The 288,358-nt window shown below is 41.5% G+C and overlaps 3 protein-coding genes across 4 annotated transcripts; 1 reads left to right on the plus strand and 2 right to left on the minus strand.

Moving 5' to 3' along the window:
* Window positions 1–990: 990 nt before the first annotated feature.
* On the plus strand, window positions 991–73,119 carry katnb1 (katanin p80 (WD repeat containing) subunit B 1). 2 transcript variants are annotated; one of them, XM_059992572.1, is made up of 19 exons: window positions 991–1,203; window positions 14,563–14,693; window positions 15,491–15,608; window positions 16,823–16,923; window positions 17,688–17,729; window positions 27,334–27,417; window positions 33,127–33,242; window positions 36,613–36,684; window positions 40,624–40,774; window positions 41,718–41,905; window positions 51,789–51,922; window positions 56,971–57,021; window positions 58,820–58,896; window positions 61,666–61,785; window positions 62,920–63,066; window positions 63,970–64,046; window positions 67,297–67,371; window positions 68,639–68,755; window positions 71,543–73,119. In XM_059992572.1, the coding sequence occupies exons 1-19, from the start codon at window positions 1,164–1,166 to the stop codon at window positions 71,673–71,675; spliced, it is 1,974 nt and encodes a 657-aa protein (XP_059848555.1). In that variant the 5' UTR covers window positions 991–1,163; the 3' UTR covers window positions 71,676–73,119. The 2 variants fall into 2 exon arrangements, with proteins under 2 accessions (XP_059848555.1, XP_059848556.1); XM_059992573.1 differs by lacking the exons at window positions 991–1,203; window positions 15,491–15,608.
* A 127-nt stretch (window positions 73,120–73,246) lies between these two features.
* LOC132406708 (kinesin-like protein KIFC3) lies at window positions 73,247–147,934 on the minus strand. Its single transcript, XM_059992583.1, has 20 exons — window positions 147,820–147,934; window positions 125,151–125,460; window positions 123,431–123,585; window positions 120,043–120,184; window positions 110,089–110,261; window positions 109,338–109,478; window positions 107,175–107,366; window positions 100,880–101,053; window positions 100,539–100,686; window positions 99,005–99,135; window positions 98,388–98,499; window positions 97,805–97,986; window positions 96,118–96,222; window positions 95,168–95,298; window positions 87,626–87,749; window positions 85,951–86,080; window positions 82,061–82,290; window positions 80,949–81,083; window positions 77,954–78,047; window positions 73,247–75,340 (listed from the first exon to the last, which is right to left on the minus strand). The coding sequence occupies exons 5-20, from the start codon at window positions 110,185–110,187 to the stop codon at window positions 75,237–75,239; spliced, it is 2,232 nt and encodes a 743-aa protein (XP_059848566.1). The 5' UTR covers window positions 110,188–110,261; window positions 120,043–120,184; window positions 123,431–123,585; window positions 125,151–125,460; window positions 147,820–147,934; the 3' UTR covers window positions 73,247–75,236.
* A 10,270-nt stretch (window positions 147,935–158,204) lies between these two features.
* LOC132407105 (cyclic nucleotide-gated cation channel beta-1-like) lies at window positions 158,205–212,651 on the minus strand. Its single transcript, XM_059993399.1, has 18 exons — window positions 212,629–212,651; window positions 211,522–211,620; window positions 209,989–210,063; window positions 209,021–209,172; window positions 208,105–208,278; window positions 199,798–200,006; window positions 199,079–199,129; window positions 197,042–197,128; window positions 191,407–191,471; window positions 190,511–190,633; window positions 188,234–188,375; window positions 187,295–187,454; window positions 179,354–179,451; window positions 173,959–174,042; window positions 172,596–172,714; window positions 171,277–171,423; window positions 164,713–164,899; window positions 158,205–160,231 (listed from the first exon to the last, which is right to left on the minus strand). Exons 1-18 carry the CDS (start codon window positions 212,649–212,651, stop codon window positions 160,031–160,033), a joined length of 2,196 nt encoding a protein of 731 aa, XP_059849382.1. The 3' UTR covers window positions 158,205–160,030.
* Window positions 212,652–288,358: the final 75,707 nt, after the last annotated feature.

The following is a 288,358-nucleotide window of genomic DNA, read 5'->3' on the forward strand; positions in this document are numbered from 1 at the left end:
ATGGAGAACAGGCAAACAACTAAATATGTCAGGGATGGGGCAAGAAGGGGAGGAGGGGCATTAACGGAAGTTAGAGAAGTCAATGTTCATGCCATCAGGTTGGAGGCGACCCAGCCGGTATATAAGGAACTTAATAAGGAACCAATAAGGAACTTGGTACAACCACGCTACCTTTCTCGCGAAAATCTAAAGTATCCACATGTAAAACATGTCAAATTGCCAATATTCTAGATTTACAAACACGTGTAAATGAATTGACATGGATATTATCAACTACTATTTTCCTTTCCTCCCAAAACCTGGGAAAAGCATTTGAACGTCGTTCTCTTTAGAACGTGGTAACTTTTCTTTCCGGTGCAAAATGTCACCGTTTTCTCTTTGTGACACAGGCAGCTATTTTAGCATTACCAAGGTGAATACATAAGTGCATTTCAACAATAGAAATTATATTCAACCGTCACCTGACTACATTTACACAGTTTAACCTGCTAAGCTAGTTTTATGTGTCGAAAGACGAGGAAATCTGCAGATGCTGGAAATCCAAGTAACACACACAAAATGCTGGTAGAACGCAGCAGGCCAGGCAGTATCCACGGGGGAAAAAGGAGTACAGTCCACATTTCAGTCCGAAACGCTTCATGACAAGTTGTGAAGCCAGAATAGATGCATGCGCATGCGCCCTTTCTTCCTTTACGAGCTGAACTTTTCATGTCGCTTATTCTGATTGGCTGCCTTGTTACCGTGAGGACGTAAACTGTTCGAAAAGACGCTTCATTTAGTCTGACCGAAGAAGCATATTGACTTCCCTTTTTAATATAAATTGGTATAAAACGAATGAAGTGAGAAAGTAGCGGAGGGATATTCCGATTGTGCGTTTATATATGTTTGGCGCTGGCAGGCCGAGTAGCGTCTATCCAATCAGCTACCGCTTAATGCAACGCACCCACGACCTCTGCAGAGAGTGCGCCTGCGTAAGTTCGCAGTGGCTGCTGGGAGCCCAAGTTGCGGTCGCGGGCTGAATGACCGCGCACGCGCAGTGCTCGACATGAGTGGGGAAGCGGTTTGATTTGTACCGATCTCCGGCCTTGCGCTGTAACCCGGGCAACCACCCGAACTCGAGCTGGGCAGCGGGTAGGCCCCTGCATCCACCCCCCGCTTCTAGGATGGCAGTTTCGGGACCGACGAAAATCGCTTGGAAGCTCCGTAAGTCGAGAGGCAGCGGGGGAGAATAAAGAAAGGATGGAAGTAGATGGGGATCAACGCACACAAAAGGGGAGGGGTAGGATTTAAACGGGTCAGGCAGCATCTGTGAAGGGATTTAGTGAGAAATAGCTACAAAAACAGACCAGACAGAGAGGGAAGCGAGGTGGGGTAGATAGAAACTGGGAGGAGTGTCGGGGAACAAGAGTTAAGGGAGTGAGAGAAAAATGAGAACTGGGAGGAATAAGAGATTATGCGAAGGATTGTGAAGATGATTGCAAACGGGGATCTTGGGCTTTCTAAGTAGAGGCACGAAATACAAAAACTATGTAAAACAAAAACTCAGCAAGTCAGGCACTATGTGGGAGAGTCAATTTTTGAGTCTGCAAACCTGTTGGATCTGGAAAAATAAAAGATCTTCATTTGGAGTGAAGGTGTGGGAGGGATAACGAGGTAAAACAGGTTGAAAGGGGAATGTGTTTTTTTAACTCAAGAGTGGTGGATCCTTGGAATGTATTGCTTGGTATGGTGGTAGAGGTAGATTCCCTCTAGAGGCTTGAAAGAGTTGTTTGGATAGGCACATGGATGTAAGGGTGTGGACATTGTGTAGGTAGGAGGAATTGGTGTCTGGATGTTCTTGATTTGCTTTTTAGCTGGTTCAACACAACATTGGGCTTCCTGTGCTGCCCTGTTGTATGCAACATTAATTTGGCCTCAGCTGAAGTATTTTGTCCGCTTCTCAGTGTCACTGGATGTAATGTGAATTTTTGTTTTCTGTGGATATGAAAGAGATTTATTAAAGTAATATTGAGGCAAAGGATTTTAGTTACATGGATAGACTGGAGAAGCCAGGATTATTCTTCCTGGAGCAGAAAAGGCTACAGGGACACTTGATGGCAGTTTATAAAATTGTAATGGGTGAAAGCATGGAGAGTAACCTCTCTTTAAAGGAGAGACATAGAATGAAGGTGATTTGGAAATGAACTGAAAGTGAGGTGAGGGGTTATATAGTGTCCAGAATAGCTGTAAATGTGGATTATCTTGTTCTATTCAAAGGCAAGCTGTCTGAAAGGAAAGAATTCGCAGAACTGTGGAGGGAGGATATAAGAGTATGATAAAAATCAGGATTTCACGAGTCCCATCAATGACATCAAGATGTATGATTCACTGGTACCTTCCAGTGTTTAAAAAAGCTCTGTGTACCACTACCAGTGTCATTGTGGGTTGCTAAGGTTATTGTTTGGAGTTGCCATTCAAAATGCATGGCGACTTCCTGCGATGTTTCTTGTAGACAGTATGAGCTTCAGTGAAGATGCACCTGTGGTGGAATGAATAAATTTAAGTAAATTATGGGGATGGTGGCCAAGTAGGTATAGTGCTTCAAATGTGAGAATATCTGCAGATGCTGAAAATCCAAAGCACCACACACACAAAATGCTGGAGGAGCACAGCAGGCTAGGCAACATCTATGGAAAAGAGTACAGTTGATGTTTTGGGCTTATCAGGACTGATAAGAAAGGGAAGTCAGAGTAAGGTGGAGGGAGGGGAGTAAGTAGTACAAGGTGGTAGGTGATAGATGAAACTGAGAGGGGGAGGGAGTGAAGTAAAGAGCTGGGATGTTGTTTGGTGAAAGAGATAAAGGGCTGGAGATAGGAGAGGACAGAAGATCATGTAAGAAATGGAAAAGGGAGGAGCACCATAGAGAGGTGATGGGTAAGAAAGGAGATAAGCTGAGAGAGAGAGAAACAGGAATTGGGAATAGTGAAGGAGGGGAGGGGGTGGGCAATTACAGGAAGTTCGAGAAATCGATGTTCATGCCAAGAGGTTGGAGACTAGACAGAAGGAATATAAGGTATTGTTCATCAAACGTGAATGTGGCCTCATCATGGCAGTCAGAATGGGAATGAGAAGTAGAATTGAAATGGATGGCTCTCGGATCTTGCTTTTTGTGGTGGACGGAGCATAGGTACTCTGAAGCTGTCTCCCAGTCTACATTGGGTCTCACCAATGTACGAGAGGCCGCACTGGGAATACTGGATTCAGTAGAAGATCCCAACAGTCTTGCAGGTATTGTGCTGCTTAGAGTTGTACAGTGCAGATATAGACCTTTCAGCACATTTCATCCATACTGACAGTGATGCACAACAATGCTACTCCCAGCTGCCTACATTTGTCCCTACCTACATCTTTCCTATCTAGGTACCTCTTCAAATGACTATTAAATATTGTAATTGTGTCATCTTCTATAATTTTCTCTGGCAGTTTGCTGCATATAACCACCACCTTCTCCTTTTTAAAAAAAAACTCCTTTAAATCTCCTTATGCCCTCTAATAATAAACTCCCCCATAATTTGATAAAAATCTATATGGACACCCCCTCAGCCTTCTAAATTCCAGTGAGGATAAATCTTAATATCTCCCTCTGTAAAACCCTCAGTCCCAGACCTCACTTCTGTACTCTTTCTAATGCTGCCACATTGTGTGGTGATCAGAACTACACAACACTCCTAAGTACAGCCTGACCAATGTTTTGTACAGCTGTGACATAACATCCCAACTTGCATCAGCCAGTGAAGGCCAGCATGCTGATTCCCTTCTTCACTATCCTGTCCTCGTGTCACCGTTTTCAGGAAGCTATGAACTTGCACCTGAATGTCCTGTGCACCAACACTCCAAAGGTCCCTGCAATTACAAGTTCAAGTTTAATGGTCATTCACCCATAACTGAATAGCCATGAATTCAGCCAAATGAAACAGTATTCCTCCGGGGCCAAGGTGTGAAGAAATTCTGGTTTAAGACAGTTCCACGACTACTTGCTGGTGGGTAAATTAAATGAAGGAAACAACTAAACACTTTATTAATCACACTTTTTCTGGTAAACAATCATTGCAAACAATAGCCTCTAGCTTCCCTTTTGGAGTTGAGCTTTTGAACCACCTGTACAAGTACTGGGGTCCAGCCCTGACAGTGGGGAATGAGCTGAAGTTTGGCCATTGTTGGAGTGGACTTGGAGGCAATTTGATGTGGCAGGACCAAGGCGAACACAGGAGAGACAGAGTCTCGGTGGAGCCTGGGTCCGAGAGCAAGATGTGAGTTGAGGTTTGGACAGCTTTAAGTCCTGGGCCAGATTGAAAAGGTCAAGGTGTCGCAGCCGGAGAAGGGCATTGGGCTGCTGTTCAGCTTGCTTCTCAGTGAGGTCAACTAATCTCTGCACTGAACTGAGGCTGTGGCCTGCAACTAACTAACTAACACATGAATTTCAATTCTGAATGCTATTTGCTTTTATTTGCACAACTTTTTTTTCCTCTTTGCACATTGGGTGTTTGATGGTTTTCTTTTGTTTTAATGGGTTCTTTTGGGTTTGTTTTGTGGCTGCCTGTAAGCAGATAAATCGCAATGTTTATGTATAAAGTATTTTAATAATAAATGTACTTTGAAGTTCAAACTTTGGAAACACTACCAACAGTCATACACTGCACAAGGCACATACAATACAAGTAAACATGCAGTCACACTTATATATAGTCCAAGTCCCTAGGTGACATGTCCTGTAAATTGGGTATGTTCAGCAAGAACAAGCGGTTCTTGCACATTTGCAATCCAGCTTGTCATTCCACTGATTGACCATTGCAGGGCAGCACCACTGGTTAGGGCCAGCCCCCACCCAGCGTGGATGCTGTGCTACACTTCTTCCAGCATCTTCTTTCCTGGACTGCTGCAATGGCAAGCCCATGGCTTGAGGCCTGGTCCGTACTACAACTGAGGCCGTGCAGCTCCCCTGTCGCCTGTCTTGTGGATTTGCAGCATCTTACATGATCAATGTCCAACAGGGCCTAGCAATCGCAAGAGAAGCATCCAAGACAATCCTTGCTGTTAAACTGCACACTGCCTTTGTGCACTATCTCCAATGCCTTCCTGTAGCAGCCTGCAATGAGATCTGCACTAAGTCCAGATCCTCCACCAGCGAGCATCTCTCTAATGGGTGGACCTGCAGTACATGAAATTCTTAATGTCCAGCATTGTCCTGCGATCATAAAAAAAGACAAAAACACTTTGGTTGACCCAAGAGTCTGCTGTGTTTAAGCATGGTACCGTCTTACTAGAAGTAAGATTTTAGTTATCAGTTATATTTATTTCACATATCCTGTTAGGATTAGATGTCCCAAAATGCATTATTTTGCACTTATTTGGATGAAGGGACAGAATATACAAGTATTTGGATGAATAAGACTTGATAAGGGATAGCCAGCAGAGCTTTGTACTTGGTAGGTTGTGTCTAACCAGTCTTACAGAGTTTTTCAAGAAGGCTAGCAAAAAGTTTATGAAGGAAAGGCAGTTGATGTTGTCTACATGGACTTTAGCAAGCCTTTGACAAAGTTCTGCACAGGGGGTTGGGGTGGTCCAGGTGATTCAATTGCTTGGCATTCAGGATGAAGTAGTCAATTGAATTCAACATTGGCTTAATGGAAAACACCAGAGAATGGTTGCCTCTCTGTCTGGAGGTTTGTGTGTTGCAGGTATCAGTGCTGGGTCCGTTGTTATTTGTCATGTAAAATAATGATTTGGATCACAGTGTGGTAAATTGGATCAGCAAATTTGCAGATGACAGCAAAATTGGGGGGTACTTCAGTTCAGCATTTAACACAATCATCCCTCAAAAACTGATTGGAAAGCTGAGCCTACTGGGCCTGAACACCTCCCTCTGCAACTAGATACTAGACTAAATGACTGGGAGACCTCAGTCAGTCCGGATCAGAGGCAGCATCTCCAACACCATCACACTGAGCACGGGGGCACCCCAGGACTGTGTGCTCAGTCCACTGCTGTTCTCTCTGCTGACCCATGACTGCTCGAACCACCTCATCAAGTTTGCTGATGACACATCAGTCTCATCAGCAAGAACGACAAGTCAGCTTACAGAGAGGAGGTGCAGTGGCTAATGGACTGGTGCAGAGCCAACAACCTGTCTCTGAATGTGAACAAAACAAAAAAGATGGTTGATGACTTCAGGAGGGTATGGAACGACCACTCGACGGCTCCTCAGTAGAGATCGTTAAGAGCACCAAATTTCTTGGTATTCACTTGGTGGAGAATCTCACCTGGTCCCTCAACACCAGCTCCATAGCAAAGTAAGCCCAGCAGCGGCTCCACTTTCTGCAAAGGCTGAGGAAAGTCCATCTCCCCCCCCCGTTCTCATCACATTCTGCAGGGGTTTTATTGAGAGCATCTGCATCGCTGCCTGGTTCAGAAATTGCACCATCTCGGATTGCAAGACCCTGCAACAGATAGTGAGGTCAGCTGAGAAGATCATCAGGGTCTCTCTTCCTGCCATTATGGACATTTACACAACACGTTGCATCTGCAAAGCAAACAGCATTATGAAGGACCACACGTACCCCTCATATAAACTCTTCTCCCTCCTGCCGTCTGGGAAAAAGCACCAAAGCATTCGGGCTCTTATGACTAGACTATGTAACAGTTTCTTCCCCCAAGCTATCAGACTCCTCAATACCCAGAGCCTGGACTGAAACCAACTTACTGCCCTATTGTCTAGTTTATTATTTATTGTAATGCCTGCACTGTTTTGTGCACTTTATGCAGTCCTGGGTAGGTCTGTAGTCTAGTATAGGTTTTTTCTGTATTTTTTTTTTTACGTAGTTCAGTCTAGTTTTTGTACTGTTTCATGTAACACCATGGTCCTGAAAAACATTGTCTCATTTTTACTGTGTACTGTACCAGCAGTTATAGTTGAAATGACAATAAAAAGTGACTTGACTTGTCTAGTGGACAGCAAGGAAGGCTATCAAACTTTGCAGCAGGATCTGGACAACCTGGAAAAACGGGCTGAAAATATTAACGCAACCACGTGCAAGATGTTACACTTTGAGAAGTCAAACATGGGCTATATATATGTGAATAGGAGAGCACTGAGTACTGTGGTAGAACAAAAGGATATGAGAATTCAGATCCATAATTCCTGGAAAATGGCAACACAGATAGATGGGTTTGTAAAAAGAGCTTTTAGCACATTGGCCTTCAGAAATCAAAATACTGAGTACGGGAGTCTGGCTGTTATGTTCAAATTGAATAGGATATTGGTGAGGTCTAATTTGGAGTATTGTGTGCAGTTCTAGTCACCTACCTACAGGAAAGATATCAATGAGTTTGAAAGAGTACAGAGAAAATTTATAAGGAAGTTGCAAGGACTTGAGGACCTGAGTTACAGAAACAGAAAACCTACAGCACAATACAGGCCCTTCGGCCCACAAAGCTGTGCCAAACGTGCCCTTACCTTAGAACTACCTAGGCTTACCCATAGCCCTCTATTTTTCTAAGCTCCATGTACCTATCCAGGAGTCTCTTAAAAGACCCTATTGTTTCCGCCTCCACCACTGCCGCTGGCAGCCCATTCCACGCACTCACCGCTCTCTGCATTAAAAAAAACTTACCCCTGACATCTCCTCTGTACCTACTTCCAAGCACCCTAAAACTATGCCCTCTCATGCTAGCCATTTCAGCCCTGGGAAAAACCCTCTGACTATCCACATGATCAATGCCTCTCATTATCTTGTACACCTCTATCAGGTCACCTCTTGTCCTCAGTTGCTCTAAGGAGAAAAGGCTGAGTTCACTCAACCTATTCTCATAAGGCACGCTCCCCAATCCAGGCAACATCCTTGTGAATCTCCTCTGCACCCTTTCTATGGTTTCGACGTCCTTCCTGTAGTGAAGTGACCAGAACTGTGCACAGTACTCCAAATGGGATCTGACCATGGTTCTTAATAGCTGTAACATTACGTCTCTGCTCTTAAACTCAATCTCACGGTTGATGAAGGCCATTGCACCGTATGCTTTCTTAATCATAGAGTCAACCTGCATAGCAGCTTTGAGTTATAGGTAAAGGTTGAATAAGTTGGGACTTTATTCCCTGGAATGTAGGAGAATGAGGGGAGATTTGATAAAGGTATACAAAATTATGAGGTGTAGTGATAGTGTAAATGCAAAACAGACTTTTTCCACTGAGATTGGGTGAGAACAGAACTAGAGGTCATAGGTTAAGGGTAAAAGGTAAAATGCTTAAGGGGAACCTGGGAGCTTCTTCACTCAGAGGGTGGTGCAGTGTGGAACAAGCTGCAAGCGGAATTAGTGGATGCAGTTTCGATTGTAACATTTAAAAAAAAGTTTGGATAAGTGCATAGATGAGAGGGAAGGGGTGTGGAGGACTATAGTGTAGGTTGATGGAACCAGGCAGAATAACAGTTCAGCTTGGATTACATGGGTTTAAAGGCTGGTTTTGTGGTGTAGTGTTCTGGCTCTTAAGTTCTATCTGGCACCATTCTACCAAACCTTTCAGCTGATTAATGTCCCTTTGCATCCTTTCACAACCTTCTTTACTATCTAATACTCCACCAAGTTATGGGTCACTTCATCTACATTCTCTTCCAAGTCATTTACATACATGACAAACACTGATTCCCTGCAGAATACCATTGGTTTTAGACATCCAGTCAGAAAAACATCCCTTAACTATATCCTCTCCATCTTGTCACCAATTCAGTACCATAATCTTCTGGGGCACCCCACCAAACAGGACTTTGCTAAAGGTTCTGCCAAAATTATGCAAATCATGTCCACCACCCTGCCTTCATCAATTTTCCTTGTTGGCTCCCAGAAACAAAGCCATCAGATTTGTGAGATAGAATCTCCCTTGTGTAAAACTTTGCGTGCTTCTCATCGGTTCCTACCTTTCCAAGTGAACTTAATTCTTGCTGCTTAGTGTTTTTATCCCCCAATAATTTCTCTGCTATTGATGCAAGACTGTAGTTTCCTGGCTTACTCTTATTTTCCTTTCTTTAGCTAGCCTCCTGTCTTCTGGTACCTTTCCTGTAATGAATGAAGATTCCTATTAAATCACCCCCCCCCCCCCCAACCCATCCTAAGGGTAAGCTCTCTAGTTTGTGATTCTCCAACTCCAGGGAGAAACATTGTATGCATTCATTCTATCTACTCCCCTCATGATTTCATGCATCTCTGTAAGATCACCCCTCAATCTCTTGTGTTCCAATGAATAAAGTCACAGCCTGCTCAAGCTCTTTTCATACATCAGTCCCTCATGTACCAGAAACAATGGTGTAAATCTCCTCTGTACTCTTTCCAGCTTAATAGCATTTTGTGGCGACCCATTTCCTAGCGTATCCGAACCGACTCACAATTAGATAGCCTATAGGGGTTTGCGAGCACAGAGCTTTGGAGCCTCTACGCCATGGGGGGCCGGTTGACAGAGGCTTAAAAGTGAGGCTGAAGTTTTCGAATAAAGTTTTTTCCTTCGACTGCAGTTACCGACTCCGTGTCGTAATTTTAGCGCTGCGTGTAGCACACCGCTACAATTGGTGACCCCGACGGTCCAAACGATTTTTGGACCAGAAATGACCGACGCCGCCTCTGTTCATGCGGTTTCGTTGAAACTGCCAGGTTTCTGGACACAGCGCCCGGACCTATGGTTCCAGCAAGCCGAAGCCCAATTCCACGTTCGCCAGATCACCTCGGAAGACACCCGCTACTACTACGTGGTGAGCTCCCTCGACCAGGACACAGCGGCCCAGGTCGCGGAGTTTGTACAGTCGCCCCCGGCAGACGGCAAGTACACGGAATTCAAAGCCCTGCTCCTCAGGACTTTCGGACTCTCACGGCGCAAGCGGGCTGCCCGTTTACTGCACCTGGATGGCTTGGGCGACAGACCTCCATCGGCTTTAATGAATGAGATGTTCTCTCTCGCCTCATGTTTGAGCAGGCATTCCTGGAGCAGCTGCCCGAGGACATCCGCCTGCTGCTGTCCGACGCGGATTTCAGTGACCCCCGGAAGGTGGCAGCCCGGGCGGACTTGCTGTGGAACGCCAAAAAGGTGAGCCAAAAAGTCCATCGCACGGATCTCCCAGCCCCGCTCCCGGCAGCAAACCAGTCCAGGCCCGGCCGCAGAGCCCGCTAACCCCCGGCCCAATGAACACTGGTGCTTCTACCACCAGCGGTGGGGTGCAGAAGCCCGCCGTTGTCGCCCGCCCTGCAAGTTCCCGAGAAACGCCAGGGCCAGCCGCCGCTGATGGCTACGGCGGCTGGCCATCGGGATAGCCTCCTGTATGTGTGGGATAGAAGGTCGGGACGCCGGTTTTTGGTTGATACTGGGGCTGAGATCAGCGTTTTACCTCCGACGAGTTACGACACCCGCAGCAGGGCACCGGGTCCCCCCCTGAGGGCCGTGAATGGCAGCATCGTAAGGACCTATGGCACCCGCCAGGTGCAGCTACAGTTCGGCTCCAGCCAGTTCACGTGGGACTTCACACTGGCCGCCGTAGCCCAACCGCTTCTGGGTGCGGATTTTTTGCGGGCTCACAGCCTGCTGGTCGACCTGCCCAGGAAGAGACTGGTACACGCCGAGACCTTTCAGACGTTCTCCCTGGGTGCAGCCCAGTTGCCGGCCCCTCACCTCGGCTCCATCACGCTGTCCGACAACGACTTCACCAGGGTCCTGGCGGAGTTCCCATCGGTTCTGGCACCGCAGTTCACAGCAGCCATGCCCAGGCACGGCGTACAGCACCACATCCCGACCCAGGGACCACACCTCCATGCCCGTGCTCGGCGGCTTCCCCCGGACAAGCTCCGACTGGCGAAGGAGGAGTTCCAGAGGATGGAGGAATTGGGGATCATCCGGTGGTCCGACAGCCCATGGGCCTCCCCCCTGCACATGGTGCCCAAAGCGACGGGGGGCTGGAGACCGTGCGGCGACTACCGCAGGCTGAACGAGGCTCCCACACCGGACCGCTACCCTGTGCCGCACATTCAGGACTTTGCGGCAAACCTGCACGGCGCACGGATCTTCTCCAAGGTAGATCTCGTCCGGGGATACCATCAAATCCCGATGCATCCTGACGACGTCCCCAAAACGGCTCTCATCACCCCATTCGGCCTTTTCGAGTTCCTCCGCATGCCGTTCCAGCGGTTAATGGACGCGGTGGGACGGGACCTGGACTTCGCGTTCATCTATTTGGATGACATCCTCATAGCCAGCGGCAGTCGTCAGGAGCATCTGTCCCACCTCCGTCAACTCTGCGCCCGACTGAGTGAGTACGGTCTTACAATCAACCCTGCCAAATGCCAGTTCGGACTCGATACCATTGACTTCCTGGGCCACAGCAAACACCTGCGACCACCCGAGCTTAAGTACAGTGCTTTCGACCGGGAACTGTTGGCGCTCTACCTGGCAATCCGGCATTTCAGGTACTTCCTAGAAGGTCGGCCCTTCACCGCGTTCACGGACCACAAACCGCTTACCTTTGCGTTTACGAAAGCATCCGACCCCTGGTCATCCCGCCAGCAACGCCACCTGTCCTACATCTCTGAATACACGACGGATGTCCGGCACGTCTCGGGTAAGGACAATGTCGTGGCGGATGCGCTCTCTCGCCCTACCGTTCATGCCCTTTCCCAAGGGGTAGACTTTGAGGCACTGGCAGAGGCGCAGCAGGCGGATGAGGAGATTCCGAGTTACAGGACCGCAGTCTCCGGTCTGCAGCTCCAGGACCTCCCCGTGGGCCCGGGTGAGAGGACCCTACTCTGTGACATCACCACCGGCCAGCCCCGTCCAGTCGTCCCGACAGCATGGCGGCGCCGCGTTTTCGACTCCATTCATAACTTGGCGCATCCCTCCATCCGGACAACTGTCCGGATGGTTTCCAGCAGGTTCGTTTGGCACGGACTCCGCAAACAGGTCAGTGAATGGGCCAGAACGTGCATGCACTGCCAGACGGCCAAGGTGCAGCGGCACACCAAAGCCCCACTGCAGCAGTTCCATCCCGCCCACCGGCGTTTCGACCACATTCATGTGGATATCGTGGGCCCCCTGCCAGTGTCGCGCGGAGCGCGTTACCTCCTGACTATTGTGGACCGGTTCACAAGATGGCCAGAGGCGATCCCGCTCACCGACACCACCTCCGAATCTTGCACCCGAGCCCTGATCGCCACCTGGATATCTCGCTTTGGTGTACCAGCCCACATTACCTCCGACAGAGGCGCCCAGTTCACCTCCAGCCTGTGGTCAGCTATGGCCAGCCTTTTGGGGACTCAGCTGCACCACACAACTGCCTACCACCCACAGTCGAACGGGCTAGTGGAGCGTTTCCACCGTCACCTGAAGTCGGCCCTCATGGCCCGCCTGCGAGGAGCCAACTGGGCGGACGAGCTTCCCTGGGTCCTACTCGGCATCCGCACAGCGCCCAAGGACGACCTGCACGCCTCGTCGGCCGAGTTGGTATACGGCGCGCCCCTGGTCATCCCCGGGGAGTTCCTACCAGCCCCAAGGGGGCAAGTGGAAGAACCCGCAGCAGTCCTGGGCAGACTTCGCGAGAAGCTCGGTAACCTGGCCCCCATACCCACTTCACAGCATGGGCGGCACCCGACCTGCGTACCCAAAGACCTACAGACCTGTAAGTTTGTGTTTGTACGAAGGGGCGGGCATCGGCCACCGCTGCAGCGGCCATATGAGGGGCCGTTTATGGTGCTCCGGAATAACGGGTCCACGTTCGTGCTGGACGTTGGGGGGAAGGAGGAGGTTTTCACGGTGGACCGCCTCAAACCTGCCCATGTGGACCTGGCGCAACCGGCCGAGTTTCTGGCGCCTCGGCGCAGAGGCCGACCTCCCAAGCAGGTTCTGGCCCAGACTGTGGACATTGGGGGGTGTATCGCCGGTTCTGGGGGGGGGTTATGTGGCGACCCATTTCCTAGCGTATCCGAACCGACTCACAATTAGATAGCCTACGGGGGTTTGCGAGCACAGAGCTTTGGAGCCTCTGCGCCATGGGGGGCCGGTTGACAGAGGCTTAAAAGTGAGGCTGAAGTTTTCGAATAAAGTTTTTTCCTTCGACTGCAGTTACCGACTCCGTGTCGTAATTTTAGCGCTGCGTGTAGCACACCGCTACAATTTTTTCTATAGCAGGCAACCTAAAATGAACACAATATTTCAAATATGCTCAGAGTAGAGGAACAACACCTTGTATTCCATCTAGGCAGCCTCCAACCTGGTTTTAAAAAAATCCCTCCCCCTTCCTTCCTCTTCTGTTCCCCACTCTGGCCTCTTACATCTTCTCACCTGGCTATCGCCTCCCCGGTGCCCCTCCTTCTCTCTTTCCTATGATCCAGTTTCTTCTATCAGATTCCTTCTGTTCCAGCCTTTACCTTTTCCACCCACCTGGCTTCACCTATCTGATTGAATCCTGTGTGCCAAAAGCCTTCTTGACTACTCTGCCTACCTGTGATGGTACTTTTAGAAATCCATGTACTTGTAATCCTATGTCTCTCTGTTCTACAACCTTCCCAGGATGCTGCCGTTCCCTGGGATTGTCCTACCCTTATTTTCCCAAAATGTAATGCGTCACACTAAACATTTTATCGCCCACTTCTGCCATTTTAACAGCCACTTTCCCAGCTGTTCTGTAATGTTTACTTGGCTCTGTTAAACTGAAGCTATGAGCTGCTCCAGGCTTCGTGTCTGTGGACTCACTTTTGTTCTGAATGTTACTTGCTTGCTTTTATTGTCTGCACAATTTGATCTCCCTCTCCCTCCTCCCCCCACATTGGGTGTTTGGTCTTTTTTTATGGGTTCTATTGGGTTTCTTGGTTTTGTGGCTGTCCGTAGGAAGACGAAACTTGAAGTGGTATAAGGAATACATACTTTGATAATAAATGTACTTTGAACTTTGAGCTGTTCATGGCACTACCTATTTCAGTGTATTTTGCAAATTTACGAAGCATGTCTCGTATATTATCCGAATCATTGAAATTAAAGACAAAATATAATGGGTCTAATAGCAAACCAGAAAGCGCACCACTTGTTATAGGACTTCGGTCCATTGACTGGAGTCTGTAACTAGCGGTAAAACTTTGTGTGAAGTAGCCTTGTTTATTTATGTTTGTTATAGATCTGCATTAACAAAGCCTTGGACTAAATGGAAACAGGTGAGCAAGGAGATAAAACTAGATTTGTGAGTGGAATAGTGTAGGAAAGTGGTATTTTCAGAAGAGAATTTATAGGAGAGATTTTAAAGTTGAGCTTCTATGTATGGAATAGATTATTGATGGATGTTATACGAATTATAACACTTGATATATTTTGATCAGAGAGCAAATTGATTTGGTTGTTTATGAATTACAGATTGTATTGAATTGCTAGGTGACGTAAGATGTACATTTGTTGGCGTGGCTGTTGTTTTTCTTATGCCTCTTTACCAACTTTTTGAGTTTTATTGTTAAAGTGGCTAAATTGCTAAGAGATATCAAATTGATTACTGATATTCTTTTACCTCTCCCATATAGAGGAGTTTGTTGCACATGCTGGAAATGTAACCTGTCTGGTGTTGGGGAAGAATTCGGGCAGATTATTGGCCACTGGTGGTGAAGACTGTCGCGTCAACTTGTGGTCAGTCAGCAAACCAAACTGTATTATGGTAAGCTGATAGATGTTGGTATAGTGGTAACATTTTCCAACACTGAATTTATATAAAATTGTGTAGTTTTGCTTTATGGCTTTGCCCTCAAACTAGAAAGGAAATTACACATAGTACTTTCACAAGCCATATTAATCCATGGCTAGGATTTGTAAATATTGGCTACTGGCGAACAGTGAATGCACCTGATATTGTAGTTAAGGTGCACTAGCATTTTTAAAATTGGGTTGTATTTTCATCTAACATGTTCCAAGTGGTGCATAAACTTTAGATTTTTGATGATTTCAAAGGGTCAACATTGCAAAAGACAGATTGTTAATTTATTGTCTATTTTTGTAATTGTAAATTACTTTTACATTACTGGCTTTGTTTATCTGTATTTTTAATGTTTTTTAAATTAATAAAATGCAATCTTTTTAACAGCTGAAGTGTTTTGTGTACCACCCAGTTTTTTTTTCTTGAACACACCCATGAGTTCTAGGGAGTCACTGAACTGCTAACTTCTTTGAATGAATAAAGTTTATTTTTGAACTGCTGACAAATAGTTGCACTTCTACAAAAAGATTTGATACTATTGGGAAATTTTGTGGAATATAATTGGTTGGTTGACTCCTAAATTTGTTAAAAGTTGTTATATGTATTTAAATGACGATAATAATTTAGTGTGGTCCTCTAAACTGGAATCCTGGACTTTTAGCTATATGTTTCAAATGTTGCATTCCTATTAGCATGCATGTATGTAGCCTTATTTTTGTACAGCCTAACAATGCCTGTTTAAAAGAGAAATTTCACTATAGAGTCTTACAGGTCACAACTCACCAGTTGAATGCATTCAGTTTAAAGACTCCGAGGAGTTGGTTGTTGCAGGCTCACAGTCTGGATCACTGAGAATATGGGATTTGGAAGCAGCTAAGAGTAAGTTATTGCTTATTCTTGTAAAATTTAATATACATTTTTAAGACAGTTTTTCACTTGAAAGTTCTTATATAATCTCCATCAAAAAAAATCTCAAATTATCATCACTGTCTAGCCAGCTACCCTATTTCCTATTACATAAGGAGAACAGCTATTGTCCGAAAATACTTGAAAATAAAGATAGCATTTGCAGTCTTCTGTGGAAACTGTTATTAATGAATGAATTTAAGTGTGCCTTTAAATCTATCCAAGTATTTAATATTGCAACTAAACTAAATTCTGTGTTCTTAATTCCCATTTGCCCTTTGTTCAATGCATTTAACTGTGTTTTGTAAACAGAGATAATTAGAATCTATTTTTCTGTTTTCTCAAAAGTTTCGGCAGCTTGGATGTCTCAAATCTGGTCTGGCACATGTTCAGGGACACTAAACTTTTTAAAGTTCAGCAACACATCACTTTGTCAGATCTGTATCTTCTTTTAAGTCTGCTACCATTTTAAATGGTGTAATGACAAAAGTGAGTTTCTCTACTGAATTAGTCTGGTCCAGTTTTATTGGTTTCTCTTTATATCCAGGTGCAGCATATGAAGATTGTAAAGGCCAATAATGGCCAATTCTTGTACCAACATAAAGATATTACATGTTTTCAGCTTTGTTCAATTGTCTGAAAAGTTTAAGAAAGAGTAATTTTGAAGGAAACAGTAGCACTTTTCTAGGATTCATATCATGAAGGTTCCAGTAATTTATTCTAGGAATATTTTTAAGAAATGCTACATTTTAAGTCCAATTGTTTGTCAGCATCAGGAAGGAGAAAGCAAATGCTATACAGCATCTTGATATTAACTTCTGACTTTTGGTGAGCAAGAAAAATGTAGCAATGCATTATGTCACTTTTCTTTGTCTATTCAACAATTTTTCTAAAAAAAAATCTTAGTCGTGATAATTAAAAATTTGAAAATACCAGATCGAGAAAATGGAAAATTGCACTATTAATAGAACACAACTGAGTTCCGTGTTCACAACTGAACACAACTAAAGTTAGCTGTACAAAGTTGTATGGAATTATAATTGTACATTCAAATTAAGAAGTTTACAATTCAACTCATGAAACTAAGTCACAATTTTAATCACAAATGATTAACTTTATGGATAATTCATTACTTGGCAATGAGTGTGATAATGTATTAACATTGTTAATTTTGTTTTCTTTCCAAGTCCTTCGAACACTGTCTGGTCACAAGGCCAACATTTGCAGTTTAGACTTTCATCCTTTTGGAGAGTTTGTGGCCTCTGGTTCTATGGATACCAATGTAAAGGTGCTGTATAAAACAGAACAAGTAAAAGTTAATTGTAATTTTAAAAGAAAATTTTTGGAGTAAGAAAAGACTGACTACTTAAGGCTGTCTCTGGATACAGCCCACAACAATTTTAAATATAGTTCATCACTTTTCTCCAGAAACCCATGCAACTGTCTGCTGACTTATTTTTGTTGTTTGATGGTGTTGCCTGATAAAATGTTTTCAAGACTCATTCACTCTTCTGTAAAAGCACAATATGTCATGGTGGTAATTATAAAGCATCTTTCATGTCCATGCTGACAAGTAGACACCTATCCATTTCCACCTTTGGATACAACTCTCCTCATCCTTGAGGACATCTGCAAAATGCAATTATCTCAGGAAGGCGGCATCCATCATCACAGACACCCACCATTGGGGCTGTTTAAGTTTTTTACCATCTCAATGTTGCTGTTAGCCAGGACGTACAGGATCTTGAAAACCTATTCATCAAGGTTCAGCTTCCCCACTGATGCTGGGTTTTTGAGCTGATCTGGAAAATCTCTAACACTACCTTGGACTATATTTCTTTTTCTCTCTCTCAAGTTGCACGTGTATCATTATATTTTGTTGTGTAAATTGTTTAATTTCTGTTAATTTTTTCTTATGCTAACTTACATTTGTCATTTTTGTAATGTGCTTCAGAAGAAAAAATCATGGCATTTATGCCTTGTTTAAGTTTATCATAAAGCAAAATTTGAAATACATGACAACTGTTAATTTTGCTCTGTTTCTGTTTCTAGTTGTGGGACATTCGGAGGAAAGGATGTGTAATGACATACAAGGTGAGTGCAATAACAAATATACCAATGGCAAGGAAATTTTCTTTCAGCTGTTGGGAAAGCTAATTACCTAGAAATCACTTGTAGTGATCTTTGACCAAAGGAAACATATTTTGACATGGTGCTTATCAGAAAACAATGTTGAAGGCCCACAGTTAATTTATTCTTTATTATGCTGTTGTATTGGATTTGGTTGTCAGAGGCTATTTGAGATGTATGCCATTGGGTGCATTTAATAGGTAGTGGGAGCTTATCTCCACTGTCTCCCCCAGCTATGACAACCTTTAAGGAACCAGTTTCTTATGTTTAGTGGTTCAGTGGTTCAATTTAATATCAGAGAATGTATACAGCAAACAACCTGAAATTCTTACTCTTTGAGGACATCCATGAAACAGTGATAAGGTATGTTAACACTTCGTTAAGCAGTAGCAGCTTGTTTTTCTGAAAGAAACTGCTGGTGATCAATAGATGCACTGATTTTGTTATTCAATGCTGAGCAATATTTCTTCTTGAAGGTAGCTAGGTAGGGTTTCAGGATGCTTATCTCCTTGTGCACTCATGCATAGAGATAGGACAGCTCCAGTCTGTTTTGTTAATTTAGGCCATTATGCCTATTTTGAAATTTGTCTTTTGGTACTGTCAAGACAGACAGACATACTTTATTGATCCCGAGGGAAATAGGGTTTCGTTACAGTCACACCAACCAAGAATAGTGTAGAAATATAGCAATATAAACCTTAAATAATTAAATAATAATAAGTAAATCATGCCAAGTGGAAATAAGTCCAGGACCAGCCTATTGGCTCAGGGTGTCTGACACTCCGAGGGAGGAGTTGTAAAGTTTGATGGCCACAGGCAGGAATGACTTCCTATGATGCTCAGTGTTACATCTCAGTGGAATGAGCAACAGCTAAGTCCAGTTTGGTATGTGTGTGGGGGGCGGGAGTATCTGAATGAATACATCTGTGTTGTAAAGGCAGTTGTTAGTTGGTGGATCAGGCAGGAAGGAATAGTCACAGACAGACTGTTCCTGTTTGAGCGACTGAGTAAGCCCTGGGTGCTTTGAATACAGAGTTCATACTTATATGGTCTCTGAGTGACTTTATCTCCTAATATTAAAAGACGAATAATGATTTTTAGTAAATCCAGTCTGGTCGACAGAGATAATTTGAGGCAATATATTCTCCAATCTAGTTGCCAATATTTTAGAAAAAAATCTTGGAATCCACATTCAGCAAAGATATAGGCCTATCTTTTTTTGTCAGTTAATTTATAGAATCTGTTAAAGAATCAAGTTTGATTTTCCATGAGGGTTTAAATCATTTCCTGAAGTGGAATACAACCAGACATCTTTTTCAATCCATTTACTTTACACCCAGAACCAAAGAACATTACAGCACAGAAACAGGCCTTTTGGCCCTTCTTGGCTGTGCCGAACGATTTTTCTGCCTAGTCTGCACCTGGACCATATCCCTCCATACACCTCTCATCCATGTACCTGTCCCAAGTTTTTCTTAAATGTTAAAAGTGAGCCCTTCATCCGACAGTTCATTCCACACTCCTACTACTCTGTGTGAAGAAGCCCCCCCCCCATGTTCCTTTTAAACTTTTCCCCCTTCACCATGTCCTCTGGTTTTTTTTTTCTCCCATAACCTCAGTGGAAAAAGCCTGCTTGCATTCACTCGATCTATACCCATCATAATTTTATATACCTCTATCAAATCTCCTCTCATTCTTCTATGCTCCAGGGAACAAAGTCCTAACCTATTCAACCTCTCTCTGTAACTCAGTTTCTCAAGTCCCGGCAACATCCTTGTAAACCTTCTCTGCATTCTTTCAACCTTATTAATATCCTTCCTGTAATTCGGTGACCAAAACTGCACACAATACGCCAAATTCAGCCTCACCAATGTCTTATGCAACCTCACCATAACATTCCAACTGAATCTTAATAAGAGTGAACTCTTCCCATTAAATATGCAGGTTTCAATTTATAAACATTTACCATTCCGATTGGTTACAGATTATTTTACTTGGGTGTTAAAATTACTAAGAAGCATAAGGATTTATTTAAGGTCAATTTTTTACCTTTAATTAATCAGGTTAAACAATTGCTTACTAAATGCATTAAGTCCCCATTGTCTTTATCACTGATTGATCGAATCAATGCTATTAAGATGATTATTTTACCTAAATTTTTATACTTATTTCAAGTGCTACCAATTTTTATTTCAACAATCCTTTATTGATATCGTTGACTCTAAAATTTCTTCATACATATGGCAGAATAAAAATCCTAGCTTAAGTAAAAAATATTTACAGGTCAAAAAAGAATGGTGGTTTGGCATTGCCAAATTTAAGATTTTATTACTGGGCAATTAATATCCGATATTTAATATTTTGGACAGAGGATTTGGATGTAATTCAAAGTCCACAATGGGTAAACCTTGAATGTAAATCCCTACAAGGGTTTTCATTGGTTTCTATTTTAGGGATCTCGCTTCCCTTTGTTCTTTTTAAATTGAATAAACAAATGGTTAATCCAATAAATATACACTACAAATATGGTTTCAATTTCATAAATTTTTTGGCTTCAACGAATTTATTCTATCAAGCCCTATTATATATCTAATTTCTTTTTTCAACCCTCTGTTATGGATCAAGCCTTTTTGGTATGGAAAACAAAGGGTATAACATGTTTTCTTGACTTATTCTTGGATAACTGTTTCATGTCTTTTGAAAAGTTGTCTAATAAATATAATCTGCCCAGGTCCCATTTTTTTGATATTTACAAATTAAAAACTTTTTGAATAATATGTTACATACTTTTCCAAATTCATATCCAACTGATATCACGGAAATTTTTTTTAGGTTTAATCCCTTATCAGAAGGGTTTAATAGCAACTATTTATGATATGATTATGAAAATACAGCCAGGTATATCAGATAAAATTAAGAATGAATGGGAAAGGGAACTTCAACTTTCTTTACCTACAGAGAAATGGGAGAAAATTCTCCAATTAGATAACTCTTCCTCTATACGTGCTAAACATGCGTTGATACAATTTAAGGTGATGCATAGGGCCCACATGTGTAAAGACACGCTAGCTCGGTTTTGCTCTCATATAAGTCCTGTCTGTGATAGATGTCACTCTGAGGTAGCTTCATTGACTCATTTGTTCTGGTCTTGTCCTCTTTTGGAGAAATAGTGGAAAGACATTTTTGATATTATTTCAACGGTTTTGCGTATTGATTTACATCTTCATCCTATTACTGCAATTTTTGGCTTACCAATGGTGGAACACAGTTATTTATCGTCTTCAGCTCATCGAATGATTGCATTTGTTACATTAATGGCTAGAAGATCCATTTTATTGAATTGGAAAGAGATTAATCCTCCTCCTACATTCCAATGGTTTTCCCAAACTATATCTTGATTAAATTTAGAAAAATCTGAAGTGTCGCTTTTAACCATTCGGTTAAATTCGAAGACACTTGGAGACTATTTATTCAACACTTTCATATGATGTAACTTGACCTTTTTGGAATCCTTTTTATTAACCTTAAATATATGGATAAAGGAGCGGAGTTATTGACATTATTGATTGTATCCAGCTTTGTTTAGTTTTTTTTGTTTTCTAATTTGGGTTTTTTTTTGGACGTTTTCATTTTTTTTTCTGGCATGTTTAATTACATTAAGAATTTGGGAGGCTTAGTACATTTGTGTTATCTATAGCTTTTACTCGTATATACTGCTTACCAACAATGTAATCCTAATCTCTTTGTACTACTATTGTTATTATGCTTATGTATTTGAAAATTAATTAAAAGATTTAAAAAGAAAGAAAGAAAAAACCCAAAAAATGAATTGCAGAAACTGTTAGAACCCAACAGCCCTCTCCTCTCCCATGCACAAGCGGATGCAAAAGCAACAATCCTCCCCATCTCCCACTTACTCCAGCAAAAGCACTGACCACCCTCCCCACCACCTCACGATGCAAGCAATAACAAAGCCCCCCCCCCCCCCCCCCCCAAGGAGACCATGATCATTGGGATCTCTTCTAGGAAGGTGGGACCTGTACAGATTGGATGGGTTATACCTGAACTAAAGAGGGAGCAATATCCTTGCAGGTAAGTTTGCTAGCATGGTTCGGGAGGGTTTAAACTAATTTGCAAAGGGGATGGACCTGGAGCGATAGAGCAGTGAAAGAAGTGCTTGGAGTAAAGCCAGATCTAACATATAGAGAGGCTTTGAGGAAAGAGAAGCAGAATAAAGGGTGGAAGGGTAGGAAGGTAGAAGGGCTAAAGTGTGTGTACTTCAATGCAAGAAGCATCAGGAACAAAGGTGATGAACTTGGATACATACATGGAATTATGATGTAGTGGCCATTATGGAGACTTGGCTGGCACCAGGGCAGGAATGGATTCTCAATATTCCTGGATTTCAGTGCTTTAAAAGGGATAGAGAGGAGGGGAAAGGGAGGAGGGGTGGCATTACTGGTCAGGGATACTATTACAGCTACAGAAAGGGTGGGTAATGGAGCAGGATCCCCTTTTGAGTCAGTATGGGTGGAAGTCAGGAACAGGAAGGGAGCAATTACTCTACTGGGGGTATTCTATAGGCCCCCTGGTAGCAGCAGAGATACTGAGGAGCAGATTGGGAGGCAGATTTTGGAAAGGTGCAAAAATAATAGGGTTGTTATCATGGGTGACTTTAGCTTCCCTAATATTGATTGGCACGATTAGTTCCATGGGTTTAGATGGGGCAGAGTTTGTTAAGTGTGTCCAGGATGGATTCCAGTCACAGTATGTTGACAGGCTGACTAGGGGGAATGCCATACTAGACCTAGTATTAGGTAACGAACCGGGTCAGGTCACAGATCTGTCAGTGGGTGAGCATCTGGGGGACAGTGATCACCGCTCCCTGGCCTTTAGCAGTATCATGGAAAAGGATAGAATCAGAGAGGACAGGAAAATTTTTAATTGGGGAAGGGCAAATTATGAGGCTATAAGGCTAGAACTTGCGGGTGTGAATTGGGATGATGTTTTTGCAGGGAAATGTACTATGGACATGTGGTCGATGTTTAGGGATATCTTGCAGGATGTTAGGGATAAATTTGTCCCGGTGAGGAAGATAAAGAAAGGTAGGGTGAAGGAACCATGGGTGGCAAATGAATTGGAAAATCTAGTCAGGTGGAAGAAGGCAGCATACGTTTTTAGGTTTAGGAAGCAAGGATCAGATGGGTCTATTGAGGAATATAGGGTAGCAAGAAAGGAGCTTAAGAAGGGGCTGAGAAGAGCAAGAAGGAGGCATGAGAAGGCCTTGGCAAGTAGGGTAAAGGAAAACCCCAAGGCATTCTTCAATTATGTGAAGAACAAAAGGATGACAGGAGTGAAGGTAGGACCAATTAGAGATAAAAGTGGAAAGATGTGCCTGGAGGCTGTGGAAGTGAGCGAGGTCCTCAATGAATACTTCTCTTCAGTATTGACCACTGTGAGGGAACTTGATGACGGTGAGGACAATATGAGTGAGGTTGATAATAGACAATAGGTGCAGAAGTAGACCATTCGGCCCCTCGAGTCTGCACCGCCATTCTGAGATCATGGCTGATCATTCACTATCAATACCCAGTCCCTGCCTTGTCCCCATATCCCTTGATTCCCCTATCCATCAGATATCTATCTAGCTCCTTCTTGAAAGCATCCAGAGAATTGGCCTCCACCGTCTTCCGAGGCAGTGCATTCCACACCTCCACAACTCTCTGGGAAAAGAAGTTTTTCCTCAACTCTGTCTTAAATAACTGACATCTTATTCTCAATCCATGCCCTCTGGTACTGGACTCTCCCAACATCTGGAACATATTTCCTGCCTCAATCCTATCAAATCCTTTAATTATCTTAAACGTTTCAATCAGATCCCCTCTCAATCTCCTCAATTCCAGTGTGTACAAGCCCAATCTCTCCAATCTCTCAGCGTAAGACAGCCCTGCCATCCCAGGAATCAACCTAGTGAATCTACGCTGCACTTCCTCAATTGCCAGAATGTCCTTCCTCAAACCTGGAGACCAAAACTGTACACAATATTCCAGGTGTGGTCTCACCAGGGCTCTGTACAAATGCAAAAGGACATCCTTGCTCTTGTACTCAATTCCCCTTGTAATAAAGGCCAAAATTCCATTTGCCCTCTTCACTGCCTGTTGCACTTGCTCATTCACCTTCATTGACTGATGAACTAGGACTCCTAGGTCTCTTTGCATTTCTCCCTTACCTAACTCTACACCGTTCAGACAATACTCTGCCCTCTTGTTCCTGCTTCCAAAGTGGATAACTTCACATTTATTCACATTGAATGACATCTGCCAAGTATCTGCCCACTCACCCAGCCTATCCAAGTCTCCCTGTATTCTCCTAACGTCCTCTTCGCATGTCACACTGCCACCCAGTTCAGTATCGTCAGCAAACTTGCTGATATAGTTTTCAATGCCCTCATCTAAATCGTTGACATAAATCGTAAAGAGCTGTGGTCCCAATACAGAGCCCTGTGGTACCCCACTAGTCACCTCCAGCCAGTCCGAGAAACACCCATTCACTGCTACCCTTTGCTTTCTATCTGCCAACCAGTTTTCTATCCATGTTGAAACCCTGCCCCCAATGCCATGAGCTCTGATTTTACTCACCAATCTCCTATGTGGCACCTTATCAAATGCCTTCTGAAAATCTAGGTACACAACATCCACTGGCTTACCCTCGTCTAACATCCCTGTTACACCCTCAAAAAACTCCAACAGATTAGTCAAGCATGATTTGCCCTTGGTAAATCCATGCTGGCTCGGCCTAATTCTATTACTGCCATCAAGATGTGCCACTATTTCGTCCTTAATAATGGACTCAAGCATCTTCCCCACGACTGACGTTTAGGCTAACAGGGCGATAGTTCTCTGTTTTCTCCTTCCCTCCCTTCTTGAAAAGTGGGATAATATTAGCCACTCTCCAGTCTTCAGGAACTGATCCTGAATCTAAGGAACATTGGAAAATGATTACCAATGCATCCGCAATTTCCTGAGCCACCTCTTTTAGAACCCTCGGATGCAGACCATCTGGACCTGGAGATTTATTAGCCTTCAGTCCTACCAGTCTACTCATCACAGTTTCTTTCCTAATGTCAATCTGTCTGAATTCCTCTGATATCTTATGACCCTGGCCCATCCGTACATCTGGGAGATTGCTTGTGTCCTCCCTGGTGAAGACAGATCTAAAGTACGCAATAAATTCTGTTGCCATTTCCCTGTTTCCCATAACAATTTCTCCCAATTCATTCTTCAAGGGGCCAACATTGTTCTTAACTATCTTTCTCTTCACATAGCTAAAAAAGCTTTTGCTATCCCCTTTTATATTCCTGGCTAGACTTAAGGGAGAGGAGGTGTTGGAGTTGCTAAAATACATTAGGGCAGATAAGTCCCCGGGGCCAGATGAAATATTCTCCAGGCTGCTCCACGAGACGAGGGAAGAGATTGCTGAGCCTCTGGCTAGGATCTTTATGTCCTCGTTGTCCATGGGAATGGTACTGGAGGATTGGAGGGAGGTGAATGTTGTCCCCTCGTTCAAAAAAGGTAGTAGGGATAGTCCGGGTAATTATAGACTAGTGAGCCTTATGTCTGTGGTGGGAAAGCTGTTGGAAAAGATTCTTAGAGATAGGATCTATGGGCATTTAGAGAATCATGGTCTGATCAGGGACAATCAGCATGGCTTTGTGAAGGGCAGATCGTGCCTAACAAGCCTGATAGAGTTCTTTGAGGAGATGACCAGGCATATAGATGAGGGTAGTGCAGTGGATGTGATCTACATGGATTTTAGCAAGGCATTTGACAAGGTTCCACACGGTAGGCTTATTCAGAAAGTCAGAAGGCATGGGATCCAGGGAAGTTTGGCCAGGTGGATTCAGAATTGGCTTGCCTGCAGAAGGCAAAGGGTTGTGGTGGAGGGAGTACATTCAGAATGGAGGGTTGTGACTAGTGGTGACCCACAAGGATCTGTTCTGGGCCTCTGGACCTCTACTTCTCGTGAATTTTATTAATGACCTGGATGTGGGGGTAGAAGGGTGGGTTGGCAAGTTTGCAGATGACACAAAGGTTGGTGGTGGTGTAGGTAGTGTTGAGGATTGTCGAAGATTGCAGAGAGTCATTGATAGGATGCAGAAGTGGGCTGAGAAGTGGCAGATGGAGTTCAACCCGGAGAAGTGTGAGGTGGTACTCTTTGGAAGGACGAACTCCAAGGCAGAGTACAAAGTAAATGGCAGAATACTTGGTAGTTTGGAGGAGCAGAGGGATCTGGGGGTACATGTTCACAGATTCCTGAAAGTTGCCTCACAGGTAGATAGGGTAGTTAAGGAAGCTTATGGGGTGTTAGCTTTCATAAGTCGAGGGACAAAGTTTAAGAGACACGATGTAATGATGCAGCTCTATAAAACTCTAGTTAGGCCACACTTGGAGTAATTTGTCCAGTTCTGGTCGCCTCACTATAGGAAGGATGTGGAAGCTTTGGAAAGGGTACAGAGGAGATTTACCAGGATGCTGCCTGGGTTTAGAGAGTGCATTATGATCAGAGATTAAGGGAGCTAGGGCTTTGCTCTTTGGAGAGAAGGACGATGAGAGGAGACATGATAGAGGTGGACAAGATATTAAGAGGAATAGACAGAGTGGACAGCCAGCGCCTCTTCCCCAGGGCACCACTGCTCAATATAAGAGGACATGGCTTTAAGGTAAAAGGTGGGAAGTTCAAGGGGGATATTAGAGGAAGGTTTTTCACTCAGAGTGGTTGGTGCGTGGAATGCACTGCCTGAGTCAGTGATGGAGGCAGATACACTAGTGAAGTTTAAGAGACTACTGGACAGGTATATGGAGGAATTTAAGGTGGGAGGTTATATGAGAGGCAGGGTTTGGAACATTGTGGGCCGAAGGGCCTGTACTGTGCTGGAACATTGTGGGCTGATGGGCCTGTACTGTGCTGGAACATTGTGGGCTGAAGGGCCTGTACTGTGCTGTACTATTCTATATGTTCTATGATCTAGAGTCCATCAAAAAGCTACTGTCCATCCCAACACTTCAACATCTCAGACTGTCTCTCTCTAACTAGTGAAGGAGAGAGAGAGAGAGAGAGAGATTGCTCCTGCAACAAATAAGAGCAGGAGACCAGCAGCTTGCTGTTTCAACTTTACAGTCTGCTGCATCACTTTTCTGAGTACCCCTCCCCCTGACTCGAGGACCAACAGGTTGTCATTCACTATCAAAAATCCAGAGTTGGAGTCCTTTAGACAGTCCTACCTCGAGTTCAATGTTGGCAATTCCTGCGACGCTGTTGGTATCAAACTGCATCAGTCTCTCCTGTTCCTTTCAGTTCACCTACAGTTCAGTCCTCAACCTTGTTTCCTTCATCTGCCGTTGTCTAATGTAGGACTTGTGAATGTTGTGGGATGGTCAGTTTTTTCTTGTCATTTTCAAACCTAGCCATTGTATGACATTGGTGTGGTTTGAGCTTATCGTGTCATATGCACTTCGTTCAGTCTAGATGGTTAATTCTGCACTTTAAATAGTCAGTGATGTCTTTGCAGGGACACACAAATGCTGTACGGTGTCTACGATTCAGTCCTGATGGGCGATGGATTGCTGCTGCTGGAGATGATAGCACCGTGAAGGTATTTACTTAGAGCTTTGCATGGACTTACTGAATTACTTACTGCAAAACACACAAAATGCTGGTAGAACGCAGCAGGTCAGGCAGCATCTATAGTAAGAAGCACTGTCGACGTTTCAGGACGAGACCCTTCGTCAGGACTAACTGAAAGGAAAGATGGTAAGAGATCTGAAAGTAGGAGGGGGAGGGGGAAATGCAAAATGATAGGAGAAGACCGGAGGGCATGGGGTGAAGCTAAGAGCTGGAAAGGTGATTGGCAAAAGGGATACAGAGCTGGAGAAGGGAAAGGATCATGGGACGGGAGGCCTAGAGAGAAAGAAAGGGGGAGGGGAGGGAGTGCCAAAGGGAGATGGAGAGCAGGCAGAGTGATGGGCAGAGTGAGGAAAAAAAAGGGAGGGGGAGAAAACTAAATATATCAGGGATGGGGTAAGAAGGGGAGAAGGGGCATTAACAGAAGTTAGAGAAGTTAATTTTCATGAGCATGAATCCCTTCTTTCCCCACCCCTTCCGGTCTTCTATCATTTTGCATTTCCCCCTCCCCCTCGTACTTTCCAATCTCTTACTATCTTTCCTTTCAGTTAGTCCTGACGAAGGGTCTCGGCCCGAAACGTTGACAGTGCTTCTTCCTATAGATGCTGCCTGGCCTGCTGCGTTCCACCAGCATTTTGTGTGCGTTGCTTGAATTTCCAGCATCTGCAGATTTCCTCGTACTAACTTACTGCATGTAACTTAATACTTTATCAACTTCTGGACTTTCCATGCATTATAAAAGCTCTTGTTGCTAAGTAAACAACTATTCTTTGTTCAAGATCAGGTTCACTTAGTTTGATGGGTATTATATATGGATTACTTTCCGCAAGTTAAATACCAAATAGACTATGTTAAAGGTTGGGGGTAAGAAGATGATTAAGGAGTAATGTGGTAAAGCTTTATATTTTCTTGTGTTCCACTTTCAGTTAAGCAGAAAACTCAGAGGTGACCATTTGAGTTGGTATTGTTTGCATTTGTGAGCATGCATGAAGTAGTAGCAAAACACAAAATTCACAAATGTTAATATATTTCAAATTATTAGTTACGTTATATTTTTGCTTTATTTTCTGAAGCAATTGCTGGCAAGGCTATCCCTCTTAATTGCCTCTAAGCTGGACAGTAAATATTCACTTGTGTGGCAAGAAGTGTTATTACAGCATAAAGAAAACCCAAAGCTATTACTTTTTTATGGAACTTCTGTGCAATCTATTTTTAAAAAGCAGATTTCTGAAACTGCATACACTTTTGTGGGAGTAGAAGTGTTTTAGCCAATGACTTGTTTTTAGTGTGGTATCCAAGGTAGTTTGGTTTTCAAGATAGTTGTGGGATCCTGATAAAATATCATGCATTTTCAAACTTGTTTTCACTGCAACATTGACCTACCTGATTTAATCTAATACTGATAAAAGTAACACATGCATTGTAAGGATGCTGATTACATTGTTGTATGTGGTGAAATCATGAAGCTTCCTATCTAGTGATGTTTTTTGAGCCACACCACCATGTTGATGAGTAACTTAAATATTTTCTGTGCTGATTAGCAAAATGAAGGATGCTAATGCTTAAAAGCTGACATGGAAGACACTAACGGTATGCCAGAAATTTGAGACTGTTAGAGGGCAGAAGTAAGTGCCATTGCTATTACTAAAAAGAAGGTGCTTGAGAAGCAGAAAGGTCTGAAGGTTGATAAGTAATCTGGACTAGATGGACTGTACCCGAGAGTCCTGAAAGAGGAATCTGAGGAGATTATAGAGGCATTAGTAATGATCTTCCAGGAATTACTGGATTCTGGATTGGTTCCGGAGAAGTGATGGAGGCAAAAGGAAGTTATAGGCCAGTTAGCCTGACTTTAGTGATTGGAAAATGGTGGAGTCCATTATTAAGGATGAGGTTTTGGGGTACTTGGAGGCACATAATAAAATAGGCTAAAGTCAGCATGGTTTCCTTCAGGGGAAATCTTGCCAGAGAAATCTGATGCAATTTTTTTGAGGAAATAACAGGAAGGGTGAACAAAGGAGAGTCAGTGGATGTTGTTCACCTGGATTTTCAGAAGGTCTTTGATAAGGTGCTATACGTGAGATGGGAGCCTTTTCAGGTTGACTGCTGGTGACTAGTGGTGTTTCATAGGAGTCTGTGTTGGTACCGCTTATTTTACATCATATGTTAGTGATTTGGATGACAGAATTGATGGCTCTGTGGCCCAGTTTGTGGATGATATAAAGATAAATGGAGGGATAGGTAATGAAGAGGAAGCAGGGAGTCTGCAGAAGGGTTTAGTCAGTTTGGGAGAATACGCAAAGAAGTGACAGATGGAATATAGTGTTGGGAAGTATATGGTCATGTTCTTCGGCAGAAAGAATAAGGGTGCAGACTATTTTCCAAATGGAGAGAAAATTCAAAAATCTGAGGTACAAAAGTGTTTTGGGAATCCTCGTACAGGATTCCTTACAAGTTAACTTGTAGGTTGAGTTGGTGGTGAGGAAAGTAAATGCATTGTTAACATTCATTTTGAGAGGACTAGGACAGTGGTTCTCAACATGGGCCAAGTCACATTTTGTAGGGACCACAAGTGGAAAAACTCTAGAATTTCCAAATGTTTATTTCTTTAATGAAATATTACTAAAATATATAAAAAAGCAATGAATACAGGTGTCCCCGCTTTACGAATGTTCACTTTACGCCGCTTCACTTTTACAAAAGACCTACATTAGTAACCTGTTTTCGCATTGCAAAGAGAATTCTCGCGTTTACGAAAATTTTTCCCATATAAATTAATAGTTCTTTGCTTTACACCATTCCGGCTTAAGAAAAGTTTCATAGGAATACTCTACTTTTGTAAAGGGGGGGAACACCTGTAGATATAATTTAATTAGAACCCTGAATGGAATGAATGGGAAAATTTGCAAGATGCAGTTGAGGCAGAAAAACAGCTTAGCCTTTGTAAGGTTGCAGCACGCTAATTGTTATCTCTACTCCTGCTTGACCACACACATATCACAATTCACACGTTACAGGATGGCCCACTGAGCCCTGCTGCACAGTGTGGAGGCCGCAGTGAGCCATGAGGAGAGAAGTAGTTGAGAACCACTGGACGAGAATATAAGAACAAGGATGTAATCCTGGCATTGGTCAGACTGCTCTTTGAACGCTTTTGTGAGCTGTTTTGGGCCCCTTGTCTAAGAAGAGATGACCTGGCATTGGAGAATGTACAGATGAGGTTCATGAGAATGATTCTGGGAATGAAATGGGTTAATGTGTGGGGATCGTTTGATGTCTCTGGGCCTGGACTCACTGGAGTTTAGAAGAATGAGGGGGTGGAGGGATCTTATTGAACTTACTGAATGTTAAATGGCTTAGGTAATCTGGAGAGGGTTATTTCTGATATTGGGTGAGTCTGAGACCAGAGGGCACAGCCTCTGAATAGAGTGATGTCCTTTCAGAATCGGTGAGGAGGAATTTGTTTAGGATGTTGACTCTGTGGAGTTCATTGCCACAGTATTTAAAGCTGAGGTAGATAGGTTCTTCGTTAGACAGAGAGTCAAAGGTTACAGAGAGAAGCCAGAAGAATGGGATTGAGAGGGATAGTAAATCAGCTGTGGAATGGCCGGGCAGACTTGATGGGTTGAATGACCTAACTCTGCTCCTTTGTCTCATACTGTTATGGTCTTAATTAATCCTCAGTCTATATCACCATTGAGCTAAAGTTTCTTAGACTTTTAAAAGTATAGAACTTTTTGAGTGAGCAGAAAATTTACTTTATTTCCTTTAAATGTATTTACACTTGTTAAGCAAATACATTATTCAGCCAATGTATGTAACGTGAAATGCATCCTGAGAATCGATAGCAAGATGGAAAAAGTATCCATTTACTCTGTTGAAGTTCTTTACTTGATGGAAAAATTGGGGGTGGGGGGATAAAAAACAAAACCTCAAACTGATAATCTGCGAAATTTTTAAAATAACTGCAAGTTGGAATATATATTTTTTTAAAACAGTAATTAAATCCATCAGAATTAAAGTTGGTGAACTTGATTTGTGCCTTTTCTCTCTGATTTATGACCTGTGTTGGAAGCTGATGTTTTTGATCTGAGGTTCTTCGGAAGTCACGAATGATGCATAAAACTTGCTGCTTAAGATTGTTTATTACGTGTTACAAGAGCAAAAAATGAAGATGGGAAGATGTAGCATAATGGTGAGAAGGAGAGCGGGGGGAGAGAGAGGAAGAGATCCTACTTGGCAGGGAAAAGAACTAAGTAACATGGTTTGCTCCTCTCATGCTAGTTTGCTAATTTTTTTGAAGTTTCATTGATAACAGACATTTCATTTAAATCTTGGTGCTTGAATCAACCAATAAGATGGCCACTATTCAAATAATATGATACCTGCAACTGCAAACAAGTTGTTACGAAAGCAATTGCAACTATTACAAAACACACTGAACAATTACATGTGCATAGATAATTATATAAAAACACAAATAGGAATAAAACTTCAAAATCAGAATTGGTTTAAATATCACCACATATGTCCTGAAATACAGAGAGAGAGTTAGAGATATATAATACAGTCAGCGCTCCTTATCTGCGGATTCTGCATGCACGGATTCAACCAACTGCGGATCGGGAAAACCCGGAAGTTCTCTCTCCAGCACTTGTTGTTTGAGCATGTACAGACTATTTTTTCTTGTCATTATTCCCTAAATAATACAGGTATAACAACTATTTACATAGTATTTACATTGTATTAGGTAATATAAGTAATCTAGAAATGACTTAAAAGTACAGGCAGTCCCTGGGTTATGAATGAGTTCCATTCCTGAGTCCGTCTTTAAGTCGGATTTGAAGTTGGAACAGGTACATCTGGTATTATTTAGTGTCAGTTAGTCAAACGTTTTTCTTAGAATATAGTACATATTTTACCTCTTTATGCATTAAAAACACTTAAGAAACATATGTATTTCAATAATTAAACCACTACGTTACTTAGTAGTAATTGTAGCTTTCATTGGGGCAGGGCCTTTCACATGCTTCATTAAAATTGTTCCAATTGTTGACAGACTATAGCCTAACGTTTTTCCAATGACTGAAGGCATTTCACCTCTTTCCGATCGCTTTATTACTTACACCTTATTTTCAATCATGATCGTGAGTATTTTCATGAACAGAAACACTGTGGATTCAGAGCTGCGCCGCCAGGTCTTAATGTCCACCACAATGAGACGTTAAATAAAGTCTGGGGTTCCGCTGGGTCCTAAAGACCACCTCACTGGGACAGGTTAAATAAGGGACTTGAGCATCTGCGTTTTTTGGTATCCACGGGGTGTCCCGGAACCAATCCTCAGCGGATAAGGAGGGCCGACTGTAAAAATGTTGAGTGTGTGCCTTCAGGTTCCTGTACCACCTCCCTGATAGCAATGAGAACAAGACGTCCTGGGTGATGGGGGTCTTTAATGATGAATGCCACCTTTTTGAGGCATAGTTCCTGAAAGATACCCTGGATACAACAGAAGATAGTGCCCATGATGGAGCTGATCAAGTTAAACTATAAAGAAAATAACAATAGTACAGAAAAACACGTGTTGTGGAAAATCATTCCTGTAGAATTTACCTGTCCTCTAAGTTGTTAAATGTAGGAAGTTAATTTTGATGAATGTTACTTAGTTTCTGTCTTTTTTTTCCAGCTGTGGGATTTGTCAGCAGCAAAAATTTTAACAGAATTTACAGATCACACTGCACCTGTAAATACGGTGGAGTTCCACCCCAATGAGTATTTGCTGGCTTCTGGCAGCTCAGACAGGTCAGAATGGATGTTGCTTTGTAAATGGTTACTTTTACCTACAATTTCTATTGTTCTTGATCCAAATAGTTTTAAGTATTTCAACATTTGTGTTGTATTAATGTGCTTCCTGTGGTAATGATCAGTTATTTTGAATGTCTGTAGCAACATTTATGTATGCAAATAGTGTTAGTACAACTGGTATAAATAAGCAAGTGCTGAGTATGAGATGTACCTTTTCTAGGTTTACTATGCTTTGTAAGTAGAAAATACAAATCAGTAATGGAAATTACTGAACTGAGTACTCTGTACCATTCTCATTTTAACTTTTTCATTCACTGTCTGCTTTGTACTGCTAGTTTAGTGATGCATACACTAAATGATGAGCTATGGCATATTTGATCTTTAGATTACAAGGCTTAATTCTTACCTCAGCACGAAATCTTTGGTCCTGTGGAGGAGATATTACACTGAATTCTTGTTTTTTGAATGAGATATTAATCTGAGACACTAAAGGGTAAATAAAAGTATTCCACAGCACTAATGTTTAAGTATTCCTTCCTGTGTCATGAAATTGGTTAGTCCAAATAACATCAATAAAATGGATGTCTGGTCACAAACTTTTTATTTTTGTTACCATAAGATATAGGGACCGAAGGGAACCCATTGAGCCTGCTCCACTATGGCTGATTTATTATCTCTCTTAACCCCATTCTCCTGCCTTCCCCGCCCCCCCAGCCCGTAACCTTTAATGCCCTCACTAATCAAGTATCAACCTCACTTAAAATGTACCCAGTGACTTGGCCTCCATAGATGGTTGTGATGGTGAATTCCACAGATTCAACATTTTCTAGTTAAAGAAATTCTCTGTTCTGAACAGATGTTGTTCTATTCGTTGTGCCCTCTGGTCCTAGACTCTATTATAGGAAGCATCCTAGCCATGTCCACTTTATCTAGGCCTTTCAATAGGTTTCAGTGAGATTCTTCCCCTACCCCCATTCTTCTAAACTTCAGTGATGGCCCAAAGCCATCAAAAGCTTCTCCTGTCTCAACCCTTTCATTCAGGGATTATTCTCATGAACCTCCTTTGCACCCCCATCCAATGCAGCACATCATTTTTTAGATGAGGGCCCAAATTTGCTCACAATGCTGTCAGTGCTGTCTGACCCACGTCTCATAAAGCCTCAGTATTACATCTTTACTTTTATATTCTAGCCCTCTCAGAGTCAATGCTAACATTTGCATTTGCCTTCCTTAACACTGACTCAACCTGCAAATTAACCTTTAAGGAATCCTGCCTGAGGATTCCCAAGACCCTTGGGACTGCAAATTGGCTACCTGGGTTAACAGGAAATTCCTGATTTCAAAAGCTTTTTGATGATGATGTCAAACTGATTGAAAAGTCACTTGTAGCACCCTCATCATCAAAGACCACGTATTTAGAAGCACAAGAGATTCTGCAGATGCTGGAAATCAAGAACAACACACAGAGAATGCTGGAGGAACTCAGCAGGTCAGGGAACATTTATGGAGAGGAGTGAACAGTTTATATCTTGTCCAAGATCCTTCATATGGACACGAGAAGTCTATTTTTGACATTACTTTAGCTTTGATTACCATGAAACTTTGGTATGACTCAATCTTCACAGCTCAGAAAAGGAAGATTTCACTTTTGTACCAAGCCTGTTAATAAGCATAATTTAAGTTGAAATGTCTGGCTGACACTTCAGATGAGTGATCAAGTTTTTACTTGAATGCTACAGTAGAAGTTGAATTGGATGCTGAGCCTGAGATGTTAACTATATTTTGTATGGTACCTCCATACAAGCTATTAAGTAGGCATTTTGACTGGTGACTTGCATATCCTAGGGTGAGAGTAGATATCTTTAGGATGCCAAGGACAAGCACAATGAGCTTCTGCTTGCAATGTAACTGTGCTGTCATTTTTTTTCCTCTCAGATGTGCTATAATGTGAAATTTTATCAAACACTGATCTTTTGTTGGTGTAGGCCAGGGGTGGGCAAACTTTTTGACTTGAGGGCCACAAAGGGTTCTAAAATTTGACAGGGGGGCCGGACCAGGAGCAGATGGACGGAGTGTTTTGGTAATACACCTCAAGAGAAAATAAAATATCATGGGATATGTAGAAAACATGTGCTTTAATTTCAATTGAAAATGAACAAATGCATTACAACAAAATATCTGTCTTTGAAGTCCCATGGTATTTAGCTATTTATTGAAATGACTTTTAAAACACTGAAAATTAAATGAATAAAATACAGCTTTTTTTAATAGTAACAGTTACTATTTTAAAGCACTGAAAATTCTGTTATCCTTCAAGATATTATCATCATCACTCTCCTCCTGACTGTCTTTATTTCAAAAACGGTAGGAGATGCAGGTCTACTTGTCCTGCTCCTTCTTATTCAATTGTCCCCTGTGCCAAAACTCAACAACGACCAGCACAAAGACAGAACAATGACAGCACGCCAGTATGCGGAGCGCGTTTTTTGATCTGGAGCGCATTTTTTATTTTGAGAACATACGTGCACCTGCGCACTACTCATGTCGATCACTTTACAGAAATGACATGTAACATGTAAGGCTTATTGAAAAAAATATTTTCAAATGCATTTTTTACATAACACAACGAAGAAACTCATTTTTATTTTCAATGGGAACAGTGTTGTTGGTCTCCCTTTTTAGCCAGCGCATCAAAGTCTGGATTTAGTTTTGTTGTGGCGATTCTCAGGATGGATCTGAGGTGTTGGTCAGTTAACTTGGATCTGTGGCTGGCTTTGTTGATGTTCATGACGCTGAACGCCTGTTCACACAAATAGGTCGAGCCGAACAAAGAGTAAAGCGCAAATGTGGAGTAATACGCTGCACCTCAACAAAGGTCAATGTGTAGCGGTGTGCTACATGCAGCGCTAAAATTACGACACGGAGTCGGTAACTGCAGTCGAAAAAAAAAACTTTATTCGAAATCCCCAGCCTCACTTTTAAGCCTCCCTCAACCTGCCCCCCGTGGCGCAGAGGCTCCAAATTTCTCGCAAACCCCCGCAGGCTATCTCCCTTAGCCGGAACGCTGGCTAATTGTGAGCCGGTTCGGATGTGCCAGGAAATGGGTCGCCACAAATGTATATAGAGTGCGTCATTTATTGGGAAAACGCCAGAATTGCAGGGAGAAAACGTTAACAAGGATTATTAATATAATTTCATCAAGTTCTGCGGGCCGGATTAAAAAGCTTAACGGGCCGCATATGGCCCGCAGGCCGTAGTTTGCCCATGCCTGGTGTAGGCTATTTACAGTAAGTGTACTAATGATTGGAAATGTGACTGCATTGATGTCCCACAGTTACTTAATGTTCTATTTTACTCTCTCTTTCAGAACAATAAAGTTTTGGGACCTAGAAAAGTTTAAGATGGTGAGCTGTACAGAAGTAGAGAGTACTCCTGTCAGGTACAAGGAGCCATATTGTTCAAATCAAAATTTCAATTGTTTGCTTATTTTTTTATGGATCATCAGATGCAAGTACAATTGGTGAAGTCATGTAATGTGTGCAAGGACTACTCATCTTGAAGTGCCACTGCCAAACAGCTTTAGAGCTATGAGCACATTGATGTTGTACTATAAATATGACAATAGTGTTCATTTTTGCCTGTTCTTTCATTTTGGTACTCTGTGTCCTATTCAGTTGGCTGAGAGGTTTATTGGGGGGAAAATCTGTTATTGTGTACCGTCTCTTTCCATTCATCATTTATCCATTATCCTAGAGTCAGTCATTTATGCCTTTGCATCCTTCATGGATTTTCACAGCCTAGCAGCAATGTATTCAGGGCTACTGAGTGTACACAACTTGAACTTAAAAGGTGTTTTGTAGATGCTTACATTACAGCTGAGGCTCAGCAGTGCTTACCATTGGTCCACGTGCATGAACTTTTTCTGTGGCTTTTACTCAAGGCTGGGAATTGATGTGACTTCCTCCATCTTATGTCCTCTTCCCAAGGCCTATAATGATTGCCGTTGTCTTGTCACTACAGCAGGGCAGAGAATAACTTGGTACAGACCAGCATTCACCCTGGGACCTGATTGATCCTTGTACTGCAGCATCATGTTTGTTAACACAGTACACTTTGTTTTTATGGGTTAGGTGTAAATTTTGAAAGGAGTACCTAATTATTTGGTGAGGTTTTTGTATAATTTTGTGTAGATACATAGAAAGATTATGGAAAGGTATGGAAGCAGTCAGATTGTCTTGGGGAGGGACTTTAATTTTCTCAGCATTAGTTAATACAGGAGGCTTAGATGGGGCAGGGTTTCTTCATTGCATCCAAGAGGGGCTCCTGAAACAGTACATGGAGAGATCAACTCAAGAAAAGAACATATTGCACCTGGTTTGGGGAAATAAACCAAGCAGATGACAGACCTGATGCTGGGTGAATGTTTTGGGAATAATGACCACAACTCTATGTTTTAGGTTAGTTATGAGTAAGGAAAAAATCGTATCTTGTGGAAATTGGGGGAGGGCAAATTGCAATACGATAAGGCACAGCTAAGAGGCATTGATTGGGAGCATTTGTTGTACCAGGAAGGAAGGAGAAAGAAGCCTTTGTAAGGTTTAGTAAACTAAAATCTGACTGGGCCCTTGTAGAATATAAATATAATGCAAAAAGTGCTTGAGCAGGTGATTAGGAAGGCCAAAAGGGCTGTGAAATGTAATTGGCAAGCAAGATCAAGACCAAGGTATTTTATACTTAGCTACTGCACAGTACAGGCTCTTGCTCCCAAGTGTGGAGATTGCTGAGGCTTTGACAGATTTTTATGTCCTCACTAGAAACAGACAAGGTCTCAATGGACTAGAGAGTAACAACTATTGTGTCTTTGTTCAAAAAAGAAATACGGATAATCCAGGTAATTATAGGCCAATGAACCTTGTATCCATGGTAAGCAAACTGCTGGACAGGATACTGAAGGATAAGATTTATGCACATTTGGAAAGGCGTGGCCTGCTTAAGGGCAGGTTTAAAAATTGATCAGGTTTTTTGAGGCGGGAATGGGAGCTTGATGAGGGTAAAGCAGTGGATGGGGTCTATATGGACTTCACTAAGGCATTTGATGAAGTCCTATATAGTTGCTTGATTCAGAAGATGAAGCTGCAAGGGATCCAGGGTGAATTGCAAGTTAAGATTTGAAACTGGCCCATAGAAGACAGAGTAGGGGTGGAAAGCTGTTATTTTAGCTGGGCAGCCATGACCAATGGTATATAACCATATAACAATTACAGCACAGAACCAGGCCATCTCGGCCCTTCTAGTCCGCGCCGAACGCTTACTCTCACTAGTCCCACCTACCTGCACTCAGCCCATAACCCTCCATTCCTTTCCTGTCCATATGCCTATCCAATTTTTTTAAATGACAAAATCGAACCTGCCTCTACCACTCCTACTGGAAGCTCGTTCCACACAGCTGCCGCTCTCTGAGTAAAGAAGTTCCCCCTCGAGTTACCCCTAAACTTTTGCCCCTTAACTCTCAACTCATGTCCTCTTGTTTGAATCTCCCCTACTCTCAATGGAAAAAGTCTATCCACGTCAACATGAGGAAATTTGCAGACGCTGGAAATTCAAACGACACACACAAAATACTGGTGGAACACAGCAGGCCAGGTAGCATTTATAGGGAGAAGTGCTGTTGACGTTACGGGCCGAGACCCTTCATCAGGAAAGGTCCACGTCAACTCTATCTATCCCCTTCATGATTTTAAATACCCTATCAAGTTCCCCCTCAACCTTCTATGCTTCAAAGAATAAAGACCTAACTTGTTCAACCTTTCTCTGTAACTGAAGTACTGAAACCCAGGTAACATTCTAGTAAATCTCCTCTGTACTCTCTCTATTTTGATGACATCTTTCCTATTATTCGGGGACCAGAACTGTACACAATACTCCAAATTTGGCCTCACCAATCCTTTGTACAATTTTAACATTACATCCCAACTCCTATACTCAATGTTCTGATTTATAAAGGCCAGCATACCAAAAGCTATCTTCACCACCTATCCACATGAGATTCCACCTTCAGGGAACTATGCACCATTATTCCTAGATCACTCTGTTCTACTGCATTCCTCAATGCCCTACCATTTACCATGTATGTCCTATTTGGATTAGTCCTACCAAAATGTAGCACCTCACACTTACCAGCATTAAAATCCATCTGCCATTTTCAGCCCACTCTTCTAACTGGCCTAAATCTCTCTGCAAACTTTGAAAACCTACTTCATTATCCACAACACCACCTATCTTAGTATCATTTGCATACTTACTAATCCAATTTACCACCCCATCATCCAGATCATTAATGTATATGAGAAACAACATTGGAATTCTGAAGGATTAGTGCTAGGGCCTCTGTTTATAATATAGATCGATGATTTGGATGAAAATTTAGATGGGTGAATGAGCAAGATTGGTGAAGTTGTGGACATTGTAAAGGACTTTCAAAGAATACAGCAGGATATAGATCAGTTACAGATATGGACAGAGAAGTGACAGCTGAAATTTTCTTCAGGCAAGTATGAAGCATTGCACTTTGTGAAGTCAGTTTGAAAGTTGAAAGTATACAGTTAATGGTGCATCCCTTTATTGCATTGACATAGAAGAGAACTTGGGATACAAGTCCATAGTTCACTGAAAGTGGCTAAACCAATGGATAAGATGGTAAAGAAGAAGCATAGCATGCCTGCCTTTTATTGGTAGGGGTGTTGTGTAAAACTTCAGTTAGACAGCATTTGGAGTATTGCTTGCAGTTCTGGTCACCCCATTACAAGAAGGATGTGGAGACTGGAGAGGATGCAGAAGAGGTTTTCCAGGATGCTGAATGGAAAGGAGGCATGAGCCATAAGGAAAGGTTGGACAAACTTGGGTTGTTCTCTTTAGAGTGTTAGAGGCTGGGGGGAGACCTGATAGAGGTTTTTAAAATAATAAAGACATAGATATAGGGTAGACAGTCAGAAACTTCTCCCCATGTTAACACCAGAGGACATGCTTCGCAGTTTTTGGCAGGGGAGGATTTGTTGAAAGCAACATGAGGGGAAAGGTTTTATACTGAGATAGAAAGGGAGCCGAAATAAGATACCAGGTGTAGTAGTGGAAGCTGGCATTTTGGTGGCATTCAAAAGGTTTTTAATTCGACATGAGAATATGGAGGAACATGGGTGCCAACGTAGGAGGAGAACATTTAGTATAATTTGGCATCAAGATTGGCATGATGTTTTGGTCTGAATAGCCAGTTCAATGCTATACTGTTTTATCATGAAATTGCTCCAACTAGCTGGTTATTTTGAAATTATTTTGCCATTGGAAAAAAAACTATTGATTTCCTATTCTCTATCTGTTTCAGGTGTATTTTGTTCAATCCAGATGGTTGTTGTCTATACAGCGGATCTCAGGATTCATTGCATGTATATGGATGGGAACCTCCACGTTGTTTTGATGTACTTCCTGTTAATTGGGGTAGAGCAGCAGACCTTGCCATCTGTTCCAATCAGTTGGTATGTCCTGTACAATTATGGGTGTTGAATGGTATAAGATGAACAGTTAGGATGAGTCCAGTTAAGTAATGGAATTAAATATAGTAATTAAAATGCTGTACACCTCAGTTATGGGGAGTTAATACACCAAAAGAAATTTGCACTGCTAAGCAAAAGAGATTAACGTTACAGATGAATGCTATAAGGACTAATACTGAGAAACAACAAATACCATGACACATGTCAGTGACAATAAATCTGATTCTGATATACATGTTCATTTTAGAAAAATACTGTTGGTATTAGTAGTGTGAAATAAAAACTAAAGATCTTAATTGAGGCACCATTAGTGGAGAGAGGGGTGATACCTCTATTAAATCTCTGCTCATTCTCTTGCACCCAAGGGAATCAAGTTGTAACCTATTCAACCTTTCTCTATAATTGTTTCTGTTATTGCAATTTTTCTACATGAATCGTAATAATTTAGGAGAACAGTTGTTTTGGTGGTTCTATAGAAATATAAAACATGAGTTTGACGTTGTGCCAAAGATCAACAATTTAAAAATTACTAATTTCCTACTAACATTTTTGCAGTTTAATAATCAGAACTGGAACTAAACTGTGCTCTTGTTGAGCTGCTTGTCAAACCTTGTGTTTCCTGTTTGCGTAATATTGTAAAAGGTGATCTGTACTTTAGCTTGAGGCTTTGAATTGAATGGATTGAACTGAGATCTGATTCAATGCAGTGGATTATCATGTTCTTGGTAATGGTATTTTAGGTTGTTAATTGAAATAAATGGTTATTAAATAGCTTTTTTAAATGAGCAGAATTGCATATTACAATAGTAGTATGTGAAATAACTTTGCCTGAGCAACTGCTGTAATCTTTAATGTAAAAGGTAAGCATTCTTTACTGTTCACCTCAGTTCCTGTTTCATATCTTTGTGATTTGTTTACATAATAGATTGGAGCTTCATTCAGTCAGGTGACAGTCTCAACGTTTGTGGTGGATCTGAATAGAGTGAAGAAGACTGGTTCAATTGTCCAGGGCACAGTTGAAGATGAAAAACTCTTCAATCTATCAGAAATGAAAGGAGCTGCACTCAGACGCAACTATGAGCGGCCCTTAACTACATGCAACAGACCTCAAAGGTAAAGTAAGTTCTATATTATTAATCCAAGGGGAGTCCGGATCTCCAAATCCTTTCATCGATGTTGTTCAACTCTAGGCATTCCTTTTTGTTTTGCTTTATTAGTTTATTTGCTGTTTCTCTGTGGGCATTGGTTTAAGTTTGTCCAAGCGTCATAATCAAAAAAAGCACTTTAACGGTGAAGGTGAAAAAGGTGGTTACTTTGAATAATTTTTAAATTCCCTTTACAGTCCCTATCCCTTGCAATGAATAAGCACTTCAGAACTTGTAAAGTTTCAGATAAAACATAATTGTAACTGTCTCTTTATCGTGGCTCAAGACAAATTACAGAATCAGGTTGCAATGTGGCTCATCTGGAATTGGGTTGAATAGCGCTGTACCATTTCTCCTGGAATTACATTTCTTTAAGATAAGGGGAGGAAAGTTTAAGGGAAGTATCAGAGGTAGGGTTATTGACACAGAGAGGGGTGTAGGTGCCTGGAATGCACAGCTGGGGGTGGTGGTAGAGGTTGATACAATAGGGACAGTTAAATGTCTTTTGGATAGACATATGGATGTAAGAAAAATGAAGTTTATGAGCTGTGTAGGAGCAAAGGGATGGATTAATTGTGAAGTAGGTTTATATAAATTTGCACAACATTGTGCCTGAAGGGGCCTGTACTGTTTATGTTCTGAGGAATTTGTAGCATAGAGAAAGCCATTTTAGGGCAATAAGTGAGTGTTTCTGTTTATTCACAGAGGAACAGGAATCTTTAATTTCTTGTATCTGTCCAATTTTTGTGTCATATTTTCCTAAACCATTTATTTGAATCATTCTTTGATCTGCTTTAATCATTAACATAGACAGTGTTACCCATGGATCAACAGCTTCACAGCCCACCATTAAAATGAGGGTTTTTTCTTTCCGTCTAAGGTTCCTATTCTTAGTTTTTGAACTGGTCATTTGTAACAGTGAAACACATTTAATGGATTTTAATTTATTCTATACTTATAAATTCACAATTGGCCAACACACTGGCAAAGATGCCATTTAATTTTTTCTTTTTCCATTGAGTTGATAGTGCTAGGTTGCAGCTTGGTCCATGACAGACCTCAAAATGAAAATATTCTCTCACTGCTGTTAGGTTAATCACGTATGACTTAGAAGCAAACTTGTTAATGATAGTGCTCCAGTGCTCTCACACTGGATGGTGGAAACTGTATGGCAGACAGAAAATAGTCTGATCAGAATGGATGGTCATTGAGCAGCTGTTGCTTTAATGTTATATTGGATTGCTTGTCTAGAACATATGATCATAGAAATAGAAGGAAGAGTAGGCTATTTGCCATTTGGTAAGATAATGATCTTTTAGTCATGCACCACTTTCCTGTACTAATACCATGATACCCTTTTTTCCCCAAAAATAATTGAGGTTGTAGAAATTCAGCTACCATTGAAATCCAGGACCACAGCATACACTCAGGATACTTCGGGATTGCAGTATCCATTGCATTCCTCCTTCATCAGAATAAATGGAATTTCCAGTAAACAAGCTACAGTAATGGTGGGAACAGTAAAATGGAGATAAATTGTTCACTTGCGCATTCAAAGATGATTAACCGTTTTGTACTTCCTTGTTTGCCTTTTGTTATTCTTGTGAGCAGTTATTTTTTTGCACGGCCAAGTGGTTAAGGCGTTCATCTAGTGATCTGAAGGCCGCTAGTTCAAGCCTTGGCTGAGGCTGCGTGTGTCCTTGAGCAAGGCGCTTAGCCGCACATTGTTCTGTGACGACACCAGTACCAAGCTGTATGGGTCTAATGTCCTTCCCTTGGACGACATCGGTGGTGTGGAGAGGGGAGACTTGCAGCTTGGGCAGCTGCTGGTCTTCTGTTTTAAAAAAAAAACCTTGCCCAGGCTTGCGCCCTGGAAACTTTCCAAGGCACAAATCCATGGTCTATCGAGACTAACGGAGGCCTACATATTTTAAAATCTCATATTAGCGTGTGCAGCTATTTATCATTGTGATAGAAATACAGATTGTGAAATCGCTTGGTATCTCATGGAGAAAAATTTATTGTAGAAAGGACTAATGTAGTTCTGGTGGTGGAAGCTGGATCACTAAAAACAAAGTGGAGGTGGATAAATATTAATAGCAGGGAATGGAAAGGCATGGAAAAATGCACAACAGAGGAGTTGAGGCCAGCATAGATCAGATATGATCATATTTGAACAGCTGCATGACCTATATCTGCTCAATTACTTTATTGGGGGTTGTTCGTAGGGAACTTCTGCACAGGACCGAAAGAAGCTGAAGAAGGTAGTAAATCTAGTCGGCTCCATCTTGGGTACTAGCCTACAAAGTACCCAGGATATCTTTAGGGAATGGTGTCTCAGAAAGGCAGCATCCATTATTAAGGGCCTCCAGCACCCAGGGCATGTCTTTTTTATCAATGTTACCATCAGGTAGGAGGTACAGAAGTCTGAAGGTGCACAATCAGCGATTCAGGAACAGCTTCTTCCCCTCCGCTATCTGATTCCTAAATGGACATTGAAGCTTTGGATACTACCTGACTTTTTTAATATACAGTATTTCTGTTTTTGTACATTCTTTTAAAATCTATTCAATATACGTAGTTGATTTACTTGTTTTTGTCTATTATCATTATTTTTTCCTCTCTCTGCTAGATTATGTTTTGTATTGAACTGCTGCTGTTAAGCTAACAAATTTCATGTCACATGCCGGTGATAATAAACCTGATTTTGATTCTGATATGTCCAAGTAAACTGCCAGGACATTTATGAGAACTAGGCTTGCAATTTTTAGAGAGAAGACTGTTCTGTACACTAATCAGCAGCAGACTTCAGAAACTGAGTTGTCATTGCAGATGCTAGAATGGCGCATTTGTGCTGGGAGGGATCTAGACCCCGTGCAGTGCTGTCATTGTTATTGTGAGGACCAGGGGTAGGTTGTTGGGTTTCTTTACTTGCCTCTTCTGTGCCACAAATATTATTTGCCACTTATCATTGCATGCTTGAATGTTGTCCAAGTCTTGCCACGTACAGCTCTGGATTGCTTTACTTTCTGAGGAGTTGGGAATGGACTGAATCATTCTGGATCATCAACAAACATGCCCAAGTAAAAGATGGAGGTGTGTGTTTCATAATAAACTCTTGATGGTGCTCTGATGTGGCAGTTTTGTCGAACTTGTGTTTCCCCCCCAACTTGAATTGTCAAGTGCCATCTGTTCTATTTACCTTTGTAGTTCTCTTTCACAATAGTTTACATACCAAATATGATCAAGCACTCGATGCCATCTGCAAACAAACAGTTTACCCCGAAGCATTTCAAATCATAATTGGGGACTTCAATTGTTTGAGGAAAGTCCTGTTGAACTACCATCAATGTATAACCTGTAGACCAGAGGTCTCAACGGAGTAGACCACTGTTATACTAAGATAAAGAATGCCTACTGTACCATGTCCAGACTGCAATTTGTTAAATCAGATCACATGGCTGTTATTCTACCTGCGCACAGGCAGAGACTAAAGAGCAAAGCTCCAGAGATTAGGACAATAACGAGGTGGTCGTGGGAGGTAGAGGAGCAGCCAAGGGATTGCTTTGACTGGGTCGTGTTCAAGGACTCATCTGTAGATCTGAATGAATAACCGTGGTTGTCATAGATTTTACTAAAACAGTTAAAGATGAGTGTATCCCCACAAAATCATTCAGAGTCTTCCCCAACCAGAATCCCTAGATCAGGGGTCGGCAACGTTTACAACTGAAAGAGCCAATATGGACCCATTTCCCACAGAAAAGAAAACACTGGGAGCCACAAAATGAAATAACACTGCATACAACGGGTTTTTTTTGCCTTTATGCTATGTATAAACAAACTATAATGTGTTGCATTTATGAAATTGATGAACTCCTGCAGAGAAAACGAAATTACATTTCTGCATGCAACAAAAACATTTTGAACTCCGAAAAAAAGACTTTGGGTTGAAGGTTACTCCGTAGGTAGCCTACCTTGGATCGAAGAATTAAAAGAAAGCGCGCACTGGCGCGCATTGGCAGTTCTGATGTATATTAATAGCGATAAAAAACACGTTGTAGCGGTGTGCTACACGCAGCGCTAAAATAAAGACTGCAGTCAAAGGTAACTTTATTCGAACTAAACAGCCTTGCTTTAAAGCCTCCCTCAACCCGTCCCCGTGGGCGCGGATGCTCCAAAAGACACGTACTCACAAACCCCCGTAGGCTATCTCCCTTAGTCGGAACGGTAGCTAATTGTGAGCCGGTTCGGATGTGCCAGGAAACGGTGTCTCCGCAAAGTTTTCATATTGTACAAGATCACCATAATCTTCAAATTTCGAATTACATTTCAAAAGCTAACAAACCACGGGGAGCCGCATCACAGAGATCAAAGAGCCGCATGTGGCTCTGGAGCCGCAGGTTGCCGACCTCTGCCCTAGATGAACCATGGGATCTGAGATCTGCAATCTGCTAAGGGCCAGATCAGAGACATTCAAGTCTGGTAGCCAAGAAAGTTACAAGAGGTCCAGGTATGATCTCTGGAAAGCCATCTCCCAGGCTTAGTGGCAATTCTGGACCAAATTTGAATCAACGAAGGATGCCCGATAATTGAGACAGGGCTTGATTACTGTCAGCTCTGATAAAGTTAAATCAAGCGACATAGGCGACAACAGAGCTTCTCTTCCAGAAGAGCTCAATGCCTTCTACGCTTACTTAGACTGTCAAAACTTGGTGGAATCATCACAAACTCCCAAAGTCCCTAATGATCCAATGATTTCAGTATCCAAGCCTGAAAGCCTGACGTGTGAGCAGCCTTCAGGAGGGTGAACCCACAAAGAGCATCTGACCCAGAAGGGTTACTTGGGCAATTACTAAAATCCTGTGCTGATCAACTGGCTGGACTGTTCACTGAGATCTTTAACCTCTCGCATTGGCAGTCTGAGGTACCCACCTGCTTTAAGCAGGCATCAATTAAATGGGTGCCTAAGAAGAATGTGGTAACCTGCCTCAATGACTTGTCCAGTTGTACTTGCATCTACTTGCAACTTTGGGAGGTTGGAGATGAAACATCAACCTCTGCCTGAGAAGTGACTTGGATCCATTCCAATATGCCTACTGGAGCAACAGGTCCACAGCAGATGCCATTTCAATGGCTCTTCACTCAACCCTGGAACATCTACACAGCACAGGTGTGTATATCAGAGTGCTGTTTATCAACTACAGCAGGGGTCAGCAACCTTTTTTGCACCACAGACCAGTTTAATATTGACAATATTCTTGTGGACCAGCCGACAGGTGGGGTGGGGGGGGGTGTTAATCACGACCGGAATATAGGTGATAAGTCACTTATAAGTGGCTAATACACTCAGTTTCGTTTCTAAAAGGGTTTATCTAATGAATTTAATATTAAGCACACAGTGCATAATTTCCTTGCATGAATATAGTGATCAGTCAATTATAAGTCACTTATAAGTCAATAGCATCATAACATTTTAAGTAACGTTTGGATATTAAACACACAGCGCATATTTTCCTCATATGAACATATAAAATCATTGCAACACACCAATGTCGCTGAATCAGTGGGAGCCCTGGGCTTGTTTCCCTGCAACAAGACAGTCCCAATGATGGGTGATGGGAGACAGCGATACTCAAAGAGGGTTCCTTATGTCCAGTCTATTCCACAATTTAGTTTTTGTTGCACTCCTTGCAGAAAACCCCGCTTCGCAGAGATATGATGTTGAAAATGGAAGCAACGTTTTCAGTGCTTTCGTGGCTATCTCAGGATATTCAGCTTTGACTTTGATCCAGCATGCCGGCAGAGATGTAATGTCAAACATACTTTTTAGCCCACTGTCAAGCTCGAGGAGTTGATCTTCCCGCACTGATATGGATGATTCACCGGGGACATTCACAAATGGGTCACGGACCCATTCCTTTGCACATCTTGGGTAATTTGCAGTTGGGAAGTAACGCTCGAATTCTGTCGACAGCGAAGATAGATGATCGAGCACCAGCTGTGAAGAAGGACAGTGCAGCCTCAGTCTCTCCCAAAATCCTTGCTAATGTTGGGGACATGTCAAATATGCCCCTGTCCACTCGCCGTCCCCATATTTCCAGTTTGGCTTTGAAAGCAGACACTTTATCTGCCAACTTGAAGACAGTTGTCATTCTCCCCTGAAGTGACAAATTGAGTTCATTGAGCAGGTTGAAGATTTCACACAAATAAGGAAGTTTTGCTATCCACTCTTCGTCACTGAAGTGTGCTGCCAGAGGTGACATTTCCAGAAAGAAATCTCTGTAGCGGCTCTCTTAACTCAAAAACCCTGGCCAGGACTCTCCCCCTTGAAAGCCACCTGACTTCAGTGTGTAAGAGAAAGCGTTTGTGCTCTGCATCCATTTCCTCGTAAAGCTGCTCAAACAGACGTGAGTTAAGGGCTTTTGCTTTGATGTGATTGATAACTTCATCAACGTCACTCAATATGCTGTTAAGATCAGGTGACATTTTTTGGCTAGCCAGCATTTCCCTGTGTATGACACAGTGTGTAGACTGGCATTCAGGAGCAACCTCTTTGACTCGGGTAGTGAATCCAGACAGCCGTCCAGTCATAGCTGCAGCCCCGTCTGTGCATATTCCAACACACAATGACCAGTCCAGTTTGCCTGACATGTAGTCATTCAAAGACTTGAATAGTTCTGCCCCAGTTGTGTTAGTTGGCAGCAGCAGTGCACACAACATATCCTCGTGCACATCGTTTTAAAATATATATCGCACATAATCCAGCAGTATTGCCTTGTTTTCGACATCGGTAGACTCATTGACCTGGATGGCATACCATTGTGACTCCTTAAGCCGTTCGAACAGCTGTGCTTCAATGTCCTCCACTATGTCATTGACTCTTCTTGAAACTGTAGTAGCTGAAAGAGAAACCTGTGCCATCTTGTTAGCTGCAGCTTCTCTCAGCAGTTCACGGCACATGTCCTTGGCAGCAGGCAGTATCAATTATTCACCAGCAGTAAAAGGCTTCTTAGCCTTAGCAATACAACTAGCCACTAAGTATGATGCTCTCGGAGCAGCAGCATTTGTGGAGGTGGTGGCTCTCAGCACTTGCTTCTGTCCCACTTGCTCATGTTTTTTCCGTTCAAAAAAACTCAGTGTTTGTCTTTAGGTGCAGGGTGCTTGGACTCAAGGTGCCAAAGCAGTTTTGAGGGTTTCATTGCCTCATTAGACAGCTTGTCTCCACATATCACACACACAGGGCTTGGAGTGTGTGAGTCACCGGTCGCATTAAAGCCATATTTTATGTACAACTCATTGTGTTTTCTGTTAAAAAAAGCTCTTTTTTTTTTGCAGTCTCAGCCTCGACTGTCTCTGCGTTGTCATTGTCGTTAGCCCTTTTTTTTGTCCCCTACCACCTCTTCCAAAGAAACTTTCAAGCGACATTTGTTTTTTCATTTGAATCCTCTTTTTGCATTTGAAACCTGGGACCTATAGACCAGTAAGTCTTACGTCGGTAGTTTGCAATCTGCTGGAAAGGATTCTTAAGGATAGGATCTGTGAGCATTTGGAGAAGTACAGACTACTCAGGGATAGTCAACATGGCTTTGTGAAGGGAAGATCATGCCTCACGAGCCTGATTGAGTTTTTTGAAGAGGTAACAAAAGAAATTGATAAGGGTAGGGCAGTGGATGTGGTCTACATGGACTTTAGCAAGGCATTTGACAAGGTCCCTCACGAGAGACTCATCCAGAAAGTCATGAGACATGGGATAAGTGGAACCTTGGCTGTTTGGATAAAAAATTGGTGTAAAGGAAGAAAGCATAGGGTAGTGGTGGAAGGATTGTATTCTGCCTGGAGGTCAGTGACTAGTGGAGTGCCACGGGGATCTGTCCTGGGACCCCTGCTATTTGTGATTTTTATAAATGACCTGGATGTAGAGGCAGAAGGATGGGTGAGTAAGTTTGCAGATGACACGAAGATTGGAGGAGTTGTGGATGGAGCTGCAGGTTGTGGAATGTTACAAGAGGATATAGACTGGCTGCAGAGTTGGGCAGAAAAATGGCAGATGGAGTTCAAACTGGATAAGTGTGAGGTAATGCATTTTCGAAGGACAAACCAGAAGACTGAGTACAGGATTAATGGTCAGTTACTTAAGAGTGTAGATGAACAAAGGGACTTAGGGGTTCAAATCCACACATCCCTCAAGGTCGCTGCACAGGTTGATAGGGTAGTTAAGTAGGCCTTATGGGATGCTAGGCTTCATTAACAGAGGGATTGAGTTCAAGAGTAGAGAGGTCATGTTGCAACTCTACAAATCTCTGGTGAGACTGCACTTAGAGTATTGTGTTCAGTTCTGGTCATCTCATTATAGGAAGGATGTGGAAGCTATGGAGAGGGTGCAGAGGAGATTTACCAAGATGTTGCCTGGTTTGGAGAACAAGTCATATGAAGCAAGGTTAGCAGAGCTGGGACTTTTCTCTTTGGAGCGTAGAAGAATGAGAGGGGACTTGATAGAGGTCTACGAGATTATGAGAGGCATAGATAGGGTGGATAGTCAGTACCTGTTTCCCAGGGCACTGATAGCAAACACCAGAGGGCATATGTACAAAATTAATGGAGGGAAGTTTAGTGAAGACATCAGGGGTAAGTTTTTTACACAGAGTTGTGAGAGTCTGGAATGATTTGCCGGGGATGGTGATGGAGGCTAAAACATTAGGGGTATTTTAGAGCCTCTTGGACAGGCACATGGATGAAAGAAAAATGGAGGGTTATGGGGTAGTGTGGGTTTAGTACTTTTTTTTAATGATTATATGGGTTGGCGCAACATGGAGGACTGAATGGTCTGTACTGTGCTGTAGTGTTCTATGGTTCTATGGCTCTTTATCGAGTAGTTGTAGATTAATGACCGACTGATGATCTCACGTGCGTTCAAGTTCAACAGTGGGTGTGACAGGGAATGAGGAAAGGTGCAGCTGACTCATATTCCATACTGCCAAATCTTATCATTTCTTCGTTGGTGGTTGGGGACCATTGAACTACAGTTCAGCATTCAAAACCATCATCCCTTCAAAACTAGTCAATAAGCCTCAAGACCTTGGCCTCAATACTTCCTTGTGCAATTGGATCTTTGATTTCCTCACTTGCAGACCCCAGTCAGTTCAGATTGGCAACAGCATTTCCACAATCTCTATCAGCACAGGAACACCACAAGGCTGTGTGCTTAGCCCCCTACTCTAATTGCTTTACACTTGTGACTGTGTGGCTAAGTGCAGCGCCAATGCCATATTCAAGTTTACTGACAACACCACTGTCATAGGCAGAATCATAGGTTGAGACGAATCAGCATATAGGAGAGAGATTGAAAATCTGGCTGAGTGGTGCCATAACAGCAACCTCTCACTCAATGCCAGCAAGACCAAGGAGCTGGTTATTGACTTCAGGAGGAGGAAACAAGAGATCCGTGAGGTCAGGAAGATCAGTGCTAGAGAGGGTCAGCAACTTTAGAGTCATAGAGAGGTACAGCACAGAAACAGGAAGATGACATATTCCAGCCCTGAATCTCCTTTGACGTGTCTCTGTTACTACAGATCTGGTCATTTCCTATCTAAATTAATCACACCAGTTTTGAGGACCATAATTTGTGCCAAACCCGTTCATCCTCCTTAAAACTGTCTCTTTGACTAAGCTTTTGCCATGAATATCCATGCCTCAGCACTGGCTTTACTTGTGTTCCTCCTGTGAACGATTGTAAAGGGTTTTCACATGGAGTGTACCAGATGTTATGGATGAAGTTGATCGATGGAGATCATCTACTGTAATTATTCTGATTTACTCTTTCCAAATGCAATTTTTTTTTTCTCTCTTGGTAGCAAAGTGAAAGAAGAGCTGGAGAATGAAGGAAGAAACCCTGGTGCAGAAGAAGAGAAGGACGACAAGGAGTCAACTGCAGAGATCCGAAATCCAGAGGAATACAAGGAGATCTTTCAGCCACACAATGCCATTGGTCAGCAAAACATATCTCTTTGTATTTTTGCATAGAGCCTACAGCACGAGAAAAGTTCATCCTGTGTTACTTAGCAAGCTAGTCCCATCTGCTCTCCTTTGACCTGTAACCCTTTAAAGCTCTCCTATCCATGTACTTATCTAGATAGTTTTTAAATATTGTTGATGTGCCTGCCTCAACCACTATTTCTATTTATGTCCCTTTTAAATCTATGCCCTCTTATTTTAGACACCTCTTCCCTAGGGAAAAGACTATGTGCTTTCAACCTGTCTATGCCCTCATGATTTCTATATCTCTTATCAGAATACCCCTCAATCTCCTATGTTCTGGGGATTAAAAGCCTTAGTCTGTGTAACCTTTCTTTATAATTTAGAACCCCAAGCTCAGGCAACATCCTGGTAAATCTTTTCTGCACTGTTTTCTAATTTAAAAATATCTATCCTTTAACAGGTTGACCAAAACAGTACACAATGTTTTAAGTGTGTTCTCACTAATGCCCTTCATAACTGCAATATACTTTCCCAACTCTGATACTCAATAGCCTAACTGCTGAAGGCCAGCATACAAACACCACCTTCACTTTCTTATCTACTGTAACAGTGAGCTATGGACTAGCTAGGTCCTGAGTTCCATGACACTCCCCAAGCTCTCCCTTTCACTGCATAAATTTTACTTGTATAGGAGGGAGATTGAAAATTTGTATGAGTGGTATAGTCGGCCCTCCTTATCTGTGGGTTCTGCATGCGCGGATTCAGCCAACCGCGGATTGGGAAAACCTGGAAGTTCGCTCTCCAGCACTTGTTGTTTGAGCATGTACAGGCTTTTTTTTCTTGTCATTATTCCCTAAACAATACAGTATAACAACTATTTACAAAGCATTCACATTGTATTAGGTATTATAAGTAACCTAGAGATGATTTAAAGTATACGGGAGGATGTGCATAGGTTGCTGCAGATCGGGAATCAAAAAAAAAGAGTTCTCTAAGTCGGAACAGCTAGATCCAGTATTATTTAGCGTCAGTTAGTCAAATGTTTGTCTTAGTATATAGTACATATTTAACCTTTCTATGCATATAAAACACTTAAGAAACATATGTATTTCAATAATTAAACTACTGTGTTACTTAGTAATAATTGTAGCTTTCATTGGCTCAGGGCTTTCACATGCTCCATTATTCTCACTTTATCCTTTAAAATTGTTACGATCGTTGACTGACTGTAGCTTAACGCTTTTCCAGTGACTGATGCCATTTCATCTCTTTCTGATTGCTTTATTATTTCCACTTTATTTTCAATCGTGATCGTTTTCTGGAACAGAAACACTGCAGGCAGTGGGTCCCGAGCTCTGCTGGGTCCTAAAGTCCACCACACTGAGACAGGTTAAATAAGCTCCGGAGTTCCGTTGGGTCATAAAGTCCACCAACTTGAGCATCCGTGTTTTTTAGTATCCGTGAGGGGTCCCGGAACCAATCCCCTGCGGATAAGGAGGGCTGACTGTATGTTAACGATAACTTCTCACTCAATGCCAGCAAAATCAAAGAGCTGATTATTGATTACAGGAGTTCCATGAGCCTGTCCTCAATTGGGGATCCAAGGTGGAGGATGTCAGTAACTTTTAAATTCCCTGATGGTAGCATATCAGAGAATCTGTCCTAGGGCCAGCACATATGTGCCATCATAAATAAGGCACAACACCACCTCTACTTCCTTAGAAGTTTGCTTAGATATGACATGCCATCCAAAACTTTATCAAACCTCTATAGATGCACAGTGGAGAGTATCCTGAATGGTTGCATCATAGCCTGGTATGGAAACACCAATGTTCAGGAATAGAAAAGTCTACGGAAGTGTGGATTCAGCCCAGTCCATCACAGGAAAAACTTTCCCTATTAGTGAGCACATTTGCAAGGTGTGCTGCTACAAGAAAGCAGGATCCATCATCAAGTATTCCCATCATGCAGACTATGCTCTCTTCTTGCTGCTACCATCAGCTAGGAGGTTTATTATATTTGGGTCCCATACCCCCAGGTTTATCAATTATTACCCTTCCTGAACCAGCTTGGATAACTTCACTCAACCTACAGACTCGCTTTCAAGAACTCAACAATTTGTCAACAATGGTGACAAATTTTCACCATTTGTCTTTTGCACATTAGTTGTTTCTCAGTCTTTTGTTATTTATAGTTTTTCATAAATTCTATTGTAGTTTATTTTCTTGTGTCTCCTAGAAAACAAATCTCAAGGTAGTATATGGTGACATGTGTCCTTTGATAATTTACTTTGAATTTGCCCAAAATGTAATTACTCACATTTATCAGGATTGAAAGTCATTTGTCAATCCTCAACTGAACAAAGTCTCCCTGCAATTTTTCCTAATCTTGTTACACTACCTATACAACCACTTATTTTAGTATCATCTGCAGACTTACTAACCACATCTTGCATCCAAATTGCTCATATGAATTGCAAATGACAGGTTCCAACACCAATCCCTGTGGCACATTATGAGTTACGGGCCTCCAGTCCAAGAAACAACCATCAACCATCACCCTCTGCTTTGCATCACTGAACCAATTATGAATCTAATTTACTATCCATCCCTAGACTCCATGCAATTTAATATTACAGACATCTTGTTGTGAGGACATTGTCAAAGGCATTGCTAAAGTTCATATGGACTACATCCAGTCCTCCACCCTCATCTATGCACCTTGTTATATCCTCAAAGAACTAACTCCAAGAATTTTGTCAGACATAACTTACCATGCACAAAGCAATGGTGACTGTCCTGAGTCAGGCCCTGTCTTTTTAAATATTGGTTGATCCTGTCTTTCAGCAATTTGCCATCATCAGACTCACTGGCCTGTAGTTTCCTAGTTTGTTCTTGCTTTTTATTTTAAACAGTGCTACCACATTAGCCACTCTGCAGTCCTCTGGACCCTCACCTGTGGTCAGAAATTAAGCAAAAATCTCTGCAAAGGCCTCTGTAATTTCTTCTCTACCTACCCATAAAGTCAGGCCTTGGACTTTAAGGCCTTCAGTACCTCCTACTGTTAATTCATATGCGGTCCAAGACAACACTACTCATTTCCCCTATTTTCTTAGCTTCTATTGTTTTTTCTACAGTAAACGCTGGAGAAATGTTTATTAAAGATCAAAGCAGCGACTTATATAGATGCTGCCTAAGCTACTGAGTTCCTCCAGCATTTTGTGTGTGTGTTGCTCTGGATTTTCAGCATCTGCAGAATCTGTTGTGTCATTGATTTCCTTTCGTTCCACGTACAGGTGACAATGTTGGTCTTTTATCTTCTCCCTAGCCACCTTTTTAATATACCTATAGATTATCTCTTGGCATTATACCTCGTCTTCCCATATCCTTTTTTTCCCTTCCTGGCATCTCTCTTAAGTGCACTCCTACATTTCTAGTCATCAAGAGATACACCAATTCCTAATTGCTTCTGAGCAGTGTATGTCTCCCTCTTTTTCTTAATCAGAGGCTCATCAACCAGTGTTCCTGAACCTGACTGTCTTGCCCTTCACTCTAACAGGACCATGTAGGCCCTGACCATCACATTTTTAAAGGCCTCCCACTTGGCAGATGCACTTTTCCCTGCAAAGAATTTCACCCATTTACTCACTGCAAGATCCTGCCGAATCCTTCCTAAATTTACTCTGCCTCATTTCAGGACCTTAACCTGTGAACTGGTTGTATCCTTCTCCGTACTATTTTACAACAAATAGAATTTTGCTTATTAGAACTCAGATTACTCACCAACTGACACTTCTGGCACTCGCCCTACCTCATTTGTCAGAAGGATTTGTTGCATTTGTTGCACCCTCTCGACTAGTTCCGTCTGTTTATTGATAGAGGAATCAATTGTCAATGCTCTTGCATTTATATTGGACACAGTTTACAAATGTCACTCCATCCAAGCCTATTGATCATGTTTAAATACAAAAGATTTTATGAAGTCATTAAAAGCATTTTGGTGAATAATTGCTCTCAGGTATTTGAGTATTTGTAGAAAGTGTTCTTCATAGAAATAATTACTGAAGTGTCTCTTTCAAAGTGTGAGACAGCATGCAATTAAAATCAAATGATGTTTGATAACATTTATTAATTTGTCAGTTTCTTTGGAAATGAAATATTGGATTTGTGTACATTGAAGACAGTCGCTTGGAAGTACAAACATTTTTACTTTTGACACTTTTTATGAATTTAGGTAATTGATTTAAATTTCAGTGCACTTTAAGCAATGACAAAGAACACCATCTTAAATGATGTGTGGGGTGAGATTTTTGCACAGTGGTAGGTGCCTGATGTGCGATGCTGGGGTGATGATGGAAGCAGATATGATAATAGAGCTTAAGAGCTATCTGCAGTGGCATAATAACATGCAGGGAATGGAAGGATTCAGGCAGATGGAATTAGTTTAATTTGATATCCTGGTTGGCACAAGCGTTGTGGGCCAAAGTGTCTGTTCTATGTTCTAATATTCTCTATTTCCACCATATGGCAGCCATGTGCTTATTGGAATTGGTTTATCATTGTTGCATGTACCAAGGTACAGTGACAAGCTTGTCTCGCATTACTGTTCATACAATCAAATTAGTACACAGCGCTTTGAGATGGAACAGAATGCAGAATGAAGTGCAATAGCTACAGAGAAAGTGCAGTGCAAGTAGACCGTGAGGTGCAAAATCATAATGAAGTAGATTGTGAGTCCCATCTGTCATTGATAATTGCAGTCAAATAAGTTTAATTGTATTAAACTACCTTTGAATTGTGCTTGCATTATTGAATCGACATTTTCTAGGCAGCATATTGCAGTATGGAGAACCCAGAGCCATGGGACCTCAAATATTATGTAGCTGCAGTAACAAATTCAGTGACAGACCGTTGTACCAAATTGTATATAAAAACTTTTAAATGTGCTAATTATAAAATCCTTTTAACTGGATGTTAACAGTTATTTTGTTAAGTTTAAAGCAAAGTGTTTGTAAGTATATTGTGAAATATTGTTGCCCCCTTGGTGTTTTTCTGACAGCTCGAACTCCACCTCGGCGATCTGATCCATTCCCTGCTCCACCAGAAGACGGTAAGTCCGTTTTGGAAAATCTTTGTGTTTGTGGTGTTACGTACACGCGACCCTGTAAATGTATCAGCAGCAATAGAACACACCTGGAGTCTGGTTTTGCTGTTCACAAAACACTATTTATTAGTAACTACGTAATAGAGTAACTTAAACCAGGTAAATCAAGAGTTAATGGTGTTATGCATATGTAGGTGTAAATATATAAATCCCTAAACTACTTCAAGCTTAGGTGGTAAGTGAATCCAGTCTTACGATGGTGGGTAAGAAAAGTTCAGTTCAAATGCACAGCTTAATTAATGCCAGATGTTTGTAATCCAAAGGGGAATGTTGTGAGAAGGCAATTACATTGATATTCCACAGATTCCACGACAGCAATACAAAATAACAAAAGCAGTAGGCTTTTACTCCGAAGTTGTTCCACTCCACACATGAAGTATCACTGACAGTGATCCTCAACGAATATCCTTTCAACACAAGTGGTACCACACACAAATTCAGCTATGGAACATCTCCAAGTGGATACTCAAACAGAATCCACGTATGGATTATCACTAACAGTAGCTTATCACAAAGGGGACCATCTTCAAGGGAGCCACTGCCCAGGCAAGGGTCGACACACTTGTATATTCCACAAGGTTACCCCAATCACCCAATGTGATAGCCACTTACCCAGTTCCACGACATATGAAATAACTCCAACAGTGATTTGCCACAGGGGTGCCTTTCTTCATTGAACTACCACACACAGACAAAGGGTAAACAAACATGTGGTATTCACAAAGGTTTTCCCCTCACCAGAGAACCCACTGCTGTGGATTAACTAAGTGACAATCACACTTTCGTAGCCGAGTGGAAACAAACTCACCCTCACAGGCGACTCAGAGAGAGAGTCCGAACAGTGATCTCTTTGTCACTAGGTTTCTTCTGTTTCAAACCTTCCTTTCCTCTCTTCTCTCCTCTGCAAACTTTTTCTAGTTACAGAAACTTGTGAAAGTCATTTGTCAATAGTCAGGATCGATTTCAACTCACCCCTTTTGGACTACTGAAAGTTTAAACCAGCGACCGACTCACTGGTGTCTTCCATTGACCGTATGCATCTTGACTGTAACTGTGTGTGTCTTTGTGACTGTCCTTGTAAATTCAAAACAAGCTGCAGAGAAACCATAACATCGATTGTCCATCAAATAACTTCACGTGTCTCTCTGTCTCTCTCACTCTCTCACTTTCTCAACAGTATCCAAATGTCAGTCTCATTCTCCCGGCGTTTTAAAAGGACAGTCCACAGAAACAATGAACCCTAGGGGTACATAACAGTGGTCTATAGGTGTTCTGTGAGTTTCATCATTTTTTTTCTCTAGCATTGGGCACAGTTGTATCCTTTTTAATTATTGTGCCATTTTCTATGATGTGTTGAACATGTTTCCATGTGCACACTAGATGGCAGCTTACTACATAATTGATCTTAACTGCAAGCTATTTCCATTTGCATTGTCCTTGTTCCTTTGTTTTTGATGTTTAACCATATGGAGCGGATTCTGAAATTTTATGAAGTAATGTTTTCCTTCTCCTCTTCCAGTTAAAAGATTGAACAACTTTTGTTATCTCTTTCTTTCAAACTGTACTTTTCCAGCTTTTTTATTCTGAGAGGATAATCAAAGGTCTACAAATGGCAATATCTTTTGGTAATTACCTTGTATGCAGTTTCAAATATTGTTTAATTCATGGTCAGTGATGATGCTCTTAAGTGCTCTTCTTTGTGTATGTTTTGCTCACGCTGCATGATGGATTTCTTTCTGCATAGATACCATTTTAGTAAAGGAATCTGAGAAAGTGACTCCTCCAACAGAGATGCACTCTACCACAGTAAAGAGATTACAGGTCTGTAATGCAGTTTGAAAGAATTTTATTATAAATCATTAAATAACTTCTCTAGTCTATACATTCAACAGTTCCAAAATCTGGTATGTATACGTTCATACATTCTATTCAGTTTTTCAAAACAAATCAGCTAGTGGATTTTGCATCTCCTTTTGTGTTTGGATTAACCTCACAGTACTTGCCCAGAGGATTTTGGGTTTAAAATTGTGTCATAATTTAATAAATGTTCTTAAAATGGGCAGGCCTTGCACATACTTTAACATGCTTCTCCATTCAGTAAGATCATGGCTGATCATTGATTTCTGGTCTACTTTCCTGATAGACCTTTATTCCTTCGTTACCTTAGAGTTCAAAAATGTATTGATCTTAGCTATAAACACACTGATCAACTGAGTGACCACTGCTCCATGGAGCAAAAAATTACAAAGGTTCACAATTTTCATTTCTTGAGATGTTGTCCCTTGATTTCATCATATATATGCCTGAGTTTGATGGTTTTTGGACACCAAGGGAAATTCGAAGGTGCAGGGTATTAGGTAGGTCAAATATTTAAGGCCCTAAATGGCAGAGCAAACAGGAGGTGCAATTTGTCCTGTTCCTGATCTATTCCTTTTGTTCTAGGAGTAGGTCAGTCACACAAGACGTCTTGTAATATTCGGGGCAATCTTTTGATAGCAGCCTTTATTCATATTGTGTTGACTACACTGTAAAGAGATTACTCATTGACATTGTCTTAATAGAGCTTTGGTTTGATTTTGGTGGCCAATAAGTTCCTGATGTCTTTTTAAAAAGCTGACAGTCATTCAATAAACAGGTGGTTTATAGGATTTTTCAAAAGTGGGTCTTCTCAAATTCCAAACAACATCCTTGCATAATTGCTGAGGTGTAAGGGTCTGGCAGATGGAGTACAATATTGGTAAATGTGAGGTTATCCACTTTGGAAGGAAAATTAGATTATTATTTAAATGGTAAAAAGGTGCAGCATGCTGCTGTGTAAAAGGACTTGGGAGTGCTTGTGCATGAATTGCAAAAGGTTGGTTTGCAAGTGCAACAAGCTATCAAGAAGGCAAATGGAATGTTAGCCTACACTGCTAGAGGGATTGAATTTAAGAGCAGGGAGGTTATGCTGCAACTGTACAAAGTACAGGTGAGGCTGCAACTGGAATACAGCATGCAGTTCTGGTCTCCTAACTTGAGGAAGGATATACTGGCTTTGGGGATTGTGCAGAGGAGGTTCACCGGTTGATTCCAGAGATGAGGGGATTAGACTATAAGGAGAGATTGATTCGCCTGGGACTGTACTCGCTGGAATTAATAAGGATGAGAAGTGATCTTGTAGAAACATAAAATTATGAAAGGGATAGGTAAGATAGAGGCAGGAATGTTATTTCTACTGGTAGATGGGAGTAGAACTCGGGGGACATAGCCTCAAGATTCGGGGGAGTAGATTTAGGTTTGAGATGAGGAAGAACTGCTTTTCCTAAAGAGTGGTGAATTTGTGGAGTTCTCTGCCTAATGAAGCAGTGGAGGCACTATAAGTATATTTAAGACAAGTTTGGATAGATTTTTGCATAGTAAGGGAATTAAGGGTTATGGGGAAAAGGCAGGTAGGTGGAGATGAATCCATGGTCAGATCAGCTTTGATTTTATTGAATGGTGGAGCTGGCTCGAAGGGCCAGATGGCCTACTCCTGCTCCTACTTCTTATTCCAGTGTGAACTCCATTGTGAAGATTTTTTAAATTGGAAAACTTGATAGTAAATCTCTAAAGAGCTCGACCTTTAATGTGATATTCAGCATCTTCCAAATGTCAAGTAATTTGATTTTTTTAAAAATTATTCAAAGAATTGATGAAATCAATAACAGTTTGCAATATGAATTGAGGGTTGCTCACTGGGGTTTTGATTTGCCCTTTCTTTATGGACACATTGCTGTAACCAAACAAATTGAGTGTGGAACTATAAAGAATGAAAATTGGAATTTGGTGAATTATTTTTGTTATAAGGGGATGCTTTTGTTGATTCAGTAGTGGGCAGACTGTATGACCATTGTTGTGGCCTTTTTAAAAAGTTGACTCACAGAGCGACAAACATGACATAACCTTTTTCTGGGTCTTTTCTATTTTTCGGTTTAAATCATTTTAGGTGAAAAACATTCTGCTTAGATATTTTTGGCAAGTAGATTAAAGAGGTCAATTTTAATTTTTGGGGCAGTTTTGCGAAATGTATTTTGATTGTATAAGTCCTCTATTCTGTCAGTTAGGGTAAAAGAGTGACTTGACACCAGTCAACAAATAGATGTATTACAGCTGGTCAAATTTATGTTTGTATACTGTACACATTGGATCAAATTTCAGGAATGAAATGCAGTCCATCAAAATATGCAATCATTTTCAGGTCTGCCAGCATTTTAACATTTTTGCTGTAATAGCGGTGCAAATATTAGTAGGTCAATTAATCAGTCTCTGGCATTTTTTAAATCTTTAAAATAGTTTTTTCTTATTGGTGATGTGAAGTTTTGTACCATCTCTAGTGAAACTTCATTAAATGTGAATAATTTGAATTTTCTTTTAATGCTAAAGCATACACAACTTTCTATTGTAAAATGTCTTCTAGATATCTGCAGCGTTTTGATCTCCATTTATTTCATTGGATGCATCCTGTGGCTGATGTACTGTTTAACCTGTGTTTTTTCTGCTTCTGTAGCAAGTAATTTATGATATGAGGAATAACATGGAGATTATTATACTATTGAATGTGTTCTTATTCAGGCAGATCAGCTGAACTTTCCTCCAGCAGCAGCTTCCACTCCCAACAATCGGCCTGAAGCAGCAATAATTCCAATTGCTAAAAATGAACCCATTGGTTTGAAGGCAGCAGATTTTCTCCCAGTAAGTGGGTTATTTATCTTTTGGATAACTTATTTGCTGTACCACCGTGGCAGCTGATGGGATGTAGTATTTGAATTCTCATTTACTATTTCTGTTTTATGTTATTTCTTGCTTTCTAATTGGCAGGAAGGTTAGCAGTGGTAGAAAACCAGAGGTGCTGGTATAAATTAGTATCAATTATTCATAGCAGATCTGTGATGTAATTGCTAATATTTGTTGTGGCATCAATTATTCTTAATAGAAGAATTACAGAGTTCTGTCATTCTGTCTGGACAAGTGTATCTTTATGTCCTTTAAACAAGGTCTTCCTCAAATTCAAAACTATGCCCTAATCCCAGGGTCTATTTGTGCATCTATTTTCTTTACTTGTTCTGTTAGAGCCCTTAATATATTGAAAACTTTGATGAAATCTAGACATATTTCTAATTTCCAAAGAATACAAGCATAGTTTGTAATATCTGTCATAATTTGGTCATTAAACCCAGGTGACATTCTGGTAAATCTCTTCAACTTCCAGAATTCATGTTTTAGGTCAAAGATTTAAAGCAGATTCATCTGAGATGTCCGTCCTGAGGTGTGATCTAGTCAGGATTTTGTATCATTCTGACAAAAGTTTTTTAATCACCTTGGATGTTAGTCCTCTAGATGGAAAAACCATCATTCCATTAAAAGTTTTTAAATTACATTCTGCACCGATTTTGTTACATTTTATTGCCTTACAAAAGTGGACATCAGTATCTCTGGATGTATTTTGTTTCCAGATTTTCATAAATTAAGAAGATATCTCTTTTGCCAAGTTTTACTCATTAACATAATCAATATCTCTTTGACCTACATTTGCTTTTCTATGTCATCAGCAAATCTGGATATAGGGTTTACCATCCACTATCTGGTTGATTAATAAACACAGTGAAAGATTGCCAGTAATTTCCTCAAGTACCTGCCTATTATCCCAACTATATCTCTTGCTTAAAACTAAGTAGGTCAGCTACTCTCTGTGCAGGGAAAAGGGCTTTTGACACTTTGGGTCAAAACTCTTCATCTGTACTTGCTGTCTTGTGCTTATTCATTTATATTTTGCCAAATCCAATAGCTTTTTGCAATATTTTGATTTGTACTGTATATTTTTTTCAGTCCCAGAATAATAAATTGGCAGATTTGACTGATGAAGATGCTGTGAGCCAAATCCAGAAAGGACATGATACCATGTGTGTTGTATTAAAAAGTCGATTCAAGAATTTAGACACAGTGAGGGCTGTGTGGAGCACTGGAGATATCAAGGTCAGTGCAGTGAATATTGATAGAAATTAAGACATCAGCAATGTATACTTTTGAGTAAATGTTCCATTTTCTCATCTTGGTTTCACTTAACTGTGACTTAGGAGTGTGAGGGTGGGGGCATAAGTCATACTATATGGAAGAATATTGTTTGATTGAAGCTTTTGGTCAACCTGTACAGTTGTGGTTTTTCATTTGAATGACTGATTTGAGATGGAATAAATTGGAAATTTTTTTCATAGACAGATGGACACATACTTTAACTTGCCAAATTTTATTATTTGGATGAGATAGAGCTGAACCAATGAGACAACATTTTATTTGATGGGAAAGTTGTTAGCCAGCCATTCAACTCGTGTCATAATCTGAATAATTAATAGAGTGGAAGTACAAATGTATTGGGTAATAAATGCTGGATTTGTCAATGACTCCCAGATCCATGTAAAGTAAAAAGTTAGAAGTCCTTGGACTGCATTTTGACAAAATGCAAGATATCGGTATATGATTCTGACTTTCCCTAGTTCAGTGTCAGAAGAGGTTTGGATTAATCTCCTACTGACTGAATCATTGTAAATGTGAAGAATGGCACAATGTGTTCAATATTTACAGATCTTGGCTGTAGATCTTTATTTCAGAGAATCATTATTTCTAATGGCCACACATATCAAACGATTGTCCTGAGATTGAGCTTTGCCCTCTGGTTGGAACTAACTTCTGATTTGTAATTGGGGTTGATATTGTTGATAACACTGCCTCAGACTTTTGAGTTCAGCAGACACAAGGCTATTTCTGTTGTAAACTTACGATGAAATCAATGTGATCTTGCAGGTGTGAGGTAGTCTGGAGAAATCAATATTTTGACCTGGATCCAGATGTATGTTCTAACAGTGATCTCTTTTATTACAGACTTCCATAGACTCAGCAGTGACCATGAATGACTTAGCAGTTATTGTAGACATTTTGAACATTATTAACCTTAAACCGTATGTACCTGTTTAGAAGGCTATCCATTTCTTTATACCTTTTCTTTATATCAGTGTATATATCTTTAATGGTATGATGTTTTATGATAACATGCTCAACTTGTTAACATTCCTCAATATTGAATCATATTCGTGTGGCAAATTGAGAATGAAATTGGGAAATAAGTTTTAAACATTTATAATGGATGTGTAAGTTCTAGTTTCCAAAGTTGTGAATGCCTCATCAATTGGTGTTTTTAAATCTGAGATAAATGTACTACTGGGATGGATACTGGGAGAAGTGAGGTGGTGATATTAATTGTATGACATAGCTATGTGGGAATATTAGTCACTGTTCTAACTGAATGGCAAAACAGATTTGTTATTCCAGGATTAATGAATTGTCATTTAGTTGTATTTTTGATTACTTAATGTCCAGCCTTCTCTAATTTTGCATTATTCACCTACTACTCTAATGCTTTTGACTATTTTCTGTTTGGGTAGGTGGTAGTAGTCCAGTGGATAATTCACAAGTTCCAAGTAGAGAAAAGATAGAAACTGGTACAAGATTCTTGCATCTTTTTCAAGAATCTTTTTTGACTTGCCTGTTGTAGCTCTATTATTTAACTGTTCTAGAATTCGGCTTAATCAAGACTTTGTGACTGTTGGTGCAAGGCATTGGTCATGATCAAAACAAGTCTCTGTGTCATTGGATTTATTCTTTTTCTTTGATTTTCCTGAGTTATTTCATCCCTTGCTGTTCGTTCAGATTCAAGTTTATTGCATGTACATTGAAATGTACAGTGAAAAATGTCATTTGTTAACAGCCTACAAATGTGTTTGTGCCCTCTCTCCCCCCCCCCCCCCCCCACACACACACACACACACACACCTGTACCCTTGGACTTCAGTGACTCTGTACTAGTATGATACGCCTTCATATGTTTCAACACTTGGTGTTCTGTGTCCCTTAATCTTCTGTTCCCTACCTACTTCAATTACCACCCTTACCAGTAGATTCTTTGTTGATTTAATTAATCTGGTTTGAGAATTATCTCTGGTTGTTTTAAAGTTAACATTTTCAGTTCACTTTCAACCAGGAGCCCTGACCTTCACAATCTGCAGATTTCAAACATTCTTTGTACTCAGCATCATTGTTCATTTACTTCTCGACATGGTGCCTCTGAATAATATTGAGCAGTTGCTTTAACCATCTTTAAACATTGTTCTCTAACATAAACAATATTAAAAGTTAAATCAGAAAACTTCATGGAATTTGACAGCTAAATTTAATATTCCTGACTACGTGTTTTTTTTTCCCCTTCTTTGGCATCAATTCTTCTGGAGGCTAAAAGGATTAATTTTTGGTTGATACATTTCCTATACGACCATTTTTGGGAATTGGCACTATCTCTTTGAGAAACTTACCAAGTGAAGCAGACCAGTTGGGTATACTGGTTTTATGACAAAAGTCGAAACAGTGGAGTTTGGATAGGTGCTGGATGTAATGAGTATTTTGAATTAAATGACATTTTGTTCTCTACAAAAGATTGATTTTAATCATAAGACATAGGAGTAGAATAAAGCGATTCAGCCCATTGAGTCTGTTCCACAATTCAGTAATGGCTGACACAAGGAAATCTGCAGATGCTGAAAATTCAAGCAACACACATAAAATGCTGGTGGAACGCAGCAGGCCAGGCAGCGTCTATAGGAAGAAGTACAGTGGACGTTTTGGGCTGAGACCCTTCAGTCCTGGCGAAGGGTCTCAGCCCGAAACGTCCACTGTACTTCTTCCTATAGATGCTGCCTGGCCTGCTGCATTCCACCAGCATTTTGTGTGTGTTGCTTCAATAATTGCTGTTTTATTTTCCTTCTTAACTCCCTTTTCCTGCCTTCTCCATAACTTTTATTGTCCCTTACTAATCAAAAGTCTATCAACCTCCATTTTAAATATACCCATAGAACTGTAGAACATTACAACATTAAGTACTAAACCCACATTACCCCATAACCCTCCATTTTTCTTTCATCCATGTGCCTGTCCAAGAGGCTCTTAAATACCCCTAATGTTTTAGCCTCCACCACCAACCCTGGCAAGTCATTCCAGGCACTCACAACCTTCTGTATAAAAAAAAAACTTACCCCTGATGTCTCCCCTAAACTTCTCTCCCTTAATTTTGTACATATGCCCTTTGGTATTTGCTGTTGGTGCCCTAGGAAATCAGTACTGACTATCCACCCTATCGATGCCTCTCATAATCTTGTAGACCTCTATCAAGTCCCCTCTCATTCTTCTACGCTCCAAAGAGAAAAGTCCCAGCTCTGCTAACCTTGCTTCATATGACTTGTTCTCCAAACCAGACAACATCCTGGTAAATCTCCTCTGCACCCTCTCCATAGCTTCCACATCCTTCCTATAACAAGGTGACCAGAATTGAACACAATACTCTTTAAGTGCAGTCTCACCAGAGATTTGTAGAGTTGCAACATGACCTCTCTACTCTTGAACTCAATCCCCCTGTTAATGAAGCCTAGCATCCCATAGGCCTACTTAACTACCCTATCAACCTGCGCAGCGACCTTGAGGGATGTATGGATTTGAACCCCAAGGTCAGCACAACATAGAGGGCTGAAGGGCTGTACTATGCTGTGGTTCCCTTTGTTCATCCACACTCTTACCCAATGATTTGGCCTCTATAGCTGGCTGTGGGAATGGATTTCACAAATTCACCACCGGGCTAAGGAAATTCCTCCTCATCTCTCTTCAACAGGGTCTCTGCCCTTTGGTGCTGGACTCTCCATATTTACAGTATCTACGCCTTTCAATATTCGATAGACTTCAATGGGAATTCCCCTCAATATCCTAAATTCCAATGAGTCCAGGCCCAGAGCCTTCAAATAGTCCTCTTGCATTAACCCTTTCATTACTGGGATAATTCTTGTGACAGCCCCTGGACCCTCTCCAGTGCCTGCACATCTCTTGGAACTGGGGCCCAAAACCATTCACAATATTTCAAATGTGGTCTGACCAATATTAGTGCAGAAACGATTTAGGGGAATGTTGCCTGGACTTGGGGACCTGAATTACAGGGCGAGATCGTGTAGACCTAGGACAGTTCGCTCCTGAATTTAGGAGATTGAGGGGTATCCTAATAGCAGTATGTAAGTTAATGATGGGTATAGAGAGGATGAAAGCACATAGCCTTTTCTACTATGATACACCCGCTACATCTTCTACCTGTAGCTATGGATGACATTATTGTTTCAGAGCATTGTGGAAATTGGACCTCTGCCCTTCAATCATTCCTCAGATTGACAAGCTGTTGCAGAGCAAGTATGAGAGGTCAGCGTTTTTCTTTATTAATTGGTCATGGAGTTTAGTGATATGGGCATAATATTGCACAGTGTTTTGTTTTAGCATTAATGGAGGTCCATACCAGTGCTCGGAGCATAAAACATGGTTGCACATCAGGTTAGTTGAAGCAATTTATTGGAATATTGACTCTTGAATAGGCATCTGTTAGCCTTGTGAGACCATGGATTTGCGTCTTCGAAGGTTTCCATGACGCAGGCCTGGGCAGGGTTGTATGGGAGACCAGCAGTTGGCCCAAGCTGCAAGCCTTCCCCTCACCACGCCACTGATGTTGTCCAAAGGAAGGGCACTAGAACCCAAGCAGCTTGGCACCGGTGTTGTTGCAGAGCAATGTGTTGTTAAGTGCCTTGCTCTCAAGGACACAGCACACTGCCCCAGCTGAGGCTCGAACCAGTGACCTTCAGATCACTAGGCCAATGCCTTATCCACTAGGCCACGCGCCAACACAATATTGACTCTATTGTCACTTTTTTCATGTAATTGTGAACATACTATCTCTGTCCAAGTAGGGCAGCCATTTTCTTGTGTACAAGTAATTTGAGAAGTTTTTCCTTTGATTTCACTTCATTCAAAGCCAGATAGCATTTATTTTTGCTGTTCAAGATATTCAGTTCTGATCAACTGAATAGAAGCTCATCAATTAAAGGAAATCTGTATATTTGCTTTTCACCTGATGATGGTAAATGGGAAACATTTATGTTAGCAATGATGCTGCTTCAAGGTATTTATTAGTCTTCAGATTGGAATATTCAAATCCCTGTTCAAGCCAGTACTCAGACACTGCATTGCTTACTCTTGGTTCTCCTTGGCAAATTTAATTCCAAAACAAACAGCATTAAATTGCATAGATTATGTCCTAAGGAGTTCCAGCAGCTCCAGTATGGTGATTTAAATGAACCATTTTCTTTGAAATGTTTTAGATGAATCTGGATGAACTTATTCTTCTGCATCTACACCGGCAACTCAAGCTGTGTAGATGTAGAGGACTGCATGGATATTACTGTACATTTAAGTTGTTTATTGAAGACTGGGTATGAGATATAGTATATTTTGCCCAAGCTTTGCGTAGAGGTGGGGTATAAGCATGAATATCCCTTTCTTTTGAAAAGCTAGAGCATCACGTTTGGGATCTCTTTTGGTTTTGGATAAAATGATCTAGCATTCCTTAAGAGAAAAAATGAATTATCTTTCCATTGATTGACATACATATGAGTTCTGATCACTCTTTTGTCCATAGTTATGTCCAGACAGGCTGTACTTCTCTGAAGCTAATCCTGCAGCGATTTGGCCTCTTAATAGCTGACAATTTGGTTACCCCACCATCAATTGGGGTAGACATAACACGGGAAGAAAGGTAAGTGGATATGCATGACACATTTGGCAAGTAGATACAGCATTTTTAGTCATAGGCATTCATACCTCTGAGCGATACACTATACATTTTTTTTCTGGGAAAGGTGGGCTTGCCCTTCCTTTTGCATTTACCAGTGGGTCCAGGCCTGGTGCTATACCACATGTATTAACTAGCCAATTTCTCTCACTTCAACTGCTGTTTTGTCAGTCATCATTTTCTGTATTTCTCCAAATCCTATAATACATAAGCTTATGTTATAATTTATTATGTAATATCTTAAACATTTTGATTTCATTTTGTAAACTGTTAACAGGTCAGACAGCATCTATGGAGATAGAAACTGAGGCAGAGTTTTTAAGTATTAGTTGTATCTCATTACACAGAAGGTGCTTGTTCAAGTATTTTCTATTTTTACTTGATTCTGCACATAAACATTCTGTTTACGTGCAGGGGGGTGGAGGGCAATGGTTTAGATACGGGTTGATCGGACTAGGCAGAATAATAGTTCGGCATGAACTAGATGGGCTGAAGGGCCTATTCCTGTGCTGTAGTGCTTTATGACACTGTTTGGTTCCAACACAGCATCTCCCTCTAAAGCATCCTCAGAAAAACTTTTTCAAATTTGTAGATCATCGATATAAACAATGAACAGCTGAAGGCTAAAAACTGATTACTTTTAGCCTGAAATGAACACATATTCTGATCTGTCTGCAATGTGATAACCAATCTTCAGTCCATGTTAACACACATACATGCCCTAATACCCTATGTACAAGCCTTGTGGTACCTTGTTCATGCCTTCTGAAAACTCAAATATATTATGCTATCAACTTTGCTTGTTATATCCTTGAATGGTAGTAACTGTTAAACATATTTACCTTTCATCAAACCATGTTGATTTAGTTTGATTACATGTACCTTCTCCTCTAAATGACTTTCCCCCCCTTCATTATGGAATCCAGCATCTTGCCAACAATAGATATTAAATCAACAAGCTCATTAACTACCTGCTTTTTGTCTTCCACCCATAAACAATAGAGTCATGTGTGGTTCCCCTGAACTTGGGAGTTTTGAGAAACTTCAACAAATGTTTCCAATTTTTTGCAGCTGCATCCTTTATAAAACCCTGGGTCTGAAGTCATCAGGAGCTGGTGACTTATCTGTTTTAGGTCCCATTCATTTTGCCAATACCTATCCTTTGTAATAGTAATCATCAGATGTACTTGCATACTGTTTGAAACCAGCCTATCAATTATTTATTTTCCTGTTATTGCCTCCTAATGTTAATTCTCAACCCGTCACAGGCTTTAGCTACTTTTCCTTAATCCCCTGATTTCTTTCTCAATGTTTCATTCTTATTGTTGGTTCCATTCTCTAAATAATTTCCTTAAACAATCGGTTGTTAACAAATGAGGTCATCTTTCTCCTGTGATTTTTTTTTCATTCTGATTAGGATAAATTTATGCTATCTGCAGTTTAAATATTTTCCATTTCTCTTCCACTAACCTGTCGATAGCCAATTTACCCAGTCTATTCTTGACAACTCCACCTTCATACTTTTTCTGCTATTGCTAAGTTGAGAGCATTGGTCATGGATCCTGCTTGTTTACCATCAAGTTGTGATTCCAGAATTCTACCACATTTTAATCACTACTCTCTAGGTGATTCTTTACCACAACATTCTTAATCCTACATTATTACTTAATCTAAAATGGCCTGTTTCCAGGTGGATTCTATAACATACTCTTATACGAAATCATCCATGACACTCCATAATTCCTCTTTCAAGGAAAATCATCTCACCATTCACATTATTCAGGAATTTGAGGTACATTTTAGACCAGAGGAGAATAATTTATTGTCAGTCCTTATGGGTGAATGTAGTTATTGTTTAAAAGGAGAATGCATCTTCCAGAAATTTGATTTATAATTCTTATCTCTGCCATGTTTAACTTGTGGGCTATTATTATAAATGGATTTGCTGATAGTGAGAATGTTAAGCTAACCTTTGTTGCTATTCTCATAACTTATAAATATTGGTAATTTTGTTCATAATGAGCAGCTGTACAGCAGTCCATCCTGTAGAACTAGATGTCTTGGAAAGGCTGCCTTTTTTATCCCTTGTGCTCATTTTGTTGTGAAAAGTTCCCTTGGTAATCTGTAATTTGCATATATATTTCTCTCAATTTTTCAGTTCTGAAGATTTTTGCAAGCCATGTCAAACAATACCTGGTTCAAGAAACTGCCATCTGAATGTCATTTGATTCTGCAGTGCTTTGTAATTTGCTTTGTATCACAGATCACCAAGGAAGCTTTTCAGGCCTATGTTCCATTTATGAAATACCCCTGCCAGGCTTGTTTACCTTGGCTTTGACTAATTATGCCTTGCATATTCAGATGTAGTTATTGATTTCTTTGGGACATGGTCCAGACTAAAGTTTAATTGCCTTAAGGTAATAATAATAAGGTAAGGATCCCCTGGGCCATCAAAATGTAGAATTCTGCATACATGGTTTGATGGTACTCATTGGTTTTAGTCCACCTCTTGCATATATTATTCCATTTGAAGTTGCTACAAACAGCATCTGGTTAGCCAGGTTTAGAAGAAATTAAAAGATCTACCTTTTTTTAAAAAATGGTTATGCATTAATTTTCCACTGTTTCCCAAAAAGCAAAAATGGTTATTTGTAATTCTTCTACCTTTTGAATGATATTAGTGAAACTATAATGTAAAAATGATATCCTTAAATGTTACAGTGCTCTGACTTGTTTTCCTTTCTTCCTCAGGCACCAGAAGTGCAAACTTTGTTACAAGCAGTTAAAAAACTTGCTTCCAATTCTTCAAAGTAAAGCAGGAATACCGGGCCGGCAAGGTAGTGCCTTTCGTGAACTACAGCTTCTAATGGCAGCTTTTGAATGACAATGGTCTCCATAGACTTATTTTTGATTAATCCTCTTCCAGAACTGACTTGAGGTTCATGTAATAAACATCCTTTTGCAGAGACTGCCAATGAATGATGCAGTGACCAAATTGCTTTCTGCAAGTCGACTTTTTTTCCCCCAGAGTTTACAAAAATCTAGGTAGTTTAAACAAAGATGGGCCTCAAAGGTTTTTTGAATATTACTGCAAACACCACTTCTCCTTTTGGTATTTACAATGAAGAAAAACCCAGGGAAATTGATTCTTAACTAAACCTTGCCTCCTGTTGGTTTTGAATCTACCCTGTTAGACAACAATGCCGAAGAAAAACATTCTTGAACATGTTTTGCATTGTTAATGTGTTGACTTGTTTTAAGTCCTTTATCTTCCATTCGTACATTAAGATTAAATAAGTTCAAATCTCCAATTCTTGTAAGTTAACATTTTCACTGTACATTAAATATCATATAGTGACACTAGCCTTGTCCATCCTGGTGATGGTTAGTACCTACAGTGGAGTAAGTTGTGGGCTACCTGTCTGTATTATAGAAACAACTGGGTTTATTTGGAAATGACTGAATATGTACCATCACAGCCTGTTTTTTCATAGAACTATAAGTGCAAAATGAGAACTCTATCATTGCTTTAACGGGTTTAGATTTTAAAAATGTGGAATGTACAACTATTTACTTTTAATCCTGATTGCAAGTCCTGTGTTTATGGTTTGTGTGGGGGAAGTGCAGAATTGCCCTCGGGAAATCAAATGGGTGCTTACTTGAAATCCATATGGCAGGCTCTTTCCCTCAAACTCGCTGTGGGCTAAAGTACATTGCAAATTGTATTTCGTAAGTTATCCATTTTCTTTTACATTTTCTGAATATTTAAACAATCTTGTAGCCCTAGTATCTAATGATTTTACTTTGCCTCTTAAAATAGAACTAAGAATTAATGTTAAAGTGAGGTTTGTTTTTCAAATAAGTTTGGAACCAAGTCATGTAAGGTTTTGCTTCCCATGCAGGATCAGTAATCTGAGTAAAATTTGTGACCTAGTTTATTTTCACAAACAGGTCACAATGTAACTTAAGCCTCAATGTTTTAGGGTTGACTGTGCTGCCATGACAATGACACACCTATAGCCTGAGGAACAGGAATGGTGCAACTAGTTTACATGGTGTTCAATTAACTAAAGTCATTTTAAATTAGTCCTATTTAAACAACATGCCATCTGTTTTTATACTCAGAATTTTGGAACTGGGCACTGTTTCACCTTCATTTAAGATGCATTTTGCTATTTTGCAATCACAATGTTGTATTATGTTGATTTGTAGCCCAATTACAGGTCAGGTGTTTGAAGAGCAACATTAGTACTCCACTGTCATGTTGGAAAATGTAAATTATGTAAATATGAACATCTCCACAATAAACCAAATTTTTTGAATACGTTGTTCAAGTTCCTACCCTGACCATCACCAACTCCCTCCCAACCCACACAATAAAACCCCTTAACCTTTCCTTGCCATAAAATGCAAAACAACTCACCAACAGCTGCTGTAAAAAAAAATTAAGTGGTTGTAAAGCAGTTCTGAAGTTGGATAAATACTAGGTTTTATTTGAGCCCAATTAGATGGCAACATCCAACTTCACAGATAGATACATTTCATTGAATCAGTACAGATTGCAAGCAACAGATGATTCAACACAAGTTCTGAGCAATGGGAACATGCATTACTGAAATAGATCATATTTTCCTCAGTAATCCTTGCTGGAAGCTTTCACCTAAGGATGCTGCTACCCCATACTTCTGAGTTTCTAAGACCAACAATGCCTTCATCTGACCTCCAACTTCCACCATTGGGGTTATGGAGGACTTAGAAGAGAATATTACTTCCTTTCCAACCCAGAAAGTAAATTTTGTAAAACTAGGCATAATATGAACAAACAAAATACTGCTCAGTGGTTTTCTTTACACATGCTGCCTTACCTAGTTTGTATTTCATCACAAGGGTCTTTTTGTCAATAAAAAAACCTGTTAGAGGGATAGATGCTTGGGCCACAGAAGTCACTTTAGCAGCTTTTGATTAGATTATGTTTCTGCTCCAGCATGCTTTTTTAAAAATATAAATACATTCCTGAAGCCAGTACGGCATAGAAGGGAAGAGAGTCCCCTGGGCTGACTTGATAAAGTTGAGTTCCTATCTGAATAACAGGGATACCGGATATTAGCCACAGCCACACAATGAACATTAAGCATTAAAAAAGTAATAGAAAAACATGTTTTTGGTTCAGCAATTACTTCTGTTTCTAATTAGATGCTGCATTCATTAATTCAGCAAGTGAGCAGTATTCTGGCACAAATGCAACCTTAGCCCAATCTACTGCAATATTTAAGTAAGCCATCAGACATCATGGGTTTTAAAGGTTTAAAATGGCAAGCTGACCTTGACGTTGCTCCTCGTTTCACCATCACTACATCCTCAGTTCTTCACACTCTAACTTACACTGCTGGAGGTTGGTAATCCTTCACTAGAATCACTTCCCAATTTCCTGGCCAACTCCACTGGCTCCCATCAGCAGCTAATGTCCGATGTTTGATCTGTGGTTAAGATGGGGGCCTTGTCTCTACACTAAAACATGGAAATACTAAAAATTCAACTGTAATCCAAGGACTGCAGTAGCCAAAGATCAGCTCAAAGCCCAAAGGTCACAAATAGGATTTCTGGTAATGAGGATACCATAATATCTGTGTACTTACGAACTACAATTCCAACCAAATGAAGGAAGAGCCAAAGTCTGAAAACGGCAGGAGACACTCCCTGGTCAGAAAGTTCTTAATGGCATTTTTTAAATAAATAGGTTAGTCTCCACAACTATTTTGTGCTGAACTTGTCACAGTGCAATTTCACCTAATGTAATATTTGGCACTTTGCCCAAAATGTATGGTGACTGCAAGCAGCCCAGGATTTGCAGTACAAGGAGTAAAACAAATATCAATCAGAACATAAAAAGAACAGTGTAGTTGTATGTTCAATGAATACCTTTGGATATCAAATGACAGGTTTAAAAAAAAGTAGACAATATAAAAATCTTAATATTTATAGTAAAAAAAATAAGTAATGAGCTCTATTCCATGCATTAACTTTTTAAAAACCAGATTGCATACATGTATGGAGTTGAAGTATATAAATATACAGTTATTGGCTTGTGATCTACACTGGGAAGAGTAGTCTTGCTGACGTTATATACTGGGACAAGGTACCATACTCCAGACAGCACTGCTGACCCCATCAATGGCTCACTTCACCTGCAGGGTAAACAGATGGATCAGCTGAATAACATTAAACAGAGCAAGCAAAATTTGACAGTTCAAAGATTACCAAAAATAAAAAGGGCACCACAGTAGCATAGTAGTTAGTGCAATGCTATTACAGCTTAGGGCATCAGAGTATGAAGTTCAAACCCAGTGTCCTCTGTAAGGAGTCTGTACATCCTCCCTGTGGAATATGTGGGTTTCTTCTGTGTGCTCCAGTTTCATCCCACAGTCCAAAAACACTGGATAGTAGGTCAATTGCTCATTGTAAAGTGTCTTGTGATTGGACTAGGATTAAATTGGGGGTTGCTGGGAGGTGGGCCCTGAAGGGTCAGAGGGCCTATTCCATGCTGTATCTCTAAAATAGTAAAAAAATAGAATAAAATGTGGCCTTAAAAATATACATATATATATACACACACACACACAACAGTAGGGTGTAAGGGAATACCATTTGAAAGTTGTGGGAGATATATAATGCGATATGGGGGAGCAATACATAGTATTGTCCCATGAGTGCCCCAGGACAACATGGTCCAAATAATGCACCAAAGGACCTTTGCTTGGGGAATGATTTCATTACATCCATCAATGACATGGAAGTACAGGGTGCTTAATATAACTCAACCCACAAAGTGTGCACTTCTGAGTGACCCAAAAGAATCTGTTTCCCTCATAAACTACTTTTTTACCCCCAAATGCAAAATCCTATTTGCAATTGAATGTCCGTGTACTCAGATGGGATGCACCAAGACTGCTGAACAATACAACTGAAAGTCATGCTTAGGTGCACATGGGGACATTAAGAGCACAGCAGCCTCTGAAAAACTATTCACAACACATATTAGTCCCACAAATGTAAAGTCCAGTTTGCTGCTACTAAAACTTTATTTATTTAGGTGCTTGAGACTTAACAGATAAGTCTTATAAACTCAAGAGCGTGGATTGTTCAGAGAACTTTGATGTTATAGGCTTAGCAGAAACAGCTGAGAGAAGGGCAGGTCTGGCAGTTGAAGTTTCCAGGATACTGCTGTTACAGGCATGCAAGGAGTGATGTAGCCTTTTGATACGAGAGGACAAAGCAGTATGTAGAGTTAACATTCTTTGGGGATCGTCGAATGAGGCTATACAGGCAAAACACAGAAACAAGGGGAGGATCACTAGTGGGGTTGTATTATCGACACCCCCCCCCCCCCCCATAGTCAACTTGAGGAGCAGTTGTGTAGAGAAATCGCTCAGAGTTGTATTTAGTGGTTGTAATAATAGGGTTTATTAGTGGTAAATTTTAATTACCCTGGTATTGAATGGACCATCCAGTGTGTTAAGGGTCTGAACAGGGTGGTATTTGTGAAATGTGTCTAAAAGAGTTTCCTGAGTCATTCTATAGAGAGCTCTACTGAAAAGGGTGCAACGTTGGACCTCTTCTTTTGGCATGAGGCAGGGTAACCACAGTGGCAGTCAGGGAGTTCTTTGGCTCCAGTGAGTATAATTCCATTAATGTTATGATAGTGATGGCAAAGAATAGACCTGGTCCACAGGTTCAGGTGACATGTCAAATTGGAGCAGAGCTAATTTTGAGAGGGGTGAAAATAGACAGGATATAGAGGGCAATTGGATGAGTCTGTTTGAAAGGAATGGAATCAATAGTATGTGGTGGTGGGGTGCTTATAGGACCAAAACATCAGAGCAGAATTAATGCATTCAACCCATCCATTCTGCTCCAACATTCCATCATGACTGATTTATTATCCCATCAATCCCATGCTCCTGCCTCCTCCTATTCTTCAAATCTTGTGTTGAGTACAGACTCCATCTTCAGAATCATTCTTGTGAACCTCCTCTGGACCCTCTCCAATGCCAGCATATCTTCAGGGGCTCAAAACTGCTCACAATACTCCCGTTGCAGTCTGACCAGTATCTTATGAATCATAATCATTACATCTTTGCTGTTATATTCTTCTCTCGAAATAAATGCTAACATTGCATTTACCTTCTTTACCACCAACTCAACCTGCATGTTAATCTTTAAGGAATCCTGCATGAGGACTCCCAAATCCCTTTGCACCTCTGAATTTTGAATTTCCTCCCCATTTAGATTATAGTCTGCCTTTATTCCTTATGCAGAAATCCATGACTTCCTGACACTATATTCCTTGAGCCACTTCTTTGCCCTTTCTCCAAATCTGTCAAGTACTGTACACAGTTCTGGTCATAGGAAAGACATGGTTAAACTGGAAAGAGGGCAGAAAAGGAGTTGCCAGGACCAGAGGGCCTGAGTTGTAGAGAGGTTGGCCAGGCAAGGTCTTTATTCCCTGGACCATAGGAGAATGAGGGGTGTCCTTATAGAAATGTTTCAAATTAAGAGGCAGTCTTCTCCTCAGGATTAGAGGAGTCTAAAACTTGAGGGCAGAGAATTAGTGTGAGAAGGGGACCTGAGGGGCAACATTTTGACACAGGGGATGGTTGAGGCAGGTACAACAGTACGTACAAAGCCCTTAGATAGGTACAGTATATAGCGGGGAGAGACAGGGTTTTGGGGGAAATTGGGATTAACTGTGTGAGCATCAAGGACTTGTCAGGTTGAAATGCCAGTACCCATAGTGTATTGCTCTGATTTTGACACAGCAAGAGAGGAAGGCAGTGGGGTTTAAGGATCCTGTTGGATTTCTAGGATGCTACAAGGCCAGGATTTATTCAAAAATGCTGCAGTGTGCTTTGGTCCAGGAGCTGGAACTGCTTGTTGAGAGAGTAGGTCCATATTTTGGAAGGCTGATGCAGACCAGAAATAAACTTCTCTTGTCCTTTGCATCATCTGCAGCTGATAACGCAATCAACAGCAGTGCCCGGTGCCACAATGCCGAGAGCTAAATAAACTTTTTTGAACTCATTTCATCCTAATCTTACCACAATCACAACACTGAACATCTGCCTCCCTCGCCAAAAAGAGCAAATAGGTACAAGATTTCCATACTTGATGCCACCAGCCTCCTTTTTCCTGCTGTGCTCTTCCCTCCTGAAAGGCTGTTGTGTCTTCCTTGTTGAACAGCTGACAGCGAAGATTCTAACTGCAAAAGGAAATACCTGTCAATCGGTGAATCACCTTGTCCCCACGTGACCATTAGCACTGAAGCCTGACATGAAAAACATCATTCCACGTTAGCAATCCAGAAACTTCACCAAGAAGATGGTAGTGTGCAATGTTTCGTACAACATGCAAACGGAATCTGTTAGTTGCAGAAATCCTCAGACTGGTGATTGTTAATTATCTAAAGGCTAAATAGCAATTCTGAAATTTCAGCTTTGACATAGGATAGCGGATGATGGTCTCGTTCTGGCTGGTGGTCTGTGTTCTGCAGTGATCTATACTGGGGCATTAGCTGTTGTGGGAGGCAGAGATAGCTATATATCTATCTAGATATAGATATAAATGTGAATGGGTGGATTAGTAAGTACAGATGACAACGACTGGTGACACGGTAGACAGTGCAGAAGAATGCCAAAGATTACAGTAGGATAGAGATCAGTCGCAGGTGTGGGTAGAGAGATGGCAGGTAGAATTTTATCTATTGATTTAGTGATACAGCGTGGAGTAGCCCTTCCTGCCTTGCGAGCCACGCCACCCTAGCAACTCCACAACCTTGCTTAATCTAATCACGGGGCAATTTACAATGACCAATGAACCAGCCTGACAGGTCTTTGACTGTGGGAGGAAACCGAAGCACCTGGGGAGAACCCATGCATTCCACAGTACAGAGACTCCTAACAGATGGTGCCAGAATTGAATGCTGAACACCAGAATGTCCTGAGCTGTAATAATGTCACACTAACGGCTGGGCTACTGCGGCGCCCAAGTGTTATTTAGGCAAATGTGAGGTCTTACACTTCGAGAGATCAAATGTGCACAGTTAATGGCAGGACTCTTATCACTGTTGATGTTCAGAAAGATCTTGGGGTCCAAGTCCACAGCTCCCTGAAAATGGGTCACACAAGTTGATAGGGTGATAAAGGCAATGTATATCATGCCAGTCCTGATGAAGGGTCTCGGCATTAACTATTTAGCCCCCTCCATAGATGTTGCCTGACTTGCCGAGTTCCTCCAACATTGTATGTATGTGATGCTCAAGATTTCCAGCATCTGCAGAATCTCTTGTGTATGCTGTACCTGTCTTTATTGATCAAGGCATTAAATTCAAAAGTCAGAACTTTATGTTGCTAAAGTTATATAACTGTTTAGTGTAATTTTCTCTGCGATGTCTAATTGTAAATGGCACGCATTTATAATGAGAGGGTGAAGTTCAGAGGAGATTTTCAGAGTAACTTTTATGTTTACACAAAGTGGTGGTGGGTTCTTGGAATGCACTGTCAGACCTACTGATAGATGTGTTTAAGAGCCTCTTGTGTAGGCCCATGAATATGAAGAGAACAGAGGTGATATGGGCCATGTGCAGGCAGAAGGAATTAGATATTATTAGCTTAATAGAGGCCAAAGGCCAGTTCCTGTGTTGTAATGTTCTATGTTTTAGAGTGTTAAGAGCACAAATCAGTCTGATGGTTAAAGGAGAAACAAAAATCTCTCATTTATACATTTAATAGTGAAACATCCCAAAAGGCTTCATATTAGCATTATCCAATGACATCTGACAGTCAGCAAAGAAAACTAGTATAACTAGCTAAATAAAAACTTGGCTATTAAAATCTGTACCTATGGTCACCACAAAATATATTCAGTGAGAGAACTGCAGAGTAAGGGACAAAGAGCTTAGGGCTCATCAACCACATTGGGACACGAGACTGCAGAGTAATCTGAAACTGGGGAAGGCAGCTTTCTGAGGTGGTGGAAGAGTGGGAGGACGGAGGGCTTAAAAGAGGACCAGAATTTTGAAATGGAGTTGTTGCTGAACTGTAATTGTAGGGAGATGGATGAAGGAGAGCTCCATTTAACATCTGTCTCACCAGTTACTGTCAACAGAGATGATAATGAGGTAAAACTGGCCTTCTTCAGCTTGTGTGTGTAAACTGATGCTGTGTTTGGTCTGTTACAAAGCAGCAGCAGAGATGCTGAGAACTGGGTGCCATGCACAGAACTGCAGGGCATTGGAGACAACAAGAGTGTAAGAAGATAAACTTTTGGCCAAATAAAGAACATATACAGTTTTACTTCAAATAGCTCATTAAAGTACCAGAAATAGTTAAAGGACAAAGGCACAGAAACCATTAAAGATGTACATTTTCGCTGTTGTGATGAGGATTATTTCTCATTCATGCAAATTACAGATTCAAAGGTGAATGAAAATTATCTAAATTGCAATAAGAGATGAAATTTACTGCCTTCACATTGGAATGAGAACAGTGACACATTTATCCCCACACACACACACAAAATACTGGAGGAACTCAGCAGGTCAGGCAGCACCTATGGAGAGAAATAAACAGTTGACATTTCAGGATTAGACCCTTCAGCAGCATGTGTTTCTCCCAAATGCTGTGCTGAAATATCCCGGATGAAACATGCAACATGAAAATTAATCCAAGTCTATCTTTAGATCTGTAATTGGCATAAATCAGAAATAATTCTCGCTCCACAGAACAATACTAATGGGAACATCTTTAATGATTTCTGTTTCTTTGAGCTTTAAGCTCCAGGTATTGCAGCTGTACACAGTAATCATCTAAAGGGCGAACCACACACACAGAATAAGACACAGCATGTTACAAACTGGAAAATAATGTCAGGTCAACAAATACTTTCCACGCAACTTTTAAATCCATTAAATCCAAGTGACTTTCCCTTCCATCAGCCCCACCATCCTTTAGTCCCCTCTGAAACAATGTTCTTGAAATAGAATATGGTGGAAAATTTCCACAGGGCAGGCAACATTTTCAGAGAAGAAACCATTAATATTCCAGGTAAAAGACCTTTCCCCTCTCCACTAGTTCCAGTACCCTCTGGATAGGAAAACATTCACCTCACATTCATGGCGATTGGAACAGTGTTGGCTTTCTCCCCTGCGTCCAGCAGCTCCCAGTTCCACTGACCGTACCCTCTGGGCAAACTTCAGTGAGCAAATAGTCTCATTGACATTCTTCTCCATTGGAGACACCTGCGGAAGGCAAACCGAGGTCTGATAAAGCATCTGCTGCAGTAACAGCCCAGCTTCCATAATAACCCCTTTCATTCCTAGCCCTGGTTGCTCAATTACAACATTGTTCATTTGGTGGGACATCACTAAATTAAAACAAACACAGGGTCAAGCAAAACATCTACTGAGATTCCCCACATAAAATGCAGTTACATAACCCAGGTCTCTCTCTCAAGCTGACATCGTGCATCATTATTTAGTCACTCTTTGGAACATGGACCAGTATTTGTTGTGCACCCTCAAGTGAGTGATGGCAAGATATCTCCTTGCCTTGGCAATACCCTCAGTGCAAGGACTGGAACACTTTGGGAAAGGAGTTCGGGGGGGGCACAGTTCCAGTGAGATGAAGCAGTGACCACCTCCAAGTCAGGACATTGTGAGTTGGGAAGTGAATCTGCAGGCGGTGTGGTCCCATCATCTGACGTTGTCCTCCCTGGTGGAGGAGGTCGCAGATGACTTGGAGTAACCCAGGTGAGGGTTTCCACTGTCTACTTGAAGTTGGGAGGAAGGATTGTTCTGGGCACCAATCCATCAGGCTGCTTTACCCTGGATGCTCCACAAGAAAATGAATCTCAAGTAGTATAATGGTGACGCATGTACTTTGAAAATAAATTTACTTTGATCTTGGACTCTGGTCTTCAGTCAAGTGGTGTGTGTTCCACCCAGTTCCTGACTTGTTATTTGTGGAATACAGAAAGGCTCTGAGGCATCTAGTGACTCACCCCCACAGGATATCTTGTCTCTCTTCAGTTCTCGTAATCATAGTGGTTAAGTGACTGGCTTATCCCAGTTTCTGATCAATGGATGACGGAGATGTTCTGGGTGATGGCATCGAATATGAACAGAACACTCTTTTTGAGACTGTCAGAGGCTACAGAGGTTTTGAGAGGTTACACCAAGGGGGGTGGTTTGTTGCAACGAGCAGCAAGATTTCTCACCTGGACCATCATGAGGGTTTTGCTGTCACCGCTGAGGGAGTCCTGTAGCAGGTAGGTCAGCTTGGAGTTACGGAAAGGAATGTATGGCTGTTTGGAGCGCAGTGCACAGATGACATCACCGAGAGCCAACAGGGACTTGTTGATGTTCTGGGCTTCTCTCAGCCGGGGACCCTCTGCCCCTGACTTCCCGACACGCTCAGATCCTGCCAGGTCCACTAGGTTTAATTTACCTGTAAAGAAAGCAAGGAAGACAATGAAAGACAGACATTAATTAATTCTTTAAGCAGGAGCAGGGAATGAGTTTTTGGCTCCATTGCACTTCACCCTTTATTAGGTTCCAAGCTCTGTGAATCAATGCATCCCACTGACTATAAAGCACAAACAGGTTATGACGCATCTCCTGCACACCCTCTAGTGTCTCAAACACTCCCCACCTGCTTTGTGGACAGAGGATGATGGACAGTCTGGGGCCCAAATGCAGGTTGAGAGCTCTTCATGGACAAATAAAACCAGGCACTGAAGGAAAACTCATCCTTGCCACATTGTAAATGAAGCAATCTGTATCCTACTCTACCACAAGTTAAAACCCAATACCTTCAAATAGTGAATTAGAAAATTCTGCCATAACATTGTCCGAAGTGGAATTAGTGACACCACGAGGTGGGTATACCATGTTCAGGAGGGGCAGTGAGCTTAGAGCTGAGCCCTCATTCCGCAGACTTGAGATCAAAAGCCCTAATTGATGGAGTTCAATTCTATTGATAATCTTGTAATCGGTGACTTCTTGAACACTACAAAACAAAATAGGCCAAGATTGAACTATTTTATAGAACAGTACTGCACATTACAGGACCTTTGGCCCATGATATTGTGTCAACCTTCTAACCTACTCTAAGATCAATCTAACCCTTCCTTTTCACATAGTCCTCCGGTTTTCTTTCATCCACGTGCCTCTTAAATGTCCCTAATGCACCAGCCTCTATTATCACCCGCGGCAGGGCATTTGATGCATTCACTACTTTGTGTGTAAAACCTTACCCCTGACATCTTCCCTATACATTCCTCCAATCACCTTAAAATTATGCCGCTTGCCCTTAACCATTTCCACCTGGGAAAGTCTTGTTGTCCACTATCTATGCCTCTTACCATTTTAGACACCTCTCCTCCTCCTTCGCTCCAAAGAGAAAAGCCCTGGCTCACACAACCTTTACTCATAAGGCATGCTCTCCAGTCCAGGGCAGCATCCTGGTAAATATCCTTTGCATCCTCTTTAAAGCTTTCACATTCTTCCTACACTGAGGACCAGAACTGTACTCAATATTCCATGTGTGGTCCAACCAGGATTTTCTAGACCTGCAACACCACCTTGCAGCTCTTGAACTAATTTCCCCGACTAATGAAGGACAATACACAATACACGTTCTTATCCAAACTATCAGCTTGTGGGGCAACATTCAGGGATCTATCAATGGGACCCCAAATCCCACCACTTCTCCATTAACCCTGCATTCTGCCTTCAAGTTTGGCCTTTCAAATGAATCACTTCACACTTTTTAGTATTGAACTCCATCTGCCACCTTTCTGCTCTGCTCTGAATCTATCAATGTCTCTTTGTAAGCTATAACCTTCTACACTATCCACAACGTAACTGCCCTTCATGTCATTTGCAAACTTACTAACCCACCCTTCCACTTCCTCATCCAAGTCACTTAACAAACAGATCAGTCACTGACCTCCAGGCAGAATATGCTCCATCTACTACCACTTTGTACCTTCTGTGGGCAAGTCAACGCTGAGTTCACTCAGCCAAGTTTCCCTGGATCTCATGCCTCCAGACTTTCTGAATGAGCCTACCTTAGAGAACCTTGGCAAAATGCCTCACTGAAATCCATATACATCATTCCAATGCTCTGTCTTCATTGATTTGTTTTGTCACTTACTCAAAGAGTATAATCAGACTTGTGAGGCACAACCCGCTCCTCCCAAAGCAATGCTGACTATCTCTAATCAGATTATACATCCCCAAATCCATTCTCTAACAATCCTCTCCAATAGTTTGCCCATCACTGCTATATAATTCCCTTGATTATCCCTATTAGCTTTCTTGAACAAAGGAATAAGCAACCTGAGGTATTTCCTATCAGGTCCTGGGGATTTATTTATCCTCAAGATCTTCAAAACTTCCAGCACATCCTCTTTCTTATCATTGATGTGTTTCAGCATACCTGTCTGTTCTACGCTGATGCATCAAGTTCCCTCTCAGTGGTGAACACTGATGAGAAATATTCATTAAGGACCAACCCTACGTCCTCCAACTGCAAGCACACCTTTCTTATTGCATCCCTGTTTGGTCCTACACTCACTCAAGTCATCCTCCTGTTCTTCATGTATGTGTAGAACACCTTGAGGTTTTCCTTAATTCTACTCGCCTTTTCATCTCCTCTTCCAGCTTTAAGTCCATTCTTAAGCTCCTTCCTAGAGCCATGTTTGATCTATGCTCACTAAACCCTAAGTATGTTTCCTTCTTTAGACTACATGTTCCACATCTTTTGTCAATCTTACCCTACCATCCTTTCTCTGCCTCGATACGACAAACCTATCCAGAACTCCATGCAAGTGCTCCCTAAGCAACTTACATATTTCTGTTGTGCATTTCCCCAAGTATATCTGTTCCCAATTTATGCTCCCAATTTCCTGCCTAATAGCATCATAATTTGCCCTCCCCCCAATTCTGTCCCATTTAAACCTCTTGCACCAATGGCCATCAAGATCAGGGAAATTGAAATCACCCATGGCAACAACCCGGCCATTTTTGTGCCTTTCCTTAATTCTCCTGACAAACTGCTCCTCGGTGTTTCTGTTGGTATAGAATACGCCCAAGGGAGTGATTGCTCCCTTCCTGCTTCTGACTTCCACCCACACTGACTTAGTAGACAATCCCTCTATGGTGTCATCACTTTTACCTGCTGTGATACTATCCCTGATTAGCAATGCTACTTCCCCCAGCTCTTTTACCTCCTTCCCTGCCCCTCTTGAAACATCTAAACCCTGGAATAGTCAGGACCCATTTCTGCCCTTGTGACAGCTAAGTCTCCGTAATGGACATAATGTCATAGTTACATGTACTGATCCATGCTCTATATTCACTGCCCTTGTTCCTAATACTTCTTGCATTAGAATTGATACATTTCAACCCATCCAATTGAATGTGATTATGCTCTTTCCACTGCTTATCCTTCCTCAGTCTCTCTGCATGCTGCATCTATCTTTATAACCTCTCATCCATCTTCTCAACCATCACTTTGGTTCCCATCCCTCCGCCTACCTAGTTTAAATTCTCCCCAACAGTTTTAGCAAACCTGCCTGCAAAGACGTTAGTCCCCCTCTAGTTCAGATGTAACCCATCCCTTTTGTATGGGTCATATGTTGCCCATAAGAGATCTCAATGATGCACAAATCTGAAACGATGCACCAGTCCCTCAGCCATATATTCGTGCCATATTACCCTATTCTTACCCTCACTGGCTCATGACACTGGCAGCAATCCCAAGATTGCTAACCTGGAGGACCTGCTTTACAGCTTCCTACTTAGTCCCCATATTCTCTCTTCAGGACCTCATCCCTTGTCCTACCCATGTCATTGGTACTAGCACGTAGCATGACTTCGGGCTGTTTACCCTCCTGCTTTTATCATCCATTAATTCCTGAATTATTTAATGTAGTCATTTACACATTGAAAATTACTTTAAAACACACAAAACTTCATATAAGGGAGATCTGAGAAACACAGAGTTTTGATGCTTCATAACATCAGACAGTATTAACTCTTTGAAACATCAAAGCCACTGGTTTACAAATCCTTTGTGTTCCCTGCTGCACTCAGACTATACCTGTTGTTCGAACTCCAGAGGTGAGGTTTATCCCAGTCACAGAAACAATGAGCAGAGCGTGGGATCGGGAGCTGTGCTCATTCACATTCGTGAAGTCTGTTGCCCGATTCACACGCCCAAGTTCGAAAACCTGAGGGAAGAGGAGAGTTATGCAAAAGACTGGATTTCTCAGAGTCTTAGACATCAGGATGAAAATTACAGTCGTAGGGCCTGCTGTGTTAACTCTAATTTTAGAAAAAAAACACTATTTTGTTTTTAAAACCGTAGAGTGATTACAAAATCCTCAGACAGCTCCCAACTGACCAGAGTAAAACAAAGACAGCAACAGGATTAGCTGTTCAACAACTTGCCCACTCTATTCAGGCCAAGACCCAAAGAGAATTACAGAGATGTTGTAGCTATAATCCTTTGGATGAAACTTAAATTTACCCCTCAGATAGACCTTACAAAGTTCACTGCTCAACTTTGAGAATAAGGGCGGGTTCTGGCTCAATTCCTAACCATGCAGACAATTGGAAGTTGTTATTTTCTCAGTATCATTGAGCAATAGACTTGAGTCAGAGATTGATGGTACAGAAACAGGCCCTCGGGCCCACAGAGTCTGCTTCGAGTATCAACCACCCAATTCCACTCATCACACATTCATTTCATCCTTCACTCTGCCAGCCCCTCCTGGATTTGCACAATTTACAGTGGCCAATTCACCTACAAACCCAGACATCTTTGGATATGAGAGGAAGCCAGAGACAAGGAGAATGTGCAAACTCCACACAAATAGGGTGCTGTCAGGATTAAATCCAGGTCTGACATGGTGAGGACCTTGCTACCTAGTAGAGATTCCTTTATAACGACATTGACCGCATTCAAAACTAGTTCATTGGCTGTAAAGCACCTGAGGTAGCAAACAGTGTTAAGTGCAAAATATACACAAAATGCTGGAGGAACTCAGCAAGTCAGGCAGCATCTGTTGAGAGGAATCAACTGACTCTGTTTCGGGTCAAGACCCTTCATTGGGACTGGTTAGGAAAGGAGCAGAAGATAGAATAAGAAGGTAGGGAGAGGGAAAGGAGTACAAGCCAGTAAAAGTAAGGGAAAGGTGGATGGGTGGGGGAGGAGATTAAGTAAGGAGCTGGGAGGTGACAGGTGGAAAAGATAAAGGATTGAAGGAATCGGATAGGAGAGGAGAGTGGACAATGGGAGAAAGGGAAGGAGAAGGGGAGCCAGAATGGGGAATGGAAAAAGAGAAGAGGAGGAGGGGGGGGCAGAAATTGCCAGAAGTTAGGGAAATCTACTCAGACAGAATATGAGGTGTTGCTCCACCAATCCGAGTGTGGCCTCATCAAGGCAGCAAAGGAGGTCGTGGACTAACATGTTGGAGTGGAAATGGGAATTTAATGTGGATGGCCACGGGGGAAAATCCAACTTCTGTGGTTGACAGAATGATGATGCTTGTCAGCATTTTGCCCCAGAACCTGTGTATGATGGTTTAATCGCTCAGAAACAGCACTGGCAGGCAACAGCTGCCTGAACAACAAGCCTTTATTCCTGGCTGTCAGCTCCAAAAGACAAACCAATTAAAAGCAAAATCCCAACTTTCAAAACCCCTTCCCAGTCTCACAGTGCAGGACTGCTTAGTCTCATTTTCTCCATCACATCACAAGGCAATGGCTCTCACCTTGTTGATATCGTCCACACTCTGTACTCTGATCTGCATCAGGCCTGGGACATAGAGCTGCCCACTGCCATCCGGACTTAGCTTTATCTCAAGCTTCTCGCTGGGGTCCTTGGCCAACAAGTTCCTGCAAATAAATAAGTCGACTCTAGTGGCCTCAACAGAAGCTCAATTTTTACCGGTGCCCATCGAGTGACTGTCTCACCAGACATTAGACGTACAACCACAAGGAGGAAAAGATCACACTAGACACAAAGCAGCAGGAAGCACCAGGCAAGGAGAGCCATAGGTACAATAACGAGCCCACAAAAGTGGAAATTACAGCAGAAAAACTGCAGTTATTCCCAACACCCAATCCTTACTATCTGCACGGGGTAGGGGTATGGAGTTCCCATGACAACAAAATATGAGTAACACTAAGGCTCTCTCCATCTCCCAAATGAACACTCTAAAAGCAGAAACACACATTACTAAACACAAAACATTCAAATGTTGGGAAGTAAATAGCAGCTGACAAACTATTTCCGTTGAATGTTTGAAATTAAAGTTTTGAAATCACAAGTCTGAAGCTGTGTAAACACGGACTGCTCCGGGGTTGTGCTAGTGGGGAGCCACTAACACAAGGGGTCTGGAAACAGATCACCATGATTACACAGACAACGATTAGTTTGATCACTGCGCACATGCATGTGTTTACTGAATGGAGTATGGGGCCAACCTCGCATGTACCCAGATCTGCAGATGGCAAATCTGTGGATAACAAGGACCGAGTGTGAACTTTCATTTAGAACAGAGACCAGGTGAGAAGAATGGCGGAGGTGGGGTGGGATTTTCCAACATAAATTTTCCAAAAAAGCTTGCATCTGTGAGCAGAAGATTTAAATATATGCACATTTAAGTGCCACATACAGGAAGAGAAGAATCACAGGGAAAACCATCAAATAAATGACCTATCCAGCAGAGCAAGGGAACTTACAGCTGACAGAAATCAAGGACATGGCATCACAAAGACTTCAGCAATTGATACTGACTGCTCAAGTCATCACTTGGAACAGGTTACATTCTGGAAGACACCGGCCAATTTCTTTTCAAAAACTCAGGTAACATTAATCAATTTGATTTTAACTATTCCACAATTCCGCCCAGAAGTTCCTCTGCGATTTTTGTTTTGTACTAAAGTTGAAACTACGCCCCTTTAATTTAAAAATCATCGTACCAGACCAATTCTGATGAGCCTGTCTGATTTACCGTCTTTGGTGAATACAATGGAATTCCTCATAACAATCTTTTTATATTGTCAAACATGCTCAAACAAGGCCCTGAAATACCAGCCCATCTCTCTCACAGCTAACTCTAAACCACAAACAGCCCTGCCCTTCACGTAGATTGTACGTAGATTGTTGGGACAGTTTAGACGAAGATGTGGAAAAAGTGCTTCAACTCTGTACCTGACCTGCTCTGTAACTGAAAACATTCACTTTAATTTGTCACCTGCTCAGTTATTGATTTCAAGACTTCTGCCATCTTCTGTTGATCTTAGGAAGTAATCAGCATATCCTTAATTACATTGACCAATGTGATCAGTATTACAGAACCATAGAACACTACAGCACAGTATAGGCCCTTCAGCCCTCCATGTTGTGCCGACCCATATAATCCTTAAAAAAAAAGTACTAAACCCACACTACCCATAACCCTCCATTTTTCTTTCATCCATGTGCCTGTCCAAGAGGCTCTTAAAATACCCATAATGTTTTAGCCTCCACCTAATGTTTTGAAATGATTTGTCAGTGTACAGCAGAACTCATTTCCTAATGCATTCCATAAACAGTAAAGCAGGTGGATACACCCAGACCCTATGCCAAAGCCCCACTATGGTCTGTTCTTGTACTAATCACCTTCAAATCTCAGGGATGTCATTTGCTGAAATGCAAGGATAAAGGTCAACAGGATTGGGCACTGGATGTGAAAGGTAAAAGAACGAGAGGGCAAGGAAAGAGATGTTTTTGGCAGCTTTAGATGGGACGAGATCAGCAGAGGGAAGTAAAACAGTTCGGACCAGGATTCTTTTCAAGGGGAAAAGCAAATATCCAGTCTGCTGTGAAACTACAGACATCAGGAAAGTCCTATCAGCAGAGAGATCTTGGGATCCAAGTTCATAGCTCCTTGAAAGTGGTTACACAGATTGAAAGGGTGGTTAAGGAAGTTTGCTTTCATTAGTTGAGATATTGATTTCAAAAGTCAAGAGGTTATGTTGCAATGTTATATAACTCTGGTGAGGCCACATGTGGAATGTTGCATACAGTTCTGGTTGCCCCTCTATAGGAAGGATGTTGAGGCTTTGGAGGGGGTACAGAAGAGGTTTATCAGGATGCTGCCTGGTGCAGAGGGCATGACCTATCCTGAGAGGCTGGATAAGCTTGGGTTGTTTTCTCTAAAACGGAGGAGGCTGAGGGGTGATCTGATTGAGGTGTATAAAATTATAAGAGGCATAGATAGAGTAGACAGGGAGTATCTAATACCAGAGGGCATGCATTGAAGGTGAGAGGGTATAGGTTTAAAGGGGATGTGAGGGGAAAGATCTTTTACTTAGAGAGTGGTGGATGCCTGGAATGGAATGGAATGGTGGTGGAGGCAAATACATTAAAGGCTTTTAAGAGACATTTAGATAGGCACATGGATGTGGGAAAGATGGAGGGATATGATCATTGTACAGGTAGGAGGGATTAGTGTTTGGGTGTTTCTGATTTGCTTTTCAGCTGGTTCTGCACAACATTGTGGGCTGAAGGGCCTGGTCCTGTTCTTCTATGTTCTTAAGACTCGATCATTAGGAGGTTGTCACTAGGGTGTGACTGATGACCTCAAGTTTATCTGGGGCTTAACAGCAGGAACTTGGGATTAGGGAAACATGAGATTCTACTGATAGCAGTATACAAGCAGGCCATTTGCGTTCTCTTGGCACCACCACTGCTACATCTGCCCTCCCATTACATGAAATCATGGCTAATCCTTTGTCTCATCCCTACTTCCCCGTGTAAAACCCAGAATCATTTGGTCTCCTTAATGTTTATTAATCGACCCTCAATATATTTGGTTACAACTTCATTGGGTAGAGAATTACAAAAAAAAAATCACTATCCTCTGAAATACATGTTATGAATAATCAACCACATATTTTGAGAGACAGTTCTGGATACCCAACCAGGGAAAGTCACCCCTGCAACTTCCTTGTCAAGTTACAATAAGGCCAATGTACCACTTGTCTTTCTAATTGCTGGTGTGTCTATATGCTAACACTCAGAGACACACAGGTCTCTCTGAGCACTGACAGAGTTTTAAGTTTAAAAAAAATTCTCTCTGATTAAAAATATTCCCCCCTTTCCATTTCTAGTGTTGTTATTTACTGGAAAGTGAATGCAGACATGCACCACCCTGGACATCCCCTGCTGAATGAATGAATCTCTCACAATTCTCTCCCATCCCATGAGATGAAATGTCATCCAACCTCCCACAAGGAGGGAAGAGAGAGTCAGAGAAGAATCTCTCTTCAAGGGTCCCAGGGGTTTTGGTTGGACTGGACCCAATGGTATGCCTAGAAATCCATAATCAGAATCACTAGTGAACATGATGAATCACTCTTGTGTGTGATGGGAGGAGATATGACCAGGGCAGATAGAGAACACTGAACCCAAAATCCTGTCAAAAGGGACCCCAGCAACAGTGTGTATCTAAATAATGCAAGGGAGGCAGAAGTTAGACCTTAAGACATTGGAGCAGAATTAGGCCATTGAGCCCACTGATTCTGCTCCACCATTTGATCTTGCCTGATTTATTATCACTCTCAACCCCATTCTCCTGCTTTCTCCCCGTAACCTTTGATACCCCTACTCAACAAGAACCTACCGACCTTTATTTTAAATACACCCAATGACTTGGCTCCACAGCTGACATGTGGCAATGAATTCACGGATTCACCGCCCTCTGCTTAAAGAAATTCCTCATCTCTGTTCTAATGGGACATCCTTGTACTCTGAAGCTGTACCCTCTGGTCCTAAACTCTCTCACTATTGGGAACATCCTCTCTACGCCCACTCAATATTTGCTCGGTTTTAATGAGATCCCAATCATTATTCTAAACTCCAGCAAGTATAAAACCAGGGCCACCAAATGGTCCTAATACGTTAACCCTTTCATTCCCTGGCTGATTCTTGTTGACCTCCTCTGGACCCTCTCCAATGCTGGCTTATCATTTCTTAGACAAGGGGTCCAAAACAGCTCATAATACTCCAAATGCAGTCTGACCAAGGCCTTATAAAGCCTCAGCATTACACCTTTGCTTTTATATTCTTTAAATAAATGCTGACAATTCACTTGTCTTCCCTACCCTGACGCAACCTTCTAATTAACCTTCAGAGAGTCCTGCACTAGGACTCCTAAGTCCCCTTGCACCTGATTTCTGAATTTGCTTCCATTTAGAAAATAGTCTACACCTTTATTCTTTCTGCCAAAATGCATGACAATACACTTCCCTACAGTGTATTCCAACTGTCACAACACTTTGCCCATTTTCCTAGTCTGTCCAAATCTTTCAGGAGACTCTCTGCTACCTCAACACTATCTGCTTCTCAACCTATTTCTTTATCATCTGCAAACTTAAGCCATCAATTCTGTCATCCAGATTACTGACATGTAATGTGAAAAGTGGTCCCAACACCAACCCCTGTACAACACCACTAGTCACCGGTAGCTAATCTGAAAATATCTCCTTTATTCCCACTCTTTGCCTCCTGCCAGTCAGACATCTTCTATCTATGCAACACACACCACACAATGCTAGGGGAGCTCAGCAAATCAGGCAGTGTCTATGGAAATGAATACACAGTCAACCATTTATGCTAGTTTTTTTTCTGAAATTCCATGGGCTTCTATCTTGTTTAGTGGCCTCATGTACAGCACTTGTCAACGGCCTTCTGAAAATCCACATCCTTTTGAAGTCAACATCCACTGACTCTCTTTTGTCTATTCTGCCTATTATATCCTCAAAGAATTCCAACAGATTTGTCAGGCAAGATTTCCCCTTAAGGAAACCAAGCTGATTTTGGCCTATTCCTATTTGATCATGTGCCTCCAAGTACTGTACCCCAAAACCTGATTATTTATAATGGACTCCAATACCTTGCCAACCAATGAAGTCAGGCTATATGAACCAACTGGTCTATAACTTCCTTTCTTTTGCTTTCTTCCTTTCTTAAAGAGCAGAATTACATTTGCAATATCCCAGTCCTCTGGAACCATTATGGAATCTAGTGATTGTTGAAAGATCACTACTAATTCCTCTATAATCTCTTCAGCTACCTCCATAAGAATCCTGGGGTATGGCCCATTTCCCCTCCACCATCACCCACCTCTGTCTAGCAGAACTGGTCCTCACCCTCAACAATTTCTCCTTCAGCTCCTCCCAATTTCTCCAAACTCAAGGTGTAGCTTTGGGCACCTGCATGTGCCCCAGCAATGTTTGCTTTTCCATTGGCAATGCAGAACAGGCCATGTTCCAAGTCTTCCCCGGTAATGGTCCTCAACTCTTCCTGCGCTACATTGACGACTACATTGGTGCTGCTTCATGCATCCATGCTGAGTTCATCAATTTCATCAACTTTATCTCCAACTTCCACCTTGCCCTTAAATTCACTGGTCCATTTCTGACACCTCTCTACCCTTTCTTAATGCCTGTCTCCATCTCTGGAGACAAACTGTCTAACAGCATCTCTTATAAACCTACCAATTCCCAAGACCGTCTTGACAATACCTCTTCCCATACTGTCTTCTGTAAAAATGCTATTCTCTTTTCTCAGTTCCTTCATCTCCATCACTTTTATTTCAAAGAACGGGGTTTCCCTTCCATTTCCCAGACATTAGCACTCACCTCACCTTCCTGCTGCCTTGAAAGTGATAGAGCTTCTCTTGTCCTCACCTATCCCACACAACATTCTCTGCAGCTTCTGTCATCTTCAACGGGATCCTCCCACCAAACACATCTTTACCTCCCCAACGCCCTCCCCCACTCTTCACTTTCCACAGGGATCTATGATTCTCTTGTCCATTTGTCCCTCCTCACAAATCTCCCTCCTTGCACATATCCCTGCAAGTGACAGAATGCTACACTTGCCCATTAACCTCCTCCCTCACACCCATTCAGGGCCCCAAACAGTTCTGCCAGGTGAAGCAACACTTCACCTGTGAATCCTTTGGAGTTTTATATTGTATCCGGTGCCCCTTACATGGCCCCCTCTCCATTGGTCGGACCCGATGCAAGTTGGGGGACTGCTTTTTCAAGTGTCTCCACTCCATCCTCCCGAAGTGGCATTTCCTGGTGGCCAACTATTTTCGTTTCCATTCCCATTTGGATGTCTGCTTAGGGCACTCTCAGGGCAGAGGAGCAACTGCTCATTATTCCGTCCTGGTAGCCTTCAACCCGATGGCATGAATATCAATTTCTCCTCCCGATAATTCCTCTCCCTTCCCTGTTCTTCCATTCTCCACTCTGGTCTCTTACATTATCACCTCCCCCTGGTGCCCCTCCTTCTTCTCGTCCTCCATGGTCTAGTCTCCTCACCTCTCCCCACCACCTGTCTTCACCTATCGCCTTCTAGTTGTCTTCCTTCCCCTCCCCCCACCTTTTTGTGCTTGTGTCTTTCCTCTTCATTTCCAGTTCTGAAACAGGGTCTCAGCTCGAAATGGCAATTGTTTATTCATTTCCACGGATGATGCCTAACCTGCTGTGTTCCTCCAGCATTGACTGCATGTTGCCACATCATAACATTGCCCTTTTTACGTCTTTTCTATATCCCGTTGCAATTTCTTCCCATTTCTTGCAATTTCTTAACTTTACCCACAAGGATTCTACATCTCTGATCCTCTTTGTAAGGATATGATTTCATTTTTTTTTAAACCAAAAGTCACCCCACCACCTCTGCCTACCTGCCTCCTGCCTGGCTTTTCACTACTATATGCATCCTTGGAAATTAAGCTCCCAGCTGTGATTTTTTTTTTCAGCCATGACTCAGTGATGTCCACAACATCATATCTGCCAATTTCTAACTGCACTATCTACATTATTCTGTTTACTGTGTGCATTTAAATGCAACTCCTTCAGTCCTGTATTAATTGTCCTCTTTGATTTTGCCTCCATGTTAATGGCGGTTAAATTTTATTCTATTTCTACAGTGCATCACCCAAGAATAGCAAAAGCTGATGCACAAATCACTGGAAAATTCTGAATTAAGTAGGCCACAGATTACTTTAAAAAACACATAAGCAAATATCAGCTCTAGAGCCATGCCAAAGCATTGCACCAATCACCAACCATGCAGCTCCCATCAGAGTGCAAGTATTAGTAACCTCATAGTTAGATCCTCAGTCTTCTGCTGGTCAGACCCTAGCAGGTCTCTACAAAAAGAGAAAATATCATTAGCAACTACATCAACAGATTATTCCCATCTGTTAACATGCTATCACATGGAGCATGGTCCTCTGTTGCTCACATACCTGAGGGTTTCATTGTAGATCTCGGCCATGCTGACAGTGATGGTGAGATCCCAGTCTGCTGAGCGCTCTGCCACTTCACCAAACAGATGCTGGAGAGCACGCTGGTTTATTCCAGGGTCTCCTGGCAACCCCTAGAGAAACAGTGATGTCGTGCCAATGTTACGTCCAGGCTAAGAAAAAAACAGCACTCAAGAGATGGGAGGAATGTGCAAAGGTTGAGGAACCAACTGCAAACCTGGAGTGTATAAATTAGCTTGTGTGCCATCATGAAACAGAGGCACCATTGAAAAATCAAGTCACTGCAGATGTTGAAAATTTGAAACAAAAAACACAAATGCTGGAAACATTCAATGAGTGGGTCAGCCAGTATCTGTGAAGGGAGAGTCACTGCAGCCTGAAACACTAACACCTCTCACCTTCCCATACAACACAGACCATGGTCACCCAGGCTTTGCTCTACTGGAGACATCCTGAAGTGTAACACATTTCTTCTCCATCCTCCTTATTTTTGGCCACTCCACCAGACTGTACATGCATACAATCAAAGGATCTTTGAACTGAAACATTGCCTCTGTTTCGGTTCTCGCAGAATAATTACAAAATATTTTCAAAACTTTGTTTTTTATTTTAGTTTTTTCTGTATTTTCAGTTTTTTAAAAAGTCTCATTAATTCTATCTCCTGTGCAGGAGAGATGATTCTAACATTTTATCAGGGAGCTGGTTTTGTTAAGCCAGGTTAATAAATAATGGAGATTTTTTACCTGTCCTGTCCTTTCTACCCAAATTAGTTAACACCATTTCAGGTCTAACAAGAATGAGGCTGCATTGGTTCAAAAGACCAGCTGGCATCAGGCAAACTGCTTTTCCCAAAAGGCATCCAAAAATCTGAACTTTCCAATGCTAGGAATGCCATTAATCCTTAATTAAAGCTTGCACCATTACGACCTTACCTCCATTGTGTACGTCTTCCCAGAGCCCGTTTGTCCATAGGCAAATATGCAGACGTTGTACCCATCAATGCAGGACGTAATGAGCGCTTGAACCTCCCGGAATATCTGGAACAAATAATGGGAACAATTATTTCACAAATTACTGCTGATACCAAATTTTGACAAAACATCAAACCTTCTGATGTACGAGTGTTGAGTGCCAGTTTGAATTTTGACCCTTTCCCCTGGCTGGGACCCTTGAACCTACATTTGTGAGGTTAGGAACAGACAAATGGTCTAACTGTAACCTCAACTTTGCATTTTGCTCCACTTGCAGTACCTCTTCACCGTTTGCTAATCAAGAATCTGTCCTGAGGACATTCAGAAACTGTGCTTCCACCACCCCTTGAGGAAGAAAATAACAAAGCATGATCATCCTCAGATGACAGTCCCATCTCGAATTTAAATGAGAAACCATTTTTCTTATTATGCTTACATATAACAGATCATATTTATACTTAACTTATCTCTGTTCTAGATCATCTCACAAGGTGAAACATCCTCTCCACATCCACACCATCAAGATCTTATGCCTCAGTCCTCACTCACCCTGAACTCCAGTGGCTACAAACCTTACTTATTCAAGTAAACCATCCCTGAATTGCTTCCAAAACAGTTACATCCTTGCTTAACTAAGGAGAACAAAAGCTCCACACCAGCTACAGAGATGGGAACCTCACCCAGCTGTGGAGTTAGACATGGACTTACTGAAACATAGGATGAACATGCACTACATAAAATCGCAGGAAAGGCCAAACAAAAGGGTCAGCTGATTCAAAGTCAATCCATGAGAAGCTAGCAGCACTGGGGGAGAGTATCGCTTTTGACCAGTGCACCCAATTGAAATATCAAAAGGCTTTCAAATTGTGAAATACCTTGAATTGCAATCTCCGTTTTGTACATAAATGGATGAATTACTACACACAGGCAAGAGATACAAAAGCAAAAAGGGGCACTACTCAAACATTACAGACCAATAAACTGTCAAGAGGCAACAAGAAAGCAGAAGAGACCTAAAGGGGTGGAGGATTGGACATAAAGTCATGGTATGCAGGGTATCGTAAACCAGGCCTTTGATACTAAAGTGATGGAGATGCAGATCAAGTAACACGATGGCAGATCTGTACTGCAAGAGTAGTCACGACACAGCATTATTAAGTTCCTGATTAACAGCGAGCCCCACATGCTGATTAAATTGTTAATACTGGAGGAAATGCTATAAGAGAGCGATAGGCTCTTCCTTTTTGCTTGCCACTTAGCAGCCCAAGTCTACACATTATTTACAGCAGGAGTTCCCAACTGTTTTTATGCCATAGACCAACACCTTTAAACAAAGTTGAAAACACCAGATCTAGGGTCTTTCTGCACACAGACACCTCCATGCCACAAAGGAGAACACCATTCCACTCTAATCTTACCATGGAGGAAGAGGAACTGGAATTAATGTGAGAAATTAACTGATATGGTTGTCAACAACTTCACTAAAACAGAGTGGTGCAAGGCAAACTGGATGGTGTTTTGTTATTCCTGGTCTACGACTGCCCAGGCACCAGTTTCTGATCTTTATCCAGGCACACTACTCAAGGACCCTCACACATCCCAGTGATCCGTTAGATCATGGACCAGTTTTCATGTTAAGCCCACTTACATCTGCCTGCAATGCATGTGGCTGAAAGACCTTATCCAGCTCAAACATGGATGCTTTTCCACGGTGTGAGACATACAAAACTCCATCATCATCCTGATCGAAGGAAATGACATTCCTGTTGTCGGGACCTGCACCGTCCTCCCTGGTTATAGGTCGAACTCTGCACAAGACACGAATATTCCCTGAAGAAAGATTACAACAGAAGCATGAATTCAAGATGCTGGAAATCTAGAATAACACACACAGAAGGCTAGAGGAACTCTGACAGCTGTGTGTGAAAATCTCAGCACATCAGCAGTTTCTGAGATACTTAAACCACCAACGACCATTCCATGGTCAAAGTCAATGAGATTACATTTCTTACACATTCTGATGATTCACCAGAAAAACAACTGACCCTCTTGACCATGTCTGCGTGCTTTTATGCATAGAGTTGCTGCCACATGATTGGCTGATTAGATATTTGCATTAATGCGCAGCTGTATAGACATACCTATAAAATGGCCACTATGCGCAGAACTTGTGCGGCTGATATTGGACTGAGAGCTCCTCTCCGCAGTAAGCAAACAAAGCTCTGACTCACCTCGAAGCCGCACCAGCTCATTGTGGCATTTCTTGCGGAGCTGCATCTCCCGTTTGTACTTGCGCAGAAGATCCTGGTTTATTTCCTTCGCTTCCTCCACTGCCTGGTAAATCTGGAAAGAAGGATGCACACATCTTCAGGGCATCCTGAAACATCTAAGAGCCAATTGACAAATTCACTGTTGTAAGAAAAATCTTAGAGAGATCCAGCCCAGGAACAGGCCATTCAGTCCACCAAGTCCATGCTGGTCATCAGCCACCCATTGACACTAATTCCATTTTATTCTCCCCTCCAGATTCTAACCCTCACCCACACACTAGTGATAATTTACCAGCCACCACATCTTTGGGATTTAGGAGGAACCTGAGGTCACCAGGAGAGTATGTAAACTCCACAGCAATGCCCGAGGTCAGTATCGAACCTGGGTCGATGGCGCTCTGAGTCAGTGGCTCTACATGCTGTAGCACTGGGCCACCCAATGTAAGTCCCATTCTGTTCAAGACTTCTTTATCACCACTGTATCAAGATGATCAGATCCAATGTCACCTCCACAGCGTCGCACTGTGAGGGTCCCTGATAATACACACCAAGCACCTTTGCAACATTTCTCAACTCACTTCCTTTTTTGTCTGGCTGACGGCATCCTGCAGAAGACAGGGAAAATCCCGGACATGGTTCTTCAGACAGTTGTAATCATTAGTCAGTGTCTTTAGGGCTGGTTGGATGGAGAGTAGGTTGATTCGAACACCTGCAGAAAGAGGACCCCATGTCAGCAAGGTGCGAGCACTCTTCACTTCTCAGAGCAAAATGCTGCATAGGGTGCGGTCTCCAACTCAGTGCCTCCCTAATGTGCTGCAAGTTGGTAGAACAGAGGGATCTGGCAATACAGGTCCATAATTCGCTGAAAGTGGCGTCACAGGTAGATAGGACCATAAAGAAAGCTTTTGGCACACTGACCTTCATTAATCAATTTACTGAGTACAGAGGATGGGATGTTATGTTGAAGTTGTATAAGATGTTGGTGAGGCCTAATTTGGAGTATTATGTGCAGTTTTGGTTACCTACCTACAGGAAAGATGTAAACAAGGTTTGCATCTTTAGAAAGTTTACAAGGATGTTGCCAGGTCTGGAGGACCTGAGTTATAAGGAAAGATCGAATAGGTTAGGACTGTATTCTTTAGAATGCAGACGATTGAGAGGAGATTTGATAGAGGTATACAAAATTATGAGGGTATAGACAAGGAAAATGCAAGACTGAGGTTCAGTGGGACTACAGCCAGAGGTCATGAATTAAGGGTGAAAAGTTTAAGAGAAACATGAGGAGAAACTTCTTCACTCAGAGGGTTGTAAGATTGTGGAATGAGCTATCAGCAAAAGTTGTGCATGCAAGCTTGATTTTAAAGTTTAAGAGAAGTTTGGATAGGTACATGGATGGTAGGGATATGGAGGTCTATGTTGAGGTTGATGAGAGTAGGCAGTTTGGATGGTTTTAGCATGGACAAGAAGGGCTGAAGGGCTTGTTTCTGTGCTGTACTTCTCATTGAATCTAAGTCCACTCTATTCATGCTCAACCACACAGGTTTCACCTAGTTAGTCTCAAATTGCCACAAGGCAGTAAATATTGGGTTAAAGTGAGTCATTCTGAGCACCTCTGCCTCTTATTAATTCACTGTGTCAAGGCAACACTCATCATTAAAGATCCCCACCATCTGGGCCATGCCATCTTTTTGCAGCTACACATGTGCAGGAAGTACGGAAACCTCAAGTCCCAACCATCAGGTTCAAGTACAGCTACTTTCCTTAAATATTTGGTTCTTGAACCAACTGACACAACCCTAATTTGTAATTTAGTAAAACTACAGACACTTTGTAGTCCCTTTCTATTAAAATGGACTTTGATTTCTACTCTAATTGAGCTCTCTAATGTGAAAATTGTATATAATTTGTTTCTCTTGTGAATGCCATTTTTATGATGCCGTGTGCCTGTGATGCTGCTGCTTCCAGATTTTCATTGCAATCATGCACACATGTACTTATGCAAATAGAAGTAAGCTTGTCTTTGACTTCGACCAACTGCACATTACCCAAAGGTCCTATTAAATGCAAATTCTTTATTCCAAGGGTGCTCATTGCTTCTGCTGCATTACCTACCATTCAGGTTATCATGTACAGTCTTCATTTCAGAGTGTGCGTGCTGGAAGACCTCTTCAATGGCCTGGTTCTTCTCATCTTCCATTGCCTGAAGTGCTGCAAGCATCTCCCCTCGTGTTTGCTCGAGCTCTGCCTCATACATCATGATCTGCAGTTTAGAGGAAGTGTTACTGCCGGTCAATTTGGTCTGGAACCCCACAGGCAATACAAATCACAAGTGGTTTCAGTTAACAGATCTAATGCAACTGCATTAATTTTCCCAGTGTTGTCAATGTTCACAACTGTTGGCAACAAGCAGAGATGGAATTCTATTAACAACATTGAAGAGCGCTTGGACTTGCCTGAGCTTGAAGCTGGGCTGATGTTTGCCAAGAGTCTTGAAGCTGTTGTTCTTGCTCTGTCAGCAGTTGCCTCTGAATACTAATCTGTTCCTGAAGATAATGATTCCTGGACTGAGCTTCTTCTAAGTCCTGCTTCATCCTTGATGATTCAACTTCTATTTTTTTGGTCATATACTAGGCAATTTAACAATAAGGTTAATTAAATTAATTTCACCAAACCCAGAATCAGTAGCAGATTTGAATCAATTACATCTCTCCAACCTAGCCACCCACTCAGAGATCACAGAAATGCTAAAAGGCATCAGCCATAAATAAATCTCACCAACTGTTGAAGTCATGAAGATCTAAAGCAGTATACCTTCTTGCTTGGCAAACATAGAGAAAAATATTGAGACTCTCGAAAAGTTAACTTGCTGGTTGAGCCGATAGTAAGGAAGGCAAATGCAATGTTGGCACTCATTTCAAGAGGACTAGAATGCAAAAGCAAGGATGTAAAGACAAGCAGTTTTGGGCTCCATATCTAAGAAAGGATGAGTGGCATTGGAGAGGATCAAAAGAAGGCTCCCGAGAATGATCCTGGGAATTAAAAGGTCAACATACAAGGCCCATTCGTGGCTTTGGGTCTGTACTCACTTGAGTTTAGAAGAATGAGGGAGAATCTCATTGAAACCTATTGAAAGGGATTTATTGAGTGGGTTTGGAGAGGACATTCCCAGTTTTGGGAGAGTCTAGGACCAGAGGATAGAATCAGAATACAAGGACGTCCCTTTAGAACAGAGATGAGGAGGAATTTCAGACTGTGGTAAATCTCTGGAATTCATTGCCACAGACGGCTGTGGAAGCCAATTCATTTAAAGCAGAGGTTGATAGGTTCTTAATTAGTCAGGGCGTCAAGGATTACGGGGAGAAGGCAGGAAATGGGGTTGACAGGGATAATAAATCAGCCTTAATGAAATGGTGAGCAGAGTTGATGGGCTCCTACGTCATATGGTCCTACTGTCTTATAAGTTAGAGTTGGTATGGAAGAGGAAGAACATGGAGAAGGAATTTTCCGATGGAAACACATCTTTAACTTGCTGATCCAAGTCTGGATGAAATACGCTGATTAGATTACAGTCAGAATACATTACCGGCTGGGAGAAACAACAACAGCTTTAAGAAAAATAAACAATGAGGTTTGGGGAGGAGGAGGAGAACAAAGACAAAGCAAGAAGGAAAGTGATTTGGGGAACATATTCAGGAGAACTATGCTTAAAAACGTATTATTCTGTTAAATGGATGGCTCATAAGCCTTGACTCAAGTCTGGACAAGTTTGGGCATTGTTTTTTGGTTCCTCTCAGTCCTCATTGAAAGGCCAAATGAGACACTTATCCAGTGACACCAAACTTTGCAAATTGTGGTGGTGGTGGGGGGGGGGGTCCTCTGTGCCCACCAAATTGGTGGAAAACTCAGGGTCACAGGCAGTGTCCATGACTCAGGACTAGGAAGGAAAAAAGGAAATCTGCTCTGAAGGCCGGAATCATATTTTAAGATAAAATTAATGGATGTGTCACCTTACAGGTTTGGACAAAGCGTCTCAACTAAAAGCATCGTGTCATAGAACACTACAGCATAGAAACAGGCCCTTCAGCCCATCTAATCCATTCAGAATTGTTATTCTGCCTAGCACCATTGACCTGCACCTGGCCCATGGCCTTCCATATCCCTCCCATCCATACAAGTCTAAACCTCTCTTAAATGTTGAAATCAAACCCACTTCTGCTGACATCTCATTCCATGCTCCTACTATCTTCTGAGTGAAGATTCCCCTCAGGTTCCCCTTACACATTTCAGCTTTCACCCTTAACCTTCACCTCTAGTTCTAGTTTCACCTAACTTCAGTAGAAAAAGCCTGCTTGCAGTAATCCTATTTATACCCTTCATTCTGTATACCTCTATCAAATCTCCCCTCATTCTCAAAAGCTCCAGGGAATAAATCCTAACTATTCAACATTTCCCTTTAACTCAAATCCAGGCAATGTCTTTGTAAGTTTTCTCTGCACTCCTTCAAGCTTATTGATACCTTTCCTGTACGTAGGTGACCAAAACTGCACACAATACTCCAAATTTGCCCTCACTGTTGTCTTATTCACCTTCAACTTAACTTCACAACTCCTGTACTCAGTACTCTGATTTATGAAGGCCAAAGTTCCAAAACTTTCTTTGTGACCCTATCTACACCCTATCTACCCATGATGCCACTCTCAGGGAATTCACAGATGCCTCAATTCTATTGCACTCATCAGTGCCCTGCTGTTTATTGTAATTCCTATCCTGGTTTGCCTCCCAAAGTGTAACATCTCACACTTGTCTCCATTAAGATCCATCTGCCATTTTACAGCCCATTTTTTCAGCTGGTCCAGGTCTTGCTGCAAGCTTTGACATCCTTCCTTGCTATCCACTATGCCCCCAATCTTTGTATCACCTACAAATTTGCTGATTTAGTTTACCACATCATCCAGATCATTAATATACATGACAAACAACAGACCCAGCATCAGTGTCTGTGATACACCACTAGTCAAAGGCCTCCCGTCAAGGAGCCAAATGTCTACGAGCACTCTCTGGCTTCTCCCTCCAAACCAATATTGAATCCAATTTACCACCTCTTCTGGACCAACCTCCCATGTGGAACTTTGCCAAGGTCCATATAGTCAACATACACTACCTTCGCTTCATTGACTTCCTTGGTAACTTCCTCCAAAAACTCTATTGGTTAGACATGACCTACCAATGCCAAAACCATGTAGACTATCCCTAATCAGGCTCTGTTTATCCAAATATTTATATATTCCATCCCTAAAATTCCAATAATGTACCCACTACTGACTTCACCTCACTGGTCTACAATGTCCTGGCTGATTCTTAGAGTCTCTCTTGAACAATGGAACAACAATAGCCAACTTGCATTCCTCAGGCACCTCTCCCATGTTTGCAGATGTTTTAAATTCCTCTTCCAAGCTCCCTACAATTTCTGCACAAGCCTCCCAGAACAGCTCATCAGTCTCTGGACACGTATCCACCCTAATTTGCCACAAGACAGCAAGCACTTGCTCTTTTGCTATCCAGATATGGTCCATAACTTACCTGGTGTTTAGCTGCAGTTCTGTGGTCTCCCAAGAATATACAGATGTAGAAAACCTATTGGAGATCTTCCCCATCTCTTTCAGCATACTGTAGATAACCACTCTGATCTTCAAAAGGACTAATTTTATCCTTTGCTATCCTTATGCTCTTAATATATCTGTAGAAATCCCTGAGATTTTCCTTCACCTTGTCTGCTACAGCAACCTCATGCTTTCTTTTAGACCCCCTGATTTTTCTCTTCAATGCTCCCTTGCATTTCTGATATTCCTCACTTGGTCCTTGCTGCCTATACCTACTGTGCACCCCCTTCTTCTGAACCAGAGCCTCAATATTCCTCAAAAGCCAAGGTTCCCTAAACCTGTTATCCTTGACTTTTATTCTTACAGGAACATATAAACTATATTCTCAATATTTCAGTTTGAAGGTCTCCCACTTACTAACAATCCTTCTGTCAGAAAACACCTGCCCCAATCCACACCTGCCAGACCCTTTCCGATACCATCAAAAATTGGCCTTACTTCAAGTTAGAATCTCAACCCGAGGGTAGTCCTATTCTTCTCCATAAACACCTTGAAACTAGGTGTAAAGTGTTCTCACACACACACTTCTGTCACCTGCACTGTCTCATTCCTAATAGGAGATCCAATATCATGCACCATCTAGTTGGAACTCCTAGGTATTGATTAAGGAAACTCTTGTGAGCACAAACTCTCCATCCAGTCCTTTCCATATTGACTGGAGACCCAGTCAACAAGAACAGTTAAAATCACCAACTATCACAAAACATTTTTTTCTGGAAACGGTCTGTTATCCCTTTACAAATTGGTTCCTCTAAATACTGCTGACTCTAGGAAGGTTTATATTATAATCCCATTAACGTGGTCATCCTTTTCTTACTCTTCAATTCCACCCATATACCCCCAGTAGGTGACCCCCCCCCCAAGTCTGCCCTGTCTCAGCACTGCAGTGACATTTTCTCTGACAAGTACTTGCACCCCTGCCCCTTTAATATCTCCTACCATTGTGTCTAAAGTGCAGAACCCCAGAACACTAGATGCCAATCTTGTACCTCCAGCAACCACGTCTCACTACGGGCTATAATGTCATAATTCCGTATACTGATCCATGCTCTAAGCTCATCTACCTTCCCTACAATACTCCTTGGAATAAAATAGATGCAACACAAAACATTAGTCCCACCGTGCTCAACGTTGTGGTTTGTGTCTTTGTACACAGGCAGCATCTACTTTCCCCACAAATACTCCACTAGCCACCAGTCACTCTGGTTCCCATATTGCTGGATCCTCCTGTCCATTTCCTTCTATGGTGGTTGCTGGCTCTCCAGTAGCACTTCGCTGGTCAAATATAGTTTAACCGGTAACTCTAATTTGACTACTTTTGGATAGTAAATATTCACATATTTATACTCACGTACACCCACGTACCTCATTACTAACCCGAGAAGTAGGTATATGACAGTTGAGGGGTTTGCTCTGCTAGTTTCTGAGCACATAGTATGTAACTAAGGTCTCCCTTTAAGTCAACTTGAAAAATAAAACACACAGGAGAGCAAAGAAGTCAGCTTTTGTGCATTTGCCAACTAGCATCTCTATATAGATTACTTGGTCATTTTCTCTTTGCTATTTATAGGAGATTTTTTTTGCACGTAAACATGGATGCTTTTTTTTAAAATGGTGAGTATACTTCAAAGGAATTAAACACACTATAGGTTTTGGGGAAACAATGTTACGAAACCTGCCATTAATCGATCTTCATATGAAAAAAGGATCTGGTGCTTGCCCAGCATATATGATGAATAAACTCTTCTCGGGTTTCCAGCCGGGTACAGCCATCAATTATAACTGACATTTCAGTGACAAACTCTGCTATCTTCATCAAGGATGCTGCCTAAGCATGTCTAGTCCAGTGGTATTTATATCCCCGTCATCCTCTAGTTTTATTTCAATGGCTTCCTTAAGCAGATAGTCTTAAAAGTCATTGATGTGGCACAGTAGTTTTGTGTTGTCAAAGACAATCCTATGGCCATTGCAAATGTGAAGTTCTGCTACCACCAATTTCTCTGGGTAACCCAAGTATATATACTTCCTGTGCTCCTTGAGGCAAATTTCCACCATGCCAATACACCAATACAATCAATACACCAGGCCAATTGACTGGCCAATCACGCTGCTCCGCATTGCACAGCTTCCGGAAGGATTGCCAGGAACCTGAAGAAGTAACGGATCCACAAACTTGTAAGGAAGCTCAAATCACAGTTTATGTGGGTCAAAGATAACCTGGGATCAGGTCGGCTGGTGTTAACAGGATTCCCTACAAATGCAGAGCAGCGTATATGGATTGGCTAGATGGAACACATGATGGAAACCCACATCAAGGAGCACAGGTGGTGTATCTGTGTAGGTTACCCGGAGAAATCAGAGGTAGCAAAACACTGCACTCAAAATGGCCGTAGGATTGACTTTGACGGCACAAAACTACAGTGCCATGCTAATGGCATTTGGGACCATCTGGTGAAGGAAGCCTTTGAAATAAAATTGAGGAAAATAATTTTAACAAAAGATAAAGATCTCACTCCAAGAATTGGAATTCAATTGTAAACAATGTGGAAGAGTGGAAAGCTGATTGGATGAGGACCAACCAATCAATACCACCAGATTATCAATACCACCAGATTAGACATACTCAGGCAACACCCCTGATGAAGATGGTGCAATTCGTCATCGAACCTTCAGTTACAAATGATACCTGTACCCATTGGAAGCCTGAAAAGAGTTTATTGATCCTCATATGTTCACTTCCTGTAAAAATCTGGTTAAGGAACAAAGGAATCACGAAGATCTGTATTACATAGAGTGGATTAGAATGAGGGAGTCCTTGCTGAAGCAGACAAGATCCTGAGTATACAAAGGTAGATGTCAAGATGTCTCCATTAGTGGGAAAATCTCAGTCCATTCTGTTACCTATTCAGTCCTGGTCCCTTCACCTATCCCTGAGCACAACCACAGTTCAGGTAAAGACTTTGGTGCATGTTGAGTTTTCTCTTTAATCCAGGTCTAACAATATCGCAATCCAGTAGTATCAAATAAGTCCATCAACCTAACGGCTCTGCATAACTGCCTTGCTGGTTGGCAGTGCAATCACTTTTACCTTTACTCCTGGTGTGGACTGCTTGGCTAGAGCTAGATGGCAGTCCCTTATGCGCTTATTCAGCCTCTCTTCCTTCTCAGCTCTGTCCTGAAGGACATCTTTGAGGTGTTGTTCCAGTTCTGACAGCAGTCGGGTCTTTTCTTGCAACTCTAACTGTAAGACTGTCATTTGCTTCCGTAACCGAGAGCTTTCCTATGACAGGGAAGAGAACACAAGATCTGTTCAGTTCATCATCCAACAGCATAAAAGATCTGACTTGCAAACCTGATCAGTATCAGGTGAAGGCTTTCTTCTCTGCTCACCCTCTGATGAAAATGAAGCCCATTCTGATTTTGAGTCACAGAACACAGAAACAGACCCTTTAGTCTAACCTGTTACATGTTGAATATTTCAGCAATAATTGAGTAATATTGTAATTATATTGAGTAATTAAGTATTGTCTACATAATTCTTTACAGGTTAAATGTAAAAGTATTTGAATGGCATACGTCATAATGCCACTATGTTATAAGTGCACACCTCACCAAAGTAAAATAACGAAGTACAGACACGTTATCCACAGCTCCATGTTTATCTTTCGACTAGTTTTATGTTTTGGAGTTACAAAACAGATCCCTATCCACGATCCAACCACGACGTCCATTTGAGCTTGTCCATATTTGCCCTGTGAGCCTCTAAACTGTTTCTATCCATGGATCTTCCTTTTAGACATCATAATTGTGCTGGCATCTACAGGTCCTTCTGGTGGTTTGTTCCATATACCCACACCCACTGTGTGAAACCTATACCATCTGACTTCAGACTCCCCTACCTTTGGGAAAAAAAGACTTGCCATCCATCCTACCTACGTCCCTCGTGATTGTATATGGTTACTCTTCAGCCTCCTAGGCTACTGGGAACAAAAGTCACTGCCTATCCTTCTTCTAGCTCCAGCCCTTGAGCCCTGGTGAAGGTCCTTCCTGACTGTTTAAAATTTCAGCCACTGCCCACAAACAATTGCGAGCCACCAGATAGTATCAAGTAAGAACTGCTTGAAGAAAGAGCCGACTTATTGAAAGGACTAGGCGTGAGAGGATCCTTTCAGATTTTACGGTGCAGTGCCAGGTTTTGGATTAATGCTTTACTATGTTCCTTCATGACACCCCAGACCTTTACCTCTACTTTTGTGGGATAATATTTAACTAATGAATCAATTTTGAAAAGCCATTTCAGCCCCAGGTACTGAAACCATCATTCTCCAGTTAAGGAGATTCCCAGAAGGCTAGTTGGAACTGCTGTTCAGAGAACGTTGCCCTTGACCTTAGTAAAGGCTGTAAGCAGCAAGGTATTTGGGAATGAGTGAAGAGAAATCCCTTTGGAATTAGCCATCTCCAAGGGCTGTAGATTTAAAGTCAAGAGGAACCTGGGCAAGGGGAGAGGGTGGGGGAGAAGTAGAGATGTTGCAGAGGTTCAGAGGGAACAATATCAAATTGTCATAGTGTATGAACTGCTGCTCTCAGTTCTGGCTGTCCTGTGTGTCAAGCCAGAATCCCTCTGTCAACACTACCAGAGCCTCATTCCAGCTCTCGGTCTGGGGAGAGGCCCAGCTTCATGCTGAAATCGCACCAATTCCTCTGCAAATTCTCCTCATCACACCCAACTGTGCTGTGGGAGTCCTTCAGGTGGTGTACCACACTCATGTCAAAGAGCAAGGATGAAATGAAACAAAAGAACCCCGTTAAATAAGCAGGTTTCAGTCTTCCCCTGGGTAAACCTAATGACTTTAGGACTAATCCGAACTGTTTGAAGAAAAGGCCAGCAGCACTAGCCCTGACTTCCAGTGAATTACCTGTGACTCATTGCTGGCACCTACACCTCAAGTCCAGTAGCCATGAGTTCAGGTCCTGTTTCAGCCACTAAGGGAGCGTAGTGATTCAGATGAGATGTTATACGCTCATTCCACCTTCTCTCTCAGTGAGATACAAATCAGCTCAAAGCACCAATATAAGGTCTACAGATCTCCGCAGCATCCAAACTAACAGATCTCCCTTAACTAACATCACTGAAGCTGACCGCTTTCTAGTTGATCTTACACAATATTCCTGGGAATTCTGTGCAACATTCCTGTTACATCAGTGCCCTTGTACTCCAAATTAAACAGGCTGATGTGGTATTTTCGCTTACCTTGCTGTGCTCACAGTCGGTGCAGGGGGGGAGGGAGGCCCGCAGCTGCTGGAACCGGAGCTGGCTGCTATTTAGCTCCTGCTTCAGTCGATCATTTTCCTGCACCAAGATCTCCAAGTGTTTCTCCAGGTCAGTTGTACCCTGACAGACAGAGGCAAGGACAGTCGGTCACGGTAACCACAAGCACCAGAACAGCACATATCCAGCTGGCTGCCTGGAACAATTCCTTCAGTTTCTGCAAATGGCTGTGCATCTTCACTTCCTGAGACAAGCCTGGGGATGACACATGCAACCATCTCATGCTTTCAAGAGGAAAAAAGGTGGAATTGTCAGTGGAGACCACGGAGGCTGGGATTCAATACTGTGAGCAGAGGCACCTGACTTCCCAGCATCACTGCCCAGTACCGAGACAGACCCAGACAAAGGGCATGCTCTCAAAGCCAAATACACATCAGTCAGTACTGGGCCAAAGCCCACGCTCCACTATCTCTGCGTTCGGGTAAATGAGGGGGCGCAGCAGATTAGTGATCTTGCTTGACCAGGCCCAACAAGACACGCAAATGTATCACCGCTCTCTCCAGAAACCCTTCCTTGGGAGTACCTTTGCCAGAGAGGTGGCAGAGCACCAAGAAAATACCTCAACAACAATCAGGGGCAATTAGGGATGAGTAACAGAACTTGGCTACACATGGGTGTCCTCCACCATTAAAGAACTGAAGTCTTTAAACATTTGCATGCAGTGCCAGAATACCTGAGATTGTGCAGTGCCGCCCAGCCCCTGCTGTTTGGGCTCAGCTGTGTTCGGTTCCTCCTCCAGCCTCACTTTGTCCTCCTGTAGACAGCTGATCATTTCGATGAGTTTGTTTGGGTCACTCAAGGGGATTCTTCTGCTGGACTGGCAAAGACAGGAGCTCCCCCCACAACCTGGCAAGAGACAGGCGGCAGGTTTGTCTACAGTCGGGTCCAATATTCTGACTCAACATGGACTTGGATTTCTGAAGAACCCCCCACAAGTTTGAGAACCATGCAGAAGGTGAATCTGAGTCACTGGTGTATAAATTTAACATGCTGTCGCACGCACCAAACAGTCAAAAGAAAATTGTTGTAAAGCCTGGAACAACAATCAGAAAACACTGGAAGCATGGCGCAGGATACATCTACATAAAACAAATTAGACCCTTCCTCAGAACTCAAAATATGAGAACACAACTGCTAACATTGCGCCTGACATCTTTCTACTGGATGATAAAACTGGTAAACACGTGTGGAAAACCCTGAAGTAGATGGGTATTGTATGACTGCAGAATACTGTGGTATAGTGCTGCTTCCATCTCTCTTTACCCCAACCAAAATGATTCAGGAGCAGGGAACACTTCAGCTTGCTAACGACACAAATTAGGCAAGTTGTGGGAAGGACTGTAAAGGACAGCGCAGAAAACTTTTATTGCACAAGATATTTCAGTGCATTAAATTGTAAACAGGTACTTTTCACTAGCTGATCACAAAATGGCTTCAGCACTCATCGTGTTTGCATTCAGTCTTAATCCCAACCAAACAAGTCATATTCAAATATCTGTTAACTCCTTACCACATTGAGAAATTTCACTTTGCAGCTTGGGTGTGCTTATTTGCCCCATCCACGGTGAAACATCAAAACAGTGAAATGCACCAATGGCCACAATTGGAGAACCGCGCTCGGGGCACCCGCAACATCGTCATGCTTCTGACACGCCCACAGCTTACTAACTCTAACCCGCACGGCTTTGGAAGGTGGGAGGAAGCTGAAGCTCCTGAGTGAAACCCACACGGTCACACAGGGGGACAGTACAAACTTACGGACAGCGGCAGGCATCAAACCTCGATCGGTGGGCTGTAGAGTAACAGCACTAACCACTACACTACCACGCCACCCACACAAATAGGCAGACCTCTATACAAATGCCCTTTAAAAGCTTTTCCAATTACACAAAAACCCCATCCCAAATGCAGTGCCAACCAATTGATGCCAAGTAAAAAAAAAATCTGAAACATTGGGGAGGGGCACTGTAAATTGCTAGAGCAGCATAAATCCAGATCAGATATCCAAAGTCATTTGTAAACATGGAAAAAAAATTACTTCTCATCAGCATTTGTACTTGTAGGGATTAGCATACTGAAAGCCTTAACTCACACCCTTTCTTGTCTATATTCTTGTCAAATACTACTACCTCACACCTAATCCACATTAAATGATCTTATACTTTAAATTATTTTCTGGATTTTTAAAAAAAAATCAGAAATTCCCACCCGTTGCTGAATCACCAGCTTTGCGTTGTCACCGGACTCCGGTCGGTGTTCCTTACTTCAGCATCGTGGGAAGAGGCTGAACGGGAAACACAAATGGATGCAGGGCTACAAATGCATCAACTTCAGTCTTTGTCAAACAAAATAATGCCCATTTACTTATTTTTCGTGACTTTCAATAACACAACTTATCCTGCCACCAAGCACCACACCCACCTCCAGAGCAGCCATTCTCTGAAACCATTCAAAATTAACTCACTCAGTTCAGTCTGTCAAAGCATAATTTTTCCCACAATTTCATCATCCTTTTTAAAAACACAATTTAAAGCCTTATGTACTTAATTACTTGACCCTTAAATTGTCTTTTAGCCCATTTAAACTTCTGAACTACACTAGGCCACTTTACTAGGTACACCCTTATACCTGCCTGTTAATGCAAACATCTAATCAGCCAATCATGTGGCAGCAACTCAATGCATAAAAGCCTGCAGATGTGGTCAAGAGGTTCAGTTGTTCACGCCAAACAGTAAGAATGGAGATGACTTGGACTGTGGAATGATTGTTGGTGTCAGATGGGGTGGTTTGAGTATCTCAAACTGCTGATCTGAGATTTTCATACACAACAGTCTCTAGAGTTTACAGAGAATAGTGTGAAAAACAAAAAAAAACATCCATTCAGTGGCATTTCTGTGGATGAAAATGGCTTGCTAACAAGAAAGTTCTGTGCAGTCAGAGTCTTTTTCCATGGCTGAATTGGGCACGAGAGGCAATAGCTTTAAGGTGCTTGGATTGGAAGTAGGTACAGAGGAGATGTCAGGGGTAAGTTTTTTTATGCAGAGAGTGGTGAGTGTGTGGAATGGGCTGCCGGTGGCAGTAGTGGAGGTGGAAACTTTTAAGAGACTCCTGGATGGCTACATGAAGCTCAGAAAAATAGAGAGCTATGGGTAAGCCGAGTTAGTTCTAAGGTAGGGGCATGTTCGGCACAGCTTTGTGAGCCAAAGGGCCTGTATTATGCTGTAAGTTTTCTACGTTTCTGTGTTCTTCTAAAGGTCAGAGGAGAATGGCCAGACTGATTCAAGCTGATAGGAATGTGACAGTAACTCCAATAAAGATGTATTACAGCAGTGGTGTGCAGAGGAGTATCTGAACACACAACATGTCGAACCTTGGTGTGGGTGGACTACAGCAGCAGAAGACTATGGACATACCCTCAGTGGTCACTTTATTAGGTAGAAAATGTACCCAACAAACTGGTCGCTGAGTAGATTTTGCACATGGGCTAGGCTTTTGTTTCCCTTTGAAATTTCAATTTACCTTTTAACCTCTATCCAATGAACCCAATTGTTTGATGTTTTGCCTCAACTGAAACTGATTACCTAGAACACCGTCCCTCACATAAATCAGCACATCTACAGTTGTTCTCTTGATCTGCTTGTTGAGTGGTTAATGGTCTCAGAGCCCTTAGTCAATCTTTGTCTCCCTCACTACAAGTCCAGCATTCCCACATTTAAAGCCAAGGTTTTCTAGTTTAACCTGAAGTTCAAAACCCCAACTGTCCTCCCAGTTATTTCCTCCACTACAATTCCAAGAACTAAATTATGCAACTGACTGGGACTCGGGTAGTTCACGATGCACCTAAAAGAAGCTTCTCTATTTTAACCACACGTCCAATCTAAAAAGCGATTAAAAAAAAATCACCCAATATCCCTGCCACTCAAATTACTTCCACTGGCCCCAATGTCTCCAAATCCTATTTTCCTTCGCTCACACCTGCACCTCAGGATGTCACTGGCTACAATACAACAGATTAATACAACAGCAACGTTTTTCCCCTAAATCCCAGCACTCCACTTGCAATATATTCCCTATGGGCAAAGACAGGGTGATGTAGTGATGTGGTCAGGAATGCACACAGGGTAACTGGCCCACCTATATTCTTACCCATGCATCACTCCTTGCCAGTGTTTCCAGTGCTGACACTTGTACCTGTTACAATAGCTTTCCCTGAAGCTTCCCCATCTGCAGTTAAACACAGAAAACCTACAGCACAATACAGGCCCTTCAGCCCACAAAGTTGTGTTGAACATGTCCCTACCTTAGAAATTACTAGGCTTACCTATAGCCCTCTATTTTACTAAGTTCCATGTACCTATCTAAAAGTCTCTTAAAACACCCTATCGTAACAATCCAGACAACTGTGAGGTGATGCATTTTAGAAGGACAAACCAGAAGACTGAGTACAGGATTAACGGTCAGTTACTTAAGAATGTGGATGAACAAAGGGACCTTAGGGTTTAAATCCATACATCTCTCAAGGTCGTTGCGCAGGTTGATAGGGTAGTTAAGAAAGCCTATGGGATGCTAGGCTTCATTAACAGGGGGATTGAGTTCAAGAGTAGAGAGGTCATGTTGCAACTCTACAAATCTCTGGTGAGACTGCACTTAGAGTATTGTGTTCAATTCTGGTCACCTCATTATAGGAAGGATGTGGAAGCTATGGAGAGGGTGCAGAGGAGATTTACCAGGATGTTGCCTGGTTTGGAGAACAAGCCATATGAAGCAAGATTAGCAGAGCCGAGACTTTTCTCTTTGGAGCGTAGAAGAATGAGAGGGGACTTGATAGAGGTCTACAAGATTATGAGAGGCATAGATAGGGTGGATAGTCAGTACCTGTTTCCCAGGGCACCAATAGCAACCACCAGAGGGCATATGTACAATATTAATGGAGGGAAGTTTAGGGGAGACATCAGGGGTAAGTTGTTGTTGCTGTTGTTTTTTTAAAAACACAGAGGGTTGTGAGTGCCTGGAATGACTTGCCAGGGATGGTGGTGGAGGCTAAAACATTAGGGGTATTTAAGAGCCTCTTGGACAGGCACATGGATGAAAGAAAAATGGAGGGTTATGGGTAGTGTGGGTTTAGTACTTTTTTTAAGGATTATATGGGTCAGCACAACACGGAGGGATGAAGGGCCTGTACTGTGCTGTAGTGTTCTATGGTAACCGCCTTCAATACTGTTGCCGGCAGCCCATTCCACGCACTCACCACTCTCTGAGTTAAAAACTTACCCCTGACATCTCCTCTGTACCTACTCCCCAGCACCTTAAACCTGTGTCCTCTTGTAGCAACCATTTCAGCCCTGGGAAAAAGCCTCTGACTATCCAAGCTTCCTTGCATCTTCAAGACACTGAGTAAGCCACAGTCATTACTATTTATGTCAGCTCCTGTTTCCAGCATAACGCTTGGGTAGAGCATGGTTTGAGGTCACCACTGCAAGTTTCTCAACTCATCTGAGGATTTATTCCTTCACCTGTATTTTGTTACACCCCAGCGACAGTCTCCAATAAGCCCTATATTGTAATTCGCATTTTAGATTCAAACACTTGCACAGTCTCACCCTTCCCCTTGTCTCCAATCTCCTCCAACAACTATTCAATACCTCGGTTTTCTTCCAGTTCCCCCTGCCCACCCACTTCACACTGTGTTGACAGAGTTATCCAGGCTTGAAGCACCCAGAGTCCTTTATATCTAATCCTATAAATGCTTGTTAAAATGGATAGCTTTGATCAAGCTTTTGGTCTTCTGTCTGAGTACTTTCAACGTGGCTTGGTGCCAAATCTGATTGGTAACATCTGCTCAAAGCAGAATGACTGAAGGTAAATACAAATTGTCAAGGCCCTTTTGGGCTGACTGTTCGATGTTTTGCAGTCATAATAGGGGAACTAGCATCTCCTTGTATGTGCTCTGAATAGATCCTGTCTGATCTTTTACATTAGCATCAATTTCCTGTAACAACCCCTATCTCTTAATTATCCTAATATTTGAAAATCTACACGCCTTCCATTCAACTCGAGATGAGTAATATATTTTTTAAATGAGGCAGAATTGAATTCCAGTTTATAGAGCCAATTGAGTATTTCATAATCCATTATTTTAACCTATAATTGTTTCTTGGTAGCAGTATGTACGGGCTTGCATATCACCTTGAAAATGAATCCACACTTGTCCGTTGTCTCTCATCTGCCTCCAACCACAAGAGTACTCCAAACACAGATTTAGAGTAAAGTTGTGGACAATGTGGACAACCATTCACTCTCTACCAGATGGTTTGAGGCTTCACTATTTGTGTTTAGATATTAACCTTTCTGCTATTTCCTGCTTCTGCCATTAGTACTCACTCCAAAACCTCAAGGACATCTCCAACTGCAAATAATACTTTTGGTACAATGAATAACTCAGATTACATTCATGGAGCTAATCACTGAATTTAGTACTACTGATAAATGACTTTTTAAAACAACTTCCAAACATTTGTATGGGAAGATAAAAAAGTTGCATTGAAACCCAGTACAATAGTAAAGAAACTCTTGCAAGAGGTCCACGGAAAGTCAAAGGCAATGCATATTCTCTGAATTACAGACTTTGGACTGAAATGGCTTCACTTTTACCAAAAATGCCTGATCATTTAGCATTCCCAAGTCTCTTATCTCCCACCAATAGCAGACTGGGGTCAGGTAACACAAGAGCAGTAACTACAGCTCAACAACAATGACATCAATGGATTCAACTAGGTTCAACAATCATGTAATGTCTGTGTCAACTATGATTCAATTTAATCACATCCCTTCATTCCCTGCCTGCTCAGGTACCTGTCTAAAGTTTGTTATTGTATCTGCTTCCAGCATTTGTCCTGGCAGCTTGTTCCAGGCACCTGCCAGTATGTGCAAAGAAAATTTGCCTTGTTTCTCTTCTTTAAACATTCCCCCTTTCACATTAAAGTTATGCCCTTTAGTAAAGTTCCACCCTGAGAAAAAGATTATTTACCCTATCAATGCTTCTCAATTTTATGTATTTCAATCTACTTGCTACTCAGCCTGCTCTTTACACACTAGAAAAGCCATCCCAAGTTTGTCCAACCTCTCCTCATCTCTAATCCTGGAGAATTTTGGCACCCTCTCTAAAGCCTTCGAATCCTTCTGCAATGTAACATTAATCACTTTTGTCACCTCCATTAAAAAAAACAAGCTCCAGCAAGCAAACCAGCTTTGAAGAACTCCAATACTCTCTTTGATAAGCTTCCATGTTCTTTAGAATAACTACATGGGTTTACAAGGCACTGGTCAAGCCACACTTAGAGAAGTGAGAGCAGTTTTGGGTCCCTTAATGAAGAAAGGATGTGCTGGCATTGGAGAGGATCCAGAGGAGGTTCACAAGAATTAGCCCGGGAGTGAAAGGGTTAACACTCGAGAAGCGTTTGATGACTCTGGGTCTGTTCTCACTGGAGTTTAGAAGAATGAGGCGGATATCATTAAAATCCATTGAATAGTGAAAGGTCCAGATAGGTGTTTCCTACAGTGGGGCAGTTTAGGACCAGACAGCACAGCTGTCCCTTCAGAAGAGATGAATTCCTTTAGCAAGAATGAGGATGAAGGATCTGTGAAGTTCATTGTCACAGATGGCTGAGGAGGTCAATTCGTTTCGGTATACTTAAAGCTGATAGGGTCTTGATGAGTAAGGGTGTCCAGGTTTACAGGGAGAAGGATTGAGAAGGATAATAAATCAGCCATGTTGGAATGGCAGAGAAGGCTCAATGGGCCAAATGCACTAACTCTGCTTCTATGTCTTGTGGTTTCTCTGGTTCCTCCCTTGTGTTGGTGGACTAAGTACCTGCTGTAAATTATCCCATGTGGGTCAGTGGCAGGACAACTGAGGAACGTCAAGGGGCAAAAGAGTGGGATTGATGGGAATCTTCTGAAAGCCATCACAGACTTGATAGATAATCTTCCACAGATAAGAAAACGTGAAAAATATGAGGCTATAGAATACTGGGTGAAATCACAAGGCCACATGCACACAAAAGAGCAGACAAAAATTTATTAGAGTTAGAAACATAATGTAGGATGAGCAACAGCAAAACAAGATTTCTTTCTAGAGGGTACACAATAAATCACACACCCACTTGTGCTGCAGCCTTCATCACATTCCAGGTCTCATTGCAGGGGAGGAAAACAAACTGGGGAAATCACTTTTGTCACCTCCATTAAAAAAAACAAGCTCCAGCAAGCAGCCCAGCTTTGAAGAACCCTACTCTGCTGTCAGTGGGAGATAAGAGACTTGGGAATGTTAAATGATTAGGCATTTTTGATAAGAATGAAGCAATTTCAGTCCAAAGTCCAAAATTCAGAAAATATACATTGCCTTTGATTTTCTATTGTCCTCTTGCAAGGGTTTCTTTACTATTATACTGGGTTTCAATACAACTTTTTTTATCTTTCCATACAAATTTGGCCCTTGAAATAGAAATGGCTGAGGATTCCAGAACCCTTCAATTGCAGCCACAGCTGACACTGACCAAATCAACACCAACACCTGGGCTCCAAGCAAAGCACTGCACTTCAACCATATTTTTTTGATCAAAGCACCAAGTTCAACAACAGCCTCTTCCAGACCTTTATTTTCCTGCTCATATTCTCCTCACCAGCATCTTTTCCCTTTAACCAACCCCTTCATCAACAATCTCAACCATCTTCAGCGATCTCATGGCCATTCCCTGCAGCCTTGTCCTCCCACTAATTCTTCTCTGCAACTTAACGCATCTCCTCTCATCTTCAATTTCTGATAGAGGATCATCAACATGAAACATTAACTTCTGCTTTTCTCCCCACAGATGCTGCTTGAACAACTGAGTATTTACAGCACACTTTTTATTTCAGGGTTTTCTGCACTTCCAGTAGTTTGTTTCTTACAGGTAAAAGAAAAGGCTTTAAGAGTAATATTAAAAATCAAAATTTTAATAACTAACTGAAAGTCTTGCTTAATTCCAAGAAGCCCTTACTAAATAGGTGCAAAGTATCTGTGCACAAGGCACTGCTGGTTGGAGACAGTTTTATGACCTGAGAATGTATTTTGGTGTTTAGATTGATTGATGACTATAGAACCACCAGACTCCTGAAACAATGTAAATAACTTCACTCACCTCAACTCTGAACTGTTTCTGCAACCTACAGGCTCACTTTCAAGGATTCTACAACTCATGTTATTGGTATTGTTTAACTTTAGTTACGCAATTTGTCTTCTTTAGGGCATTGGCCATTACTTTTTATTTATGTATAGTATACAAAAAATTCTATTGTATGTCCCATAAATGCCTACAGGAAAATACATCTCAAATTATTATATGGTGAAATATGAGGTATGTCCTTTGATAGTAAGTTTACTTTGAAAGTGGATAACACAAGTCAGTGCTTGCTCCTACCAGCCTATTGACTATCAGAGATTGCATGGGAGACAAGTCTGTTCTAGTCTCAACATTTGGCCAATTCTAAATTCCTTTAGAACTTTGTTCTCTCCTTCTCAGTTCCAGTTTATTGGCTTTGAGTCATGCTGCTCTTTAATAATTGCACCTTGCCTCTCATCTTCCCCTCCACTGGCTAATAATATCGTTGTCCAGTCACTAATTTTCCTGCCTCTCCAGTTCAACTTCATCACTGTCACTCTCCTCACTGTTGTTAATTCGGTGCCCTCTCACTTTTCATTTTTCTGGTGGCCCAATTAAATCAGGAGCGAGAGAGGAGATAACTCATAGATCCATGAGTGAGATTTACAAAGGAGTGTTTGCGGGCCTTCAATGTTTTCCCGATCCCCAATCAAATAATGATTCATTAGAAAAGACAAATAAAAAATATGCTAGGGACAGGAGGTTTGCCATTGTTGGAGTGGCCATTGTATGAGTGAACCAGTTGTTGGAGTGGTCAGGCTTTGGCTCATCAGGCTTGGGTGAGGTACGTATCTGGTAAGTTTCTTCCTCTTTATTCTTCATCTGTTAGTACAGAGTTAGAACAGCATTGTGTACACAGAGCAGTGAGAATGGCTCCAGGACAGCATTAGAACATAGAAAACCTACAGCACACAAAGTTGTGCTGAACATGTCCCTACCTTAGAAATTACTAGGCTTACCTATAGCCCTCTATTTTACTAAGCTCCATGTACCTATCTAAAAGTCTCTTAAAAGACCCTGTCATAATCGCCTCCACCACCGTTGCCGGCAGCCCATTCCATGCACTCACCACTCTCTGAATAAAAAAAACTTACCGGACATCTCCTCTGTACCTACTCCCCAGCACCTTAAACCTGTGTCCTCTCATTTCAGCCCTGGGAAAAAGCCTCTGACTATCCACACGATCAATGCCTTTCATCATCTTATACACCTCTATCAGGCCACTTCTCATCCTCTGTTGCTCCAAGGAGAAAAGGCCAAGTTCACTCAACCTATTCTCATAAGGCATGCTCCCCAATCCAGACAACATCCTTGTATATCTCCTCTGCACCCTTTCTATGGTTTTTTATGACATATATAATCATCACATGCTGTCCTGTGATGCTCTCTTAGCCCAAAGACTCAGTGTTCACTTGCTCACTACTCACCTTCACGATGTGGAGCAGATCTCCGTCCTGAAGGCAACCTTTCCCATCCAATGTCCCTGCCCTGGCATGGACTGGCTCAGGAGGTGCAGATGGAAGGTGTTCATCAATCTTGTTCATTCATAGGTCTTTGGAACTCTCGGAGCTACAGGAAGAAACATCCAGGACTGTCAGTTCATTTGAAGCACTGCTACTCATACAATGGACCATCAAGACTTATTCAGCTGCTCACTCATACTCAGCAGTTTAGGAAAGTTTAATCTGCAAGATGTCTGTCCTTGCAAGTGTTTTCCAACTGTGACTTTTCATGCAAGAAAAAGGTGACTACTAAAAACATTCTACAATTCCTCTTACTTCACCGGGTATCCAGCCAAAACCAACATCAAACCTCTTTCAATTCTAAGGTCAGGATGTGTCACCCAAATGTAATATTGGATCATAGTTAAAAACAGAGACCATAAACTGATTTTAATAAAAGTTTTCCTTCATCACGCCATTTGGGAAGTCCTTGTAGACTTATGCATCCTTAAGTTTACCTACTCAATCCTAGATTGTTGCATCTCTCTTCTCTTCCTGCCACTTTTCTCTGTTTCCTTTCCCTTCACCAGATACATTGTGTATCAAAGTAAACATGATCTTCTGGTCTATTATCAATCCCTATACCCTGGAGCACCCAAACACAACAGTATATTTAATTCAGGTCTATTTGCAAGGTTAATCCGCCATCTCGCTCTTCAATGCTTCACTGGGATTCTGTCCTGTAGTCTTTCTTGATTTAGAAACCGGCAGGTAGTGAAGTACAGACTTTTCAGGATTCCAGAGGTCAGAAATACTCACTACCTGCTGGAAAAGAACAAGAGACTGAACAGCATCACTGTCTGTAAAGCACAGAGGGACCAGAGGAGATTAACACCAACTCTCAATAGCCCAGATCAAACCCTTGTTCCCCATTCCATCAAACAACCCGAGATCATCAGCATTTCACTAATGATGATCTGGTTCCCTCACTTCAATTAATAAGATAACGAACTGCCTGTCTGCAGCCAGCTAACCTGGCAGGTGCTGGTACTGCATTCCAATCCAGAGGACAGTAAACCACAGCTGAGGCTCTCTGAGAGAACATTTCAATTAGTCACATTCCCCTACTCTCTCCATTATTTTTCTTTGTTAATTCACAAAACTTGCTGCATAATAATAAAAATCATCATCACTCTACTGATAGCAACACAAAAGATTCTGCAGATTCTGTATATTGCAACAGGCTCAAAATGCTGGAGGAACTCTACAGGTCAGTCGAGGTTTGGACCAGTTCTGATGCAGGGTCTCAGCCTGAAACATTGACTGTTTATTCATTTCTATAGATGCTGCCTGACCTGCTGAGTTCCTCCAGCACTGGGTGTGTGTTGCTCTACTTATAATTCATTTATCCTCACCCTTCTGCCACAGATTTTTCCTACCAAAGCCACTGATGCTCTTGAACACTTTCATGAAGTCTCAAGTCAGGTAATATTTCTGATCCAAACATAAATAGAGAATATTCCAATTCTTTGAGACAGCCAAGGTTCCTCTCACTAATACAGTACCATTAAGCACTTGCTGAACCCTCTGTAAAACCTCAAAGTTCTGGTTTCAGGTGCAGTACACAGAATTAGGTAATATTTTAGCTGAGGTCCAATCAGTGAATTTAAGATTGGGCACAATTTCCTTAAACAATATTCTTCTGTTAATAAAGAAAGGATGCAATGATCCATTCATAGGTTATAAACTCAGTCAGCTCCATCATAAGCACTACCCTCTCCACCATTGATAGCATTCTCAAAACGCGATGCCTCAAAAAGACAGTGTCTAAAAGATCCTCACCACCCAGGATACTCCCTCTTCTCGTTACAACCATCAGGGAGGCGGTACAGGAGTCTGAAGACAGACAGACACACACACACACATACAAAATGACACAACATTGTAGGAACAGTATCTTCCCTTCCACCATCAGATTTCTCAACGGTCCATGAACACCATCTCACTTTCATTATTTCTGCTTTTGCACTATTTTTAATTGAACTCTTTAATATGCAAGATATGCTTACTGCAATTGATTTACTTTATTGCTGTTGTATTTATTATTGTATTATTGTTTTTCCTATATCATCATGCATTGGTTTGTACTGTTGCTGCTTAAGTTGAAAAATTTCACAACATGTCAGTGATATTAAACCTGATTCTGATATACACTTATTTTAATTGTTAGTATTTATATATTGCACTGTACTGCAAAACAATATATTTCAGGGCGTATGTCAGTGATAACAACCTCATTCCAACTCCAGCAACTTCTCAATCTATCCCACCACTTTGCAAGGTTTGTTGACGTATTCACCCAGTGACTGTCTCTGCACCTTCTAAAACAGGGGCATCTCTCACGCTTCCCGTCAGTAAGTGAAGCTGTTTTGCATTAAATTTCATCACCTACACACCACTCCACCATCACACCATACATATCTTTCTGTGAAGTCTCCACAACCTTCACTGTAATTGAGATCTGCATCAGCTGTAACCTTGAGTCAGAGTGCTGAAATCTGGGTCATTAACACGCAGTTATCCAATACCACATTCTGAGCACACCCCTGCTTCTCTCCTGCACTTTGGAAAGCAACTGCTGTCTGTAATCTTCCTGAGCCCATTTCATTTCCAAGCTCATTTTTTAATCTCATGGCTTTAGTTTTATTAACAATCCGGTAATGTTATTTCAAACATCTTCTGGAAGTATGGAATATCAAATAATTTAATGGCTGAACTCCAATGTGATTCGGCATTGACCAATCTAAGCTGTCTTTCATTCGCTGGTCTGACTATCCCTTACTGTTTAGCCAGTTGATCTGATTGTCCCACTTAACACTCTGTGATGCAAATATGACAACTGGATTGATAAACTGGTGATCACGGCAGGTTATACTCAAGTCCAACCTTCCCCCGGACAATAACCTGCTTCTGACGCTGGTGTACCACTGACCTGCAGCCTGCACTGTTCCCTCAAAGTGCTGCATCAGTTTTAAAATTAAGAGTCCAGACAACTACCTTTCTTGTTGCTTCTGACCTCCTAAGGACTGGAGAGCTAAAATGGTCAGATCAGGTCATGGGTGGTATAACTTATATTAAAACGAGTACAAGTATTACTGGTCTGAGACATCAGCGATCCCACACCACCTCCTTCCTACAGGAAATTTTCAAAAACTAGGTTCAAACCGGTGAAATGAGACAAATTCTGACGTCCATCTAAATCAACTTGCTGAGCAAAACCTGGGCTCAGGGTAGGACAAAGACAGGATATGGGGTGGGAAAGGAAAGGAAGGAAAAAAATAGTACGAATAGAAGGGGATTAGAATATTAGCACCTGAACCCACGGTCACTATTGTAGATATAAGTTCAGCCTTCTGGAGAAGGAAGCATCTGGCCTGGATGGTGTCCTTTGATCCTACACAGATTAGCTGGTGGGGGCATTTGAAGATTATTTAAAACCTCTCCCTGGTTTAAGGGCGACAATCATCCCTGTAATGAAGGAAAACAAGGTAATGTGGCTTAACAACTACCACTTGGTGTTTCTGACATCCACCATCACGAGGTGCTTCGAGACGCTGGTCAAGGCACACAGCAGCTCCAGGCTCCCAGGGAATATCGACCCACTGATATTCCCCTTCTGCTGAAATTGGTCTATGAAGTCCCTACTCCTTTGCCCAACACTTACCTCTGGAGCATCTGGACAGTAAACACACCCATGTTAGACTAATACCTACTGACTACAGCTCTGCCTTTAAACTCATTTCCAGACTCCTAGACTTGGGACTCAACACCTCCCTTGTAACTGGATTTTTGACTTCCTGATCAACGGATCACAATCGGTAATGATAGGCAGCAACACCTCTGTCACAATTATCCTCAAGGCTGTGTCCTCAGCCCCTTACTTCCTCCCTATAGACTCACAACTGCACATCAAGATTTAGCTCCAACTCCCTAGAAGTGTGCAAATAACACCATTGTAGTGGGCTGTAACTTAGACAATAAGTTGGAACACAGGAAGGAGATAGAGAGGAGAGTGAAGTAGTGCCATGACAACAACCTTCCCCTCAATGCTACCAAACAAAAGAACAGGTCAGTGTCTGCACAAATAGTGTTGAGGTTGAGAGGACTGAAATCATCAAGTTCCCAGGAGTGAACATCACTAATCGTCTGTCCTGGTCCAGAAAAGCTCACCATTGCCTCTGCTTCCTTAGACTAAAGAAATTTGTCACCTCTGCTTTGACGCTCACCATTTTTTTTTAATGAAAGCATTCAAACTGGATGCATCACAGCCTAGTGTGGCAATTGCAGAGTTGTGGACACAGATCAGCACATCATAGAGACCAGCTTCTCCTCCATGAACCTTGTCTACACCTCAGTAAATCAAGCAGCATAATCAAAGATTCCACCAACCTCTGACATTATTTGTTCTCTACCTCTCCCATTGGGCAGAAGATTCAAAAGCATATACCACTAGGCTCAAGGACAGCTTCTATCCTTCTGTTATGAGACACATTCTTAAATATGATACAAATGGACTTTTGACCTAACAATCTATCTTGTCATTACCTTGAAACTTATTGTCTACCTGTACTGCACTTTCTCTGTAACTGCGACACTTTATTTTGTATTCTGCTGGTCTTACCTTATACTAACTCAATGCAGATATAATGAATTGACCTGTATGAATAATATGCAAGACAAACTTTCACTGTATCTCAACACAAGTGACAATAATAAACCAACAAATCAAATCAAAAAACCATGATCAATTTGCAGAAGTAACCAGGAGTAACAATGACCTTTTGCCACTACCTGAAGACAGTAAACCACTGGGAATAACGTAAGGAGATAGCTGCACCAAGATCGGAGTTTAACTGCTAAGTGTGGCTCCCTGCCCTGAGTATTTTTCATGCTCTAATCTCTGGCTTAATTCATTACAAACTCCCAAACTCGGGGTAGGAGGGAGATTACTAAAGAGCAGCTGGGTGGGGAGGGATGTAAAATAAACTTACAGTACCCGACCCACAAAGAAGGCCAGAAATCATAGACTTTACCTCTCAGTCTCTCTGCTCTGATTTAAGCATCAATGTATCGAAATGGATCTGCCAATGTCTCATAATGCAGTACTTTCCACACCACGCTCTGATCGACGAAAGAACCAAATCTTTTTCTCACCTAAAGTAAAAGCTACTTGACACACCCAGTTCAGTTAACCATCTCAAAAATGCAGCTCCACCAGTTTCTTCCACTCCTCCAGATACTTCTGGTCCAATGAGTGCCCTGGCATCCGCAATGCCTGAAGTGATGGGGTGGAGCTTTGATCCCCACTTTGGCAAGGGCCGATCACCATCCAGAGCTTGTGCCCTAAAATCAAAAGGAAAGGCGAGTTTCAATGTCATGGGCTCAGCCATCACAGTTCCCCTGCCATCTTCTCCATGGCTTCACATCCCTCTGAACCCAAACATTTACCATAAGAAAATAAGACATAGGTGCAGAGTTAGGCGATGGCAGCTCCTTTTCTCCCCCATCAGCCTCACTCCCAGCCTTCTCCACATAACCTTTGATGCCATGTCTTATCAAGAACCTATCAAGCTCTGACTTAAATGCACCAAACAACCTGGCCTCTACAGTTGCATACAGAAACAAATTCCACAAACTCACCACCCTTAGGCTAAAGAAATTTTTCCACGTCTCTGTTTTAAATGGACGCTCCTCTATCCTGAGACTGTGCCCTCTTGTCCTAGACTTCCCCAACTATGGGAAACATCTACTCTGTCTGGGCCTTTTAACATTCGACAGGTTTCAATGTGATTTCCTCCCCCCTCCCCATCCTTCTAAATTCCAGCAATTACAGACCCAGAGCTATCTAACATCCCTTGTATGGTAACCTTTTCATTCCTGGAATCATCTTTGTGAACCTCCTCTGACCCTCACAATGCCAGCACATCTTTTCTTCAAAAGTGTTCACAATGCTGAAGGTGAGGCCTCACCAGTGCCTCAGGCTCACATCACTGTTTATGTATTCTAGACCTCTTGAAATGAATGCTAACATTACATTTGCCTCCCTCACCACCGACTCTACGTGAACATTAACCTTTAGAGTTTTCTGCACAAGGACTCCCAAGTCCTTTGCACCTCAGATTTTTGGATTTTCTTCTCATTTAGAAAATAGACTGCACATTTATTTCTTCTACCAAAGTGCATGACCATGCATTTTCCAACATTGTATTTCACTTGCCACTTTTTTGCACATTCTCCTAATCTAAGTCCTTCTGCAGCCTACCCGTTTCCTCAACACTACATACCCCTCCACCTACCTTCATATCATCTGCAAACCTGACAACAAAGCTATCTATTCCATCATCTAAATAATTGAAGTACAGCATAAAAGGAAGAGGTCCCAACACTGACCCTGTGGAACACCACTAGTCACTGGCATCAAACCAGAAAATGATCCTTTTATTTCCACTCACTGTCTCCTACCAATCAACAAAAGCTCTAACCTTGCCAGTAACTTCCCTGTAACACCATGGGCACTTAACTTGGTAAGTAGCCTCATATGTGGCACCTTGTCAACGGTCTTCTGAAAGTCCAAATATATAACATCCGCTGCATCCCTTTTATCTATCCTACTTGTAATCTCCTCAAAGAATTCCAACAGGTTTGTCAGGCAAGATTTTCTCTTAAGGAAACCATGCTGACTTTGTTCTACTTTGTCCTGAGTCACCATAACAATTGACTCCAACATCTTCTGAGGTTAGGCTAACTGGTTTATAATTTCCTTTTTGCTGCCCTCTTTTTTTAAAAGAGTGGAGTGACATTTGCAACTTTCCAGTCCACTGGCATCATGCCAGAGTCCAATGATTTTTGAAAGATCATTACTAATGCCTCCACCATCTTTAATGCTACCTCTTTCAGAACCCTAGGGTGCAGTTCATCTGGTCCGGGTGACTTGTCTTTAGGTCTTTCAGCTTTTTGAGCACCTTCTCCCTTGTAATAGTAACTGCACTCACTTCTCTTCCCTTACATGCTTCAACATCTGGCACATTGTTAGTAATTTCCACAGTGAAGACTGATGCAAAATATTCATTCAATTCATCTGCTATCACCTTGTCCCGTTATTATTTCTTCTGCCTCATTTTCTAGTGGTCCTATATCTACTCTCAACTCTTTTTTTTTTAAAAAACTTGAAAAAGATGATCCACTTTGATATTGTTTTCTAGCTTGCTTTCATATTCATCTTTTCCCTCCTAATGATTATTTTGGTTGCTCTCTGTAGGTTTTTAAAAGCTTCCCAATCCTCTACCTTACCATTATTTTTTGCTTTGTTGTATGCCCTCTCTTTTGCTTTTACAATAGCTTCGACTTCCCCTGTCAGCCACAATTGTACTATTTTGCCATTCGAGTATTTCTTTGTTTTTGGAATACATCTATCTTGCACCTTCTTCACTTTTCCCAGAATCACACACCATTGTTACTCTGCTGTCATCCCTGCCACCATCTCCTTCCAATTTACTTTGGACAACTTCTTTCTCATACCACTGTAATTTCCTTTACTCCACTGTAATACTGCTACATCAGATTTTACTTTCTTCCTATTAAATTTCAAGTTGAGCTCAAATCATATCGTGATCACTGTCTCTTAAGGGTTCTTTTACCATAAGCTCCCTTATCACCTCTGGCTCCTAACATAACACCCAATCCAATATAGCTGATCCCTACGAATGTTTATTGACAAACTGTTCTAGAAAGCTATCTCCTAGGCATTCAACAAACTCATTCTCTTGAGATCCATTAGCAAACTGATTTTCCCTATCAACCTGCATGTTGAAATCTCCCATGACTATCATAACATTGCCTTTTTGATATGCCTTTACTATTTCCTGTTATAAACTGTGGTTAACCTCACATCCATTGTTGGGAGCCCTGTATGTAACTACCATCAGGGTCCTTTTACCCTTGCAGCTTCTTAACTCAACCCACAAGGATTCTAATCTTCCAATCCTATGTCACATCTTTCTACTGATTTGATGCTATTCTTTACCAGCAGAGTTACACCACCCCCTTCTGCTGAGCTTTTGATCTTTCTGAACCTCAGACATTCAGCTCCCAGCTATAACTAGCCTTCAGTTATGAGTCAGAGACGGCCACATCAGACCTGACAATCTGTAATAGTGCAACAAGATCATCCACCTTATTTCTTATATAACACTTGAGATATAACACTTTGAGTACTGTATTTGCTACCCTTTTTGACTCTGCATCCCTTTCTGCCTAGCTCTTTAAATTCGCTTTTCAGGACCTCTTTGCTTTTCCTTGCCATGTCACTGGTACCAATATATACCAAGAAATTTTTGTTTTGATTCGGAACAGGAAGGCAGTGGGAGAGCACCTAAGGATTTCCAGCAGGAAGACACTTTGAGTTCTCGAGGGAAGAGAGAGGTCAGACTGCGCAGGCGCGTGATGTCAGCCAGTTGAGCGCAAACAGTTTAAAAAGAAGGCAGCCATATCCAGTGAGCAGCATTGGGAGCGGACAACGAAGTGAGAGGCAACAGGGTGAAAGGGCTTTGGCTCAATGGGCTTCAGCGGTAACGGGACGAGGTGAGGCAGTTGTTGATTGCAAAAGGAGGTAGTATGTGTGTGAGGCCAGTTTTCTGTGGTCGGTGTCAGATGTGGGAGGTCCTGGAGTCTCCCGGCGTTCTGGACGGCCACATCTGCACCCGGTGCATTGAGATGCAACTCTTAAGGGACCATGTTAGGGAACTGGAGATGCAGCTCGATGACCTTCGTCTCGTCAAGGAGAGTGAGGAGGTGATAAGAGAGGAGTTACAGACAGGTGGTCACTCCAGGGCCATGGGGGATAGAGAAATGGGTCACAGTCAGGAGAGGGAAGGGGAAGAGTCAGGTGCTAGAGAGTACCACTGTGGCTGTACCCCTTGACAATAAGTACTCCTGTTTGAGTACTGTTGGAGGGGACAGCATATCCGGGGGAAGCGACAGTGGCCATGCCTCTGGCACAGAGTCTAGTCCTGTGGCTCAGAAGGGTAGGGAAAGGAAGTGGAAGGTAATAGTGATAGGGGACTCTATAGTCAGGGGTTCAGACAGGCGATTCTGTGGACGCAGGAAAGAAACTCGGATGGTAGTTTGCCTCCCAGGTGCCGGGGTCCGGGATGTTTCTGATCATGTCCAAGATATCCTGCGGTGGGAGGGAGAACAGCCAGAGGTTGTGGTACAAGTAAGTTGAAAAGCAGGACCTCAAAGGTAGAAATCTCGGGATTACTTCCTGTGCCATGCAACAGTGAGTATAGGAACAGAATGAGGTGGAGGATAAATGTGTGGCTGAGGAATTGGAGCAGGGGACAGGGATTCAGATTTCTGGATCATTGGGACCTCTTTTGGGGCAGGTGTGACCTGTAAAAAAAGGATGGGTTGCACTTGAATCCCAGGGGGACCAATATCCTGGCAGGCAAGTGTGATAGAGCTGTTGGGGAGGGTTTAAACTAGTTTGGCAAAGGGGTGGGAATCAGAATGGGAGTGCAGAGATTAAGGTAGAAGGACAAGGGCATGATGCTAAGAGTTGATGAAGAAGAACAGGCAAGGGACAGAACGTAATTGTAGCCAGTTAAAGGGGTTGAAATGTATCTATTTCAGCGCTAGGAGTATTAGGAACAAAGAGGATGAACTCAGAGCATGGATTAGTACATGGAACTACGATGTTGTGGCTGTTACTGAAACTTGGCTGGAGGTTTGGATGATGCAGGTTCCAGGGTTCAGGTGTTTTAAAAGGAATAGGATGGGAGGTAGAAAAGGGGTGGGGGGGAGTGGCATTGCTGGTCAGGGATAGTATCACAGCTATAGAAAGGGAGGACGCTGCAGAAGGAGTGTCCACGGAGTCAGTCTGGGTGGAAGTCAGAAATAGGAAGGGATCAATCACTGTGCTGGGAGTAGTTTATAGGACACCGAGGAGTAGATAAGCAGGCAGATTTTAGAATGCTGCAGGAAATACAGGGTAGTAGTTATGAATGATTTCAACTTCCCTCATATTGACTGGCACCTCCTGACTGCAAGGGGGATAGATGGTGCTGAATTTGTCAGGTGTGTTCAAGAAGGATTCCTGACACAGTATGTGGACCGGCCGACGAGAGGAGAGGCTATACTAGATCTAGTTCTGGGTAATGAACCTGGTCAGGTGACAGACCTCTTGGTGGGGCAGCATTTTGGTGAGAGTGACCACAACTCCCTTAGCTTCAGCATAGCTATGAAAAGGGATAAAATCAGACAAAATGGTAAAGTGCTTAACTGGGGAAGGGCTAACTTTGAAGGGATGAGGCAGGAACTAGCGAAAGTAAATTGGAAACAGATGTTCAAAGGGGAAAGCACAGAAGTAATGTGGGAGAAGTTCAGCGACCACTTGAGCTGGGTTCAGGATAGGTTTGTCCCACTGAGGCAAAGAAAAAATGGTAGGAAAAGGGAACCGTGGCTGACAAAACACATGAGGCAACTCGTCAAGAGGAAAAAGGAAGCATATGTTAGATACAAGAAGCAGGAAGTAGAAGGGGCTTATGAGACATATAGGGTAGCCAGGAAGGAGCTAAAGAAAGGACTTAGGAGAGCTCAAAGGGGGCATGAGAAGGCCTTGGCACATAGGATTAAGGAGAACCCTAAGGCATTCTATGCGTATGTGAAGAATAGGAGGATGATAAAGGCTAAAGGATATAGAGGGCAACATGTGCTTGGAAGCGGAGGAGGCTGGAGAGGTCCTTAATGAATACTTTGCTTCAGTATTCACAAATGAAAAGGATCTTGATCAGGATGAGGTCGAAGTAGAGTGGGCCTGTGTGCTGGACAATGTGGAGATTAGGGAAGTAGTAGTGCTGGATCTTCTTAAAAATATTAAGATTTATAAATCCAAAGGGCCGGATATGATACACCCCAGGTTGTTGTGGGAATTGAGAGAAGAGATCGCAAGAGCATCAGCTATGATCTTTGAATCCTCTTTGGCTGCAGGGGAAGTGCCAGAGGACTGGAGAACGGCAAATGTAGTTCCCTTGTTTAAAAAAGGTAATAGGGAGAAACCTGGAAACTATAGACCGGTGAGTCTTACGTCAGTGGTATGCAAACTACTAGAAAGAATTCTTAAGGATAGGATCTACGAGCATTTGGAGAAGTACAGTCTACTCATGGATAGTCAACATGGCTTTGTGAAGGGAAGATCGTGCCTCACGAGCTTGATTGAGTTTTTTGAAGAGTTAACAAAAGAAATTGATGAGGGTAGGGCAGTGGATGTGGTCTACACGAACTTTAGCAAAGCATTTGACAGACTCGTCCAGAAAGTTATGAGGCATGAGATAAGTGGAACCTTGGCTGTTTGGATAAAAAATTGGCTTAAAAGAAGAAAGCAGAGAGTAGTTGTGGAAGGAAAGTATTCTGCCTAGAGATTGGTGACTAGTGGAGTGCCGCAGGGATCTGTCCTGGGACCCCTGCTATTTGTGATTTTTATAAATGACCTGGATGTAGAGGCGTAAGGATGGGTGAGTAAGTTTGCGGATGACATGAAGATTGGAGGATTTGTGGATGGAGCTGTAGGTTGCCAAAGGTTACAAGAGGATATAGACAGGCTGCAGAGTTGGGCAGAAAAATGGCAGACGGAGTTCAATCTGGACAAGTGTGAGGTGATGCATTTCAGAAGGACAAACCAGAAGACTGGGTACAGGATTAATGGTCAGTTACTTAAGAGTGTGGATGAACAAGGGGACCTTGGGGTTCAAATCCATACATCCCTCAAAGTCACTGCGCAGGTTGATAGGGTAGTTAAGAAGGCCTATGGGATGCTAGGCTTCATTGACAGGGGGATTGAGTTCAAGAGTAGAGAGGTCATGTTGCAACTCTACAAATCTCTGGTGAGACTGCACTTAGAGTATTGTGTTCAATTCTGGTCACCTCATTATAGGAAGGATGTGGAAGCTATGGAGAGGGTGCAGAGGAGATTTACCAGGATGTTGCCTGGTTTGGAGAACAAGTCATATGAAGCAAGGTTAGCAGAGCTGGGACTTTTCTCTTTGGAGCATAGAAGAATGAGGGGGGGACTTGATAGAGGTCTACAAGATTATGAGAGGCATAGATAGGGTGGATAGTCAGTACCTGTTTCCCAGGGCACCAATAGCAAACACCAGAGGGCATATGTACAAAATTAAGGGAGGGAAGTTTAGGGGAGACATCAGGGGTAAGTTTGTTTGTTTATTTATTTATTTATTTACACAGAGGGTTGTGAGGGCCTGGAATAACTTGCCAGGGATGGTGGTGGAGGCTAAAACATTAGGGTATTTAAGAGCCTCTTGGACAGGCACATGGATGAAAGAAAAATAGAGAGTTATGGGGTAGTATGGGTTTAGTACTTTTTTTAAGGATTATATGGGTCGGCACAACATGGAGGGCTGAAAGGCCTGTACTGTGCTGTAGTGTTCTATGGTTCTAAGACTACTCTCCCTCCCTCTCCAAAATGCTGTGGACTTGATATGAGGCATCCTTGACCCTGGCACCTGGGAGGTAACATACCTTTCTAGTATCCCGTTCATGTCCACAGAATCTCCTGTCTATTCCCCTCACTATCGAGTCCCCTATCATTATCCCCTTTCCCTCCTGCACTATGGACCTATGCTCAGTGCCAGTGACCCAGTCTCTGTGGCATTCCCCTGGGAGGTCATCCCCCACAAAAGTATCCAAAGCGGTATACTTATTATTGAGGGGAATGGTCACAGGGGTGCTCTGTGCTAACTGCTAACTCATAGTTTCACTTCTCCTGACAGTCATCTAGATACATGGCCTCCTGCAACTTAGAAGTGACTACTCCCCTGTAACTCTGATCAATGATCTCCTGACTGTCCCATACGAGTCGACGGTCATCCAGCTGCTGCTCCAGATCCCTAACATGATCTTCAAGGAACTACATCTGATGAACTTCACACAAATGTAGTTCCTTGGGAGACTCTGGGTTTTCCAGGACTGCAACAACCAACACGAAGAAGACACAACAGCCATTTACTACACTGAGTACAGCAAGAGATAAAAAATAACATCAGAAATAGTTGAAGATCTCAACATCGAGAACTGCCAAGTCTGCCCTGATGGAAACAGAGAAACAAGGGGCAAATGGGATTTGATACAAGTCAGAGTCCACATCAGAGAGTGGACACACCAAAGATCAGGGTAGGTGGCCAGGTAGGCAACAACTGGAATAATCAAAGTTCAAAGTAAATTTAACTCAACTATAATCAACACGCCCCAGGTCAAAGCATTAAACTGGTTGGAAATCCCAAATCAGCTCTTTCCTATGTGGTCATATCAAATCACCCCAGGCCTGAACACACACCACACCAAACAACTTGGCAAAACCCTGTTCTCCTCTGCCAACTCCAACAGAAGGCATCCTCAACCCTCCTTCCTTGTACCCCAACAGCTATCAGTGAACATCCCCTTAAAGCTTGAAGGACGTTCATGAGGTCACAGAGTAAGAGTCAGATGGGTAGAAGGAGAAAGGGTGGCCTAAAGCAAAATAAAGCAACCAAGCACTTAAATCTATCATTGTGAACTTGATACTGGTGGCAATATACATAGCATTTTGTAACCAGGGCAAAATACCCCAGCCACTTCACAAGAATCTTATCAAGCAAAAATGGGCATCAAGTCATCAAAAAGATTACAGCGAACAATTAAACCTTCCAAGAATCATGATACAAGTTTATTGATCATGTGTACATCAAAGCATACAGTAAAATATGTCATTTGCCTTCACAACCAACACACAGGGTGCCCTGGGGGCAGCTGGCACTGACATAGCATGTTCACAATGCTCAAAGGTTGTTTGATTTACTTTTTTTTAAATTTATTTAAAGAGATACAGCACAGAACAGACCCTTCTAGCCCAACAAGTCTATGAAAGGTCTTGGAAAATGAAAGAGATGGAGAGATAAACAGCTCTGAGGTGATCTCATGCTAATGTCCCAAGACCCAGCTAGACTCTCAACTCTGACAATCAAGATAACATAACTCCAGAAGTGCAGAATATTCAAAACAAAATACACTCTGTGTCCACTTCATTAGGTACAGGAACTTTAAAATAACAGCAAAAGGCAAGCGGTGATGACACCTGACACAACAATGAAAATATTTCTATAATCTTTCTTTTAAAAGAGCCATCATTCAGAAGGGAACTTGTCAAAGTAGGGGTAGCAATGAGTGGAACAGTACAAGTTGGAGATACTTGGATACTCACAGGTTTACTGAGAGTAGAATGAAGGAGGACAACTAAGAGTACATTAACAAGTCAAACTTATTAACAATGGTATAATAGATTTGAGACCAACAGGGGAGAGGAAGTAGCGTTCCAGAAGTTTTGAAAAAGAATTACTGTGCAACAGTTTCTTCCCCCAAGCCATCAGACTCCTCAATACTCCACAATGACATCTATATCATTTATTATTATATTGTAATTTGTCCTCTACTGTGCCTATTGTCTTTATTTATTAATTATACTGCCCTGCACTGTTTTGTGCACTTTATGTAGTCCTGTGCAGGTCTGTAGTCTAGTGCAGTTTTTATGTTGTTTTACATAGTCAGGTGTAGCCTTGTGCTGTCTCACATAGTCTAGTGTAGTTTTGTGTTGTTTCATGTAGCACCAGGGTCCTGGAAGAACATTGTTTCATTTTTACTGTGTACTGTACCAGCAGCTTATAGTTGAAATGACAATAAACTTGACTTGACAAGGATGCTGCCGGGACTAGAGGGCCTGAGTTATAGGGAGGTGAGGGCCTGAGTTATAGGGAGGTGTTGGTTGGAGCATGTCTTTGTTTCTTGGAATGCAGGAGGATGATGTGGGGGTGGGGAGCCTTACAGAAATGCTTACAATTGTAAGAGGCACACATAAGGCGGCTGGTAAGGTTAGGGGAATCCAAAATTAGGGAGTATAGGTTGAAGGTGAGAGGTGAAAGATTTAAAAAGAACCGGAGGGGCAATGCTTTCACACAGAGTATGTGGAACAAGCTGCCAGAGGAGGTGGTTGAGGCAGGTAGAGTACCATTTAGGAGACACTTGGATCTGCAGATGGAGGGATATGACTGAATGCAGGAAACTGATGAGTTGGAAGGCACCATGACTAGCTTGGATCTAACTCACCAAAGACCCTGTATTTGTGCTGTATTGTTCTATGACTAAATGCATTCAACCTTGTGCTCAAGATTCACTGCTGCCTGTAAGCAGTTGGTACATTCTCCCCAATATGCCAGTGCTTCCTCCTGGCATTTCAGTTCCCTTCCACAGTCCAAAGATGTACTGGCTGGTAGGTTAATTGCCCCTTGATTAGGCTAGGGTCAAATTGGGGGACTGCAGGGCAGAAGGGCTTGTATCTCAATGAATAAATAAATAAACTCACTGTGCTAGGGAGGGCAGTGATTCAGTGGCTCAGAGACTGACTTCAGTCTTCCCAGTATTTGAGAAAACTTCTGCTCGTCCAGATTGGAATCTTAGCCAAGCAAACTGACAGCTTAGAATCAAGTGCTGGGGGTCAGCATCAGGTTTAGTATCACCAGCGCATGTCATGAAATTAGTTAACTTTGTAGCAGTAGATATAGAATATCTGAATAGAATATAGAATAAAAAACTGAGTTACAGTAATTATATATGTATTTTAAGGAGTTAAATTCAAATAAGTAGTGCAAAAACAGAATTTTTAAGAAAAATATAGTGAGGCAGCGTTCATGGGCTCAGAAATCCGCCGGCAGAGGGAAAGAAGCTGATCCTGAATCACTGAGTGTGTGCCGTCAGGCTTCTGTACCTCCTGCCTGATGGTAACAATGTGAAAGGGGCCTGTCTTGGGTGGCTGGGGTCCTTAATGATGGACGCTGCCTTCATGAAGCGCAAGTCCACGAAGATGTCTTGGATACTATAGAGGCTAGTGCCCTTGCTGGAGCTGATTAATTTTCTTACTTCGATCTTGTGCAATAGCCCCACTCCCATACCAGACAGTGATGATCTCCACGGTACACCCGTAGAAGCTTCAGTATTTTAGGTGACAAAACAAATCTCCTCAACTAGGCGCTGCCTTGCCTTCTTTACAGCTGCCCAATATGTTGGGACTCAGAGATATTGACACCCAGGAACTTGAAATTGCTCACTCTCTCAGGGTGCCTGATGAGGCAGTGGCTAAAATTCATGGGAACAGCAGAAACCCATAACTGATGCATTGATCAAACTGCAGATCAATTTGCTGAGAGCTCAGTCAGGATCAGAATCTGCTTCATTCTTACATTATCTACAATAGTCTTCAGAGATCAAGTTCAATAGCTGATGATGAAGCTGTAGCCTCCTTCCTCCATAGGAGAGATCCGGAATCTCCATGTTTACTAATAAACCACAGAAACAAGAGCAAAGTACACTGAAGCAGGGGGAAGCCCCACTCCATCGTCCAGCTAACCTCATCACCCTATCACACAATGGAGCAACGCACCACAATGAAAGCACTTGGCTGGCGAACCCCTATCACACCCGGCTTTATCTCATTACAGGAAAGATGCAATGGCATTTGAGAGATTGAGGGGGACATCAGTATTGGAGAACATTAGCCCTGAGAAGTGACTCACCCATAGTTATTTTCTTTTGAATAATGTTCCGAGGAGAGATTTAATCTGCCTGTATAAATTATGAGGGGCTGGAGCAGGGTGACCCTGAGCAGAGAGGTCAATAATTGGTACAAGTGTGTGGTTAGAGTTGAGGAAATTGGGAGAATGATTAGAGGAATATTGTGTGCCCATCCAAGGAGTGGGGCTGTTCCAGGGCTTGCTGAAAGCATGGTGGAAATGGAAATGCCCATCACAGTGACGAAATAAGCATCTGAAGTGTAGCATCTAATATCATGGAGCAGAAGGCCAGGCTGTGGGATCAGCTGAATAACTCCATTTTAGTCAGCATAGGCACAACGGTCCATATGCCTTCCTTCTGTGCCATAAATTTCTACAAATATGATCCAGCAGTGCTCACATGACCGCAGATTCTCTCGCAATCTAAAAACAAGCTCCTCTTTCCAAATAACTCTCCCTTCTGGTCTTAGTGTTTACCAGTAATTGCACTGAAATGTATGCCAAATCTCAGAAGGACAGAGGTCACCCTAGGATAAAACAAAAGACAAACTTTTCTTTGAAGAAAATAAGACTAAATTGCTTACATCTCAAGGTCAATGACTGCTTGGAAGGAAAAGATAACAACTGTGTGGCCAGGAGCCATGAAAAGGGAGGCTTAAACATTAACCAAGTAATTGTAAAACGCAAACACAAGAGGCTGCAGATGCTGGAATCTGAGGCAATCAGCAATCTACTAGAGGAACTCAGTGGACTGAGCAGCTTGCATGGCGGGAAAAGAAACTGTGGATATTTTGGCACGAAGCCCTGCATCAGGGCTGAGGATGGGGAGGTGAGATGGTCAGCATAGTCCCCTTCTCCTATCTACGCTGAAACCAGAATCAGTTTATTATCACTGACGTACATTGTGAAATGTATTATTTTGCAGCAGCAGTACAGTGCAATATATAACTATAAATGATAAAATGTTTATAAATTATATTAAACAGTGTAAAAAGAGAAAAATAAGAAATAATGAGTTAGTGTACATGGGTTCATTACCCATTCAGAAATCTGATGGCAGAGGGAAAAAGATGTTGAGTGTGTGTCTTCAGGCTCTACCTCCTCCCTGATGGGGTAGCAATGAGAAGAGGGCATGACTTGGATGATGTCCAGGGCAACAATATGCTGGCCACCTCACCTCTCCACTCTCAGTCCCAATACAAGGTTTCAACCCAAGACACTGGGGGAAAGAGTGGCAAAACTTAATCCCAGTTAATCTCGAAAAAAAGGATTGAGTGACACAGATGAAGAAAGAAGAGAATCGGTTAGCTTCACAGTCTCAAGTCCAGAATTTAAAACCGGAAGGGAAATTCTCAAAAACACAAGCGATTCTGCAGATGCTGGAAATCCAGAGCAGCACACACGGCTGGGTTGCTACAGCTGTCTTGAAGACAATTCAATATGGTGGAGCCAAGGCAAAGCGGTCGAGGAAAGATTGATTTAAGAGCTAAACTGAACTGCAAAGGTCGGGTACCAGCTGAATTGAAGCAGTGGAGCCCAAGGATGCATCAAAGTGGCAGAGAGCAAGGAATGGCCTGAGGTTTGGACAATTTAAGCGCTGGTCCAGATTGAAATTGTCAGGGTGCTGGGGTCAGACGCGAGGAACGATCTGATTCGACTCACTGCTCTGACGGGTTTGCTCGTCTCTGTGCTGGACTGAGGCCGTGCCCTGCAACTGGTGGATTTCTGGATCGTCTGGCTTTGTGAACTTCAGTTCTGAATACTCTCAGCTTGCTTTTGATTTTATGCAATTTGCATTTCTCTCTCTCTCTGCCCACTGGGTGTTTGACAGTCTTTACTTGTTTTTAATGGGTTCTGTTGGTTTTTTTTCTTTTGTGCCTGTCTGCAAGGAGATGAATCTGGAGGTTGTATAAAGTATACATGCTTTGACAATGAATGCGCTTTGATGCTGCAGCGTCTACGGAAAGGAATAGAATCAACATTACGTGCTGAGACCCTTCATCAGAAAGCCTCATGCATCTTGGGTGAATTACAATGAAAACAAACATCAATCAAGAGCCGCTCACTACCATTGTTGCTGTGGGGTTTGTTTGTATACTTGCCATGGGATTAAAACTGCAGCCTGCCAGGTGAATGCATTAACTACTGCAAATATCTGCAAGTCAGAACATCTCAAAGGAACCAGTTCAGCACTTGAGGTGGTGACAACAGCACTCCCACTCACAAACCAATCTTTATGTTCTTGTAACTTGATCCCTTTACTTCACCAATGCAGGCTTAATCAGCTTGAGCCTGTTGTGTGTCCAAACCTCACTGGAGAATACAGATCCAGTGGAGAGATGGTAAGCTCCACACATAAATGATAGGCGTAGTGATGGGGCCTGCCATCCTTCCAAACACAATCTTCAGGGGGTGTTCAAGCCTGCATACTTAATTAAAAATGTGTCAGTCTTTGGTCTGGGTTGGTGGTGGCAGAGAAGGTCAGGACATTTAACGCTGTAGAGGGGGTATGGAGAGTTGGGAGAGGAGGCATCCAAGTCTCGTGGTGTCCTGTCACTGCAGTTTGGAGAATGGGGCCAGAGATCTCGGAAGCAGTTGGCCATTTGGCTCCTCCATTCAATATGCCTGATCTTGCAATTCAACATCACTCCTCTCCCTCATTCTACATCCCATGATTCTCTTAGTTTCAAAGGTCTATTGACTTCAGTCCTGAATGACTGGCCTCTTATTCTGAGGCTGTTCTACACTCCCCAGACAAGAGAAGCATCAACTCCACATCTACCCTAAAAGAACTTCATGTGTTTTGATAAATCAGTTCTCATTCTTCCATATCAAAGATGGTGTAAACTCCTCTCAAGTCAATTCCCCCATTCAAGGGCTCAATCTCAATCTTGTGAGAGTATGTGGTACATGCAGGGCAAAAAGACAGGATCAGCTAATTGAGGAAGTGGGATGGGTGTTTCCATCACTGGTTCATGGGTTCAGACTTGAAATAAGAAGCACTCCAAATATTTCTTCACTCAAATGGTGATGAACTTTTAGAATTTTCTACCCTGGAGTTTCAGTCATTGACTTCATCAAACAGATCAATATGTTTAGAGGGAAGGTGCTGAAAACAGGCTGCAATAGATCTGTTGTGATCTTGCTCAGTGGCAAAGCAAGCTTGAGGAATGAAATGGTCTACTCCTGCACCGATGTGCACTCCAAGGGAAAATACTCGCTTTACAATCGTGTAGTATGAAAAGAGTTATGCAACAGGATGTCCAGACAATACTGTCCTGCACTAGTAAAACAGTCCAAGGCAGAATTACCAATTAACTTAGCAAAAAAGTCTTTTTTAAGTTAACTCCCTAGAGGATTGGAGAGGCAAAGAGGCTGAGGAACCTACAGTGGCAATATGAGCTGGTTGGGTTTTACATGGAATCTAACTTGATTACAACACAATCAACTGACGCAACAAGTCAGAGGCTCCCAACCTTAAGTGATAAGTAGGGAGCCTCTTCACAAATGTTGCCTGACCTGTTAAGTAGTTTCACTCTCGTGTTATTTTTAAAAGTCATATTTCTAGCACCTGTTTTTTTTTGTTTCAAACTGAAAGCAGCAGCTCTCTTTCTGCTTCTGAAAACCTAGCATAAAACTGAGATAAATAAATAAAGCCATTGAACTAAAACTGGAGGAAAAGAATTTTAACAAAGACGAAGGTCTTGCTCTAAGCAGAACCTGGAAGTCGATTGTAAACAAGGTAGGAGAGCAGAAACCTGATTGGATGAGGACTAACCAATCAGGAGGGACTGACCTGGGATGTATAAACACCACTGGACCAAACATGCCCAGGCATCATTCCTGATGAAGATGGCAGAGTTTGTCACTGAAACGTCAGTTATAATCGCTAACTGTAACTGGGAAGTCTGGGATGAGTTTAATCATCATTTATGCTTGGAAACCACTGGACCTTTTTTCTAGCAAGGGGATTTATCAGTGTTGAGGGCAATTTGGGAATTAAGTTGTGAACCTCACTCACAGTATAGGGGCCAGAGGCAGAATTTGAGAGCAGCTGAGAGAGCAGTGGCTCATCTAATAAGAGTGTTTTAATCAGCACTGATCAAACCTCTTGATTCAAGAACAAGTGCTTTTCTTGAAACTTCAGATTAAATGAGACATCTCATAAATGCATAAGATGTTATGCACAAAGTGCTGGACAATAGGGTTAACACAGAAAGGCACCCACTGGTTGATGGGGACGAGCGTGGCCTTATGGCCTGGTTCCACACTATGCATTTCTATTAAATCTCTGCCAGGCTTGGGCGGAGATAGTAGGGCGAGTGTGTTCTACGCCCACACACTAACCAGCCACAAAGGAAGTGGTAGAAAGGAAACAGATACTTCCCTCGTGATCTGCTGGGGAGCTGGAGTGAGCAGTCCATTCAAGCTTGGTGAAAATGTCCAACGTTACAACCTTGATAAACAGCTCCAAGGTGAATCGAAGGATAACTGACTGATAAAGAAAGAACTTGTAGACTATGCTCCTCCTAAATGCACTGCAGCATGCTGTGCTATCAACAATTCCCAGCTGCTACTTTCAAAAGCCCTTGATCAAAAGCTCCCAAGGCAATCCTATATCTCAGTACCTTGAGCACCAGTCTCACACAGCACCAATGCTCAAGCCATTCCTGAGTACCCTGCCCCCATTTCACCCTCAGCCAGTCAAGTTTCTAATCTCCACCCTTGACTATCCATTCTCAGCACCAAATGCACCTGCAATAAAGGGAGACATTTCAGCACACCACTTGAATTGCAACTAGTAAAAACAAACTCTCAACATACACTGAACACTGGAGGAACTCAGTAGGTCAGGCAGCATCCATGGAGTAAACAGTCCACGTTTAATTATAAATGACGTGGATGAGGAAGTGGAGCGATGGGTTAGTAAGTTTGCCGATGACACAAAAGTTGGAGGTGTTGTGGATAGTGTGGAGGGCTGTCAGAGGTTACAGCAGGACATTGACAGGATGCAAAACTGGGCTGAGAAGTGGCAGATGGAGTTCAACCTAGATAAGTGTGAAGTGGTTCATTTTGGCATGTCAAATATCATGGCAGAATATAATATTGATGGTAATACTCTTGGCAGTGTGGAGGATCAGAGGGATCTTGGGGTCCAAGTCCATAGGACAGTCAAAGCAGCTGCGCAGGTTGACTCTGTGGTTAAGAAGGCAAATGGTATATTGGCCTTCATCAATCGTGGAAATGAATTTAGGAGCCGAGAGGTAATGTTGCAGCTATATAGTACCCTGGTCAGACCCCACTTGGAGTACTGTGCTCAGTTCTGGTCGCCTCACTACAGGAAGGATGTGGAAGCCATAGAAAGGGTGCAGAGGAGATTTACAAAGATGTTGCCTGGATTGGGGAGCATGCCTTATGAGAATAGGTTGAGTGAACTTGGCCTTTTCTCCTTGGAGTGATGGAGGATGAGAGGTGACCTGATAGGTGTGTATAAGATGATGAGAGGTATTGATCGTGTGGATAGTCAGAGGCTTTTTCCCAGGACTGAAATGGTTGCCACAAGAGGACACAGGTTTAAGGTGCTGGGGAGTAGGTACAGTGGAGATATCAGGGGTAAGTTTTTTACTCAGAGAGTGGTGAGTGTGTGGAATGGACTGCCAGCAACAGTGGTGGAGGCAGATACGATAGGGTCTTTCAAGAGGCTTTTAGATAGGTACATGGAGCTTAGTAAAATAGAGGGCTATAGGTAAGCCTAGTAATTTCCAAAGTAGGGACATGTTCCGCACAACTTTGTGGGCCAAAGGGCCTGTGTTGTGCTGTAGGTTTTCTATGTTTCGGCTGAGACCCTTCATTGGGAAGTGGGAAGAAGCCAAGTAAGAAGGTGGAAGGAGGGAAAGGATTACAAGCTAGTAAATGATGATGGCCAACTCTTTCAACTCTCTTCTAATAACTGAATGCTCAGATACTTCAGAAAGCAAACCTGAAAGTCCTGTCAGAGGGACCTTGTCAGAATTAGCATAGCAAGGGAAATGCAAACACTTACAGTGAGTGTGGACTCTTCAACTGACCCTGTGTCTGTATCAGACCTGCAGAGATAGCTCCCTCACCTGCACAGTGCACAAGGCAGTAAATATCCTGTCACCTTCCAATAGTCCGTCCCAAAACTCAAGGATTGAAACCAGGCAGGCACAGAAGTCAGGCCTTCATTACCATGTGCTGCCTCCCCCACTGCATTCACCAAGACTACCAGTCATAGCTCATTTACAGAGATAATCTGACACAAGATCAGTGTCAGCTGACATTCAGGGCACCCTTACTCTGAAACAGATGCTTCTCAGCCACTTCATGTTCACAAGATTTATGGTGGGGGTGGGGAGGGGAGGAAGTACAGGTAAATATGTAGGGCCAGGTTATCAGACATTCTTACTGGTTAAAATTTGGATTCCAGACCTTACAATTCCTGTGATTTACAACAGCCATAAAGCTTCATTGTGCAACCTGCAATTGCCAGTACACACAGCAAGTTGCGAATGACTGTCGACTGAGATCCTGGGTACATAGCAGAAATGTCTGTTCCCATTTCTCCTCAGCCAGCTTACAAACAGCAGAATGACAGTCCGTAACAACTGCTCCACTTTCTCCAGACAGGCAGAGGCTGCTGCCGACCGGGCTGATCACAGACTCTGCCAGTCATGTAGCCACATCAGTGGCGCTGCAGACATCACAGCTTTTCCAGGTGATGCCCAGATCATTCCTCCAGTACGATCACTCACAGCATACAGAAAGGAAATACGATTATCACTCTTTTACAGAGATAAAGGTGAAATATTTAAGGGGAACATGAGGGGGAACTTCTCCACTCAGAGGGTGGTGAGAGTATGGAACAGCAGAATGCGTGTTCGATTCAGCACTCAAGGGAAGTTTGAATTAGTAAATGGATGGGAGTGGTATGGAGGGCTATGATCCTGGTGAAGGACAATGGGACTTTGCAGAATCAGTACATACTAGATGGGCTGAAGAGCCTGTTTCTGTGCTGTAGAGCTCTACAACTCTCCGGCTTTTTGGAATAGACAAAAGGGAACAAAAAGGTCAGAGGTTTTCAAATAAACAAAGTGTTGTGTGGAGCAGCAAGTTCTTGGACAGGGTGGAAGTATTTCGCTGCCCAGGATTATCTGATCAATGGTGAGAATGTGGCATGTGCACATGCAGCCATTAACTGGGCCTCCTACATAGAGGAGACACTCTTTTATGCACAGGCTTTCAAGGGCACATGTTTTTCGTAGCTCCCACAGTGCAAGTTGTCCAGCGTGTACCACTACCAACATGACTCAGTAAACACACTTAATCACATAAACTCCATTGTAGTTCTTCATCTGCACAGATGAATCAGGAGGATATCAGATTTCACAAACATCAACAACTCAGGACCATAGAATGCTGATTATAATAGAGGCTTAATTTCCCACAAATACAAAGATTATCCCCCTTTACTAAGTGTGAATGCCATTGCACAAGTTTGTATATTCTCCCCATGAACGTGTGGGTTTCCTCCCACAGTCCAAAGATGTACCAGTTGGTAGGTTAATTGTCCCATGATTAGGACATGGTTAAATCAGTGAGTTACTATAAATTTGCTGACGATACAATTATTGTTGGTAGAATCTCAGGTGGTGACGAGAGGGCTTACAGGCGTGAGATATGCCAACTAGGGGAATGCAGCGACAATCTGGCACTCAACATCAGTAAGTCGGAAGAGCTGATTGTGGACTTCAGGAAGGGTAAGACAAAGGAACAGACACCAATCCTTACAGAGGGATCAGAAATGGAGAGAATGAACAGCTTTATGTTCCTCGGTGTCAAGATCTCTAAGGATCTAACCTGGTCCCAACAAATTGATGTAGTTATAAAGAAGGCTGAAATGGTTGCTACAAGAGGACGCAAATTTAAGGTGCTGGGGATTAGGTACAGAGGAGATGTCAGGGGTAAGTTTTTTTACTCAGAGAGTGGTGAGTGTGTGGAATGGGCTGCCAGCTTCGCGGTGGAGGTGGATACAATAGGGTCTTTTATGAGGCTTTTAGATAGGTACATGAAGCTTAGTAAAATAGAGGTAAGTCTAGTAATTTCTAAGGTAGGGACATATTCAGCACAACATGTATTGTATTGTGCTGTAGGTTTTCTCTGTTTCTAAGGCAAAACAGCGGTTATACTTTATTAGGAGTCTGAAAAGATTAGGCATGTCAACACTCAAAAACTTCTACAGTTGTACCGTGGAGAGCATTCTGACAGGATGCATCACTGTCTGGTATGGGGGGGGTGGGGGAAATCTAGTCAGCTCCATCTTGGGTGCTAGCCTACAAAGTACCCAAGACATATTTAGGGAGTGGTGACTCAGAAAGGCAGCATCCATTATTAAGGACCTCCAACACCCAGGGCAGGCCTTTTTCTCACTGCTACCATGAGGTAGGTGATACAGAAGCTTGAGGGCACACACTCAACAATTCAGGAACAGCTTCTTCCCTTCTGTTATCCGATTCCTAAATGGACATTGAATCTACCTCTTTTTTTTTAATATACAGTATTTCTGTTTTTGCACAGTCTTTTAGATCTATTCAGTATACATAATTGATTTACTTATTTATTATTGCTTTAATTATTTTTTCTCTCTGCTAGATTAACTGCTGTTGCTAAGTTAACAAATTTGACATCACATGCCAGTGATAATAAACCAGATTCTGATTACTGGGAGCACAGGTTGAAGGGTTGTTAGGGCCTGTTCCTCAGTGTCTCTCTAAATAATAAAACGTTTTAAAAAACACCGGGTTCACTGTGTGTTCTGCCGGTAGCTCGGTTTGGGGCAGTGTGAAGGGGGTCAGACAGCCATCAGAGAACTCCGTGTGCAGGCATTGCGGAGGACAAGTCACAAGAGCATGCTGAGCCCATGCTGAGCAGATGAAACGCTGCCACCCACCATTGAGAGGAGTGTCTCTTTGAGCCAAGCACACACATGCAAAGAGAGCCACAATGTCAGCACCTGGGCTCAGAGGAGAAGAGCTGTGAACAGCTTGGGCGGAATGAGTAGGCACTCCAGAGGAGCAGTGGCCACTGCAACATTAGGTTGAACCCATCCTCCGTATGGGGGCATTGGCTTCTGGCTTCACTGAGTGTACTGTGTGGCACAGCTAGTCGTCCCACTGTGTTTACAGAAACCTTGCTTCAATCCTGAACTCCTGTGATGTCTGCGTGGAGTGTGCACGTTCTCCCTGTGACCATGTCGATTTCCTCCTGGTTGTCACTTCCTCCAATATATGTGAATGAGTATGTGAATTTGCCACTGTGAGTTGCCCCTAGCTTGCAGCTACTGGAACGTGGGGAGGAGATGATGAGAATGAGGATTGGTATAAATGGGTAGCTGAAGACAATGTAGACTCAGTGGCCCGATTCCATGTAGCATGACTATGGTTTCAGCATAGTCTAAATGGGCTGAAGGGCCTTTTTCCTGTGCTGTACTTCTATGACTAGAAATAGGATTCACTTCCCTTTCACATTGGCTATGACAGGCAAAGGCAAAACTGGACAGAAATTAGCCAACATCGCTCTAAGCCCCTGGTTCCACAAATTGCACTTTTTACTGGTAGAAACCTGAAACCTCTATGCTTTCTCTTCCCACAAAGCAGTCTGACCTGCTGAGTATTTCCAGCTTGCCTGATTTTAAGGTCTCCCACATAGGATAGATGAAGAAGGGTACACCAATAGCACAGTGGCCACAGACCCTCTGCTCAGGAACATCTGGAGTGCTCCTTCTGCCAAATGTCCCCTTTGCAAACACGTTGCACGAAGGACATTCTGCTCCGGAGGTGGAGCATATCCCTCTTCACAACGACGATGCTGACAATGACAGGGTCCTCTCTAACAAACAAGGCCACCAGTTGTGGGAGCCACTTCCTTTCCCGAACCCACCCAAACTAAAACTGAAAATAAGCGCGCACAGTACAAGGCAAGTTCTTCAATGCGGTCTTCGACCATATGGCATGTGCCATAAAAATGGTTGTAAAGTGTAAATACAGCTGCTTGGGAAAGCCACTTAATCTTCAAACTCATTCCATCACTGAATCAGGTCACAACTGAGCTTTGCTCTTCCAAGGCAGCAGTAGCCTGCTGGAATTTTCTGCCGCATGCTATCACAATGATACCCGGCAACAACAAGCTCTAACGAGCAGAACTCAGGGTCAAACGGCCCAAAGGAAGGGTTACATTGAGCCGGTGTGCAGGAATTATACAGGTGCACTGCTCCGCATCAGAGATGCTGTTGCTAGGGAAACAGCTTGGGTGCAATACTGAAATACAACAAAAAAAAAGGCAGTCCTGGCAGCTACCAAACCACACCCTTGGACACAAGAAACTGAGAAAAAATACCTTCACTCAGGGCCAGAAAAGGCAGGTGGAAGGGAATTCGTAATTAGAATTCCTATGGATATACAGGCACGTATTAAACAGAAACCCCACAGCCTCATGTAGCCTTGTCATGCAATTGTCGAAACGAGTCTGTTCTCTCTAGTGTTCGAGCAAGCAGATGGCAGAAAATTTCTCAAGTTGGAAAGACAGGGGACTGAAATCAGACGGTGACACATCCCTCAGCCATTCGCACATCCCTCCCCCCCCCCCGAACAAAATACATGCGGGTTTTGATTATTTTCGGCAAGTAGTTAGGTGAAACTGACAACGCTTTTCACGTTTGTTTGATTTTTCTCCGCTGACAATATGTTCTCACTTTATGCAGCCGCTTTGTCATTTTGGCATCTGGATGCCACTGCAGGGCTACATACAACGAGCCTGAGAGAAGCTGCTCTCGCCGCCTGTACTTCAGCAAAGGCACGCAGCACGCTCTCGTGTTTTCAATACCACCTGACAGACACTCAGCCGCATTCCCCGTGACGGCTGAGGGGTGAGGGCCAGAGGAAACGAGGGGAGGGGGAAAATGCAACAATTACCGCCGACAAAGTATTTTTGGCGGGGGTGGGGGAGTAGACAATTCCCGCGACAATCCGCCGGGCGGGTGCTTCCCACACCGCCTTACCTCCAGTCTAGCACTTACCGACATCAAAGCTGCAGCCACCCGTCCGCCCACTGCAGCACTGACAGTCCCGTCCCGTCCAGCCCCCCGACTCTCCCGGCCGGCCGGCCACCTCGTACAGTCCTTGAGAGTGAACACAGCCTTGTGACTGACAGCCAGCCTCCACCAACCACGTCGAGCATCGGGTGGGAAACCCGCCAATCCGCGTCGAGGGCGATGAGAAAACGGGGAAAACTTTCATGGATTAGAAATTAAGACAATTTGGGAATGGAAGAGTAAGTGACAGTTTAAATATTTTGTTGCAAGGAATCAAGTTATTTGTTTTTTTTCTAAAAGGAACAATACGCCCACAATTGATCTCAAGTTATAAGGCAAATATCTTGACCAAGAGTCAGTGGTAAAGTTTCTAGGTGTGTGGCTGGACATAAGGCCTAAACATGCAATGGTGCGTGTGAATAAAAGTCTCGAGAAATGTAAAAAGCCTTGAATGTGCTTAGTTGGGTGTGACTGGGGTGAGAGCAGGAGATCACTTAAACAAATGTGCGTGTATATATATATAGAGAGAGAGAGAGAGAGAGAGGGGGAGAGAGTGGTGTCATAGGAACAAGCTTGCACTCGTCGTCAGCAAAAACAAAGATTGTGGACTTTTAGGAAGGTTAAGACGAGGGAAACCGTAGCAGGGATCAGAAGTGGAGAGAGTGAGAAATGTCAAGTTCCTGGGTGTCAATATCTCGGAGGACCTAACCAAGACGCAACATATTGATGCAGCTATAAAGAAGGCAAGGCAGCGATGATATTTCATTAGGAGTTTGAGGAGATTTGATTTGTCAACTAAAACATTGGATAACTTCCCCAGATGTACCGTGGAGAGCAATCTGACTGGCTGCATCACCGTTTGGTATTGGGGGGGGGGGGGGGGTCGGGGGAAGGGTTGGCTACTGCACAAGATCAAAATAAGTTGCAGAAACTTGTAAAATTCGTCGGCTTCATCTTGGGTACCAGCCTCCGTAGTATCCAAGACATCTTCAAGGAGCGGTGCCTTAGGAAGGCGACGTCCATTATTTAGGATCCCCACCACCCAGGACATGCTCTCTTCACACTGTTACCGTCAGGGAGGAGATACAGAAGCCTGAAGACACACACTCAGCAATTCAGGAAAAGCTTCTTCCCCTCTGTCGTCCGATTTCTGAATAGATATTGAACCCATGAACACTACCTCACTACTTTTTTTCTGTTCTTTTAACTGAACTTTTAAATAGACATATACATTTATTTTATATATATATAATATATCAGTTTTCTCTATATTTATTTATCTATCATGTATTTCATTGTACTGCAGCTTGATGTTGACAAATTTCACGACCTATGCCTGTGATATTAAATCTGATTCTGATTGCTTAATTCAGATTTTTATAGATGTGTTGCTTCTGGGTCAGCTTCACCAGTGGTCTTAAAGTCCTGAGAAAAAAAATTCAAGATTATGCTGTGGTGCTATCAAATCATTCCCAATTGTGGCATTATTGGTAGAAATGGGTGAAATACCTTTGCACCTATGCAGGTTACAGTTAGCAATGGTTTATTGGATTAATGTAAAAGGACAATCAATATTGGCAACATTAGCAGTGTGCTGGGGGCACTGGATTTGTAATGTCTTACGTTTTAGCTGGCTGGAAAATGAATGGGTACAAAATCTTGGGTTGTTTAATGTGGACTATGGTCCCACTCCTCCATGGCTTTTCCCATTTATGTATTGGACTTAGGAGGTTGAATAATTCCTTGTTCAGAATTAATATGCATGATACAGGCATCTGTATGGAGTGCGTTTGTCAAGAAATGGTGCAAGAAATTGTTTGAATGCAGTTCCTATGAGGTGCAAAGAAAACATCTAATTGCTAAATTGAGATCCCTAGGACAGACACAATTTAACATGGATAATTTGTTAGGATATCTCTGTCATTATAATGTATACAAGAGAAGTACTTGACTTTCAGAAAAGCATTCGACTTTTTGATATTGTTTGAATTTATTTTGTGCAGGGGGAGGGGTAGAATTTAGTGAGTCTACATGCTTTCTTTTTGCTCCACACTCTGAATCGGAAGACGTTGGTAATGCACCTTGTGTTGCTCTAACAACTGCCATTAAACCTTACAAAAAGAAGAAGAAATGGATGAGTAAGTGCAAGGGTAAAAGGTGACAGACAGTAGGTTAAAGGTTATTGGAAAGAACTATGAGTACGAGAGATGTACAAGGGAAACAAAGCAAATATAAATAAACTGTGAATGAAGTGACTGGAAAAAAAACAAGGCAATAGGGGGTGCATAGGAAGTGGTAAGGAAATATTATAAAACTACTGAGGTTAAAGTCAAGGTAAGGTTTATGAAGCAAAGTCAATAGGAGAAGTGGTACAAGTGAAACTGAGTTACAGGATAATGCATTGTATTGCATATTTCTCTCAGTATTAATTGATGTATCTCTGATTCATACCCTCCCATGACATCAATATTGTAATATTCTTCTCATAGTTTCGGCTTCTTCCATCGATTTCAATGTTGACTGAGACCTGGGCAAGGTTGTATGGAAGACCAACAGTTGCCCAAGCTGCAAGTCTCCCCTCTCCACGCCACCAATGTTGTCCAAGGGAAGGGCAAGGACAGCTTGGCATCGGTGTCATTGCAAAGTAATGTGTGGTTAAGTGCCTTGCTCAAGGACACAACACGCTGCCTCAGCTGAGGCTCGAACCCTTGACCTTCAGATCACTAGACCAATGCCTTAGCCACTTGGCCACGTTCCTATCTTAGTCCCCCTACAAATGACATTTTAAAATTAAAAGAGTGAATGATTGCTATTAGCAGCCTTGCACTCACTGTGGTTATTGAGTCAGATGAAACTGACTATTGAATCTCAATTATTATTCAATATTATCTATCATCAGCAGAAGATGATCTAAAACAGCAATAAAACTAGCATAACTTCTACCTGATCTTGTTTCAATTTTTTAAAGGGACAGCCATAGCTAGACAACTAACCCATTCCTTAAAATTGCCAAATTCAATTATCTGATGTGAATCAGAGATTTGACCGATAACAGACCTCATTTGGAAAGTTTTACTGCTCTGTTCTGTAACTGCAATGTATACACAGTGTGAAGCCTGAGCAATTCATCTATCAGTGACCTGTGAGCAGGAGAGGAAGAGGAACGTGCTGCTGAATATCTCCCCCTTGTCCCACACTACTGTACTTAGTGAGAGCTCAGCAAAAAGCCCTCAGCTAACTGGTAAAGGAGAGATGAGTTCTGTCTTTCTATAACTCTGTGATCCAGTCCATGCCTTTTTTCTATGTATGATCAATATAGAATTTGATATAGGATGGATGCAAGAACTCTCATATAACCTCAATATTGTGAGCAGTGTCACAATAGTGAACAGGGTGGGATTGGGGGTGAAGCAATATTTTTTTTAACTGGAAAGATCTTTGGTTTGAACAGTATTCAACTAATTTTATCTTGATTTTACAAGCTCATTGTAAATTGCACTGCTTCCATATGGCACTGAGAAAAATGATAAAACATGCACAAGAACTTGATTAGCTCAAAAAAATTATATAACAAATATTTAGAAAACTTCTCTTCTTTTAGCAACACCCACAAAATGCTGGAGGAATTCAGTGGGTCAGGCAGCTTCTATAGAAATGAATTAACTGTTAATATTTCGGGCTAAGACCTCTTCTTTTAGCTATTTATCTCATTAGTATTAAATTAGGTTCTAGAATCTACAAAATATTATGTTATTAGTATAGTCACGTCAATTATTACTGTGTTATTTTATTTTTCTTCTCATCAGAGTTGAGAGGCAGGACTGCGCAGGCGTGTGACATCGGGCAGTGAAGTGCAGAAGATTTAAAAGGTCAGAAGTCCTTTTTCGGGTTTAATTTGGAGAAGGAAGGCTGAGAGTCGGAGCGGGACTGCGGCGGGAGTGATTTTGATTTTCTCTTCTCATCAGAGTTGAGGGGCAGGACTGCACAGGCGTATGATGTTGGGCAGTGAAGCGCGGAAGATTTAAAAGGAACACAGCCTTATACAGCGGGCAGCGTTGTTTTACGGACAGTGGAATGAGCCAGAAGCAGAGTGAAGGCTTAAGGGCTTTGGCTCAACAGGCTTAGGTGGAAACAGGCAAGGCAACGTAGGTTTAGTTTTCAGTTTTTCCTGTTATTTGAGTGTGAGGGCTGCTTGTTGTTCTCGGTGTCGGACGTGGGAGGTCCTGGAGTCTCCTAGCCTCCCGGATGTCCATATCTGCGCCAGGTGTGCCGAGCTGCAGCTCCTAAGGGACCGTGTTAGGGAACTGGAGCTGCAGCTTGATGACCTTCGTCTGGTCAGGGAGAGTGAGAAGTTGATAGAGAGGAATTACAGGCAGGTGGTCACACTGGGGCCACAGGAGGCAGACAAGTGGGTCATGGTTAGGAGGGGGAAGGGGAAGTGTCAGGTACTAGAGAGAACCCCAGTGGCTGGACCACTTGACAATAAGTACTCCTGTTTGGGTACTGTTGGGGGGGGGGGGGGACAGCCTACCTGGAGCAAGCAACAGAGGCCATGACTCCAGCACAGATTCTGGCCCTGTAGCTCAGAAGGGTAGGGAAAGGAAGAGGAAAGCAGTAGTAATAGGGGACTCAATAGTTAGGGGGTCAGATAGGCGATTCTGTGGACTCAGTCAGGAGAACCAGATGGTAGTTTGCCTCCCTGGTGCCAGGGTCCGGGATGTTTCTGATTGTGTCCAAGATATCCTGAAGTGGGAGGGTGAGGAGCCAGAGGTCGTGGTACATATAAGTACCAATTACATAGGTAGGAAAAGTGAAGAGGTCCTGAAAGGAGAGTATAGGGAGTTAGGAAGGGAGTTGAGAAGAAGGACTGCAAAGGTTGTAATCTCGAGATTACTGCCTGTGCCACGCGACAGTGAGAGTAGGTACGGAATGAGGTGGAGGATAAATGCTTGGCTGAGGGATTGGAGCAGGGGGCAGGGATTCAAGTTGCTGGATCATTGAGACCTCTTTTGGGACAGGTGCGACCAGTACAAAAAGGACGGGTTGCACTTGAATCCTGGGGGACCAATATCCTGGCAGGGAGATTTGCTAAGGCTACTGGGGAGACTTTAAACTAGAATGGTTGGGGGGTGGTAATCAAATTGAAGAGACTCGGGAGAGAGGAGGTTAGTTCACAAATAGAGAAAGCTAATAGACAGTGTGTGAGGGAGGATAGGCAGTGACAGAGAAGGTGAGCGCTCAGACCGAAGATGTAGGGGAGAAGGAAGAAAAAGATAATAAAGTTGTTGCACCGTTAGAGATAAACAGAGAGTAAGAGGTGGAGAATTTCTTAACTGCATCTATTTTAATGCTAGGAGCATTGTAAGAAAGGTGGATGAGAGAGTATGGATTGATACCTGGAAATATGATGTTGTAGCTATAAGTGAAACATGGTTGCAGGAGGGGTGTGATTGGCAACTAAATATTCCTGGATTTCATTGCTTCTGGTGTGATAGAATCAGAGGGGCAAGAGGGAGAGGTGTTGCATTGCTTGTCAGAGAAAATATTACAGCGATGCTTTGGCAGGATAGATTGGAGGGCTCGCCTAGGGAGACTGTTCGGGTGGAATTGTAGAATGAGAAAGGTATAGTAACACTTAAAGGGGTGTATTATAGGCCACCTAATGGGGAGCGAGAATTGGAGGAGCAAATTTGTAAGGAGATAGCAGATATTTGTAGTAAGCACAAGGCTGTGATTGTGGGAGATTTTAATTTTCCACACATAGACTGGGAAGCCCATTCTGTAAAAGGGCTGGATGGCTTGGAGTTTGTAAAATGCATGCAGGACAGTTTTTTGCAGCAATACATAGAGGTACCAACTAGAGAAGGGGCAATGTTGGATCTCCTGTTAGGGAATGAGATAGGTCAGGTGACGGAGGTATGTGTTGGGGAGCACTTTGGGTCCAGTGATCACAATGCCATTAGTTTCAATGTAATTATGGAGAGAAGGATAGGACTGGACCCAGGGTTGAGATTTTTGATTGGAGAAAGGCTAACTTTGAGGAGATGTGAAAGGATTTAGAAGGAGTGGATTGGGACAATTTGTTTCCTGGGAAGGATGTAATAGGGAAATGGAGGTCATTTAAAGGTGAAATTTTCAGGTTACATAATCGTTATGTTCCTGTTAGGTTGAAAGGAAAGGTTAAAAGTTTCAGAGAGCCATGGTTTTCAGGGGATATTGGAAACTTGGTTCAGAAAAAGAGGGAGATCTACAATAAATATAGGCAGCATGGGGTAAATGAGGTGCTTGAGGAATATAAAGAATGTAAAAGGAATCTTCAGAAAGAAATTAGAAAAGGTAAACGAAGATAATAGGTTGCTTTGGCAAGTAAGGTGAAAATAAATCCAAAGGGTTTCTACAGTTATATTAATAGAAAAAGGATAGCGAGAGGTAAAATTGGTCCCTTAGAGAATCAGAGTGGACAGCTATGTGCAGAGACAAAAGAGATGGGGGGAGATTTTGAACAATTTCTTTTCTTCAGTATTCACTAAGGAGAAGGATATTGAATTGCGTAAGGTAAGGGAAACAAGTAGGGTAGTTATGGAAACTATAATGATTAGAGAAGAGGAAGTACTGGCACTTTTAAAGAATATAAAAGTGGATAAATCTATGAGTCCTGACAGGATATTCCCTAGGACTTTGAGGGAAGTTAGTGTAGAAATAGCAGGGACTCTGACAGAAATATTTCAAATGTCATTAGAAATGGGGATGGTGCCGGAGGATTGGCGTATTGCTCATGTGGTTCTATTGTTTAAAAAGGGTTCTAAGAGTAAACCTAGCAATAATCGACCTGTAAGTTTGACGTCAGTGATGGGTAAATTAATGGAAAGTATTCTTAGAGATGGTATATATAATTATCTGGATAGACAGGGTCTGTTTAAGAACAATCAACATGGACTTGTGCGTGGATGGTTATGTTTGACAAATCTTATTGAATTTTTTGAAGAAGTTACTAGGAAAGTTGATGAGGGTAAAGCAGTGGATGTTGTCTATATGGACTTCAGTAAGGCCTTTAACAAGGTTCCACACGGAAGGTTAGTTAGGAAGGTTCAATCGTTAGGTATTAATATTGAAGTAGTAAAATGGATTCAACAGTGGCTGGATGGGAGATGCCAGAGAGTAGTAGTGGATAACTATTTGTCAGGTTGGAGGCCGGTGACTAGTGGTGTGCCTCAGGGATCTGTACTGGGTCCAATGTTGTTTGTCATATACATTAATGATCTGGATGATGGGGTGGTAAATTGGATTAGTAAGTATGCAGATGATACTAAGATAGGTGGCATTGTGGATAATGAAGTAGGTTTTCAAAGCTTGCAGAGAAATATAGGCCAGTTAGAAGAGTTGGCTGAAAGATGGCAGATGGAGTTTAATGCTGATAAGTGTGAGGTGCTACATTTTGGTAGGAATAATCAAAATAGGACATACATGGTAAATGGTAAGGCATTGAGGAATGCAGTAGAACAGAGTGATCTAGGAATAATGGTGCATAGTTCCCTGAAGGTGGAATCTCGTGTGGATAGGATGGTGAAGAAAGCTTTTGGTATGCTGGCCTTTATAAATCAGAATATTGAGTTTAGGAGTTGGGATGTAATGTTAAAATTGTACAAGGCATTGGTGAGGCCAAATTTGGAGTATTGTGTACAGTTCTGGTCACCGAATTATAGGAAAGATGTCAACAAAATAGAGAGAGTACAGAGGAGATTTACTAGAATGTTACCAGGGTTTCAGCACCTAAGTTACAAAGAAAGGTTGAACAAGTTAGATCTTTATTCTTTAGAGCATAGAAGGTTGAGGGGGGACTTGATGGAGGTATTTAAAATTATGAGGGGGATAAATAGAGTTGACGTGGATAGGTTTTTCCCATTGAGAGTAGGGGAGATTCAAACAACAGGACATGAGTTGAGAGTTAAGGGGCAAAAGTTTAGGGGTAACACGAGGGGGAACTTCTTTACTCAGAGACTGGTAGCTGTGTGGAATGAGCTTCCAGTAGAAGTGGTAGAGGCAGGTTTGATTTTGTCATTTAAAAAAAAATTGGATAGGTATTTGGACAGGAAAGGAATGGGGGGGTTATGGGCTGAGTGCAGGTAGGTGGGACTAGGTGAGAGAAGCGTTCGGCACAGACTAGAAGGGGCAAGATGGCCTGTTTCCATGCTGTAATTGCTACATAGTTATATGATTATAATAGAGGAATATACTTGAAGAACAGCAACCACCCACTTAAAGAATCTTTCACAGTTTCAATGGGAGGTGATAGTCAGGTGAGTATTTTTTTTAACAGGAAGAAGAAATCAATATTCATGCCATTAGGTTGGAGCAATATAAGGTACTTCTCATCTGTCCTGAAGGTGGCCTCATTTTAGCAAAAGAGAAGGCCATTGACAAACACGTCCGAACAGGAATGGGAATAAGAGTTAAAATATTTGGCCACCAGGAAGTTCCTCTTCTGGCGGATGCAACAGAGGTGTTCAATGAAGTGGTCCCCCAGTTTACAATGGGTGTCGCCAATGTAGAGGAAGCCGCATCGAGGGCATTGGATACAGTGGACTACACCAACAGATTCACAGGTGAAGTGTTGCCTCACTTTGAAGGACTGTTTGGGATGAGAGAGGAGATGAATGGGCAGGGATAGCTTGCAGGGATAAGTGATGTGAGGAAGTTTAGTGGGGAGGGATGAATAGATGGGAGAATCATGGAGTGATTCCTCCAGAATGCGGAGAGTTGTGGGGGGTGGGGAGTGAGGTAAAGATGTATTCTTAACTGTTCGAATTGGCTATTGTTCTCTTTATCATAAATATCTTTCCTCATGGACTTGACAGGTAATGTACTGAAATGTTTTCAGGGACTAAGACAAAATCTTGATTGGGAGCTCTTGTAATCCATCAGAAATCCTTAATTATAATTAATGATAGTTCCACTCACCCTTTGCCATGTTGAATTGTGTTTGTGGTAGAGAGCAGAGAAACACAATGGAATTGTTAATTACCCCTTTAGTGACCTGATGGAGTGGAGGGACCAAGGATAATGAAAATGAGATTGTGGCAGGTATATCAGTTTTCTTTGAAGCAATGGGGAGAGATAGTCTTTTCTACCTCACCGAGCTTTCCCAGTTCATTATTGGGAATGTATCCGGAGACAAATCATGAAATTCCAGTTTGCAGTGGGGCTGCCATTTTCTTGCTCCTGAAAGGAAAAACTACCATGGAACCTCTGGAAAAGGTAAAAACGTTTAGAATGAACATCTGACTCTGATTCTGAATGGTAACAGTTTTATTAGTTTTAGTTCACTACAAACAATTGAGACATTGATTGAATATTATTTGATCATGATACACATATGGCATTATGCCTGCACTATCAATAATGCCTGTGCATGAATTGCATATGCTCATGTAACCTGTTCTTTGGACATTCATCAATGTGGAGTGTGATGGCGTGTTTTATATGTTCCAGTTTCAGAGTTAATTTATTATCAAAGTACATATATTTCATCATTTACCAGCTAAGATCCATTTTCTTGCGTACATACTCAGTAAATCCAAGAAACATAATAGAATATGTGAAAGTCTATACCCAACAGGATGGACAACCAATGTGCAAAAGACAACAAACTGCAGATACAAAAGAAAATAAGGGAAAAAACAATAAATAAGCAATCAGTATTGAAAACGTGAGATGAAGAGCCCTTGAAAGTGAGTCCATAGGTTGTGGAAACAGTTCAGTGAAGGGCTGAGTGAAGTTATCCCCACTGATTCAAGAGCCTAATGGATGAGGGCTAGTAACTATTCCTGAACCTGAGGCCCCTGTACCTTCTTCCTGATGGCCGCAGTGAGAAGAGAACATAGCCAAGGTCATGACAGTCTTTGATGATGGATGCTGCTTTCCTGTGACAGCACCCAATAAGGAAGTGTCAATGGTGGGGAGGGCTTTGCCCACAATGAACTGGGCTGTATCCACTACATTTTTTTGTAGGAATTTTCATTCACAAGCCTTAGTGTTTCCGTACCAGGCCATGATACAATCAGTCAATATGTATACTCCCCACCACACATCTATAGAAGTCTGTTAAAGTTTCAGATGTCATGCCGAATCTTTGCAAACTTCTAAGGAAGTAGAGGCTTTGTAATTGCACCCACATGCTGGGCCCAGGACAGATCCTCTAAAATGATAACACTGAGAAATTTAAAGTTGCTGACCTCTCTACCTCTGATCCCCTGATGAGGACTGGCTCATGGACCTCTGGTTTCTTCCTCCTGAGGTCAATTGTCAGCTCCTCGGTCTTGCTGACATTGAGTGAGGGGTTGTTGTTGTGGCACCACTCAGCCAGATCCCCCCATATGCTGACTTATCACCACCTTTAATTTGACCAATGACAGTGGCGTCATCAGCAAATTTATTAGAGCTGTGCTTAGCCTTACAGTCATAAGTATAAAGTGAGTAGGGCAGGGAGCTAAGTACACAGCCTTGTGGTGCACCTGTACTGATGGAGATTGCGGAGGAGATGCTGCCAATCCAAACTGACTGGAGTCTGCAGGTGAGGAAATTGAGGATCTAATTGCTCAAGAAGGTATTGAGGGCAAGGTCTTGAACACTTATTGATTAGATTTGAGGAGATAATAGTATTGAATACCAAGCTCTAGTCAATGAAGAGAATTCTGATGCATGCATATTTGCTGTCCAGATGTTCCAGGATTGAGTGAACAGCCAGTAAGATGGCATCTGCTGTGGACCTGTTGTGCGGTGGGCAAATTGGAGCAGTCCTGAGAAGCAACTTGGATCCGCTCCAATTTGCCCACTAGCACAACAGGTCCACAGCAGTTGATATGTTTTATCACTCAACTCTCAAAGCACTTCATCATCGTGTATGTAATTGATATTGGATGGTAGTCATTGAGGCAGATTACCATGTTCTTCTTAGTCACCGGTATAATTGAAGACTGCTTGAAGCAGGTGGTACCTCAGGTTGCTAAAGTGAGAGGTTAAAGATCTCAGTGAACTGTACAGGTCCTTAGTACTTGGTCAGGTATCCCATCTGAGTTGGATGCATTCCGTGGGTTAACCTGAAGGAAGCTCTCACATTGGCTTAGAGACGGAAATCACAAGGTCATCGGTGGCTGTGGGAGTTTGTGAAGGTTCCTCCATATTTTGACAGTTAAAGTGAGCATAGAAGGCATTGAGCTGATCTGGGAGCGAAGCCCTGTTGACACCTATGTTGCTTGATTTCACTTTATATGAGTTGATATTATTGAAGCCCTGTTTATGTTTATGTTAATGTTGCTGTTTAGTACATGTGAGTCATATTTATGAAGAGCTCCGTAGGTAATTAAGTTCTGTGTACTTTTTAACTGCCAACACCATGGACAAGTCCAGCTGGTGGCATAGTGGCATCAGCGCCAGCCTTCGGAGCAAAGACTCGAAGACTTGAATCCAGCCGGCTCAAAAACCTGGAGAGGGATGGGCTGCAGGTTTCAGCCCAAGACACACCGTATGATGAGCAATTACCAAAAAGATAGGTGCAAAAAGCTTGTCATGACAGCGCCCCAATGACTGACTCTCTGTCTCTCTCTCACACACACACACACACACACACACACACACACACACACACATCCTGTATCCCTTTGTGTATGGCATTTCTGCTGTGCAATATACACGTTTGTATATATCTGAATGTGGATAAGGTAATTGAAGTGAAATGTCCAAGTACATGAATTGTTTTTATGAATATATCCATTGATGAATCAGATTTAGAAATGGCTTTATATGAGGTGCAAAGGTCAGATGTGATGTATATGTTCCTAAGTGTATTTTTAGGATCTCCTTTGCACAGACACAGGTAGTTTTACATGGTAAAATATGTAACTATTTTAGCAACTGCAGAAGACATTTGTGTTGGGCTTTCCCTAATAGATTTAGCACAAACCAACACCTAAAACAGATTATGCTGTGTGTTTCCAAATCATGACAGTCACTACGCTTCAAAAATTTCTTAATTAACTGTAAAGCACTTTGGTTCATCCTGAGATGTGAAATATACTGAATAAATGCAACTGCTTTGTTTTTAAAGATGCAAATCGCTGTGAGCCTAATTCTTAATAACTTATGAAGCTTACTCTTAACTGCTACTTTTAACAAAACAAAATGTAAGTCCAAAGCAGTATCACTTTTCTGACTTTTCTTCTACGTCTGGAACCTCCACGGACAGTATTTGTTCTTCTAACCCATCATGTGGAGACATCTTGATCGTGACAGAGGAATCCATTGTTTCTGAAATAACCTCATCATCATCAACGTCCTCCGGCTTTTTTACCAAAACAGGTGACCGGCGATGAACAGGAGAGGGAGGAGGTTGTGGGATAGGCTAGACAGTGGGGAGAAAAGGGGTGCAAGAAAGAGAAAGAAAACAATGATATGACCAGCATAGATAATACGTTACCTATTTCTCATCTCCTATTCGGAGATCTAGTATTCTATTAGGGAATAAGACGGGGCCAATGACAGAAGTTGGTGTAAGAACACTTTGCATCTAGTGCTCATAATGACATTTGTTTCATTATGGAAAAGGACAGGTCTGGTCCTCGGGTTGAGACTCTAAATTGGAGAAAGGCCAATTCTGATGGTATCAGAATGGATCTGGGAAGAGTCAATTGGGCCAGTCTGTTTTCTGGCAAAGATCTACTTGGTAAGTAGGAGGCTTTCAAAAGTGAAATTTTGAGAGTATAGTGTTTATATGTCCCTGTCAGAATAAAAGGCAAGGATAACAGCTGTGGGGAACCTTGGGGCCATGGTTAAGAAAAATAAGGTGTATAGCAAGTATGGACAGGCAGGAACAATCAAGGTACTTGAGGATTTGATGCACCATCAATAACTCACACTGAGACGTAAGGCGAGATATCGGCTTTTATTGACTGGAAGAAGGAACCAGGAGTGAGTGTCCATCATACTATGTCCTGGAGACTGAGGCCGAGCGTCAGGCCTCAGATCGCCTTTATACAGGGGCCTGTGGGAGGAGCCACAGGAGCAGTCAGCAGGGGGCGTGTCCAGACAGGCACATAGTTCACCACAGGATTATAAGAAATCCAAGAGAATACTTAATAAGAAAATCAGGAAGGCTAAAAGAAGGCATGAGGTTACTCTAGTAGACAATGTGAAGGAGAATCCTAAGGGCTTCTACAGATATGCTGTATTAAGAGCAAAAGGATAACAAGGGACAATCAGAGTGGTAAGGATTGATCTCACAGGTGAGCAGCAGGGCACTGAGGAGTGTGAGGAATGGAGGGATCTGGGAATACAGGTCCATAATTCATTGAAAATGGCATCACAGATAGATAGGGGTGTAAAGAAGGCTTTTGGCACATTGATCTTCATAAATCAATGTACTGAGTACAGAAATTGGGATGTTATGTTTAAATTGTACAGGATGTTAGTGAGGCCTAATTTGGAGCACCATGTCCAGTTTTGGTCACCTACCTACAGGAAAGATATAAGTAAGATTGGAAGAGTGCAGAGAAAATTTACAAAGGTGTAGTGGTACTTGAGGACCTGAATTATAGGGAAAGGATGAGTAGGTTAGGACTTTATTCCGTAGAATGTAGAGGGGAGATGTGATAGAAGTATACAAAATTATGAGGGGAATAGATTAGGTAAATGTAAGCAGGCTTTTTCCACTGAGTTTGGGTGAAACTAGAACTTGAGGTCATAGGTTAAGGGTGAAAGCTGAAAAGTTTAAGGGGAACATGAGGAGGACTTCTTAACTCAGGGTGGTGAGAATGTGGAATGAGCTGCCAGTGCAAGTGGTGAATGCGGGGTTGATATCAGCATTTAAGAGATTTGGATAGGTACGTGGATAGGAGGGGTATGGAGGGCTATGGTCCAGGTGCAGGCCAATGGGACTAGGCAGATTAATGGACCGGCATGGACTCGATGGGCTAAAGGGCCTATTTCTGTGCTGTAGTGTTCTGTGACTATGAATCTAGACAAGCAAGTGCAACTGTTACAAGGGACATGTTTTCAAACAGGATATTTGGGCATGAAGTGCTTGACTGCGGCACACATTAAAATTGATAACCCTTTCCATTTTTCCTCCTGAACACTTACTTTCTTGAGAAATTTCATTGTTTTGTTTGTTTATGGATGCAGATCACACTTTACCTTAGTACAATGGAGGGCTATGTAGAAGGGAAGGGTTAGATTGGGTTAGAAAGGTTAAAAGGTCAGTACAACATTGTGGGCCAAAGGGCCTGTACTGTGTTGTAGTGTTCTATGTTCTATACACTCAAACTGGAAAATGCTGCATGGCTGGAAAGCAGAGCATATTAAGATATCCAACTTTAGGGAACTGGAGATCAGGTTTCTGTTTTTGCATAGAAAACTGAAGGCTGCCGTCATTGTTGCCGCTGGTTTTTGGGAGGAGCAGCATGTAAATGATTGCTGTTTGTAAGCGAATTGACAGGACGGGTGAGGTTTAAACTCAAAAATGCAAACAAACTAAAGACAGCTCAAAATGCAGAGTATTCATGCATACTCCAATTGACCAGCACATATGGAGTTGCAGCTAGAGACAGAAACAGATAACATTCCAGGTCAGTGTCCTTAACTATTGTATCTTTTTCTCTCTCTATAGATGGTGTCTGTCAACCAATTCTATCTGCAGTATCTCTGTTTCATTTCAGTTTTCCAGTATCTACAATAATTTGATTTTGAAAAATCCTGAATAATTTTTCAAATAGGGTCATTTTTGTATGTAAGCTTGACCTCTATTTTTCCTCACTAACTTACCACTCTTGCCTCTCATATTTCTGCTTTCTATATAATGCAAATCATATACTCAGAACATATCTGGATGAGATCAGCCCCCCAACAATATTCATGCGCTCAACACCATTCAGAACAAAGCTGACTGCTTCACTGGCAGCACATCCACCGTTCTAAACATTTGCTCCCTCCTCAGCCAGCTCACTGTAGCTGCTCTGTGCTGTGTGCATCTACAAAATGTTCTGCAGTTATCTGGCAAAGTCTACTTCAAAAGGATCTCTTAAGCCTGTGCCACCAAGGACAGTGAATGACTGGGAACATCACCAACAGCAGAGTGCCCCTCTGAGTCACACGCAATCCTTGTTTGAAAAATATATCACTGTTTCTTCATCTTTGTTGGTTCTAATCCTAAAACTTTCTGGACAATAACATTGTGAGAGTAGCTTAATTGTGCACCAGCACTTCAAGAAGGCCGATCACTAAGGGTTTTAAGTTAATCTATTTTGGTCTTCTGAAGTATGGTTAGATGCCACAAATGAATATATATATTTTTAATTCTCCTGGGTCCTTGATGATACAAGTTTGGACCATTTCCCTGATTGTTTTTCTAGTATTAGACAACAGATTTCGCCATAAGCCCTGCATCATTACAGAAAGTATGGGCTCAGAGAAGGCAGTATCTTCACTTGAAGGTCTGCAGGGTTAGAGAAGGTGGCACGTCATCACTTCTCAAAAGTAACCAGGGGTGGGCAATCAAACTGCTCCTGTCAGTCCTGCCCACGACATGAAAATGAATAAAGGAGTAACAGGGTTTCTTGGGATAGGGAGTAGGGTAAGCAATGGCCTTTGCTACAAATGAGTGACTGATGTGGGTCAAAAGCCATACCAGCCAAACTGACTGCAAAATGTAGCTTACCTCTCCCAAAGGGCACAGCTCACATTGTTACTATAACAATCCAACATCTTCTTAGTTACTGGTAGTTGTGCCAGCTTTTTGTTTACATCATTTTAAAACCTGAATTCCAGTTCTCATTCTATTTTGGTAGGATTAGAACTCATGGGCCCTGACTTACAGCAACATAAACATTACACTACCATATCAGGCAGGGTAATTTTTTCAGTTTTATTAGCAAGTTCCTCTCTGTTATTAGAATGCTCTCAGTGCTGACGCAAAGAAACACTTTACTCTAGTTTGTGTTTTTACTATATTTTTCATCAAGATGAAGTTTCTTTTTTTTGGAATGTGACATTGAATTTTGCAGTCCTAGAACTCCATTGTTTTCTTACTGGGGCTTGATACAGGGAGATCAAGACATTGCTACTACTGGGTGATGGGGTGGATAGATGGTATGGGTGAAACTGTTTACAGCTGTGGCATGAAACCAGGTTCATAATGAACTGGTTCATTATCACAGGCAGCAATTCATCAGGAGCCTATTTTGTATACTGATGGAGACCAGATTAATTCCCACTCTCTCAGTTTTGCTTGGACATAAACGATGGATAATAATCAGACAGCATTCTTCCATGGTGTTATTATAATCTTTGCGCTTCCGAAGGCATGTGTGTAGTTTGCTGCCAAATCCAGTAAAAGCAGACAATGCAAAATATGGCAAATGCTGGAAAGCAGGTTGAGTTAAATATCTGTCATCACAGGTTCTGCTGATGTGAACTCTAAAAGATCAATACAAATCTTTCCATTAGGAAATGCTGTTCAACTGTAGATGGAATCATAAAACAAACCTGGTTTGTTTGCCCAGATGACTTTCTTGGTAGGGAATCTTGGACAGTATTGAAAGCTAGGCAGATGTTTCCCAAGCTGACTACAACTAACTCAGCTTCAGGCAGAAATGTGTACAGGTATAGTCCATTACCAGCTGTACTTAAAACACTGGAGAGGCTTTGTCAATGGATTTTAAATGTCTTTTCACGTTCCTATATTCATCTTGTGTCAATGCTGTCAAACTGTTGTCAAGCTTACCCTAACAGTGATGGTCTGTTTAAGTTTCTGCCCTTTTTAAAAAAAAATATCTAATAGCAGTTCAAAGTATGAACATGTGTTTCTAGAAAATCGTCACGTAATCCTACCTGCATGCTGGCAGATTCCGTAAGTTTCTTCTTAATAAGAGAGAATGTTCCTTTGATTCCATACTTCCCTGCTACTGAGAGGGCTGCGAGAAATAATTTAGGAGTCTCAGGTCTGGGTGGGATGATGTGCTGGAATCCTTTTGGTTCTGGCTTTACTGCTTTTCCACCATCTTTAGAAAGAAGTTTTCTGCAAGTAAATTGCAAAAGTAGTTATTTGGTATCGTCTTATCAGTATAAACTCTAATCTAGCAAAAAGCAGCCAATACAAAGTTTATTTAGATTACAGACAAAGTGACTGTAGTAGCATTAACTAATAGTGCATCTAGGTGCAGGGATCAGATTCAGATCAGCATTCACTAGTCACATTACCCAGTTTGGGTCCAAAGTGTAGAGTAACTAATATTCTCCTGTGATACAACTTTACTGAGAGGCATTGTACAGATGAGCATTCATTAGTGATCTTATCCAGTTTAGGGGCACTGCATAGACCTGGATTCACTAAATTTGATATCTATCATAATTTGGTGTGAAATTAGCACGTAATTTGGTATCAATTGCTGTTTGCATTAAGTATTTCAAACCACTAATCTTTGCATCTAAGGGACATTTACAACCTCATTCATAAAGGTCATGTTTCTAATTCTTACACAATGCCTCCTGGTTAGACTCCCTTTCTACCTTAACAGTTACACTTAATATCTTGAAAACATCATTAAAATTCTCTCCTAAGGAATTCAACCCTAGTTTGTGTAATCTCTCACTGTAAATGTACTCTTGGGGTATTAATATTATTCTGACATCTGTCAAGGACAGTACATCATTCCTAAAGAAATCAGTGATGTTTGTTAGGCAGAGCCTACATTTTACAAAAGTATTCCTGTTCTAAGAGCAGATGAACACTTTTTAAATGTTTAGTTGATTTATTTGTAAATGATAGATTGTACTAATTGCCCAACCACAGATTTTCAGCTAGTTAATCTATAATTCTATTTTTCCTCTTTAGCAGTAGATTTGAAGCTAAATGCAAAAATACAACTGCAGATGTTGTGGATCAAAGAATACGTACACAACGCTGGAAGAACTCAGCAGGTCAGGTTTGAAGCTAGAGTAGGTCACATAATAATTTATGTCAGCTCTGCCACTTAATGAGGTCGTAGCTGATCTGATTATAATCCAACTCTGCATTCACCATGGCACGGTGACTAGTTGCAAGCTGCTCGCTACAGATCCACTCATTGCTTTTAGTCATTCTCTGTATGTCCTCAGCACACAAACTGATAATTCCTATTTTTGTAAGCGTTTTGTTTTACTTTTGTGTTTCCCCTTTTGTATCTGGTCCCTGAACAATTAAAGCTGGTTCTGGAGCACATTAAGTACTTTTCTGAACACCTCCTGATGATATACTGTACTGCCATTTTACCCACTAGCAGATTTGGCCAGTGTATTGTAGATAGATTGTCTCATTGGGTTAAATCCAGACTGAATTCAGTCTAGAACCTTAGCTATTTTGTTTTTCTCACCATCAAACATTGTTATACTCTATAACATTATAATTGCTTTTGAAATATATTCCAGATCTGTTACATTGTTAAGTGAATTGAGTTCACTGCAATATTTAATGTGGCCTGTTTCCTCAGTGAGAAACTTTGAAAACACACTCCTAAAACTCACTTCCTTTCTAGCATCAGGTTGCTAGCCAGAGCACATGGACATTAAAACTACCTATTTAAATACTTTTGCCCTTGTCACAGGCTTCATCTAACCTCTGGATTTCTAACATACCACTACTTTCATCTAACCTCTGGATTTCTAACATACCACTACTTCCATCAAAGAGCATGCACACATCTCTTAATAACATTGTGTTTAAAATGTATGCCTACAGCCAGCTGGCTGATCTCTCTTTCTGAGGAACACACACAAAATGCTGGTGGAACACAGCAGGCCAGGCAGCACCTATAGGAAGAAGTACAGTCGACGCTTCGGGTTGAGACCCTTCATCAGGACTAACAGAAAAAAGAGATAGTAGGAAATTTGAAAATGGGAGGGGGAGACCTGAAATGATAGGAGAAGACAGGAGGGGGAGGGATGAAACTAAGAGCTGGGAAGTTGATTGGCAAAAGAGATACAAAGCTAGAGAAGGGGGGAGTATCATAGGAAGGAAGGCCTTGGAAGAAAAAAGGGGGAGGGGGAGCACCAGAGGAAGATAGAGAACAGGCAAGGAGTTATTGTGAGAAGGAAAGACAGAGAGAGAGAGAGAGAGAGAGAGAGAGAGAGAGAGAGAGAGAAATATATATAAGAGCTAAGAGCTTCTACGGGTATATTAAGAGCAAAAGGACAGTAAGGGATAAAAGCAGTCCTCTTGAATATCAGAATGGTCAGCTATGTATGGAACCAAAATAAATGGGGGAGATCTTAAATGGTTTTCTTTGCATCTGTATTTACTAAGGAAACTGGCATGGAGTCTATGGAAATAAGGCAAACAGGTAGTGAGGTCATGGAACCTATACAGATTGAAGAGGAGGAGGTGCTTGCTGTCTTGAAGCAAATCAGAGTAGATAAATCCCAAGGACCTGACAAAGTATTGCCTTGGACCTTGAAGGAGACTAGTGTTGAAATTGCAGGGGTCCTGGCAGATATATTTAAAATGTCGGTATCTACGGGTGAGGTGCTGGAGGATTGGAGGATAGCTCATGTTGTTCCGTAGTTTAAAAATAAGTTCTAAAAGTAATCTGGGAAATTATAGGCTGGTAAATTTGACGTCAGTAGCATGTTATTATTGGAAGGAGTACTAAGAGATAGGATCTACAAGTATTTGGATAGATGAACTTATTAGGGAGAGTCAACATGGCTTTGTGGGTGGTATATCCACGGATGCTGGTGGGGTGGTAGGTGAGGACAGGAGGAACCCTATCCCTAGTGGGGTGGCGGGGGGATGGGTTGAGAGCAGATGTGCGTGAAATGGGAGAGATGCTTTTGAGGGCAGAGTTGATAGTGGAGGGAATTGAGAGAAGGGGATGGCATTTTTACAAGTAATAGGGTGGGAAGAGGAATACTCCAGGTAGCTGTGAGAGTCTGTGGGCTTATAGTAGACATCAGTAGATAAGCTGTCTCCAGAGATAGAGACAGAGGTCAAAGAAGGGGAGGAGGTGTTGGAAATGAACCAGGTAAATTTGAGGGCAGGGTGGAGGTTGGAGGCAAAGTTGATGAAGTCTCTCTGAGTGGTATGAACAGGATTTACATATACAAGTAAACTGCATTGGGATTTGGATTAGAATTTCACATGTGGGAATCAAAGATTACAGCAGTGAATGAAATCCTGCCATAATGGAAAATAAAATTGCAGATGTTGGAATTTGAAACAAAATTGGAAATGCTGGAAGAACTTAACCAGTTGAGCAGTCCAGTTCTTCTGTTTCTGGTTCAAGTTCAGCAGCAAGACCAGGGTTTCTACGTCCTCCCTAGAATGAGTTCCTTAACTTCAGCTGTATTATTGCCAGCAAGACTGCTGAAAATATTCAAATGACATGTAATTTCCTGACATTGGTGACATGATTGGCAGGCTAGCTTGTGGGTTCCCCACTTTACACGCCATCAAGAAAAGTCTAAGCTATTGGGACCAGGCCATTTTCTGGTAGAGGTGCACTCATAGGACTTTATTCCCTGGACCATTGGAAAATGAAGGGAGATTTGATAAAGATATACGAAATTATGAGGGAGTGAGATAGGGTAAATGCATGCAAGCTTTTCCACTGAGGTTGGTGAAAATAGAACTAGAGGTCATGAGTTGAGGGTGAAAGGCGAAATGTTTAAGGAGTACATGAGATCATAAGACTTTGGAGCAGAATTAGGCCATTTGGACCATCTGATCATAGAAGATCCATTTTCCTCTCATCCCCATTCTCCTGCCTTTCTCCCTTAACTTTGCATGCCCTGACTTATCAAAAATCTATCAACCTCCACTTTAAATACACTCAATGACCTGGCCTCCACAGCTAACTGTGGCAACAAATTCCACAGATTACCCACTTTCACCAAAGAAATTCCTCCTAATCTCTGTTCTAAACAAGGACATCCATGTATTTCAAGTTTGTGCCCTCTGGTCTTAGACTTCCACAATATAGTAAACGTCCTTTCCACATCCATTCTGTCCCGGCCTTTCAACATTCAACATGTTTGGATGAGATCTACCCTCATTCTTCTAAATTCCAGTGAGTGCTGACCTTGAGCCATCAAATGCTCCTCATATTCTTTCAATCCTGGAATTATTTTCATAAACTTCCTTTGAAACCTCTCCATTATTAGTATATCCTTTCTTGGATAAGGGGCCCAAAACTGCTCACAATACTCCGCGATGTCTCACCAATGCCTTAAAAAGCCTCAGCATTACACCCTTGAGTTTATATTCTAATCCTTTAAAAATTAATGCTAATATTGCATTTGCCTTCCTCACCAACAGTCAAGTTAAACTTTAGGGAATCCTGCATGAGAGCTCACAAGCACTGATGCACCTCTGATTTTTAAATTACTCCCTCCCGGCCCCCTCTGCTGTTTAGAAGTCTACCCTTTTATTCCTTCTACCAAAGTGCATGACCGTACATTTTTCAACATTGTATTCCATTTGTCACACCTTTCCCATTCTCTAAATCTGTCTAAGACCTTCTACAGCCTTCTTCCTTCTTCAACACCACCTGCTCCTCCACCTATCTTCATATCATCTGCAAACTTGGCCATAAAGCCAAGTAACATCTTGTCACCACCAGCCAATCACAAAAGGCTCACTTTAATCCCATTCTTTGCCTCCTGCCAATCAGCCAATGCTCTGTTCATCCTAGTATCTTTCCTGTAACACCATGCGTTCTTATCTTGCTAGCAGTTTCAGGTGTGGCACTTTGTCATAGGCCTTTTGAACATCCAGGTACACAACATCCACCAATTCTCCTTTGTCAAACTTGCTTGTTTTTACCTCAAAGAATTCCAACAGATTTGTCAGGCGAGATCATCCCTCAAGGAAACCATGCTGACTTCGGCCCAATTTATCATGTGCTTCCAAGTACCCTGAAACCACATCCTTAAAAATCGACTCTAACTTCTTCCCATCCATCGAGGTCAGACTAACTAGCTTAAAATTTTCTTTCTCTTGTCTCCCTCCCTTTTTGAAGAATGGAGTGCCATTTACAATTTTCCAGTCCTCTGGAACCATGCCAGAATCTAGTGATTCTTAAAAGATCATTACTATTAACCATATAACCATATAACAATTACAGCATAGAAACAGGCCATCTTGGCCCTTCTAGTCCATGCTGAACGCTTACTCTCACCTAATCCCACTGACCCACACTCAGCCCATAACCCTCCATTCCTTTCCTGTCCATATACCTATCCAATTTTGCTTTAAATGACAATACCAAACCTGCCTCTACCACTTCTACTGGAAGCTCATTCCACACAGCTACCACTCTGAGTAAAGAAATTCCCCCTCACATTACCGTTAAACTTTTGTCCCCTAAGATTAATGTGTCCACAATCTCTTCAGCTACCTCTTTCAGAACCCTCAGGTGTAGTCCATTGGGTCCAGGTGACTAATCTTCTTTCAAACCTTTCAACTTCCCAAGTACCAAGTGCACTCACTTCTGCGCCCTGACACTCTCAAACATCCAGCATACTGCTAGTATCTTCCACAGTGAAGACTGATGAAAAATACTTATTCAGTTTACCCGCCATGTCCTTGTCCCCCAATACTTTCCAGCAGTCCTTTTTGATATTATTGGCTAGCTTGCCTTCAGTTTTCATCTTTTCCTTCCTTATGGTTTTTAAAGTTACCTTTTGTTGGTTTTTAAAGGCTTCCCAATCCTCTAACTTACCACAAATTTTTGCTCTATTATATGCCCTCCCTTTCTCTTTATGTTTGCTTTGAATTCTCTCGTCATCCATTGTTGTATCATGCTGCCTTTAGAATATTTCCTCTTCTTTGGGATCTATCCATCCTGCATCATCTGCGTTAAACTCCAGCCATTGCTGTTTTCTGCCATCATCCCTGCTAGTGTCCCCTTCCAATCAACTTTGGCCAGTTCCTCTCTCATGACTCTGTAAAATATTAATACCTCTTACTTTAGCCTCTCCTTCTCAATTTGCAGTGTGAATTCTATCTTATTATGATCACTGGCTCATGTGGGTTCATTTACCTCAAGCTCCCTAATCAAATCCAGGAACTTCACTCAGAGTGCAAACAAGCTGTCAGTGGAAGTGTTGATTTCAACATTTATGAGAAGTTTGGATAAATATATAGATGTGAGGGTTATGGAGGTCTATGGACCAGATGCAGGTCGATCAGACTAGCTTGATTCTGTGCAGTAGTTTTCTTTGACTCTAGCAAACTGGCTGGTCACTTTCTGAGATGCCTGGGTGAGATTATCAGTACTAGAAGCTGCTGGTACTGTGGTGTGGATTAGAACCCCTTATGTAGAATTACATTTGATTGCTTAATTGCATCAATGACGTATCAAAGGAAGTATTCATATTACATGAATAAAAGTAATAATTATTAAAACCATTTGCACAGACTTAGCTTTCTTTCGGAGCAGTTTCTGAGAATCCGGATAATGGATGAGAATGTCATTCAAGTCTTTCTTGTCGAGGATGAAAAGATTTGCAAATCCATGAGCGACAACATTTGCAGTCCGCCGATTCCCGCCTCCCACTGACAGCAAACTATTGGATTAATGAAGGTGAGAGAGGAGGAAATCAGGTGGACAGGAAATTAAAATGTTCTAATTCTTCATCCTTTCGGCCTTGGATTGCTTTGTTAATTCAAGACATAGTAGCATAGATTTGATTCCTAGAATGTATGACACATTTATGTGAGGCCTCAGTGATGTTGGATCTCAGTTTAATTTCTGATCCTTAGGGTCAAGAATGGCAAGCAGTCTTAATTACAAGATTTCAGTTTTTCTTTAGAGTATGAACAAACATAGAAATGCTAAACCAACTAAATAAAGAGCTGAAAAACTAAGAGGGGAATTAATGCTAAGGAGTGTAAGACAAAGAAATAAAAGATGACACTTCTGAAAAAGCTATCACTTTTATAGATAAGGTAAAAGAAATTCCTTAGATAAGAATCAATAGGCTACATAATTAAAACAGTTTCATTCCGTGGATTAGTTATGTGCTAATCTCCAGCCCATGAAAAATCAGAAAGGTGATAAACCGTTAGTTTAGCTGTTGTACTGTTTTCTGTCAGTGCGTGTAAAAATTATACGAGTTTGTTAAAAAGTACAAATCTTATTAAAAGTGTTATTTTTAAAAAGACAGTGGTCTCTAACAGTGATTTTAGTCCACAAATAGTTGAGCTGTCCAGATAGGGATAGGTGATCCCTAGGCTCATTGATTGCTAAGCTCAATAACTGATTAGTGTTGATGGGTGACATGTAGTAGTTTGGCCTCACTGTCCCAGTCTTCGGAAATTGGACTGGCTGTTTATTCCTATATTTACCTTCTGTTTTCCAGCTAATATCCATTTGTAGCTGAATGGCACCCACTTGCGATCTGACAACTAATTGTGGTGGGCATCTGGCATGAAATATCCACAGGACCAAGGCTGGGTATAATAATTCCCTATAGATGAGCAACCTGCTCATTCTTGCTGTTTTGGGTGAGGATTCAGAGGGTATTTGTCAATTCCATCTGACCTGGTTTTTAAGATGATGCTTAACTATTCTGTCTCTGGAAAAATTAACAACTTGCTAATAGAAGTAACTTTATTTTCATTGGCTCTGCCCCGGATATAATTCCAGATTTTATTTAAATATATTTTTTCACCATTTGGTTAAGTCAAAGGAAAGTATAATTCTGAACTAGACTGAGAGAAGCACTTGGAGCTTCACCTGATCTCACCAAACACGGAGCCTGCTCGCAGAGTCACGAACACAGTCTTATCATCAGGGCCACCAACAACCTGGACCTCTCCAGCTTTAATGATGTACATTTCTCTCCCAATCTCTCCCTGAAACAAACAAACAGCTTCTATTCAGCAGTCAGCTTGGAATATTATCACAAAAAACTAGAGATAATTCTTCAAAAATATGAATATGTGTGCATATGAGTGTATATTACATGCATACACTCATATGTCTCACCCATTGATTTTGCTTTCCAATGCCAGTGTTCTCCTGATTTTAATCTATCAGTGGAGATTGAAATTGAGTGGCATATAATTAGGATTGGAGGTTCATCTGATATTCGATTAGAAACAACTCAATTAGTTCAAATTGATCCACTTCTATGTATAGACAGTGGAAAGGCTGGTTCTATTTAACATTCATGGCTTGACTATTCTACTACTTCCTGAACAGGTCAGTAATAAAATGTTTCCTATCAAAAGGAGGTCAGTGCATATAAACCAAAGCAAGAGATGGTTTTATCTCATTTTAAAGATTTCAGATGTAAATTACATTCCTAATTCATAATATTCTGAGATTAATGAAAGAAAAGTAAAATTTATTTAATCTTTAATACAGCATTTGAAATAAAGACACCTGTATAATTTTAAAGGCTAAAGTGAATCATTGTTGATTTTTCCATTTGAGGAAAGTCACGACATATGCAGCATGGTTGCACCTCTTCCACAGATTTCAATGGAAATACAATTGAAAGAAAAGTAAAAACAGCTGCTGGTTCTAATCCAAATTATAGCTAGTAAGTTTTTGGCTGTAGGGAGAATGGAAACACAGGAGAAGTCAGCTATGTGACTGAATTTGTAAAATTGACCATGTTTTGGCAACTCAGCTGGTTGATTACTCTCAGAGCTATTTGCCTTGTTCAGCAAAAGTTTGCTGGCTGAACCTTGGCTCAGTAGTAACACCCTTGACTCAGAGTCAGAAGATTATTGGTTCCCATGCCTGAGATTTGAGCGTAAGAGCTGTTTTTCTAAGGGAGTGTGATCCTGTCTAGGTGGGATTTTCACAGAAGATGTGAAATCATCTGCCTCAGATAAATACAACAGACCTTATTAAAAGAAGAGCAGGGGAGTTGGTGGCCATACTGAATTACATTACTCCAAATGTTAAAAGAATGAACTTGCGGAGAAGTTAAATAAACATGTGATGGAGAAAGAAACCAAGGGTGACACAGATTGACTGTGAGGAAGACCCAAAAGGGCATGGGAGTTAATCACAGATAGCACCGTGAACTCATTGGATCAAATGGCCTGTCAGAATGCCAGGTATCCAAAGGGAGTTTAGAGGTTACCTTCTTACAAACGTAGTCTCCAGGCAGATACACAACTGACTTGAGTCGCTTCAGCATGTCGTAAACCATCTGTCTGTCACAGCCCTGTACAGAAGTCAAACAAATGGAATGAAAATTGCACTTTTCAGTCCTTGCATAGTCATCTGTAACTTCACAAAGTGAAAGAAAGATTTATCAAAAGGAGATGTGTGAGACATCAAGATAAGGTTAGGGGAGATTTTATAGAGGAGTACAGAGCTATGGAGGGCTATTCACTTTATTTTTCCACTAACAGCCAGAAGACAGAAAATTAATGTGGTTGGAAATATAAGAAGAAATGGTGAGGAGAATTATCTTTTAACATAGTGCATTCCCACTTCTAATAATTACTATCTGAAAACATGCAGATTTTGTGGTAACACTTAAAAAGGGAACTGGATATTTGAAAAGTAAAATTTATAGGACTACTACCTATGGCAATGAGCAACCCCTATCAACCTCTCATGCTAATTGTTCTCCATAGGGTAATTCCTCATTCCCACCTATCATGAGAACACACAATAGGGATAGTTCATCATCTTCTCAATCTTTCATCCACTGCTAGTGCTTTTTGCAAACATTTTGTAATTTGTGTTTGTCTCACAGCCAGCCTCATACTGAGAAGTCATCACACTACCACTTACTTACAGACTTGTATTTAGGTCCCTAGTTATGAGAAAGAAATGATGAGGGAGGGTCAGGACTGAATATGAGTTGCCACCAATGGATGTGATAACTTCAGCCCAGGGAAACACTGATCTTTGCTGAGAAGCCTGAAGAGAGAAGACCATAAGGCACAGGAGCAGAATTAGGCCATCTAGCCCAATGAGTCTGCTCTGCCATTCCATCGGGGCTGATTTATTATCTCTCTCAATCTTACTCTCCTGCCTTCACCCATAACCTTTGAGGCCTTGATTAATCAAGAACCTATCAACCTCCACTTTAAGTGTACTCAGTGAGCTGGCCTCCACAGCTGTGCATGGCAATTAATTCCACAGATTCACAACTGGCCAAAGAAATTCCTTCTCACCTGTGTTCTAAAAGGGTGTGCCTCTACTCTGAGATTGTGCCCTTTGGTCCGAGACTCCCCCACTATAGGAAACATACTATCCACATCCACACAGTCTAGGCCTTTCAATATTCAACAGGAATCAATGAATTCCCCCCTCCCAATCTCCTAAACTCCTTAATAATGGACTCCAACATCTTCCCAACCACTGAATTAAAGCTAAATGGCCTATAATTTCATTTCTTCTGCCTCCCTCCCTTCTCAAAAAGTGAAGTGACATTTGCAATTCTCCAGTCCTCCAGAACCATTTCAGAATCTACTGATTGTTGAAAGATCATTACTAATGCCTCCACAATCTCTTCACCTACTCTTTTAGAATCCTGGGGTGTGGTCCATCTTGTCCAGATGACTTCAAATCTTTCAGCTTTCCAAGCACCTTCTTTGATATTTTTGGCTAGCTTAACTTCACATTTCATCTTTTCTCCCATTATGTTTTTTGTAGTTGCCCTCTGCTGGTTTTAAAAGCTTCCAATCCTCCAACTTCCCATTAGTTTTTGCTATATTTGCCCTCTCTTTCGCTTTTGAATTTGACTTCGCTTGTCACCCATGTTTGCTTTATCCTCCCTTTAGAATACTTCTTCATCTTTGCGATATATTAATCCTGCACCTTCTGAATTGTCCCCAAGAAACTTCAGCCATTGCTTTTGTGCTGTCATCTGTGCTAGTGTCCCTTCCAATCAACTTTGGCCAGTTCCTTTCTCATGCCTCTGTAATTCCCTTTATCCACCGTAATACTGATACATCTAATTTTATCTTCTACCTCTCAAATGCATGGTAAATTCTATCATATTGTGATCACTGTCTCCCAAGGGTTCCATTACCTTAAGTTCCCTAATCAAATCTGGAGCATTACATAACACCCAATCCAGAATTGCCTTTCCCCTGGTGGGCTCAACCACAAACTACTCTAACAAAAAACCTCATAGGCATTCTACAAATTCCCTTTCTTGGGATCGAGCACCAACCTGACTTTCCCAATTCCCCTGCTAATTGAAATCCCCCATGGCATTGATAGCATTGCCCTTATTACATGCCTTCTGTATTTCGCATTGAAGTTTATATCCCAAATCCTGGCTACTGTTCAGGAGTCTGTATATAACTCTCATGAGGGTCTTTTTACCCTTACAGTTTCTTAACTCTACCCACAAGGATTCTTTATCTTCCGATCCTCTGCCACCTCTTTCTAAGAATTTGATTTCATTTTTATCAACAGAGCCCCTCTACCTAACAATGAAATTAAGCTAATCAAAAGTATCAAAGTGGATAATCAAAAGTTTTTCTCAGATATAGAAAGAGTATATGTAGAGAGGTGAGAATGAATATTGGACCACTGGAAAATGATGCTGGAGAGGTAGTAATAGGGGACTAAGAAATATCTATAGAAAACATTATTTATTTAATTGGGTTCTCTTTATTTAGTATTAGGGCTGATCAACAATAGAGAAAATTCTACAGGGTTCACAAACTTTCTAGCACCACTGAACCTGCTGATCTCTAACTGCACAATAAGATCATCTATCATATTCCGTATACTGTGTGCATTCAATTATAATATCTTCAGTCTTGTATTCATCACGCTTGTCAATTTAACCTCCTGTTACATTTCACCTTATCTCACTGATGGCAATTTTGCCCTATCATTTGCTTGTCCATCCTCACAGTCTCACTACACACTTGTATACCAACTGTCCCATCCTCAGTCCTATCACTCAGGTTCCCATCTCCCTGCCAAACCCTCCCCAATAGCTCTAGTAAACCTGCCCACAAGGATATTGGTCCCCTCGGGTTCTGGTGTAATCCTTTCCTTTATTATAGGTCATACCTTCCCCAGAAGAGATCCTGATGATCCAGAAATCTGAAACTCTGCCCCTTACACCAGATCCCCAACCACTCATTCATCGGTATTATCATCCTGTTCCTGTCCTGTCCTGACTAGCACGTGGCACTGGGAGTAATCCAGAGATTATTACCTTGGAGGTCCTCCTCTTCCCTATCTCCCTATACTCACTGCGCAGGACCTCTTGCCTTTTTCTATCTGTATCAATGTGCACCACAACCTCTAGCTGCTCACCTTCCCTCTTGAGAAAATCCTATGGCTGCTCTGAGACACCCTGGACCCTAGCACCCTGGGAGGCAACACACAATCCTGGCTTCTCTTTCGTGGCCACAGAATCTCCTGTCTGTCTCCCAACTATCAAGCCTCCTGTCACTACCACTCTGCCTGACTTTACCCTTCCCTGCTGAGCCTCAGAGCTGGCCACAGTGCCACTGGCCAGGCTGTTGCTACTGTGCCCTGATAGATGTTCCTCCCCTCTAGTATCCAAAGGGGCATACTTGTTACTAAGGGGAATGGCCACAGGAGAACCCTGCACTGACAGTTTACTCTCTAGTGGTCACCCATCTTCTACCTGAAGCCTTCACTCTGGGTCTGACGCATCCGTGAAGTTTTCAGCCTCTAGGATGGTCCCCAGTACATCCAGCTCCAACTTCGGCTCCAGCTTCTTGACCTTGCCAGTCTGGAGATGAAGTTGGGTGCAGATGCAGTCCTCAGGGAGACCGTTAGTTACCCTGAAATCCCACATCTCAAGGAGGAGCATTCCACCACCTGAACTACTATCCTGCCTGCACTTGTTATGCCTCTGGCTTCTCAAACAGAGGTGTTGGTATGTGGCCTGGTTCGAAATCCACCCGCTTGATAACACAGGGTCATGTTCTGAGACAGGCATCAGCTGCTGCTGAAGAATCATCGGCTTGGAGAAAAAAGCTGAAGATTCCCTCCTAAATTTACAGATCTTCCAGTGGAAAGCTCCAGCCTCACCAGAGCTGCTGATGCACACAATCCGAGGTCCTGGAATCCTTTGGTGCAAGCAGACAATGGGCTGAATGGCCTAATTCTGATCTTTTATCAGATGGTCTTTGATTACTGTGTGCTGATTCCCTCACCTCATCTCCTTTGTACAAAATGTACAAAACTGCACAACCTATGTGGTACATTTATATAAAATAGCATTGGAACTTTAATTTAGAAAGGTTAGATTGAAAACTGAAACTGTGATTGCAAGAGGTTTTCACTGAAATGTTATGTAATTTTACAAAGAAAGCAATTTGAGTTTTCTGAGAGACCTGTGTGTGTATGTGACATAGGATATCGTTCCTGTAACTTTGGCTCCTCTTTAGCACCTTCTCCACTCCTCTGGCTTACTGCTATGTATTGTGGTCATCTTCTTTTTCTGATGAGCTAACAAATATGTTCTATACTCTACCCTGTCTGAAAGTTAACCTTGTCCACTGGTGATAAATGCTGTATCTACATCAGTCTACTCAATCAGGCATTTGTCAGAGAACAGCAAGGAGCAGTTTTAGTAAATGAAATTTTACTCACATAGGACAATGACATGTTAATAACCTACCTGGGCTGATGCTGAAACTCATCTGAACTTCCCCGAGTCCAGGGAAACTGTTACACAAATTAAATTTGGAGCAAATTTAACAATAATTTGAAAAACACTTCTTGGCCACAGACAGTCCCAAGCCCTATCCTGTTAAAAACCCAGTGCTATAGAGATGTCAACAGAAGCTCCAAAGAACTCATCCCTGGGAGAGGAAGGATCTTTGAAGATGGGCAATACCTGGGGAGAGCTTGGAAGACTAGCCCAGGATAGAGGCCTCTGGAGAGCTGCTGTCAGTGACCTGTGCCTCAGGAGGGGTGATAAGCTCAATTAAATAAGCAAAAAAAAAACATGGCATTAACAGCATTCAGTGTGTTTAAATTGACTGGCCCATGCCTGCCTGCAACCACACAGAGATTCAGCAGTTTCTCAGTGAGTAAGTTTGTCACAGGTGAAAGAAACATGCTTCTGTTAAACCACAGTGAGGGTGCATTGTGACACTTTATATTACTGGGTATAAAAAAACCAGAACTTTTATAATATGCCCCTCCAGCTCTCCCAAACATTACCAGCTCATCTATTTTTTTTAGAGCTATAATCCCTGTCCATTGAATAAATTAGCTAACGTAAACAGTTCGGATCGTATTGAACAGAGATTTAGATATCTTAACTCTCAAGCAATCAAGGTGAATTTTGCCATTGTACTTTTGAATCAGATTCAGAACCAGGTTTGATACCACTGGTTATTTTGTGACAGCAGTACAGTGCAATATGTAAAAAAAACCAATAAATTTACAATAAGACGTAAATAGTGTAAAAAGAGATTAAAAGATTGTGAGGTAGTGTTCATGGGTTGGAACAACACCAACTCCCCCTTATTCAGTCCCTCTACACCTGTTCCTATTGGCTATCTCCGTACCTGGAAGAGTGCGACTTTACTGACAATGCTGTAGTTGACATCAATGGCGATGTCCAGTCTCATTTTGTCAGGGAGCTGTACCAATAGCTCGGTTTCATCTGGAGATAGAATTAGGATTCAGTCAGAAAGATTGGATGTCAATGTATCTTGAATGATGCCTTGTATTCTGCTTCTAAACTGCCAAACATCAATTTAGTTTAATGGTGGTGTTTCTGAATGTACATCATATTTAAAACAAAATAGGAAAACTAATAGCTATTTATGGCACTACTCTTTGTAGAGTAACCAAAGATGGGAACAAAATATTCCTTGGTACTTATCCTTGCAAGTAGAACAAATGTCACACCTGCCCATACATCTTCTCTCTTAATGCCATTCAGGACCCCTAACAGTCCTCCCAAGTGAGGTGACACTTCACCAGTGAGTCAGTTGGAGTCATCTGCTGCATCTGGTGCTCCAGGTGTGGCTTCCTGGATTTTGGTGAGATTTGATGCAGATTGGAAGACCACTTCATTGAGCTCCTTCTATCCACCTCAATAAAGTGGAATTTTCCTGTGACCACCCATTTTTATTCTACTTCCCATTTCTATTCCAACATGTCACTCCTTGGCCTTTTCTACTGCCATGATGAGGCCACACTCAGGTTGGAGGAGCATCACCTTATATTCCATCTGGGTAGTCTCCAAACTGATGGCATGAGCATTGACTTCTCAGACTTCTGATAATTTGCCCCCCCTTCACCATTTCCCATTTTCATTTCCCTCTCTCACCTTATCTCCTTACCTGCCCATCACCTCCCTCTATTGCACCTCCCCCTTCCCTTTCTTCCATGGTCTTCTGTCCTCTCCTAGCAGATTCCCTCTTCTCCAGCCCTTTTTCTCTTTAACCAATTGACTTCCCAGCTCTTTAATTCACCCCTTCCCCCTCCCAGTCTCACCCATCACCTTCCGCTTTCAGATTCTTAATCTGACTCCTAACCCCTTCCTTTTCAGTCCTGATAAAAGGACTTGGCCCGAGATGACGACTGTTCACCCTTTTCCATAGATGCTGCCAGGCCTGCTTAGTTCCGCTGGCATTTCTGGTGTTGCTTTGGATTTCAAACATCTGCAGATTTTTTTCTGTTTGTGATATTCCTAGTTAATTCACTTTTAGCGAAGACAAGCAAAATCAAAAAGAAGGTGAAATTGCCCTGACAGTAAAGAGTAAGGTAAAGGCTATAGAGAGAAAGGATTCAATACCAGAAAGTTAGGACAAGGGATCAATGTGGGTGACGGTAAGAAAGAACAAAGATCAGAAAACATTGACTGGAGTAATACACTGTATTCAACAGAAATACAGCTGGACAGAGTATTAAAAAAATTGAGATGTGAATTACACAGATGATGAAAGACAGGGCAAATCTCATATGCAAAGATATTTTGGAGGACAAATTCATGTATTTCATGTACAATTGAAGCCATGGGCCAAACATTTTAGCAATAGACATTTAGAGGCATAAATCAGAATTTTCAATGATTATTTCTTCAGGAATAAAATTGAACCTTTTTCAGGTGTTTTTTGTTTTGGAAATCCATTAACAGGATAGAAATACTGTCCATAATGCCAGCATTGATCATCCATCTCTAATTACCCATAAACTGAGGAAATATTTAAGAATTCAGGCAATTACAAATAAGAGAAAATCTGCAGATGCTGGAGATCCAAGGAACACACACAAAATGCTGGAGGAACTCAGCAGGCCAGGCAGCATCTATGGAAAAAAAGTACAGTCGACATTTCAGGATGAGACCCTTCGGCAGGACTGGAGAAATAAAAGCTGAGGAGTAGATTTAGAAGGCAGGGAAGGGGAGAGAGAAACACAAGGGGATAGGTGAAACTGGGAGGTGGAGGATGAAGTAAAGAGCTGGGAAGTTGATTGGTGAAGGAGATACAGGGCTGGAGAAGGGCAGCATCTAATAGGAAAAGACAGAAGGCCACGAAAGAAAGTAAAGGGGGAGGAGCACCAGAGGGAGGCAATGGGTGGGTAATGAGATAAGGTGAGAGAAGGAAAAGAGGATGAGGAATGGTGAAGGCGGGGCAATTGTTTAGTCTGGAATTAGGTGAAAGTTGGATTGGCTAATAATGCAGATTTCCATAGTGAATAAATGCAATCTTACAACAGTCCTGTTCTCCAAGATTACCACAATCTTGTTGAAGGATTTGGAGGTGTGTATGCCTCAATGACCCAGAGAGCTAAGTTGACTGGAATCAGGATCTTGTGCTTTGGCTGTTGGGAGGGTCACCCATGTCAAACGGGTCAAAAAGTAGAAGCCAGTCTAAGAGTGGGCCACTGGTCCTCCAGGTTCAGGGGTTCAGCACAGGGCTAACAACCCTGACTGGTAAAAAAAATTGTTATAGAAACAGCAATGAAGAATCTTTAAAGGCAACACGAGTGAATCTGCAGATGCTGGAAATAAATAAAAACACAAAATGCTGGCAGAGCTCAGCAGGCCAGACATCGTAACATCGTCACTACCTCCTCCCATAGATGCCGTCTGGCCTGCTGAGTTCTGCCAGCATTTTGTGTTTTTAATGAAGAATCTTTCTATACCTGTGTATGCCTGAGGACCCTGACCACACTTGGGGCACAATAGGGAAGATGGACAAGGACAGACAGAGATAGAGGACCTTCATTGCTGCCCTAAACACCAGCAGTTTCAATATCATTATTGAGCCTCAATTTTGTTTCTCATTTTTAATATTTCAATATTTTAATATTAATATTCTCAATATTTGCATTTCTCATTTCTCAATCCTCATAGCAAAGGAGGATTGGCTTATTTGGCTTATTGAGGCTATGTCAGCTCTCAGAGCAATCCTGTCAATCTCATTCCCTTGCCAATTTCCTGTGACCTAATCTCTGTTATATGAACATTATCAGCCTCCTCTGCAAGGGCAATTAAAATAATTAGCCACAGTATTGAATGATAATGATGGAGCCAAATAACATTACAACCAGGTCACTTTTGTGAAGAGAGTAGAAATGAGAGAACTTGTAAAAAACACACACACCCCATGAACTGCCCTGTAAATCAGCAACAAGGCCACTTTGCTGGAGCTATAGGTTGGTTAGCTGCACAACCTTTGGTGCCACTGTGCCACTCAGCTAAGTTCATCTGGAGACACAATGAAGAACTGAGATAGAAATAGGATTCCGTCAGAAAGATGAACCACCAATGTGGGACATTGAACATGTTTCTTGGTCAATTGCCAAGTGCTGTGGCTGCTATTAAGTTCTATTAACTTAACCATTACGACATTAACCTGTTGTACAGTACGTTATATTATTTCCTTACCTACAGAACAATATGCCATGCAGTCAAATTCACCGCATTACATTATTTGTTGGCACAGGAAGATTGTCTTTTAGGGACAGATCAAATGAAATTGGCAGTGCTCTGTGAACACACAAAATTCTTCAGGAGTTGGCCAATGTGGAAAGAGGCTGGTTATTTTTTATGGATGGAGAGTCTAAAATAAGAGCACATGGTCTCAAGATATGGGTCACTCTTTTTGAAGGATGATGAAAAGTTTCTGAACTGTTTGATTTACTAGAGCCCCCTGATACCTTTGCACATTAGCACTTCCCAAAATAACACTATTTAGACTAAGTGCCACTTTTCTCTTTCCCAGTGAAGTAGGTGACTTTATATCCACATTATATTGCATCTACCATGCTTCTGCACCTTTCCAGAGTCCAGAGATCAGTGATCCCAGAGGTCAAAGTGCAAAAACTAAAGGCTGAGGTCGCTGAGTCCAGAGGTGGAGGCCCAAAGGCCGAAGCCTCTGGGTCGGATTGCCTGGAAGTCGGAGGCTCAGTGTATACAGGTCTGCAAATCTGGGCAAGGACTGGAGATCGGAGGCCCAGAGAATGCCTGTCCTGGGGTTGTAGTGTATAAGTGGGTAGGTGGGTGGGAGGGTGGGGCTTCTTTTGCTGTTTGGGTTTTGCTTACTGTATGTTTATGTTTGGCTTATGTTGTTCTGATGAACATTGTGGGCATACTATGTTGGCACCAGCATGTGTGACAACACCTACAGGCTACCTCCATCACACTCTTAGGTTGTGTTGGTTGTTAATGCAAATAACACATTTCAATGTATGTGTGATAATTAAATCTGAATTTGAATCTCAATCTGTGTTGCCTTCAAACCTCTATGCATTTTCCTCAAAATTCGCAGTCTCACCTAGTTTAATATCATCAGCAAATTTTAGGATATTACATTCTGTTCTCATTCTGTAATCATTAGAAGGCGAATGGAATGCTTGCTTTTGTTAGTCGAGGCATTTTCAAAAGTCAAGAGGTTATGTTGCAACTTTATAAAACTTTGGCGAGGTCACATCTGGAATATTGCATACAGTTCTGGTTGCCCCACTTATAGGAAGGATGTTGAGACTTTGGAGGGGGTGCAGAAGAGGTTTACCAGGATGCTGCCTGGCTTAGAGGGCTTGTGCTATCATGAGAGATTGGACAAACTTGTGTCGACTTCTTTGGAGCAGCAGAGGGGGAGGAGAGATCTGATGGAGGTTTATAAGATTATGAGAGGCATAGGTAGAGTAGACGGGGAATATCTGTTTCCCAGGGTAGAAATGTATTATACCAGAGGGGGTAGGTTCAAAGGGGATGTGAAGGGTAAGTTTTTTACTCAGACAGTGGTGGATGCCTGGAGTGCACTGTCTGGTATGGTGATAGAGGCAAATACATCAGAGGCTTTTAAGAGACATTTGGATAGGCACATGAACATGAGTAAGATGGAGGGATATGGATGTTGTGTAATTAGTGTTTTGGTGTTTTTGATTTACTTTTTAGCCAGTTCAGCATAACATTGTGGATCAAATAGCCTGTACCTGTACTGTACTGTTCTATGTTCTAGCTAAACATTATGAATGTTAGCTATTTATGCCCTAGGAAAAAGTTTCTGGCTCTCCACTTTATCTATGACTCGTATCATTTTGTTCACCTCTATCAAGTCACCTTTCATCCTCTTTCACTCTAAAAGGAAAAGCCCTAGGTTGCACAATCTGTCCTCATAAGATGTGCTCTCTAATCTAGGCAGCATCCTGGAAAATTTCCTCTGCACCCTCTCTAAAGCTTCCACATCCTTCCTATAATGAGGTGACCAGAACAAAACACAATATTCCAAGTGTGGCCTAACTAGGGTTTTATAGAGCTGAAACATTACCTTTCAGATCTTGAACCCAATTCTTTGAAGATTGAAAGCCAATACATCACACACCTTACCCTATCAACTTGTGGGGCAACTACGAATCTATGAATGTAGATCCCAAGATCCTTCTGTTTCTCTACACTGTCAAGAATCCTATCATTAACCTTGTATCCTGTTTCAAATTTGACCTTTCAAAGAGTATCACTTCACCTTTCTCAGGATTGAGCTCCATCTGCCACTCCTCAGCTCAGCTCTGCATCCTGTCAGTGAGCCATTGTAAACTATGACAACCTTCTACACTATCCACAACACCACTGACTGTATCATCTGCAAACTTACTAACCCACCCTTCCACTTCCTCATCCAAGACTTTTATAAAAATTACAAAGAGCAGGGGGTCCCAGAGCAGATCCTTGCAGAACACCACTGGTCACCAATCTCCAGATAGAATACACTCCATCTACTACCACCCTCTGCCTTCTGTGGCCAAGCTCTTAATCTCTTCAAAACAATTTCCTTTTGTCCATCACCTTCATTAGATCCTTGTTTCCCTCACACATCTAGAAAGGTACCTCTGTCCAATTCATTTTTTAAAAAAATTTTTTATTAGTTTTTCAAAACATTTTACAAATTAAAAACCCCAAATCCCATGAGGAACATTAAAACAGTGCAAAATTAAGCATACAATAACAATATGTTACAAAGGAAGAGAATTTAGCAAAAAAAAGCACCTAAATTAAAGACAAGTAAGCTTAGTGTCCTCCCCAAGCCCCACAACACAAGAAAAAACAACAGCAACTCCAGACCAACCACAACACAATATAGAGAGTGTAAGTCAGGACAGCCTGTCCAATTCATTAATGGCAAAACCAAAGTATTTTATGACTCTACTATTTCATCCATTGCTGACAGTAGAAGACCCACACTTAACTTTATTAATATTTTCCTTTTTACATATTTTTGCAAGTTTTTAGAGTCCACTTTTAGGTTCCCTCCAAGTTTACTCTCATACTCTATTATTACTCTCTTAATTAATTTGTCCTTTGCTTAAATATAAATTAATCCTCAGGTCTGTTATTTTGTCTGATGATCTTCTATGACTCTATGGATCTAACACAATCCTTAACATTTTTGTTAGGCATAGTTAAGAGTCTATGAAAGATTAGAGATGAAAGTGCCACAAAAATCACTAATTTTTAAAATCTGTATTAACTGTCCTCTTCCATCAGTCTGCCTTTGGTGGCTTCCTGACCACCAGGAATCTCTAAAGCACACTCATCTACTCTGTCTGATCTTTATATCTCTGAATGATCATTTGCTTTCTAAGAATTGGAGAGAAATTCTGTTATTCACATGATCTCATGGAACCAGTCCCAAACTGAAATACCCAGGGACAACTTTTGGTCTCCTGCACCTACTATAGAAACAATGGAAAACCTGAAAGCTTTGGCAATCCATGTAGATATAACAGGACATTTCTCTTATATGACCTAACAATAGTTTTAAAGATCATGGTCTGTAGAATCCAGCCTTCTTAATGGTTAAAAAGTACAGCAGACATACAGCTTAACCCCAAGGATTAAACATACACCCAGCGGGCACTTTATTATTTATTTCTGCCCCAATGTCTTATTTGAGTCTTAATTAGGCACAGATGTACACTTGCTTATTAATACGAATGTCTTGTCAGCCAAACAGATGGCAACATTTCAATGCATACAAGTACTGAAATTGAAAGAGTACAGAGAAAAATTACAAGGATGTTGCCAGGACTTGAGGACCTGAGTTATAGGGAAAGGTTGAATAGGTTAGAACTATATTCCCTAGAGTTTAGGAGAATGAAGGGAAATTTGATAAAAATATATAAAATTATGAGGGGTACAGATAGAGTAAATACAAGCAAACTCTTTCCACTGAAGTTAGGTGAGACTAGAACTAGAGGTCATGGGTTAAAGGTGAGTGGTGAACTGTTTGGGGGCACGTGAAGGGGAACTTCTTCATTCAGAAACGGGTAAGATTGTGGAATGAGCTGTTGATGGAAGTGATGGTTTAGGGTTCAATGTCAGCACTTAAGAGAAAAACTGAATAGGTACATGGATGGGAGGGGTATAAAGGGCTATGATTTGCATGCAAGTCCATGGGACCAGGCAGATTAAGAGTTCAGCATAGACTAGATGGGCCAAATGATCTGTTTCTGTGCAGTAGTGTTCTATGACTCTCTGACTCTATGGTCAAAAGGTTCAGTTTTTGTTCAGCCCAAACATCAGAATGGGGAAGAAATATGATCTAAGTGATTTTGACTGTGGAATGATTGTTTGTGTCAAACAGGGTGGTTTGAGTGTCTCAGAAACTGCTGATCTCCTGGGATTTTCACATATTACAGTCTCTAGAGTTCACAGAGAATGGTGTGAGGAACTCCTGTGAGTTGCACTTCTCTGTTAATGAGAGATGTGAGAGGAGAATTCCAGGCTTGTTCAAGTTGACAGAAAGGCAACAGTAACTTAAGTAACCATGTGTTACACAGTGGTGTGCAGGAGAGCATCTCTGAATGCACAACACATTGAACCATGAAGCAGAAGGGCTACTGCAGCAGAAGACCATGAACATACTCTCAGTGGACACTTTATTAGGTACGGGAGATGCCACATAATGTGCCCACCGAGTTTACGATATCCATTCACCTATGCTTGTTGTAGGACTACAACTCAGGACTGCAGGTAAATACATTAGACATACCCAGCATTCCTTGTGACTCCCAGGTAAATTCATACCACTTCCGCACCCGGGTCTGGACACCTCGAGGAATTTTGTACAAATTCATATATCTCACGGTGTTATCCATACAGGTTCGATAGTAAGTCTGTCCCGCAGTAGCTGCACCCACCACATCTCTCATCTACGAGACAAAAATACTTTGGATTTTCACCATTTCTGCTGTGGATATCCATATTCAGTTTTAGACAAATCCTCAATTACAGAAAATATTCAATTTCAAATGTACAACAGTAGCACAAAGATCAGTCAGAAAATATAGAAGACAAGCATGTCAGTGTGCTAAGAAAATAATAGATACAGTAGTGCTGAGGGTAATTAAAAACTTATCATCTTCTAGCTGTAGTCAAAATGGTTAGACAGAAATGAAAGTTGCTGCTTTTTAAAAAAAATGCATCCACTTTTATCGTATATTTTCTTCCTAAATTGTCGTTCTCACTTGTAACATTCAGTGCCAATGAGTGATAAATTCCTTTTCAACCTTTGCTGTTGCAATGAGTCACCAGTGAGGTGAGGAGGTAACTTGTTAATTTAATCGCCTTTTCTCCAGTTTATTAAATCCAGCCACATTTCTCTGTAATAGTAGGCAGGATTTTGTACATCTTTCATCCTTTATGAATTCTATCCATTCAGCCACAGCACGTTTGAGTGTCTCAGAAACTGCTGATCTCCTGGGATCTCTTGTGCTATGATCTAGACTAAAGTAAAGGTAAAATATCTATAGTCTATGACCTAGACTGAAGTAAAATATTACAATGAAGTCTACTTGGTCTTGAAACAAAGATGGTACACTTCAGTCCTAATGAAGGAGAACACTGAGCACATTACCTAACCTATCTTTTCAGATGCATTTAGATTTACAACATTTGCCATCTCCTTCCCTTTCAGTAGTTAGGTCCGTACCTGGCCGATCATGATAGAGAAGATGAGGACTCCCATGAAGTAGTTGACAAGCTGAAAGAAAATTTCAAACACTGTCTCTGGGTCAGGTAGCCCTCCGATTGTAATCAGAGTCTTCACAGCCCAGTAATAGCACCTCATATAACTGCAAGGAAAGAAGATGCAGAATGTTTAAAACCTCAGGTTTCAGGTAGTAAGTAATCTTAACTACTGATTATGTACTTAGATTAAAAAGAAAGAAATTGCAACATCTGGTGGACAAGTCCAGAACAAGGGGGCAAAACAAAATTCAGGGTGTTCAAGAAACACTTCAGACAAAGAGTTAGGAACAATTTTGATCACTATCATTCCTGTATTGTTATTCCCCAGGTGGATGTTTATCCTGAAGGTGTGTGCACTAACTGATCCATGGCTCTGTGATATATATAGACCTGATAGGTCACCCAGTGGCCATCAGTGATTTTGAGTCCTGCTGTGGGCATCAAGAGATTAGGATTTCATGGGTAACATTTTACTCTGACTTGGTAATGAACTTTTAACATCCTTATTAATTCCAATGGGTGGTGGGGTGGAGATACAACTCTACCAAATGAGGTGTAAGACACTCCTTCCTTCCACTAGCCTGTAGGTCACCCTTGGGCAAAATGTAGTATCTGCTTAGCTTCTCGATCGGGGTCACATGAAGCCTTTGGAGCAGGTGGAGGATGGTCGTATGAGCATCTGGTGTGTGTCACGTCCAGGTTATGTGACCACTGATGCCAGGCAGCCAATTTCTGAAGACTATTGATAATGACTGGGGTCACCCCATCTTGTAAGTACACTGCCCAGAAGAAGGCAATGGTAAACCTCTTCTGTAAAAAAATTTGCCAACAACAATCATAGTCACAGAAAAACCATAATTGTCTATGTCATATGACACAGCAGATGATGAACAAACAAAGATTTCCAAAAACACTTTGCAACTTCTGAACTACCTAAAGAATGTTCCCCTGTTTGGAATGTGTGAATTATGACTGCTAATTTGTGCAGAATAAGGCTCCAGAAGCTGTTGCAAGATAATGACCAGAATATTAGCCACAACATTCAGATGCACTCTCCTGCTGTTCTTGAAAAAGGTGACCTTAGATCATTTACAGTTAACTCAGGCATACCGGTTCATTATTTAACATCTCATCCAAATGACAGTGTGGCATTAGGGTTGGAGTGCTGATCCTATACTCAGTCTCTGGAACGGGACACGAATACACCACTCTCTGAGGCAGATCCATGTGTAGTCCCACTGGGACACTGCTTGAAAATGTTAACATAGTCCTCTGAATTTCAGTTTCCAAAGTTTGGGGTTCATTAAAATCAATAGTTCCAAATTTTGGAGATGGAGCATGTAAAAAGCTTTTATATTATGTATTTAGTGCACATGACTCAGGACAAATTTAATAGGATCAACAAGTTAAGGTCCACACAGGAAGGAAATATTATGATTTTCTACAGGAAATTGTGGGGGTGAAACTATTTATAGAAGCAGTTCTAGTGAAAAGTTGACTTTCTCTCTCCACAGATACTTCTTACATTTCCTGTTTATTCTTCAGATTCCAGCATTTTTGTTGTTTGCTTTTGGGTTATTTTTTGAGTTAACTGACACTCGCGTTCCAGAAATTCCCAACTGAAGCAAATCTGCTCTCCTCTCCAACAGGATTTGCCTCTTTCAGTCCATTCTGCTGGTGTTAATTACTTCTCCCTTGACAGCTCCTGTCTGACCTGCTGAGCATTTCCAGAAATTTTCTTGCCTTATCAGATGCAAACTGTTTTGGACAGTGTTTCTATTTCAAACAATTGATCACTGGTGTAGTTTGGGTGGAGAGTCTGGCATGCATACATACAAGAAACACATAGAAAGTGCTAGAAGAACTCAGCAGGTCAGGCAGCATCTATGGAGAGGAATAAATAGTCAATGTCTCAGGACAAGACCCTTCTTCTCCCAGAGAGTTGTGGGGGTATGGAATGCACTGCCTCAGAAGGCAGTGGAGGCCAATTCTCTGGATGCTTTCAAGAAGGAGCTAGATAGGTATCTTATGGATAGGGGAATCAAGGGATATGGGGACAAGGCAGGAACCGGGTATTGATAGTAGATGATCAGCCATGATCTCAGAATGGCGGTGCAGGCTTGAAGGGCCGAATGGTCTACTTCTGCACCTATTGTCTATCTGGACTATGCATAAATACAAACACATCAAACAGGAAACTCAGAAAAAGCATCAAATCAGATCTGACAATCAAACCCACCTGTTCCCCTCACCGTCATAAACCCACTTTGTGGATCCAATGCCCTCATAGTCAGATGCCCAATAGTATAGACAACTATTTATGTGGAGACTATACAGTAAGTATATTGTCGTCCTTATCACTCTGTAAAACACAAAGCATTAATTTACTTGCAATGTAATTGAATAGATCTGGATTGGGTTTTTTTTGAGTAATGAAGATTGTTTATATGCATTGTCAACAATTCACCAGCAATTAGCGAGTAGGTGAGTTCCCTTTCTTGAACGTTTTGATTCTTAGAGTGAAGAATCTGTAACTGTGTTTCTAGAGTTCAGTGATCCGTGAGGGAGTTCCATTTCTTTTCAGGAAACCACACTGCTTGGGTTTTGTGTCCATGTTTCTGATCTTCCTACCCTTCATTCAAAATAAGCTACAGCTGCATCTCTGGGCATCGATATGAGAGAAGATTGAACTGTACATGTTTCATGTAAACCTTGGAGCTACCCCAAGTATCAAAAAAGTACCCTGATAATATCAACTGCAGCAGAGGGACAGCTTTGTACTCTGTTTAAAGAAGACATTGTCTGAGAAGGGGAGAAATATTTTGAGTACCTGTTTAAACATCTAATTATCAGTGTTAAAGGAAATTGTATTGAACATCAATGTAATTATAGGGCCAGTGCCTTTATATAACTGTGGTTAAAGGGGCCAAGTGCTCAATTATGTTTAAAGGTGTTAATGCCTGCTTGTCATTATGTTAAAGGTAGGTAAAGATTAAAGGGAACAGTAAAGACACGAGAAGGGCATCACTGTTTCACAGAATGGAACTAGAATTTCTGAGTGTCAATGAGTTGTACAATATAGACTCTCAATGTATAATTACAAGTTTATCTGAGCAGTGAAACAGTTTTACTCACCTGTAAATATAAGCCTTGCTCATTATTGCTTCCAGTCGATCATTAAATTCAAGAAAGGTCATGTACTGTTACAAAAGATTATTGGAACAGATTCAGTAATGCCACCATATACTTTACTCTGAAAATGTAATATATTTAATATACCGTGGACAGCATGGTAGTGTAGTGGTTAGGGCAACACCAATACAGCTTGGGGCGTTGGAGTTCAGAGTTCAATCCCAGAATCCTCTGTAAGGAGTCTCTGTAGGTCCTTCCTGTGGAATGCGTGGGTTTTCTCCAGGTGCTCCAGTTTCTTCTCACAGTCCAAAGACGGAAAAGGTATGTTAATTGGTCATTGTAAATTGTCCTGTGATTAGATTAGGTTAAATTGGGGTTGTCCTGGGTTACTGAGCAGTAGGCTCAAAGGGCCGAGAGGACCTATTCATGCTGGATCTCTTAATAAGTAAATAATCTCTTGTTTATAATACTACACAGAAAGTACCATTCACTTGTATTATTCAATCACAATGCCAAGTATTTTATAGATTAAACAAAATGCAATTCAGAATCTTTCAAAAGGAGAACTTATATCATCAACTTAACCAGCGCTATCCTTTGTCAAATCTAGTCAAGTTGCTATGAGCTAGAATGAACTGTGTAAAAGATTGCTTGTGTTAAGTATTAGAAGGAAATTAGAAATATTCTTGTAAAGGAAAATATTGCAAGCCTCTGGGGAAACATTGAGGTGTGGAACTAACCAGGCTTTTTCTATTGTAAGATTCTAGGGGTAAATTTACAGGTGTCCACACTTATCAGCCATCTAATGCAGGATTATCATAAATGGAAAGGTCTGAGCAGCTGAGATAATGATCTAAGATCTCAGCTTTATTGAGAACAGTGCTGCAGTAGAAAGCTGTTTGAGGTATTAGCATCAAATCTGTAATCCTTTGGATGTGCCATCAGGCTGGGTTCTTGGATTTACTATAGTGAAAATGGGAGAGGTACATTCCCTGTCTGGGAAAGAGAGGATCAAATGTTTTTGACATGTAATGCATAGAATCAGGATCTTCGGTCAGATGGTATGAACTTGAGGGCTGACGGTCAAGTTATTTGATATTTTTGTCATGGACTCAATAAGGGTTCAGACTTTGGACCAATTGGCACAGGATGAAAGAGGGATGAGGGATTTGGAGAGTGTTAGTGAAGGAGGGAGTGGAGTCCAGTCTTCAGACAGTGTTAGTTGGGGAGGGTTGAATTGGATTTCTGGGTATATGGATGGGGGGGGGGGGGGAAGAATGACCTGGTTTCAGGCAGGTAATTGGGACCAATGAAGCTTTGAGTTTATAAGATCATAAACAGAATTAGACCATTTGGCCCATCAAGTCTGCTCTGCCATTTCATCCATTTTCTCTCTCAGCCCCAACCTCCTGCCTTTTCCCCGTATTTCTTCATACTCTGACTGATCAAGAACCTATCAATTTCTGCCTTAAATATACATAGAGAATTGGCCTCTACAGCTGCCTGTGGCAAAGCATCCACAGATTCACCATTGTCTGGTTATAGAAATTCCTCTTCATCTCCATTCTGAAGGTACGCCTCTCTATCCTGAGGCTGTGTCCTTTGGTCTTAGACTCTCCCAACATAGGAAACATCCTCTCCACACCCACTCTATCAAGGCCTTTCACTGTTCAAAATGTTTCAATGAGGTCACCCCTCAGTATTCTGAATTCCAGTAAATACAGGCGCAGAGCCATCAGATGCTCTTAATATGATAAGCCATTCAATCCTGAAATCATTTTCGTGAACCTCCTTTGAACCCTCTCCAGATTCAGCCCATTCTTTCTAAGTTAAGGGGCCCAAAACTGCTCACAATACTCCAAGTGAGGCCTACCATTGATTTACAGAGCCTCAACATTACATCCTTGCTTTTACGTTCCAGTCCTCTTGAAATTAATGCTAACATCACATTCGCCTTCCTCACCACAGACTCAACCTGCAAATTAACCTTTAAGGAATCCTACACAAGGACTCCCTAGTCCCTTTGTCCCTCCATTCTATTGTATTTTTTCTCCATTTAAAAAATAGTCAACCCTTTAATTTCTTCTACCAAAATGCATGAGCATAAACTTCCAGACACTGTATTCTGCCATTTCATTGCCCATTCTCCTAATCTGTTTAAGTCCTTCTGTTGCCTCTCTTTTTCCTCAAAATTACCTGCCCCTACATCTATTTTCATATTGTCTGCAAACTTTGCAACAAAACCATCAATTTCATAATCCAAATCACTGACAATGTAAAGAAAATTAGTCCCACCACCACATACCCCTGTGGAACACCACTAGTCACCAACAGCCAAACAGAAAAGACTCCCTTTATTCCCACTCTTTGCCTTCTGCTAATCAGTCAGATGCTAATCCATGCTAGAATCTTTCCTGTAATACCATGGGCTCGTAGCTTGTTAATCAGCCTCATGTGTGGTACCCTGTCAAAGGCCTTCTGAAAATCCAAGATCAATGCTTCTCCTTTGTTTATACTGCTTTTTTATTTCTTCAAAGAGTTCCAATGGATTTGTCAGACAAAATTTTCCCTTGAGGAAACCATGCTGACTATGGCCTATTTTATCATGTGCCTCCAAGTACCCTGAGACCTCATCCTTAGTAATCGACTCCAACATCTTCCCAACCACTGATATTAGACTAACTAGCCTGTAATTTCCTTTTCTCTGCCTCTCTCCCTTCTTGAAGAGGGAAGTGACATTTGCAATTTTCCAGTCTTCTGGAACCATTCCAGAATCTAATGATTCCTAAAAGATCATTACTAATGCCTACACGGTGTCTTCAGACACCTCTTTTAGAACTCTGGGGTGTGCACCATCTGGTCCAGATGATTTATCTAACTTCAGACCTTTCAGTTTCCCAAGAACCTTCTCTCTAGTTATGGTAACTTCACACACTTCATGACTCCTGACACCTGGAACTTCCACCATACTGCTAGTGTCTTCCACAGTGAAAACTAATCATCCGTTATTTCATTGTCCCCCATTCTTACCACTCCAGAATCATTTTCCAGTGGTATGATACCCATTCTCGCCTCTATTTTACAATTTATGTATCTGAAGAGACTTCTGGTGTCCTCTTTAATATTACTGGCTAGCCTATTTTGTATTCCATCTGTACCTTCTTAATGCCTTTTTTAAGTTGCCTTCTGTTGGTTGTTAAAAGCTTCCCAATCCTTACAACTGTTTGGGGATCTGTATACAACTCCCATCAATGTCTTTTTACCCTTGCTTTCCCTAGCTCTATCCACAATGATTCAACACCTTGTGACCAGGATGGATATTATGGGTGTCATGGAGCCATAGAAGAAGATTTGAGGTCAAAAGAGACTGTGTATGGGTTCAGACTTGGAATGCCAGCTGGGACCTGGCGATCAGGTCCATGGTAGGGAAGGAAATTGGATGTGGGTACTTCTGGCGTCAATAATAGAGGCAAACATAATGACATAATTTTCTACGTAATCACAATAAAAGGTGCTTTTATTCCCAGGTGCTGAGGCGATAATGTGGAAGTGGGGACCTAATGCAGGCCTTAAAACTTTTTGCTTCTTTCTCAACAAAAAATCCAGCCAGTTCCCCTTCACCACCACCCTCCTCCATCTGGCAGAACTGGTGCTTACCCTCAACAATTTCTCTTTCGGCTCCTCTCACTTTCTCTCCAGACTCAATGGGCAGCCATAGGCACCCACATGCCCCCCCAGCTATACCTGCCTTTCTGTTGTCTAGATAGAGCAGTCCATGTTGCAATTCTTCCCTGATAATGCTCACTAACTCTTCCCGTACTACATTGATGACTGCATTGGTGTTGCTTCATCCACCCATGATGAGTTTGTCAATATCAACAACTTTGTCTCCAACTTCCACCCTGCTCTTAAATTTACTTCGTCTATTTCTGACAGCTCTCTCCCTCTTTTACAAAATCTCTGTCTCCATCTCAGGAGACAAACTGTCCACTGGCATCTTTTATAAACCTACCAATTCCCATGGCTATCTTGATTATACCTTTTCCTATACTGTCTCTTGTAAAAATGCTATTCCCTTTTCTCAGTTCCTTTGTTTCCACCATATCTATTCTCAGGATTAGGTTTTCCTTTCCAGGACCTTAGAGATGTCCTCCTCCTTCAGATAACAGGGTTTCCCCTCCGCTATCATTAACGCTGCCTTCATCTACATCTCCTCTGTGTCCCGGACATCTATACTCACCCCATCTTCCTGCCACTTGACAGAGATGGAGTTCCTTGTGGCCTTACCTACCACTCCATGAGCCTTCACATCCAACACATCATTCTCTGGGATCCTACCACCAAACACATCTTTACCCCCCCCCCCCCCCCAACTCTCTGCTTTCTTCGGGGATTGCTCCTTCTATGATTCCCTTGTCCATTCATCCCTTTCCAATAATCTCTCTCCTGCAAGTGGCTATAGTGTTACGCCTGCCCATTCACCTTCTCCATTAGTTCTATGCAGGGGCTCAAACAGTCCTTCCAGGTGAAGCAACACTTCACCTGCGAATCTGTTAGGGTCATTTATCAGTGCTTCTGATGTGACCTCCTCTACATCGGTGAGACCCAACAAAAGTTGGGGGACTGACTTGTCAAGCACCTTCGCTCATTCCATCAAAGTGAAAGTTCCTGGTGGCCAACCATTTTAATTCCTATCCCAATTTCCATTGTAACATGTCAGTCCATGGCCTCCTTTTTTGCCGCAATAAGGCCACTCTCAGGGTGCAGGAGCATCACCTCAGATTCCATCTAGGTAGCCTCCAAACGGATGGCATGAGCATCGATTCCTCCTTCCAGTAAATTTTATTCCCTCTTCTTCTTCTATTCCCCACTCTGATCTCTTAACTCTTCTCCTCAACTCCCCTGCCCCCCACCTTCCATTTCTCCCACACTCCTCTCCTATCAGATCCCTTCTTGTCCAGCCCTTTACCTTTCCCACCCATCTGGCTTCACTTTTCACCTTCTCCTCCCCTCGCCTTTTTATTCTGGCATTGTTCTCCTTCCTTTGCAGACTTGAAGAAGGGACTCACCCCAAAACACTGATTGTTTATTTGTTTCCATCGGTACTGCCTGACCTGTTGAGTTCCTTCAGCATTTTGTGCCTGCTACTGCAGTTTGTGTATTTTGCAAGTGTTTACTAACAACCTATTTCAAGAGTAGGTGAAGGAAGCCTTTTTCTCATTGACTATACAGTGGGTAACAAATTTCCACTTACAGGAGTGCTCAGCCTCTCTAGTTCACTGTGAAAGCTAGACATTTCGTGTGCTTTGAAAGAGTTCAGCTAAGGATAAATTTGTCCCTGTACTAAGCAGCCATAGAAGCCAGTTTTGCTCAAGCTGAATATCAAATTTCTTAACTTACAGTATTAGCTACATAACAATATTTATTTGGCTGAAAAGTGTTTTAAGGTTCTCACATGTGTTACATGAAGCAAAGTTTGATTCTATTCCTTTCTAACTGATTTCTAGTTGTACTCAGGCACTGCTGATAAGAATGAGTTACTGACCGTGTAAATATGTATCTATGCTGACTTTGGTCGAGTACGCTTCAAATTCTGGGTATAATTTCACTGAGGAATGAAAACTTCAAGCACACTTACCTTCAAGAGGCGTGGTACTCTCAGCAATACTCTGAAACCTAGTTTAAGGTACAAAATATCCAAAGGCAAAAGGGACACCAAGTCCATCTGGAAACAGAATTAAAGTGATTATATTTTTAATGATTTTATTAATTTTCAAAGATTCCTTGCATATTAAAATTCATCAGAGCTTCGATTGTTCAATGAAATGCAACCCGTCAGCCTAGTGATTCTTGAAAACATGTTTCTTCACCAGCAACAGAACAATGGAGGACCAATTCACCCTGCTGAGTAACTGTGAGGGTGATATGATGATGAAGATGATCAGATGAAGAATATTATGTGAGAAATCTGTAAAATCTTTGGGAGCTTGATTGAAATGATGGTGAAAAGACCAAAGGCAGACATCAGATAACTTATACCTTTCTTCTAAGATCCACTTCCAGAATGGATTAAAGAACCACTGTTAACAAAGTGGATGTTCATACAGTATATATTAAAATAGCTTAATCATTAAACACCTCAGGTAATATTCCCTAACTAAATATTTTCCACTTCACTGCATTTGTTGAAGCTGTCAGTAGATTTACTATATTTTCATATTTTCCATATTATGACATAGAAGGAGGCCGTCTGAGGAATTCGTTGCCATATTTAACATGGTGGTTGATAGGTACTTAATTAGTATGGGCATCAAAGGTTTTGGGGAGAAGGCAGGACAATGGGTTGAGAGGGAAAATAAATCAGCTATGATTGAATGATGGAGCAGACTCAATAGGCTGGACAGCCTAATTTTTTCCTATGTCTTATGGTTTTATGGGCATTTCAGCCCATTGGATCTATTGTGGTTCATAGAACAAACACAAACTTTCACTGTTAACCTATTCATTCCCAAAAATTTCCCTGATATTTCACTTACACAAAACAATAATTTATTGTGTGCATTTAGTTTATTAGACTACATATCTTTGGGATATGGGAGGAAAGCAGAGTATCAGGGAAAAGCCACATGGTATCAGGAAGAAAATGGATGAGCTTATATAAGGGAGTGAAAACATAGCGTCGGATGTCCAGGATTGAACCTGAGTCACTGGAGCAGTGAGACACCAAGTCCACAAGAGTTGATGAGGAGAGGTGATAATAGACAGTAGGTGCAGGAGGTGGCCATTTAGCTTTTCGAGCCAGCACCACCATTCACTGTGATCATGGCTGATCATCCACTATCAGTACCTCATTCCTGCCCTCTCCCCATATCCCTTGTCTCCACTATCTTTAAGAGCTCTATCTAACTCTTTTTTGAAAGCATCCAGAGAATTGGCTTCCACTGCCTTCTGAGGCAGTGATGCTAGAGAGGGGGATAAATGATGATGGGGTGAGGAATGTTGCGGGGCAGGGTGCAGCAACAACTAAAGAACTGCTCATCTGGACAAACTTAGCCACCAAATCTGACAAAATTTCTTATTCAGTGATCCTTTTTATATTTGCCTAATAACTGCTTAAACTCATTAAATGCCAGTGTGAGAGGTGTACCGGTAATTTTACTGAGGTGGCAGCATAACTGAGTATGTTGTTCCATTGTTACTGCTTACTTAAAAATCCTCATTGGTATCCACGTGAGATGCTGGAGTGGAATATGGACCTAGTGCTCAACAGAACTAACAGGGAAACTATGATGGGTAGAAATGACCAGGGAGCAAAGCTAGGACTAATAAACTGTTCAAGTGTTCTACATATGATTACTGTGCACATGAGTGGCTCTAACAGCAGCTGGGGATACTTAAAGTTTACATTGTGGATAAAGGCCTTTTGGATTGTGTGGTGTTTGATCCACATGTGCCTCTTCCCCATCTCCTCCCTTCAATGACCTTGGCAGACATTTATCCAGCTTTCATGAGATGCACTCCCGGTGATGTTGACATACTCTTACTCTATTTTCAGAGCACATCAATACCACTCCAGGCAAGAGCTGTTCATCAATACACTCATGCAGATTGTCATTATTTATTTTTGAAGGACAGTGCAGTGAACCCTATTCAGATCGTCAGTGTAATAACTCACTTTAAATTTCTGGGTTTTGAGGTAGTTTTCTCTCATAAGCTTCCGTGCTGTCTGAAATAGAGAAGAACAAAGTTTATTCAGCATTAGATAGAGTTTCAGTGAATGTATCGCTCTTGTTTAGTTGCATGGAGTTTAATGTTAGAATGCAGAACATAGAACAATGCAGGACAACGTTGGCCTACAACGTTGTGCCAGACAAATTAAATTAGCGAGCAAATATCCAACACAACTAATCCCCTCTACCTACATAATGTCCATATCCTTCCACTATCAGCACATTCATGTGCCTATTTAAGAGCCCTTTAAATGCCTCTGTCATATTTGCCTCCATTACATCCCTGGCAGTGTATTGCACTCTTTGTGTAAAGAACTTCCCCATTTTTTAACCCAGTTTCTTGAAGGCAAAGATGGCATTTGCATTCTTTACCATCCCATCAACCTGCGTGGCCATTTTCAGTGTTACTGGAATCTTCTGTTACATATCAATGTTTTGGAATGAACAGATTAATCATGTGACTAGAATCTACATTTAGAAATTGCTTTTAGTCCCTGCTACCTTTTAAAGTATTGTAAGAATTTGAAGAAGAATCTGGTTGTCGATTGAGTAGATGTTGTTAATCAGGAAAGTTAAAATCTATAAGGCCACATACAGTTGAGGTGGCCAACTGCATGAATAACTTTTATTAATCATGAAGAGAGAAATTGATATAATCACTCACTATAATGTCTCCTCCTTTTACAAACTGGAGACGAGACTGGAAAACAATCATGTCCGTCAGGTAAATCAGATCACAGAAATAATCCATTAATAGCCATAGATGGATGTTATCGGGTGTTTGGTAGGGAAAGGTGCAGCGCACGGGGATTAACCAAACATTCCAGTTCCAGGCTAATACCACGATGGACAACCACAGAACATACAGAGGGTCTAAGGCAGAAAACAAGAAGAACTGTGTTACATATGAACTCGATATTGCAGGCAAACCCAAATGTATCAGATTACTTACAAACTCAGTGGAGTAGTCAATCCATTCAGTCAGTGCTGAGTGAATGAAGATGGCCATTTACTGACAAATTGCCTCTTCATTTAAAAGCAGCAACAGTATAATGTATACAGTCACAGCACATTGGCAGGTTGCAGTGTAACTACCGAAGCAAGCAGGCTTTACTATTGTTAGCGTTGTGTGTGGTATAGGGATAAGCTAATACCTCCATAAAAATACAGTACAGAATACTCCCAATTCATTACTTCATGTCAATAAACATCTCTGGTCCTGATATTTACTGACTTTGAAGATGATGTGGCATTGCCTAGTTATACCATTCCTTCCTTTGCAGACACACAGGGACTAATTGGTCCACAAAACGGTATCAATAAGCTCCTACACCATCACATTGACAACATTAAATATCAGCAACACTAGTGTGATCAATCACTATAATTATTAGAGTATAACCACCACTATTAACATGTCACCAGTTTGAACATCAATACAGGAATGATGACATTTACACAAAGCCAACCTAACACAATGTCAGCAGATACACAGTACACTTACCTGGCAGATGGCAGCTGGAGGAATGCCCGCCAGCTAAACCTGTTTCAGGCCATAGGCCTCAGCCTCAAGAAGACGAGAAAGTGGATACAGAGATCAGTAATAAGAATGTCAAGGCAATGCTATTGGTGTTCCAGCAGCACGAGCCGGTTTGAAATGAAAACTTTATGGATTCTGGAAACAGACTGCAGAATCCATAAGAATGGAAATTTAATTTTACTATTTAGCAAACTTTAGAATTAATTATTTATCTTATTTAGCTGTCCACACAGTGGCAAAACAGGAATCTGAATTTGGCAGGTCTACAGTGCGCTGTTGTGGAGATGGGTCACATGAAGAATGAGATGCAGGCTGAATTCTGCTTTGTAGTTAAGCAGGTGGTAGGTTTTTGATATCTCAACTGGTGATGGTTCTCCCTTAGGCAGAGCAAACACATGTAGGTAAGGAAATATAGAAAAAGAATGAATGAATGAATGAATGATCTTTATAGTCATTATACCAGATACAATGAAACTGTTTGGCTTCCCCTCAGACAATTTAATAAAGCAGTAGATAAAAACAAGATAGTAATAGAAAAACAGTATTAAATAGGTAAGTAGCAGAAAATAAAAGAAGGAAGCCATTTAACCTCTCAAGCCTATCCTGCCATCGCAGCTAATATATGACATAATTCCAACCACCTACTTTTTTCTCTTGTGAACAATCTTCCAACTTCAGATTTAAAGTCATCAACTGACCCACAGTGTCATTTGGCATTTGTAGAAAAGATTCTAAACTATCATATGTCTCCCAGCCACTCTAAAAAGCATGGGTCTAATCTTATAATCTTGACGCTAACAAATCTGAGTGGTTCAGATGTACATAATGTGGTGTTTGGATGTATCCACACAACTGAACTCTTTCTCTCTAGACGGATATATATACACACACAAACTGTGTATACCCTGACTGCAGTAAATGATGGTTGCTTTGATGAAAGGTGATTATGCTGTGGTGAAATGACAAAGCAGAGCAATAAAGTAAATTGTTCTATACAGACATTGAGACCCATTCAGATGATATAATGAGAAAAGAAAAATGTTAGAACACTTAATGGGTAAGGGAGCATAAAGAGTTAACATTTCAGGTCCACGATCCTTTGTCAGAATAGTTCTTGTAGTGTATTTAGTATTTCAGTAGTATTGTAAATATGTTTGATTAAGCATTCTTTGTTTCTTTACATAATTCATTCTGGGTTATATGTAAGAAGTATGTGAATGGCATACACCATCACGTCACCACATCATATGTGAGCGCATCCCTAAAAAAGTAGAGGAAACAAAAGCTAAGTACATGAATATTCCAGTTCCTGTGTTTTTCTGGAATTACAAAACATAACAGTGGTGTTGAGGAAGTTTTAAAACAAACCTGAGATGACTACCTACCTGTTTAAGCAAAGCATGTTTTTTTTTCAAGGCGTACAAAAATGCTGGGTGAACTCAGCAGGTTGGGCAGCATCTGTTGAAAGAAGCAGTCAACATTTTGGGTCGAGACCCTTTGTCAGGAACGTTGACTGCTTCTTTCAACGGATGCTGCCCGACCTGCTGAATTCATCCAGCTTTTTTGTATGTCTTGATTTGACCACAGCATCTGCAGTGTACTTTGCGTTTACATTTTTTTTGTTGGAAGGAGAGAGAGATGTTTGAATTTTTTTTAAAGCAGAAAAAGGACAGAATAACAAGCAACCAATATGGCTATGGGTTCATGAATAGTTAGTACCATGTGATAATAATAATAATAAATAAAAGAAAAACAGAAATGTCTGGCTACATCAGAAAAATAGACATGTTTGATTGCATACAAACAACTGGATGATGTATACTAAACAAATTGAGCAGAATTTGGCTTAATGATGCACTGACAGATCGTTTAGTTTGTGTAATCTTACAAGAAAGCATTTTAAAATAGTTCCTAACGGAAGCACAACTCATATTTTAAAAGAGCAATTGGGATCACTGTATTAATGGAAACAGCAGCTAGAGACGCAATTGAGTTGCAGTCAGGAATGAAATGAGAGTAAACAAAATTGCAGTGTCTAAACATAAAACTGCCTGGCCAAGCAAATAGTGTTACTAATGTGGCAGGGGCTCACGTGTACTAGATCAATACAGGTTTAAAGGTGAACCTTGCAGAAAATGCAACAAGTAGGAAACAAAGAGCATGTTGGGCAGACAAAAATAAATGGACTACAGAAAAAAGAGAAAAAGCCAAGTTGAAGTTTTAAAAAGAGCATGTTGTTGATGAAAAATCTGATAATGATGAGAGTGACACAGGACTGAGTAGTCTGAAGATTTACATTATGAAAACTAACAAGAGACAAGCTGTATGGTTTACACCAGAAGTAAACAGCAAGTTAATGAAAATGAAATTGGACACTAGCTCTGATTCTACAAAATGATTTTGAATGGCATTTCAAAGATACTGAACTGAATCCTGCAAAATCCAACTAAGAACTTACAGTGGGGAAAAGATAACTCCTGTGGGAATGGCAATCGTAACTGAAGTACAACCAATAAGCCACATTGGGTTTGTATGTAGTAAAAGCAGGAGGGCCAGCATTGTGGGGCCATGATTGGCTATAAGTACAACTTGATTGGACATTCACCCGTCATTTGCACGCCACTACCACTGCAAAAGTCTTAACTGAAAGCAGATTAAGAAAGGTACTGGATGAGGCTACAGTAGTGTTCCAGTTTGGCACTGGAAAACTCAAACATATCAAGAGTAAAATAGTGTTAAATGAAAATTGCACACCCAAGTTTTACTTGGGCCCATCCAGTTCCATATACCATCTGTGACAAAGTAGCCAGAGAGCTAGATCGCATGGAGGCTGAAGGAATTCCCTCCAAGTTTGAGTGAAGCCCGTAGGCAATGCCAGTGGTTCCCAGTAGCCAAGAAGGATAGCTCTGTCAGGATCTGTGGAAATTTTAAGGTCACCATCAACCCAGTACTGAAAGTAAGTCAATATCCTCTGCCCCCAGGATAGAGGATATCTTTGCAAACCTTTCTGGAGGGCAGCAATTCCCCACAGTGATTAAATCTTTAGGCCTGAATGGGACAATTTAAAATTAACTGTCCTGTGGATGTCTGTATATTAATTGTATTATGTAGTATACTAGAGAGCAACACGTTACATATTTGTGTTGAGATGCATTCTATATTGAGTTGTTTATAGCTAAGCATGGAGGAGTTTATTTAATATTTCAGTAATATTTGAGTAAAATTATAAATATATTGTTTGAATAAGCATACCTTGTTGATTACATAATTTATTATGGGTTCTATATAAGAAGTACATGAATGGCTTATGTCATCAACTTACTAAAAAAGAAAAGGAAAGAAAATCTAAGTAGACAACATTACGGCTCATGTTTTTCTTTTGATTAATTTCTGGAGTTACACAACATAACAGTTCTGATCAAAGGTCTCATACCTAAGACATTAACCCTATTTCTCTCTTCTAAGGTGCTGCCTGACCTGCTGAGTGTATCCAGCAATTTGTGTTTTATTTCAGTTTTCTAAAATCTGCACTTTGACTTCTAGAGAGTACAATGTTCTAGATGGGGCACTTTTCACACCTAGCATCCATACCAAGCTGTCCCAGCATAGCAACAGGACAGGTGGAGGCCAAAGAAAGACTTGCATTTATATCACACCATTCGCAGACTCTGGTCATTTCACAGTACCTTGGTCACTTGTGAAATTCTTTTAAAGCACTACCAGTGTTGACAAGGGGAAAATGTCAGACACAAAATACACAAAAGAGATTCCCACTAATTTTAATCTGATAATGTCCAGAACATCCACCGTACATCTACCTATTCAGAAGGGTGTTATAAAACCTTTATGTTCACATATGAGGGCAGATGGAACGTTGGCTTAACATTCTTCTCAAAAACCAACACTTTAGATGCACCCTATTAATTACCCAATCAATTTTCTTGATTATGTACAATAAGCAGTATTTTGTAAAATGTATGGTCCATTGCTTTAACAAATACTCACAGATAATCTAAGCGGGAGTTATGTATGAGAGATCTACACTTCTCTGAGAGTATGACAAAGATTAGGTGGGGAATAAAGTCTTTGAACTCTGCAACAATCAGTCTGAATTTTAATTTCAGGAGAATTGATCCTACTCCTCAATGTGATTTTTATGTCTTCATAACAACCATCCTTGTAACTCTGCATCTGATGGTGGAGATGCTTGTGTCAAAGATTTAGACCATAAATCATAAGACGTGCAAGCAGAATAAGGACATTAGGCGTATTGACTCTGCTCCAGCATTCAATCATGGGAGATCTATTTTCCCTCAACCCCATTCTCTGTAACTTTGACACCCTTACGTTGATTTACAATTTGATTGAATGCCTTTCACTTTATCGCCATTTAGCTTAGAGAGAAAGAAGACTATCCGCCAATAGGTCTAGACTGGTTTCAAATGAAAACTGCAGAAACCAAGAAACAGATTGTCTTTGTACCTGAAGTTGTGTTACTGCTGCCTGAGCTGTGGGTACCAGGTGATATTCTGCCAAACATGATGCATTACAGACCACATGTGATAGAATTGCAAACTCCTGATCTTTTAAGGTTAACAATGCAAAAAATAGAAAGTTGGCACCAATGCCTCATTAGAAGCACAAACTTTGTTGCCTGATCTTCCACTACACAGGGTGTTCTTATTGCCAGTTTTCAGCTTTACCCTTAAGTGGAAGGGATGGCTATTGGGACACTCAGAGGGTCAAGGTTCCCAGCTAAAGTAATCAGCTTGGGTACTTGGCTCAAGTAAGGCCAAGGGTGGTGTGGTAGCATTGTGATTACCGCATTACTTTACAGTGCCTACTGTTAAAATGGGATTTGATTTCCGCTGCTGTCTGTAAGGAACTTGTACATTCTCCCTGTGACTGCTTGGGTTTCCTTCAGCTGCTCCAGTTTCTTCCTATATTCCAGAAAGGGTTAGGGTTAGAGAGCTGTGGGCATACTGGAACTGTGGCGACACTCGCATCAATTGTGCCCAGCACAATCCGCACTAATTTGCTTTGACACAAACAATGCATTTCACTTGTGTATTCATGTGCATGTGGCAAATAAGGCTAATCTTTATTTTTATCTTTAGCTTTCAATAATACTGGTGGCATAATTTAAGGTCTACATCAGTATTTGAGACTCGCTGCCTGTGCACAACAGAATTTTGCCACAGTGATAACCTTGCATTTATGCTGCTTTCACCCAGGATCCTCCATATAAAAACATATCACATGCATGGGAACTGCTTTGCAATTCTCCAAAGAGGGTTACATACCCATTACAGATAGTGTACAGCTTTGGTTCTAAATTTTATTCTGCACACATAAAATCATTGCACTACTTGTTAGTATTCCAATGGCAGCGTTTGTACCCATTGTGGCCGTACGATAATCTGTCGATTTTTGGTATTGAAATTGGAATCTGTTCAAGCCACAGCAAGATATGAAGTTATGTTTATTTGAACCATGTCACAGGAGAATATGATTATTTTTCAGCCCCCCCCCCACCCCCCCATACCCCCACTACACTTCAAACAGTTACAGTTATATAGGAACATGATCAAACTACAGTGGATTCTGGTTAATTGGGATACATTGGGACAGGTACATTTTGGTCCAATTAGCCAGAGTTCCATGGAAATAGTTAAAAAGGCATAAAAAAGAGAAACTACTGTTTAACTAAGTAACAAATTAAAAGACTATCAATACCACTACAATACTATAAAACTGTATTTTGGTTCTTAATAGTTATAGAGGTTGGAATTCATCCAGAGTATACTGCTGCGTTCTTTTGATTGAATGCAAATGAGCACAGACACCTAGTGTCGATAATGGACCACCTATATACAATGCCTTCGATGATTGCATCGTCTGACAGTTCATTCTCATTGTAGCATTCATTTGTTGATACCTTCAAATTATTTGTAGTTCCTAACTTGTTGACGTGGTGAAATCATTTAATTTTGACTCCTGGCAATTTCTGGCATCTCCAAGTCTGAATGCTCTAAACTGCAGTGAACAAAACAGTCCCAAATTGTCTTTTTGCTTTCTCCCGCCAGCTATCAGTGACAAAATTCTTTGTTTTTAGATCAAAAACACACACAACTGATGCTACTTAAAACTGTTTGTGCTCAGCACGGTGTAGTGTTTAATGGCCATACATGTGCACACAACTGATACTAGGTAGAAACTTCAGCTTAAATTTCCTGTCCCAAATAAAGAGCATAGTGTCCCAGAAAAAATGAAGGGAAAAACAGCTATTCTCTCAATTAGTTTTTGCTCTTTAAGATTTGTCCCCAATAAGTGGCTACACTGATTAACGGATGGCCCAATTGCCCAGAATCCACTGTATATGTAAAAGGAAGTTACTTCCATCAAATGACAGGTTGTTTGTTTCTTTTAATATAACACTGATGAGATAACATCTCACTATAGCTCACATTAATTATTGGCATGTTATCAAAGATACAAAGTACACATAATATCAAAACATGTTATTACTGACTACTTCTTATTTTCTGTGCTATCATGAAATAAATGCATCTAATTTGGATTATATACACTAAAAATGATCAGTGGAAATTCAGTGAACAAGCTCCTACCAGATTAATTGCATTTGACTAATTAAAGTTGCCACAATGGTTGTGATTAGCTCCTGTTGACAAGTAACTGATTAAATTATTAACACTTGGTGCTCAAACCTGAATACTCTTTCATTTAAATTACTATCAAGAAAGACCTTTCTCATTATCATTGAGAGTTTATTGATTTGCCATTTTCAGAGGAGCACAAACAATAAAGTGCTAGTAATTAGTATTTTAATGAATCAGATAAATTAAAATATAATTTGGTTCTGGGTGTAAATGACTTGTTCTAGTCTCTTCAGTATACCAATGTCAAATGTTGCATATTCTCCAGGGACAAATAACAGCCCACATAATATCTCCGAAAATATATTGAGTGCTGAGCCAGATGATCTCCCCTCAGTGCACTTCCTGGGCCCTGGGCTGGCCATCCTGCTGTTGCCCATTCCCAAAAGGAAGACAACTCCCCACCAGACACGATGGCTAAAGATCAAGAGTGCTGATCTAACATTTGTTGATTCCTTTCTATTGACTAGTTTCTATTCTTTTCTCAGACTCGAGAATGCTCACTAGTTTCTGGTGAACAGCTCTTGCTGTGATGAAACCTGATTATTACAGGGTGATTCCTGTTACCCAGGTTCTGTTCCCTTTGTACTGCTCAGATAAATCCCTACAGCAGAAAACATCGTGTTGACCAGTTACTGCCCAACTAAGTACAGTTTGCTTTCGGTACCATAAGTGTTGACCGGTTGTTACTCAGGTTCAGTTCTTATTCTGACTACAGTTTCAAACTTTGAAAAATAGATTCAATTAAACCTACTGCTGAAAGGATCAACGCTGGATGGAAGTCCCACGGATTTGATTCGCCTGAGCCAAGGTCTTGTTTTAAACCGGCAGCACATCATTTCACAGTAGTGCTCCTCCTCCTTCTCTTCCTCCTCCTTTTTCTCCTCTGGAGGTGGGGCAGGAGCTGCCGGAGCCGCCTTCGAGGGTGCTGTAACATTATGTAAACAGGATTATGAGTGAGCAAGTGAGAAGTGGCTCTAATAGAATAAATTAATAGAAAAAATGCTTTTATATTCTGCCCATCATGACCTCATGAACTTCCAAAGGAAGAATGGAAGAATATCGTTAGAGTGATCGATCTGTTTGCATAGAATTGACAATTTAAAAAAATCTTATTTTGTAAATTACATCAATAAGACATATTTAAGTGAAGAGAATAAGTAAAGTTGAGTAAGCATGCTTGGCTAGACAGTGCCATTTGGCTTAACAGCATGTCTACAGGGAAATATTACCCACCCCTACAGAGATTCACCAGTTGGAGATTATTTGGAATTTCTGCATCAATAGAAATGGGAGTGGCCTCACCTTCCTCTGGCTGGGGTCATTGAGGTGGGTCAGGTGACAGAAAGAACCCTTCACTCAGACACATCCACAGAGCTCTCTCCCTGGCTGTAGGCATCAGAGAGCATCCAACCCATTCAAAGTACGGTCAGTCAAGTGAGTCTGTTAGCACTGTGCTCCAAACAGTCCTGTCGTGTTTGCATCTTCTTGTGTTCTTCCACATCCATTGCAACTAATCCCAGTCTATCATGTTTCCTGAGACCCTCTTGCTGATCAGCTAGTGGTCCAGACAGACCATAAAGTAGAGCCAGTTGATCATTTCACACTTCTGAACAGATCCATTGCAACCATCATGTCCTGAACTCAATCCCAAACTCCCCTTTACTTACATGCAGTTGGGCTTCCCTCATCCTCGGATGCTTCAGGGTCAATAAGCTTTTCTTTGACCTGTTCCGTTCGTTCTTTAAAGAGTTTAACCAATTCCTGGAGGCGCTCATTAACAATAGCACTGGTAATGCTTGATGTTGAACCCTGCTGAGATCTGAAACTGAAGAGTTAAGCTGCATTTAGTCACTTTGATTTTCCAAACAGGTTATGATATGTGTCAGTCTTAAAACAGTAACCTAAATGGCAATACTAAAAACATTTATATCAAAGTACAACCCAAGGGCTTCATTATTATGCATGTTAGTTGTCATCTATCAAAATGTCCAGGCAGATCCAGAAGATGGAAAAACCACAAATGCAGTGCCGTCTGAGAGAGCCAGGAAGCAGGGAACTAAAGGGCCAGAGGGCACATCGGCAGAATACAAGGATGTCCCTTTAGAACAGAGATGAGGAGGAATTTCTTTAGCCAGAGGGTGGTGAATCTGTGGAATTCATTGCCACAGAGGGTTGTGGAGACCAGATCATTGTGTATATTTAAAGCGGAGGTACTTGATTAAAAAAGGTGCTAAAGATTACATGGAGAAGGCAGGAAAATGGGGTTGAGAAGGAAAATAAATCAGCCCAAAATGATCATTTGGTGGGGCAGTCTCAATGTACCGAGTGGTCCAATTCCACTCTATCTTATGGTCTAAATAGGCCCCTGGATCCTGGTGCATGAAACACTAAAGAGCAAGTGGTAAGGGCCAACATTCAATGGTTCAATGGTCCATTAGTTTTTCCAAGTCATTGCAATATAGGAGGGATTGGAGGGTTACCCTGATAGGTTTAGGCAAAAAAAAAGGTAGGAATATTGACTGAAGCATAGACAATGGCGTGAACTGACTGGGAGAGTGGACTGTTCTAGTTCATGGAGTTATGAAAAATTGTCCTTGGATACTGGCATAGTCATTTACTATTTAGCACTACCAACCCAGCCACTGCACAGTCTCTGTCATCTTTCAGCCCTGCTGGATTCTCATCTGGCAAGTGCTTGTAGCTGCTTAACCTGTTGGTGTAAGATGCTTGTCTTTACAGCACTAGGGACCTCACTGACAATAGTCATTGATCCGAGCTCTTTCATGTTAGCGTCCAGCCTCTGCCTCAACTCCAGCACTGCTCCATTCATTGAAAACTGCAGTAGGGGAGCAGGAGATCCAGCCAGAGTACAAGAAATCCGGCTGCCAGGAAATTCAGATTCTGCCTTTAAATGCCAGTCAGAAATAAATATAATTGACCTAATAAAACCCAATCAAATCTCAGGCTATGAATATTAAAAATAACTGATTAAATAATTAATGTCATGCCATCAGGCTATGATGCCCTATTCTCTCCTTGCTGTCTTACATTGTCGGGTCTTCTGAGGAATCAACCACATTGTTGGGTCTGAAGTTTTAGGAGCTTCTATAGATGTGTATTGGAGAGTGTAATGACTGGCTGTATCAAACACCAATCCCTTTGAGTGGGAAACCCTACAAAAGGTAGTGGATTTGGCCCAGTACGTCATGGACAAAGCCCTCCCAACCACTGAGCACATCTACATGAAATGCTTGTTGTAGGAAAGCAGTATCCATCATCAGAGATCCTCACCACCCAGGCCGTGCTGCTTCCATCAGGACTCACAGCGCCAGGTTTAAAAACAGTTACTACCCCTCAACCATTAGGCTTCTTGAACAAAGGGGATAACTACACTCACTTGCCCATCCATTGAGATGTTCCCACAACCAATGATCTCACTTTAAGGACTCTTCATCTTGCTATTTCATGTTCTCATTATTTATTGCTATTTATTTATATTTGCATTTTCATAGTTTGTTGCCTTCTGCACTTCAGTTGATCTTTCATTGATCCTGTTAGAGATTTTCTGAGCATGTCCACAGGAAAATAAATGTTGGGGTTGTATACGGTGACATATATGTTATTTGATATATTAACTTTGAACTGTGAACATATAGGCTAGTCCATATACAGATGTTGGATTTCCTGCTCCCTGTTTCACTCTAATTTGCTATTTTATTGAATTAATTTAATTTAGCATTTACACCTTCCAAGATACACTTAAGATAAATTACAGTCCTTCTACAGAAGGTCAGATCCACGTGATCAAGGTGGAATTTGTTTAACCAGTTTCTGTTATACACTGGTAATTTCACAGCACCAGTAATACTGTACTTCATGTTTAATCTTGTCAAACTCTGAAACTGTATAATAAAGCCGATTTCAGGGTGCCTGAAATTTGCTGGATGATTGGGTGCCAATGTTGGCTCTGCGCAATGTCCCAACTCTATACCCTTCAGAATCATAGATTTTCTCTTTCAATGTAATTTCAGTCCACACCCTTCGATAGACTACTGAAACAGTGATGGAAAGGAATAGCATCAAACCTAAGCAGCAGAAAATACTTGGTCAAAATCAATCATTGAACATCTGTTGGTCAAAACAACAAAAAAAACAATGTCTTACTGACCTATCATCAACCTGAAGACTTGTTTGGCTTTGCCAAGCTTCACCATGTAACTCCTGGGCTGGCTCCTCTGCACTGGCTTCATGGGATGATGGCTTATTTCTGTTTAGTGAAAAAAGTGCAATTAATGCTTATTGTTCATAAACAATAAAAATAACTCAGTCCAATGACTATCATTGTGTAGCTTGGGGAGCACTGGAGGAAAGTGGCAATGCTGATTCAACAATAGATGCCTCATTTCATCAAAATGAACCTTCACATCCTGGCCAAATAGTTCTGTGTGATTGAAAGCTCAGGAAGCCTGCACAAGCTGAAATGAAGCAGCATTGGGAAATGTAGCTGTCTAAGCACCTACAGTAGATCTAGTTGTAAGTACAGTTTAATAGCTTGCTTAATAGACTGAAATTACAGCAAATTGCATTCACCAACAAACTCTGCTCTAGTACACACAAGCACAAAGTGCACATCCTCCATCTCTTTCACTGGGGAAAAATAAATTAATTATGTTATCTATAGGGTGCACTCTGAAATGCAGAGGGCTCTGGATATCCTTGTGCATAATTTTCAAAAGGATATAGGATACTGGTTGTATTATGTACAGGATTGATCTTCTTACTTAAGATTGCAGTTCAGAGAAGGTTTATTAAGCTAATGATTGGACTGTGTAGATTGTCCTGGGAGGAACAGTTGGGCAGATTAGAGGTGAAAGGTTACAGGGACTAGATGGGAACACAGAGTTGAAATTACAATTAGATCAACTATGAACTTATTAAATGGCAGTGCAGGCATGAAGGGCTGAGCGACCTACTCCGGCTCCTGATAATTATGTTTAATTTTTTCCAAGAAGGACATCAATTCTCCACTGCTTAATTGGAAAGTATTTTGAATGCATCATTGTTTTATGACTTGATCTAAGGTTAAAGCAAAGAGGTTCAAAGTAACAACATTCTTCTACAAGTAGAGTACTCCAGATGGATATGCGGCTGTAACAGGTTTTTGCCTTCGAATATTCCAGCCTCCCTTGAACAATGAATGCATAGAAAGTGAAACAATAAAAAGAAACAAATTACTGTTTCACTGCAACATGGCATGCTATTTGTCTAATATTACCTTTGCACGACTGTTTTGCACATTCTTCTAATAACAGTACTGCTTATTTCTCATCTGTAATCACGATGTTCTATATAGTACAGATTCTACCATTAATATGCTCAATTTCAGATTTTGCACCCCAGACCTTAAAGATGCGCGCTGAGTTTAAAGGTGCAATGAAAGTGCTTTTTGATCGTGGTTTTAAACCCTCGCTCCGTTCCCCTGCTGATCTACGAATCAAACTTAACGCTGGGAAATACAAATGGTTTAAGTCAGCCAAGGAAGCTGAAGCATTTGTGGCAAGTCTTCCGGCTATCCAGCCATCTTCGGAACCCGATCAGACCTCCTAAAATGGTGGATAAGTACTTCTCGTAGTAAAATTACTTTCTCTGAACTCAGACTTTACTTCAATCATTCAGACATTATTCATTGAAACTCTAAGGGCTGTTGACAATCTCTCCCTGGATTTGGTGTGTGTGAAATCTAACTTTTATTGTTGTACAACTTTATCTACAGAGTTCTACAACTGACTTTAACTTGTTTTGGAGGTTTGAAGTCTTCAGTGAAGGCCTTCCTGTTTGTTGGTTCACAGTTTAATTGCCGATCTATTTTTCCTTTTTATATTTATTTATTTTATTATACTTTTTTCTTTTCTTCACCTCTTTTTTCTAATTTCTGAATTTTTTTCTCTCTTCTCTGTAAATGGTTGATAAATGCTCATCTTGAATTTATAATTTTCCCCTTCCTCTCCTTTTTTTTAATCCCTTTTTTTTCCTTTCTCTTACTTTATTCTTCTATAATTTTTTCGCTGGCAGGTTAGTTTTGGCCCTCTTCCGATTTTCTCTGTATTAAGTTTTATATTCCAGCAGAAGGTGTTCTAATCTGTAGTTATGTTTTTTAGTGCATAAACTAGTTACTATTTATTATAGTATTTACACGGAACTGCTGTTAATGACATAGATCTGGAAGTTGTATTTGGGTTAATTTTTTTGGTAGAGCTAGCTACTTGTTTTGGTAGCCGTCTAGTTTTGGGTTGTGTGAGTGGGGTGGGTTTTCTAGTTCCAACATCACTCACTGTATATATTATATCTCTTTATTGCTCAGGACATGTATATGTGTTGATTTTACGAATCTGTGTTTACATCTCTGCTCCCAGACTGCTATTGTACTGCTTGACTTTTTATATGCCTTCTGCCTTTTATGCATTAGTAATCGATAATGGCTAGTGCACTTAAATTCGTGAGCTGGAATGTAAAGGGATTGAATCACCCTGTTAAAAGGAGGAAGGTATTCTCACATATCAAACAACTCAAAGCTGACATTGCTTTCCTTCAAGAAACTCATATTCGTTGTTCTGATAACTCCCGGCTTTTGTCAAAGTGGGCGGGTCAGCATTTTCATTCATCCTTTACCGCTAAAGCTAGGGGAGTCTCCATTCTTATTAACTCAAATATTCCTTTTGAACTCCATAATAAAATATCTGATATAAATGGCCATTTTATTATTGTTTCTGGCAAACTGTATAACACTAAAGTTGCACTAGCAAACCTGTATGCCCCCAACTTTGATGATGTTAATTTTTTTGAACGGTTTTTTTCCTCACTACCAGACTTAAACTCATACTCTCTTATACTGGGTGGTGACTTTAATTGTTGGTTAGATCCTAATTTGGATCGATCGTCCTCTGTTACTAGACCACCTACTAAATCTGCCTTAGCTATCCAATCGTTTCTGTCTAATTATGGTATCTCTGATATATGGCGTTTCTTTCATCCTACGGAGAGAGATTATTCTTTTTTCTCACATGTTCACCATACCTTCACTAGAATTGATTATTTCTTACTCGATAACCAACTTATTCCATTTGCCCACTCTTGTGACTATCAGAGAATACTGATCTCTGACCATGCCCCAATTACTCTCTCTCTGAATTTGCCTGGTCTCCCTCAGAGGAATAAACACTGGCGGTTTGATTCAACTTTACTATCGGATGATGATTTTTTAAAATTTATTAAGGATCAGATAACCTTTTATTTTAACACTAATACATCACCTGAAGTGCCATCCCAGATTGTCTGGGATGCCATGAAAGCATATCTGAGGGGGCAAATAATCTCTTACACAGCAAATCTCAACAGAAGATCCTGTGCAGATCGATTAGACCTGATTAACCAGATTAAAGAATTGGATCAAATATATGCCCAAACTAAGAACCCTGAATTATACAAGAAGCGTGTTGAACACCAAACTAACCTGTCAAACTAACCTGTCAACTAACCTGTCACCACTCAACCTGTCGAACGCCAACTTCTCGAAAGCAAGAGTCGCTTTTACATTCATGGGGATAAGTCTGGTAAATTCCTAGCCAATCAGCGGAGGCGTTCCAAAGCCAAACAACATATTACAAAGATCCAGAAGGGGAACGGAGACTTTACATTGGATCATTTAGAAATTAATGACGCATTTAAAAATTTTTATTCTCGGCTTTATTCCTCTGAATCTCTGAATGACAATATCTCTGTTGATCAATTTTTACAGAATCTGAATATCCCCTCACTTTCATCTGATTTCAAAGCCAAACTCAATGCGCCTATGTCATTAGAAGAAATATCTTCTGCAATTTCTGCACTGTCCTCAGGGAAATCTCCTGGACCTGATGGGTTCCCTGTAGAATTTTATAAATCATTCTCTTCTCTTCTTTCTCCTCAGTTACTTTCAGTATTATCTGACTCGTTTAATTATGGCACATTGCCACCCTCTTTCAGTGAGGCATCTATTATTCTTCTTTTAAAAAAGGGCAAAGACCCAACAGAGTGTTCCTCGTATAGGCTGATCTCTCTGCTCAATGTTGATGTAAAGATCTTAGCTAAAGTTTTGGCTCATAGATTAGAAACCGTCATTCCCTCCATTATCTCTGATGACCAAACAGGCTTTATTAAAAACCGTTTCCCTTTTTTTAACATTCGGCATTTATTTAATATCTTATACTCACCTTCAACTGGGATTCCTGAATGTGTTATTTCCCTCGATGCGGAGAAAGCATTTGATCATATAGAGTGGAATTACCTTTTTGCAGTTTTAGAAAAATTTGACCTTGGCCAAAGTTTCATCTCTTGGATCCAATTGCTGTACCTGTGTCCTACTGCCTCTGTTTTAACCAATTTTCAGAAATCCCAAGTATTTAATCTCAAACGTGGCACCTGCCAGGGATGCCCCTTAAGTCCCTTTCTCTTTGATTTGGCTATGGAACCTCTGGCGATAGCATTTCGAAACTGCCCTGAATTGACTGGGATTTGGAGAGGGGGTGTTGAGCATAAAGTTTCTCTCTATGCTGATGACTTATTACTCTTTCTCTCAAATCCATCTAGATCCTTACCTCTAATGTTTTCACTTCTTGACCAGTTCAGCCAGATCTCTGGCTATAAACTTAATTTACATAAGAGTGAACTTCTCCCAATTAATAAAGAAGCACAAGAACTAACATTTCATGATCTCCCTTTTAAAGTAGTCCATAATCAATTTACTTATCTTGGAATTACAGTCACAAGGAAGTTTAAAGATCTTTTTCGTGAAAACTTTGCCAATCTTTCATATGCTATAAAACAGAGCCTGGTACAATGGTCACCTCTATCTATGTCTTTGGTAGGTCGTATTAATGTTGTTAAAATGTATGTTCTCCCCAAATTTTTATACCTATTTCAATCTATCCCAATTTATATTCCTAAATCTTTTTTTGATTCCTTAGACTCTATTATTTTGTCATATCTGTGGTAGAATAAGCACTCTAGAATTAATAAAATCCATCTCCAAAAATCTAAAAAAGAGGGTGGCATGGCTTTACCTAACTTTCGTTTATATTATTGGGCAGCTAATATACGTTGTGGGCTCAGATCAGGAAATGCTATGGTTTCCAGGGGTTTTCTGTTTCCAGCCCTATTGCTCATAATCACCTTTTTTTACCTACTACATATGATTCAGCATTCCAGGTTTGGTATAGGAAGGGCATTAGACATTTTGAAGATCTTTTCATTGATAATCGCTTCGCTTCTTTTCAGCAGCTCTCTGTTAAGTTCAATCTGCCCAATCTCATTTTTTCAGATATCTCCAAATCTGACACTTTATTGCTCCTTTAATTCCTAACTTCCCTGAAATGCCTGCGAAAAATGCTATGGACCTATTTCTTTCCATGAATCCACTAGGTAAAGGCTTAATATCAATCATCCGAGATAAACTAGCAGCCTTACGATGGGCCCCCATGGATAAAATCAAAATGGCCTGGGAGCAGGATTTAAATATCTCCTTATCTGAGGAGAGCTGGGATTCAGTTCTCAAATCGGTTAACTCAATCTCTCTTTGTGCTCGCCACTGCCTTTTACAGTTTAAGATTGTTCATAGAGCCCATTTGTCTAAATCTAAACTATCTCGATTCTACCCTAGCGTTAGTCCGCTCTGTGATAAATGCAAGAGGGGCGTGGCCTCTCTCATCCATATGTACTGGTTCTGTCCTAGCTTGGAGAAATTCTGGAAAGATGTCTTCACTACGTTATCGTGTATTCTGAATCAGCACCTAGAACCAAACCCCTTAATTGCTCTGTTCGGTTTTTGGGGTGAGACAGATTTATGTCTGGGTCCGACCAAATGCCAAATATTATCCTTTGCCTCTCTCCTGGCTAGACGCTTGATCTTCCTCAGATGGAGAGATGTTGCCCCGCCCACTCATGCTCAATGGCTTAACGACATCATGGCCTGTTTGGACCTCGAAAAAATTCATAATTTAGTTCTCAATTCGGATCTAAAGTTCCATAAGGTCTGGGGACCTTTTATCGCGTACTTTCATAACCTTCCTCTTGACTAGGGTTTTTTTTTTCTTTTCAGTCCCTTGCTTTCAGCTTTTTTTTTCTGGTAGAAGGCATTATTACCCTCTGTTGCTGATTGTATTCACAGTCTGGGAGCTTGGCTGTCCTGACTTATACTCTCTATATTGTGTTGTGGTTGGTCTGGAGTTGCTGTTGTTTTTTCTTGTGTTGTGGGGCTTGGGGAGGACACTAAGCTTACTTGTCTTTAATTTAGGTGCTTTTTTTTGCTAAATTCTCTTCCTTTGTAGCATATTGTTATTGTATGCTTAATTTTTGCACTGTTTTAATGTTCCTCATTGGGATTTGGGGTTTTTAATTTGTAAAATGTTTTGAAAAACTAATAAAAAAATTTTTAAAAAATATGCTCAATTTCATACATTTTCACTACTACTCCAAATCCTTAACAGAACTGAAAGCATAAAGCAAAGCAGAAACAAAAGAATGAGACTCCATATAGAGTTAAGAATTATGTGGATAGGTGGCTATAAATGAGAGTAACTGCAAGTGGCACATGGGAGCAGTTTTGATTACATTTGACATAAGGAGTTAACATCATTTGCTACATTTTATAATTCAATGAAGCACTCACTGAAATCTTATAAAAATAGAAAGGTCTCTGTTTTCCAATAACAAAATAAACTAAGAAAACATGTGGTAAGTAAAAAAGATGCTGTCTGAAAAATGTGGAGAAAGCCTTTTCTCATTTCTAAGCTTTGCTGACTTAACCAATTAAACTCGAGCACCCATTGTGTTCCCAACCCTTGACTGCGACAGATCTCTGTGGATTTAGTTATGGGGCATACACCTATGAGAGCGTATGTAAGTAAAAATACCACATGTAACGATGTCTCAGAACCCTACTTTTACTGCCTTGAGTATAACAGTTCTGTATTTGTAAAAGGTTCCTATGTGATACACATCTTAGTTTCTTTTGAGGTTATCTTTTGTGACAATTTGTCAAAAAAAACACCTAAATTAAATTAATAATCTATGAAAATTCCTCAGCTTTTAGCAGCTCTTTATTGTTCTAAATATAATGAAGTATTTTCTGTTCTCTGTTTTTTGTTCAGCTCCTTCATTTGTACATTTGCTCTTATGTTATAATCTTTTAGGTATCTATTACAGATGCCTTTGATGCAGCTGTCTTTTCCATTGTTCCTTTAAAAGTAGCAAATTCTGCATTGAGCAACATTGTGTCCTTAGAGTCTGGGCATCATTATTAAGGAATGCGATGCTATGTCAGCAGTCAGTTAAGAGATTTTTCTTAATCTCAACAGAGAAAACAAGTTTATTATAATTTCTAGCTTCTTTTCAATTCACTGCTGATAATTTCTTCATTGTAAAACCATACCATTCCTTCAATACTACCAATGTAAAATATGTTATATTCATCATAATAAAAACTAATTTCATTTGCCTGTTAAATAACTAAGTTCATCTGAATTTTTCTGTGAAATGTTCTCATCTTGGCCGACTCTCATATATTTTTCAGGTATGTTCAGGTGGATGACAAGACATTCAGGTGGATGAATGACCACCTCTGAGGACTCTGCCAAGTTCAATTTCACCTGTAAAACCTGTCACTTCTATACCGAACATTCATCATTGTTCTACTGAATTTTATTTCTTACTGCATTCCAGCCAAGTGCTCTTCATGCGTTCTTGGCTGCCAACTTGATCTACATATCTCTAGTCTGTGTCACCTGGATTGAAAATACTAATCCATATACAAGGAACTCCAGCAAGTTGATTTAGGACTGGGTTAATTTCCAAATACTCATTACCAGTTGGTGCTTGTACCTTCGTGCTGTCTTGTGGATGCTGGGCACTGCAAGTGTCCTGCCCTTGCTTGTTGAGGAGGATGACTCAATTGGAGGCAACTTATTCTGTCCTGATTTTAAAGAATCTCCTTCAGAATCCACATCTTCAATTTTCACTGAAGGCCATGAGGCATTAGGAGGATCTAATAAAGTAAAGAGGGGATTATGATGGTCATGAAGAGTTGTTACTCCATAGTATCCAGGACATCTTCAAGGAGTGGTGCCTTAGGCAGGCGGCATCCATCATTAAAGACCCCCATCACCCACGACATGCCCTCTTCAAATTGTTACCATCAGGAAGGAGGTACAGGAGCCTGATGGCACATACTCAGTGATTCAGGAACAGCCTTCTTTCTGCCATCTGATTTCTAAATGGACATTAAACCCATGAACACTACCTCACCACTTCTTTATTTGTTTTTTTTTCGCACTACTTATTTTAACTTAACTATTTAATAGACATATATATCCTTAATATAACTCAGTTTCTTCTCTACATTTATTTAGCATGTATTTCATTGTACTGTTGCTGAAAAGTTAACAAATTTCATGACATATGCCAGTGATATTAAACCTGATTCTAATTCTGATTTTAGGGAGTCCCCTCTACGTTTCAATATTCAATGCCTTCCCAGAGATCTGGTTGGTGAATTGCTATTACCTTCTACCTAAGAATGCTAAATGCAGAGATGATATCTAAGTAAGGATAACATTACTTGGGGGTGAGAGAAAGGGGCTTCCAAAATCGTAGACCCAAAACAAAGTGACCTTCCCAACATTATAAAGCTTAAACCCAAACTAAACACCAATAACTATCCTAAAGCACACATAACACATAATAACTGAGCAATTAATTCGGGGCCTGTTTGTGATATACATAAATGATTCAGATGAAAATGTAGATGGATGGATAAGCAAGTTTACAGGTGACATTAAGATCTGTGGAGTTGTGACAGCGTAAAGGACTCCACAATCACAGGGTTGGTGAACCTCAGGGATCTATATTGCATACATACTTTGATAATAAATGTACTTTGTCTATCAAAGAAGACAGCAGGATATAGATTAGTTACAGATATGGATGGAGAAATGGCAGATGGAGGTTAGTCTAGGCAAATATGAGGTGGTTTTTTTGAGAGGGCAAAGGAAAAGAGAAAGTATACAATTAATGGTAGACCCTTTAGTAGTAATCAGTACAGAGGGATGTTGGGGTCCAGCTCTATTGTTTACTGAAAGTGCCTGTGCAAGTGGATGTGGAAAAAAAGCTGATGGCATGCTTGCCTTCATTGGTAAGGGCAGTGCATATAAGAGTAAGAAAGTCATGCTGTATCTATATTAAACCAGTGGAGTATTAAGTGTTCTGTTAAGGGGGTGGAGACTATGGAAAGGGTGCAAAAGGGGCTTACCATGATGTGCCTGGAGTAGAGGGTGTGAGGAATAAACAAAGACTCGAGAAATTTGGTTGTTCTCCTCAGAGCATTGGGGGCAGAGTAGAAACCTAACAAAGATTTTTTTTAAATTATGACAGTCAGAATCTTTTCCCCACATAGGTACCAATGATATGGGTAGGATGAGTTACAAGATTCTGCAAAGTGAATTCAGGGAGTTAGAGGGTAGGACTCCAGGGTTGTGATCTCAGGATTGTTACCTATCCCACATGCTAGTGAGCCCAGAACTAGGAAGATTTTACAGATAACACGTGGCGAAGGAGTTGGTATAGGAGGGAGGGCATAAGACTTGTGGATCATTGGGCAGGTGGGACCTTTACAGAAGGGATGGTTTGCACCTGAACTGGAAGGGGACCAAGATCCAAGCAGGAAGGTTTGCTAATGTTGCATGGTAGGGTTAAAGCTAGAATTGCAGAGGGATGGGAACTAGAGTACCAGAACGGTTAGTGGAGAGGCTGTGGAGGCAGATGTTGGTAAGACCTCAGACAAAGTCAGGAATCAAAAGGTCAAGCATGGTGCAACCAGTGTCCTGAGCTGCATATATTTCAATGCAAGAAGTATCATAGGAAAGGCGGATGAGCTCAGGGTATGTATCAACACCTGGAATTATGATGTTGTAGCCATTAGTGAAGCTTGTTTACAGGAGGGGCAGGACTGGCAGCTCTATATTCTGGGATTCCATTGTTTTAGATGTGATAGAGTGGGAGGGATTAAAAGAGGAGGGGTGGTGTTAATAAAAAAGGGAAAATGTCATGGCAGTGCTACATCCCAGAAAGACTGGAGAACTTGATTAGTGAGGCATTATGAGATAGTGAGGTGTAAATGAGAAATAAGAAAGGAATTGCCTCATTAATGGGGGAAATTACAGACCACCCAACAGGTCAAAGGATTCAGAGGAACAAATTTGTAGAGAGATTGCAGACTGTTGTAAGAAACAAGATTGTTATAGTAGGTGGTTTTAGTTTTCCACATGTAGACTGGGAATCCCATACTGTAAAATGACTAGATGGGATAGAGTTTGTCAAATGTGTTCAGGAAAGTCTCCTTCATCAGTATATAGAAGTCCCAATGAAAGAATATGTAACATAGGATCAGCTATCAGGGAATGAGACAGGGCAGGTGACAGAAGTTTGTGTAGGGGAACACTTTGCATCCAGTGACCACAATGCTATTAGTTTCAAATTAAATATTCAAAAAGATAGATCTGGTTCATTGGTGAGATTCTAAATTGGAGAAGGGCCAATGTTGATGGTATCAGAAATGATCTGGCAAGTATGGATTGGGACAGGCTGTTTTCTGGCAAAGATGTACATGGTAAGTGGGAGGCCATCAAAAGCGAGAAACTTTGAGAGTACAAAGCTTATATGTGCCTGTCAGAATAAAAGGTAAAGGAAAGTAGGGAACCTAGGTTTTCAAGAGATTTGAGGTCCTGGTTAAGAAAAACAGGTGGTGCTTAGCAGGTATAGGCAGTAGGAACTAATGCGGTGCAAGAGAACGTTTAAGAAATAAATCAGGAAGGCTTAAAGAAGGCATGAAGTTGCTCTAGCAGACAAGGTGAAGGAGAATCCTAAGGGATTCTACAGATCTGTTAAGAGCAAAAGGATTGCAAGGGACAAAATTGGTCCTCTGGAAGACCAGAATGGTAATCAATGTGTGGAGCCAAAGCAGATGGGGGAGATCTTTAAGTAAATTTTTTTGCATCTGTATTTTCTCAGGACATGGACACAGAGTCTCTAGAAGTGAGGTAAAGCAGATCAACTTCATGGACCCTGTACAGATTGCAGAGGAGGAGTGTTTTCTATCCTGAGGCAAATCAGGGTGGATAAATCACCAAGCCTTGACAAGGTGTTCCCCTGGACCATATGGGATGTAAGTGTAGCAGAGATATTTAAATCATCCTTAGTGACAGGTGAGGTACCAGAGGATTGCAGGATAGCCAGTGTTGTTCTGCTGTTTAAAAAAAGGTTCTAAACAAAAACTAGCAAATTTCAGGCTGTGAGTCTGGTCAATGTTGGGGGTGTAGTGGACAGCAAGGAATGCTTACACCATGGCTTGCAGAGGGATCTGCATCAGTTGGAAAAATGGGCAGATAGAATTTAACACAGACAAGTACTTCAGGAGGACAGACCAGAGGAGGACTTAAATGGTGAATGGTAGGGCACTGAGGAGTGATGTAGAACAAAAGGATCTGGGGATATGGGTCCATAATTCATTGAAAGTTGTGTTACATGTAGACAGGGTTGTAAAGAAAGCTTTTGATACATTGGCCTCCATAAATTAATGTATTGAGTACAGGAGATGGGATGTTATATTGAAGTTGTCTAATACGTTGCTGAGGTCTAATTTGGGGTATTGTTTGCAGTTTTGGTCACCTACCTACAGGAAAGATGTAAATAAGTTTGAAAGAGTACAGAGGAAATTTACAAGGAGTTGCCAGGTCTGGAGGACCGGAATTATAAGGAAGGATTGAATAGGTTAGGGTTGTATTTCTTAGAATGTAGACGATAGAAAGGAGATTTGATAGAGGCATATAAAATTATGAGGGGTATAGATAGGGTAAATGCAAGCAGGTATTTTCCACTGAGGTTGGGTGGGACTACAACCAAGGTCATGGGCTAAGGTTGAAAGGTGAAAAGTTTAAGGGGAACATGAGGGGAAATTTCTTCACTCAGAGGGTAGTGAGAGTGTGGAATGAACTGCCAGCATAAGTGGTGCATGTGAAAGTTTAAGAGAAGTGTGGATAGGAAGTGTAGGGGTATTGAGGGCTATAGTCAATGGAAGCATGCAGTTTGAATGGTTTTGGCATGGACTAGATGGGCCAAAGGGCCTGTTTCTGTGATGTACTTCTCTATGACTCTATGACCCAGGGTAGAAATGTCAAATACCAGAGGACATTCTTTTAAGATTAGAGGGGAATTACATGCCCACCAGTCTCTCCTACAATTTAAAGTGGTTCATAGGGCCCATATGACCAAGGATAAGTTGTCTCATTTTTATTTAGATATGTCTCTGTATTATGATAAATGTAATAATGGAGAAGCTTCACTCATTCATATGTTTTGGACATGTCTGAGTCTTGGAAAATATTGGAAAGAAGTATTTCAAACTTTCTCGATACTTTTCAAAGTAGGCTTTAAGCCTAATCCTTTGACCACTTTATTTGGTATTGTTGGAGGGAGGGATATTATTTTGGAGTCATCTGACTTGCACATTTTGGCTTTATTTTTTCTTATGGCCAGAAGGATGCTCTTGCTTAAATGGAAAGATGTGGCCCCTCCTATTCATGCCCAATGGTTACGTGATGTGATGTCATTTTCAAATTTAGAGAAGATTCGATGTTCAATCTCTGAATCTAGCCAAGACTTTCAAACATTGTGGGGATCTTTTTTGAATTATTTTCAAAACCTTTGATTTGCTGTAAAAGCACAGATGATGACTAATATTTTTTTTTCCTTTTTTTCTTTACTAATTAGCTTCAGTCTTGGTAGTGGGTTAGATTTTTTAATATAATAAAATTACTATATTTCAATGTTACAAATTAATTAATCTGTATGAATACAGAGTAAGGAGTCTTTATATATGATTTAGTATGATGTATTGATATATATATTTTTTCTTGTACTCTGTATTCTTATATGTAAATTAATTAAAAATATTGGAAAGATTAGAGGGTAAGTTTAAAGGCCATGTAAGGAGTAAGTTTTTTACACAGAGAGTGATAGGTACCTGGAGTGGATAACTAGTGGGTATTAGTGGAAACAGGCAGATTGGTGGAGTTTAAGAGTTTTTAGATTGACACATATGAAAGAAATGGAGGGATATGGATAATATGAAAGAGGAGGAACTTTAGTATAAATGGACATCAAGATCAGCACCTATCATTGGGTGAATGGCCTGCCATTATGGTCTTAAGGAAATGTTGGTTGGCCAGAAAAATGGCTTCAGGCCCCAGCAGGAGATAAGCCAGATTTTTTTATTTGTGAATTTAAATATTGACCATGAATGCATATCACAAACCATAAGGATGTCCTTAACATACAGGATTCAATCTAGGCCATCACATGCAGGTATATAAAACCAAGAAAATGCACTAAAAGGAGATCATGAAACACAAACGTAGCACATATAATGTTCACCTATACAATGCAATGGAGACCATTCCTCGGGCAAGAAGCTGGGGTTTATGACACCAGATGTCTGCTTCCTAGGGCTAAGTGGAGGTAGCCGAGAATTTGAGGGACGGTAGCTGGGTACGTTGGGCAATTCTAAAGCATACTGGGAATTGGGGGAGGAGCATCCAGGAGTCAGCGGCACATCACGAACGAGATGGACTAAGACTACGTCGGTACTTCGTTTAGACATGATGCTGGTTACTAGGAATGTGCATCAACTTGTACTGACAATGGCTCAGAACAGAGTGTCTGCAACTAAAGAGCAAAAGCAGGTTTCAGTCAAAAGCAACATTTGACAGATGCTGGAAACCCCAAATAAAAACAAAGGATGATGGTGAGCCTGCGAGTATCTGTAGACAGAAAAGCAGTTAACATTTTATGTCCCGTATCTGCATTTTTTAAAACTTTTCAGGTCAGTGATCTGTTTTGAAGAAAGTTCAGTGCTGAAATGTTAACTAGGTTTCTCTCTCCACAGATTCTGGCTGACTTATTGAGTATTGCTAGCATTCTCTGTTTTTATTGTAGGTTTACATATTGAGTTGGAGATTAAATACTGTTTTTTGGACAACATAACATGCAATACAATGTTCACTGTACCATAAGTATAATTTACATTGCCTTTCATGTTTGCATGGATCTAATCTCAGCCATTGCAGCACACCACATCTCATAGCATAGCATACATCACATCTCAAACTGTCCAATACTTTGCATCACATCAAATCTTAGACTGTACCATACATTACTTCAGACTGTAACACACTTTACATCCCAGACTGTAAAAGACATTTCACCCCAGACTGTAAAAGACATTTCACCCCAGACTGTACAAACATTTCACTTCAGACTATTATATATACTTCATCTCAGACATCACTTGTCAGACTGTAACACCTAAAGTATTTTGCATGAAACAATTCCCACCCTGTTGAGACAAATCTGACCTCACACTGTCCAAAGGCACATGTAGCCATGCAACACTGATGTAATTATTAATAACCCCAATTATTGTTTTGTGCTAAGCAATGCTCTTAGAACACTTACCTTCTTGTTCTAACTTAGTCTTCAGAACCTCCTCCTCCTTATTTAAAATGTAAAAGTAACATCATAATTATCATGAAAAAGTAAATATTATCAAATGATTGGAGATACTTTTTCTGTACAAAATATATTCCAATTTTTTTTCATTTATTACTATTATTTAGACAGACATTTAAATAAGAAATATGTAGAAGGATATGGTCCTTATGAGAGCAAATGGGATTTATGTAGATGACAGAGAGGTTTCCATGGATGTGGTGAGCCAAATGCTTCAAAGAATCTGTGACTTTTATTTGATAATGAATGATTCATGCACTTCTAAGCATTATTTTGCGTTGTATATGTAGATGCATATGTGCACACACTGCATGTGTGGGGGGGAAGGGAGGGGTTTCTTGTGTGTGTTATAGAATTATAGTAATTTAAACTCCGAAGGAAGCAATTCACACATAGACAATCTAGTAAATTAGTCTAATCTCACTTCCCAGACTTATGTGTAACCCTGTAAAATGAGGCACATCAAGTCCTCATCTAAGTACTTTTAACACATGCTGTTTCTCTACTTAAAAAAAAAACAACTTTACTCTATCTTTCTTAATAAATAAGATTTTTGAACTCTGGTAACATTCTTGTAACCTTTCTCTGCACCTTTTCTGGTGGTGGCACAGATTTACTGGGATCTGGAGACCAAACACTCACAGTTGTCTCTTGTATTCATTCACTATTGTTCTTGGGAATTGGAGGCAAGCGCCAGTGGCCTCGAGCTGAGAAAGGTTAGAGTGTGAGCCCATGATCGACTCCATTTCTCACTGATCTCAGCAATTGAAGCGTAGAGGAATTTGGAGGTGAGAGAGTGTTCAACACTGACTACCTGTCTCTTGCTCGCTGCTGTGACAGCTGCTGCCGGATAAGCAGTCTGTGTGTGATACATCTTAGAAGGGTTCTGTGATCAAGTGGGCTCTCTCTCTCTCTCTCTCTCTCTCTCTCTCTCTCTCTCCCTCAAAGCTATTGGTGGATGTTACCAATGTTCTGTGATTTATGAATTGGACTGTGGACTCTGTCACTTCTCTGTTTTTCACATTCTGTGTTCTTGCCCGTTCTTCCTTATTGCCGGTTGGAGTGCTTTGTTAGTTTATTTTGTGTATGTGTTGGGGGGGGGGGAGTGTTGTTGTGGGTTTGGGGTTTGATGTTCTTGTCGTTTGGAGTGATTTGTTAGTTTTTTGTGTGGGGGCATGTTGATGGTGTTGCGCTTGCAAAATTTTTTTTTGAGTGGGAAGTTGATTTTTCTCTTTGAATGACCTCCATGGTTTTCTTTGCTTCATTGCTATCTCGAGAAGATGAATCTCAGAGCTATATACTGCATACATACATTGATAATAGATGAACCTTTGAAACTTTGAGATGGCACTGAGCTACAATGTCCATTGAGATCATGGCTCGGATGTAATTGATACTTAGGTTCATAGGGATAGTTCTGGGGACAGTGAGGGGAGTTATGGCTGAGGTTAGGGTTTAGGGACAGGGATGAGGAAGCACTAGAGGTCAGAGGTAATAAATGAAGAGTTAGGGACAGAAGCCAGAGTTCAGAGACCGGTCAGTGCACTGCACTGTTGAAGGCCAGCAATCCCCCAGGGCAATTGTTGGGTCAGCAGGCATGAAGAATAAGGGCCAGAGATCCCTATGGTCAAGGACCAAAGTCAGTGGACTCCAAGGACACCCCCAACTGCCAGGCCTGGTGAGACCTGGTGTTGGAGCTTCTTGTGAATCCAGGGTCTAGGCCTGGAGGTCAAAGTCCCATGATCAATGAGTCCTGGGATTGATGCCTAGTGGTTGTGGACATGCTACACTGGTGCTGGGATGTGTGACAACACTTATGGGCTGTCCCCAGCACATCCTTAGGTTGTGTTGGTTGTTAATACAACACATTTCACTGTGTATTTCCATGGCATATGATCTAAATTATCATGGTTAAGGTACGACTTTCATGTGCTTATAAATGAAAGTGTCTCATATGCCTTTATGATCTATCTTCCTTTCTACCCTGAGGAATCTGTTGTCATACATTCTCAAGATCCTATAATTTATTTTGTGTTTCTTTGCCTTGCTTGCTTTCCCCAAATGCAATACTCTATATAAAATCATTTCAGTTGTTATTTTCATACTCAGTTGACTATGCAATTTACAGTTTTCTTCCTATCAGCTGTTAGGTCATTTTACTGTATTATTGTCAAACTTCTCCAGAGTCAATGTTAAGAAAGAGGATATGCTGGAACTTTTGAAAACATTAGGATGGATAAGTCCTCAGGGCCCCCAGGTTACTACAGGAAGTGAGGGAAGAGATTGTTGTGCCTTTACCCCTTACCTCATGTTGGTGGCTAGCTTCAGCAGCTTCAATTAATTGATATTTGACCACTTCGTCATAACATGGCTGCACAATCTGCTCTGTCCCCTCAGGGCAGACACTATTCTGATCACTGCAAAACACAAAAGACAAAGTCTGTAACACTTCATGCTTAGTGAGCATCATCCGGACAGATCACAAAACGGACAACCCACGGGAAGGTTTCTACACGTGTGACAACCCAGGAAAGGAAAGATACTGGATGAACTCAGCAGAAAGGAAACATCCAAGTGGACAGTCAAAGTTGATCTTCTGGTTTGGTTATTAGATCAGGTGCGGAAGCAACAATTTATACTCGGAGGATTTTTCTAGAGTTGTATCTCCCACAGGGACAGGAAACTACTAGACCCGACATGAGACCAGGGCTATTGGCTCTGCTGGTCTTTTCCTGTCATTTTCACCAGTTAAAGCATTCTTGGTCTAAGTCAAACTCCTGCCTCAGTCCCGTGGGGATCCCAGTCGGCGAGGATAGATTCGCGCCGAGCTCTTGTTTACGTCGCAAGCATTCAACGCCTCTCCCAGTGTGGGGTGGATTTACAGCTTAACTAAACCGGATCATCGGCGAGTTATATAAAAATTTCTTCTTTTTATTAGCGTGAGTTTAAAATGAATGGCTCCTATAATGGGCGAATTATTCACTCCTTTAACCATCACTCTCTACCCCCAGCGTAGACCGAGAGGACCCCACTGCTCCACAGGTCGACAAATAAAAGATCTGTGAAGCCTAACGTTTTCTTATAGCCAAACGACTCAGCGAACTTTCTGCCGCGTGCTGCTTAATCTGTATTACCGTGTTGCCGTTAATACAAAGACCGGTATCCTCACCCCGCCGCGGAGAATCGGACACCTCCGTTGTGTTCGAGCGGAGTTGCGGTGTCAGCACCAGCCCTGCAAGGACAGCTCCCGTTGCCAGGAGACCGACGCAGGCGGCGCCAGTTGCTAGGGAGCAGCCAGCCAGAGAGATTGACTCGAGCGACGTCAGGAGTTACCTGCCGCCGAGCCCGGATTTGCCCTCCCTTGCACACAAACATATTGAATTATTCCTTCAATCACAGAGTGTTTCACAGGCCCCACTACACATGTTTGACAGGGAGGTTCAAACTGGATAATAATCGGGCACTTAAAATAGTAAACATAATCACAAAGTAATCTATCGTACTATATGTTGCTCGATAGAACAGATCTAAAAGAATTGGTCAATAAATCTAGCAGCAAGAAAATAAAAGATGAGAATGAAATACTTATCATCCAACCCGGGCGTGTCTCGATCAGTGCCTCCCAGACTTACTCCCACTCCAAATAGCCTCACGCTCATAGAGTCATAGAAAAGTACAACACGGAAACAGGCCCTTTGGCCCATCTAGACCGTGACGAAACATTTAAATTGCCTACTCCTATCGACCTGCACCGGGACCACAGTATACCTATCCAAACTTCTCTTAAACGTTGAAATCGAGGATGCATGCACCACCTGGTGCTGGCAGCTCATTCCACACTCTCACAACCCTCTGACTGAAGAAGTTCCCCTTAAAATTTTCACCATTTCCCCATCTCTGGTTATAGTTCCACAAAACTTCAGTGGAAAAAACCTGCTTACATTTGCCGTATCTATGCTACTCATAATTTTGTATACCTCTTTGTAAATCTTCTTAATCTTCTGAATTCCAAGGAATAAAGTCCTAATCTACTAAATCTTTTCTTGTAACTCCAGACTTGGCAGCATCCTTGTAACTTTTCTCTGTACTCTTTCAACCTCATTTACATCTCCCATGTAGGTAGGTGACCAAAGCTGCACACAATACTGCAAGTTGGGCTTCACCAATGTCCCATACATACAGTTTCAACAGAACATCCCATCTCCTGTATTCAATACTTTGATTCATGAAGGCCACTGTACCAGAAGCTTTCATAATGACCCTATCTACCTGTGATTTCAAATTATGGACCTGTATTCACAGATCCCTTTGTTCTACAGCACCCCTCAGTGCCCGACCATTCTCCGTGTAAGACCTACCCTGCTGGTCCTACTGAAGTACAACACCTCACAACTGCCTGCTTTAAATTCCATTCGCCAATCTTTTCAGCCCATTTTCCCAGCTGGTCAAGATCCCTCAATCCAAACTGATGCCAACCTTTGCCACTCAGAGACAATTACCCTTCAGCCTCTGCCCTTCTCACTCACCATCCCCTCAAACACTTAGTCTGCTGCATAGTCTCACTCTCTCATTCACTCAGTCTTTCCACACTCAATTTGGGCTTTCTTTCCTATTGGATCAAAGTATTAGTAGACTCACTCTGCAGGCGGTATATCCTCAGTGGATATGTCTTCTTCACATACCTGCACCAGGCTGATAGAGAAATGAACCACAGTCAGCCAAAATTAAACATCAACAAATTGCAAATATTGTATGATGTAAATATTTTTGCAAATATTATATGTTGTATATATTTTTGAGGCATATTGATAAAAAGTTTCATAATATACAGGACTAAAGTGGTACCTGCTTTTACAGGTAGAAAAGTGTAGCAAATTACCACAAGTACTGAATTTCTACATATAAATTATCTTCCAAGTTTTGATATTGAGGTAGAGTTTCCAGCAATATACATAATTTTGATTGGTTGCTGGTTATACACATAAGCTATATACAGTATTACTTCCAGTGGATGGATAGGTTTTGACCATGAAGGGATTAAAATATGGAATAAAAATTTGAACTTGAATGAGTCAGGGACAGTGGAATTAGACACACCAACTGTCTTAGTTCTTGCCACATGGTTGAACATGGAGGCCGTCATTTTGTGAAGCTGCTCTGTAATCTCCATTTTATGAGCTGCTTTTTGAATTGCTCAGGAATAGCTGACATAACTTGGACATAATGATGTTCTTGATAATCTGCTGATCTATACATAATTTCCAAATGAGAAGTTATTTGTGAAGTATTCCTCAGTATGATAGAACATCCAGGTTTATGAATGGGGAGTCTGTGTCTGACCTGAGTAACCCAAACCTAGCAACTGGCTGGCCTGTTCCAATTAACAACAAAGAATTTAAATGTAAACAAGAGAACATCTGCAGGTGCTGGAAATCTGAGCAACGCACACAAAATGCTGGAGGAACTTAGCAGGTCAGGCAGCATTAATGGTAAAAAGAGCAGTCGATGTTTCAGGCCGAAACCCTTCAGCAGTACTGAAGAAAAAAGAGCTGAGGAGTAGATTGGAAAGGTGGGGGGAGAGGAGAGAGAAATGCCAGGCGATAGGTGAAACCTGGAGGGGAGGGATGAAGCAAAGAGCTAGGAAGTTAATGGGTGAAAGAGACAGAAGGCCATGGAAGAAAGGAAAAAAGGGGAGGGAGAGCACCAGAGGGAGGCAATGGGCTAGCAAGGAGATTACATGAGAAATGGACAAGGGGATTGGAAGTGGTGACGGAGGAGGCATCACTGGAAGTTTGAGAAATTGATGTTCATGCCATCAGGTTGGAGGCTACCCAAACAGAGTATAAGGTATACATTAATTATAAGTTATCACTTGTGAGAAGCACAATAAAATAACGCTAGTTTGGATCAGAACCAATGAGAAGCTGGCCTGATAGGCCAGAGCCAACAAGATTGAGACACAACATTTCAACTGATAAGAGGAGTATAAAAATGAGGGGTGTTGAATGCAAAGTGGCAAGAACTCTGGTTAATTAAAAGCTGTATTGTGAATTGCCTAACCTAGAACAGTTGATGATAGTCAACACAGGAAAACTGTGAAGTTTCCATGAACAGTTTGACTATTTGCAATGGCAGATAAGAACTACAAAATAGAAATTCATTCTAATTCCATAGTGGAAGTATGTGAGGTGCATTCACTTGACTTGTTTCTCATCTGCTCCCAAATGTTATTTCTTTATTTTTATTTTACGTTTGCTTATTTCCTCACATTGAATTTATTCTTACTTGTTCTCCCTCTCCTCATTATGCATCTAGGAACACAAGAGAGGGGTGAGACTTTCAGCCCACCAACCTCTTCTGTCATGGTTGACTAGGAAGCTCTGGGTAAATCTTGCCTTCCCACTACATTGGACCCTTATCAATGTGCATATCACCCAAAATGGCCCACCGATTATACAGTAGCTTCTGCCCTCTACTCAGTCCTGTCCCACCTGGAGAATAGTGGCTCCTATGTCAGAATACTGTTCAGCAACTTCAGTTTGGCATTCAATACAATCATTTCTCAGAAGCTGCTGGGTAAATAGTACTTGCTGGGTCTCAACTCCTCCCTCTTACTGGACCTTAGACTTCTCCATGGCAATCTGTGTTGGCAGCAACATCTCTAGCTCCATCATGAAGAGCACTGGCACTACCGTTCACACTGCTGGTGTGTGCCTGTACTGCTAGATCCAGCTCTAATACATTATTAACTTCACTGAAGACATAACAGCCATTGGTTTCATCAGCAACACTGATGAGCTGGCATATAGTGGAAGGTAGAGTGACTTTTGGACTGGTGCAAACACAACAACTTGAGTCTTAACATGGACAATACTAAAACGATTATCGTGGACTTCAGGAAGGTGCAGACTGACCACTCCCTACTGCACAATAGCTCCTCCATGGAGAGAGGCAGGAGCACTATGTTTCCTGGAGAGCACATCACAGCTGATCTCACCTGGTCCCTCAACACCATCTCTTTAGTCAAGAAGGCACAGCAGTGCGTCCACTTCCTGAGGAGATTGAGGCAAGTGAGGCTCTCATTCTAACCACATTTCACTGGAGCGCCATTGAGAGTGCCCTGAACAGCTGTTTCACCATCTGGTATGGGAATTGCAAGGATTCTAACTGTAAGACTCTGCTATGATTGTGAAGACCATTGAGAGAGTCATTGAACCAGGTTAGGCTACCTCAAGGTATGATGGCTACAGTTGATGGCTAAATCTTTCAGACCTGGGGTCTTGCAGTGGAATCTTTCAGGCTGCTATCCTGTTCCTAACTATCTTAAAGTGTTTCATCTTTGACTTTCCTCCATTTTCAAGTAAGACTTGTGTGTGCTTCATGATGGTGGCACAGTGTTCACCCTCAGTTTTTCAATGAAACTATCCATAGTGGCACCTGGCTGGATCTAGCCAACATCCAACTGGTTACAACTAACATTCCTGTTATGTATGAAGCAGTCAATGGCTAGTGCCAAGGAAAAGCCTAAGTACTGCCTTTAACATTCAATGGTTTGTTGACATCAGATTCTTCAGCTTCAACACCTTTAGGATCATTACTGAACAAAAACTAGACTAAGAACAAAGAACAATACAGCACAGTACAGGCCGTTCTGCCGACAATGTTGTGCTGACCCTTAAACCCTGCCTCCCATATAACCCTCCACCTTAAATTCCTCCATATACCTGTCCAGTAGTCTTAAATTTCACCTCCAACATATCTGCCTCCAACACTGACTCAGGCAGTGCATTCCACGCACCAACCACTCTCTGAGTAAAAAACCTTCCTCTAATATCCCCCTTGAACTTTCCTCCCCTTACCTTAAAGCCATGTCCTCTTGTATTGAGCAGTGGTGCCCTGGGAAAGAGGAGCTGGCTGTCCACTCTATCTATTCCTCTTAATATCTTGTATACTTCTAGCATGTCTCCTCTCATCCTCCTTCTCTCCAGAGAGTAAAGTCCTAGCTCCCTTAATCTCCGATCATAATTCACACTCTCTAAACCAGGCAGCGTCCTGGTAGGTCTCCTCTGTACCCTTTCCAATGCTTCCACATCCTTCCTATAGTGAGGCGACCAGAACTGGACACAGTACTCTAAGTGTGGCCTAACCAGAGCTTTATAGAATTGCATCATTACCCCACGACTCTTAAACTCTATCCCTCGACTTATGAAAGCTAACACTCCATAAGCTTTCTTAACTACCCTATTTACCTGTGAGGCAACTTTCAGGGATCTGTGGACATGTACCCCCAGATCCCTCTGCTCCTCCACACTCCCAATTTACTCCTGCCATTTACTTTGTACTCTGCCTTGGAGTTTGTCCTTCCAAAGTATACCACCTCACACTTCAACAGGTTGAACTCCATCTGCCACTTCTCAGCCCACTTCTGCATCCTATCAATGATTCTCTGCAACCTTCGACAGCCCTCTACACTATCTACACCACCACCAACCTTTGTGTCATCTGCAAACTTGCCAACCCACCCTTCTATCCCCACATCCAGGTCGTTAATAAAAATCATGAAAAGTAGAGGTCCCAGAACAGATCCTTGTGGGACACCACTAGTCACAACCCTCCATTCTGAATGTACTCTCTCCACCATGACCCTCTGCTTTCTGCAGGCAAGCCAATTCTGAATCCACCTGGCCAAACTTGCCTGGATCCCATGCCTTCTGACTTTCTGAATAAGCCTACCATGTGGAACCTTGTCAAATGCCTTATTAAAATCCATGTAGATCACATCAACTGCACTACCCTCATCTATATACCTGGTCACCTCCTCAAAGAACTCTATGAGGCTTGTTAGACACGCTCTGCCCTTCACAAAGCCATGCTGACTGTCCCTGATCGGACCATGATTCTCTAAATGCCCGTAGATTCTATCTCTAAGAATCTTTTTCAAGAACTTTCCCACCACAGACGTAAGGCTCACTGGTCTATAATTACCTGGAGTATCCCTACTACCTTTTCTGAACAAGCATATATTCTTTGGGTTTGAGGGAATGTCAGTAATTGGCATTCAAGAGCAAATGACTCTTATTTAACCAGCCAAAATCCTTTCACAGTTTATAAGGCAGAAGTCAGAAGTGTTAAGAGGATCTTCACTTGCGTGATTAGGTGCAGCACCAATACTCAGAAGCTTAACAGCATCCAGAACAAAGCAAGCTGCTTTATTGCTATTGAATTCAGCACGGTGTATGATCATTGCTCTTGGTTTTGTATCTTGTCTGTTTTCAGCCTGTTTTACAATGATCAGATCAAACTATGTTTGCTTTGTGAATACAAACCTTCAGGTGCTTTGATGGGAGCCAACCAGTAATTTAGTACAAACCACTGCACATTGCAAATAATTATCTTGCATTCTATTAGTTAGTGCTTCTCTTTTCCCTGTGGTTGTTTCACCCCTTACACTTGCTCATTCGTATAATTTATTGGTCCACAACTTCATTTATGCCTTTCCCTCTTTTCTTCATTACTAATAGAAGTAAGCTGAAAGACTCACAGAACTGGTGGCAGGTCCTCACTGCTTGGTTCTTCTTCCGTTGTGCTGATAAACAGGAAATATTGTAAAAAGGACTCATCAATACAAGGAGAAGAAAGGGTAACAACTTGTTACTTTTAAAGTTATTTAGGTTTTAACTAAGAACTGCACGGTAGCCCAAAATGAAAAAAAAAATTGTATTGGCTACTGGCTATATGCAGAAATGGATGGTTAATTGCAATAAAACAATGAATCTCCTCTGCAGAAGCTGATCTCCTGCCATCAGACTTCACATGTTCCTATAATTATACAACTGAGTTATGAAATATAAAGAGAAATGGTCATCTTCTCTTTCTTATTTTACCAATGTGAAATTTTGGGATCTTGGTTTCCATTCTAGAGAGGCTGTTCAATAAACTTTGGACATGAATCCAAAGTTTAAGTCTCAATAGTTGTGGAAGAGATTTTGGAAGACTGGGAATTCAATTCTGGAACACCCTCTACCTCATTCCACCTGCTCTGAGCCAAGATCTGCAAAGTGATGTCAGTAGCCGATGCTCACCAGGTACAGGAAGCTATGGTGGTTGTAAACATTGGTGATGTTGAGGTCATTAACATCCTTTCAGAATGGTATATGTTTTAAAGTCTGGATACTAAAAAATTTTTCTCTTGAGAGTTAGAGGTTCATTGACTCAGGATGAGGTCAGTCATTTAGGGGTCAGATGAGAGATTTCTTAATGCAAAAGGCTGCAAATATATGGAATCCTATGTCACAAGATCTGTAGATAATAATTGAGGAAATTCAAACTGAGAGGGAAAGATCTTTGGAATCAGAGTGATTTATAGGATTTTTTGACTGGGGTAGAGTGTATTGGTTGTTACGTTGGATTTGCATCTGTAGATTTTCTCTTGTTTGTGATTGATTATGTTGGGTTTGTTTTTCTTGGAGTAGAGGGGTTTGAGGTGGCTATGACTGAGATACACAAAATTATTAATGACATAGGGTGAATAATAACAAACTCTTCCCTTAGCAGAGGTAGATAAAACCACAGGCCATAGGTACAGAATAAAATATACAGAGGGGACTTAGCGAAAAAGTATTTCATCTGATTGGAATCTGAAACATACTGCTCGAGAATGGTGAAGGCTAAGACTCACAAAATTTATGAACCATCAGGACAAGAACTTGAATCACCAGGCAAAGAAGGCTACGATATACTGCTTGAAAATGTGGAAAGTACAGTTAGGGACCTGATGGTCAACATGTAGATGGTGGGCTGAAAGGCCTATTTCTGTGCAGTAAGACTATATGACTTTATGATAAGCCATGATGAATGGCTGAACTGTTCTATATTCAGATTTCTTACCTTCTTACGCATTATCGGTATTTCCCACAGAACACTTTGACTTTTACTCTCAGTCTTCACATTTTACCCTTTCGCTCCCCCATATTCACATGTTTCCTAGCATCCCCTCCCTTCTTCATTGACTTGTCATTATCCTTTTATGAGAAGGAAGTTGATAAACTCACTCAATAACCAGGGGATCCTCATTCTGGTCGCTTTCTTCACACTCCTTTTCCTGTCTGCTGCTAGAACAGAGGAATAACCTCAATCACCAAATGTAATGGGTTTTCTGGATTGAAGGGAACATTTCAGTTCAATGCTGTATTAATAGGGAAGGGACTCTTGGAGAGTCCAATGACCAGAATACAATCAGTATGTTTAAAGCAATAGCTAAAAATATGCTTGGAATAGTGGCAGCAGCATTGTCTTTCTGCCCCTTTCACCTTGAATTCCCCTCAGTACAGCAGTATGTTGTCTATGGTCCTTTTCCATAGTTAACTGTTTCCCAACACACGATAATCTTACAAAGTGCTCCTCACAAACTCTGGGGACTCCTGACAAAATGAGGACAGTTGTACCACAGAGCAGTTCAGCTACTTGGACTGTACTGGTATTGCTGCTAAGCTATGATTGTATTAAGACCAAGAAGACAATAATATTCAGCTAACGATGGTCTGTGTGTTATTTTGGTCTAACAGCAGTGTAGACCAACACATGGTTCTTACTTCACACATGCACCACACCAACGTACCTTGTTTATATATTCTACATAAATACGATACAGAGTCTTTCAGGAGTGAAGTTAGGAAATTGGGAACTCTTGCTCAAGTGGCAAAGGGAGCTATACAAAACAACAAATCTAAGTCAAATGGTGATAGCTTTTAGATAACCAAAAGTTATTGACAATTTTAATAAAGGGATGAAGGGAAGAGCTAGATAAACGGATTTAGGATCACGTTGAACGGCAGAAGAGGTTTCAGCTGCTAAAAGCCCTATACATCTTTCTGGATTCCCAATTCTCATTCTGAATTACCTTCTTTCATTGTGGGATATTCAGGTTGACTTCCACCCCACCACCCCCAGTCTTGACCTTTACTCGAATATTCCTTTCTGCTGCTCCACTGTCTTATTACTCACTCCCCTCCCCCACCCCCAAGAGAAAGAATGTGGAAGACTTACTCTGTTGCTGGAGTATCCTCACAGCAGCTGACTTCCTCGGGTATCAGCACTGGCCTAATAGAAAGAATGAAATGAAATAAACAGCTGCTCAGTACATGGGACGAAGATCTGTGGGGCTTGGGAGAGGGACTACTTGCTGGGGATTTCAGCTGTAGAATTTCCAGAGCCAAATGGAAACATCCTTAAATTCTATGCCAATGATGGATCTGTTCCCGTTCTTAATGGATTTGGGAGTTGTTAGTGACCATAGTAAAAACAATAGCCAGCAATGATTACTTCTTCCCTCTTTCCATCTTCCTCTCCCTGAGAAGGAAGGTGGAGAACTCACCCTGTCAATTGCACGTCTTCATTGCTTTCGATTTCCTCACACGGCAGCATTGGACTGACAGTAAAAGCAAAACAAGTAATAAGTATCAGCAGGCAGCCTGCTTGGCTAATCCTGCACGAGAGTGCATCTCTGCAGGCAAGGAGCTGTTGTATAAGTCAATGTACGTACACAAACAAATTAACGTGAGCGGTAACAAGGGAGGGATTTCTGTGAAATGAAACTCAAACTGCTGATGGGGACAGAAATCTAATCCAGAGAATGAACAGTTTAGGAATAACACTTGGGGCCACACTGTTAATTGTGTGATACAAAAAGTTTTTGGGAGTAGTCTAACTGGCTAATTAAAATCAGTATTTCCGGTATTTTGCAGCAGGATCAAATTATGCAGGAGAGCAGCTGCTTCAAGACATTCCAAGTTTGACAATAAATGAAACATTATTTGAAATGTTGTAATCTGTGAAAAACAGCAGTAATTTTCTTTTCACAAGTGGGCACAAGCCTGGAGACAGAAGAAGGCCCAGCACTCAGAGAAATCGATAGTTAATTACATTTCTCAGGTAATTTGATATCCTTCTACACAATCGTCAGGATTCTATCTACACTAAACTTTCTTTTTTTGAATGATCTCAAGTTGTATATCTTCAGCCACTCCATATGTTATCTGAACACGTAATCTCGGTTTGCATTTCAAAATAGTATTGAAGGTGTGCTGCATTGTTGGAGATGCCTTCCAGAATTTAGTAATCACCTACGTGGGTGTATTTTAAAGATCTCAGAACATTATTTGAAAAAAAGGCAGAAGATTATTCCTATCAAAGTTCCTCTGCGTATCAAGAAAAATGTCCTGCTTTTCATCTCATGGTGTTTGTTTGCTGTATGAAATTTGTGCGATATTTCAATATTTCACAGCGTCCCCTCCCATTCTTTCAATTTTAAGTGCAGATGTCCGTTACACCGCACTGTAACACCACAACAATTTCTTTATTCAAAGATTTAACTTTGAAACAGACTTATATCATCGTGGAAGGAGGCCATTTGGCTTATGCAGCTCCAAGAGATGCTTTGCCTACTCCCTTTATCCTGACCTTCCAAGTGAAAGGTTTGAAAATGTTGATAAACCAATGAGAGGGCAGCTGCTTTAGCTGGCACATGTAACTTGCAATTGTCCATCATTTTTCATATCTCAGAGCACTCCACGTCCAAAGAGTTACTTTTCAAAATGTAGGAAGGGTCACAACTAATCTCAAAAGAATTTATCGGATACTCAGCTTTTTTGTGACATTGGTCACCAATTGGCTATTGGTCAGAAAGCTAGGAGCTATTGACTTTGCACTTGGTGATCTTTCACATCTGTGTAATGTGTCTCCAGTAGTACTGTGTCAGGTGAGGTTTAAGTGGGGTAGAATTTCGCAGGGGTTTCTGAAGTCTTCCCTTCTGAGTAATGCCCAGAATCTGGAGTGATTGTCAGTTAATTACAAAAATTAAGATTAAGAATATTTAAAAAGTATTAAAAATTGTATGACAGCAATGGTTATTATTAATTCAATGGGTTGCTGCTTCACCACTATCCTTATAGAAAGGGGATTTTTTGCCCTGACCTTGGTAGGTCCACACCAACCTTGCCTTTTAACTGCCCTCTGAAATGACAGTAGTCCCAGGTTGTGGTTACACTGACAAGGGAGCCTTTGTCAGCTGCTGCAGTGAACCTTGTATAAAGTGAACTCCACGGTAAACTTGGATATTAAGGTATGCACTTGCCCAAATCAGCCTCTGGGGTTTAGATGTTCCAGTTCTCTGGAGTATGGAGAGCTGGTACAGTTCCTTTCAAAATTCTGGCCCACTCTGCTAATTGGCAGCCATAATTTGGCACCAGGATTTGAATATTTGAAGAGTACCTGAACTCATGTTCAGTGTTCAGTCATCAGCTCAACTTTGGTTCAGTCTGCGATTGCTTTTAGGATTTCTCTCATTTGGATTCTTGCCTGGTCTCATCAGTTCTCATCTAGCATCAAGTCAAGAACCTTGTTCTTGTCTCAGTATCGATTCTAGTCCAGCACTTAGGTCCTTAGCATCGTTGCCTAGGCCTCTCGTCACACTGTGTAAAGTCAGTTCTCTTTAAAGGCGTCACCCACAAGCACTTACTCTGTCTCAGGTTCTGGTTCCTCTGTGATATTCCACAGCTGGCTACACAAAGACAAATTCCATTATGTAATACAGAACACGCGTATCATACAATTCACATTAATTTGAAGTAGAAAAACAACTTAAGGGTTGTCTCCCTGACATTTCATATAAATAAATGTTCCAAGAGTACACATGGAATGGAATTCCAATTAATTTCCAAGTTGACTGTTAACATATATAGCTTCTGTTGCTTAGCAAGCTGAAAGGATTTCTAAAATATCACCGGTATTCAAACATGAGCCATAAACATTGAATCTTCAAGGCAAAAGTTCGGTTCCAATGTTAGATAGACAATGGGCACAGCTACTGCTACTGGTAATGGTAATTTCAGTGCCGTATGTGGAGACAACGCAACTGCCTGTACACAAACATATTGCCTGGCACTCTGGCATGTACCCATGCCTGACGGTCTTTGCTCAGCCCCACACTTGGTCCAAGCAGTAATATCCACTAAGGTGAGTCTTGAAGGAAGCAGTTGTAGAGATAGTGGATTCATTAAAGAGTAAGGAAAGATTTGCTTTATTTGTCACATATACATGGAACTTTAAATGAAATTCTTCATTTGCATCAACAAACAGTCCGAGGACAGAAAACTATTAACTGTAGGTCAGATTGGACCACATCTGTCATTATGAAATTGCTGGAACTTATTTTTAAGGAGGTGGATAACAGGACATTTAGGACACACATATAATCATGCAGAATGATTATACAGAGCTTCATGAGAGAAAAATCATTTTTAATAAATCTGTAGGAGTTCCTTGAGAATGCTATAAAATGTGGTTTTAGGGAACCAGTGGATGTAGTGAATTTGACTTTCCCATACAAAAGGTTGGGGAATATATATTGGCAATGGCAGGAGAATGGCTAACTAACAGAAAACAGTGAGTCAGGACAAAAGGATGGTATTTGGATTGGTACTCAGCAACTACTGTGTTGCTAAGAAGATCAACACATTGACCTCAACTATTTTCATTCATTGTTAATGACTTGGATGAAGAGAACAAGGGTATTATTGGCAGATTTGCTGAGGATATAAAAATAATGGGGTTAATAAATGTCAGGACAGACAAAGAGGGTGCACACGAATAGGTTAAGTGAGTGGCCAAGATATTGACAGATGGAGTTAAACGTGTGAGGTTATCAACATGTAATCTCTTTCATTCCATTCTGCCTTTTCTTCTCATTATCTCTCTTTCTAGTTTGCTCTTTCGATGATCTTGCTTCCTGTTTCCCTTTTGTAGATCCTGTCCTGTCCCTCTCTCTTACATGCACACATTCTCTCCATGTTTCTCTCACATATCCACTCCCTGACACTCTGCACTCTCTTGCCTTCCTGCTTTCTTTTTTTTTTATCTCTTCCGCTCCCTCTGTGGAGTCATTAACTGTACAGCACAGAAACAGGGCTTTCAACCCACCACCTCCACAACGGCCTTTCTTCCCGTCCCACATGAATCCTATTTGCCTGCATTTGGTCCATTTCCTTCTATGACCAGCCTATTTCAGACCCATCTAAATGTCTCTAAAATTAGTGATTGCACCTGGTTCACCAACTGCAGAAGTAGTGAGCTCTGATATCAACTCTTCTCTTTGGAAAAATAAGCTTTCTCCTCAAATGCTCTTTACAATTCCTTGCTCTTACTTTAAACCAATGGCCTTTTGTTTTTGATACCTCTATCATGACTTGCTTATGCCTCTAAACACCTCAGCTTTCTTTACTCCAGGGAAAATAGCACTACCCAATCTAATCTCTCCCCTATTGCTAAAGTCCCCCAATCCAGGCAACACCAATCCTGGTGAATCTCCTCTGCACTCTCTCCAATGCAAACATATCCTTCCTGTGATGCAGTGACCAGTACTTTGTAAAATTACAACCTGATGTCCTTTAGGGTACCAATAAACACACTCCATATAGCCATTTATTTACACAGAAAAACAGAAGTCATTTGGAGAGATGCAGCAAGGCAAGGAAATTTACAATAAATGGAGGATATTGATTAGTTTAGAGGAACACATATTCACAGGCCTTAAAGATGGCAGTTAACAATGAATACAAGATATTTTCCTTTATTTCCTGAGGAATGAAATATAAGACAACAGAGTTGATGCTACAACTGCATACAAGCCAGAAGCTACAACTGCATACAAGCTTTGCAACTCTATGGTAGGAAAATAAAGACTGCATTTGAGAAGTAACAGAGATGAGTGAAGATGTGGCCAGAACTGGTTAATTGTAACTGTGGAGAAGGATTAGATAGGATAGAGTTGTTTTCTTTGGAATACAAAGGCTGATAAAAGCTTTAACTAATGTATGTAAAATTTTTAGGAGCTTAAATCGAATAAAAGAGAAGAATGTCTTTCCTTAACAATGGAACAAAAAACAAGAGGCATAGGTTTCTTGTAGAAAAGTTTAGAAAAGATATTTCCTTCATGGTGGAGGCAAAAGCACTCAGCACAATTAAACTGTGCTCTGATGTGCACTTGGAGAGTGATGGTGTGCAGGATTAAGGACCTAGTGTTGGAAGTTAAGTGGTTCCTTTTAAGCAGTACAGATATGATAGGCTAATCACACACAAAATGCTGGTGGAACGCAGCAGGCCAGGCAGCACCTATAGGAGGAAGCACAGTCGATGTTTCGGACTGAGACCCTTCGTCAGGACTAACTGAAAGAAAGGATAATGATGCACCATCAATAACTCTCGGAGACTGGAAGTGAATGATAAGCTTTTATTAGCAGCAAAAAGGGAGCACAACATCTCGGAGACTGAGGGAGGAGCAGTGCCCAATCACTTTTATACAGGGGTCTGTGGGAGGAGCCACAGGAGCAGTCAGCAGAGGGGCATGTCCAGACAGGTATACATAGGTGTCCACAGATAGCAAGAGATTTGAAAGTAAGAGGGGGAGGGAGAAATCCAAAATGATAGGAAAAGACAGAAGGGGGAGGGGTGAAGCTAAAATACAGAAAGGTGTTTGGCAAAAGGGATACAGAGCTGGAGAAGGGAAAGGATCATGGGAACAGGAGGCATAGGGAGAAAGAAAGGGGGGAGCACTAGAGGGAGATGGAGAACAGGCAAAGAGTGATTGTGAGAGGGGCAGACAGAGGAAAAAAAGGAGGGGGGAGTAAATAAATTAAGGAATGGGGTAAGAAGGGGAGGAGGGGCATTAACAGAAGTTAGAGAAAGCAATGTTCATGCCATCATGTTGGAGGCTACCCAGACGGAATATAAGCTGTTGTTCCTCCAACCTGAGTGTGGCTTCATCTTGACAGTAGAGGAAGCCATGGATAGACATATCAGAATGGGAATGGGATGTGGAATTAAAATGTGTGGCCACTGGGAGATCCTGCTTTCTCTGGTGGACTGTGCTTCCTCCTATAGATGCCACCTGCTGTGTTCCACCAGCATTTTGTGTGTGTTGCTTGAATTAACAGCATCTGCAGATTTCCTCGTTTTTGCGTGATAGGCTAATGTCGTCTTTTTGTCCTGTAAATGTTTCATAATCAGGAGCATCTGGCCAACTCTGCTACTAAGTACATTGTCACTACGTGCCATGGTGCTGAATTCAATGCAGCTACATTAAATATTTACCTTTCACTACTTGCAGTTGTACAGTATTGCAGTAAATGAGCAATAGTTAGTGTTAACAGATTAATTCATAGCATACAGCAAAAATGCACACCTCAAAGACACAATGGACAGAAAATAGAGTAGGAATAAATGGGTCATTTTTGGGTTGGGAGACTGACCAGTGGAGTGCCACAAGAATCAGTATTGTTGTCTTATCTGTTCACCACTTTCATGTGGGTGATGTGAATGAACCATCGAACCATTGACAAAGCCAATGCAATGGGTATCCAAGCTGGCTGATGATTTAAGGCAGAATGGGATTGAGGGCTGTGAGGAGAGCATTCAGGGATGTAAGGACAAGTTAGGTAATTGGATAAGAACATGGCAGATAGAATATAATATGGAAAAATGTGAGTTCATCTACTTTGGTAGGAAACAAATAGAAAGATGAACTATTTTCAAAGGTTAGAGAATGAACGGTGTTAGTGTTCAGGAGCACCTGGATGACCTCATTCACAAATCACTAAAAGTTAAGTTACAGGAACAGCAAACAATTCGAGAAACAAATGATATTTTAGTTTTTGTTTCAAGAGGATGTGAATACAAGAGTGAGGGCTTTTTACTGCAATTACTTAAGTAGCTCGGTGAGACTGCACTCAGAATATTGTGTGCTATGAAGACTCAGCAGCTTGATCACTTGCTTGACAAATTTTTTGAATCTAAAGGGAATCAGGTGATAAGGAGTCAGTGTAAGAAAGGGGTACTGAGGTAAAAGATGACTGAATGGCAGAGCTGGCATGATGGGCTGAATGGTCAAAAGCTGCTTCTATTTTTAATATTTACAACGTCTTCTCCACATTTTGTTGTCCAGAAAGGTGGGAGTGAGAGAAGGAGCAAAGATATCAAGTGCATCCAGACCCCAACTCGGGATGATTGTACTCTATCCCTTTATTCAAAGGTGAACTTGGCAACTGGATAGGCAGTCAGATGCAAAGGACTTCTTGGTTGCTCCTGACTTTTGTTCTAATCTACAGGCCCGTAGTGAGGATCATACTGACCTGAGTACTTCATTATCAGAGCTATCCACAAGAAAGTAACATATCCAGCCCACCCCAAGCATAATGGACTGTCAGAACCCTTGTTTTTATGTTTGCATGGACCTTCTCGACCAAAATTTGAAAGAGATTTGCAGGTTTTAAGGTCTTTGTGCTTTGACAATTATTTTTAAACTAAAGTTCACTCTGTTGGTAGTTGTCCAAAGTCTCATTGTGAAATGTCTTTATTAGCAAGAATGTGTCGATGAACCTCCATCCCTGTGCTGCTGCAGCAAGCAAGATTTTCATTGGAGCTATACCTCACCTAAAATGATAATAAGCATGTCTCAACTGATTGGACCCTATACCACTGCTCACTTTCAGTAGTTCTATCAGGATTGAAGTAGAGGTAAGACTTTATAAAAATGAATTAAGTACCTTGAACCCACCGGTGTCACTTCAATTCTTATGGCTTGTTTCGTGAGCTGCTCCAGTGTCTCACATTCACCTGATTGTGCTTCAGCATCGTGGCACTGAGCCTCTTCATCCCAATCAGAATCAACATCTTCCAACACCATCTCACTTGGAGCTGGAAGAGTAAAACTCAGTGTAGTGGCATGCAAAGTCTTCAAATCACAGGGACTAAATGAGGTTGTGTATTACCAGGAAAAGCAAATTGTTTCATCATTTTTGGCATCCAGAATTATCTAGCTGAGATCTAACTCTAATGACTTTCAAAGCTTTGGTTGACTTCACGTTTCATTTTTAAGCCTCTATTTAGAAATCAGAGTAAGCTACGTGCACTTAGATCCGCTTTGACAGTGTTCTGACTTATTTACATCGACTCCAAATTCTTTCTTGTCATCCAACCCAGGGATTCCCAACCTGGGGGTCCATGGACACCTTTGTTACTGGTAAAGGTCCATGGCATAAAAAGGTCGGGGAACCCCTGATCTAGCCAGTTATCTTGTACTGGTCCTCTGTCAAGTGCATCACTTCATCTTTTTTACAGTCTGTTTTAAAATGCCTTTTACTTTTTTCTGAAATCTACAATTATCCTCACCAATATCTAATGCATATTTCATGTTCTTGCTCTTTTGCATTTGAACCAAGAACATCTCCAGAAACTGAAAGAAAAACATACTTCAAATTTACCCACAGAGATCCAACCATCACCATACAATGTGATTGAGTCACTAAGCCATTTCCTAATAATGTCACAGTTCCTTAATTCCCAGGGATTCTGCCATATTGAGGCTCTTGACTTCATTGGTCAGACCTCATTTGGAGTATTGTGAGCAGTTTTGGGGCTGCTTATCTATAAAAGGATGTGATGGAAAGGGTCCAGAGGAGGTTTACAAGAATGATCCCAAAAATGAAAGGTTAAGGATGGATAGCATTTGATGACCCTGGGTTACTCATGTGGGTTTAGAAGAATGAGGGAGGATCTCGTTGAAGCCTACTGAATACTGAAAGGTCTAGATAGAGTGGATGAGGAGAAGATGTTTCCATTTAGTGGGAGAGTCTAGCACTACAGGGCACAGAGATGAGGAAGAATTTCTTTAGCCAGCTGGTGGTGAATCTGTGGAACTCATTGCCATGGATGGATGTGGAGGCGAGGTCATTGGGTACATTTAAAGCAGAGGTTGATTGGTTCTGATTAATAAAGGTGTCAGAAGTTATGAGGAGAAGGCAGGGGAATTGGGTTGAGGGGGATAATAAATCAGCCATAATGGAATAGTGGATGAGATTCGATGGGCCATATGTCATTACCAGCAATGTTAGACAATCTTCTGAACTGCTTCCGTCTGGTAGGCACTTCAGATCCCTCCAGACTAAGACTAATAGGCACTGGAGAAGTTTTTTCCCTACTGCGGTCACCTTGCTGAACAGTTAACTGCCGGTTAACTGTCGGCTAACTATTACTTGGATTGCACTACTTGTATTTATAATCTATATTTTCATTTATATTTATCATCTGTTATGAGTAGAGAGACAACATCTTACAGAAGTAAATTCCTTGTATGTGTACAGGTACTTGGCGATTAAAGTCTGATTCTGATTCTGATTCTTTCATTTTATTTGTTTATTTTTCAGGATCTTCATATCACTGGCAGATCCAACATTAATTGCCCTTGGTCTTAGTGGCTTGCTGGGCCATTTCAAAGAGGATTTAACCCTACTGGTGACTCTGGAGTCACACAATGGGCTGGACTGGAGATGAATGGCTGATTTCTTCCCCTGAAGGACATTACTTAACCAGTTTGATTTCTTATAACAATACAATAATTTGTGGTCATCTTTACTAATGATTAAAAAGATAATTCTACATTACTAATATTAATTTAAATTCTGTATCTGCCATGGTGGGATTTTATGTGAAGTTCTGAAACAGGCCTGTTTCCTCATTCTTTATTTTGCTCCCTTTTCCTGAATACTGGTTCAATATTAATAAACTTCAGCACTCTCACACTCCAACATTCAGTGGGTCCTGGAAGATTATGGCAATGTATCGGCCATCAGTCTTTCCTTCTTTCAGTAGACATCACCTCTAGGCTGGGTGACAAGATCAACTTTTAGAAATGCTATTCTCAATAATCCTTCTCTGCCTAATACTCAATTGAAAATAGTCTGCACCCTGTTTTACCGTCAAATCATTTGCTTCCTCTGTGAAGACAGATTCAAGCCATAAGCTGTGACCTGAGGTATCCCCCAGCTAACAAAATTCTTTTGATGTGCAGTTACTGGTGGAACATGAATTCCTCACAATCAGCCACACGATAACGCGATCACTGTTCCAATCCCAACCCGACTTCAGTGGAATTTAAATGTGAGCAATTCACTAAATCTGGAATACAAAGCTAATGTCAATAATGGAGGTTTGTTCTCAGAAAGAGATACTCAAGAACACTCTTGCATGATTCCCAACAATTATTTTATTTGGTGTAACTCTAGATACATCACTGTGCATAAGTGAGATAAGGACATCAGTCCTTAAAGAACTGATGACTTCCCATGACAACCACACGGCAGTAGTACACATTAGGACTGCCATAGAGAAGGCAGCAGGGGAGAGAGAACTCTCAGATTGATCGAATCCAAGTCAACAAAATACTTGCCTGGAGGGATGGACATCAGGAGACCACCACCCAACACCCTACCCAGGATGTGATTGGGCTAAAGAAAGTGTAGAGGAGATTCATCAGGAGGGTGTCTGTATTGAAGCATTTCAGCTATAAGGAGAGGTCAGATGAGCTGGACGTATTTTTCCAGGGGTGGAAGAGATACCTGTACAAAATTATGTGTAGGATAGAGAGCTGATGGTAAGAATCTGTTACTTATGTTTGGGGATGTCCAAAACAAGAGGTACAGGTAGAAGGTAAGGGGTATGGGGTTCAGCAGGAATTCATGGGGAATTTTTTTGCCACACAGAGCATATTTGGAATCTGGGACAAGCTACCTGAAGAGATGGTGAAGGCAGGCACTTCAACAGAATTTAAGAAGCATTCAGACCAGAACTTGAATTGCTAAGGCACAGAAGGCTACAAACGAAATGCAGGTAAACAAGATTAATGTAGATGAGTACAATGGCCAGCGTGAATACTCTGGGCATGTTTCTGCACTCTGCAATTCTATGACCCTATGTATGACCCTGTATCCCATCATAGAAAGCTGCGGCACAGGGTGGCCACAGTCATCTCTTCCAGGCATGTGAATCCCTGTGGTATAGAGCAATCTGCCAAACACATTTTGCAATCTCATGAGATATGTCAGTGTGAGCTGTACCCCACTGCTTACACCTACCGAGTGGAACTACTCAAAGACAAATGTCATTTTGTCCAGAGCACCACTCGTCACAAAGCGCAGGATGATGTAGCAAGTCATTCAGGTCACTGGAGCAGGGACTGCGTGCATCAGTGAATGATGTACATGCATGATGGTTTGTGTACATGCTTTGCAGATGGAGAGAGTGGAATGAACAAGATACACACACTTTAGTAGTTGTCCGTGCCTTTTGGTGTTTTATTATATTCTGCACACTACATGAGTGGGAGCCTACACAGATCTTACAAATAGGCAACAATTTTGTAAGGAGCAGACTTTGCAAGAAGAAATGGAAACATCAGACTTCCAGTCAACTCTAAGGTCCCACGGCCAGCTGACAACACTTGTGAACACACTGAAAATTTGAAGCACCAGTGGATGTAGTTGTAGCTAATCTTAAGTGGTGCTGATAATTGTGGGTGAAGGGGAGAATATCAGCTAGATCCTGAACCTGAAGGGGGAGCAGGATGGTTGGAGAGGATTCGGGACAAGTACTTGAGGCAACACTCTCACAGGTAGGAGTGGAGTTATGCAGATACAATGTGACATTTGCAGAGTATCTTGTAGTGTAGATATGCACAGGATAAGACAGTGCACATCTGGTCCAGCACTGAAAGAATTGCAGTGAAAAGGAACTTAATTTAATGAATCAGAGGATCTGGCCATTAAATCTAGCAGCACAAAAACAACAGGAACCATTATGGGTTCTGACATGATATCATTGTGCCCTGTCATCAGTTATTGTGGGAACATCATCCGAAGAAGAAGAGTAGCTATTTAAACTCCTATGATTCTCTTGGCTTACACAGAGAAATGTTTATCAGGACAAAGGACAGTGGAAATTGATGGCGAAGGTCAGGGGACCAATGGATAAATTTATGTTTCCTGTGAACTTGAGACACAGAGAGGAACCAGAAAAGATGGAAATAAATAAGATAAGTGGAAAAAATTGTTTCATAAAGTGGATCGGGGGTAAGTATATTACGTAGGGCTTGAGAGTGTGGCGGAGAATATAGGGCGATAATATTGTCAGTATGGGGAATATAATGAAGGATACAATATAGTTCTATTCTTTGTGATGAGAGTAGACATGGTAATTAGAGCTTTCTGGGGAGAATGAGATTAATATATACAGAGACTATGTTGAATGATTATGGACAATTAAATTGCTTCCCCTTCATCCAGTACAATAAATGAAAGCTTCTCCTAAACAGAACCTGGCTTGTAATTCTTGGAGCAATGAGAGATAGACGAGGATTATGAAAGTCACTGCTGAAACTGAGATTCAGGAATCGCGTTCATGTGAGACAGTAAAAGCAATGATTGATTGACTCCTACTTTTGCTTCTTCTGCTTGGACCTGTTTTATAATGCCCCATTACCCCTGGACTCAACTCTCAATATTCATTCCCATTGGCATTTAATCTCTACTGCACCCCACCCAAAGAATCTTTTTTCTTTCTCGCTTCTGCTCCAACTTAAAACATACTCAGCCTAAAAAGCAGACAATGTTGTTCTCTCCACGGAGACACTCGGACCTGCAGGGAATTTCCAGCACTTATGGCATTGGATATGCATATTTCCAAAACTTGCAGGGTTTTGCTCTTGTCTGTGGGTGAGGAATTGGCTATTGCCTGTGAGGACGGGGTGAAGGGGAAGTCAATACTTTCAATAAAGGGTAGAGGTAAGATTAATTAAATCAAGGGAGTAATGAATGACCTGAGATTGGATGTTAGCTTCTATCTTCCACATTACAGTAAATTATGCATCATAGGATTAAGAAGCTATGAATGACATAACTGAAACTATATGCAGGAATTTTATTGCTTGGTATGATAGATTCTCTTGCAAATTTATCTATATAATGTTACTGGTCTTATGGCATCAGACGTGGCTTCACTTGTCTGATAGATGCCTCTTATACTGGGAGAAATAACCTTTTCTGATAGATACTCCTAAGATTGAAGGTGTGTTGCTGTGTCAACCTGTCTGACGAACTAATTTCAAACAAAAGTGAAATGATATTGTATGATATCTGACAGGGCACAGATGGTTATCCCTTATTCTATAAGGACAGGCTGCCAGATGGATGTTTGTCAGACTGAGGAGTCCAATGTCTGATGATGGTTCTCATGTGCAGGGGACACTCACACTGACTGCTAGATTTCTCTCCGACAGGAGATGTTAAATGTCTGGAAGACGTCCCTCATCCTGAGGGATCACACTACCTGCCAGATGCTGTACGCTGCAACTGAAAGTGTTACACTGTCTGATAGATGCCTTTCATACTGAGGGTCATAGATGTTTCCTGGGGGGCTGGAGTTACAATGTTTGAAGGATGTCGGATGGATGAGGCCACACTGTCTCACAAATATCTCAAACTCAGTATCTATAAATTTGATACTGACTTAAGTAAATTCAGTTATTTATATTTGGGTTTTGTATCTTTTTCAGTAACACTCATCTAAGTGTGTAGAAAAAAATAATTAATAGTTAGAAGCAGCCTAACTAACTGAGTGAGTGTCGCATGAAGACCTGGAGTGACTGCTAAAGATTTGCCCTCCCCTAGGCCACGTTACTCCTGCAAGTGCCCCAGGACACCCAGAGACTGAGTGAGTTTCTGCCCTCCAAGGAACATCTCATCTCAGATGAACTTGGGTTTCAGCTCCCGGTCATGGAGATGAGTGATTACAGGCGGCCCTTGCTCACTACACACTGATATCTTCCCAAAGCCTTCATTTTCCTTTTGTTTCAGAGATGAGAACCAGCTTCCCTCCTGAAACAAAGGAGAAGAGGACACAATTAGGGAAAACAGTGGCACACTACTTGCGCCCATCCTGCCCCCGTTCTTCTATCTCGCTGTGGCTAGCTGTTCCCGGATGACTTTGCTCCTACCAACAAAAACATTGTTGAATATGGATAGTGTTGGAAGGGTGCCAATGTGTAGTAACAGGATAATTACTCATATTTGCAGTCGAGTTCAGAATTAAGTGTTCTGAGACAAAGATCAGTGGTCCTTTTGCTACAGTATGCACACGACCATGCCAGATTCCGCAATTTAGATGCTCTGATTCTCCAGAGTATAGATAGCTGGTGCGGTCCTTTTAAAGATCCTAACTCACTCCGCTAATTGGCGGCCATGTTGTGGCATTTGGGATTTTTATCTCTTTTGGATTCTCATCTAGTCTCATCAGATTCTTGCCTAGCTTCCAGACAAGAACCCTGTTCTCGTCTCAGTCCTGGTTCTAATCTCAGGTACTCCAGTACTTGGGTCCTTACCACCCTCACCTAAGCCTCTCGTCACACTGTTACAGTAATCCTTCACGCTCCCTTTTATAACACTTCTGAACTAATAAATCAACTTATTTTAGGTCAATCGTCCTTCATCATTTACTAGTTTCCCAGAACCACAACCCCAAAGGTGGTGAGATATTTCTCCTTTGCCCATAATATTTAGCTTTTAACCTTAATTAGACAGCTATTTTGGGGCAAAAACGCCAATCTATTTTGTTTTGGGGATGCTTGTCTTGTAAAGAACAGGGGTATGATCGGCATTAGCTCAATCCTTGTTAAAGTATTGAGCCGTCTGGTTGAAGTCAGCACAAAAAGATATTTTCAATTGGTATAAACTACGATTATACCAAGACTCCTGGGTTGGCAGATATGCAGAGGTGACTCCACCACACCCAAACCTCCAACATCAAACAGGCAGAGGCTGGCAAAGTTTGCTTGGTACCAACACATTAGTATGTGTATGTAAAGAAATCAGATGTCTTTAATTTTCCAGTGTTCTCTGAAACCACTTCATATTAGTTTATTTAATTTTCCACGCTTCAATTATTTTCAGAATCAATGTCTGCATGATCATAAGAACATAAGAAATAGGAGCAGGAGTCGGCCATCTGGCCCGTCGAGCCTGCTCCGCCATTCAGTAAGATCATAGCTGATCTGACCATGGACTCATCTCCACCAACATGCCTTTTCCCCATAACCCTCAATTCTCCTACTATGCAAAAATCTATCCAACCTTGTCTTAAAAATATTTACTGATCAATGCAGCGAGTGTTTCCTCTTTCAGCTGCAAGTCCTGTCCAGAATGAGTTTGAGTAGGTGTGGATTGTGACGCAGAATTCCTCAAACAAGCCATTATATTCTCATTTACATTCAGCAATGTAACAAGCAGTGTTGTTGTAGAAGATAAAATAGCAAAGCCAGATAAAAGAGGAACCTCCACTCAGCACTGCAGTTGGTTCTCGTGACGAGTGCCTTTTTCTGCATCCAACCTAGTAGCCTGTTCCATTAATATTGATAAGTAAGTTTTAATGTTTAAAATATTACAGCAAGCACAAATTGAAACATCAAGTCCTAGTAGCTCTACTACAGAGGTAGGGTATTTAAAAACATCAAGATGATCAAGTCTGAGATGGACTTAAATGCTAAACTATCTGTCTGTCAGTTCAGTTAATGAACCATTGTATCTTCAGGCTTAATACTTCTCCACACACAACGTGGAAATAATATGATCAAGGTTTTTTCCCTTAGGATCCTGTCTATTATACCATGGAATGTATATTTCAAACTCCCCTCCTTCCACATGATATTTCTTGCCTATGGGTTATCAATCCTAATTGTGATCTCCAATGCAAAATGCTTGCCTGACGTTAACAAAGAACTGAATTGATTCTGCAAATGCTGATGTTCAAGTGGTATACTTTTTGTTGGAGTGTTGGAGGGTCAAGTAGCTCAAAGCCTACAATTTGGTGGTAGTATCCTCTATAGCTCATTTGTTCCAATTACTTCCTCCCAAGGATCTACTCTGTGCTTTGCCAGAGTTTCAAATCATTGCAATCTACTGTTCACTTAGCAGATCTCTTTTTCTCGGTAACCTGCTCTGCGTTTCTTGCACCGATTTTTATTTGAGATTATTTGCCCATTTAACTTGAAGTTTTCTGAAACAATTGTACTTACCTTCTTCTGCAGAACATGCAGCCGTTGTCTCAACATCCTGGATAGAAGAGAGGAGAAACAGTGATGTTAGAGAAAGCTAAACCATGAATGCCCCTATTTCTATTCTATGGATACCAGAGAGCGCAGATGCTGGTAGCTCGTGCACAAATCAAATTGCTGAAGGAACTCAGCAGGTCAGGCAGCATCCGAAGAGGAAACATCATAACATGATAAGTTTTTATCTACAATTTGAGAGGGATAAGGGCAGATCAGAGGTGTCAGTGTTGCAATTAAATAAAGGAGACTACGGAGCCATGAGGGAAGAGCTGGCCAAAGTTAAATGCGCGGATGCCCTGGCAGGAAAGACAGTGGATCAGCAGTGGCAGATATTCTTGGGGATAATGCAAAAGCAGTTCATTCCAATGAGAAGGAAGGATTCAAAGAGGGGGAAGGGGCCACAGTGGTTGACAAAGGAAGTCAGATTGTATAGCATTAAAGAAAAAGAAGTATGACAGGGCTAAGATGAGTGGGAATACAGATGATTGGGAAAGTTTTAAGGAATAGCAGAGCTTAACTAAAAAAGCAATATGGAGAGAAAAAATCAGGTATGAGCTCAGTCTAGCCAGGAATATAAAAGGGGATAGCAAAAGCTTTTTTAGCTATGTGAAGAGAAAGAAGATAGTCAAGAACAATGTTGGCCCCTTGAAGAATGAATTGGGAGAAATTGTTATGGGGAACAGGGAAATGGCAACAGAATTTAATGCGTACTTTAGATCTGTCTTCACCAGGGAGGACACAAGCAATCTCCCAGATGTATGGATGGGCCAGGGTCATAAGATATCAGAGGAATTGAGACAGATTGACATTAGGAAAGAAACTGTGATAAGTAGACTGGTAGGACTGAAGGCTAATAAATCCCCGGGTCCAGATGGTCTGCATCCAAGGGTTCTAAAAGAGGTGGCTCAGGAAATTGCGGATGCATTGGTAAACATTTTCCAATGTTCCTTAGATTCAGGATCAGTTCCTGAAGATTGGAGAGTGGCTAATGTTATCCCACTTTTCAAGAAGGGAGGGAAGGAGAAAACGGAGAACTATCGCCAGCCTAACGTCAGTCGTGGGGAAGATGCTTGAGTCCATTATTAAGGACGAAATAGTGGCACATCTTGATGGCAGAAATAGGATTAGGCTGAGCCAGCATGGATTTACCAAGGGCAAATCATGCTTGACTAATCTGTTGGAGTTTTTTGAGGGTGTAACAAGGATGTTAGACGAGGGTAAGGCAGTGGATGTTGTGTACCTAAATTTTCAGAAGGCATTCGATAAGGTGCCACATAGGAGATTGGTGAGTAAAATCAGAGCTCATGGCATTGGGGGCAGGGTTTCAACATGGATAGAAAACTGGTTGGCAGATAGAAAGCAAAGGGTAGCAGTGAATGGGTGTTTCTCGGACTGGCTGGAGGTGACTAGTGGGGTACCACAGGGCTCTGTATTGGGACAACAGCTCTTTACAATTTACGTCAATGATTTAGATGAGGGCATTGAAAACTATATCAGCAAGTTTGCTGACGATACTGAACTGGGTGGCAGTGTGACATGCGAAGAGGACGTTAGGAGAATACAAGGAGACTTGGATAGGCTGTGTGAGTGGGCAGATACTTGGCAGATGTCATTCAATGTGAATAAATGTGAAGTTATCCACTTTGGAAGCAGGAACAAGAGGGCAGAGTATTGTCTGAACGGTGTAGAGTTAGGTAAGGGGGAAATGCAAAGAGAGCTAGGAGTCCTAGTTCACCAGTCAATGAAGGTGAATGAGCAAGTGCAACAGGCAATGAAGAGGGCAAATGGAATGTTGGCCTTTGTTACAAGGGGAATTGAATACAAGAGCAAAGATGTCCTTTTGCATTTGTACAGGGCCCTGGTGAGAACACACCTGGAATATTGTGTACAGTTTTGGTCTCCAGGTTTAAGGAAGGACATTCTGGCAATTGAGGAAGTGCAGCGTAGATTCACTAGGTTGATTCCTGGGATGGCAGGGCTGTCTTACGCAGAGAGATTGGAGAGATTGGGCTTGTACACGCTGGAATTGAGGAGACTGAGAGGGGATCTGATTGAAATGTTTAAGATAATTAAAGGATTTGATAGGATTGAGGCAGGAAATATGTTCCAGATGTTGGGAGAGTCCAGTACCAGAGGGCATGGATTGAGAATAAGAGGTCAGTTATTTAAAACAGAGTTGAGGAAGAGCTTCTTCTCCCAGAGAGTTGTGAAGGTGTGGAATGCACTGCCTTGGAAGACGGTGGAGGCCAATTCTCTGGATGCTTTCAAGAAGGAGCTAGATAGATATCTGATGGATAGGGGAATCAAGGGATATGGGGACAAGGCAGGGACTGGGTATTGATAGTGAATGATCAGCCATGATCTCAGAATGGCGGTGCAGACTTGAGGGGCCGAATGGTCTACTTCTGCACCTATTGTCTATTGTCTATTGAAAATGATGACTCAGGTTGAGACATTTCATCTGTGCTACTTATTCTGTGATGTGTTTGGCTTTCACTGACCTTAAGATATAGGAGCAGAATTAGGCCATTCAGTCCATTGAGTCTGCTCCGCCATTCCATCAGGGCTGATATAATTTCGCCCTTGATCTCATTCTCCCGCCTTCTCCCCACAACATTTGAACCCTTACTAAACAAGAACCTATCAATCTAAGATTTAAATGTACCCGATGACTCAGCTTTCATAGCCATCTGTCCCAATAAATTCCACAGATTCACCGCCCTCTGGCAAAAGGCATTCCTCCTCATCTCTGTTCTAAAGGACATCCTTCTATTCTGAGATTGTGCCCCCGGATCTGGACTCCTCCACTAATGGAAACATTTTCTTCATTACCAGTCTACGTAGGTTTTTCAATGTAGGAAGGGAACTGGCCTTGCTAACCTAATTTTTACTCTCCAGGTTTGAGTAATGAGGAGGCTTGGGAGGCCAGATGGCACTAATTGGTGGGCAAAGCAGAATTCTCATTTAGTACATCAGTCATGATGTTGTAGACAGGGAGAGTCCCAAAAACAGAGGGACGAATTTGGAGAATAGGAGGCAGTGACTTCTCGTGTGGAGCTAGGGATGAGTATTCTTTCTCTTCCTGAGCCCACTCAGTGGACGTCCATGCTGGTGGAAGGGAAGTCAATTAGGTGGACCCTGATTCACGTGACACTTGTAAACACCCCCCCCCCCCCAACCACCACTTGCCCATGAACCCCAGATAATTAGAAACTAACCTATAACAGTGACTTTGGGAAGTCAAGAGGTGAGTCACTATAGTAGCAAACCAAACCTCCTCCTCCTTCTTTATTTGGTTACTGGTTCAGCAGACTTTCTGGTCAATGGGATTCAGTGATAGTATTAACTCTCAGGGGATGTTGGGAATGGATGTTACATGGCTCTCTTGTAGGACTTGTACAAATCCAGGTTTAAGTAGCAGCCTAAGCTTGGATTTGTACAAGTCCTATTACATCTAATTACACATGTGGATAAACAGACTTCATTCACTGAGGAATTACAGTACAAATGGAACTGAATCAATGGAAAACAGATTTTGTCTAAAATATTGGAATGATTTGTTGAATTACTTAGTTGGATAATCCCCAGGAATTCTGCAGTTACATTATGAATATATCATCATGGTAACTCCATTACTCTTTGCGGAATTACTGTACAAATCACGACAGAGGGACATATAGTGATCTTTTCTCCCTTAGTCCTTCCATGTCTGGGACTCCTCACACAGAACTAGGGTGGCACAGTGCATAGATCCAGCATCCTGTGTCCAATCCGGACTCCTGGTGATGTTTGAACATTCGCCTGTTTTTCCTCTACCCTCCCAAAGACATGATGATCAATGTATATTACCCCAAGAGTATATTCCCCAAGGGGAACAAATAGAGGTGTTAATGGGATAGGATACAGAGAGATAGTTGTGTTTGGCATAGATTTGAAACATCAGATGGTTAAGAAATATGGGAGATGTTGATCAGGACCAATCATCATGTGTGGGGAATACTGCTCCCACACACAGCAAACCTCTGTGTCCCTCCTCCATATCTCCGTAGATCTCATGCAGCGGATCTGTGGCTGCTCTGGTGAGAGTTCCATTAAGGTATGTTATTCTTCCCAGTGTGACAATAATGAGACAGTTACAATCTTTCAAGCAATACTCCAGGTACAAACTACTATTGTGTTTTTGTTACATATTTGACATAACTTCAATAAATTTTGCTATGAATCCAATTTGTTCTACATGACGCCAATAGAGGCCACCAAGAGACAGTGGTATCCAATTACTAGGCTCCTAAGTTTAGTTCATTATGACTCTGATTCTCCCAGAAGGGTAAGATGAAGGAAGACGTATCAATCCTCATTGAGGGATCAGAAGTGGAAAGAGTGAGCAGTTTCAAGTTTCGGAGTGTCAGAGCTCTGAGGATCTAACCTGTTCCCAACATATCGATGCAGTTATAAAGAAGGCAAGACAGCGGCTGTACTTTATTAGGAGTTTGAAGAGATTTGGTATCTCAAAAACTTCCATAGATGTACCCTGGCAGGCTGCATCACTGTCTGGTATGGGGGGGGTGGGGGGCTACTGCACAGGACTGATAAAAGCTGCAGAGGGTTGTAAATCTAGTCGGCTCCATTTTGGGTACTAGCCTATAAAGTACCCAGGACATCTTCAAGGAGTGGTGCTTCAGAAAAGCAGTGTCAATTATTAAAGACCTCAAGCACCCAGGGCATGCCCTTTTCTCAATGTTACCATCAGGTAGGAAGTGCAGAAGCCTGAAGGGACACACTCAGCGATCCAATTCCTAAATGGACATTGAACCCTTGGACACTACCTCGCTTTTTTTAATATATAGTTTTTTTGTTTTTGCACGATTTTTAATCAATCTGTATAAGATATACTGCATAAGATTTACTAATTTATTTATTAGTTATTTTTCTATATTATGTATTGCATTGATCTGCTGCTACTAAGTTGACAAATTTAATGTCACATGCTGCTGATAATAAATCTGATTCTGACATCAACATTGTAATTCAGAACATACAGTACCTCCTTTGGTAACTGGGATCTGGTGACCGGTTGTGGCACAACTTTCCCAAGACCTTGTACCAGCCAACTGAAGACACTGAGGAACATGCATAATTATAAGTGTTAAGATAGACAATAGACAATAGACAATAGGTGCAGAAGTAGACCATTCAGCCCCTCGAGTCTGCACCGCCATTCTGAGATCATGGCTGATCATTCACTATCAATACCCAGTCCCTGCCTTGTCCCCATATCCCTTGATTCCCCTATCCATCAGATATCTATCTAGCTCCTTCTTGAAAGCATCCAGAGAATTGGCCTCCACCGTCTTCCGAGGCAGTGCATTCCAGACCCCCACAACTCTCTAGGAGAAGAAGCTCTTCCTCAACTCTGTTTTAAATAACTGACCTCTTATTCTCAATCCATGCCCTCTGGCACTGGACTCTCCCAACATCTGGAACATATTTCCTGCCTCAATCCTATCAAATCCTTTAATTATCTTAAACATTTCAATCAGATCCCCTCTCAGTCTCCTCAATTCCAGCGTGTACAAGCCCAATCTCTCCAATCTCTCTGCGTAAGACAGCCCTGCCATCCCAGGAATCAACCTAGTGAATCTACGCTGCACTTCCTCAATTGCCAGAATGTCCTTCCTTAAACCTGGAGACCAAAACTGTACACAATATTCCAGGTGTGGTCTCACCAGGGCCCTGTACAAATGCAAAAGGACATCCTTGCTCTTGTACTCAATTCCCCTTGTAACAAAGGCCAACATTCCATTTGCCCTCTTCATTGCCTGTTGCACTTGCTCATTCACCTTCATTGACTGGTGAACTAGGACTCCTAGCTCTCTTTGCATTTCCCCCTTACCTAACTCTACACCGTTCAGACAATACTCTGCCCTCTTGTTCCTGCTTCCAAAGTGGATAACTTCACATTTATTCACATTGAATGACATCTGCCAAGTATCTGCCCACTCACACAGCCTATCCAAGTCTCCTTGTATTCTCCTAACGTCCTCTTCGCATGTCACACTGCCACCCAGTTCAGTATCGTCAGCAAACTTGCTGATATAGTTTTCAATGCCCTCATCTAAATCATTGACGTAAATTGTAAAGAGCTGTTGTCCCAATACAGAGCCCTGTGGTACCCCACTAGTCACCTCCAGCCAGTCCAAGAAACACCCATTCACTGCTACCCTTTGCTTTCTATCTGCCAACCAGTTTTCTATCCATGTTGAAACCCTGCCCCCAATGCCATGAGCTCTGATTTTACTCTCCAATCTCCTATGTGGCACCTTATCGAATGCCTTCTGAAAATCTAGGTACACAACATCCACTGGCTTACCCTCGTCTAACATCCTTGTTACACCCTCAAAAAACTCCAACAGATTAGTCAAGCATGATTTTCCCTTGGTAAATCCATGCTGGCTCGGCCTAATCCTATTTCTGCCATCAAGATGTGCCACTATTTCGTCCTTAATAATGGACTCAAGCATCTTCCCCACGACTGACGTTAGGCTGGCGATAGTTCTCCGTTTTCTCCTTCCCTCCCTTCTTGAAAAGTGGGATAACATTAGCCACTCTCCAATCTTCAGGAACTGATCCTGAATCTAAGGAACATTGGAAAATGTTTACCAATGCATCCGCAATTTCCTGAGCCACCTCTTTTAGAACCCTTGGATGCAGACAATCTGGACCCGGGGATTTATTAGCCTTCAGTCCTACCAGTCTACTTATAACAGTTTCTTTCCTAATGTCAATCTGTCTCAATTCCTCTGATATCTTATGACCCTGGCCCATCCATACATCTGGGAGATTGCTTGTGTCCTCCCTGGTGAAGACAGATCTAAAGTACGCATTAAATTCTGTTGCCATTTCCCTGTTCCCCATAACAATTTCTCCCAATTCATTCTTCAAGGGGCCAACATTGTTCTTGACTATCTTCTTTCTCTTCACATAGCTAAAAAAGCTTTTGCTATCCCCTTTTATATTCCTGGCTAGACTGAGCTCATACCTGATTTTTTCTCTCCGTATTGCTTTTTTAGTTAAGATCTGCTATTCCTTAAACCTTTCCCAATCATCTGTATTCCCACTCATCTTAGCCCTGTCATACTTCTTTTTCTTTAATGCTATACAATCTCTGACTTCCTTTGTCAACCACTGTGGCCCCTTCCCCCTCTTTGAATCCTTCCTTCTCATTGGAATGAACTGCTTTTGCATTATCCCCAAGAATGTCTGCCACTGCTGATCCACTGTCTTTCCTGCCAGGGCATCCGCCCATTTAACTTTGGCCAGCTCTTCCCTCATGGCTCCGTAGTCTCCTTTATTTAATTGTAACACTGACACCTCTGATCTGCCCTTATCCCTCTCAAATTGTAGATAAAAACTTATCATGTTATGATCACTACTTCCTAATGGCTCCTTTACTTCAAGATCACTTATCAATTCCTGTTCATTACACATCACCAAGTCCAAAATAGCCTCTTTACTGGTTGGCTCAAGCACAAGCTGTTCCAAAAATACATCCCTTAGACACTCCACAAACTCCCTATCCTGGGGTCCAGCACCTACCTGATTCTCCCAGTTCACCTGCATGTTGAAATCTCCCATAACGACTGCATTACCTTTAGCACATGCCAATGTTAACTCCCTAATCAACTTGTACCCAATATCCACGCTACTGTTTACTTAGCAACATTTTGATCACATCAATTTTACAATGAATAGGAATAAATTGATTTGGATTTAGATCCCAAGTCTTTTTATTCATTCATTTAAAGGATGAGAACATCACTAACAAGGCAATATTGTTAGTAAGCACTGTGATGTTAGAAATTACGGTTCATCCTAACGTGTCCAGAATTCAGCAGATAACGTATGGTGTATACTAGTCAGAAAAAATCCTTCATTGAAGGACATGAGTGGACGATAACAGCTTGTAATTCCAAATGTTTGTTAATCAATTTAACTTAAATTTCCAACTCCCTTTATGAATTTGACCTTGTGGCCCCAAGTCAGAATATAAGGACACTACACACTAATCCAATAAATTATAATTTTGCTGCTGTAGACCCTACATTATCAGTTTGACAGGTTGGCTATGGAAGCTCCAAGTTAGCTTCCAATGTGGTGGAAACATCCACACGATCAATGGCATTAATGGAGAAAAACAGGTGTGAAGTCATAGGGTTTGCAGCCCGCAGAGATCTGATGACTCATCAAAAAGAAAATAATTGGCTTTGACTGTGAAATTGGGTTCATCAGGACAGAAAGGCCAATGATCTTGTGTGTACTTCCATTGCTTAGTCTTCATTTCCTTAAGAGGCCAACATTGTCTGCTCCGTTAACCTAATGGCAGACAGATATGGGATTTCATGGTAGTAGGATATTCATTCATAGTGCTCTCTCCAATGCTAAGTTAGTACTGGACATATTATATCCATCACACTCACTCGTAGAGGTGTTCTGATATCAGGACTTTCACACTTCAGATCTAATATTAGTAAACATTTTTATTGCGGGGTACATTTCAGCCTCCCAACCAAGGACTGTTCTCACAATCTTCTCTTTTCACATACTGAGACCTCCCCCAACTTTTAACTTCTCCCTCTTACCCTTTCTCTTTACCGCCCCTCCATTGCACAAGATATCTTTTTGGAACACCTTGACCTTGCTTCCCCCTCTATCATGGGACCTCCTCTAAATCCAGGAATCTCCTGCTATTTTCTACCTTCATCTAGGGTTCAATCACTGATCAACAGGTTCCCAGTCCTCCAACATTTCCATTTCAAAGCTCTTCTCGTCTGGCATCTCCAAGTGGCCTTGTTTTGCCACTCCCTGTTCTTCTGACTTCCTTTCTTTTATTCCAATTTTGTTACTGGATGCCCTGGCTGCCTGTCTGCTTGAGGTTTTGCTTCCTGGATTTTTAAATCTACCAAGTTTTGAGCACCTTCACCAACTTCTCTGCTTCTGTGTCTTTGGTGAGGTCCTTATGAGTCTTCTCATAGTACAGATACAAGTAAAGAAATATGAAACACCTCACCCATTCTCAAGTGTTTGATGGCAAATAAATGAATTTTAAAATTAAGTCACTTATTTCTGCAGGGAAGGAAACCAACCAAAATGAACTCATCTTAATTGCATGAAATGCAATGAATTAAACAACCAACTGATATCTTGTGGTAGTCCTGATTCAGGGATAAATATTGACCTGCTCACCCTGAACATCATTGAACAAGGATAGTGGGGTTCCTTGCACTTACCTGAAACAGTTAGGACAATCATCAAACTTCTCATATAACAAACTGTCCTTGGATCAGTGCTGGATTCCCTCATTGTTCATTGTGCAAGATCAAGCACTCACATATATTATGGAGTGTGTGTGTGTGTGTGTACTTGTGATGATTACATAGAGTAACTATTGTTGCTGTACATTAATGTAGGGTAGCTGGAACAATGACAATCAGACAGGAGATTTAAAAGAGTGTCTGAGTTCTGAGGGTGCAGCCCTGCTTTCAGATTTGCTTGCTTGTTTTGGGGAAGTTGTGAAAGTGGTACTGTATATCTGCCTGTAAAATGACAGTGACTGCACAGGTATTTGGAATGTAAAACATGATACTGCATTTTAAGGAGGTGGAGAGGACCAAAAGTTTGCAGGTACAACTGCCTAGCACTTCTCTGGTAATAGTCGAGCTGTTGTCTTTGAATGTGAAACCTTTGTAGATGACATGTCATCAGTCAACCCTTTGAATCAAATTAACAGAGCATAAAAAAAGATCACTCCCTACTTGTACATAATCTTCTCCTTTTGCTTGTTCTTTCTTTCCTCTTTTCTCTACAAGTGTATACCTCAGATAAATATTATGCAGAGATTTGTGGCAAATATGAATACATGATATATATGTATGGTATCTGAAATACATCTCATGGAAATGTTTCTTTGATGATGAACTTCAATAAAAAATAAATTACAAATTACACAGAGCTCTTCCAAAACCCGGGTAAGTATTTTACCTGTTTCCACTTGCAGATGAGTGAAGTGTTTCAATGATGGTGCCAGTGGGAGCAGAGCTTGTTGAGCATTCTGCCTGGTGATCAATGGGTTCTTCAGGAGCTTCAGTGGCCAGAACTTCCTCCTTCACTTCAGCTTCTTGCTGAGGTTTGATCTCTGGCTCAGGCTCTGACAACAAAGAGAAAGGATCAATGACCACTAACTCAGACCAAGTCTTGACATAGTACTATGTGATATTTACAACACATAAGTGGACCAGTCTGCTCAACTTGGCTGTACTATTGCTTATGCTCCAAGTGAGCCAGTGGAGGAAAAAGCCTCATTGCCTATTACATGTTGTCAGTGAATGGCTCAAATTTTACCTGAAGTTATCTCATAACTGTTGCTAGTTGGTTATGTTTTGTTGTGATTGGTCACTGTCAATTTCCTCCCAAGCCTGGTGAATAAGATAGGACACTTAAACTGTCAATAACTCAGATTGTGTTTCTTTTATCTTTCTGATCCATCTCTCCCTCTCTCTCTCTCTATCTCACTCTCAACTTTTACCATTTTGTCTCTTCGTTCTTCGCTCAGTGTCATCCTCTTCTGCATTGATAGGCAATAGGAAGAGATGTAGGAAAGATCATGAAAAATTTCTTAGTATCAGGCAATCTTGCTTGTCCATGTTACTTGATCCGGGAGTAATAAAAAAAGTGAAGAGAGCATTAGGAGTCTCAAGATAAGGTATAGCCATTCAGGATTCAGATAAGAAGTCATTTCATCATCCAGAGGGTAATGAACTTTAGGAATTCTCTCCTCAAAAGGCTGCGCTGCCTCAGTCACTGATATATTAAAGGTGTCAGGGGATATAGTATTCATCATTACCATGCGGTCACATGACGTAGGCCAGCACGATTGTTCTTGGCAAGTTTTTCCACAGACGTCGTTTGCCATTACCTTCTTCTGGGCAGTGCCTTTACAAGATGGATGATGCCAGCTATTATCAATACTCTTCAGAGATTGTCTGCCTGGTGTCAGTGGTCGCATAACCAGCACTCGTGATATGCACCAGCTGCTCCCATGTTTTCATGTGACTGATCAGGGTGGGGGCCAAGCAAGTGCTACATGTTGCCCAAGGGTGACCTGCAGGCTAGCCGGGGGAAAGGAGTGCCTTATACCTCCTTTGGTAGAGACATGTGTCCACTCCACCACTCACCTTATAGTATTAGTAAGTGAAAATAGCAATGAGTCAGAAGTTCAGCCATGTTCATACTTTGTATTCACTAGAACTCTAACAGGACTAGCAGACTAGAAGGCGTTCCCATTGACTGGAGAATTCAGAACCACAGTGGTCATAGCCTTAGACATAGGGCATACAAGTTAGAACTGCCAGCACAAGAAAGTTCCTCAGCCAGGTGAACTTATCAAATTCTCTATCTCAGATCAAAGTTGAGGCTAAGCAGTTAAATATGCCAGAAAGGAGACAGATAGATTTCTAAATGCTAAAGGGATCGAGGGATTTGGGGAAAAAAGCAGGAACAGAATACTGAAAACATTCACCAGGATGTTGTTGGAACTGCAGGGCTTGGGTTATAACAAGAGGCTATCACTTACCCCTGGGGCAACTTTATAGAAGTATTTAAGACTATGAGGAACATAGATAAGGTGAATGGTCACTGTTTTTACTTATGGTGGTGGTGGGGGGGAGTCTAAAGCTAGAAGACATACAATATGTTTAAGGTGAGAGAAGAAAGATTTTAAAAAGAGCTGAGGGGCAACTTTTTCTCCCAGAGGGTAGCAGAATCAGGTTTAATATCACTGGCATATATCATGAAATTTGTTGTTATGTGGCAGCAATACATTACAATACATAATAATAAAAATGTAAATTACAATAACAAGTATATTAAAAAGAACTATCTTAAATAAGTAGTGCAATAAGAGAGGGAAAAATGAGTTAGTGTCGTAAGTTCATTTTCCATTTGGAAATCTGATGGCAGAGAGGAACAAACTGTTCCTGAGACACTGAATTTGTGCCTGTACCTCCTGTACCTGAAGCAGTGGCAGATGTGAGAAGGGGGCGTGTCCTGGGTGATGGATGCCACCTTTTTGAGACATCTCCTTATGAAGGTGGCCTGGATACTGTGGAGGCTAGTGCCCATGATGGACCAGGCTGAGTTTACAACTTTCTGCAGCTTTTCCCGATCCTGAGCAGTGGTCCCTCAATACCAGCTGATTTATCTTGCTCCTGTGTGCTTCCTTGTTATCATCTGAAATTCTGCCAACAATAGTTCTATCATCAGCAAATTTATAGACGGTGTTTGAGCTGTTCCTAACCACACAATTGAGGATGTAAAGAGAGCAGAGCAGTGGACTAAGCACGCATCTTTGTGTGTGCCAGTGTTGATTGTCTGAGAGGAGATGATTTTATTTCCAATCCACGCAGACTGTGGTCTCCCAGTTGCAGAGGGAGATCCAGAGGCCCAGTCTTGGAGTTTGTTGATTAGAACTGAGGGTATGATTGTGCTGAACGCGGAGCTGTAATCAATAAGCCTGACGATTACTATTGTCCAGGTGATCCAAAGCCAAGTGGAGAGCCAGTGAGATTTTACATGACCAACCTTTCATCACGGTACGTGTGAGAGCCACTGGGTGACAGCTCACCATGCTGCTGTTGGGCACTGTTATGATTGTCGCCCTTTTGAAGCAGGTGGGAACCTCCATCTGCAGCAGGGAGAATTTGAAGATGTGTTTGACCAGGAGGTTGGCACAGGTTTTCAGAGCCCGACCAGGTACCCTGTCAGGACCTGAAGCCTTGCAGGGGTTCGCCCTCTTGACAGATGTTCTGACGTTAGCCTCTGAGACAGAGATCACAGGGTGACCAGGTGCTGCAGGGTGTAGTTTTATTCTCTCTTTCAAAGCGTGCAGAAAAAGACGTTGAGCTCATCTGGGAGTTAAGCATTACAGCCATTCATGATGTTGGGTTTCCCTCTGGAGGAAATAGTGGCCTGCAAACCCTGCCAAGTACTGACGTGCATCTGATTTCAACTCTAACCTCAATCAAATTTGCTTTTTTCCCTTGTACTAGCTTTCTGTGGGCTGCACCTGGACTTCCTGCATGGTTCTGGATCACTGGTCTTGAATGCCACAGATCCGGCTCTCAGCAGACTACGAATCTCCTGGTTCATTTGCAGATTTTGGTTTGTCTAGTATGTTGCCAAAGATGCACATTCATCCACACAGGTCTTTGAGGAAGTCAATGACAACTGTGGTGTCTTCATTCAGACTCGAAGATCGGATGGTGGGTTTGGAATGAGCTTCCAGAGGTAGTGGCAAAAGCAGTTATTATAACAATATTTAAAAGACACTTGGACAGGTTTATGGATAGAAAAGGTTTAGAGGGACTAAACACAGACAAAAGAGTTTGTACATTCTCCTCATGACCATGTGGGTTTCCACCCTCAGTCCGAAGACGTACCTGTTGGTGGGTTAATTAGTCAGTGTAATTAGGCTCGGATTAAATTGGGGGATTGCTGGGCAGCTGGGCTCGAACAGCCAGAAGGGCCGATTCCACTCTGTATGTTAATGAAAAAAAGGACTAGCTTGGACAGACATCTTGGTTGGCATGGACAAGTTGAGCAGATGGGACTCATTTTATGCTCTATAACTCTTTGACTTGATGACAAAGATGGATGACCAGCCATAATATTGAATGGTGGAGATGGCTCCTACTCCTGTTTTCTATATATGTTTCTATCTACACGACATTCTTGGCAAAGGAAAGTTGACATAATGAACTGTGGAAGTATAGTAGTCAAACAAGATTAGCTGGTAGAAAATTAAGTACTCTTTGCCGCCTCACTTGCAGATCCCAGTCATTATAGATTAGCAACATCTACTCCACAATCAGCAGCAGCAGAGGTGTACCAATTGTTTGTGTCCTTGGCTCCCTGCTTTACCCACTTCATACCTATCATTGTGTGGCTAAGTACAGCTCCTTTGCCATACTTAAGTTTGCTGATGATACCATTGTCGTTGGCCGAATCAAAGGTGGCAGTGAATTGGCATATAGGAGGAAAGTTAATAATCTGGTTGAGTGGTGCCACAACAACAACTTTTCAATCAACATCAGCGAAACCAAAGAGCTGATTATCAACTACAGGAGAAGGAAACCAGAGATCCATGAGCCAGTCCTCATTAGGGGTTCGGAGGTGGAGTGGGTCAGGAGCTCTGAATTCTTTGGTATCTTGCCTTGGGCCCAGCATCAAAAAAATGGCATGACAGTACCTCTTCTTTCTTGGATGTTTGCATAGATTTGGCATGTTTACAAAAACTTTGACAAACTTCCATAGACGCACAGTGGAGAGTATCCTAACTGCTTGCATCACAGCACGGTATGGAAACAACAGTGCCCAGAACAGAAAGGTCTACATAAAGTGGTGGATACAGCCCAGTCCATCACAGGCAAAGACCCCTCCATCACTGAGCACATTCACATGGAGAGCTGCCACAAGAAAGCAGCATCCATCATCAAGGACCCCACCATCCAGGCCATGCTCTCTTCCTACTACCACCGTCGGGCAGGAGGGACAGAACCCTTAGGTCCCACACCACTAGGATCAGGAGCAGTTATTACCCTACAACCATCCAGATAACTTCACTCACCACAACTCTGAACTAATTCTATACCTACGAAATCACTTTCAAGGACTTTGCAACTCATCTTCTTAGTAATATTTATTTATTTTGCATGATTTGTCTTCTTTTGCACATTGGTTGTTTGTCAGTTTATGTATAGTTTTTCATAAATTCTATTATATTTATTTATTTTTCTGTAAATGCCTGCAAGAAAATAAGTCTTGAGGTAGTATATGGTAACATGCAGGTACTCGGATAATAAATTTTACTGTGACTTAATGTAAGTGATTTGCAATAACCCTGTCAGTGATGCAAGGAACTCTGTGAAGCTTCATTCTTTGCTGAACAGATTGCAGTAAGAATAAACAACAATAAGACTCTAACAATGATCTAATTTCCATGAACTCACTTGTGTCAATGGCTGGTTCTTCTTTTTGTGGATTTACAGGTTCCTGGATCAGAAAATGATATATTTTAATTAAAAATCATCAAGAAACATTGACATTTTCTTATGATATATACACAACCGAATTAGAATCAGAAATGAAGCTAGTGGCCATATTATTGACAGTTCCACTTTCACAAACAATATTACTGAAAAAATTAATATTCAAAGTTCAAAGTAAGTTTATTATCAAAGCACATATACTGTGTGCCACTATATACAACCCTGAGATTCACTTTCTTGTGGGCATACCCAGTAAATCAAAAAAACCAATAGCAACAATGAAAGACCACACCCAACCGGACAAATAACCGATATGCAAAAACAAACTCTGCAAATACAAAAAAAAAGATAAATAAATAAGCAATGACTATTGAGAACATGAGATAAAATGTCCTTGAAAATGAGTCCATTTCAGTGAGAACAGTTCAGTGAAGGGGTGAGTGAAGTTATTCTCTCTGGTTCAAGAGCTTGATGGATGAGGGGTAATAACTGTTCCTGAACCTGGTGGTCTGGGTCCAGAGGCTCCTGTACTTTCTTCCTGATGGCAACAGTGAGAAGAGCACATGGTCTTGATGGTGGGGTTCTTTGATGATGGATGCTGCTTTCCTGCAACAGCGCTCTGTGTTGGTGTGCTTGATCGTGGAAAAGGCTTTGCCTGTGATGGACTGGTCTATATCCACTACTTTTTATAGGATTTTCCATTCAAGCAGATTGGTGATCTCCACACCAGACTGTGATGCAACCAGTCTATATGCTCTCCACTGTACATCTATAGAAGTTTAACATGCCGAATCTTTGCAAACTTCTAAGCAAGTAGAGGTGCTGCTGTGCTTTTTTTATAATAAAACTTACATGCTGGACCCAGGACAAGTCCTCTGAAATGATAGCACTGAGGAATTCAAAGTTGCTGACCTTCTCCACCTCTGATCCCCCAGTGAAGAGTGTCTCATGGACTTATGAATTCCTCCTCCTGCTCCAAGGTCTTGCTGACATTGAGTGAGAGGTTGTTGTTGTGGCACCACTCAGCCAGATTTTCAATCTCCCTCCAATATGCTGATTCACAATCACCTTTGATTGGAACTTTGAACTTCTGAACACATATAATACTCCTGATACTTCATTAAAAAGGAAAAGGCATAGGGATGGAAATATTACAGTCGGGTTCAGCTGTGCTATGCCACATTTATTTCAGCTCAAAACAGATCATTTGACTCTAGGAAATTAACTCCACCCTCTGATAAATAGTTATTGGCAAGTACCCCCTAATGTCAGAAAGAAGTGAGTTGCTGGGCAAGTGTGACAAACATAAGATGCAGGAATACATGAAGCACTGTTGTAGGAAAGCAGCATCCATCATCAGGTATCCCCATCATCCAGGACATGGTCTTTGCTTGCTGTTGCCATTAGGTAAAAAGGTACAAACCCTAAGGACTCACACCACCAGGTTCAAGAACAGTTACTACCCACAATCATCAGGCTCTTGTCACCACACTAACTTGCCTGTCTATGGAGATGTTCCCACAACCAATGATTTCACTTTAAGGAATCTTTATCTTGTTATCTCATGTTCTTGTTATTTATTACTACTTACTTATGTTTGCATTTGCTCAGTTTGTTGTTTTCTGCACTCTAGTTGATCTTTCGTTGATCCTGTTATAGTTACTGTGCTATAGATTTGCTGTGTGTGCAGGCAGAAAGATGAATCTCAGGGTTGTATATGGTGACATATATGTACTTTGATAATACATTTACTTTAAACTTTGAAATACCAAGGGGCAGTGGGTTAATGGGGTTGCTGGTCTGGAATCTGGCATTAGCTGAATAGTCTCATTCTGTCATAATAAGAGAATGAATAAGGTTTTTGTTTTTGTTTCTTTTAATATTGATAGAATGCTAAATCTGTCTTTGGAGCCATTGAATATAAAGCTGGGAACATCGTAATTACCCTCGTGATGCTCATGACTTATAAGGAGGGAGAATTAATGTTCAGTGTTGTCCCTCTCTTGGGTCTCCAATAGAAATACTAGATTACTTGATTTACACATTAACATGTATCCCGTACTTGATCTCCAACAGTGTCCATCACACAGTAGTGGTATTTTCTCTCAGTACATGGTTTTAGCCAGCCCACTTCCCTCGCTCACAGTCAACCACATGACGTGTGGATATGCACACCTCTTTTATCACCTGAGGGGCAGAGCTCACTTCAGCAGCTTCGGTCAGTTTCCGTTTTTCTTTAGGTTGTGGCAAAACCCCTTTGAGCCCTTGCACAATCCAGCTGAGGACTCCACCTCCTCCGTCCTTGTCTCTGCAAAAAAAAAGCACAGCACCATTCTTAAATACTTTCCTACTTCTCCAACTTTGGCTTTATCAAAGGACAAGGTAGCTATGTGCACTGGCTGAAGGTAAAGGTTATAAAAGCAGACAGCAGAGAAGAGCGTAGCAGTGTATTTGGATGTGTTGGCAAGAGCAGGGAAGAGTGCAAGGAGAAGACAGCATGAGAGGAAACAGAGGAGAAAATGCAGCAGTGAAGAGAGTATTGGATCAAGATAAAGCTGATTGGGAGAACAGAAGCTAAGGAAAGATAATTGAAAATTAACTATCAAAGTTTAAGAAGCTACTAATGATTCAATGATCCTTTATTTAACTGAATTTTAATTTTATGAATGCTTCATGTTGCTGTCTACATTCTTACAGGTGTCTATTTTGCTTTGATGTGAAGCAAGACTGGTTCCTGTGGCTGTCATAGCTGGGCAGGCAAGGGGCTAGGGTTAGTGAGGATAAGCTCGCACAGCCTTCTAATTGCTCCTAATGGCATGCATCTCAAATAGCCTCTGACAGCCAAGTCCAGCTCCTGACTTTCATGTGTGGAACCGTTTGTACCAACAGAAGTGGCTGAGGCACCTAAAAACCAGTCGCTTTGAGCAGATGGGGCTCATCAGCCATGGTTGGCAGCTCATCTAGGAGAAGGAAAGCTCTGATCTCAAAGTTCAAAATAAAGTTTATTATCAGAGTACATATGTCACCACATACAACCCTGAGATCCTTCTTCTGCGGGCATACTTAGCAAATATATAGAACAGTAACTGTAAGCAGGATCAATGGACAACAAACTATGCAAATATAAATAAATAGCAATAAATAATGAGCATGAAATAACAGGATAAAGAGTCCTTAAAATGAGACCATCAATTGTGCAAACAACAGAACTAAAATGAGTGTAGTTATTCCCTTTCGTTCAAGAGCCTGATGGTTGAGGGGTAGTAACTGTTCTTGAACCTGGTAGTGTGGGTCTTGAGGCACCTGTACCTTCTACCTGATGGCAGCAGTGAGAAAAGAACATGGCCTGGGTGGTGAGGATCTTTGATTATAGATGCTGTTTTTCTACAGCAATGTTTCATGTATATGTGCTCAATGGTTGGGAGGGTTTCATCTGTGATGTATTGGGCTAAATAAACTACCTGTTATCAGATTTTCCGCTCAAAGGCATTGGCGTTCCTGTACCAGGCCATAATGCAGCCAGTCAGTGCACTTTCCACCACACATCTATCAAAGTTCGCCAAGGTTTTTGATGACATGTGGAATCTCCACAGACTCCTGAGGTGGTAGAGGCACTGTCATGCCTTCTTTGCAATTGTATTTATATGATGGATCCGGGTCAGGACCTCTGAGGTAGTGACACAATTTAGTGACACGGATCCTCCGATGATTACAGGCTCATGGACATCTGGTTTCTCTCTCTTAAAGTCTACTTTCAGTTCCTAGGCTTTGGGAGTAAACCTCGAGGAAAAATCCAGAGCTGGAGTCCCTAAGGCATTCCAATGTTGAGCTCAATGCTGACTGGCAACTCCTGCAATGCTGCTGGTTCCAAACTGAATTGGTCTCTGACGTTCCATTGGATTCATCAGCTGTGTGGGGAGGGGGAGCCTGCAGCATGGGCAACAGCTTGCCCTCCATGCTATATGCCCTGGCTTGCATACTAACTGCACACAGACACCTAGGTTGCAACATCCAGAGTCAACCCCGACCAGTGAAGGGCCTTACTTGATGCAAGACCATAGCAATTGTAAAGGTAGCCTTAACATTGGAAATATTACAAGAATGACAAATGTCAAAGTTAATTTATGATGTTATTGGGTTTGCTGACCACAAAATTCTAAACTCAAATGAACACCTTAAGATCTATCGGATATAATTACCTAGTACCCTCATTATAGGGAGCTAATACTGTGACTACCCACTCTTCAAAGACTAGTTCACTTCCCTGTTTATTCTCCACAGCGAGTTTAGCTGCCAACACCCACTATCTGAGTGGTGGATCCCTCCCCCCACTAAAAAGATAACTAAAAAGAATAACTAAAAAAATATTCCGGCGATACAGATGGATGAATCATCTGTCACAGAAATCAAAGCCAGAGGAATGGATCCTAGTTCACCCCATATTTATTTCATGCTTTGTGATGTTCCTTACCCCATCCCTAATGTTCCTAAACTGCTCTCTACATTTATACAGCTTCTTTGCCACTTGGGTGATTTCATGAGTGTATGATATTTCTTCAGATACCTTTTAGACACAAACAATCTAAAAGGTTTTTGGAGACACAATTCCTAGCTACCTACAATTAATGCTATAAAGCTAACTTCTCTGAGTGCAACTACGAACACAACAATTGTTTGACTTCTTTGAATTAAGCAACTTAGCCAGCGTTGTGTGTTTTGAAACAAGCTAAATTAAGTTATGTTATACAACATCTCCTGAACAGCAATAAATCAAGTGTTGTGACCGAGCAGTCAGATCCATAGGCAGAGCTTGCTTTCAAAGCTGTGTTTTAAATTTAAAAATTTTAAAGTTTTAATTGACTACTGCTTACCATTTACATTTTAAGAACTGAAGACTGGCTCCCATTTATAACTAAAGCTACACAAAGGATATAGTTGGGAGTTTAAATTACACTATGTGATCTTACAAGTAGCAGCTGCTGTGTTTAGAAAGCTGAGCTCAGCAAAAAACAAGAGGCCCACCTACTCAAGAAATGAATATCCATCACATATTGTAAAAACATTCCAAGTCCAAGAGGATCAAATTATCATACATTTGCACCTTCATTGAGAAAGTTATTGGCACACAAAAGATGGGTGGATTTCTTCATGCATTATGTTCTGCATACCATAAACAACATATTACCTGCTTCTGTTGGAAACAAGAATGACTAAAATACACATATGCTCAGGCTTTCAAATGGTAAAAGTAATAGGAGATTGCATGCATGGGATCAAAGAGTGAAATGATAAAATATATTAAGGATTTAACAGAGTAGGATGAGAGAAACAATTCTCACAGTGGGGCTATGAAGTAAATGGAGATATTATCTGAAAAATAAAAGTTAAACATACAGGAGTAAAATCAGTTTTTTTCACATATAGAGGGCAGGAAATCTGGAACTCTTTCCACTAGTGGTTTGTAAATTGTGTATCAAATATTTTTTTTTGACTGATATTGATTAGTCTTTACTAGCTAATAGTACCAGGGTGTACAGTTCTAGGTGGGTAGATGGAGGTGAATGATCAGATTATATTGTAGAACATACTTGAAAAGTTAATGACCAACTCTTCTTGTTCAAGCACTGTGAAAAATCTTTTGGCTTAGTTCCTATCAAGTATATTACACTTACTCACCACAACATGAAAGGTGACCATACTGCTCATAATCTATGCAAAATCACAACAAATCAATTCCGTCTCTTCTTATATCTCAGTAGCAACATATACTCTTCCTTGCTTATCCATCAGCTTCTCTTTACCAGCTGTTTAACTAAGGACAATTAATCTATGTCTTGTGGAATATTGGAGGAAACTGCAGGGTCTGATGGAAACTATATGGGCACTGGGAGAGTATGCAATCTCTACACAGACACAACTCATGGACCAGAGCAAACACTAGTTGCTGGAGCTAGGAGGCAGCAGAGCTAACTACAGCTCACTGAGCTGCTGACTGATTCATTTCTACTTCCCCACACAGGAGCTCTTTACAATGGAATGCTCTTGACACCTTGTACAGCACGTTCTTCTGCCAAAGGTTTTGTGTGATATTGTCTATCTTGCAGCAAGGTACTGATAAGGTCAGCTCCATGGTAACGAAACATGAATCACAGTTACTGAGCTGTTGAGCTTTAATGAGCAAAGAATTTCATTCCAAAGTGTTGAGTAGCATAAAAAGCAAAGATTTTGTTTCTAGGACAACAAGCTTACTGCTGATACTGGTCAGATGGGGCTCCTCCAACAGATGGTTGACCTGATAATTGGACGTTTGGAGCTGGAGCTTTCTCTGGAACTAGTGCTGGAGCCGGAGCTGGAGGAGGTGCTGGTTCTGGAGCTGGAGGAGGTGCTGGTTCTGGAGCAGGAGGAGGTGCTGGTTCTGGAGCTGGAGGGGGTGCTGGTTCTGGAGCTGCAGGCGGTGTCGTGGATTCTGTCAACAAAAATAAGACTACTGAAGACCTCTTGGGACTGAGTTAGAAAAGAGCAAAGCAATCAAGCAGGATCCTCATTTCTGATTGCTATTCAGCCAGTCTAGGTGGAAAATACAACAATGTTAACATTAGGATCAAGTTTTGTCCACATAATAGTTTTCCAATCCATGAGCACTCATCTCTGAAGGGTGTGCAACTAGTGCCTGGAAATGTAACTTAGACATTGGTGCCTTGAAGAGGAGGGAAGGAGTGAAGGGCAAATGACTATCTTGTAGCTGTTCAAAAACTCAAGACCTATAGACAAAAAGCTGAGATAAATGCAGAAAGCGTCTTTCCTGAAGAAAGGGATAACTTGGATTGTGAATTCAGACTGGCTGATCTAACAGGTAGGTGAATATCGGCAGCTTCCTTTTTGAGAGGATGCACAGTAATGAGTCAAGTAGTAGACATGTTCCTTCACTCCTTCACTCATTTACAATGGAATGAATAATCTCAAAAATTCTGGAAGTTACAGTACAGTTGTGGAGGTAAAGGTGTATTAGTTATGATTGCCAAAGGATCTGAGTGTAAGAGCAGAGATCTTATATAGGGCCCTGGTGAAACTGTACCTGAAATACTACCTGCAGGTCTGGCCATAGGTAGATATATGGAATGCAGTGTGGGGTCACTAGATTGATTCCTAGAATGGCTCGTTTGTTCTGTGAGGAGAGACAAAGAAGGCTCTGTAGTTTGGAAGCATGAGAGTTCTTGTTGAAAAGTGTAAAGTCTTAAGAGACCTGGAGACTTGATAAGGGTTGTGGTGGAAGTGATTCTTCCAATGGACAGGGTGTCAGGACAATTTGTCTCTAATTAAGGGGTCAGCCATTCAGCCAGAACATTACCAAATGAGTTTGTGGAGGCTCATCTATTCAAAGCAGAAATTGATTTAGATATTAAGGGAATTATGGACCATGGGATTCGTGCAGAAACTTTGGGCTGAAGTAAAAGATCAATCATAATCTGATTGAACATTTGTGTGGACACAATGCATTGAAAGGTCTGACTCCTGATCCTACTTGTTATGTTCCTATATTATGGGAATTTGATTCACGATGATTTGATTTGATTTCATTTGAAACACGTGAGGCAACTCGTCAAGAGGAAAAACAAAGCATATGTTAGATATAAGAAGCAGGAAGTAGGAGGGGCTCATGAGAAATATACGGTAGCCAGGAAGGAGCTAAAGAAAGGACTTAGGAGAGGGGCATGAGAAGGCCTTGGCATGTAGGATTAAGGAGAACCCCAAGGCGTTCTATGCATCTGTGAAGAACAGGAAGATGACGAGAACGAAGGTAGAACCGCTAAAGGATAAAGAGGACAGCATGTGCCTGGAGGTGGCGGAGTAAGTTGGGGAGGTCCTAATTGAATACTTTGCTTCAGTATTCACAAGTGAAAAGGATCTTGATCAGGATGAGGTCAAAGTAGAGCTGGCCTGTGTGCTGGACAGTGTGGAGATTAAAGAAGAAGGCCGGATCTTCTTAAAAACATTAAGATTGATAAATCCCCAGGGTCAGATATGATACACCCCAGGTTGTTGTGGGAATTGAGAGAAGAGATCGCAGGAGCATTAGCCATGATCTTTGAATCCTCTTTGGCTGCAGGGGAAGTGCTGGAGGACTGGAGAATGGCAAATGTAGTTCCTGTGTTTAAAAAAGGTAATAGGGAGAAACCTGGGAACTATAGTCTTACGCCACTGGTCTGCAAACTACTGAAAATAATTCTTAAGGATAGGATCTATGTGCATTTGGAGAAGGACAATCTACTCATGGATATTCAACATGGCTTTTTGAAGGGAAGATCGTGCCTCACGAGCCTGATTGAGTTTTTTGAAGAGGTAACAAAAGAAATTGATGAGGGTAGGGCAGTGGATGTGGTCTACATGGACTTTAACAAAGCATTTGACAAGGTCCCTCACGAGAGACTCATCCAGAAAGTCATGAGACATGGGATAAGTGGAACCTTGGCTGTTTGGATAAAAAATTGGCTTAAAGGAAGAAAGCAGAGGGTAGTTGTGGAAAGAAAGTATTCTGCCTGAGGTCAGTGACTAGTGGAGTGCCGCAGGGATCTGTCCTGGAACCCCTGCTATTTGTGATTTTTATAAATGACCTGGATGTAGAGGCGGAAGGATGGGTGAGTAAGTTTGCGGATGACATGAAGATTGGATGAATTGTGGATGGAGCTGTAGGTTGTCGAAGGTTACAAGAGGATATAGACGGGCTGAAAAGTTGGGCAGAAAAATGGCAGATGGAGTTCAATCCAGATAAGTGTGAGGTGATGCATTTTGGAAGGACAAAACAGAAGACTGAGTACAGGATTAATGGTCAGTTACTTAAGAGTGTGGATGAACAAAGGGACCTTGGGGTTCAAATCCATACATCCCTCAAGGTCGCTGTGCAGGTTGATAGGGTATATAAGAAGGCCTATGGGATGCTAGGTTTCATTAACAGAGGGATTGAGTTCAAGAGTAGATAGGTCATGTTGCAACTCCTCAAATCTCTGGTGAGACCGCACTTAGAGTATTGTGTTCAGTTCTGGTCACCTCATTATAGGAAGGATGTGGAAGCTATGGAGAGGGTGCAGAGGAGATTTACCAGGATGTTGCCTGGTTTGGAGAACAAGTCATATGAAGCAAGGTTAGCAGAGCTGGGACTTTTCTCTTTGGAGCGTAGAAGAATGAGAGGGGACTTGATAGAGGTCTACAAGATTATGAGAGGCATAGATAGGGTGGATAGTCAGTACCTGTTTCCCAGGGCACCAATAGCAAACACCAGAGGGCATATGTACAAAATTAAGGGAGGGAAGTTTAGGGGAGACATCAAGGGTAAGTTTTTTACACAGAGGGTTGTGAGTGCCTGGAATGATTTGCCAGGGATAGTGGTGGAGGCTAAAACATTAGGGGTATTTAAGAGCAACTTGGACAGGCACGTGGATGAAAGAAAAATAGAGGGAAATTTCTTGAATAATATGTTACAGTCTTTTCTGAAATTATGTCTAATGGACATTACGGAAAAAATTTTAGCTCTGAAGCCTTGCCAGAAGGGTTTAGTAGCCACCATTTATAATATGATCATGAAAATACAACCAGAAGTATCAGAAAAAATTAAGAAGGAATGGGAAAAAGAAGTTCATTGTCTTATACCCACTGAGCAGTGGGAGAAAATTTTACAATTAGTCAATTTCTCTTCTATTTGTGCTAAACATGCCCTAATACAATTTAAGTTTGTACATAGGGCTCACATGTCCAGGGATAAACTTGTTCGATTTTACTCTTATGTTAATACAACCTGTGACAGATGTTATTCTGAAGTAGCTTCATTGACCCATATGTTTTGGTCTTGCCCTTGTTTGCAAAATTATTGGAAAGATATTTTCGGTATTATTTCAACAGTTCTGAATATCAAATTGCAACCACATCCTATTACTGCAATTTTTGGTTTACCAATGGTGGATAATATTTGTTTATCCCCCTCAGCTCGACGGATGATTGCATTTGTTACAGTAATGGCTAGAAGATCTATCCTATTGAAATGGAAAGAAATTAATCCTCCAACTATATTTCAGTGGTTTTCTCAAACTATCTTGTTTGAGCTTAGAAAAAATTAGAAATGTTGTCTTTGATTCTTCAATTAAATTTGAAGAAACTTGGAGACCATTTATCCCACATTTTCATATCAGTTAAACTGACTTTTCCTAAACCCTGCTTCTATTATCCTTAATTATTTGGATGGAGGTGCGGAGTTATTGATGCTGCTGTGTATATTTGACATGATGCAATGGCCCACGTTGGTTAGATTTTTTTTCCTTCTTATTTATTCCCTTTTTTTATAATTATTATGAGTTTGGGAGGTTATTATATATGGATTACCATCTATCTGAATGTATACTTAACCTATTAGTTATGTACTTTCAAACTCTCTGTATTCATGTTTCATTTATGTTTGTTTAAAATTAATAAAAAGGTTTAAAAAGAAAAATAGAGGGTTATGGGGTAGTGTGGGTTTAGTACATTTTTTAAAGGATTATATGGGTCAGCACAACATGGAAGGCTGAAGGGCCTGTACTGTGCTGTAGTGTTCTATGGTTATATGATAAATAGGGGGTTATAAATTTTCAGCCTACACCATCTACCTTTAGCCTCGGATTTGTATTAATTCTAACCCAGTTATTGAGAATGTTCAAGGTCTAGATTGAGAGGTGCTTGGACACAGGATCAGAAGGTATGAAGTTTAAAGCTGGAAAGTGAACAAGGCATTGGATATGCCATAGTCTTACTGAATGGTAGAACAGGCTCAAAGGGGCCAAATGGCCCACCTTCTACAGTTCCTTCTGTTCTTATATGATTAAAACAATCCCATTGAACTGACTGGTTTGGATCCATTGCGAAATGTTTAAATACCAAAGAACAGTTTGGATTAATGTTACACCAGCATGTAATTCAAGAGCACATTTTTTATCATCTTCAATCATGCAACCACATCGAGAAATTTATTACTTTTGTTTAGTTTTCTGGAAATCTGAGTAAATCAAATATTCTCCATTAATAAGTTTGGCTGAATTTAAAGCATTTACCTTTGCTTAGTTCCTTCTCCTTATTCTGTGTCAGTGAATCCATATTTAAATGGCAAGTTTAAAAAAAGAGAGAAGTAGATAAATGATGGGAATTTAGAATCATAGAAACAGGGTAAAAACTGACAAAGGAAAGCCCGGACAGGCATAGAATTCCAAAGCATCATAACTCACTTCTGAATCCCAAACTCTATTTCCTTATTGTATACATTTTCACAACCACATCCATCCCTCTATCACATAGAATTTTACAACCTAAATATTTGCCCATTTGCAACTACCATCACTGTATAATATTCCAATTTATATTCCTCACTTTCTTCCTTCAGTGTATAAAATTCAAATAGCTCATTTACCTGGTTAATTACAGGGCACAGGTGTCCCCCTCTTTACAAAGGTAGAGCGTTCCTGTGAAACCTTTCTTAAGCCAAAATGGCATAAAGCAAAGAACCATTAATTTATATGGGAAAAATTTTCATAAAAGCGAAAATCCTCTTTGTAATGCAAAAACAGGTTACTAATGTAGGTCTTTTGTAAAAGCGAAGTGGTGTAAATCGAACATTCGTAAAGCGGGGGACACCGGTATTCCAGTACAGCATTCCAATTGCTATTAAGTATACAGTAATTCCAATGCAATATTGGAATTGTTTACAATTGTCACCTGTACTGGGGTACAGCAAAAAGCTTTTGTTGTATGCTGTTTATACAGATCGATTCATTACATAGTGCATTGAGGCAGTACGAGCTAAAATAATAACAGAATGTGAAGAATAAAGTGTAACAACTACACTTGTTAGGTAGATAGTAAGACGCAAAACCATACATATCATTTCCCTCTCTTTTGCATACATCTCAAGCCTGCTAGTTTAGTCTGATGTTAGACCACAAAGCCATAGATATAGGAGCAGAATCAGGCCATTTGGCCCATTGGGTCTGCTCCACCATTCAATCATGGCTGATCCTTTTCTCCCCTCCTTAACCCCACTCCCCGGCCTTCTCCCCATAATTTTTGATGCCATGTCCAATCAAGAATCTATCAAACTGTGCCTCCACGGCTGTCTGTGGTGATAAATTCCACAAATTTATCACCTCTGGCTAAAGAAATTTCTCCACATCTCTGTTTTAAATAGACACACTCTATCCTGAAGCTGTGCCCTCTTGTCAGACTCCCCCAACTATGGGAAACATCCTTTCCACATCTACTCTGTCTAGGTCTTTCAATGTTTGAAAGGTTTCAATGAGATCCCCCCTCATTCCTTCTAAATTCCAGTGAGTACAGACCCAGAGCTATCAAACGTTCCTCATATGATAATCCTTTCACTCCTGGAATCATCTTTTCGAACCTCCTCTGAACAATGCCAGCTCAGGTGAGGCCTCACCTCTGCCTTATAAAGCCTCAGCTTCACATTCATGCTCTTGTATTCTGGACCTCTTGAAATGAATTTGCCTTCCATACCACCGAATCTACCTGCAAGTTAACCTTTAGGGTTGTACATAAGGACTCCCAAGTCCCTTTACATCTCAGATTTTTGGATTTTCTTCCCGTTCCAGTGACTCTTCCCTATATAGTTAACAATTCTAACATAAAGATAGAATTCAGTTTTGGAAATCTATCTTATGAATGTGTATGTTATACAGTGGCGCTCTTAATAACCTGCATTCATATAGTGTCTTTAAACATTTTATGATTCCTCACAAGGTCAAAAGCAGATAAAATAAGACATGAAAAGTAATACTGCAGGTGACCAGTGCTTGGTTAAAGAGCTAGGTTTTAAGGAATGCAATCATTTAAAGGTGATTTAAAGATGTAAAGAGGTGGAGAAGTTAAGAGAAAGAATTAAGAGTTTTGGGTCAGGATAGTCAAAGGCATGCTCACCAATGAAAGAACAGAAGAGATCTCAAAGGATCGTGGGACTGCTGATAATTTTAAGATTGAGCCAGAGTAAATCAGTAAACATAGAGGTCATGGGTAACGGCACAATGCAAGTTTGAAATATAACCATATAACCATAAAACAATTACAGCACAGAAACAGGCTATCTCGGCCCTTCTAGTCCGTGCCAAATGCTTACTCTCACCTAGTCCCACTAACCTGCACTCAGCCTATTCTCCTCCATTCTTTTCCTGTCCATAAACCTATCCAATTTATTTTTAAATGACAAAATCAAACCTGCCTCTATCACTTCTACTCGAACCTTGTTCCACACAGCTACCACTCTCTGAGTAAAGAAGTTCCCCCTCATGTTACCCCTAAACTTTTGCCCCTTAACTCTCAACTCCTGTCCTCTTGTTTGAATCCCCTCTACTCTCAATGGAAAAAGCCTATCCACGTCAACTCTATCTATCCCCCTCATAATTTTAAATACCTCTATCAAGTGCCCCCTCAATCTTCTACACTCCAAAGAATAAAGACCTAACTTGTTCATCCTTTCTCTGTAACTTAGGTGCTGAAACCCAGGTAATATTCTAGTAAATCTCCTCCGTACTCTCTCTATTTTGTTGACATCTTTCCTATAATTTGGTGGCCAGAACTGTACACAATACTTCAAATTTGGCCTCACCAATGCCTTGCACAATTTTAACATTACATCCCAACTCCTATACTCAATGCTCTGATTTATAAAGGCCAACATACCAAAAGCTTTCTTCATCACCCTATCCACATGAAATTTCACCTTCAGGGAACTATCCACCATTATTCCTAGATCACTCTGTTCTACTGCATTCTTCAATGCCCTACCGTTTACCATGTATGTCCTATTTGGATTATTCCTACCAACATGTAGCACCTCACACTTATCAGCATTAAACTCCATCAGCCATCTTTCAGCCCACTCCTCTAACTGGCCTAGATCTCTCTGCAAGCTTTGAAAACCTACTTCATTATCCACAACGCCACCTATCTTAGTATCATCTGCATACTTACTAATCCAATTTACCACCCCATCATCCAGATTATTAATGTATATGACAAACAACATTGGACCCAGTACAGATCCCTGAGGCACTCCACTAGTCACCGGCCTCCAACCTGACAAACAGTTATCCACCACTACTCTCTGGCATCTCCCATCCAGCCACTGTTGAATCCATTTTACTACTTCAATATTAAAACCTAACGATTGAACCTTCCTAACTAACCTTCTGTGCGGAACCTTGTCAAAGACCTTACTGAAGTGTGAAATAGTCAAGGCTTTGTATGGAATGCTTACTTAAAAGCAGAAAGCATTAAAAATATTCTAACTATAATGGCAATTGTTTAAATGGAGGTATTTACCCCTGCATTCTTCTCGGATTCAGACGCAGCTTTAGGAAGCCGTGGGCTATCAATGTGTTGTAGGTTAAATCTGCTCATTCGCTGCACAATCCAGACCAGGACTCCACTCCTAGAACTGCAACAAAATATTCAAAACATATTAATGGCAGCAGTCGGAGATCATTTGTTAGAAAAACAAGCTCCATCTTTTAAGTAAAGGACATCATCAATCTCCATTCAGCTAAATCACCAAGCCAGGGGGCATAACTTTCCTCGGACGGGAGGCAATTTGATGTGAGGCAAGGCGAGGTGAGGCAGAGGGCCCATTGCAGAGAGCGAGGAAGACCCGAGCTTTGATCGACTTAAGCATCGGGTGAATTGGAAAGGTCGGACACAGGACTAATTGAGGTCCAGGCCCCGGACCGTATCGAAGCAACTGAACCCGTTGTTTGGATGACAACTTAGGCACCAGGCTGAATCAAGGTGGCGGGGTCAGGCCCCAGAACATATTGCAGTGACTGAACCCAATGTTCAGACAAGTTAAGCACCAGGCCAGATTGAAAAGGTCAGGGTGTCGTGCCCCGAGATGAGGGATGCACTGGTTCAGCTCACTGCTACACTCTGCGCTAAGCTAAAAGCTGGAGACAGACTTTTTGTGGGCTTCAGCTCAGAACACTATTCGCTTGCGTTTATAGAAACATAGAAAACTTACAGCACCATGCAGGCCCTTCGGCCCACAGAGCTGTGCTAAACATGTCCTTACCTTAGAAATTGCTAGGCTTACCTATAGCCCTCTATTTTTCTAAGCTCCACGTACCTATCTAAAAGCCTCTTAAAAGACCCTATTGTACCCACCTCCACCACCTTTGCCGGCAGCCCATTCCACACATTCACCACCCCCTGAGTAAAAAACTTACCCCTGCTGTCTCCTCCGTACCAACTCCCCAGCACCTTAAAACCTGTGTCCTCTTGTGGCGACCATTTCAGCCCTGGGAAAAAGCCTCTGACTATCCACATGATCAATACCTCTCATCATCATGTACACCTCTATCAGGTCACCTCTCATCCTCCGTCACTCCAAGGAGAACAGGCAGAGTTCACTCAACCTATCCTCATAAGGCATGCTCCCCAATCCAGGCAACATCCTTGTAAATCTCCTCTGCATCCTTTTTATGGCTTCCACATCCTTCCTGTAGTGAGGCGACCAGAACTGAGCACAGTACTCCAAGTGGGGTCTGTCCAGGGTCTTATATAGCTGCAACATTATCTCTCGGGTCCCAAATTCAATTCCACGATTGATGAAGGCCAATACACCATACATTTTCTTACCACAGAGTCAACCTGCACAGCTGTTTTGAGTGTCCTATGGACTCGGACCTCAAGATCCTTCTGATCCTCCACACTGCCAAGAGTATATTCTGCCATCATATTTGACCTACCAAAATGAACCACTTCACACTTAACCGGGTTGAACTCCATTTTCCACTTCTCAGCCCAGTTTTGCATCCTATCAATGTCCCGCTGTAACCTCTGACAGCCCTCCACACTATCCACAACACCCCCAATCTTTGTGTCATCAGCAAACTTACTAACCCATCCCCCCACTTCCTCATCCAGGTCATTTATAAAAATCACGAGGAGTAAGGGTCCCAGAACAGTTCCCTGAGGCACCCCACTGGTGACCGACCTCCATGCAGAATAAGACCTGTCTACAATAACTGTTTGCCTTCTGTGGGCAAGCCAGTTCTGGATCTACAAAGCAAAGCCCCCTTGGATCGCATGCCTCCTTGTTTTCTCCTTATCAAATACCTTGCTGAAATCCATTTACACTACACCTACTGCTCTATGTGTTTAGTCACATACTCAAAAAATTCAATCAGGCTCGTAAGGCATGACCATATAACCAAATAACAATTACAACACGGAAACAGTCCATCTCGGCCCTTCTAGTCTGTGCCGAACGCTTACTCTCACCTAATCCCATTGACCCGCACAGCTTATAACACTCTATTCCTTTCCTGTCCATATACCTATCCAATTTTGCTTTAAATGACAATACCAAACCTGCCTCTACCACTTCTACTGGAAGCTCGTTCCACACAATTACCACTCTCTGAGTGAAGAAATTCCCCCTAATGTTACCCTTAAATTTTTGACCCCTAAGTTTTAACTCATGTTCTCTTGTTTGAATCTCCCTTATTCTCAATGGAAAAAGCCTATCCATATCAACTCTATCTAACCCCCTCATAATTTTAAATACCTCTATCAACTTCCCCCTCAACCTTCTACGCTCCAAAGAATAAAGACCTAACTTGTTCAATTTTTCCCTGTAATTTAGGTGCTGAAACCCAGGTAACGTTCTAGTAAATCTTCTCTGTACGCTCTCTATTTTGTTGACATCTTTCCTGTAATTCGGTGACCAGAACTGTACACAATACTCCAAGTTTGGCCTCACCAATGCCTTGTACAATTTTAACATTACACCCCAACTCCTATACACAATGCTCTGATTTATAAAGGCCAACATACCAAAAGCTTTCTTCACCAGCCTATCCACATGAGATTCCACCTTCAGAGAACTATGCACCATTATTCCTAGATCACTCTGTTCTACTGCGTTCTTCAATGCCCTACCATTTACCTTGTATGTCCTATTTGGATTATTCCTACCAAAATGTAGCACCTCACACTTATCAGCATTAAACTCCATCTGCCTTCGCTCAGCCCACTCTTCTAACTGGCCTAAATCTCTCTGCAAACTTTGAAAACCTACTTCATTATCCACAATGCCACCTATCTTAGTATCATTTGCATACTTACTAATCCAATTTACCACCCCATCATCCAGATCATTAATGTATATGACAAAACAACACTGGACCCAGTACAGATCCCTGAGGCAAACCACAGCCTCTAGCCTGACAAACAGTTATCCACCACTACTCTCAGGCATCTCCCATCCAGCCACTATTGAATCCATTTTACTACTTCAATATTAATACCTAATGATTGAACCTTCCTAACTAACCTTACATGCGGAACCTTGTCAAAGGCCTTACTGAAGTCCATATAGACAACATCCACTGCTTACCCTCGTCAACTTTCCTCGTAACCTCTTCAAAAAATTCAACAAGATTTGTCAAACATGACCTTCCACGCACAAATCCATGTTGACTGTTCCTAATCAGACCCTGTCTATCCAGATATATACCATCTCTAAGAATACTTTCCATTAATTTACCCACCACTGACATCAAACTGACAGGCCTATAATTGCTAGATTTACTCTTAGAACCCTTTTTAAACAATGGAACCAGATGAGTAATACGCCAATCCTCCGGCACCATCCCCATTTCTAATGACATTTGAAATATTTCTGTCAGAGCCCTTGCTATTTCTACACTAACCTCCCTCAAGGTCCTAGGGAATATCCTGTCAGGATCTCGAGATTTATCCACTTTTATATTCCTTAAAAGTGCCAGTACTTCCTCCTCTTTAATCATCATAGTTTCCATAACTTCCCTACTTGTTTCCCTTACCTTACACAATTCAATATCCTTCTCCTTAGTGAATACAGAAGAAAAGAAATTCTTCAAAATCTCCCCCATCTCTTTCAACTCCACTCTGATTCTCTAAGGGACCGATTTTATCCCTCACTATCCTTTTGCTATTAATATAACTGTAGAAACCCTTTGGATTTATTTTCACCTTCCTTGCCAAAGCAACCTCGTATCTTCTTTTAGCTTTTCTAATTTCTTTCTTAAGATTCTTCTTACATTCTTTATATTCCTCGAGCACCTCATTTACTCCATGCTGCCTATATTTATTGTAGATATCTCTCTTTTTCCTAACCAAGTTTCCAATATCTCTTGAAAACCATGGCCTGCCCTTGACAAAGCCATGCTGACTGTTCCTAATCATACTATACCTCTCCAAACATTCATAAATCCTGCTTCTCAGAATCTTCTCCATCAACTTGCTAACCACTGAGGTAAGACTCACTGGTCTATAATTTCCTGGGCTATCTCTGCTCCCTTTCTTGAATAAAGGAACAACATTCGCAACTTTCCAATCCTCCGGAACCTCTCCCATTCCCATTGACGGTGCAAAGATGATCGCCAGAGGCTCAGCAATCTCCTCCCTCACCTCCCACAGTAGCCTGGGGTACATCTCATACAGTCCTGGTTACTTAACCAACTTGATGCTTTCCAAAAGCTCCAGCACATCCTCTTTCTTAATATCTAAATGCTCAAGCTTTTCAGTCTGCAATCATCAAGGTCCTTTTCCATAGTGAATACTGAAGTATTCATTAAGTACCTCTGCTATTTCTTCCCGTTCCATACACACTTTCCCACTGTCACACTTGATAGGTCCTATTCTTTCACGTCTTATCCTCTTGCTCTTCACATTCTTGTAGAATACCTTGGGGTTTTCCATAATCCTGCCTGCCAAGGCCTTCTGGCTCTCCTAGGCTCCCCTCCTTTCCTTCTTAAGCTCCTTCCTAGTAGCCTCATAATCTTCTAGATCTCTAACATTACCTAGCTCTCTGAACCTTTTGTAAGCTTTTCTTTTCTTCTTGACTAGATTTATTACAGCCTTTGTACACCACGGTTCCTGTACCCTACCATAACTTCCCTGTCTCATTGGAACGTACCTATGCAGAACTCCACACAAATATCCCCTGAACATTTGCCACATTTCTTCCGTACTTTTCCCTGAGAACATATGTTTCCATTGTTTGTGTAATTCTTTTTTCTCTGCACATTGGGTGTTTGACAGTCTCATTATGGGTTCTTTTGGATTTTCTTTACTTCCTGGCTGCCTGTTAGGAGATGAATCTCAAGGTTGTATAATGTATATGTACCTTGCTAATAAATATACTTTGAACTTTGGTTTATTAGATCTAGGATGCTAAAAGAAAGAAGATTAATGTCAATAAG

Source organism: Hypanus sabinus, chromosome 17 (genome assembly GCF_030144855.1).
Source record: "Hypanus sabinus isolate sHypSab1 chromosome 17, sHypSab1.hap1, whole genome shotgun sequence".
Classification (NCBI taxonomy): domain Eukaryota; kingdom Metazoa; phylum Chordata; class Chondrichthyes; order Myliobatiformes; family Dasyatidae; genus Hypanus; species Hypanus sabinus.

Excerpts from the sequence above, each read along its gene's own strand:
- katnb1 (XM_059992572.1), top strand. The coding sequence starts at position 1,164 with ATGGCAGTTTCGGGACCGACGAAAATCGCTTGGAAGCTCC. Across the intron at positions 17,730-27,333 it reads GATGTGTAATGACATACAAG|GGACACACAAATGCTGTACG; the intron begins GTGAGTGCAATA and ends ATGTCTTTGCAG. Across the intron at positions 57,022-58,819 it reads CCCTGCTCCACCAGAAGACG|ATACCATTTTAGTAAAGGAA; the intron begins GTAAGTCCGTTT and ends CTTTCTGCATAG.
- LOC132406708 (XM_059992583.1), bottom strand. The coding sequence starts at position 110,187 with ATGATCAGCTGTCTACAGGAGGACAAAGTGAGGCTGGAGGAGGAACCG. Across the intron at positions 97,987-98,387 it reads TGAGCTGGTGCGGCTTCGAG|GGAATATTCGTGTCTTGTGC; the intron begins GTGAGTCAGAGC and ends ATCTTTCTTCAG. Across the intron at positions 75,341-77,953 it reads AAGGAGGCTGGTGGCATCAA|AGATACAGCATGGAATAGGC; the intron begins GTATGGAAATCT and ends TTACTATTTTAG.
- LOC132407105 (XM_059993399.1), bottom strand. The coding sequence starts at position 212,651 with ATGTGCAAAACAGTCGTGCAAAG. Across the intron at positions 199,130-199,797 it reads TAAAAGGAGGAGACATTATA|ACAGCACGGAAGCTTATGAG; the intron begins GTGAGTGATTAT and ends TCTCTATTTCAG. Across the intron at positions 174,043-179,353 it reads GTAAAGTCGCACTCTTCCAG|GGCTGTGACAGACAGATGGT; the intron begins GTACGGAGATAG and ends ACTTCTGTACAG.